The 288,358-nt window shown below is 34.5% G+C and overlaps 10 protein-coding genes and 1 long non-coding RNA gene across 12 annotated transcripts in view; 5 read left to right on the top strand and 6 right to left on the bottom strand.

Moving 5' to 3' along the window:
• The window catches only part of LOC102807700 (uncharacterized), a 39,841-nt gene extending 421 nt beyond the window's left edge, over window positions 1-39,420 (top strand). Inside the window, exons 1-15 of one of the 2 annotated variants that reach the window (XM_085501335.1) lie at window positions 3,037-3,749; window positions 7,655-7,735; window positions 10,138-10,249; window positions 11,038-11,137; window positions 12,931-13,071; window positions 15,078-15,194; window positions 17,278-17,438; window positions 19,544-19,793; window positions 28,635-28,760; window positions 29,468-29,659; window positions 29,961-30,214; window positions 31,554-33,031; window positions 35,186-35,282; window positions 36,162-36,285; window positions 36,491-39,420. In XM_085501335.1, coding sequence (XP_085357461.1) covers window positions 3,710-3,749; window positions 7,655-7,735; window positions 10,138-10,249; window positions 11,038-11,137; window positions 12,931-13,071; window positions 15,078-15,194; window positions 17,278-17,438; window positions 19,544-19,793; window positions 28,635-28,760; window positions 29,468-29,659; window positions 29,961-30,214; window positions 31,554-33,031; window positions 35,186-35,282; window positions 36,162-36,285; window positions 36,491-37,078 — 3,861 coding nt within the window. In that variant the 5' untranslated portion in view covers window positions 3,037-3,709 and the 3' untranslated portion in view covers window positions 37,079-39,420. Of the gene's footprint in view, window positions 1-3,036; window positions 3,750-7,654; window positions 7,736-10,137; window positions 10,250-11,037; window positions 11,138-12,930; window positions 13,072-15,077; window positions 15,195-17,277; window positions 17,439-19,543; window positions 19,794-28,634; window positions 28,761-29,467; window positions 29,660-29,960; window positions 30,215-31,553; window positions 33,032-35,185; window positions 35,283-36,161; window positions 36,286-36,490 lie in introns of those variants that run through there. The other variant, XM_085501336.1, reaches the window with a different exon arrangement.
• A 4,550-nt stretch (window positions 39,421-43,970) lies between these two features.
• On the bottom strand, window positions 43,971-58,306 carry LOC102807580 (uncharacterized). Its single transcript, XM_006821010.1, has 5 exons — window positions 58,046-58,306; window positions 56,694-56,977; window positions 55,822-55,990; window positions 54,562-54,730; window positions 43,971-44,074 (listed from the first exon to the last, which is right to left on the bottom strand). The coding sequence occupies exons 1-5, from the start codon at window positions 58,304-58,306 to the stop codon at window positions 43,971-43,973; spliced, it is 987 nt and encodes a 328-aa protein (XP_006821073.1).
• A 4,331-nt stretch (window positions 58,307-62,637) lies between these two features.
• LOC100371279 (transcriptional regulator protein Pur-beta-like) lies at window positions 62,638-92,605 on the top strand. Its single transcript, XM_085501334.1, has 7 exons — window positions 62,638-62,733; window positions 63,983-64,086; window positions 80,778-80,880; window positions 81,590-81,708; window positions 87,622-87,742; window positions 91,259-91,371; window positions 92,075-92,605. The coding sequence occupies exons 1-7, from the start codon at window positions 62,691-62,693 to the stop codon at window positions 92,246-92,248; spliced, it is 777 nt and encodes a 258-aa protein (XP_085357460.1). The 5' UTR covers window positions 62,638-62,690; the 3' UTR covers window positions 92,249-92,605.
• An 11,691-nt stretch (window positions 92,606-104,296) lies between these two features.
• LOC100371126 (tubulin monoglutamylase TTLL4-like) lies at window positions 104,297-131,357 on the bottom strand. Its single transcript, XM_085501868.1, has 17 exons — window positions 131,269-131,357; window positions 121,757-122,514; window positions 121,564-121,661; window positions 119,850-120,119; window positions 116,721-116,831; window positions 115,045-115,121; window positions 114,514-114,708; window positions 113,316-113,527; window positions 111,842-111,964; window positions 110,971-111,069; window positions 110,070-110,204; window positions 109,504-109,638; window positions 108,414-108,519; window positions 106,747-106,957; window positions 106,278-106,345; window positions 104,890-104,981; window positions 104,297-104,741 (listed from the first exon to the last, which is right to left on the bottom strand). Exons 2-17 carry the CDS (start codon window positions 122,443-122,445, stop codon window positions 104,510-104,512), a joined length of 2,853 nt encoding a protein of 950 aa, XP_085357994.1. The 5' UTR covers window positions 122,446-122,514; window positions 131,269-131,357; the 3' UTR covers window positions 104,297-104,509.
• Window positions 131,358-137,084: 5,727 nt separating this feature from the next.
• Window positions 137,085-147,930, bottom strand: LOC100370974 (synaptosomal-associated protein 47-like). Its single transcript, XM_002738398.4, has 3 exons — window positions 147,824-147,930; window positions 140,080-141,046; window positions 137,085-139,409 (listed from the first exon to the last, which is right to left on the bottom strand). Exons 2-3 carry the CDS (start codon window positions 141,032-141,034, stop codon window positions 139,156-139,158), a joined length of 1,209 nt encoding a protein of 402 aa, XP_002738444.1. The 5' UTR covers window positions 141,035-141,046; window positions 147,824-147,930; the 3' UTR covers window positions 137,085-139,155.
• A 3,226-nt stretch (window positions 147,931-151,156) lies between these two features.
• On the bottom strand, window positions 151,157-186,733 carry LOC102807197 (TBC1 domain family member 2B-like). The gene is made up of 31 exons (XM_085501332.1): window positions 186,623-186,733; window positions 184,027-184,163; window positions 183,227-183,309; window positions 182,814-182,882; window positions 180,323-180,397; window positions 180,144-180,216; window positions 179,825-179,893; window positions 177,780-177,837; window positions 172,708-172,843; window positions 171,817-171,936; window positions 171,416-171,448; window positions 170,322-170,367; window positions 169,108-169,229; window positions 168,576-168,710; window positions 168,265-168,364; window positions 167,937-168,059; window positions 166,283-166,389; window positions 165,646-165,731; window positions 164,524-164,620; window positions 162,571-162,682; window positions 162,099-162,185; window positions 161,463-161,527; window positions 161,252-161,327; window positions 160,277-160,372; window positions 158,458-158,523; window positions 158,041-158,099; window positions 156,939-157,082; window positions 156,359-156,425; window positions 155,468-155,647; window positions 154,986-155,063; window positions 151,157-154,295 (listed from the first exon to the last, which is right to left on the bottom strand). The coding sequence occupies exons 2-31, from the start codon at window positions 184,147-184,149 to the stop codon at window positions 154,203-154,205; spliced, it is 2,778 nt and encodes a 925-aa protein (XP_085357458.1). The 5' UTR covers window positions 184,150-184,163; window positions 186,623-186,733; the 3' UTR covers window positions 151,157-154,202.
• An 8,387-nt stretch (window positions 186,734-195,120) lies between these two features.
• LOC100376875 (tyrosinase-like) lies at window positions 195,121-201,304 on the bottom strand. Its single transcript, XM_006817032.3, has 8 exons — window positions 200,627-201,304; window positions 199,001-199,379; window positions 198,258-198,435; window positions 197,795-197,955; window positions 197,475-197,570; window positions 197,012-197,080; window positions 196,553-196,627; window positions 195,121-195,853 (listed from the first exon to the last, which is right to left on the bottom strand). The coding sequence occupies exons 1-8, from the start codon at window positions 201,302-201,304 to the stop codon at window positions 195,693-195,695; spliced, it is 1,797 nt and encodes a 598-aa protein (XP_006817095.1). The 3' UTR covers window positions 195,121-195,692.
• Window positions 201,305-204,150: 2,846 nt separating this feature from the next.
• Window positions 204,151-206,377, top strand: LOC100376724 (chelonianin-like). The gene is made up of 6 exons (XM_002735210.4): window positions 204,151-204,260; window positions 204,384-204,420; window positions 205,149-205,304; window positions 205,421-205,570; window positions 205,782-205,866; window positions 206,156-206,377. Exons 1-6 carry the CDS (start codon window positions 204,207-204,209, stop codon window positions 206,208-206,210), a joined length of 537 nt encoding a protein of 178 aa, XP_002735256.2. The 5' UTR covers window positions 204,151-204,206; the 3' UTR covers window positions 206,211-206,377.
• Window positions 206,378-208,845: 2,468 nt separating this feature from the next.
• On the bottom strand, window positions 208,846-236,204 carry LOC100376573 (tyrosinase-like). The gene is made up of 8 exons (XM_078009637.2): window positions 235,431-236,204; window positions 212,498-212,876; window positions 212,179-212,356; window positions 210,109-210,266; window positions 209,831-209,926; window positions 209,570-209,653; window positions 209,328-209,396; window positions 208,846-209,181 (listed from the first exon to the last, which is right to left on the bottom strand). Exons 1-8 carry the CDS (start codon window positions 236,124-236,126, stop codon window positions 209,036-209,038), a joined length of 1,806 nt encoding a protein of 601 aa, XP_077865763.2. The 5' UTR covers window positions 236,127-236,204; the 3' UTR covers window positions 208,846-209,035.
• LOC146740875 (uncharacterized) lies at window positions 216,713-230,207 on the top strand. Its single transcript, XM_085501574.1, has 7 exons — window positions 216,713-217,651; window positions 220,417-220,488; window positions 220,944-221,240; window positions 222,172-222,304; window positions 223,025-223,161; window positions 227,253-227,430; window positions 227,862-230,207. The coding sequence occupies exons 1-7, from the start codon at window positions 216,713-216,715 to the stop codon at window positions 227,954-227,956; spliced, it is 1,851 nt and encodes a 616-aa protein (XP_085357700.1). The 3' UTR covers window positions 227,957-230,207.
• Window positions 236,205-245,228: 9,024 nt separating the features above from the next.
• LOC100376421 (uncharacterized) lies at window positions 245,229-246,379 on the top strand. Its single transcript, XR_013420666.1, has 3 exons — window positions 245,229-245,293; window positions 245,571-245,614; window positions 246,316-246,379. It is a non-coding gene; the product is annotated as an uncharacterized LOC100376421 (long non-coding RNA).
• The last annotated feature ends 41,979 nt before the right edge of the window (window positions 246,380-288,358 follow it).

Here is a 288,358-nt window from a genome sequence, read left to right as displayed (position 1 = left end):
CCCGCATCCGGAATACGAGTACAACAACATCCTGTATTGTTTGTACTTTAAGAAGTCAATACCGGAATCTCATGTTCGGTTTGAAGTCTGAATTTACAACTAGTATTATTACTTGCAGCCCCATTCATTTAAATTCATTTAAATTCAATACAAACAATATACAATTTATATTACAATTATTCATTTCTTATTTCTTATTTTGAGATATGTATTTATTTCATTTATTTACAATATTATTTTTGTTTTTGTTACATGTATTTGACTTTATTGTATTTTATGTCAAGATCTCAAATTGGATACAATAGCAATAAAGATTACTTACAAATAAATATTTGTTTGTTTCTTCAGATATGAAATAGAGATGATTTCGTAGTTATGATTTATTACCCCCCCCCCCCCCATATTTAAAAAAAACAAAAATACTTAGATTAATACTACATCAATGTATTCATGGGTAACGGGCAAATCTTATAAACTAAACAACATCAAATTTATAGTTTATAAGTTGCTGCTAAATAAATAATGTTTTTCATAGTACTTTAGCTTACTGTTCTGTTTGATCTCCAAGTTTACTTTGGGAAAATAATTTATTGCTTTCTTACAAATACAATTTCTATTAGTTGCACATAATACAACATTCAATAAATAAAGTTAAAATGAAGAAAGTTTTTTTAATGTGTATGATCATTACTTATAAACGTAATTGTGCAGTTGTGTAATAAAGTTATTATTGTAACTTGGATAATTTGATATAAATTCAGAAAATAAAAAAAAAAACCTTAAAATTAGCCATGAACGTGAGTCGCTACCTTAAAATTCTAAAGAACGACACACAAATTATTTTCAAATATTCCAATAGCTGAGCTAAAAATTCTGTTCCATTTAAACCATGGCATCTCAGAGGTTGATAGTGTTTGTAATTTCTGTGCGAAAACTGTAGATGAATGAATTGCATCCCTCTTGATCGTAAAATCGTGCTGTATTCTTACTTGTCTTCTTCAAGTGTACCTATTTCTCAAGGAATGTAAGTCCTATCATAACAGAGAGAGATGAAAAAAAGTTGTTGTGTCTAGATTTAAAACAAATTCTCAAATATTAAGAATATATTATTGATCCCTAAGTGATTGAGGGAGTTGTTCTATTCGACTCTGAACGAACTGGGCCAAACACTCATTTCAGGGTTTTTGTGAATTGTAAGAAGGAGCACACCTTTGTTACATGTATTTGTTATAACTGGTCATAATCTACTGACGGTTCGAGGTTCGGTAAGAGGTCGCTGCACCCTTGTTACATGTATTTGTTATAACTGGTCATAATCTACTGACGGTTCGAGGTTCGGTAAGAGGTCGCTGCACCCTTGTTACATGTATTTGTTATAGCTGGTCATAATCTACTGACGGTTCGAGGTTCGATAAGAGGTCGCTGCACCCTTGTTACATGTATTTGTTATAGCTGGTCATAATCTACTGACGGTTTGAGGTTCGGTAAGAGGTCGCTGCACCCTTGTTACATGTATTTGTTATAACTGGTCATAATCTACTGACGGTTCGAGGTTCGGTAAGAGGTCGCTGCACCCTTCTTCTCCTGAACTCCTGCTTTTCTCCTATATATTTTCGAACAAAATGATTTAAAAATTCTCAAATAGAAGTGTTCTGCATTGCCTTTTTACGAACATTATTATTCAACAATAACATAACAATAGACCATTTTTCGTTCACTGCAATACCTTGCATTATGCATGAAATCAAACAATTGATGTGCTATACACATTTGATATGTGCAATTTTAATTTCACATTTGAAAGACTATCATTTCGACATTCAAAGTGAAATTGTTTATTTTTTTGCAGCAGACGATTGGGATGGACTTTCAACTCAAAACACAAGATCTTTCAGAGAACAAAAAAAAATCACCTGTTACAAAAGTTACGTAAAAAAACAAATAACTCTAGAATTTTGTGATGTTACGTATTGTCTTTTGCAAATTTTCGAAGGCTATTTGTAATAAAACTACTATCAAAACCTAAAAGATTTCAAATTTTTTTTTGTTATAAATATAAATAGAGCTGATGAGTTATTATTGGTTTTATGATACTTTTTATACTGTACATGTAATTAGGCATCATGTTTCATCAATTTTTTTTTTCAATTTTGTGTATCAAATTTGATAAAATTGCCTTAGATTATAGGAATAGTCTAAAGAATATCTGTAATTTTTGACTGGTGGCAAGGCAAACTTTCTGGGCATTTGATGGTGGGGTAGAGAAGGAAGAGGGTTTGTACTGTAGTCAACATAATATTGAGCTATTTACCGGAAAACAAAAATATCTTGGTCTAGAAACATTGTTATCCTATATAGTTGCATGGCATTTATATACATTTTGACCTTTGACCTCAAACCATATGGTAGAATTCAAAAACGCTCTGTATACAATACATATAAGTATTGGTCGATGCATTGTTCTTGTTGTAAACTGCGTTTTGTTATAAAACAAGCACATCGCGCACTGATTACACTGTATAACATTTACATCAATTTACATAACAGTAGATGTGTTCATGGTAGCCCTGAATTGCACTGGTAACAGCTGTGAATATACTGCAGACGTGGCAAACAACATTTATCAATATAATTTAAACCAAACACACCGTAGTCACAAATTTCATCATTTAATGGTTCAGTAAGATCATATGTAAAATGATATTAATTAATTATAACATTGAAAAGGTTTTAAATAAAAAAAAAATAAAGTATACCTACTGTTATCGCACACCGAGCGCAATGTGTATGCCAAGCGCGTGCAAAATATGCTCTTTAAACAAATGCTGGCCTTCACACCCAGACTTTTGTAGTGCTGGATTACATTATTCAGGTTACAGGGCCAGTAGTTTGCATATTTAGTAAATGCATGCTGTGTAATAGGCAAATTATTAAAATTGTTGGTGTCACATGACTCTGTATAAATTATAATTCATCTTTATACCAGTCAGTGAGAGAAATAGGGAGCATAACTCTACAGTGATGGTGTTGTGGATGGGAACTATCGCATATGATGAAGGAATAGTCTGTGGAATATAACCTGATATTATACAGAGGATATTATCATTGTTGTCATCAAGTTGAATGGAACTGAGATACCAGCGTAAAAAATATTGTGTGTGATTCTACTGTTCATTTCGCTGGCCTTGAGGTCATCTGTATTGTAACTGTGACAACTGCAATGCAGTTATATTGTGTCAGTCAGCGTGTGGTTTGTCGGTTGAACCTAACAAGCAGACGCTGTGCATCAATTGTAATGAATTTGTATCTGGATCTCTACTTGCGATTTCATCTACACCGAAATTAACGCCCGTGTTCAGCAAGTAATTAAAACTGTAAAACATAAAACAGGTCAGAAATATTGTGGGACATCAGCATTTGTTGCTATCTACTCATATGACCTCCCAAAAAACTGACAAATTTGTTAAATTAGACAATGAATACCAGCACATTTGATGTGTGTGTAAGGATATAGAAAAGAGAGTTGATGATAGTGGTGGTTTATGCCAAAAACAGTGACAACATCGAGTATCTGCATCTTTCACTCTATGTCAACATTGTTCTATACATGTACATGGTATTTAATAAGTGAAAACCAATAACTATACATCAATATCAGTTATACATCGGTATTTCATCAAAGTGAGATGAAATCTGTGAATGCAGAACAATGAAGAACAATATGCAACATAAAACAGTCAGATTCAAAGGTAACTGTTTTAATATCATCCTATTAAGTTTCAATAGTTGTAGCAGTATATGGAAATATTTATGATAGCGATTTACTACAAACTTTTAATCAAATGAATTTTTATTTAGAAATCAATATTTTTAATATCACGGTATTCAATTAAATGATCAGTTATAGAATTTGTTATGATAATAATGGTTTTCTCCATCAACCAGCTTTTGGGAATACAATTGAAAATAATAAACAAGGGACATTTTTTTTTATAAATTTAAATTATTAAAATTATAAAAAAAAAAACTATGAATTTAATAAAACAAATAATTAAAATTTGACCAACCAACTGTATGCAAATTATTTGATTTATTGGTACACTAGTGCCTAGTATACACTGAATATAACTGGTAGTTAATCAATCATTATTAGAATATACTGTCAACCAGGATACAGGTCAACATGATGTATTGTATGATATATAGTAGCAAACCTTAACACCAAATCTGGCATGCCAATCTATAGACTTTATTTACGAATAATTGCCGAGCTCTCGCCGAAAGAGATAGAGGGAGTCATGTGACTTGTTTTTGTCCCTCCAAATAGTACCGGTGTTTCATTTAACCGGGCATATACTGGTAATGTTATTACGTTCACTGTTCCTAATACCATAGCGAGGTCAGATGAACGTTGGACTCGTTGACAGTAGAGAATGGAATGGAGGTTAAAAACAAGTTGCATGGCGTCTCACTGTCAACAACATTTTTACAGCCATTTACGAATAAAGGTCTGTTGCACCAACTGTGCTTTAAACACTAAACATAAGTGCTTCATTTAATTGTATTGTCAGTAACATTTCATTCAAAGCTCTTTCAAATCTGGAGGTTAGAGTGTTTGTAAGCCATCCTGGTCCAACACTGAAATATTTTGTTGTTTATCGAATAATTAATTCTGTCATACATTGCTATCTTGAATTCAGATACATGCTAAACACATTGTCAAGAAAAAATTTGTGATGAGCTAAGATGCTGAAAAACAATTTTCGCCTACTGGTAAGAATCTCCTGTGCCAGATACTGATTGGGTTAAAACTGTAACTTTAACTGTGGAATACAAGTCTGTTCTTTCACCCTGATGTTTATTAAAACTTATTTTTCATTCATAAATTGAAACAATTATAATTTTTTCAAAACAAACATTTCCTTCTAAAAATTTGTATGAACAATATATGATAATACAGGAATATATATGTCAAATCTCTTGTTGACAGCAAAATTTAGGGAGAGTGCATAAAATACTTTCTCATAATTTGCCTTGTGTACTCATGCATTTTGTCCACGTCTGTCAAAAATAATAAAGAATAAAATGTTTAAAACTGTTTAAAATAAAACTGTTCTGTGGGGAATTTTGTAAAATGTTTACTTTTAGAACTGTTCTATGGGGAATTTTATCTAATTACATTATGAGAATAAAAGCATTTTAAAATTCAGTATAGTGACATTGAAAATAAATATTTTGACATGAGCCATATGTTACACCATTGTTCTCTTGTGTATTGTCACCGGTAAATTTAAGCTCCAAAATTGTGTAACATGTGTAATTAAACACGCCATATTGTCATTGTAAATTAAGTAACCTAACATATTCATACTTACTTCAAACACGCATGTACAAAATTATTTTGTTTGACTGAGACTTGACTGGCATTATTTGACGTTTGTGGTGGGCTGTTTTTATAACCATTAGCTTCATCAATTTACACATTTCTTGATATCATATGCAAAATATTGTTATTTTGAATAGTTTTGTGTGCCTCACTGTGAGACATGTTTGTGACCTCAAGAGGTACCCTGGGTAATGTCGATTTAGGGCTGAAATTGAAACCTGTTTTGTCATACCATATTTTCCCTATTAGTAGCATATATGTGTTTCTACTGGAAAAATTAGTCCTATTTAATGATTCAGTCAATAACAAATACAATCTTTGGTTTATATGCGCTTCTATTGGAGATGTGCTTCTATTAGAGTAAATAATATGCTTTATTAGCAGTGTTTGCATTTCCTTGGACAATAGAGATATGTCAATGGTCAAAAAAGGTTATCCACTAAACGCAATTTTTAGTTTATGTGCACTCAAATTAGATATGATACGCTTCTAATACTGTAAAATCATTTAATTCCACTTTTGATGTTTGAGCATATTCACTGTGTTTTAATTTCACGAATTTCTCAGGGAAATGTAGATTTAAATTTAGCGAATTTTTCTCATCAGCGAAAATAGTGAAATTAAAACCCAGTGAATAATTAATGCATTTACAGTAGTACAAATATAATATGCTGTTTTAGGTGTGCATGCACTTACATATTAAAGTCAAAATATCTCATACAATACTAAAATAAAATTTTTTGTTTATATGCATTTCTATTTGGCCAAGAAAAAACAAATTCTGTGGTTCATATAACCCGACTACCCTATTTTTTACTGCCCGACCCTAAACCTTTTTTGCTTATATTTGAGAAAATATCACAAAATTGTGGAAGCTTTAAATGTGATTTTATAGAAATACAAAACTGGGTAATCTAAACAACTTCAAACTTGACTAATGACACATGTATCTGTAAAAACATTTTTATAACAAAATAAAAATCATGTACCTACTTGATTTTTTAAAAGCATTTTATAGAAACAACACCATTTTTATTATTATTTGGCCTTTGATAAGGTAAATCTGTTTTACTGTATTACTATTTAAAGTGGATTTTAATTATAACTAAACATTCAGTTTGGAGTGCATTATGATTATAATGAATCATAAAAGATATTCTTATACATTATATACTTAATGTGTGCATAAATAAAAGCAATAGAAAACTAATATAAAAGCTCTAGTTTCCTAAGCTAAATTACATTTTCATTTATTAAATTAATTAGCGACCATAAATGGAATTTTGAAGCTCTAGAGAATCAAGTTCATTAACTGGGTCACAGAGTAAATTTTATGTGGCACTGTATATACTAGTAGTACTCGGTTTGTTGTTGTTGAAATAATGATTAGTTCTAAATTATTTGATTTCCTTTTTAAATATTGCTTCATAAAATTAACTTAATTAATATGCGGTAACCATGAAACTTGAAAACATTTCTTTTTAACCAATGTTATTAATCCCAATCTTATTGTCATTTTAACTTAAAAAATCTTTTTTTTAAATCATATTTTTATTGCCATTTCAACTTTGTAATTTGCTCTGAGACGCAGTGTAATGTGCTATATAAATAATAATAATAATAATAATAATAATAATACAAGCAACTGTTTGTTTAAATGTGATTCTATTGGAGATACACCTCTGATATAACAAATATGATATTTTTCGAATACAATATTGATAACAGGCCCTTTTATATTGACTATTAATCAAAAATAGTGTTTTACAATATTAATAACAATATGACCAGTAAGAATGCAGTATGTGTAGAGGTTACAATGTATGTATACGTTACATGTAAGCAGAGCTGGAACACGTTACTCAATATCAATTGTTTGAGGCTACCTTAATACAGTGTATGTATACAATTACCAGTGACTATATCTTTGTTTATAAGGATAATAATATTTGCTTATTTACATGCACTCATTATTTAATTAACTGTACTATAGCCCTAGTCACACAAACTACCATTATCTAGAGATTGTATACCAACTGGACTACTCAAAATAAAAAATAAAAATAAAAAATAGTTTGCTTTACAAAATCCAGACTTTAAAAGAATGCGACATTCATCTACTTGTATCCACAATTTGTGCATGGCTCTTCGTATCGATTACACTTATTAACTACCCAGTATGAAAACTGCAGTATGTAGTAAAAAAATTGAATAACCTTTTGATTGAATCAGAGTTTTATATCTTTGATTTGTGTTACCTATTTGCAGAGGAAGGTTCACCGGTATTGGGCAAGATACCTGTGATGCCGCCAGATGACTTGATGAAATCGCAAGTAGCATTACTGACAGGTGAGACAACACACATGGCATGAAATTCAAGCCACAAACACATTTGCTTTGGGTGGTGACCCACTTGATAGGGCCCAGAAAAAAATAATTTTTCAGTTCATGCGCATCAGTTAAAAAATATGTGTTATAGAAAAAAAAAGGAATGGAGAATTAAATTAAAAGTATCATTTGATGACAGTTTTGAAATTCGAAAACTTTATTTTTGGAAAAATTTTCATCTGTAACTTTTTTCTTTTTTTTCTGAGCCCTCTTTTTATGGCCTTCATTTCAGTAAATATTTCCTTCTCAATTTTAATGAAGTATTGAAAGAAATATAAATAATTGTTTTGTTTTTATCATGAACATATTATGTGATACACGGTATGAAAGGTTGAAAAGATTTATATTATGTTTTGATGATTTTATTATTTAGAGATGATCAGAAACATATGTTTTTGTTGCAGACCATAACCTTAATAAATTATATACCCTGGTATTTATTGATAAATGGGTGCAGACCTTGACCTTAATAAATTATACACCCTGGTATTTATTGACAAATGGTTGCAGACCATAACCTTAATAAATTACACACCTTGGTATTTATTGACAAATGGGTGCAGACCATAACCTTAATAAATTATACACCCTGGTATTTATTGACAAATGGGTGCAGACTATGACCTTAATAAATTATACACCCTGGTATTTATTGACAAATGGTTGCAGACCATGACCTTTAAATTTTACACACTGGTATTTATTGACAAATGGTTGCAGACCATGACCTTAATAAATTATACACCCTGGTATTTATTGACAAATGGTTGCAGACCATGACCTTAATAAATTATACACCTTAGTATTGATTGACAAATGGTTGCAGACCATAACCTTAATAAATTATACACCCTGGTATTTATTGACAAATGGGTGCAGACTATGACCTTAATAAATTATACACCCTGGTATTTATTGACAAATGGTTGCAGACCATGACCTTTAAATTTTACACACTGGTATTTATTGACAAATGGTTGCAGACCATGACCTTAATAAATTATACACCCTGGTATTTATTGACAAATGGTTGCAGACCATGACCTTAATAAATTATACACCTTAGTATTGATTGACAAATGGGTGCAGACCTTGACCTTAATAAATTAAACACCCTGGTATTTATTGACAAATGGTTGCAGACCATAACCTTAATAAATTATATACCCTGGTATTTATTGATAAATGGGTGCAGACCATGACCTTAATAAATTATACACCCTGGTATTTATTGACAAATGGTTGCAGACCATAACCTTAATAAATTAAACACCCTGGTATTTATTGACAAATGGTTGCAGACCATAACCTTAATAAATTATACACCTTGGTATTTATTGACAAATGGTTGCAGACCATGACCTTAAAAAATTATACACCCTGGTATTTATTGACAAATGGGTGCAGACCATGACCTTAATAAATTATACACCCCGGTATTTATTGACAAATGGGTGCAGACCTTGACCTTAATAAATTATACACCCTGGTATTTATTGACAAATGGTTGCAGACCATAACCTTAATAAATTACCCACCTTGGTATTTATTGACAAATGGGTGCAGACCATAACCTTAATAAATTATACACCCTGGTATTTATTGACAAATGGGTGCAGACTATGACCTTAATAAATTATACACCCTGGTATTTATTGACAAATGGTTGCAGACCATGACCTTAATAAATTTTACACCCTGGTATTTATTGACAAATGGTTGCAGACCATGACCTTATTAAATTATACACCCTGGTATTTATTGACAAATGGTTGCAGACCATGACCTTAATAAATTATACACCTTAGTATTGATTGACAAATGGTTGCAGACCATGACCTTAATAAATTATATACCTTAGTATTTATTGACAAATGGGTGCAGACCTTGACCTTAATAAATTAAACACCCTGGTATTTATTGACAAATGGTTGCAGACCATGACCTTAATAAATTATACACCTAAGTATTTATTGACAAATGGGTGCAGACCATTACCTTAATAAATTATACACCCTGGTATTTATTGACAAATGGGTGCAGACCTTGACCTTAATAAATTAAACACCCTGGTATTTATTGACAAATGGTTGCAGACCATGACCTTAATAAATGATACACCCTGGTATTTATTGACAAATGGGTGCAGACCATGACCTTAATAAATTACACACCTTGGTATTTATTGACAAATGGGTGCAGACCATGACCTTATTAAATTATACACCCTGGTATTTATTGACTAGTATTAAGTATATGACCTTAAAGGGCCATTCATGCATGTAGATGTACAAGTTTAATATTATGATATTAATGATTCAAATAATGTGTGGTAGCTGACAAAGATGTTTCATATATTTCAGGTGGCCGAGATCAAGAAGGTAGACCTATTATTACAATACCATCTAAACAGTTCAATGTTCTAAGAAGCACGACATTAGAAGATGTTATTAAGTATTATATTGGAATTACAAGGTAAATTTAATTGAGTTAAGATTTTACTGAGGTTGACCACCAAATAAGGAGGGAATAAGAAATCAAACAGATGGTGCACCACGGCTATCGCTGTGGTGGAGATTGGCGGTCGCAGGTCGATCGCTTTTTATGCATAGATTCCATGACACCAGCTGACCATGGTCGTGTATGGTAGGCTTGCACAGCCATTCACACTTATTGTAAAGCTCATAAATGAACACGAAAGACTGGAAAATTAAAAGGATAACATTGCCACAAAGTTCCAATGAAAAATTAAATAAATTTGGCCGAGCCAAAAACTTGGAAACTATGTAGTTATAATAATTGGCAGAAAAACTATTTTATTTGCCTTGGAATGAAATCACAAAGCAATCCAGATAACGTAGAGATCAACATAATGAAAAACATGATTGCATTATTTTGTGAAAATACATCATGCATGATCTCAGAAAATGTTTAGAAAGATTAATGTTTTCGCGTAGACCAAATATAATTGAAGTATAAATTCAAAGTATTTGAATACATTGGTGAGAGGTTGCATTTTACACAAACGAGAATATGCACCAAGAAGGAAAAGCAATTCAAAGTCGATACCAAGTAGACTTGGTATAACATACGCTGCGACAACTGAGTAATCAGCGGCATCATTTTGGGGCGCAATTGAATTTTGATTACTTGTTTGCGACAAGTATTTTAATGGATGATAAACTAACCTCACCACTTTATGCCTCTTTACCTGTTATTAGTGTTTTGTTAGAGTATTCATGTTTTTGTTTTTATTTTTTTAGACCACAGATAAAACATGTTGGTTTTGGTTTTGTTGTTGATCTGTGTAAAGCAAATGAGAGCATTATTGACATCATTATAACTACATTGAACAGTGTCCAGGTAAGACAAGATCATAACCATGAATCAAAAACGTGTCTTTCGTAAGATTTGAATTCGCATTAGATATTTATCTTAGCTACAATTACCGTTTTAATTAGAGAATCACTTAGGAGGATCTGACCCCCTGTCCTCCATTAAAAAAAATAATGATTTGTGAAGAATTGCTGTCATGGTAACATTTTGTTCACAATGCTATGTGTGTATCCATGGTAGCCACAACATGAGGAATATGAATTTGATAGCTTTTATGCAGATGTCGCCCTCTATAGTTCAACAATGTACAGGGTACTAGTCATGCTTATTATTTTAAAATTCTTTTTGTAATCTTTTTTTTCTCTCAGACATGTTAGCAAATATGTGTGGAATGGTCTATGCATGTTTCAATTTATATGATTTTAAGCACATTGCCACTACATTGCCAGGAGTGCCCTAACTTGTTGCCATGGAAACAATGTGATTTCCCCCATGGCCATTTTGAATTAAAAAATATTCAAAAATACAACTGAGGGTTCTATTTCAAAAACTAGTTCAGTTAACCCCTAGTTTTTTTTGTTTAGACATTCACACAGTTACGTGGAATAACTTGGCAGCATTTCAATGAATTCCTGCACCATAAGTGTGTTCGCCTTGTTCTTTCGTATGAAGGTTCGGGTTGATTTGAACATTATATGCCATGTTTTTATTATTATGGGTAAATGTTATTAGTAAAAAAAAATGCCGAAAAAATGGGAATCATCGAATAATCTTTCCAGTCTGAAGTATCTTAGAAAATGAACAAAATCTGCATTTTTTGCACTGGTTTCACCATATCTTGAAAATTTTGCTTTTTGACATGGAATGGAAAATTTATATATATTTGATATAAATTTGATTTTACTATATCATTTTAAAATTTGACATTTCATTTTGGTGAGTAGCCAGTTATATTGAAGCGACAATATATACTCAAAAGACTGAACGTTAAGAACCTACCAAATACAATTACCGTAAAATCTGTATTAGAAGCCGCATCCCTAATAGAAGTCGCACCCACTCTTTTTGAATAATTGAGAACCAAAAATTCATCATTTCTCATATGTGTAGATGCTCTAATAGAAGCCGCATCCCCTCTGTTGCATTGTACCATTTTAATAGAAGCCGCAGTTTCTAATACAGATTTTATAGTACCATATAGAGCTATACCAAATACCATTTCCATAGAATAGTTACTAACTGTTACTATACTACACTGCATTGAACTGTGATCTAAATAGATTTAGAATTTTTTTGTTTAAATATAACCACATAGAGATGAGCAAATGTCACCGAAATATTGTTTTAGACACAATTGCATGGGCTGATGTCACAAAAATTGTATTGAAATTTAAATGAATTGAAATGGTCTGGTGATAGAAACCATTGGAAATTATAACGCATGATAAACACTATTATGAGAAAGACATTCATAAAGAGGCTTTAAGCTTATAGCCTCTTAAGATAGCTACATATTTGACATTTTGCCGGGAGCCCGGTAAGTTGTCATGAGTTGTAATCTCTGACAAGACTGGCTTTCAGTAGATGGCGCCGTCTTTTACTTGCAACTGATTTAATGTACGTCAGGTTTTAGTGTATATTTCCATAAGTGTTCACATTTACATACATTTACAGTTCACATACAGTTATTGTTGCTTGTATGTATACATGTATGTACACTGACATGTTTAATAATATAAAAATTGAACTCAGCTTGAATTCCTTTCAGTACCAAGTGATGTGAATATACCATATTCATATTTGTAATGTTGTTTTTTCAGGCTCAGATGAAAGGTTCTGTTGCTATGCTATATGCTGTTTCCCCCATTATGAAAGATCTACGGAAACACATGCTGACAAGATTGGGACTAAGAAAAAGTAAAAAAGCAAAATATAAAGGAATTTCCATACCTTTATTTAAGGTAAGAGTGTCAAAGTTACCAAGGTCAACTAAGTGAAAGGTCACTGATTGTTGAGCTAAAAGCTGATGATAACGTTATTATTGAGTGCCATTATTTCAGTGCAACATTTTGAAATTGCCTTTGCATTTTTTTGTAGTTTTGTGTGTTACCCTGGTAATTATTCACATGATAATTACTGATCAATGTTTAAAATTACGTTGGTTTGTTTTGTGGAAGGTGACCGGCAAACTTGACATTGGTGTTAAAATGGTTAATGATTATATTATCTCTGGCATCATCAAATTATGTTGCATAGCAACGACAAAGGTGACCATATTGTTTCCTCTTTTGTCATCTTTTGCAAATCAAAGCTTTATAACTTTTTTCATTTTTCCTCCAAAAAAAAACCTGTAGCCAATGAGACATTATGGCTATTAGTTCCTAAATTATCGAAGGTATTCAAAAAAAATGTAAAAACATGCCACTAAGGGGTCAAAGGTTAAATAATCTGAAAATGTGACTTATTTTCTGTTGTACATAGTCGACATACTAATACTTGTGACATTTAGTGATATATACATGGCATGTCGTCGATGGACAAGACATGGACGTGTAATAATTCTAAATATTCATTATGTCATCAATGTCCACATAACACACATTGTGATGATCTTTTAATATAACCGCATATGGGGTACCATCCGTTGAATCATTTGATGGGATGAATTGTCTAGCGCAATTATTCAGGCATTTAGTTTTTATAATCCGGTCAAAAAGGGTTAATCTTATGAGATCATTAATGACTAAAAATTTGTATCCATCCAGCAATTCGCCACATCAATGGGAAAAGTATAAGGTCGGAGATGTGTTGGTTGGATGAGTAACTTTTCCATTGTTAAATTTTCAAAACTTGAATGTTAAAAGTATTTATTTTGTGCCTGTTAGTTGGTAGTTTTTAAATCAAAGATTTGATTAACCCCACTTCATTCCATCGTCTGTCCTTGAAATATTATCTTTTCAACTTATAAAAAGCTATAAATGTAAATCTGATTGCTGTAATATGTACAGTGGTTGGGAGATTCTCAAATTTATTTCTTGACAGCCACTGATTTTTAATCGTATTTTCGGTTGACGGAATTTATTCTGATTATAGTTGTTATCATCGTTTTTTTTAACCACTGGAAACCCAAAATATTTTAACGTTGAACTTACAATTCAACTTTGTCTGTGGACGTTCAGACTAAGTTGAGGATTATATGTGTTCCTCATGTTTTTATTATTTACGGGTTATATATGGTGAAATCATTTATCTCAAAATTTTGCTCAGTGACATAGAAGTTGTATATTATTATTATTGATATGATTCAATAATAATATATATAAAGATTATAATAGTGAGTTTTCATTGCAAAGTTTTCTCCCATAATGCATTGCAGATAAGTGAAGTAACATGCTCATTTCAGCTTCAACTCCTCAGTGTTTTCTACTCTTAGGGTGGGGGTGGCGGGCGAGAGATGATTCTTGAGTTTTTTTTGCAATCAATTTCCCCTGTTGTCATTGATACCAGCTCCAATGTCATTCAGACTTGAAGTATCCTCCTGACCAGACATATTAGGTTACAAATACACTTTAGTTCTTTCTATTTACAACCAGGGATTTCTTTTAACAAGGGAACAGGGGCGCAGCGCCCTCATGCCATGGCCATGCGCCCCCTTACCCTGGGGAGCAGATCCTCTGGCAACCATCAAATTCTGATTGACCATGGATCACATGTAGTCTTCAACTGTGACCTGTCTGATAGTAATTTTGGCCCCAAGAAATCCATAGAATGCTCCATTTTAACTTAGAACTATCAAAAACTCCACACCCTGGTAGGGAGAACCCTATTTCCCCAACTTGGTGGTGCCACTGAATTGCAGTGCTCCCTCTAGCATTTTTTTTCTAGAAAAACCCCCTGTACAATGATTAATTTCTTGCTTTAACATTTGAAATTATATTATTTTTTTGTTTGTTTCTCTTTATTAAAGAGTACAGCTCATTACAACCTGTGTGATCTATATAACTACGTTGATAAAAGCAATTTAACAGAGGATATGGGAGGATATTTAAACTATGATCATGTTTCATGGACAAAATTCAGAAAGGTGTGTATGTAATTTTCTTTCTTTTCAATCGTTGCATTAGCTTAGAGATTATATGGGATTATTGTGGCTGACAGGACTTTATTAAATCACTTTTATAATTTCAAAACACTTGAATATAATTTATAATTTAGGATTTATGTTTTTAAGTTGAGCACACTGATTGCAACGTTGTAGCTACCATATTTGTTCTTTTAGAAGTGTATATGCAACAGAAGTGCACATAAGCCAAAAATTACATGTATGCTGGATCATCCAAACTTTTTCTTAATTTAACAATATGTAGTTTCAAATCATTAGCTCCGCTGTCGACTTTGTCGAGCGGAGCTTATCATATGAGTGATTGTCTGTCTCCGTCGTCCGTGTCAATGTTTTACTTTTTCGACTTCTTCTTGAAAACTACAAGCCTGAATGCTTTGATACTTGGTGTATATGTACCTTGGGTAGACCTCTCTCAGATTTGTTCATTTCATGATGATATCTTCAATTCTCTAATTTTGGTGAATATTTTTGTCATTTTTGGTAAAAAGTGATATTTTTCGACTTCTTGTTAAAAACCGCAAGTCCAATTGCTTTGATATTACACATATAGGTACTACATGTGAATCTCTCTCAGATTTGTTCATTTTGTAATGATATCTTTAATTCTCTAATTTTGGTGAATATTTTTGTCATTTTTGGTAAAAAGTGATATTTTCGACTTTTTGTTAAAAACCGCAAGTCCAATTGCTTTGATACTACATATATAGGTACTACAAGTGGACCTGTCTCAGATTTGTTCATTTTGTAATGATATCCTTAATTCTCTAATTTTGGTGAATGTTTTTGTCATTTTTGGTAAAAAGTGATATTTTCAACTTCTTGTTAAAAACCGCAAGTCCAATTGCTTTGATATAACATATATAGGTACTACATGTGGACCTCTCTTAGATTTGTTCATTTTGTAATGATATCTTTAATTTACTAATTTTGGTAAATATTTTTGTCATTTTTGGTAAAAAGTGATATTTTCGACTTCTTGTTAAAAACGACAAGTCCAATTGCTTTGATATTACATATATAGATACTACATATGGACCACTCTCAAATTTGTTAATTTCATGATGATATCTTCAATTTTCTAATTTTGGTGAATATTTTTGTCATTTTTGGTAAAAAGTGATATTTTCAACTTCTTGTTAAAAACCGCAAGTCCAATTGCTTTGATATTACATATATAGGTACTACATGTGGACCTCTCTCAGATTTGTTCATTTTGTAATGATATCTTTAATTCTCTAATTTTGGTAAATATTTTTGTCATTTTTGGTAAAAAGTGATATTTTCGACTTCTTGTTAAAAACGACAAGTCCAATTGCTTTGATGTTACATATATAGATACTACATATGGACCACTCTCAAATTTGTTCATTTCATGATGATATCTTCAATTCTCTAATTTTGATGAATATTTTTGTCATTTTTGGTAAAAAGTGATATTTTCTTCTTGTTAAAAACCACAATCATTTATGGTTAAAAATTATATTTTTGAATTCTTGTTGAAAACAGCAAGTCTCATTGCATTGATACTATGCATATTGTTCATTTTCTAATGATATCTTCTGTTCTTTAATTGAAATGTGCATTGCTAACAGCGGAGCTATCTCAGCCGAGAGGCTGCTTGTTTGTTTACTTGAACATATGTGCTACTATTATAAAATATGGTGTATGAAAGACATTAAATGTGTATAAGCATGTCAAAAATGGTTTAAATACCAGTATGTAAATGTTTAGTTTACCCACAAGTCTGTCCTGGGGCAAGCAGCGCCCTCTAAAGGATTATGAGAGATATGCTTGACAAGGGTAAATTCAAGGTGACCCCAACTTTTGCATTACGGTACATTGAAAAAAAAATTGCTGTTCCATGTAGCATCGCTATTTATTCATAAAAATTATGTATTTTAAAACTTACATCAAAATCTCAAAACCATTCACTTTTGAAGAGTATTTCTGTTATTTCCTTGAAAATCTTTTTGTGGAATAGTTGTACTTTTTTTCACTAATGTTATTAGCATGTTCGCTGACATTTTCGATCATATCAATTCAGATATTTGAGCCTTTCTACCGAGAAGCTGAGGAACTAATCCAGAAGCTACCACCTGCCTTCCAGCAATTGATGTCACTTTCTGACTTGCCAAAAGGCAAAACAGTGGAAGAATTACGAACACAGAAAACACATATACTACAAGAATACCGTGAAGTGAAAGGGTAAAACTATATTCATTTATTATAAATATTTAAATTTAAACATGAAATTATAGGTTCATAGGCTGCATTTTGGGGGGATTTGATTCTGTATAACACTGAATACTGTGGTACCAAAGGAGAAAAATAGGGTGAAATATAATTATTCTAATACTGTAGAATGACTAATTTTCACTGGGTTTTAATTACGCTGATTTACCATTTCAGGCATATTCAGTGGGTTTTAAATTCACGGTTTTATTATCATTATGCTAAATTTTACATATTCACTGGGTTTTAATTTAGCACATTTTCTAGTCAGCGAAATAAGCAAAATTAAAACCCAGTGAATAATTAATCCTTCTACAGTAGCAAGCAAAAACAAAGTGTACACAATCACGCTAGTCACAATAAACATGGTACTCTTAAATAGAAGTCAGTGACTGTGAAAAACATAAATTTAGCTGCTAGAATATTTAAATGTTAAAGAATGACACCTAAATTAGAGTATTTACGGTAGTATGCAAATAGCTTGTTAATACCAAGGAATGAATTGGTCGAAAAAAATTAAACTTCTAGTGTTGTAGCTGCTTTTTACTTCAGTACAGTCTGTTATCCTAAAACGTTAACCCATTTATAAGCATTTGTAGCCATGATTATTATTTTGGCAAGTTTTAAATGGATTAAGGTAGAAGCATACTCATAAATTTAAAAACCCAGAATTTATTCATTTTGAAATAAATTGTACTCTAAGCCAATATAAGGATATTGACCTAAAAAAAGTTGGGGTCCCCAACCTTTTTTTCGAAAAATTGATGGTTGTATTTTAGTGGAAAGTTGCCATTTTGACACTATTATGCAATACCAATATCTCAAAATCTAGCCTGGTGACATGGGCTGAAAAAATCATATATTGTTAATGATGGAGTACTTTTTGTTGTTCTGAATTATTTAAAAAAATCTGGGTTTTAAAAAGTGTCAAAAAATGCAATTGTGTTCTATGGAATTGTTCTAAAAATAGCAATTTTCAAGAAATATTAGAACACATTTCTCAAAAAGCTTACCTGTAACATACAAATAATGCTATTTCATTGTACCATGATACATTAGCTTCATTATTGTACATAATAACCTAATGAACATTGTCACCTTAAAAACAATCCTAAAAAAATTAGCAAAAAAAAAATGCCACTCATTGATGTATGATAGCTTATCTCCATTGTGATGTCTACGGGATATTTAGTCTTATTTCTAAAGTGAAATCTGTACTATAAGTGCTTTAAAGTGAAATCTGTACTATAAGTGCTTTAAAGTGAAATCTGTACTATAAGTGCTTTAAAGTGAAATCTGTTCTATAAGTGCTTTAAAGTGAAATCTGTACTATAAGTGCTTTAAAGTGAAATCTGTACTATAAGTGCTTTAAAGTGAAATCTGTACTATAAGTGCTTTAAAGTGAAATCTGTACTATAAGTGCGTTAAAGTGAAATCTGTACTATAAGTGCTTTAAAGTGAAATCTGTACTATAAGTGCTTTAAAGTGAAATCTGTACTATAAGTGCACTATACTACTTTAATGTCCAAACCTGCTTACATTGAAAGATGTTAAGCATAATTTTACATTCTGAAATTAATTGAAATCCTGATGGTCTGTAATACATCCCGATTATAAAATTAGTGTGATAAAATCACATTTAGTAAACACCAACTTTTGGTTACTAGTATGATAATTTTGTTACATGTATGTATGCATATTTGCTTGACTAAAACAGAAATCAAACAATGCTATAGAATTACCCAGTGGGAACATGATATCACTGTAATTCACATATTTAGATCTGTAGTCATGTTCCTTACTAGGTGAACCGTTACTTGTAACATATCACCACGACACCGACACAAGGATAGTTCTACCAAGTCATGTGGCCAGCAGTATCTGACTTGATAAAGTACTTATTGATGGAGTTAGTAGGGGGAATCACTTGTCCAAAGTCACCTATGCAGCTTTCAAGAGAAAACAAATTGTAATTTGGGTTAAATATTTTGGCCAGACATGTTTGGGTACCCAACTTATACCCACAAGACCTTCTCAGAGGGATGGTTATGTGATTGTTTTGCTTTTTTTTTTTGCAGGCAATTGGAAATTGATCCACTGTTAAGCCAGTGTCGAGGATTACTCAACAAATTAAGGGTGCCTGATGACAATCCAATCTTTGTATCAATGGCTCAGACACCAATGTTCAAAGATACATTATTAGTTATGGAAAAATATTTTGAAAGACTATCAGGGGCTGATCAGAAATCTGATGTGCTGTACCAGAAAGCTGATCATAGAATTACTCAGTTATTGCAACATTTGTTGTTTGAAAGTAATCTCAACCAGGTGAGTGGTGCTAATATTAGAGAAGGTTAAAAGCACCTTTGAGCATTTGGTTTAGACTTCTCTAGCCAGTGCACAGAAGTTTGCGAATATGCAAGATAAAATGAACCAATGAGTAGTACACATTAAAATGAACCAGTGTGTAGTGCCAAATTAAAATGAACCAGTATGTAGTGCAAAGATAAAATGAATTCAGTATGTAGTGCAAAGATAAAATGAACCAGTGTGTAGTGCCAAGATAAAATGAACCAGTGTGTAGTGGCAAGATAAAATGAACCAGTGTGTAGTGCCAAGATAAAATGAACCAGTGTGTAGTGCCAAGATACAATGAACTAGTGTGTAGTGCCAAGATAAAATAAACCAGTGTGTAGTTCCAAGATAAATTGAACTAGTGTGTAGTGCCAAGATAAAATAAACCAGTGTGTAGTTCCAAGATAAATTGAACCAGTGTGTAGTGCCAAGATAAATTGAACCAGTGTGTAGTGCCAAGATAAAATGAACCAGTGTGTAGTGCCAAGATACAATGAACCAGTGTGTAGTGCTAAGATAAATTGAACCAGTGTGTAGTGCCAAGATAAAATGAACCAGTGTGTAGTGCCAAGAAAAAATGAACCAGTGTGTAGTGCCAAGATACAATGAACTAGTGTGTACTGCAAAGATAAAATGAACCAGTGTGTAGTGCCAAGATAAATTGAACCAGTGTGTAGTGCCAAGATAAAATGAACTAGTGTGTAGTGCCAAGATAAAATGAACCAGTGTGTAGTGCTAAGATAAAATGAACTAGTGTGTAGTGCCAAGATAAAATGAACCAGTGTGTAGTGCCAAGATAAAATGATCTTGGGTGTAGTGTCAAGATAAAATGAACCAGTGTGTAGTGTCAAGATAAAATGAACTAGGGTGTGGTGCCAAGATAAAATGAACCAGTGTGTTAGTGCCAAGATAAAATGAACCAGTGTGTAGTGTCAAGATAAAATGAACTAGGGTGTGGTGCCAAGATAAAATGAACCAGTGTGTAGTGCCAAGATAAAATGAACTAGTGTGTTAGTGCAAAGATAAAATGAACCAGTGTGTAGTGCAAAGATAAAATGAACTAGGGTGTAGTGCCAAGATAAAAAGAACCAGTGTGTTAGTGCCAAGATAAAATAAACCAGTGTGTAGTTCCAAGATAAATTGAACCAGTGTGTAGTGCCAAGATAAATTGAACCAGTGTGCAGTGCCAAGATAAAATGAACCAGTGTGTAGTGCCAAGATACAATGAACTAGTGTGTAGTGCTAAGATAAATTGAACCAGTGTGTAGTGCCAAGATAAAATAAACCAGTGTGTAGTTCCAAGATAAAATGAACCAGTGTGTAGTGCCAAGATAAAATAAACCAGTGTGTAGTTCCAAGATAAAATGAACCAGTGTGTAGTGCCAAGATAAAATAAACCAGTGTGTAGTACCAGGATAAAATGAACTAGTGTGTAGTTCCAAGATAAAATGAACTAGTGTGTAGTGCCAAGATAAAATGAACCAGTGTGTTAGTGCCAAGATAAAATGAACCAGTGTGTAGTGCCAAGATAAAATGAACCAGTGTGTAGTGGCAAGATAAAATGAACCAGTGTGTAGTGCAAAGATAAAATGAACTAGTGTGTTAGTGCTAAGATAAAATGAACCAGTGTGTAGTGCCAAGATAAAATGAACCAGTGTGTAGTGCCAAGATACAATGAACTAGTGTGTAGTGCCAAGATAAAATAAACCAGTGTGTAGTTCCAAGATAAATTGAACCAGTGTGTAGTGCCAAGATAAATTGAACCAGTGTGTAGTGCCAAGATAAAATGGACCAGTGTGTAGTGCCAAGATAAAATGAAACAGTGTGTAGTGCCAAGATAAAATGAACCAGTGTGTAGTGCCAAAATAAAATGAAGCAGTGTGTAGTGCCAAGATAAAATGAACCAGTGTGTAGTGCCAAGATACAATGAACTAGTGCGTACTGCAAAGATAAAATGAACCAGTGTGTAGTGCCAAAATAAAATGAACCAGTGTGTAGTGCCAAGATACAATGAACTAGTGTGTAGTGCCAAAATAAAATGAACTAGTGTGTTAGTGCTAAGATAAAATGAACCAGTGTGTAGTGCCAAGATAAAATGAACCAGTGTGTAGTGCCAAGATAAAATGAACCAGTGTGTAGTGCCAAGATAAAATGAACCAGTGTGTAGTGCAAAGATAAAATGAACTGGGGTGTAGTGCCAAGATAAAATGAACCAGTGTGTTAGTGCCAAGATAAAATGAACCAGGGTATAGTGCCAAGATAGAATGAACCAGTGTGTTAGTGGCAAGATAAAATGAAACAGTGTGTAGTGCCATGATACAATGAACTAGTGTGTAGTGCCAAGATAACATAAACCAGTGTGTAGTTCCAAGATAAATTGAACCAGTGTGTAGTGCCAAGATAAATTGAACCAGTGTGTAGTGCCAAGATAAAATGAACCAGTGTGTAGTGCCAAGATAAAATGAAACAGTGTGTAGTGCCAAGATAAAATGAACCAGTGTGTAGTGCCAAAATAAAATGAACCAGTGTGTAGTGCCAAGATAAAATGAACCAGTGTGTAGTGCCAAGATACAATGAACTAGTGCGTACTGCAAAGATAAAATGAACCAGTGTGTAGTGCCAAAATAAAATGAACCAGTGTGTAGTGCCAAAATAAAATGAACCAGTGTGTAGTGCCAAGATACAATGAACTAGTGTGTAGTGCCAAGATAAAATGAACTAGTGTGTTAGTGCTAAGATAAAATGAACCAGTGTATTGCCAAGATAAAATGAACCAGTGTGTAGTGCCAAGATACAATGAACTAGTGTGTAGTGCCAAGATAAAATAAACCAGTGTGTAGTTCCAAGATAAATTGAACCAGTGTGTAGTGCCAAGATAAATTGAACCAGTGTGTAGTGCCAAGATAAAATGAACCAGTGTGTAGTGCCAAGATAAAATGAAACAGTGTGTAGTGCCACGATAAAATGAACCAGTGTGTAGTGCCAAAATAAAATGTACCAGTGTGTAGTGCCAAGATAAAATGAACCAGTATGTAGTGCCAAGATACAATGAACTAGTGCGTACTGCAAAGATAAAATGAACCAGTGTGTAGTGCCAAAATAAAATGAACCAGTGTGTAGTGCCAAAATAAAATGAACCAGTGTGTAGTGCCAAGATACAATGAACTAGTGTGTAGTGCCAAGATAAAATGAACTAGTGTGTAGTTCCAAGATAAAATGAACCAATGTGTAGTGCCAAGATAAATTGAACCAGTGTGTAGTTCCAAGATAAAATGAACCAGTGTGTAGTGCCAAGATAAAATGAACCAGTGTGTAGTGCCAAGATAAAATGAACCAGTGTGTAGTGCAAAGATAAAATGAACTGGGGTGTAGTGCCAAGATAAAATGAACCAGTGTGTTAGTGCCAAGATAAAATGAACCAGGGTATAGTGCCAAGATAGAATGAACCAGTGTGTTAGTGGCAAGATAAAATGAAACAGTGTGTAGTGCCATGATACAATGAACTAGTGTGTAGTGCCAAGATAACATAAACCAGTGTGTAGTGACAAAATAAAATGAACCAGTGTGTCGTGCCAAGATACAATGAACTAGTGTGTAGTGCCAAGATAAAATGAACCAGTGTGTAGTGCCAAGATAAAATGAACCAGTGTGTAGTGCCAAGATAAAATGAACCAGTTTGTAGTGCCAAGATGAAATGAACTAGGGTGTAGTGCCAAGATAAAATGAACAAGTGTGTAGTGCCAAGATACAATGAACCAGTGTAGTGCCAAGATAAAATGAACTAGTGTGTAGTGCCAAGATAAAATGAACCAGTGTGTAGTGCCAAGATAAAATGAAACAGTGTGTAGTGCCAAGATAAAATGAACCAGTGTGTAGTGCCAAGATAAAATGAACCAGTGTGTAGTGCTAAGATAAAATGAACTAGTGTGTAGTGCCAAGTTAAATTGAACCAGTGTGTAGTGCCAAGATAAAATGAACTAGTGTGTAGTGCCAAGATAAAATGAACCAGTGTGTAGTGCCAAGATAAAATGAACTAGTGTGTAGTGCCAAGATAAAATGAACCAGTGTGTAGTGCCAAGATAAAATGAACTAGTGTGTAGTGCCAAGATAAAATGAACCAGTGTGTAGTGCCAAGATAAAATGAACCAGTGTGTAGTGCCAAGATAAAATGAACCAGTTTGTAGTGCCAAGATGAAATGAACTAGGGTGTAGTGCCAAGATAAAATGAACAAGTGTGTAGTGCCAAGATACAATGAACCAGTGTAGTGCCAAGATAAAATGAACTAGTGTGTAGTGCCAAGATAAAATGAACCAGTGTGTAGTGCCAAGATAAAATGAAACAGTGTGTAGTGCCAAGATAAAATGAACCAGTGTGTAGTGCCAAGATAAAATGAACCAGTGTGTAGTGCCAAGATAAATTGAACCAGTGTGTAGTGCCAAGATAAAATGAACTAGTGTGTAGTGCCAAGTTAAATTGAACCAGTGTGTAGTGCCAAGATAAAATGAACTAGTGTGTAGTGCCAAGATAAAATGAACCAGTGTGTAGTGCCAAGATAAAATGAACTAGTGTGTAGTGCCAAGATAAAATGAACCAGTGTGTAGTGCCAAGATAAAATGAACTAGTGCGTAGTGCAAAGATAAAATGAACCAGTGTGTAGTGCCAAAATAAAATGAACCAGTGTGTAGTGCCAAAATAAAATGAACCAGTGTGTAGTGCCAAGATACAATGAACTAGTGTGTAGTGCCAAGATAAAATGAACTAGTGTGTAGTTCCAAGATAAAATGAACCAATGTGTAGTGCCAAGATAAATTGAACCAGTGTGTAGTTCCAAGATAAAATGAACCAGTGTGTAGTGCCAAGATAAAATGAACCAGTGTGTAGTGCCAAGATAAAATGAACCAGTGTGTAGTGCAAAGATAAAATGAACTGGGGTGTAGTGCCAAGATAAAATGAACCAGTGTGTTAGTGCCAAGATAAAATGAACCAGGGTATAGTGCCAAGATAGAATGAACCAGTGTGTTAGTGGCAAGATAAAATGAAACAGTGTGTAGTGCCATGATACAATGAACTAGTGTGTAGTGCCAAGATAACATAAACCAGTGTGTAGTGACAAAATAAAATGAACCAGTGTGTCGTGCCAAGATACAATGAACTAGTGTGTAGTGCCAAGATAAAATGAACCAGTGTGTAGTGCCAAGATAAAATGAACCAGTGTGTAGTGCCAAGATAAAATGAACCAGTTTGTAGTGCCAAGATGAAATGAACTAGGGTGTAGTGCCAAGATAAAATGAACAAGTGTGTAGTGCCAAGATACAATGAACCAGTGTAGTGCCAAGATAAAATGAACTAGTGTGTAGTGCCAAGATAAAATGAACCAGTGTGTAGTGCCAAGATAAAATGAAACAGTGTGTAGTGCCAAGATAAAATGAACCAGTGTGTAGTGCCAAGATAAAATGAACCAGTGTGTAGTGCTAAGATAAAATGAACTAGTGTGTAGTGCCAAGTTAAATTGAACCAGTGTGTAGTGCCAAGATAAAATGAACTAGTGTGTAGTGCCAAGATAAAATGAACCAGTGTGTAGTTCCAAGATAAAATGAACTAGTGTGTAGTGCCAAGATAAAATGAACCAGTGTGTAGTGCCAAGATAAAATGAACTAGTGTGTAGTGCCAAGATAAAATGAACTAGTGTGTAGTGCCAAGATAAAATGAACCAGTGTGTAGTGCCAAGATAAAATGAACCAGTGTGTAGTGCCAAGATAAAATGAACTAGTTTGTAGTGCCAAGATAAAATGAACCAGTGTGTAGTGCCAAGATAAAATGAACTAGTGTGTAGTTCCAAGATAAAATGAACTAGTGTGTAGTGCCAAGATAAAATGAACCAGTGTGTAGTGCCAAGATAAAATGAACCAGTGTGTAGTGCCAAGATAAAATGAACTAGTATGTAGTGCCAAGATAAAATGAACCAGTGTGTAGTGCCAAGATAAAATGAGCTAGTGTGTAGTGCCAAGATAAAATGAACTAGTGTGTAGTGCCAAGATAAAATGAACTAGTGTGTAGTTCCAAGATAAAATGAACTAGTGTGTAGTGCCAAGATAAAATGAACCAGTGTGTAGTGCCAAGATAAAATGAACCAGTGTGTAGTGCCAAGATAAAATGAACCAGTGTGTAGTGCCAAGATAAAATGAACTAGTGTGTAGTGCCAAGATAAAATGAACTAGTGTGTAGTGCCAAGATAAAATAAACCAGTGTGTAGTGCCAAGATAAAATGAACCAGTGTGTAGTGCCAAGATAAAATGAACTAGTTTGTAGTGCCAAGATAAAATGAAGCAGTGTGTAGTGCCAAGATAAAATGAACTAGTGTGTAGTTCCAAGATAAAATGAACTAGTGTGTAGTGCCAAGATAAAATGAACCAGTGTGTAGTGCCAAGATAAAATGAACCAGTGTGTAGTGCCAAGATAAAATGAACTAGTGTGTAGTGCCAAGATAAAATGAACCAGTGTGTAGTGCCAAGATAAAATGAACTAGTTTGTAGTGCCAAGATAAAATGAACCAGTGTGTAGTGCCAAGATAAAATGAACTAGTGTGTAGTTCCAAGATAAAATGAACTAGTGTGTAGTGCCAAGATAAAATGAACCAGTGTGTAGTGCCAAGATAAAATGAACCAGTGTGTAGTGCCAAGATAAAATGAACTAGTGTGTAGTGCCAAGATAAAATGAACCAGTGTGTTAGTGCCAAGATAAAATGAACCAGTGTGTAGTGTCAAGATAAAATGAACTAGGGTGTGGTGCCAAGATAAAAAGAACCAGTGTGTTAGTGCCAAGATAACATTTTATCTAGTGTGTTAGTGCCAAGATAAAATGAATCCAGTATGTGGTACCAAGATAAAATGAACTAGTGTTAGTGTGTTAGTGGCAAGATAAAAGGGACCAGGGTGTAGATATAATATAGAAGATCAAATAACTAAAATATAACTGTTGAATTCAGCTTTCTAAAAAGCATACAAACTTAAACTAGCTGTCAGGTGTTATATATGTAGACTGTTTGTAACATGGCTTCTATACTTGCACTACAGAAAAGAAACATGCCAATCCATGCATGCTATATAATGTGTCTGTTTGTTTCATACTAAGTGGCTATACGATATATTGAAATCTTATATGCTAAAATTGGAGAAAAAATTACAATGTTTCCTGTGTGCAGAAGTCATAGGGATGATTATATTACTGATACCTAGTGTTATTATATCTATTACATTGAAATATAATGCTGAATTTCTGTTAGATTTTCACCTTTTGGGTAATATGTGCAAATACAAATAAGGTGTCAAGGTAGTACCGATTTTTCCATGTGTTGGTGGATGTGTGTCAAATCTTGTTCCACCAGTAACTCAACCACTGGGTGGATTGGGATTCAATTTAAGTCACAGACGATAAGTTTTGGTACAAATCTATACATATTAGATAATTTCCATAAAAATTAATGTTTTGTTGATATTCTAATAACAGTTTTGCTCGAATGGGTTTAAATCTTGGTACATGCATACTGTTTGTGCAGTTGAATGTCTAACACTACTTTGGAATTAATCTACATATGTTAATTACCTAATTTGCATATTAACGTCTTCCAGTATTTCACACCTTGCCATAACCAGATTATTATGGAGTGCTGTGTACCTGTATTATTACTGAAAATGTCAATGACGTAATGATTTTAATTTATGTATTATTCAATATAATTGAAAGAATTTACATTAAATTATATTGATATTTTCTTTAAATTATAAACCTCACTGTCTCACTGCAAATTTCTGTTCTTCAAATGTACAGTCCTTTGACCAACATAAACACTCAAATGTTGAGATTGTGGATAGATAATGAGAAATTAACTGTAGAATACAAATGAAAAAAGGCTGGGTCCTACTAAAATAAACTAGGGTTGTAAAAATGAGACCCTCCACTACTCACAAAATGAAATATGCGGGAAAAATAAGAGCAGGATATCTTCTTTTAGTCTCTCATATTTTTTTTTATGGCTATTAAACAGCATTATTTTAACTCATTTTTGTTTTCAGCTTGTTCCAGCAGTGAAGTTTTACATATTTTCTAGTGGGAATTCAAGTTTAATAAATGACAACTGAACCCTGGGAGTACCATAGACTTTTTCACCACCAGACTTTCTCGCCAACATTTTGTCTGCACTTCTAATATTCTTAAATATTTCTGGACAGACAGAAATTAGAGTTAATTTTAAGTTTTTACTAAAAAAAAAAAAAAAAATTGGCTATTTTTGTTCCAATCTACTGAAAAAAAGTGCAGACTATAAACAGGACTACTTTGTGAATTTTTGATGAAAAGTGCAGACTATAAACAGGACTACTTTGTGAATTTATGATGAAAAGTGCAGACTATAAACAGGACTACTTTGTGAATTTTTGATGAAAAGAGGTGCATTTGAAGAACAGAAATTTGCAGTGAGACAGTGAGGTTCATAATTAAAAGTAAATATCAATATAATTTAATGTAAATTCTTTCAATTATATTGAATAATACTTAAAATAAAATCATTACGTCATTGACATTTTCAGTAATAATACAGGTACACAGCACTCCATAATAATCTGGTAATGAAAGGGTTAAATTTATACGTGAGATAAATCTGAATATATTTAAAACAAATGTCAGAATTGACCGCCACTTTTAACAAGGTATCTTTGGTTGTTGCTTTCTTCAAGGCTAGTCGTCATGGGGACCATACAGTTGGCATTGTTATTAAGAGACCAAAATCAGTAGTGAATGTTTGTTCTTATTTTCAGCTAATTGATTGGATCAATAATAAAGGAATGGTTTATTTAAGGCATAATACTGAAATCCCAGACTGTTTAAGCAGAGCTGAAATTATAAAAAATCATTTTGAAACAGGGTTTTTAACCACATCCAAGGTAAGGCACTGTCAGTGACAGTAAACTTGTATTGTTGGTAAATTTTGTTTGAAGCAATTGGTATAGGTAAATAATATGTATACCGGTATTACTGTAAATGCATTAATTATTCATCATTTTTAATTTAGCTATTTTTGTTGATAAGTGAAATTTGCAAATTTAAATCTAATTTAAATTAACAATAGAATCGTTTGTTTCTCTGCCAAGTTTGTGAACTTAAATCCCAGTGAATTTGCTTAAAACAACCAAATAGCGAAATAAATGGTTTTACAGTATAATAAATTTGCATAATATTTGAAATATATCAGAAGTTTTTTGTCAGTAGTTCAATATTACGATTATTTCCATTGATTCAATTCTAATTGTGTTATTATCATCAAGTCACCAAATTACATGAGTTGTTTTCTGTATCAGCCTTCAGGTCTTTTCTTTTTGAATTTATAAGACAACTATTTTTAATACTTATGATACCACTGTAACTGTGTGTACTTCATACGTGTAGATTAGTTAGTTGTGTTGTAGGCACATAACTAAATAATTTTGTTTTGCTTCACTACAAGAAGTTATCCAACATTCTGAGTGCCTATGTGCTCACACAACTAAATAGTTACGTTTTGTTTTGCTTCACCACAGGAAGTTATCCAACATTCTGAGTGCCTATGTGCTCGCACAACTAAATAGTTACGTTTTGTTTTGCTTCACCACAGGAAGTTATCCAACATTCTGAGTGCTTACTGCAGCAAGCTGATGACATGGTTATTAAAGATCACTATAACATTCCAGTCATTCTGTCCTCGTCTAAAAACTTCACAAATTTACTACAACAGTTCAAAGAGGCCATCCATAGAAGACATAAAGTCTTACACCATATCTTTATCTTCTACCTCATTTTACAGAAGGTAAGTTACTGATTCTTGTAATTTACCTTAGATGCTAATAATTAACGTGATGTGATGACTATTGGATTGGCAAAAATAAGTCATGTGACTCTCTCGACAAGATCTTTGTAGCTATTTCTGCCTTATATCTATTGATGGGGAGTATATACTAAATATGAATTTCAGTATCCCTTGGTTACTGTGGTTGTCATAGCAATGATTTTTGGGATGGAGCATGAACATTCTATAGTATCATCAGTTCTCTATTCAGTAAGATCTTGTAACCATGACAAATTCTATGTTCTCACTTTATTTCCTCCAGTGTCTGCAATGGTACAGAAAAACATTGACGTTTTTACCGTCCCAGTTACTAGAACATAAGGATTTTTTTGTTTCATCTTCACGCAAACATAGTAAACATCCTTACTTATTAACAATGGAATGGAGAAAAGAAAGTAGCAAGTTTTTATCTCATCATCCACCACCGAGTATTGATGACCTGCGTCGTTTGAAGGAATCCATTTTGTTGATTTCCGATATGAAAGTTCGAACACAGGCTAGACTGTTGATACATAGGTAAGTCACCTGCAGCTTTTGCGATCACTCTTCTCCAGAAAGCCACGGTGATGACTGCGGTAAACCACCTGTTTGATTTCTTACTCTCCCCTAAGCTTGTTTATGTTCAGCCACAAGTTAAATCATCAAACTATTGGAATACACCAGTAGTTACTCAACATGTACGTGAATGACAACACATGTAATACAATCATGGGACTTTTCATTATTGTAGACCTTGTGGGACTTGTTTCAGTTTTTTATTCAGGAAAAGGCATAACAGGATATTATACTCAAATACCAATATATTATACATAAAGACATTCGATAAAAAGCCAATACTCGAAAAAACTATTTTGACTTATTAAAGACAAATCATTGTCTACTATTCTTGGGGGGACGGAGCTACATCACAGAACGTTCTACGCTCCTAAGACGCACACCACTGTACTATTATTTCTATGGGCTCTCTGTGAGTTGTGAACGCCGGTTGAAGAGGCGGTGATAACAGCTATAGTTGAGTTATCAGCACAAACTCAACTTTGAAGTAATTGTGAGCGGTGAAAATGTACCCCCCCCCCAAATATATAGTATTGTGGGTAAGGTTTTATGCTAAGTATAAATAAAAAAATTTGCCATAGACCAGATATTCTCATAACTATCTCTTATTTGCAATTTGTCATATAGGCATTCTATCATCTTTACAATCCCGAGAGAGAATATGTTCCACATAACTATGAACTATGTAGTGCTGATAAGTCATATATGATATCTGCATCTAACAATGTCATCAGGAAGTCATCAGAGCATTATTTTAGACAAATTCATGAGTATGAAAGATTTCTGAATGTTTACTAGGTTTTTTTCTTTCTGAAAACATTGATCATAAATTAAGAAAGAAATTGAAATACAAAATATTACACCAATACCTTGACGGCCTCAATGCTCAGAAACTAAGAACGAGCTCTTCTGCGTTAAAACTATTTTATTTTCGGTACTTTCAGTTATTACGATTCGGTAATTTGGCAGCAATTGTGAAATTGAAAAGTCACTGTGACATTCTAGGACGTCAGTGAAAATCAGTGTAACTCCTTAGGACTTCAGTAAAAATCATTGTGACTCCCCAGAACCCAAGTGAAAGTCACTATGACTCCCTAGGATTCTACTAAAATTCATTGTAACTTCCTAGGACTTCAGTGAAAGTCATTATGACTCCCTAGGGCCCCAGTGAAAGTCACTGTGACTGTCTTTAAGATCCTGATGAAATGTTCAAAGCTACAAAACTTTGCTATTTTTCTGATACACTATGAAAGGAATATGTTTAATAATATCAATAAATTATGTCTTGTTTACTGACTAGGTGTTTGCTTCTGAAGCATTTATTCAATTTCAATGATACTATGAGTCCCAAGGAGTTATTAAAGATCTTTCAGTGGCAGACTAATTATCTAGAAGGATTTGATGACATTGAACTTGGAGACGATAGTGATACAGATCAAGACAAAACTGGCAACAATAATCGTAGGAAGAGTGAAGATGATGACAATGCTGGACAGGGAACGGGCAATAAGGAAACTGATAGAACTCATGATAATCATGATTTTAACGATGAGAAATATGATGATGAGGGTGATCAATTTGACAATACTTCAAGGACGTACAGTGAGCAGCATTATAGTCCGAGGAATAACTCATATCAACGAAAATCTACATTAAAAAAAAGAATTAAAGAAAAAAAGGAGAAGATGAAAAATCGTCGCTATAGTGATTTTGGTCCTCGTCATGTGAGTATCAATGAAGGAAGGAGACACAGTGATGGGTGGATACACAGTAACAATTCATATAGGACTGCAGCAGATGATAGTGGTGATAAAAAATTATACCGAGAACATGAAAACAAATTGCTACCATATCAACAAGATAAATTAGGTGAAATGGACACCACTAAGGAAACGTTTGGTATCTATGGCAATAGTGATGATGTGGAGGGCATGTTGAATGGTCCAAAACCAGCTACAATAAACAGTTCATTATTATCGCAGCAACAAGCTCCTATCATGCAACCAATATATTTAAAACTACCCGAATCAGACCAGTTATTGACTTGCAGTGTTGGCGTTGATGGTGTGTATCGCGCACAGCCAGTACACGTCAACAGTATAACGCCAGAACACATGGCAAAGTATGGAATGTACAGTCCAGTTCAGTCGGTTCATGCATCGCCTTCTCACATCATAAACCCAGGGTATGTGTACCCAACAGTAAATAGTAATAATTTACATAATACCTCGCCACTTGTTCCACAAAGCCATGTGAATCATATGCATCCTAGGACGTTGATACCGTTATCAAATAGTATGGGAATGATGTCTAATCAATATAGGCCACACACATCATCTGTTTCAACAAATCCGCAGTATCCATCACCCATCAATCATCTTCCAACCACACCTGTGCCAGTGAATTCCACCAATCAGCTAACCAGACTGCCTTACAGTAACATTTCTAATACACCAATGAGTGCAAAGCCAATCAGTGATTGGTCAGCACCAAGTCCAATGACGGAGCTAGAACAACTTGAAATGGAAGTGAATGCAGAGAAGAGACAAATAGAAGATGAAATTGAACTTGAGAGAAGCCTAAGTAGACCATCCATTGATAGGAGTCTCAGCCAAGGGGACTTATATAATCCAGACAATATGGATGGGTTGTTAAGAATTAGTCAATCACAGGAAAATGTCAGTGGAGATTTAGAAGCAGTACTTTTACAACAGTTGAAAATACTGATGAATTCTGAAGAAAGAGAGAAAGCCCCAAAACCGTATAAGCGTTATGCAAGTAAGTACTGGTTAGGTAATATTAATATCATTGTAGTGGTGCTTTATTTTATAGTGTGTTTTAAGAATTTGGATTCAAATTTTAGGTGGTGCAGTTAAACCTGTTTACAGCGACCACCAAAAATAAAATTATTCACCCTAATTATTTTCATATAATTGTTTTAAATCACCTCAAAATACATATTTCGTGAAAGCTCATTATTCACAGTTATTCAAAATTGATGTTATGTTAGATACAACCTTCATGCCATGTGAAGTGAAGTGACTGCTAAAAAAATAATAAATCCTTTGTGATTCATATGAGTACTGTGAAAAGGGATATCACTATTTTTTTTTTATTGAAAAATATAGAATGAAACATAAAAGTCTCAAGGATTTTGGATAACTTTTTTTTTTCTTTTAAATTTATAATTTTGCATTTTCACCAGAAAATTTATAGATAGAGAATTCTTCAAAACGTGTGAATTTAACAAAAATGACTGTTTGTCAAAATTAAAACAAAAATACACACTAACTTGCATATCAATAGTTGAATAGTGGAGTTGCTGTGTTAATATTTTTTTAAAATGGTCAAAAAATGTCATGGAATCATTTCTGACTAATGTGTTGACACCCAGTAAATTGTAGATGATATGTAAGCATTTAAAGATGTTCTAAAACTATGCATACTGGACTGTATGATTTATTAATTATTTAATATACATGGGAATGTGCAAAATTCAGTCATCACAACAATGCAGGTTGTTAAGTTTGACCATTTTAAGTATTTATAATTTATAATAAAACTCTGAAATATTAGTAATAAGATGTACCTGTGGATTCTATGAAATATAAAAAGTTCATTTTGATTAACATGTGCCAAAAAAACTTGTAATCACTACATCCTTAAAATATTTTTCATAGATAGGTGGTCTTTATATGGATGTTGGAATATTTGTTTATGTGAAATAATGAGACAGTACTATTGCAACAAAACCACAATTATTTGAGTTTTGAAACTCAAATTATGCTAAGTTTGTATATATGGTCACTAACTCTGGTTTGAATGTACACATTTTAATATATTCATGCCAGTAATGCAAAAACAGTGACAAAACCTTAGCCTTTTTCTCGTCTTCTATTTTTGGTGAATTCTTGGGTTTTAAATTAAAATAGCCGATAGACGCTTTGACCATTTGTCTTGAAATTTTCACATATTATTGACAAGGTGCTCCCTCATCAAAATGCGTCCGGACAGTTTATTATGGCGAGTGGAACAAAAATAACAAGTCCGCAATTAATATAGATATATAAATTATGCAAAAATAGAAAGCAGTGAACTTTGAGGTCATGCTGTGCGACTTTGAAAGTCGTTAGAGAGATGAGTGGACGCATTTGAATTAGTAGTATATCAAGGTATCCAGTGATGTAATTTTAACTACAAACGGGCTTGAAGTTTTTAAGCTAATTTTTTTAAACCACTTTTGCCCAATCAAAAACGCATTCTGGATATTTAAAACAAAGACAAGTTTTGCAAAGTTTGTATAATAACTTTTCAGAAAATATATAACATGTTGGATATATAATACCATCTTCATTGTCTAATAACTCAATTAAAAAGCAAGCCAAATAAACTGCATCTCCACCTTAAGTGTCAGGCTTGGTTATAGTGCCAAGCTTTTTGTAATTACGAATTATGACTGAGGTTCTTTTATTTTTACAGCCATATTGCATTTTAATGAACTGCGTAGTTATACACCATGACCAACCTGAAGACAGAATAAAATAGAATATGCACATACACAGTTCAGATGACAACTTTAATTTCAGTTCAATTCGTATACTCACAACTAAAATATACAAATATTACATACAAAACTGATTAAAACTATTACAATTATAATACTATTTTTTACTAGATTATATTTGTGTATATTATTCAGGAAATTCATTTTTCATATTTTTATGCAATTAATCTTATTAATTTCAGGAAAGATCAGGTTTCAAAAAAATGTATCGTGACAATAATATTGTTTTCTAATCTACAACTTTCTTTAGGATCAAAAACACCTCTCTCAAGTCAGTGTCTTCTATTTGCGCGTGTTTGGTAGATAGATGCGATATTGATACATTTAAATGATATAAAATACTGATATAAGAGTTTCACATATTACAGGGGGACATATAAGTAGTGATGGCATGACATCCGGCAATGAAAGTGATCCAGCACTAGAAGAGTATAGGAAAATGCTACAAGATGCAAAACAGCTAAGGTTTGTTGATTTGATGTTCTTGTATCAAAAACTTTGATACAGCTGAACAGAACGCATGGTAAAATTTATGATTACATCATTGTAAAGTATAAAATGCAACACCTGATTGGTGGGTGTTAGGATTCGCTATGACATATCGTTTCCTCCTCACAACATTGCACCTGATAAGTTGATGTTAGGGTTTGGTAGCCAATTAGGGACACTCTTCTAAGTCACTTTTAACTCACTCAATAAACAGGCAAGGTTTTCTCTGATTGGTAGGTGTTGGGGTTGAATAGCCAATTAGGGACACTCTTCTAAGTCACTTTTAACTCACTCAATAAACAGGCAAGGTTTTCTCTGATTGGTAGGTGTTGGGGTTGAATAGCCAATTAGGGACACTCTTCTAAGTCACTTCTAACTTACACAGTAAACAGGCAAGGTTTTCTCTGATTGGTAGGTGTTGGGGTTGAATAGCCAATTAGGGACACTCTTCAAAGTCACTTTTAACTTACACAGTAAACAGGCAAGGTTTTCTCTGATTAGTAGGTGTTGAGGGTTGAATAGCCAATTAGGGACACTCTTCTAAGTCACTTCTAACTCACTCAGTAAACAGGCAAGATTTTCTCTGACTGGTAGGTGTTGAGGGTTTTGGTAGCCAATTAGGGACAGCCTTGATAGCTCTTTCTCAGTTGATTGGTATTAAGATTGAGTAGCTAATTAGAGACATTCATGTCACTTTAGCTAATTCAGTAAACAGACATGGTCTTCCCTGATTGGCTGGGGCTGTGTAACCAATAAGGGACAACGTTTATGTCATTTGAACATAATGTGATGAATAATGCTGTTTCAAAAAATTGTAAAAAGTTATTTTTCATTTCTTGTTTGATAACTTTGCAGATTGGCATCAGAAGAATCATTACTTGAAGAAAAACTTCGGTATGAATCATTACGCCTGCAACAAGAAGAAATAATACAAACAGCCGTTGAGCAAAGTCTGAAAAGATCTGAGAAAATGCTACAGGTGAGAGAAACTTATTTTGTACACATTCTGCAAATATGATGATGATATGAAATCATTTTAGAAAGCTTAGGCAGTTTTATGATCTCAACATGTACATTGTCACATACTGTCAACAAGTCCATGAAGGTTGTACAGATTAAGTTTTGTTTTGCGTAAATAATTTGATCCTAGATCAGTTAAGATTATATAGGTTGATATTTCACAGGAAGAAGAGGAGGTGATACACCAAGAAGAGGAACTAGATAAACTTGTCAAAATGAATGAGGAGGAGGAGAAGTCACGTAAATCACCATGGCAACCATCGTCAGTGTTATCTGCATCTGCTGGCCCTGACACCTCATCTCTAGATGATGAATTGCAGCTTCTTGAACTGCCAGATAAACAAAATCACAGAAGATTAGCAAGAGGCTCAAGTTTGCAGCTTTCTGATGAAGGCATAGTGTTAGACAATAGCACATCACCAGATGGAAGTTTGAGTCAAATCCAGGACATGGATGCGGACCAACTTGTCGCTTTTATTGAAAAAGAGAGAAGTGAAAGGCCTAGGAAGAAATTGATGGTCGGTCAGATCATGGCAACTGCCAAAGATGTGCCAGAAAAGCAAGAGAAGACAATTGCACAAAAGCTACTGTATGATAAATTACAAGAAAATAGAAAGGTTTTTGAAAATGGTGGCAAAGAAGATTCACTGAGTGAAATAGATAAACAACTAAATGAAAAAATTATCATTGCCGCCAGATTGAACTCTGCAATCGATGCTCAGGACAATGAGCAACCTGGAATATGGACCTGAATATCATTTTTCATATTTTTTTTAATGTAGTAATTCATTTTAATATAGATTAAGCTGTAGAAGTGGACTTAATCATGCAGTGGTTAATTTCATGGAACAGTAATTTTGTACAATGTGGGACGTTCATCAACAGATGGTAGACTTTCTAATGTACACATACATTGCTTGTAATACATGTAAATGGAGGAAGTCAACTGGATACAACAAATTATATACTGACCGCACTCTACATTGTTAGTTTTAGAAAATACATATTCGTTTAACGAAGTGAACTTAGAATGTATACGTTAATAGCAGTTATATGTAATAATACGAATGCGATTGTATCCTAATTAGGATTTTATTTATATTTTATGTGTAAGGAAGCAAAAAGTCAATTATTTTATCTCATAGGTAGGCAACGTATGTTTGCTGAAAATTGTCATCCATTTCAAAATAATTTTGCATACATACCGGTAATGTTTGTAGAATAATTAGAACTGCTTCTTTGTGTTATTATGTAGATTTTGCAGTTGTGGGCCAGTGGGTGATGTTTCACATATTTTTGTAATGAAACGCACTACCAATTCGGGGAAAGAAATCAGTTCAAAAAATGTCTTCCAGTATTGGTGCAAGCATAAATTTTATATCGTATTTGTAGTGAATGTGCTTTTGTTTTACAGGTGTATTAAAGTTAATCAACTCATATTTTTATGATCCAGCATATAATAAATGCAATTTCTATTAACCTTTTCACCACCAATTCCCTCTTTTCATCACAAACTCAAAAAATAGTCCCGTTTCCTTCCGAGGAATGGAACAAAAATAGCCAAATTTTTTGATTGAAAACTGACTTAAATTTTGTCCGTTGGCTCCAAAATTAGGGTACATTTTCAGAAATATTAAAGAATATGAGAAAAAAGTGCAAAAAAATTTGAGCAACTAAGTCTGATGGTAAAAAGGCTAAAGCTGTACTCTATTGGAGCAAATATGGTACATGTTTTGGAGTTTTCATTCCATTACTGTTGTATACTTGTACATAGTATTGCAGCATATTACTTACACGTTTAAACTGTACAATTTAATGAGCGAAAAAACAACTTTTTAACCCATTTAATTCTATTTTTCAAATTATTCTTTGGAGAACAATGAATAGAAACTAAAATTGTAGTATTCTCTCAATTTTCAATTTTTTTTTTTTTTTTTGGTTTTTAATTGAGTAATCATATGCTGTTGTGATAACCTATTGTAAATATCCTTTAATTGTTTGTATTTTTCACAAAATTTACTTTTGAGGAAAGTAAGTGTAATCAAGTATTGCACTTATTAAAGTGAAACATTTTTACTTTTTTCAGATAACATTATTCAAACACACAAAGAAAAAAAGGGATTTACTTTACACCTACCGGTAGTATAAAATACACTACAGGAATATCTTTACTTTCTGTCTATCTATACTTTGATTCTTTGCGACTGTATTAAAAAGCATACAATGTAAATAGAGGCAAACAAATCCACATTGTTAGAAGCCGTACCCAGAATTGGGAGAATGTGATGTGTGTTATAGAAATTACTGAAGTAATATGACGAGCATAGTATACAGTGACTAAGTGTTGCATTTGTTTGAAAAATGCTCTGGAAACATGTTTTCCAGATGTCTCAGAAGTGGACAGCGCATAGTGTCTAAAATTATTCCAGCTTTTACCATTGGACTTGAACTGGTCAATTGGCATTAAAGAATGTTGTACCATTGACAGCTCTGAATATAGTCAAATTGACAAATTGAGCATTTTACTAACAAAAAGTCTGCAATTTGTGACAGCCGTACATTCAAGTCATGATCACAGTGGTTATGGCACATAAAACCACATGCACATTTCGCTCATGCTGGACATACTGCAATAATCATGTGACCTCGATTTTAATATATCAACACAAAACATAAAATTTAATTCTGCAGCTGAATTACAGTACTTCATTATCATATTCCCTACTGATTCCATTACAATGACATGCAATGTATTTAATGTTCTGGGTACCAATACATTAGTAATTACACATTCATGGAAGTGCGTGCTCCTGTGCGTCAGTATTTGAGGGGTCTTGTTATACCTGCTTAATGCTATTGTGTTTGTGACAAGTTTTGTCGTATTGCCAAGGCAAGTTATTTATTTCAACTAAGAAAGTGCTTGGTTCAACACATATCTGTCTTATATAGCTTTAATAAATTTAAATTTAATTTTGAATTCTTATCATTTATGGCAATGGGTAAATGGCAATAGTTATATATCAGATCTTGTATATTTTTTTTTATACGACATAATGCTGTGATTGTTGGGCTAAATATATCAATATTTCTTGCACACTTTAGCTTGTTTGTGTTTTTGCATTCCAAATATAGAATATAGAAAATGAGGTTATTACTTGAACAGCCGCAAGTTTGCATGAAAGCAGTGTGGTGTTAGTAACAGCTGATGTACAGCATTGGTCGATATGATTCTGTACTGCCTGAGTGTAACTTTATCATTTTGCATCTTTTTCCTGCTTGAAGGTAGTATGGTGTTAACGATAACGACTGATGTGCAGCATTGTTCGGTGCCATCCTGTACTGCCTGGGTGTATACTTTGCGGTATTCTCGCGATAACCTTATTATTATGCATTATTTTCCTGCTTGTGGTAATGTTTTAATGAGAAAATACGAACCAGAAATGGAAGCGGAAAATGGAAAGTAAACAATAGAAAGTGTTTGAGTGTGAAGTCAATAATCTTGAATGCGTCATTGTTGGGGATGTAAGTTCCAAATAAAGGAAAATTCAAACAATACGATTTGGAATGAATGCAGACTAAAAAAATAAATGTCCAACTTTTTTTACAGTGACAAAAAGTATTATTGTACTTCTTCTAGTATCAACAATAATAGAATTTATCAATCCATAAAAAGATCTAGACTTCTTGTTAAAAACCGCAAGTCCAATTGCTTTGATATTACATATCTAGGTATTACAGGTAGACCTCTCAGATTTGTTCATTTCATGATATCTTCAATTCTTTAATTTTAATTTTAATGAATATTTTTGTCTTTTTTGGGTAAAAAGTGATATTTTAGACTTCTTGTTAAAAACCGCAAGTCTGAATGCTTTGATACTATACATATAGCTACCTCAGGTAGACCTTACTCAGATTTGTTTATTTCGTGATGATATTTTCAATTCTCTAATTTTAATATTTAAAATTTGTTGTCATTTTTCGTAAAAAGTGACATTTTCAAATTTTTGTTGAAAACAGCAAGTCTGACTGTTTTGATAGTATGCATATTGTTCATTTTCTAATGATATCTTCAGTTCTTAATTGAAGTGTGCATTGCTAACAGTGGAGCTATCTCAGCCGATACATTTTGACATATATCTTAAATTCACACAGTCTGATTGTGTTTGAACTCAATTTAAGCTGGTACCCATTTTGTTTGACCAAAATTGTCAACTTTTGACTTTTTTGCACAAGTTGCTTATATCTAAATTCTTGCTGCCTGGTCAGGTTCAAACTTTAGTATACAGACAATTGTATTCTAGAACATCAATAATAGTTAATATGTGTCACGACCTTGTCTAAAATGGTGACTGGCAGCTATTTTGTTTTTGCTTTTAGGCTGATTTGTTTTAACTTTATATTATGGTTTTATATGTTGGGTTGCTGATGTATGTCATGTTGTTGTTTTTTGCATTTTTTGACTCAAAATGGCTGACTGGCAGCAACTTTGTTTGATAGTTTTGCATATCTGAAGGCATTTCTTAAACATGATTTGACCAAAAAGGAGCATATAAATGCTGACATTTCATTTGTCATATATTTAAGTACAAGAACAGAAGGGCCTGTGATAATCTCAATGGCTTGTTCTTGTTTTTTTTTAATTTGCAGATAATTAGAACAGTTTATTTCTCCAAGTTCAAAATAAAAATCATTTAACTTTTTGCGGCACTGTTCTTGTATAACGCAGAATCTTGTAAAAGTACTGAAAATCATCTACTGTAGAATACTTTATTTTCGCTTGGAATTTATTTTCGCTGAAGAGATGATTCCGTGAAAATAAAATCTAGCAAATATACTTGTTTCCTATATTTCACATTAAACTCAACAAAATTCAGTGAAAATAAATTCCATGCAAAAAGCCTTTTCAGCGAAAATTAATTCCAGCGAAAATAAAGTATTCCACAGTATCTAATGGATCAAGCTTTTGAGAGGTTTCAATGGATATATAACTCATACTTGTTCCTGTTTGCTCTCGTGTTACAGAACAAAACCCCACACATCTTTGTTTTTCCCAGTATACAAATAACCAAAGGAGTACCTTACACTGCAGATCAGTATATTGTTACACACTTGTCTTGTATATTACCATTTTAAGACAACAGAAGATTTCTAGTTCGGAAGGTACATAATGGGTCAGGTATAATATCCTAAATTTGAAACGCTTCACGCGAAAAGATACAGCAATACCATCGCTGTTGTGTCAATCAGGACGAAGACTGAATAATTTATTCCTATAATTTAATTTTTATAAGTATGATTTCCATCTTTGCATCCTTTTAACTGATAAAACATCGGGGGTCGTTTCAGCACTTAGAGAATGAAACTCATTGTTTATTGGACTACACTGATCAAAGGCTGGCATGAGAAGTTTGCTTGGTACATCAACGTGTTCTTTCCTCAATAGATATATGCTTTCGCTGCATCACATGATTCTGTATTACTCGAGGTAAGTGTGTGGACATCTCATTAAACTAAGGTGTGTAGAACTTTATTTTAGTTCTTTTACTCAGAACATTGTGATACCATACTTGCATATATTCTTGAGGAATTTTTTTCTGTTTTTAGTATTTTTGGTAAAAAAAATTTTTCTTACAATACTGAAAGGCAGCCCCTTAAGCTTCACCATACAGGCAACTGTGAGGTTATTCATATTCAAATTTTCATCAGAATATTTACATGAACCTAAATCCAGAAAGTAAAAATTTACACTTTTGAATAAGTTGCATATAAAATGTAAATCGCACAATTGAAACATCTGTGAATATAACTAGAGGTGTGTTATGTGCATTATAAGTGAAAAAATATGAATGACATCTGCTATTTTTGCATGTATTTCCTTCATTAACACGTTTAGTTCAGATCAGTAAATATGGAATGAAAAGGCAATGCCCCGCATATTAAGGTAACAATGATGTGTTTATTCCCTCCAAATGTGCAAAACATGAAGATGTGTTCTGGTTCTTTGGCATCTCCCCCAAATTCTGTAAGTACGGAACTGAGTGTCATTTACCTATTATCAATACTTTCTATAAGATTATTCTACTGGTATATGTCACTGCGAGTTTATCACTCCAGAGGTCAGAACTCTTATCAGACTACCTGGCATAATATAATGTGAACATTCTTGTGTGTTTTTTTTTAGGTAAAGGGCAAGGTAACTTTGTCCTATGACTATGAAAATTTCTACTTTTTGGTGTAATTTTAAAAATTTAGCTGAAAATTACGTACGGGCTATTTAAAATTAGCCAGTTCTAAATCACATTTTCTCAAGTCATTGGTTTTTCTCTTGATAATTGATTCAGATAAAAAGTGGACTAACTAGAGTAATTTCCATGGAAACGTGAAGTTTCATTATAAAGTGAAGTGGTGAGCATTTTTTTTTTATGAAACTGGATCAAATTTTGTACTACATCGATTGAAATCATGAACACTGATTTTTTGTCAGATAATGAAAAGGGCAGATTTAGATAACCTCTAGGTGTATCTTATTTTCAATACTAACACTCCACAACCTTTTATGTTCATAAGTTTTGAAATCAACACGGAAATTATACCGTAATAGTAAAATGCATAAAAATGATGTGCCAATTGCTGGTACTGCTCTGTCAAAACAGTGTTTATAAATTTTTAGCCTGCTGTCGACAAAGTCGTTACAGCGGAGCTGTTCATATTACTGATTGTCCGTCGTCGTTGTCGCCGTCCATCGTCGTCAACTTTACAATTTCAACTTCTTCTTCAAAACCGCAAGTCTGAATGTTTTCTAATTTGATATGCAAGTACTTTGGATGATTCTTTCTCAGATTTGTTCATTTCATGTAAAAATCTCAAATTCTCTATTTTTGATGTATATTTTTGTCATTTTTGGTAAAAAGTGATATTTTTGATTTCTCGTTAAAAACCACAAGTTCGATTGCTTTGATATTACATATATAGATACTACATGTAGAACTCTCTCAGATTTGTTCATCCTGATCTTTGATTCAAGGGTTGGTTGAATAATAGGTACTGGGCGACATATGTGCGATATAGGACCATGCAATGTAAAAAAAAACATTTTGCATAAACGTAAATTTTGTAAACGTGAATACCACTGTAGCACGTTAGGTCCAAGGTTTTGCTCATTCTCTTAAGGACTCGATGACAAAGTTTTTTCATTTTTTTCCCCCGTATTATACAATACCACAACAACAAGATTTATACATTCGTAAATATTGCTTTCAAAAGCATGCATTAAAAGATGAACTTTGATCCAGAAACAGAAATGGAAAACAAGCATTTCCTCATTGTAATGTATGTGGCTGACGTATCGCTTTACCTTGATCACTTTTTGAGAGGCCCCGAAACATGATTTTTTTCATATCTGGTAATCATCTTGGGGGAAATTTTGATAAAAAACATTTCACAACTCAAATTCAGAAAAAATAGATCCCCTGCTTTATTCTTGTACAAATAGACTATTCTGAAAATACATGTGCTTCATTATTCAGTTCCTTGTCTTCAAAACTGATACATAAGTACTAATTAGAGTGATTACCCTCTGCGTAATGACCATTCCTCTTGTCGCTAATTGGACATTGTACATGGTCTACTTTTATACAGATGAATTTAATGACCTAGTAGCGTTATTGTTCTAGTTTTACCAGCAACAGGGCTTACCACAGTGTTTGTAGCTGTGGAGATATCCAATGTACAAGCTATACTGTCGTTATCTAAAAAAAATAAAGCATATTATAATAATTATAATTATATGTATGATAAAAACAGAGCTTGAACTAATGGAAGCATCAAAGGCAGTAACAAAAAATATTACTTTGTTACCCAATGAGTTTGCCTTGGGACCCTTTGATATTCATCGTTATTACTATGTGCTACAAAGCAATTATAAATTTGGGGTTGAAAATGGGTGACCACTCAACTCTGAAGTCTAATCCCTTAATAAAGACTCGCTGTAATGCATAATTTGAAGTATGGAGTTTGTTAGTGTAAAATAATTAATTTTCACTGAAGGAATGATTTCAGTGAAAATAAAATTCAGCAAATATATCTTTTTTCCTGTGTTTTACATTCAACTCCAAGCAAAACACTCAAAATATCTATTCAATGAAAATTAATCCCAGCTAAAATAAAGCATTTCACAGTACTGTAGGTAATCAGATGATTATATTTGTTATCACTGTGCAAAAAAAAATGATATGTTTCAATTTCAGAATGCAGAATATTTTAAAGCATGGCAATTCTATAAATTTCTATGAATGAAATGTTCCATCAAATAATCGACAGAGTTTTTTTTTTTTAACAACGATTCATACACAGAACAGATCTATAGGTTTTCGCAGTATAAAAGACACTTCTTTTCAACATTGAGAGTCATCTTTTTCACAATTAGTTATAAGATTTATAAGCTTCCTTGTCAGGGTCATGCAGAACTTATTTTTTTTTATGTTGAGTTTTGACATGAGACTTTAATCAAAATGTAGAGCATGACACTCAATTCAAACCAAAATGTAGATTTAAGACTTGCCATTTTATATGAAATGTATTTTTAAACTCATAGTTGCTGTCGACATAGGAAGTAAAGTAAGCAAATAACACCGAATAAACGGCAAGGTAAAGACTATGTCTAATTATAGTAAATACGTACTGCGTGCGTGACTCGAACCGGCGCTCGCGTACGGCACCTAATCGCCTAGCTTCACGCCACTACACGTCTTCCCCTCGGCCACCGGGCATCCCCAAAAAAGGATGCTTAATAACCGAGCTTATTACGTGCAGAGAACGTGAAACCCGTCCACGCGATACGCGCCACACAGCATGGCCAGAATGCGGCAAAGGCCTTCAGATCTGGCTGTAGTAGGATGGTGAAAGTAACGGTACAGCATTTTAACAGTGAATAAGTACTGAGAAATAATTTTTAAACTCATAGTTGCTGTCGACATAGGAAGTAAAGTAAGCAAATAACACCGAATAAACGGCAAGGTAAAGACTATGTCTAATTATAGTAAATACGTACTGCGTGCGTGACTCGAACCGGCGCTCGCGTACGGCACCTAATCGCCTAGCTTCACGCCACTACACGTCTTCCCCTCGGCCACCGGGCATCCCCAAAAAAGGATGCTTAATAACCGAGCTTATTACGTGCAGAGAACGTGAAACCCGTCCACGCGATACGCGCCACACAGCATGGCCAGAATGCGGCAAAGGCCTTCAGATCTGGCTGTAGTAGGATGGTGAAAGTAACGGTACAGCATTTTAACAGTGAATAAGTACTGAGAAATAATTTTTAAACTCATAGTTGCTGTCGACATAGGAAGTAAAGTAAGCAAATAACACCGAATAAACGGCAAGGTAAAGACTATGTCTAATTATAGTAAATACGTACTGCGTGCGTGACTCGAACCGGCGCTCGCGTACGGCACCTAATCGCCTAGCTTCACGCCACTACACGTCTTCCCCTCGGCCACCGGGCATCCCCAAAAAAGGATGCTTAATAACCGAGCTTATTACGTGCAGAGAACGTGAAACCCGTCCACGCGATACGCGCCACACAGCATGGCCAGAATGCGGCAAAGGCCTTCAGATCTGGCTGTAGTAGGATGGTGAAAGTAACGGTACAGCATTTTAACAGTGAATAAGTACTGAGAAATAATTTTTAAACTCATAGTTGCTGTCGACATAGGAAGTAAAGTAAGCAAATAACACCGAATAAACGGCAAGGTAAAGACTATGTCTAATTATAGTAAATACGTACTGCGTGCGTGACTCGAACCGGCGCTCGCGTACGGCACCTAATCGCCTAGCTTCACGCCACTACACGTCTTCCCCTCGGCCACCGGGCATCCCCAAAAAAGGATGCTTAATAACCGAGCTTATTACGTGCAGAGAACGTGAAACCCGTCCACGCGATACGCGCCACACAGCATGGCCAGAATGCGGCAAAGGCCTTCAGATCTGGCTGTAGTAGGATGGTGAAAGTAACGGTACAGCATTTTAACAGTGAATAAGTACTGAGAAATAATTTTTAAACTCATAGTTGCTGTCGACATAGGAAGTAAAGTAAGCAAATAACACCGAATAAACGGCAAGGTAAAGACTATGTCTAATTATAGTAAATACGTACTGCGTGCGTGACTCGAACCGGCGCTCGCGTACGGCACCTAATCGCCTAGCTTCACGCCACTACACGTCTTCCCCTCGGCCACCGGGCATCCCCAAAAAAGGATGCTTAATAACCGAGCTTATTACGTGCAGAGAACGTGAAACCCGTCCACGCGATACGCGCCACACAGCATGGCCAGAATGCGGCAAAGGCCTTCAGATCTGGCTGTAGTAGGATGGTGAAAGTAACGGTACAGCATTTTAACAGTGAATAAGTACTGAGAAATAATTTTTAAACTCATAGTTGCTGTCGACATAGGAAGTAAAGTAAGCAAATAACACCGAATAAACGGCAAGGTAAAGACTATGTCTAATTATAGTAAATACGTACTGCGTGCGTGACTCGAACCGGCGCTCGCGTACGGCACCTAATCGCCTAGCTTCACGCCACTACACGTCTTCCCCTCGGCCACCGGGCATCCCCAAAAAAGGATGCTTAATAACCGAGCTTATTACGTGCAGAGAACGTGAAACCCGTCCACGCGATACGCGCCACACAGCATGGCCAGAATGCGGCAAAGGCCTTCAGATCTGGCTGTAGTAGGATGGTGAAAGTAACGGTACAGCATTTTAACAGTGAATAAGTACTGAGAAATAATTTTTAAACTCATAGTTGCTGTCGACATAGGAAGTAAAGTAAGCAAATAACACCGAATAAACGGCAAGGTAAAGACTATGTCTAATTATAGTAAATACGTACTGCGTGCGTGACTCGAACCGGCGCTCGCGTACGGCACCTAATCGCCTAGCTTCACGCCACTACACGTCTTCCCCTCGGCCACCGGGCATCCCCAAAAAAGGATGCTTAATAACCGAGCTTATTACGTGCAGAGAACGTGAAACCCGTCCACGCGATACGCGCCACACAGCATGGCCAGAATGCGGCAAAGGCCTTCAGATCTGGCTGTAGTAGGATGGTGAAAGTAACGGTACAGCATTTTAACAGTGAATAAGTACTGAGAAATAATTTTTAAACTCATAGTTGCTGTCGACATAGGAAGTAAAGTAAGCAAATAACACCGAATAAACGGCAAGGTAAAGACTATGTCTAATTATAGTAAATACGTACTGCGTGCGTGACTCGAACCGGCGCTCGCGTACGGCACCTAATCGCCTAGCTTCACGCCACTACACGTCTTCCCCTCGGCCACCGGGCATCCCCAAAAAAAGGATGCTTAATAACCGAGCTTATTACGTGCAGAGAACGTGAAACCCGTCCACGCGATACGCGCCACACAGCATGGCCAGAATGCGGCAAAGGCCTTCAGATCTGGCTGTAGTAGGATGGTGAAAGTAACGGTACAGCATTTTAACAGTGAATAAGTACTGAGAAATAATTTTTAAACTCATAGTTGCTGTCGACATAGGAAGTAAAGTAAGCAAATAACACCGAATAAACGGCAAGGTAAAGACTATGTCTAATTATAGTAAATACGTACTGCGTGCGTGACTCGAACCGGCGCTCGCGTACGGCACCTAATCGCCTAGCTTCACGCCACTACACGTCTTCCCCTCGGCCACCGGGCATCCCCAAAAAAGGATGCTTAATAACCGAGCTTATTACGTGCAGAGAACGTGAAACCCGTCCACGCGATACGCGCCACACAGCATGGCCAGAATGCGGCAAAGGCCTTCAGATCTGGCTGTAGTAGGATGGTGAAAGTAACGGTACAGCATTTTAACAGTGAATAAGTACTGAGAAATAATTTTTAAACTCATAGTTGCTGTCGACATAGGAAGTAAAGTAAGCAAATAACACCGAATAAACGGCAAGGTAAAGACTATGTCTAATTATAGTAAATACGTACTGCGTGCGTGACTCGAACCGGCGCTCGCGTACGGCACCTAATCGCCTAGCTTCACGCCACTACACGTCTTCCCCTCGGCCACCGGGCATCCCCAAAAAAGGATGCTTAATAACCGAGCTTATTACGTGCAGAGAACGTGAAACCCGTCCACGCGATACGCGCCACACAGCATGGCCAGAATGCGGCAAAGGCCTTCAGATCTGGCTGTAGTAGGATGGTGAAAGTAACGGTACAGCATTTTAACAGTGAATAAGTACTGAGAAATAATTTTTAAACTCATAGTTGCTGTCGACATAGGAAGTAAAGTAAGCAAATAACACCGAATAAACGGCAAGGTAAAGACTATGTCTAATTATAGTAAATACGTACTGCGTGCGTGACTCGCAGTACGTATTCTGGCCATGCTGTGTGGCGCGTATCGCGTGGACGGGTTTCACGTTCTCTGCACGTAATAAGCTCGGTTATTAAGCATCCTTTTTTGGGGATGCCCGGTGGCCGAGGGGAAGACGTGTAGTGGCGTGAAGCTAGGCGATTAGGTGCCGTACGCGAGCGCCGGTTCGAGTCACGCACGCAGTACGTATTTACTATAATTAGACATAGTCTTTACCTTGCCGTTTATTCGGTGTTATTTGCTTACTTTACTTCCTATGTCGACAGCAACTATGAGTTTAAAAATTATTTCTCAGTACTTATTCACTGTTAAAATGCTGTACCGTTACTTTCACCATCCTACTACAGCCAGATCTGAAGGCCTTTGCCGCATTCTGGCCATGCTGTGTGGCGCGTATCGCGTGGACGGGTTTCACGTTCTCTGCACGTAATAAGCTCGGTTATTAAGCATCCTTTTTTGGGGATGCCCGGTGGCCGAGGGGAAGACGTGTAGTGGCGTGAAGCTAGGCGATTAGGTGCCGTACGCGAGCGCCGGTTCGAGTCACGCACGCAGTACGTATTTACTATAATTAGACATAGTCTTTACCTTGCCGTTTATTCGGTGTTATTTGCTTACTTTACTTCCTATGTCGACAGCAACTATGAGTTTAAAAATTATTTCTCAGTACTTATTCACTGTTAAAATGCTGTACCGTTACTTTCACCATCCTACTACAGCCAGATCTGAAGGCCTTTGCCGCATTCTGGCCATGCTGTGTGGCGCGTATCGCGTGGACGGGTTTCACGTTCTCTGCACGTAATAAGCTCGGTTATTAAGCATCCTTTTTTGGGGATGCCCGGTGGCCGAGGGGAAGACGTGTAGTGGCGTGAAGCTAGGCGATTAGGTGCCGTACGCGAGCGCCGGTTCGAGTCACGCACGCAGTACGTATTTACTATAATTAGACATAGTCTTTACCTTGCCGTTTATTCGGTGTTATTTGCTTACTTTACTTCCTATGTCGACAGCAACTATGAGTTTAAAAATTATTTCTCAGTACTTATTCACTGTTAAAATGCTGTACCGTTACTTTCACCATCCTACTACAGCCAGATCTGAAGGCCTTTGCCGCATTCTGGCCATGCTGTGTGGCGCGTATCGCGTGGACGGGTTTCACGTTCTCTGCACGTAATAAGCTCGGTTATTAAGCATCCTTTTTTGGGGATGCCCGGTGGCCGAGGGGAAGACGTGTAGTGGCGTGAAGCTAGGCGATTAGGTGCCGTACGCGAGCGCCGGTTCGAGTCACGCACGCAGTACGTATTTACTATAATTAGACATAGTCTTTACCTTGCCGTTTATTCGGTGTTATTTGCTTACTTTACTTCCTATGTCGACAGCAACTATGAGTTTAAAAATTATTTCTCAGTACTTATTCACTGTTAAAATGCTGTACCGTTACTTTCACCATCCTACTACAGCCAGATCTGAAGGCCTTTGCCGCATTCTGGCCATGCTGTGTGGCGCGTATCGCGTGGACGGGTTTCACGTTCTCTGCACGTAATAAGCTCGGTTATTAAGCATCCTTTTTTGGGGATGCCCGGTGGCCGAGGGGAAGACGTGTAGTGGCGTGAAGCTAGGCGATTAGGTGCCGTACGCGAGCGCCGGTTCGAGTCACGCACGCAGTACGTATTTACTATAATTAGACATAGTCTTTACCTTGCCGTTTATTCGGTGTTATTTGCTTACTTTACTTCCTATGTCGACAGCAACTATGAGTTTAAAAATTATTTCTCAGTACTTATTCACTGTTAAAATGCTGTACCGTTACTTTCACCATCCTACTACAGCCAGATCTGAAGGCCTTTGCCGCATTCTGGCCATGCTGTGTGGCGCGTATCGCGTGGACGGGTTTCACGTTCTCTGCACGTAATAAGCTCGGTTATTAAGCATCCTTTTTTGGGGATGCCCGGTGGCCGAGGGGAAGACGTGTAGTGGCGTGAAGCTAGGCGATTAGGTGCCGTACGCGAGCGCCGGTTCGAGTCACGCACGCAGTACGTATTTACTATAATTAGACATAGTCTTTACCTTGCCGTTTATTCGGTGTTATTTGCTTACTTTACTTCCTATGTCGACAGCAACTATGAGTTTAAAAATTATTTCTCAGTACTTATTCACTGTTAAAATGCTGTACCGTTACTTTCACCATCCTACTACAGCCAGATCTGAAGGCCTTTGCCGCATTCTGGCCATGCTGTGTGGCGCGTATCGCGTGGACGGGTTTCACGTTCTCTGCACGTAATAAGCTCGGTTATTAAGCATCCTTTTTTGGGGATGCCCGGTGGCCGAGGGGAAGACGTGTAGTGGCGTGAAGCTAGGCGATTAGGTGCCGTACGCGAGCGCCGGTTCGAGTCACGCACGCAGTACGTATTTACTATAATTAGACATAGTCTTTACCTTGCCGTTTATTCGGTGTTATTTGCTTACTTTACTTCCTATGTCGACAGCAACTATGAGTTTAAAAATTATTTCTCAGTACTTATTCACTGTTAAAATGCTGTACCGTTACTTTCACCATCCTACTACAGCCAGATCTGAAGGCCTTTGCCGCATTCTGGCCATGCTGTGTGGCGCGTATCGCGTGGACGGGTTTCACGTTCTCTGCACGTAATAAGCTCGGTTATTAAGCATCCTTTTTTGGGGATGCCCGGTGGCCGAGGGGAAGACGTGTAGTGGCGTGAAGCTAGGCGATTAGGTGCCGTACGCGAGCGCCGGTTCGAGTCACGCACGCAGTACGTATTTACTATAATTAGACATAGTCTTTACCTTGCCGTTTATTCGGTGTTATTTGCTTACTTTACTTCCTATGTCGACAGCAACTATGAGTTTAAAAATTATTTCTCAGTACTTATTCACTGTTAAAATGCTGTACCGTTACTTTCACCATCCTACTACAGCCAGATCTGAAGGCCTTTGCCGCATTCTGGCCATGCTGTGTGGCGCGTATCGCGTGGACGGGTTTCACGTTCTCTGCACGTAATAAGCTCGGTTATTAAGCATCCTTTTTTGGGGATGCCCGGTGGCCGAGGGGAAGACGTGTAGTGGCGTGAAGCTAGGCGATTAGGTGCCGTACGCGAGCGCCGGTTCGAGTCACGCACGCAGTACGTATTTACTATAATTAGACATAGTCTTTACCTTGCCGTTTATTCGGTGTTATTTGCTTACTTTACTTCCTATGTCGACAGCAACTATGAGTTTAAAAATTATTTCTCAGTACTTATTCACTGTTAAAATGCTGTACCGTTACTTTCACCATCCTACTACAGCCAGATCTGAAGGCCTTTGCCGCATTCTGGCCATGCTGTGTGGCGCGTATCGCGTGGACGGGTTTCACGTTCTCTGCACGTAATAAGCTCGGTTATTAAGCATCCTTTTTTGGGGATGCCCGGTGGCCGAGGGGAAGACGTGTAGTGGCGTGAAGCTAGGCGATTAGGTGCCGTACGCGAGCGCCGGTTCGAGTCACGCACGCAGTACGTATTTACTATAATTAGACATAGTCTTTACCTTGCCGTTTATTCGGTGTTATTTGCTTACTTTACTTCCTATGTCGACAGCAACTATGAGTTTAAAAATTATTTCTCAGTACTTATTCACTGTTAAAATGCTGTACCGTTACTTTCACCATCCTACTACAGCCAGATCTGAAGGCCTTTGCCGCATTCTGGCCATGCTGTGTGGCGCGTATCGCGTGGACGGGTTTCACGTTCTCTGCACGTAATAAGCTCGGTTATTAAGCATCCTTTTTTGGGGATGCCCGGTGGCCGAGGGGAAGACGTGTAGTGGCGTGAAGCTAGGCGATTAGGTGCCGTACGCGAGCGCCGGTTCGAGTCACGCACGCAGTACGTATTTACTATAATTAGACATAGTCTTTACCTTGCCGTTTATTCGGTGTTATTTGCTTACTTTACTTCCTATGTCGACAGCAACTATGAGTTTAAAAATTATTTCTCAGTACTTATTCACTGTTAAAATGCTGTACCGTTACTTTCACCATCCTACTACAGCCAGATCTGAAGGCCTTTGCCGCATTCTGGCCATGCTGTGTGGCGCGTATCGCGTGGACGGGTTTCACGTTCTCTGCACGTAATAAGCTCGGTTATTAAGCATCCTTTTTTGGGGATGCCCGGTGGCCGAGGGGAAGACGTGTAGTGGCGTGAAGCTAGGCGATTAGGTGCCGTACGCGAGCGCCGGTTCGAGTCACGCACGCAGTACGTATTTACTATAATTAGACATAGTCTTTACCTTGCCGTTTATTCGGTGTTATTTGCTTACTTTACTTCCTATGTCGACAGCAACTATGAGTTTAAAAATTATTTCTCAGTACTTATTCACTGTTAAAATGCTGTACCGTTACTTTCACCATCCTACTACAGCCAGATCTGAAGGCCTTTGCCGCATTCTGGCCATGCTGTGTGGCGCGTATCGCGTGGACGGGTTTCACGTTCTCTGCACGTAATAAGCTCGGTTATTAAGCATCCTTTTTTGGGGATGCCCGGTGGCCGAGGGGAAGACGTGTAGTGGCGTGAAGCTAGGCGATTAGGTGCCGTACGCGAGCGCCGGTTCGAGTCACGCACGCAGTACGTATTTACTATAATTAGACATAGTCTTTACCTTGCCGTTTATTCGGTGTTATTTGCTTACTTTACTTCCTATGTCGACAGCAACTATGAGTTTAAAAATTATTTCTCAGTACTTATTCACTGTTAAAATGCTGTACCGTTACTTTCACCATCCTACTACAGCCAGATCTGAAGGCCTTTGCCGCATTCTGGCCATGCTGTGTGGCGCGTATCGCGTGGACGGGTTTCACGTTCTCTGCACGTAATAAGCTCGGTTATTAAGCATCCTTTTTTGGGGATGCCCGGTGGCCGAGGGGAAGACGTGTAGTGGCGTGAAGCTAGGCGATTAGGTGCCGTACGCGAGCGCCGGTTCGAGTCACGCACGCAGTACGTATTTACTATAATTAGACATAGTCTTTACCTTGCCGTTTATTCGGTGTTATTTGCTTACTTTACTTCCTATGTCGACAGCAACTATGAGTTTAAAAATTATTTCTCAGTACTTATTCACTGTTAAAATGCTGTACCGTTACTTTCACCATCCTACTACAGCCAGATCTGAAGGCCTTTGCCGCATTCTGGCCATGCTGTGTGGCGCGTATCGCGTGGACGGGTTTCACGTTCTCTGCACGTAATAAGCTCGGTTATTAAGCATCCTTTTTTGGGGATGCCCGGTGGCCGAGGGGAAGACGTGTAGTGGCGTGAAGCTAGGCGATTAGGTGCCGTACGCGAGCGCCGGTTCGAGTCACGCACGCAGTACGTATTTACTATAATTAGACATAGTCTTTACCTTGCCGTTTATTCGGTGTTATATGAAATGTAGCAGTTTACTTTAGACAAAATATAGAATTCATTCATTTTACTCATTTTTACTCATTTTAAAAACTATCTGGGAGCCCACTCCCATCTGCATCTGAGTAAATATTGATATTATATAATTAGAAGTACTTGGTAACTATGCTGCTTATTTTTAAAGTTTCACAACACAAATAAAATCAACTACTAAATGATTATAGTAGTTTCAAACTACAAATAATTTACCATTAACTGTGTATTCTTGAGAATTTGGTTTGGTATTGTGTTTTGATAGAAACAATATAATATTGAATGTATAATGATAAAATTGATTAAAATAATTTGACATTTTATCGCGTTTTCATTATTTTATTATATTTTTTTTATATTGTTTTTTTTTCATCTGTCATGTACTGTTGATAAGTACGATAGATAAATAATGGAATAAAAAATACCTTTTGCTATCATTCTGTAAGTGAATCTCCCATTTGTGTGACTTGGTGTTGAAGGCATTGATCTTTTTAATAATGGTATTTTAATAAATCTTATTTCTGGTACTGAGCAAGATTCAACTGTTTCTTTGTATCTCCTCCATCTGCTCTCGTAATCAATCTTCATACTATTCTGAGATATTAAAAAAAATGCAAAACAAAAAATGTCATTTGAGTTGAGTTTATACCATAATTAGCTCTTAGAAGCTCATATACAATAACAAATTACATTTGTTTATATGAAATATTTATAAATGATTAAAAATTTCAAATGGTGATTGAAAACAACCAATCGCAAGTCTTAGCGAATGAATACCAATCGTTTCAAACTCCTAGGCGGTTGGTTAACCATTACACCCCCCACCCCCTCCCCGTTGACACTGGCTCGCTTTCACAATTTAAAAGTTCTGTGCCAAACGAAAATGGTAGTACTTGTAATTGCATTCTTTTAGCAAATTTTCAATGAACGAATTATTGTCATTTCAAGATTGTCAAACAAATTTGATGAGATCTATTTTTTGCGTTCATGGCAGTAAACCGACCAATAATTGAAGGGATCTCACAAAGTGTCGTGTGTGGTGGATGTTACTAAGTGGTTTCTTCAGCCAATCAAAGCATCTTCTTTGAATTTAGATGAAGCACGAGAATTTCAAGGTAAATGTTTTATAAATATTTCTAAATCATAAACAAATCATACCTTCTTGAAACCTGGTGTATACTTAATCATTAAAGTGATGGAGTCGTTTTCTGTGTATGTGGAAAACGGCCATAGCATGTTGTTGTTTACAAACAAACATCTAGCACGTTGTTATCGCCACTTAAGACTTAAGATTCAATTTTCACATGTTCGCAGGTGACATCCCTCCGCCTTAAATTATTACTTATTTTGACCGTATACCACTTTTGTAATTTATGTGAGTACATGGTCATGCACCTCTAATAAAACAAATATGGTATACAATACAAATCATTCTTTTTCCTTCCTTTCAAAGATTTTTGTATATCAATTAAAGTTGTAAGATAGGTTTTGAAAGCATGGTCACATTGAAACCAAACCAAATTCACGTTATTATTAAATTTTGAAATTAATTAAATTTTTCAAGTCTCAAATTTTGGAATAAGATTGCAGTGAAAACCAACTTGTTTTGAAAAGACTGACTGTGATAGATAACCCTATAGCTGTTTGTTATAAAACACTAAATGTAACAATTTTAGGTTGCTTACCTCATGTGAGTGTTTCCTATGTAATGCTGGTTTGCCAGTCAATGTTATCGATCTAACTCCCTGAAAAGTATCTAAACAAAATATTTGAGCTTTGGGCAGATTAGCACCAGCAGAAGAGCAGCCATGTCTACTTTTTCTCTCTCTAAACCTAGCATAGGTGTATAATTCCCTGAAAAAACATTACAAGAGTATAGTAAATTTATAAGTAGTTTCCCCTGACTTTACAACTAACTTACTAGTATTTGTCTAAAAACTAACATACTGAAAATCAAGGGAATAAACATAATCTTTTGATTGGTCACCTAAATGCTTGATCTAAAAAGCATCATCATATTTGTAAGCATTATTATATATTCACGTACTTTCAGAATCTGAACCAAGTTCAGAATCTCAGCACATACATTAGCAATTGAGTTCTTGAAATGCTAGGGTGTACCTCCAGAGCTAGGAAAGGGTATGAAATCTATGTTCTAACCAATGAATTCCCTCGCGCTATTTAATTGTGGAAACAATACAATAAAAAATATGTATTCGCAATTCCTAAAAATGATTTCCATATATACACAGGTAATGATACATTTTGTCCTTATCAAAACAAAAAATGTTTCTCCATCTTGAAGTACAAAGGCTTTATTGTCATATATCTGGGCAAGTTTGTGAATGATATTTTAAATGATAACAAACTATCAATTTATTAATAATATTATTTATTCAATATATTTTAATTTATGTATTTATTTACTGCATGATTTTTGTGTCAAATAAAATATACTACACTATACATTGTTCTTGCACCTCCATACAAACTTGTCTTCATTTATTTAACTATCTAACACACACCTTATCTTCAGGATCATAAAACTAATTCTTACCTATACTGGTCTGCATACTGAGTAGCATGCCTGAAATGTTTAAACTGATATGATATTGGTACAGCAGGTAGTGGCTCCTGCCATTCAGTTTTGCTGCTACCCAGTCGTCTACTATCTTGACTGCTAGAACTACGTTGTTTGATTGTGACCATGTGGTTATCGTCAACGTACGGACTAGATGGTGGAGCGCTGGCATTACGTTTATAAGGCGTTGATTGGTAAGTGCTACAGTAATACTGGTAGATGTGGTGGTTATTTTTACACACCTCCCATAATGGAAAATTCTATTAAAAAATATACAGTATTAAAAAACAAAAATTAATAATGAAATTTGTTTTTTCTACTTTTTTGATATACATGTTATGAGGTTATCATGAGATAATATGAGGCTATTACTAAGTTATTACGCAGCTGAGGTCGATGCTACAGCGTACTGTCTGAGTGCATACTTGAGGTATCCTCGTAATAACCTCATTATTATACATCTTTTCCTTCCAATGATACATCAGGGAATGTCAAAATCCAAAAAGTTTAGAATAGAATCAGTGAACTTCTTTGTTTGCAATCCAGTCAAACCCTGGTGGCAGCCATGTTTGTTTTTATTATAATAGGACACTTACGTGCATAATCATTCCATATTTGGAATTTGAATTTCCTAATAATATGATAGGATGAAAATACCCTGTAAAATACGACAAAATTACGGCACGCTGTAACTTATGGCATTACGGTGACAGATGTATAATAATACATTATACACTCAGCTAATATTCTGTAATCCCAAACTGCCTGAGTGCATACTTTGCTGTATTCTTGTGATAACCTTAAAGAAATGGTAACTAAAAAACTTTTGCATTCATGCAGTGATTGGATTTCATTTCCAGCTTCTGCTTCCAATGAGAACAAAGGTATAAGTGTTATAATGTGATATCTGAATAACCTGGTACATTTTTAAAGTTTGAGACAGACTTTATAAATTGAAAATTGCAACAATACGTTTTGCAATGAACGCAGATGCATTTATTTATCTCTTAGTCCGGTCACTAATCATATGTGTCATATACTAGACTGCATAATAGCAATACACAGAATGCAACCAACTATAATAACACTGGAATGAAGTCAGCGCTCCAGTCATGCTTCCATTATACCCTAAGGAATGCCCTCAGGCACTCATATTTTAATAACTCGCTAAGGCCCAGAAAAAAAATCATGTTTATGGTTATATGTCACAGATTGTTTTTTTCTAAGAAAGTCATAATTTTAAAATAAGCTAAACTTTTATTTTAAAATCCAGATAAAAATCAGTGTTTTCTGTTGTTATACGCTCTGTATGTATATATATCTTTTACCTCCAAGTTTCTCTGCAATTGTAAATTTGTTAAAAATATCTTCTGAAATATGTCTGCCATTGTCAAATGTTGCTTGAAAGACTTGTTAGGGGGCTCCATGGTCCATGAACTCCTTTGTCTGGTTGTCCATTCCAGCTGTTGCCATGGTGACTGTTCCACATTTTCATCTGTGCATCTAAGAAGTCCTTCCTTTGATGAGGATTCAAAATTTCTTTTATATGCACAGGGAAGATCAGGTGCACTGAAGTTTACATGTATCATTTTTTCAAATTAACTGAAAATTAATAAACAAAATTGGAAAAATATATTGTTCATTCATACATCATTAATAGAAATCTCTTGAGTGCCTCTACAATATCAGATTTATTAAACAAGTGTAGTAATTTTTATTTATTCTGAGACTACAATAAATTTTATACTGGTGTGTGCGTGTGTGTGTGTGTGTGTGTGTGTGTGTGCGTGTGTGTGTGTGTGTGTGTGGGGGGGGTAATGAATTTGATACGTATTTGATATCCATTTCTTAGCTTTTAAAATGCAAACAAAGCAGTCTAGGAATAGTGATGGGGCAAACCTGCTCACTAATTCGCCAAATACTTTGGTTTTGACTAAAGAAGATGATCTTTAATTTGAATATTACACTTTATTGGGTTGCCATCAAATGCTAGTGATCTCTAATTAAAAATATTTTTAATAAATTTATGAGTTTTTTCACGGCTGAAGATTATGCAAAATTTGTTGTCATTGTCAAATCTGCAACCAACGTTGTCAGCAAATTGGTGAGCAATTTTGCTTAGTTGTCGCCATAATACTTCAGATATTTGCTGTCAAAACATGTTTATTTTTTGGAGCTGTATATGTTTACTGTGAGTTTCTGTGATGTATAGGTAATATTCTATAATTCTGGTGTCAAGTCACTTTGTGAGAAATGATTACTGGGCATAGGGGAAACATTAGTGTGGTCGTTTACAATCTCCATATGAGTACAAGTATGAATAGGTGTGGTCATCTACAGTTTTCACATTGATAGATGCATTAGTGCGGCCGTTTACAATCTCCATATGAGTACAAGTATGAATAGGTGTGGTCATCTACCGTTTCCACATTGATGGATGCATTAGTATGGCCGTTTACAATCTCCATATGAGTACAAGTATAAATAGGTGTGGTCATGTCTAGTTTCCACATTGATAGATGCATTAGTGTGGCCGTTTACAATCTCCATAGTACAAGTATGGATAGGTGTGGTCATGTATAGTTACCACCTAGATGGATGCATTAGTGTGGCCGTTTACAATCTCCATATGAGTACAAGTATAAATAGGTGTGGTCATGTCTAGTTTCCACATTGATAGATGCATTAGTGTGGCCGTTTACAATCTCCATAGTACAAGTATGGATAGGTGTGGTCATGTATAGTTTCCACATTGATGGATGCATTAGTGTGGCCGTTTACAATCTCCACATGAGTACAAGTATAAATAGGTGTGGTCATGTCTAGTTTCCACATTGATAGATGCATTAGTGTGGCCGTTTACAATCTCCATATGAATTAAAGTATAGAGCGATACATTGGTGTGTCTGTTTCCAAAATTTCAATTTATAAAATTGAACAGTATATATATATATATATATGGACAGTATATTTAATTATATTGTTCAAAAATGAGTGAACAGGACTAAGTGAGTCGTTCTTTATCTTCATCCCATCGAGCATACACATAGTTTTTACAATAATATAATTAGTATGTATTTTGACATTTCTGCATTATGGTTTCTCGGAATCCAATCTAAAATAAAAGGTCATATAGTGATGTCTTGTTTATCAAAATAGCATTCATATAATTTTCAGTAACTTGATATATTGAGTGACTTTTTTAGCTCCGCTGTCGACTTTGTCGAGCGGAGCTTATCATATGAGTGATTGTCCGGCGTCCGGCATCGTCCGGCGTCCGTGTCAATGTTTTACTTTTTCGACTTCTTCTTGAAAACTACAAGCCTGAATGCTTTGATACTTGGTGTATATGTACCTTGGGTGGACCTCTCTCAGATTTGTTCATTTCATGATCATATCTTCAATTCTCTAATTTTGGTGAATATTTTTGTCATTTTTGGTAAAAAGTGATATTTTCGACTTCTCGTTAAAAACGGCAAGTCCAATTACTTTGATATTACATATATAGGTACTACATGTGGATCTCTCTCAGATTTGTTCATTTTGTAATGATATCTTTAGTTCTCTAATTTTGGTTAATATTTTTGTCATTTTTAGTAAAAAGTGATATTTTCGACTTCTTGTTAAAAACCGCAAGTCCAATTGCTTTGATATTACATATATAGGTACTACATGTGGACCACTCTCAAATTTGTTCATTTTGTAATGATATCGTCAATTCTCTAATTTTGGTGAACTTTTTTGTCATTTTTGGTAAAAAGTGATATTTTCGACTTCTTGTTAAAAACCGCAAGTCCAATTGCTTTGATATTACATATATAGGTACTACATGTGGACCTCTTTCAGATTTGTTCATTTTGTGATGATTTCTCTAATTTTGGTGAATATTTTTGTCATTTTTGGTAAAAAGTGATATTTTCGACTTCTTGTTAAAAACCACAAGTCCAATTGCTTTGATATTATTACATATATAGGTACTACATGTGGACCTCTCTCAGATTTGTTCATTTTGTAATGATATCTTTAATTATCTAATTTTGGTGAATATTTTTGTCATTTTTGGTAAAAAGTGATATTTTCTTCTTGTTAAAAACCACAATCATTCATGGTGAAAAATGATATTTTTGAATTCTTGTTGAAAACAGCAAGTCCCATTGCATTGATACTATACGTATTGTTCATTTTCTAATGATATCTTCTGTTCTTTAATTGAAATGGGCATTGCTAACAGCGGAGCTATCTCAGCCGAGAGGCTGCTTGTTTACTTTTCTTAGAACATCATGAATAAAGTTGAGAGCAGGAACTTGAATAATAATATGCCTTCTGTATAAGTCTAGAAAACTAGACTAGAATTGTTAGTGGATGCTTAGAATTTAGTGTGGTGTTACTTTTGTGTGAATTCCAAAATAAAACAAAAACAGACTTCCATGTTAAAGGGCGGTGGTCGTCGCGACGCGTCCTGTTCGATATGGGACTCATAGCGACATAAACAATGCGTGTAAAATACATTGTTTATTTACATTCAACTCGAACACGCGCTGCGCAACAACCACCGCCCTTTAAATTTGAAAGCATTTGTTAATCCAAGCCTGTCTTGGATACCTACTTCATGAGTATTTTTTTATTTATTTTTTTTTTTTGAAAAAATCTGGAAAAATTAATCATAAACACTATAGTGCTGTTGGAGTTTCAGCCCTCAAGTGACTGTGCATCCAACCTATGAAAATGACAAATATTTTATCGTAAAATCTGTAAACAATAAATTGTTCAAGTATTAGTTAACAGTATGTGAAATTGTTTGGTTCACTGTCAATCTGCCTTTTGAGAAAACTGTAAAGTAATATGCATAAATAAATTATTGAAAACCCAATAAAAATATTGTCTATTTCTTCAATACATCTAGACATCAATAGGTTCCTTGTATAACACTATATATCTTTTTCTCAATCTTTGACACCAACATAGGAAACACTAGGACAAATGCCATTAAACAGACAAAACAAATATCTTTCTCAAATATGCAAAAAATAAAGAAAATGAAAATATTTTACTTTTGTGTAACTTCTATCTAAAGGGTAGCATACATTTGATAATATCCATAAAAAAGTGTTAGTCTAATGCATTGTTTATTTATATAAATTTTTGGCCATATAAAAATACATGTAGGCTAAAACAATCGTCATTTTTTGTTTCAATATACAGATTGTTGCATATTAAATTACTCGTATTAATGAACTTTTTTTTGACACCCAGTAAAATGAACAATTTTGGAACAACAAATGAAAAAAAGGAGAATTTGTGAAAGAGGTGTCCATTTTCGCATGTGGGCATGTTTCGGAATGGGTGGGCGTCTGGATCTCCTAGCCGCACACCCTGCCGAGCGTGTATCGTAAGTATGTTTGAGCGCAGTACCACGGACGCCCCGCCCCCTAACGACAACTTCACGGCAATATTGTAATATTACTTGATTTTGATCTCATGTTTTCGTTGGCGAACTTCACAGGTGTGACTTGATTGACGTTTCAAACGTAGAAATAATTACAACAATAAAGCTTGGAATAAAATTAAAAATTGCCTTACGGGTGTTCGAAGTACTGGTAAAAATACGCGAGTTTCCGACCGCAAATAACAGGACCGTAATGTTCACATTCTTCGAACTTGGCGACAACTGTATATAAAAGTCGTTTGTTTGCTTGTGATATGCACCCGGAACAGTTATCCTAGTAACTTTGAATAAGTTTCAACCATTCATGCAAATAAACGCAGCCAAAAACTTTTCTTTGCGTATTTTCGAACAAACGCCAAACTGTAAGCCAATCAGGGCGACGGTTCTGTTGACGTCAGCGTTATTATGTTAATGAGCAATATATGTAAATGAGACTGATTTTCATGCAGGAATTTATGAATATTAATCAGTTGACGAGATCGAGGCCGGTGAAGGTGGAGATTGTCTGCAACCAGGAAAGGCTCAATATGTCGGATAGGGAGAGTGGTGATGAACAGCCCCAGGCGCAAGGTATTACACGAAATTATCTAAATATTTGTATTGCATTTTATTCTGAAATATTTTATTTTTCTTCCCGCGAAATTTTTAAGAAAATCATTGAAATGCGATGGTGCTATGACATGATATGTGTTGCCGGGTTTAACTAGTTATACTCGACAGTACAGGTCAAGATGGCTGCATGCAATATTACAGTACCTTCCGAAAAATCGACGTAAAATAACGTTTCGCGCTAGTGTCAGTTCACGACTCTGTTTTAGGCACCTAAGTTAATTACATATATATCGCATATGACCATTGTTGCATCATTATTCTGGTGAATATACAAGTTTTGAGGAACGAATGCAATTGTAGCCGCTGAAATGACTAAATGTATTGATTTGTGGAAAATGGGGAGGGACCATTTAAACCGAGCTGAACCGGCATATAAAAAAAAAAAAACACGGTGAACTGTGCTATTGTCCGTGCACTGTGAAATGTAAGCATGTAATTTTGAATAAATATATCTATTATTAGAATAATATTACGTAGCAAACTGGACTTAAACTGCTTGTATGACCACGATTAAATGCGTGTTTAAGATTCATTCATCTTTGGTGTGGTGGTGTGCACTAGAGGTGAACAGCAATCAAAATATCATGCATGTGGCAAAGCATGCTATCGTATAAAATAATACTTATGAAGTCAAAATGCAATGAATTTCCAAATTGCTCACTATTCGACTGTCTGTTTTTATTTAGTCCATTGTATCTAGTACTGTTTAACTGTTCATTCGTGTATAGCTTTAGTATTATACAAATGTTGTAGCTCAATTAATTCATATGCAAACCAAATATCACACAATTGCATGATGTAATTATAATGTAATGCAAAATTAATCTTTTTGTTTTGCTAAGAAATAAAGCACACAGTGAAAATAGTAGGCATATCATTTTCACTGAAATAGCAACGAAATGTATTGCTGGGAAAAAAAAACAAGGCTATGCAATGATGTCGGAAAGCGAGTAACAGTCAGCCATTTTTTCTGCATGATTCTGACTTCCCTGCTATTTTGCATTTCATTCGCTGAATTGCTAGCTAAACCTTTATAGAACACAATAATTTTTAAAGACTGAAGATCTGATGAATAATTTATTTGGTGTTAGACTAAAATAAGAGTTGAGTGGGGGAGGGGTGGTATTTATTGCTATTTGGTATTTTGTTTATTGACAAGACAAGCTGTTGACTCTTGACTAATATACAACTTGTTTCATTTTGATAGCAGGCGTTCAGGAATTGGCTACAAAAACCCTCCATATTCAATCCAAGAGGTTTTATCTTGATGTCAAACAGAATTGGAGGGGAAGGTTCTTGAAAATCGCTGAGGTGAGTTTCCACATTGATTTCCTTTGTAAAATCACGTCTCTTTGGCATGATTTTGTGTGCTTTGAGTAACAAGACTCAAATTGTACGTTTGTATTGTTGTATCAATTTCAGCATAACTGATTTCTTTTCCTGTCCATTTGTGAGCTTTTCACTGACCCTATATTGATAAATATTAAATCAGGTACATTAGTTCCGACATCAGACTGTGTACAGATGTTTTCAACAGTACTGAGAACAAAAAAATAAAAATCTTTAAATGAATTAAATAGAAATATAATTTTACTGATAAATACTGGGGAGATTGAACAACAATTCTAAAATGAGATTTATACACCAGGTGACATTGATATTTCAATTGATCCCATGCTTATAACTGTGCCGTCAGCACATGCACGTGAAATCTGAGCGTAAAAGTCGGGAGACAATGGCGACACTCAATGTCTGGAACTGTCACCTGGCACAGGAATATAGTTAACAAAATACATAATGCTGCAAGTAAAAAAATAAAAACAATCTGGTTACTTCAAACCTTTCTCGGTATCCTTCAAATTTATAATTTCTTTTTCTTAGAAAACCTAGTCTTGTGGAATAAAACACAATTGTATTATTCTCGTTATGGTTATATAACATCCCCTGTTCATCAAAGATTTTAACAAATTAGAATTTGTAATCCTTTGGGAGGAAGGAAAATAATCCGAAAGGAGACTTGTTTTATGTCTGAATTATACCTTTGTCACTGATTCAGTGAAACTATGGGTGGTAGTAATGAATGATAGATAATGATTGTACTATTGGTTCGTGTGGCACTTTACGTTTTACTTTTATATAGATAACAAAATAAAATTGATATAATATGGAAAATCACAAATGCACATAGCATATTAGCATGTGTATGCTCATTAAATGGTGTCTGCAATTAAGATAACGAGTTTGATTGAGTACTGAAAAGTCAAATTAATGTTAATTTCGGAAATGTAATGAAAATGAACTTGGTGATACTGTTGTAACTATATAATTCTCACAATACGGTTATTAAAAAGACTTGGGATGTATTACTTCAGTTAAAAATACATTTATCATGTATATAAGTGTCAAAAAGATTTCTTTGATGAAATGTTTGCTTTTTGTCATAGTGACTGTTGGTGCTGACTGTTGTCTTCTATCCCAGTCATTAATTATGTAACAGTTTAATATTGAATATTGTGGTTCAAATTTCATCCGTCACATGACTATTAACATGACAATTGGAATGCATGATGCAAGATTTGAAATATTATACAATGGGTGGGGGTTTAATATTGTGGTCGCTGTGTTAAAACTCTATGACTCCACTAACGTATGGGTGAACAATAGGTGAGCTTTGTGTTAACATAGTGACTTGCACAAGAAGATGTAATTACTCACATGAGACCACAGGACAATGATAACATATGGAATGACAATTTTGTGAACTTTCTTAAACCATTGCAATACCATGCAGAACGTTGATAATGCACATGGAATACCAATTTTGTGGACACAGTGACTGTTATAACGGCAGAATGTCAATAACATGATAGAGCAATTATGTAGAGGCCTTGTAAAACAGTGATGCGTTCAAGACCACAGAACACTGTTTATGCAAGATCTAGAGCTATTGGGTAAATATATACACTTTATAACTGATGTCTAGGCACAAAATAACTGCATGCCACATTATCATGAACAGTTTAATAAATTTAAATCTGAGGAGAATACACTACTGCAGTCATGAATTATGGTTGATGACTCATCAGACGCTTGTCCTGATCTTGACAAGAGGGATTCCCTTGCTTATGAATGAATTCTGCAGTTCTAATAATATGAGTGAATTATAATCATCCCTATATTTTACATTGTACATGCTATCATGTATAAATTTGTATTTTTTTAATGTTTTTGTATCGATCTGTGTCTCTTTTTCCTTTTAAAAATACAAGCATATATTCATTGAAATTACGTGGCTGCATTATGCTATGTTGAGCTGTGTGTAGTACATGCTATATAAGTTTGGTTTTTGATACTGGTTCATTATCTTGTTGTACGAGAAAGGAACCATACATGTAATTAGCCTCAATTTTCTAAAGCTGCAGTTAATGCACAAGTTATTAGTGAGCCATGGTATAATTAGATGGTTTTGTATTAGCGTCATGTCATTTGTAATGCAAATCACATCTTTATTGTGAATTTAGAATGTGCTACTGGCTAACATGTGCATTGAGCCTAGTGTTCTATACAAATGTGTAATAAAGTAGGTGGACTCTTGTCGCTTGACCATAGAACAAAATCACCTAATGGGTATGAAGCTGTGCTAAAAGGTAAAATATCTAATCTTTGGAAATGTTAATTTTGTAAGAAATCAAAATCTAGAATTTTTCATGATACAAGCTTTTATATACTGTATATAATACCAGTTATGGGATCATACTGTCTATGTCAACTATTATATCATACTGTCTGTGTCAGCTATTATATGATACTGTCTATGTCAACTATTATATCATACTGTCTATGTCAACTATTATATCATACTGTCTATGTCAACTATTATATCATACTGTCTATGTCAACTATTATATCATACTGTCTATGTCAACTATTATATCATACTGTCTATGTCAACTATTATATCATACTGTCTATGTCAACTATTATATCATACTGTCTATGTCAACTATTATATCATACTGTCTATGTCAACTATTATATCATACTGTCTATGTCAACTATTATATCATACTGTCTATGTCAACTATTATATCATACTGTCTGTGTCAACTATTATATCATACTGTCTATGTCAACTATTATATCATACTGTCTATGTCAACTATTATATCATACTGTCCATGTCAACTATTATATCATACTGTCCATGTCAACTATTATATCATACTGTCCATGTCAGCTATTATATCATACTGTCCATGTCAGCTATTATATCATACTGTCTATGTCAGCTATTATATCATACTGCCTATGTCAACTATTATATCATACTGCCTATGTCAGCTATTATATCATACTGCCTATGTCAACTATTATATCATACTGCCTATGTCAACTATTATATCATACTGCCTATGTCAACTATTATATCATACTGTCTATGTCAACTATTATATCATACTGTCTATGTCAACTATTATATCATACTGTCTATGTCAGCTATTATATCATACTGTCTATGTCAGCTATTATATCATACTGTCTATGTCAACTATTATATCATACTGTCTATGTCAGCTATTATATCATACTGTCTATGTCAACTATTATATCATACTGTCTATGTCAACTATTACATCATACTGTCTATGTCAGCTATTATATCATACTGTCTATGTCAGCTATTATATCATACTGTCTATGTCAACTATTATATCATACTGTCTATGTCAGCTATTATATCATACTGTCTATGTCAACTATTATATCATACTGTCTGTCAGTTATTATATCATACTGTCTATGTCAACTATTACAAAATACGGTCTCAACTATTATATCATACTGTCTTTGTCAGCTATTATATCATACTGTCTATGTCAACTATTATATCATACTGTCTATGTCAACTATTATATCATACTGTCTATGTCAACTATTATATTATACTGTCTATGTCAACTATTATTTCATACTGTCTATGTCAACTATTATATCATACTGTCTATGTAAACTATTATGATCATACTGTCTATGTAAACTATTATATCATACTGTCTATGTCAACTATTATATTATACTGTCTATGTCAACTATTATATCATACTGTCTATGTCAACTATTATATCATACTGTCTATGTCAACTATTATATCATACTTTCTATGTCAGCTATTATATCATACTCTCTGTCAGCTATTATATCATACTCTCTATGTCAACTATTATATCATACTCTCTATGTCAACTATTATATCATACTCTCTATGTCAACTATTATATCATACTCTGTCAACTATTATATCATTCTATGTCAACTATTATATCATTCTATGTCAACTATTATATCATACTCTGTCAACTATTATATCATACTCTCTATGTCAACTATTTAGTCATACCATCTCTGTCAACTATTAGATCATACTGTCTGTCAACTATTAGATCATACTGTCTCTGTCAACTGTTAGATCATACTGTCTCTAATGTCAGCTGTTAGATCATACTGTCTATAAAGCCAGCTGTTAGTTAGATCATACTGTCTATAATATCAGCTGTTAGATCATACTGTCTATAATATCAACTATTAGATCATACTGTCTATAATGTCAACTATTAGATCATACTGTCTATAATGTCAACTATTAGATCATACTGTCTATAATATCAGCTGTTAGATCATACTGTTTGTAATGCCAGCTGTTTGTTAGATCATACTGTCTATAATATCAGCTGTTAGTTAGATCATACTGTCTATAATATCAGCTGTTAGTTAGACCATACTGTCTATAATATCAGCTGTTAGTTAGATCACACTATCTATAATATCTGCTGTTAGATCATACTGTCTATAAAGCCAGCTGTTAGTTAGATCATACTGTCTATAATATCAGCTGTTAGATCATACTGTCTGTAATATCAACTATTAGATCATACTGTCTATAATGTCAGCTAATTGGATCATACTGTCTATGTCAGGTATTAGATCATACTGTCTATGATATCAGCTGTTAGATCATACTGTCTATAATGCCAGCTGTTAGTTAGATCATACTGTCTATAATGTCAGCTGTTAGATTATACTGTCTATAATGTCAGCTGTTAGATTATACTGTCTATAATGTCAGCTGTTAGATCATACTGTCTATAATGTCAGCTGTTAGATCATACTGTCTATAATGCCAGCTGTTAGTTAGATCATACTGTCTATAATATCAGCTGTTAGATCATACTGTCTGTAATGCCAGCTGTTTGTTAGATCATACTGTCTGTAATGCCAGCTGTTTGTTAGATCATACTGTCTGTAATGCCAGCTGTTTGTTAGATCATACTGTCTATAATATCAGCTGTTAGTTAGATCATACTGTCTATAATATCAGCTGTTAGTTAGACCATACTGTGTATAATATCAGCTGTTAGATTATACTGTCTATAATATCAGCTGTTAGATTATACTGTCTATAATATCAGCTGTTAGATCATACTGTCTATAATGTCAGCTAATTGGATCATACTGTCTATATCAACTATTAGATCATACTGTCTATAATATAATGTCAACTATTAGATCATACTGTCTATGTCAGGTATTAGATCATACTGTCTACGATATCAGCTGCTAGATCATACTGTCTATAATATCAGCTGTTAGATCATACTGTCTGTAATATCAGCTGTTAGATCATACTGTCTGTAATGCCAGCTGTTTGTTAGATCATACTGTCTATAATGTCAGCTGCTAGATTATACTGTCTATAATGTCAGCTGTTAGATCATACTGTCTATAATGTCAGCTGTTAGTTAGATCATACTGTCTATAATATCAGCTGTTAGATCATACTGTCTGTAATGCCAGCTGTTTGTTAGATCATACTGTCTATAATATCAGCTGTTTGTTAGATCATACTGTCTATAATATCAGCTGTTAGTTAGATCATACTGTCTATAATATCAGCTGTTAGTTAGACCATACTGTGTATAATATCAGCTGTTAGATTATACTGTCTATAATATCAGCTGTTAGATCATACTGTCTATAAAGCCAGCTGTTAGATCATACTGTCTATAATATCAGCTGTTAGATCATACTGTCTGTAATGCCAGCTGTTAGATCATACTGTCTATAATGCCAGCTGTTAGTTAGATCATACTGTCTATAATGTCAACTATTAGATCATACTGTCTATAATGTCAGCTAATTGGATCATACTGTCTATATCAACTATTAGATCATACTGTCTATAATGTCAACTATTAGATCATACTGTCTATGTCAGGTATTAGATCATACTGTCTACGATATCAGCTGCTAGATCATACTGTCTATAATATCAGCTGTTAGATCATACTGTCTGTAATATCAGCTGCTAGATCATACTGTCTATAATGTCAACTATTAGATCATACTGTCTATAATGTCAGCTAATTGGATCATACTGTCTATGTCAGGTATTGGATCATACTGTCTACGATATCAGCTGTTAGATCATACTGTCTATAATGCCAGCTGTTAGTTAGATCATACTGTCTATAATGTCAGCTGTTAGATCATACTGTCTATAATGTCAGCTGTTAGATCATACTGTCTATAATGTCAGCTGTTAGATCATACTGTCTATAGTATCAGCTGTTAGATGATACTGCTGTAATGCCAGCTGTTTGTTAGATCATACTGTCTATAATATCAGCTGTTAGTTAGATCATACTGTCTATAATATCAGCTGTTAGTTAGACCATACTGTGTATAATATCAGCTGTTAGTTAGATTATACTGTCTATAATATCAGCTGTTAGATCATACTGTCTATAAAGCCAGCTGTTAGTTAGATCATACTGTCTATAATATCAGCTGTTAGATCATACTGTCTGTAATGCCAGCTGTTTGTTAGATCATACTGTCTATAATATCAGCTGTTTGTTGGATCATACTGTCTATAATGCCAGCTGTTAGTTAGATCATACTGTCTATAATATCAGCTGTTAGATCATACTGTCTATAATGTCAACTATTAGATCATACTGTCTATAATGTCAGCTAATTGGATCATACTGTCTATGTCAGGTATTAGATCATACTGTCTATGTCAGGTATTAGATCATACTGTCTACGATATCAGCTGCTAGATCATACTGTCTATAATATCAGCTGTTAGATCATACTGTCTGTAATATCAACTATTAGATCATACTGTCTATAATGTCAACTATTAGATCATACTGTCTATAATGTCAGCTAATTGGATCATACTGTCTATGTCAGGTATTGGATCATACTGTCTACGATATCAGCTGTTAGATCATACTGTCTATAATGCCAGCTGTTAGTTAGATCATACTGTCTATAATGTCAGCTGTTAGATCATACTGTCTATAATGTCAGCTGTTAGATCATACTGTCTATAGTATCAGCTGTTAGATCATACTGCTGTAATGCCAGCTGTTTGTTAGATCATACTGTCTATAATATCAGCTGTTAGTTAGATCATACTGTCTATAATATCAGCTGTTAGTTAGACCATACTGTGTATAATATCAGCTGTTAGTTAGATTATACTGTCTATAATATCAGCTGTTAGATCATACTGTCTATAAAGCCAGCTGTTAGTTAGATCATACTGTCTATAATATCAGCTGTTAGATCATACTGTCTGTAATGCCAGCTGTTTGTTAGATCATACTGTCTATAATATCAGCTGTTTGTTGGATCATACTGTCTATAATGCCAGCTGTTAGTTAGATCATACTGTCTATAATATCAGCTGTTAGATCATACTGTCTATAATGTCAACTATTAGATCATACTGTCTATAATGTCAGCTAATTGGATCATACTGTCTATGTCAGGTATTAGATCATACTGTCTATGATATCAGCTGTTAGATCATACTGTCTATAAAGCCAGCTGTTAGTTAGATCATACTGTCTATAATATCAGCTGTTAGATCATACTGTCTATTAGATCATACTGTCTATAATATCAGCTGTTAGTTAGATCATACTGTCTATAATATCAGCTGTTAGTTAGATCATACTGTCTATAAAGCCAGCTGTTAGTTAGATCATACTGTCTATAATATCAGCTGTTAGATCATACTGTCTGTAATGCCAGCTGTTTGTTGGATCATACTGTCTATAATATCAGCTGTTTGTTAGATCATACTGTCTATAATGCCAGCTGTTAGTTAGATCATACTGTCTATAATATCAGCTGTTAGTTAGATCATACTGTCTGTAATGCCAGCTGTTAGTTAGATCATACTGTCTATAATATCAGCTGTTAGTTGGATCATACTGTCTTGCAATACATTTTTTCCTGGTTTAATACTAGATGGCCAACTAGATTTTGATTGTGCTGGGATGAATATATTCAAAGTTAGTACATTATGGGACCTCAATGTATACCATGTTTTACAAATTGGATTCAAAATTTTAATTGAATTGAAAAACGAGTACTTATGGATTATGCTCAGTTTATCCATCTGTCTGTCGACACCTGTATGGACCAATTGTGTTTAAACTTTATACACATGTTGTGCATCTTGGAATACATGTGCATGGGGATTTTTTACACAAATTAATTCAAGATGGCCGAATGGCATCCATTTTAGTGCTAGACGAGTATTAATTTGGGGTAAAAAATGTATCCGTATTAATTAATTTGCATTACATCTCAAGTACTAAGAATTGCATTGAAACGTTGTACATGGACACTCTAAGACAATGCACATGTGTTTGTAATCATTATTTGCACATGAAACAAGGCTTTGTATCAGGGTCATACATACTAGATTACAGGTGCACTTTAATTTTAACAATGGTTTCTCTGAGATGGCATGCATGATTGTGTTCAAACTTAGTACAATGATACTACATACTTGATTTTAGTTTCACTTTGTTATTTAGTGATTCAACCTACAGTACATTGCCAAGAATGACTGATCACATCACATCACGACACTATAAAGCCAACAGTACAGCCACACTCCTAGATCTACAACCACAAGATTGCTTGTATTTATATTTATTTTAAGTAAGACCATGGTTATTGGCAGTTAGGCATTTTGATCATATTTAAAACTGAATTATTAATATTTACAATTACTTATCTGAATTTTTTAGAGATATAGTGAAAAAGAGTATCTGTATCCACACATTTTCTGTCAGGTGCATATATGGAATCTGATACATTTCAGCCAATAAGCAGACTGTATAAGTTTGCACTTGAGCAGATATTTTAACCATCCAATTTGAGGCACATGCTCTGCTTATATTAAATATGTATAGCTATATTCCGGTCTGTATGACAGTTAAATGTGTATTCAATTAAGAACTTCCTTTAGATCATTTTAAACTTTTAATCCATGGTTCTTGAGTCAATTTTGCATTTGCAGAGCTGAAACGAGTTTTATTGGTGGGATAATGATTATTTTTTTGCCATGTCCAGGCTGATCAGTATGCTTTTATTAGCTATTTGTTATAAAACGTGCCATTTCATTTTGTTATTTGTTAGTGAAACACAAGTAGCTGTAGTTTAATTTGCTGTTAAAAATAGCATGCGTACTAAAGGGATATTTCATAGTGTAAAATTGTCTGATTCCAATAATCTGATTATCTTTATCTTGTGTGCACTTTTGTAGAAATCTGAATCCTGAAATGTTACTTTAGTTATAATTGTACTACCAATCTTGACATCTTTGCTAGCCAAGGTCTAGGTTTATTCGGCCAAGCCTCTAAACAGACCTTGGCAGAACGACCATCAAATATGCATATTCTAACAGCGACCCAGTTCTTAGTAGTCAGTTTGTCCAATTAGTTTGCGTGTTACAAATTCCTCTTTGGCTTTTCATTTTAAACAAAATGGCGGTGCCCATGAATCGTGATATTTGTGATGATAAAATTGCAAAGGTTTTCGGTGTTGGTGCCCTCAAGCCTCATCAGGTACAGGCAATCGTCGCAGTTTTGTGTGGGAAGGATGTCTTCATAGCGACAAAAACAGGAAGTGGAATTTAGTACGTCCAAGTTGATTGGGCGCCTTGTTTTGAGGCGCGCCCAATCACATCTCACTGCTTAAGATACGTTTCTACACATTTGTATGGATGGCTCAAACAACATACCAACCGTGATTCATTCATAAAATTTGGGTATTTTCATCTATAAAATTACCTCTTCACATGGTTATAGACATATCTACATTTAAACAAAATACTAGCACCTATGGCATACTTACTACATTGTCGATTTCATCCTGCTTGAAGGAAATGGAATGACATTTTGTTTTGCGTCTTTTGGTGCATAATGTTTCATCACACTTCTCTCAGTAGTTTATGTGACCCACTTTTAATGTATAGTTTATGAACGAAGTCCGAAAACAGGGACTTGTAATTCGAACTCTGTTTGTTCGCATGTATGAGACAGTTTGGTTGCAGTTGTGTAGTCTGAGATTTTGGACCTGGGTCAATGAAAGTTTTCAGTTATCAGATTAAGGGAAATCACTTTATGATGAGTTGTACCCACATAGAGTACATATTAATTCAATTGTTTGCAGATGTTCCATGTATTATTTTAACACAAGTATTTTATAATTAAATAACGGGGGACTGTGACATTCATGTCTCGTGTTTTTAGCTCCGCTGTCGACTTTGTCGAGCGGAGCTTATCATATGAGTGATTGTCCGTCGTCGTCGTCCGTGTCAATGTTTTACTTTTTCGACTTCTTCTTGAAAACTACAAGCCTGAATGCTTTGATACTTGGTGTATATGTACCTTGGGTAGACCTCTCTTAGGTTTGTTCATTTCATGTTGATATCTTCAATTCTCTAATTTTGGTGAATATTTTTGTCATTTTTGGTAAAAAGTGATATTTTCGACTTGTTAAAAACCGCAAGTGCAATTGCTTTGATACTACACATATAGGTACTACATGTGGACCTCTCTCAGATTTGTTCATTTTGTAATGATATCTTTAATTCTCTAATTTTGGTGAATATTTTTATCATTTTTGGTAAAAAGTTATATTTTCGACTTCTTGTTAAAAACCGCAAGTCCAATTGCTTTGATACTACACATATAGGTACTACATGTAGACCTTTCTCAGATTTGTTCATTTCGTGATGATATCTTCAATTCTCTAATTTTGGTGAATATTTTGGTCATTTTTGGTAGAAAGTGATATTTTCGACTTCTTGTTAAAAACTGTAAGTCCGATTGCTTTGATACTATACATATTGTTCATTTTCTGATGATGTCTTCAGTTCTTTAATTGAAATGTGCATTTCTAACAGCGGAGCTATCTCAGCCGATAGGCTGCTTGTTTGAAAATGTGGTATCTTGGACATGCCTTTTCAGATTTCATTCATTTATACATGTTAATGTCAATTTGTTTTACAAATGATCCAAGATGGCCGACTGGTGGCCATCTTGCTTTATTGCCATAATATTTCCAAGACTTATTGACCAATTTCATTCATATTCAGCAAATACATCATACATGTTGGAATACATGTTCATGTCTGTTTGTTTCATAATCAGATCAAAGTGGCCTACTGGCAGCCATCTTGTTGTTTTTGTCGAGCGGAGCTTATCATATGAGTGATTGTCCGTCGGCGTCCGTGTCAGTGTTTTACTTTTTCGACTTCTTAAAAACTACAAGCCTGAATGCTTTGATACTTGGTGTATATGTACCTTGGGTAGACCTCTCTCAGATTTGTTCATTTCATGATGATATCTTCAATTCTCTAGTTTTGGTGAATATTTTTGTCATTTTTGGTAAAAAGTGATATTTTCAACTTCTTGTTAAAAACCACAAGTCCAATTGCTTTGATATTACATATATAGGTACTACATGTGGACCACTCTCAAATTTGTTCATTTCATGATGATATCTTAAATTCTCTAATTTTGATGAATATTTTTGTCATTTTTCATAAAAAGTGATATTTTCTTGTTAAAAACCACAATCATTTATGGTGAAAAATTATATTTTTGAATTCTTGTTGAAAACGGCAAGTTCCATTGCATTGATACTATGCATATTGTTCATTTTCTAATGATATCTTCTGTTTTTTAATTGAAATGTGCATTGCTAACAGCGGAGCTATCTCAGCCAAGATGCTGCTTGTTTTGAAAATGTGTTCAAATTTGGTACATGAATTATTTGATTATGATTTTTTTCATGATTGGATCAAGAATGCCTGACTGGTAGACATATTGAAAACGTATTGTTGCTTGCTTTTTAAAATTTTTGTCATTTATAAAATAGGATACATGTCCATGAAAATTGTTTCACAATGGGATTAAAGATGGTTGACTGACAGCCATTTATTTTTTCGTACATACTAAATCTCTTTCATCTACATGTACTGTTTTGTACTGGCATAGCAAATAAGCATGCTTACTTACCACTGGCGACATTGACTTTACTTGAGTTTAGATACAAAAATTGCATAAATATAAGAAATAGAAAATTGAAATATAGTTTGTGACCATATATTAGGTTGCAAATTTAAAAGTCATTTAATAAATCAGATTTTCAATTACTGGCCACTACAAATTCATTCAGAAACAATTTACCTGGTTACATTCCCAATGATTTACATACTAGTATTCAGTGTGATTACGTGTAGCAATACATGTCCATAACAATTCAATTTGTGATCAGATAAAAGACAATAGACTTGCAGCAATCACGTTGTGTGACAGTTATTTCAACTTTGATTAGTTATGTTGTGTTTTTGTTTTCATTAGTCTTATAAATTCTTGGAGTTCTAATTTCTTGTACATGTATGTTACGTGCGAGTCAGTTTAAAAGATGTCTATAGTGCATTCCTGAGCATACATGACCTTTAACCTATAGTGATAATAGTGAACATGTGACAATCCGACAGGTGTCAAAAGAATGTTAGCATTCAGCAGTCTTTCGTCATGTTTATAAATACAGTTAGAGATATATTTAGATTTTGGTACACTTCATGCATTTGCGGACTGCTTACCTTAGTTTTAGCTCAATGCAAACATGCAATCAGTAGCTAGTGATGTAGAATTTGACCAAAAAAAAAAATTCTGTAGTTCCTATAATGTGCACTTAAAAAATAGGTATGGTTGATCAAAATTTATATTTAAAATATTTGTATCGTCTACATTGCACAGCTAGCTGATAACTTATCAACACCCATGGTTAATGGTGTTCACATTAGCATCTTCCGAATTGGGTCAGAATTCTGGATAATAAATTAATTTCAATCAAGTCGATTTTGCACAATTTTTTTTATGTTTGGCCTAAAAAAGTTCAGGGTGGACAATACATATTCAGTACATGTAGGTTTATTGGAACCACACACATTTTTTTTTTATTCTACCTGAATTGCTGATTGTAGGTTTGTGAATTGTATTGTGTAGCTGCTCAGTGAGTGTACAGTTTATAGGATTGGAAAGAGCAGTTCCCTGTAACTATTTTGATATGTAACGATTTCACTGTTCTGCCTTCAGATGCAACTTGGAAAAGTAATTTCTTGCATGCCATACCAAAACACAATATTTATACCCAAGTGTAGTTGTTCTGGATAAAAAAAAAATTACAATCTGTACAATTACAATCTGTAACTGCCCAAACAGAATTGTTCTACTCCCATACTAAGATGCAAATACAGCAGTGTATGAAAAAATGTTGTGCTACCCTGTGTGACCACAAATTTGTACTGTCAAGGGTTAGTAGGCACAAGATTGATAATATAATTCTCATAGACGGTTTTTAAGTCATAATTAATTCAAATTCAAAGGATTATTTGCCTGCAGTCCAGTTAAATGTTAGGTTTTTGCCCATGTTTGTTTGAGAGTGGATGAATTCTTGCCCTGTGGCAGATTGCCCTGTGGTAGAGACTATGTCATCTCATTTAGCAGATAGGTTCTCATGGAAACCTCAATTTCAGGCATGATTTTTCATTTATAACTAGATTTTATGGATGGATACTCGTATTATTTTTTAGTAGTGGTTGCCCTTAACACAGACCTATCGATTTTATTTTGGTGAAAGTGTGAATCTGGTTGGTAGTCAGACATAATAGTCGCCGCCAAATTGCTGATGCAGATTACATATAGGTTTATTAGACCCTATTTGAATTAAATAAGTCTGAAAACTGGGACTAATTTCACCTCTATGCCTCAGATCATGTGTGTCATGCTAAAACATTAAATGTGTGTCATACATGTATATCTTGGGATTCATATGCTCATGCAAGTATTTTGTGATTTGATTCAAGATGGACTAATTGCTAGCATTTTAATGCTAATATTTTTTCAAAACATTGTCATTCCAAAACCAACTCTTGGTCAGGTATTGACAAATTTAGTTCAGATTTGCTATGTACATTGAACAACATTGTATCTTGTTGTGTGCCATTTTGTTTTGCTGATCAAATTCAAAATGGCTAATTGGTGGCTATGTTTTTAAAATCTTTCATTCTGTTAAAAAAGTGTAAACAATCATTGTTGACAAATGTAATTGATCTGAAATAAATTAAAGTCAATTCTATAATCTGGAATTCTACATGTTATAATTCTTGATATTCTGTTTTTAATATAATGGTACATTGATAAAAAACAAATGGTCAAACCGATGTTATAATAATTTACCCAAGAGACATTATTGAGTTGGTATTTTTTTCATTGATCACCAACTTGTACATTTGACAAAATATTTGTCTAGATGAGATGATAAAGAAATGGTAATGCTTATGCAATATTTGAGTTTATCAAAATCAACTCAGTGCGACTTGAAGAAATTAAAAATTGTTCCATAAACAGAACGCAAATTGTTTTATTGATCTCTAAACAAAGGTGAATCTGCAAAAATATGGCTGAAAATAGTGGTCGCATAAGACAGAGGGGTCCTTATTCACACAGGTTACATGTATATTGTGTTTTGGGACTGCCTAAAAGTAGGCACTATAGGCAGGTGGTTCTTATAGTCCCTGTAATACTTTGTGGTTTTGTAGGCACTGGTCCATCCATCTGTCTGTGCATCTCTCAGTTTGTGAACACATTTCAGCAATCTGTACCTCCTGATATTTAGATGTTAAGTGCAAAATTTTGTTTTTGTACAATGACACATATTATCTAATTTGCATGATAATTAATACTTTTCATCTGTACATACATGTATGATTCAAATTTAAAACTACAGATAACTCATGAGACCTACATCAAGTCGCTTTCAGATAGAAACAACTTACTTTATTTAGTTAATCTTTTAATTTTAAATCTTAAAGCGTGAGGGTCCATCACCTGCGCATGCGTGTGAATTGATTCCCGCAAAAAAACACAACAATGACACGCGCAGGGGGCGACTCCCCCGCTTTAAATCTTTTCATGCTGATATTGTTTGAACCAGTCTTTAATGTATACGATCTGACCACTGTTGTTCAATTTAATATGACTTGATATTTGTTGAATCTCCACTAAAAGTAAAAATTATTTTTACAAATTTGTTTAATTCTTTCTGTTCTTTCACTGTTTAGAGGTGGTCACTAAATAGCATTTTGGTGTATTGACTCTGTTCATAAGAACCTTTAATATAAATTTATATCTACCGTAAAATCATCTCTAAATTCTATTTAATTTCTCATATATACTTGACTGTCGTAACCTGAAATTCACTAAGATTAGAAAGTTGTGAAATAGTGTAACAAAAATGATGTTGAACTTTTTTTTTATGCATTGCTAACTAGGATTCAAGGTCAAGGCTTGAACTGCGAAGGCATTGATGATAGTTGCCTGGATTCCCAACCAGATTACCGTGGTGTCCTTCAAAAATCATACATTTCCCCAATATTATTTCTATACTCTATTCTTTCTGTGGCATTTTGTCAGATTTGGCCTTAGATTAGGATGCTTCTAGATCATGAAGTTCAAGCCCTGGAAGATGGAGAGGAATATTGAAAAGTTATGTTTTTGTTATTGATTTTTATGATACATGTTGTATGATGATTCAAGAGTATTTTGCAAATGTCACCATGACTTTGTCTTTATGTCCCTTGTGAAATCTTTCACTAATTAATGCAAAGTTTCACAATTTTTTCACGACTGGTGAAATGTGTTGGGTGGTGGTAATTTATTTTTTTAAGTTAATTAGAATAAACCGATATGAATCAAATTTTTGTATCACCTTTTGTGGAAGCTTTGAGGCACTTATGTATAAACAGATGCATGTAGTTTAGTTGCTCTGATGCAAATGTAATTTTGTCCATTAAAATGATCAGATTTGTTACAAATTTCAAACAAACTTTGATTCATAAAATGCCTTAAATGATTCCATTCAAAACATGTATTCATCATGGGACAGATGCACACGTATCTGTTTCACAATCTGAGTCGTGTCGTACTCTTGAGGGCGCTCTAATAATTGAACAGTCATTTGGTTCAAATATTGAATATAACTTATAATATTTTATTACTCGTGGTAACATGAAACAAATCATGAAGGAGGTAATCTTTCAGTATTACTTTCCTGTCAATGTCTTTAATGTAAATAGCTACCGATCTTGTTGAGTCTGAGAGCTTCAAGACTTGTTTTTACCCCTCAAATAATGTTCTATTCTTTTGTGTCATCACATCCACTGTTTCCCTGATCTATTTAACGTGGTATTTATTGTAATGGACACGTTAATGAAAGAAATTATGGAATTATTGGTCCAAACACGGACCTAAGTTGTTTGTAGGTCCATGCTCCAAACAAGATCTCAAGGTCATTTGCATCTAGGGCCTATTATGGTCCTTTTTCCGGAGGTCTGTGATGAGTTTGCAGTTAGTGCAATTCCTATTCCATGTACGCAATAACATGCAACTTTTAGTACACAGCTGGAATAAGTTTTGAATGGAGCCCTCTTTAAGTGTTTTAACAAATTGTCATTTGCCAGGACCATTTTCTAGCTGCCTCATCAGATGAAATAATTTTACGAAGTGAAATAATCTGCATATTTGATGGAATGATGTTTTGTCTCTTCTGACTTTTAGGTTGGAGCTGGTGGGAATAAGAGCCGATTGACACTGGCAATGTCTACAGCAGCAGAATTTCGTGATCATATGACAGAATTCATTGAGCATTATGCACAGTTGGGTAAGTCAGAGTTTATATAAAATTGTTAGCTGGCCTATAACATATCACTTGTTTAGACTTCAATGCTGATGAGGTCTGTGTTCCCTTAAAGTGCTGAGAAATGTGATTCCATCTGAAAAAACTCAAGCGTGTTTAAATACTAAATTCATAAAATTAAAGAAATGTTTTTCAAATTGCCACATTTTACCAGTACATTTTAATACTGAGAAAATTTCATGAATTTCTTTGGGTTGGTGGTACTGGTCTAAAATTTCTTTAAAAAATTGTTCAGTGTAATGTACAGCAGCTCAGTTATTATTCAAGCATAATTAAGGGTATAAAAATAATTTTTGGTCAAAAAATAGGGTGAAAATGATGTTTTTGCCAGTTTTCGGCAATGCATTGCTCATTGTTATTCAAACTTCAACAATTGGTGTGATGTACATTACATATATTGATAGACACAATTTCACAAGCAATTATCCTTATTAGGGAATGCATATCTAAATATGAAAGAATAATGCATTATTTGCAATATGGTGGATTTGTTACTTCAAAAGAGCTTTATTTCGAGAGAGTTCCATAATTTTTACCACCTTCCTCCATTTTGGGACACCAGAGAGACGTTGTATATCTCTCCCATCAACCCAGTTTCCAGATCTATAGTTTTCCCCATTGATTTGTGGCAACTCTTACTACCAGTAACATGTTTGTTTGTGTTTAATCTTAGGTCCACCAAACCCTGACAACCCACCAGAAGATGGACGTTTGAAGAGTGAAATGATTACAAAAGACAATAGACGGTATTACATGGACCTCAAAGAAAACAACAGAGGACGCTTTCTAAGGGTAATCTGATTTAATTTATATTAGCTGCTTTGCATTATTCTTACATTTCACTAAAGGGAGAGTAGAAAATCAAACTGGCGGTTCACCGCGGAAACCACCGCGGCTCTCCCCGGACTGCTTATAATTAGGGGTCTCTACCGCGATGGCCACCGGTACCGGTTGCAACCGCGGTCATAGGAAAGGTATGAAATACGTACTTAACAGTTTCCTTTGTGATTCCATGAGTCTGTTTCAAATAGCTGTTTTTAAATCGAGCAGGTTACGAGCATCGCTGGCATGGAAATACTAAGCATATGGTAATATTATCGGCCCACGTATTTTATTAATATAAAAATCCATAAGTCCAATGCTGTATACGAATTGTTGTTGCGTGAAACAATGTTGTATTTTATGCATGTATTTATCACCAATTCCAAGAGTAAAAGTCGTAATTTTCGAAGGTACGAATGTTATTTACGAAGTTTTAAATAGCCGAGCCTTTCTGATTCGAGCCTCTTGTTGATTTGACAACGGTGGGTTTCATACAGTACAGTTCTCGCGGAAGCTTTGGCTTCACTTCAGCTTCACCTTCGCTTCAGCATCGCATCATTATGGCATTGTTATGGCTTCAGCATCGCTTCAATTTCGCGACATTAAAATAGTTAGGCGATTATCGCTTCGCTTCATTGTGGCCTCATTATGGCGACAATGTGGCATCAGCATCGCTTCATTCAAACAAAGAAGTTTAGTAACCGTGTATAGATGTTGAACAACCGTCAAAAGTTCAAATACTTTTTGTTTTAACTATCTATAATTATATGCACGCAATCTGACCCTTTGACCTAGATTTGGCTGGGATTGAATATTTTATTTTAGACAATATTCCGACGTGACGCACTGCTACAAAATGTATTCAACTGAAGTACAACATGGTTGTCTGGGTTTCTTTTCCTGATTGTGTTGAGTTTACGATTTGTATACTTATTGTTGTTTCCCCCAAGCAGAAGACAAGCCGAAGGACCATGAAAAAACTAAATAGAATTCCCACGCATGGACGTGGACTGAGTGAAAGAAAATATTTCTAAGTCTAAAATAAAAATTACCTACTATTACACCTCTTTGTGTATTTGTCAATTTTGTATATATTTGGTATGACCGTATGATCGTAAATACCTAGAAAAATCTCGTCTTTCGTTAATAATTTCATTTGTTTGAAATGTCTACCTACCGACCGTAATTTGTTTCTCCAAACGGTCCCGACGTCCGTCATTCAACACAATCAGCATTTATTTATCGCAATTCATGGGGATCATGTCCCGTAATTTGCGGGCTGTACAACCAAATAATTAAACAAGTACTATTTATTGTATTTTTGTTTTACCTCGCGAAACTACAACAGAGCGTAGAGTTGTCGCGGTTAAATAGTCGCCTTGAAATCGATGGAACTTCAACTACAAGTATCCATTTCTCAACTTGAAATAAAAAAATCGAAGAGCATCGGGGGATATATTATTAACCAGTCTTACGAATCGCTAGCTTTATTTTATTCGAATTTATAAAATTCACGAGTTTTCGACATTTGTTGGCAACTTCCGCGCTAAAATGGTTGAAAATGTGGGTGTGGTTTTCTCGCAAAGTCCTGTTGATAATACGGACTTGTATGGTTCTTTGACCCAGGTCGTGCTCCGATCAGGTGACTCTCAGCCAATCAATGATGTTGTAACAAAACATATTTAACGCAAATTGAAGGGTCGTCGTACCATCCAATCTCCATCGTCGATTCACAAAGTTTTTTTTGTGCTGTGACAAGTTTCGCAATTATTCACTGAAAAACATCGGTATATTTTGACAAACGGATGGGATTTTACCTCAGTTCAAAAAAAAGAAAAAAAAAAAAAAAAACAGGGCTGAGATACAAATCAGTTTTGCAAGTTGGGAAATAAGGTAAACCAGACTGGGGTCGATGATTTTCAGTATCGAAGGATTTCCGTGTGAATCATGATTTTCAAATTGTTCATCGGCTGGTGACCAAATATTTACGGCCACACTAAATGGACACGTTTTTTTTTTCTGAAGCCCAAAAAATTATTTCTGCATGTCAAGTGCTATTCGATTTTTTACAGAGCATGTGGCTCGTTTTCATTCGAAAATATGTTTGTGAGAATACTTTTAAAGTACGTATAGATCAAGCTCAGATCACTGATCGTGACTTAATTTTGAGAATTGGTTGTCAAATTTTACCAGACCGACGCCACCACAACCATCCAATCGTATGTTGGAAATGTACGCACTTGTTTTGGAACTTTGTATCAAGATGACTGGCGACGACGCCGACGCACCAGGCGGCGTACGTGTGTGTTGCATGTTTTAGTAGTCCGGGCATGGGGTCGGACTCGGCTAAAACTAAACGAAACACAGAAAAATACCACCGAAATGAGGAATCTGAATCTGCTCTTCTAGCAGCAAATAAAATGAGCGAAAAAAGGTAAATTTTATAACAAGAACAGTTTCACTTCGTATACAGCAAATTGCATCGTGTGATTTGAATTTATCACGATTTTCCTTCCAGTCAATATGAAACTCGTCACCTTGCCGATTGTAATGTACTTCGCATTGTTTTTGGTGCCCAATACTCGCAACACTAAAATAATTAAACAAGATATCTTTTTAAAATGTCATTTTACTTTTGATCATATTATTTTATTCGCCTTGAATTTCAAATCGAATACATATCGAACTTCTGTACATGTTTTTGTCTACTGCCCTTCTGCGTGCAAATAATGAGGTCATACTCATGTCACAATGCTTTGAAGCTGATGCCATGTTGATGCCATGAGACTGCGAAGCTGAGGCCACGATGATGCCACAAAATAGCGAGGCGAACACAGCTTCAATTTTCAATGACGCGAAGCTGATGCCACAATGATGCGATGCTGAGGCGACAATGAAGCCATGCTTAGGCGACAATGATGCCACAAAAGCCAAAGCTTCCGCGAGAACTGTACTGTAAATGTTTCTTTGCCTGTATCGCATTCCAGACAAAAAGTTCAAGATCGGTAAACAAGAAATGAACGAACTGAAATGTCTCCTGTGTTTCACGTACGACATGATTATTAAAAAAAAACAGAGTTAAGCGGTCATGTACGTTCTATAAATCTAACCTTGCACACATTATCTTGTATTGACGCGTTTTTTTTTGGTCAAAAACGACGTTGCCTCTCAGTTAACTCTTCGCGTTCATAGTATTTGTGAGAGTTTACCGATTTTTTTGAACAAATGTTTAGTAACTATATTGTTTTGCGTCAAACTGGGTGGTCGAATTTAAATGTCAGTGCGTGAACTCATTGAGGTCATTGCCCAATTGCCGCAGGTAATTCAAACACGTGGTTATTAGAGTTCAGTCGAATTGTACGCGAATAATGCGATTGTAGTGCGCTGCGAGTTTATTATAGAAAAATTTAACATTACGCATAATAGTGTATGTTATTGTATGGTTAATATTACATATTCACTTTATTAGCTCCGCTGTCGACTTTGTCGAGCGGAGCTTATCATATGAGTGATTGTCCGTCGTCGTCCGTGTCAATGTTTTACTTTTTCGACTTCTTCTTGAAAACTACAAGCCTGAATGCTTTGATACTTGGTGTATATGTACCTTGGGTAGACCTCTCTTAGGTTTGTTCATTTCATGTTGATATCTTCAATTCTCTAATTTTGGTGAATATTTTTGTCATTTTTGGTAAAAAGTGATATTTTCGACTTCTTGTTAAAAACCGCAAGTGCAATTACTTTGATATTACATATATAGGTACTACATGTGGACCTCTCTCAGATTTGTTCATTTTGTAATGATATCTTTAATTCTCTAATTTTGGTGAATATTTTTGTCATTTTTGGTAAAAAGTGATATTTTCGACTTCTTGTTAAAAACCGCAAGTCCAATTGCTTTGATACTACATATATAGGTACTACATGTGGACCTCTCTCAGATTTGTTCATTTTGTGATGATATCTTCAATTCTCTAATTTTGGTGAATATTTTTGTCATTTTTGGTAAAAAGTGATATTTTCGACTTCTTGTTAAAAACTGTAAGTCCGATTGCTTTGATACTATTCATATTGTTCATTTTCTAATGATGTCTTCAGTTCTTTAATTGAAATGTGCATTGCTAACAGCGGAGCTATCTCAGCCGATAGGCTGCTTGTTTCGAATAAAATAATTCACTGATGAGTCACAAGTATTTAAAATATTTTCTTGACTTTCGTTAGACACCTGACTCCGGGACCTGATTATTATTTTCAATGATTTAAATGCGCCCATGTTTATATTTGCATTTTATAACGCATTATCAAGTCAGTAATATTGAAATATTCACAGACCCAATAGCCCGGGTTAGTGTCCCAACAATAATAAAAATAACTTAGTTTGCGTAATTATAATAAAAGCAATACATTGTAAAGTTTAAATATTTAGAGCCCGTGCAATACTGTAAACATATTTGCGTTATTAGAAAAGCAGCACACTAAGTAAATGATGTTGAAATATTCAAAGCTAATACAGAGTTGGATACAAGTTGTGTTATTACAGTACTGCCGGATATAATAACAATTTTACGAGATCGGTGCGCGGACCAAGAAAGAAAAGGGTTGCTAAGGTAACGCGCCAGTTCAGTACGTGGCTTGGGGTCAGACTTCGGTCAACACACACTTGATGTCAGCATCGCCGCGTAGCAAGTTTCGCAACGTACTTGAAGTTCAATTATGCCCCAAAATGATGTCGGCGATCACTCAATTGTCGCAGCGCATGTTGTACCAAGTCCATGATACACCCCGTTTCGACTTTGGCTTGCTTTTCCTTCTTAGTGCATGTTCTTGTTCACGTAATTGCGACCTCTCACCAATGTATTAAAACACTTTGATTTTATACTTATGCGTGATTATATTTGGTCTACGCGAAACATTAATCTTTCTAAACATATTCACAAAATAATGCAGTCATATTTTTTATTATGTTGATCTCGACATACTGTAAAAGGGATTAATTATTCACTGGGTTTTAATTTTGCTTATTTCGCTGACTGGAAAAAGTGCTAAATTAAAACCCAGCAAATATGTAAAATTTAGCATAGAACACATTATCTAAATGATAAAACCGTGAATTTAAAACCCACCGAATATGCCTGAAATGGTAAATCAGCGAAATTTAAACCCAGTGAAAATTAGTCATTTTACAGTATTTCTGGATCGTTTTGTGATTTTATTCCAAGGCTCAGGCAAATAAAATAATGTCAACTATTATAGACTTGTATCCTAGCTTTTGGCTCAGCCAAATTGGTTTAACTTTTCATTAGAACTTTGTGATCCTTTTAATTTCCCAGTTCTTTGTGTTCATTAATGGTCTTGACAATGAGTGTGAATTGCTGTGCGAGCCCACCGCGGACGACCGCGGTCAGCCGGCGTCATGGAATCTATGCATAAATTTGCATAAAATGCAGTCGACCGGCGAGCACCCACCACCACCACCGCGGTGCACCGTCTGTTTGATTTCCTACTCTCCCCTAAATGCATGTATTATGTTGGCATTACACATATTTGATTTGGATTTAAAGAGTTTGAGTCGAATTGAAGATTATGTCATGTTCGCCATACTTTCATTAATATTCATACCTTCAGAAAATGATAAAAAAAATCAACTTTGAGATACAAACTATCACTGGAAAATTGTCAAAATTTGTCATTTTTACACTGGTTTTTATGGTGAGAATATATTTTTATATCTCAAAATTTTGCTCGGGTGGGGGGGGGCACTGAATCGCTCATGGGCACAAGTCTGAGTTTGGTATTTGTGCAGTAATATGCTCAGTAGTGAATTTTGGTTAAACTGAAAACAGTTGTAAAGAAAAGTTTTATAGAATAGTTCTTGTATTTTATCAGGTATCTCAGACAATCAACAGAGGTCCACGTACCCACATTGCCCTGCCAGCGCAGGGTTTAGTAGAATTCCGAGATGCCCTTACTGAACTTTTAGATGAATTTGGAACCGATGATGGTGCAGGTATGTGTTTCCATTATGCTTTGACTTGATGCTTTGTATTTTTTGACTCCCGTGTGCGAAGCACAAAAAAGGGAGTCTTTGCAGTTAGTGTGTCTGTCTGTGTGTGTGTCTGTTCCACTGCTATCTCAAGAACCGTACATCGTTTTTTGATGAAACTTGGTGCATAGATGCTCTGGGCCAATGCACAGATTTGATTAGGTTTTGGTAAAAATCCATGCATATTAATTACCTAATTTGCATAATAATTAGCTGATTTTTAGCTGTTCCATGACTGTTCCACTGATATCTAAAGAACCACTCATTGGGTTTTGATGAAACTTGACACATAGATGCTCTGAACTAATGCACAGATTTTATTAGCTTTGGGTAAAAATATTAATTACCTAATTTGCATAATGATTAATCAATTTTTGGCTTTTCCACTGATATCTCAAGTACTAATCATCACATTTCAATAAATTTGGTACATTGATATCATAGAACACTGCACAGACCTGATAGTTTTTAGGGTAATATCAATACATATTAATTACCTAATTTGCATAATTAATTAATTTTCAGCTTTTGATATTTCAAGTAGTGATCGTCACATTTCAATGAAACGTGGTACATAAATGTCATAGGACACTGCACAGACCTGATAGTTTTTAGGGTAATATCAGTACATATTAATTACCTAATTTGCATAATTAATTTTAGCTTTTGATATTTCAAGTAGTAATCATCACATTTTAATGAAACTTGGTACATAGTTACTTAAGGACTGTGCAGAGACCTGATTAGTTTTGGGGTAAATATTTGTGCATATTAATTACCTAATTTGCGTAATTAGTTTTTTTCTCCCTATGAATGTTCCACTGATAAATAAAGAACCACTAATTGGATTTTAATGAAACTTTTAAAGAGTATTCATCATCACATTTCAATGAACCTAGGACTAAGCAGAGACCCAATTAGTTTTTGGTAAATATTTATGCTTATTAATCACCTAATTAAAATAATTAACACTGATATCTCAATTACTGATCATCACATTTGAATAAAATTTGGTACATAAATGCTTTTAATAGGAAAATAGACAGACCCGATTATTTTTGGGTTGAAATGTGTTCATATTAATTCTCTGATAGTAATAATAATTCATAGTTTTTTTGTTCTAATCACATTTCAATGAAACTTGGTACATGGATATTACATTACGCAGGCCTTATTAGTTTTACACTCAAATCTGTTCATATCAGTTACCTGATTTACATAATTAGTTTTCAGCTATTCCATCAATATCTCAAGTACAAGTAATTTTGAATTAATTTTCATTTGTCTTAGACTTCAATACAGCACACAGGAGTTCTTTCTATTAAGCTTCCTTTGATTTTTTTTTTGCAAGCATTTACACATACATTTGTAAATACACTTGTAATAAAAAAAAAAAAAATCTATTTTTTGTTTGTTGTATTAACAGTTTACTTTCTTGCAATCTGTTGTGATTCGAATAAAAATAAATGTCAATTGCATAAAATGAGGGGTGAATGAAAGTCGCAAGAGCAAAATAGGTAATCTCTGACATACCCTGAATGTTCAAATTTAATATATTTCTTAAACCTGATAATTCACAGGAACTATATAATACTACCACAAGTTGTGACATCATTAAAAATAATATATAAGCAATGAATCCCAATCACCCTAAAACCTGGTACTAGGGGAGAAACGTGTGTTCCATTAAGCTCATCTCCTAATCTTGCCACTAGGGGGCGTTTGGGTTAATATTGCATTGTATCCTCAGTTTAAGAAGAGATTGCCTTCTGCCATGTCAAACACCTGAGAATGTCACAACATAGAAATTAGTGACTTGTTACTTGCACAGAATTACCCAGGGAGTAATGACGTGCTTTAGTAAAGGAATTCATTGGATGGTTGATCAATGTTTATAAACACTGGACCTGTTTACTGATTCAATATGCATGTAAATACACAGTAGCAGAGTTTCTGCTTTATGTAGCTCATATTTTAAATCCTGTTTTTAGCTCCGCTGTCGACTTTGTCGAGCGGAGCTTATCATACGAGTGATTGTCCGTCGGCGTCTCCCGGCGTCCGTCGTCCGTGTCAATGCTATATATTTTTGACTTCTTCTTGAAAACTACAAGCCTGAATGCTTTGATACTTGGTGTATATGTGCCTTGGGTAGACCTCTCTCAGATTTGTTCATTTCATGCTGATATCTTCAATTCTTTAATTTTGGTGAATATTTTTGTCATTTTTGGTAAAAAGTGATATTTTCGACTTCTTGTTAAAAACCACAAGTCCAATTGCTTTGATATTAGATATATAGGTACTACATGTGGACCTCTCTCAGATTTGTTCATTTCATGATATCATCTTCAATTCTCTAATTTTGGTGAATATTTTTGTCATTTTTGGTAAAAAGTGATATTTTCGACTTCTTATTGAAAACCGCAATTCCGATTGTTTTTATATTACATATATAGGTACTACATGTGGACCTCTTTCAGATTTGTTAATTCTGTGGTGATATCTTCAATTATCTATTTTTGATGATTATTTTTGTCATTTTTGGTGAAAAGTGATATTTTTGAATTCTTGTTAAAAATAACAAGTCTCATTGCTTTGATACTACATATTGTTCATTTTCTAATGATATCTTCTGTTCTTTAATTGAAATGTGCATTGCTAACAGCGGAGCTATCTCAGCCGACTGGCTGCTTGTTGAATTATCTTTTCATATTTTGTATTTCTAACATGGCTGGGCCTTTTTCCACAATCAGGTCACAATATGCCCCTGTTATAATCAACATATAGATTTGAATGAAAAAGTCGTCATTTGGAGCAGATGTTGCTACACATTGAACTGCCTGGAACTTCATTCTGTTGTTAGATTACAAGCGAAAGTTGCGATGAATATGTCAATTTTGCTAGTGGAAACAACACTGATAGTAAAAATAACAATATCAGTATAACTTATCAGTATAACTGACCGACTGAGTGACAAAAATCACTGGGGATGCACTTAATTTTGATTGCATTCGTGTTGCATATTGGTTATTGAATGAGTTCTCCACATTATACTAGGTTTTGATCGCTTTTCATTCTATAATCCTAAACTCTGGGATCTTGAGGGGGGATTCACGGCCAAAAAAACATATCCACCTGATCCAAACATGTATCCAAAATGTTCAACTCTGATAGATTGTATTTATTGTATACCAAATCATTAAATTAAAACTTATTTTGGCCATTGTCAAACCTCTGTCCGATCACCTAAGTATATGCGCTGCTGAGAAATTAATAAAAATTAATATGGTACATTTATTATTGTTGTATTACCTTTGATGTTGGCAAACTTGAGAATTACTGCCAGAGTTTTCTGTTAATCTGATCTATAGACTACTTTGACAGTAATCACATACGACTTCAGACTAAAGGAAAATAGTAGTATATACTTACCATCAAATGAGACATTCACTGATACACACACACTATGATCCCTTTCTACAGAGGCACAACCCGAACTACCAGAAGGTCGTCATATAAGAGTTGAAAACAAGAATTTTTACTTTGACATTGGCAGTAACCATAGAGGGATATATATGCGCATCTCTGAGGTGCAGGTAAGTAGTTTTCTGCTATTTGATTTGCAACAAATTTCATTTATTATGAGCACCTATTAAAAGTTTTTGTAAAGATAATAAAGTTAACTATTTCACCACTAGGTCCCTCTTTTCATCACAAATTCACAAAATAGTTCTGTTTATAGTTTGCACTTTTATTCAAAAGATTGGGACGAACATTTTTTTGTGTAAAAACTTTTGACTCAAATTTTGTCTGCTGGTGGTAGAAAGTTTAACCATGGCACTGCCAGTTTAGGACATCACTACACATACTGGTACATTGTACAACATTCAATGGTATTTGTGCACTGATTGACGATGATCAAGTGGGACGCTGGTACTGAAAGCTCTCCTTTTACATATTGGAACCTTTACACATAATTAACAAACAGAATATAATAATCTTTATTACATCGTAATGAAAAAGAATGTTAACTTCATCTTAGGCACAAAAGTAATGGAGTTAAACAAAAATAAGAGCAAAACTAAAAAAAAACTAAATAAAATAAAAGTTAAAAATAAATAAGCTACTGCATTTGGCATACATAATGACTGATCATAGTCTTATTGATGATGTACTGTACTTGCATAGTTTTGTAATTAACTCTTGCATTATTTTTTATACTTTCAAATTTTAATTATTAATAATTGTAAACAATACATCTTTTAGTTACACTTTAAATATTTGATTCTTTTATTGCAGCCAAGAAGCCAATACCGGACATCCATCACAATTCCAGAAAAATCATGGTCCCGTTTTAGAGATATATTTTCAGATTACTGCGACAAGATGAAAGAAACAAGTAATCGTGATGGAGAGGCAGAACCTGAAGCGGAAGTGGAAGGAGAAGGAAGTAGTACTCAATCTAAGGACTAAAACATTGTCAAAAACAAACTGGTTCCACACATTCTGGGAGTTTCAAGAAAACATTTTTTTGGTATCGACCATCATTTTTTAATGGTAAAAAAAAATCCCCACTAAAAACCACAAAACCAAATAATGTAAATACCAGTTTGGTGAAAAGATTTACCTTTAATTTGCTGTTTTTTTTCTTATCTTCTTCCTCTTGCCTATTCTAACCTTGATATAAGAATACACTGATTGTGTGTAGTAGTATGCCTCTTCATTGATAATACAAAGTTGGTATTGGGTCTGTATTGTTATCATGATTGGTAGTTTTAATCCACTTTTTCCGATTCTAAGTCTGTCCTCATTAAAGTGTTTTATTATGAAGTATTGGCCTCTTTCCCCATCTTACTAACATTGCATATCTAGACACCGACAGACAGACCGACCAACTGACCGACATGGTAATGCTGAGCTTGTAATATATCTGTATCGGCTCCTTACCTTACCTTACACTGATACGCCATATCTTCTTTTTAGATGGTTGCTTTTAGTTGATCAACTTAGAAAGGCTCTGATTGGTGGTTAGTCTCTTCTGTCTTTTCTAGTGTTCACTTTTAGATTTGTTTTCATCATGCACAGTTGGCTGCATACTTGATTCCCTATTCTAAAAATTACTTAGAAATAGTGGACAAATCGTAAAAGTGCAGAACTAAGTCTAAATGTGAACACTTATTTTAGTAGTTTTTGTAACACTACTGATGTGAGGATTGAAAGCCCTCACAGTGTGGAGCTTTTACTTGTTGCCATCTGATTGGGTGGACTTGTGTAATAAACTAGGGTGGATAGATACAAATTTTTAAATCTATTCATTTTGTGATTTTATATATTATAAACAAAAAAATCTAATAGATTGCAAGGATGAAAGTTGCTTTTCTTTTTTCTCTCTTAAGGTAGTCTTTTTTTTTTTTTTTTAAATCAAAAAAGGATGCAATTTAGTGCACATAGTTGTGAAAACTTTTAAAATTATGTTGTAGTGTTTTTAGTGGAATATCCACTCTAATGTTTTAGAGCATGTCTACATTGTTTTTTTGAACTGGTGGAAATTAGTTAAGAGGATTAAGTGTTGATTTTTAAGAAGAAAAAAAAAAGAGCGCCACTTCTTCTGCATATTGGAAATGGTTTTAACACTAAGCATGGAGCTCCCTCTGCCAATATTTTTGAAAACCTTCCTTCCATGCAGCCAAAATGATGTTTTTGTTTAGTTTTTTTTTCATCCTGTCTGAAATATGAGTAATATTTGTAAGTTATATCAGCATCTCTATCAAATCCTAATCATTTTACTGTTAGTAGTAGCTAAATGCTAGAGTTGCTGGTGTGTATTCTATAACACCGCCATTGCTAGCATTAGGGATCTATTTCTTTGACTCATTTAACTAATGGTGCTGCCATAAATATTGGTTTGGCACAGAACGCTGTAAATCATTATTTAGACTTATAAGCCAACATAAACTGAACTAGCTGACTGATTTTCATGATTTGGTAGTTATTATGCTTATTGGAAAGTTTTTTTTTAAGTTGTTGGTATTTTAAACTTGGTTTGCAAGCTGTAAATTCTTGCATATTTCTTGCCATGTACTTCCTGGTTCTGTTATCAACAATTTCAGATACCATGGATTAACATTCTAAAAACAAAAGAATTTCTACTCTGAATTATAATTGTTTCAAAGATAAGGTAAATTGTAAAAGTTAAAACTGGGTCCCCAACACATTGCTGTTTAAGTGTGTGTGTACGCGTGTGAATTTAATTAGATGATACCTCATTCTATGGCAAAAAACACTAGTAATACGACAACTTTGATTCATGGCGTGTATACAGCTGTATTTACAATACAAATGTAAAAGTTTGTCATTGCATCGTTTAATTTTTTCGATGTATACAAGATAAACCAATTCATCTTGCCAGTCTGCTTTGTATTTGTAATCTACAACATCTCAAAACTCGTGCTATATTTCCTGCTGAATTCTCTTGTTGAATGCAAGCTACTATGACTTTGAAACATCAATGCATTGCATCATGGGAGCTTGATCATCACAAATGACTTGTACTACTGGTATTAAGACGCAATTATAGTAGTGCATATTTTAATTAATGATTTTCCCACTTAACAGGCACTTTTGTTTAATTATCTCTCCCCGCATTTTTTAAGCCCTCCTAGCAAAATAGGGTACATTTTTAATATCGTTGAACAAAAAAATGTGTGGGGGTGGGGTGAGGGGTGATTTTCCCATTACTGACACTGACTATAAGTGATGAATTTGTTGAGCAAATTATATTTTAGGCCTGTCCTTGATGCTTATTGCTTACAATTATCTAAGCTACCATTATTTTGTTGAGATGCTATTCTTAATTCACTTATGACAATGTATTAAGAAGGTTCAGGCCGAATCGATGATTACAAGTCATTTTCTTCATGCTTTCATTTCATTAGGATACGAAAATTGGATATAACATGATTGGGTCTCCGGACAATTATTCGAGAAACAAAGAGTCCGGATTGTCGTAAAAATAATTTGTGTTTTTAAACTTGTTTCTATAGCAAAATTCTGCTTCGTGACATGGGATGAACAAGTCTTTGATAGAAATCCTAATATTGTTAAAATATTTCAAAAAATTTATCATTTGATTTAGTGCATTTTCATTGTGACAAGTTTTCCATTACATAGAATGAAATTCTCTCCCATAATGCATTTCATCTATGCTCAGTAGTGCAAAATTAGAATTTGGTGCCAACTGCCTTAAATATTGCATGTATACACATTATATTTAGGTTTTACTATCCACCACCACAAATAGTTACAATCGGCAACATAGCCAGCTGAGTTGCTGACTGTATACTGACAGTACGGTACATACATTTTGTTTGAATAACTTATCATGTAGCAATTTATACGATTGGATGAAATGGATTAAAAGGTAACTGCATCATGACCTTCTATTGTAAGACTCCCTTACCATTACTGTAAAATCTGTATTGAAAGCCGCAGCTTTGCAACGGGGGGATGCAGCTTCTAATAGTGCATCTACATCTAAATTTTTGGTTCTCAATTGTTCAAAAAGAATTGGTGCGACTTCTATTAGAAATGTGACTTCCAATACAGATTTTACAGTAGTTTGGAGTCTCCTGTTCAGGTTGGCTTGACCAAACTTGTTCCTATTGCGCAACAATCTCCAGACACGCTTACTAAATCAGTTGGCAACTTAGCTGGCAGTGTTGCTATTTTGGTGTTTGGACCAACGTGGCGATGACATTAACACATTGCATGTCATAGAACCAAAAGGTGCATGTAGCATATGGAGTTACATTTTTTGGCACCCAATGCGTTAAAGTTTGGTGGCCCGTTCTTATTTTGCTGAATTAAACATTTACTTGATTCAAAGAAAACGTGACAAAATTAAGAAAAGTTTCATTGTTGAGAAATTTTCTCATGAATTCTGTTTTTATGGAATTTCTATGGAGTTTGCTTTAGTTTTCTCTGCAAGGACAAATGTGTACACATTCTAAAATGAGGTGTCATTACATAAACAACCAACCACAATGAACAAGCTCCTTCCTGTATATGCAGTTTTTCTTGGTTCTAAATTGCACACATTATACCAGTTTACCAATTCCAAGTATTCCACAAATTGTACATAATGTTATAAGAAATGTAATAAATTTTATTTATAGAACGTTAGTAAACCCAAATAAAATATAAACCCTTCGGTGACTGTATCCAATATTAACTGCCATCTTGTTAAACCATTATACACAATATTGGAAATCCATATTTGATTTCATAAAAATCAGTATGTTCAGAATATACATTTTGTATTTTTGCTAGACCAGAACAAACTGGGTCATTTAAATAAAATACTGAAATATTCCTTTGGACACGAAGCTCGTAGGTAGGATGAAGCTTTGTTTGTGCCCGTGTTCAACACTGGGATCGTAACAATACTAGCATCAGTATAATCTGCAGCCATTGTGTTCCATGTGTGGTAGATCAGTTCAACTTTACAAATTTGAGCGTAAATACTATTTGCCTGTAATATTGTCAAGAAATTAAGGTAAAATTACACGATTTTATGCATTTGATTATGAACATGATTGAAAATAATGCCACCATTTGCTAGTTTGGTTAATTACAAATTCAGTCATTCCATTCTTGATGGTACTTTAAAAAAAAAATCTATTTGATCTTTGTATTTTGCATCAATACTACACAACTCTGTTCAACCATATTAACACAATATGGTTATTGCTTTCTAGTTCATGGGTTGTACTGGACACATTTAAACACACCTGTAACTATCAATAACATAATTTGTTTTTCTCCCCTCAGTAAAAGTAAATCAAATGAATCATGGCCCTGGTATTGTGGCACAAATTTGAAACCATGTGATTTAAAGCTTTTAAACGAGTTTTTAAGGTGGCTTAGCGTAGGTTATTATGGATATAAGCCCTTGATGTTTGTTTAGATTTTAGCCCCTTCTCCCTGAAAATATTTTAAAGGTTCTAGTTGATGTGAAATCTGTGTTTTTTTTGTAACAGTGGAATAATGGAGCTTTCATTACACCAATAAATGTATTTTTGTAGGTTTCTTTTTATCCAATCAGAGCCCTTGTTCTGAGTTTAGTTTGTCTGTGCTTTCATTTGGTGGTCAATTTGCATATATAGGATATGCATATCCTTTCTTCCATATATGGTGAAACTTGTTGCCATACAAAGATCTGTGGAAGTGGCCCCCGAAGCTGTATTTTTGTATTTTTTGTCACCCTTCAATGGATGTTTTGAGTAAAAAAATGGCCCAATGTTGAATTTACATCCAACGTATTCAAAAAACACTGTTCCAAATTTTGTTGTGCAAATCATTATTAAATATTATTACAGATCCTATTGTAAAATATGTCTCGCGTTTTCATTTCAAGTATGTGTATTTGTGGTAAATTAGTTTTATCAGATCCTTGAATAAGCAGATAATGTGTGGGTCAGTCCCCCAGACGTGGTGGTAAAATTGTCTTCGGTATAGTTACTTCCTGTGCCTCGCGCATCTACATTGCAAATGAATACATGCATCTCTCTGACCATAAATACAAGACTGGTGTTTTAGAGCTCCTTGCAACACCCATTGTACACAGAGGTAATCACAGAAGCTAGTCCAGTAATTGTAAATTCCACACTTTGGTCAACATCTAACAAATGCACGAGGCTGAAAGCAACTGCAAGAGTTGTGAATACAGTATTGTACCACAACGAGAAATATAAAATGGAAAAAATACTTTCATAAATATAACCGTGTAACAAGTACAACTCTCTTATTGAGAATCTACATAGTAAGTAAGATTTGGGAGGAGTACAAACTAGTTTATAACACTAGCGATTATCTGAGCTCGTCCACCGAACTTTGAGTTACAACTGCGCAACTTTTGGTGGTGTATCATTGGTATGCACGCACTATCCAGCTCATATAATGTGTTTTGGGGGGTTCCTGAGCAAATCCATTATATGTTCTATGTTTCACAGAATGAGTATCTGTGATTTCAGAGTGTGAGGGGTGAAAAAATAGTTCTCGCAAATTAATGTCTGTTCAATTGGTAGTGCAATCATCCTATGACCCAAGTTCCCATGACTACCTTTTGTGTTCTGATATGTTCATCAGCCACTTGTTCATTAATGATTCATTTCCTAGTACATAATAAAGCGTTATTCAGTTATGTGCATTTCCAGCAAACCATATGAAGCCACAATAGGTTTGGTAGAGGTGGTTTGCTTCGCCCTTAGTCACAGAGCTGATTCATTCCAAAACACTGATTTGAGAATGTTTAAATTGATGATTTTTTTTTAGATATCGCCTCATTGTGACATAAAAAAAATCATGAAGGAGGCATAAATCTGTTCAGTTCCTACAACTGATAGTATTGTAGCTTGTATTTTATAAGACTATTAAAAGCAACAACAGACCATTTTCCTGGTCGTCAAAGATAGTGTTTCACATGCACGCATACTGTTTTGGGGTTAACTTGCACACATGCTGCTGTGCTCACTCAATGTCAAAAAATAAAATTCCCTTCTATTGAATATCAGCAAAATGACATGTTTGTACATGTATTTTCTGCCATGACAAAGCAGGTGCATTTCTGAACCCCAGTCTCGCTACTTCCAGTAAAGTAGTTTATACACCACTCCTTTACCAGTAAATCTTGCCTTTCAGTGACAGAGCGTTTCAAGGATGTCATAATTACGTATATAGGTAAATATCAACAAGGACGACGACAGAACAAAACAATCACTCCACCACAAGAGGGCGCAATTTATAGGAATGGTGTATTTTGGGTATTCACAATACGAGTATATCAGTCAGAAGCTTATCAACAGCTAAAAATTACCAAGCATTTATGTTGTAGTATCCAGCATCTGGGAACTTGGAATCACATGCAGAGTTTTGCTGACTGACAACTTGAAAATCAAACTTCCATGTGATTTGCAACACCCATTGTACACAGAGGTAATCACAGAAGCTAGTCCAATAATTGTAAATTCCACACTTTGGTCAACATCTAACAAATGCACGAGGCTGAAAGCAACTGCAAGAGTTGTGAATACAGTATTGTACCACAACGAGAAATATAAAATGGAATTATGGTAGAAGCCTACTCATAATTTTTGAGAAAGTTGGTCATAAATCACATGACAATGTTAATTGGATTATTGTATAAAATCTTAGAGCTATAATCTTTTAACACCATGATAGCATTCTTTTGTGTGTTACAGATGAGTTTTGAGAAATTTGTCCTAATATTTTCCTTTAGAACAAAAAAATAAATGAAAAATTTCTTTTTAATAATTCTGGACAAAAAGTACCCCATCATTAACAATATTTGTTGTTTGTAACCAGCCTACAATTTCAGATATGACAAGCATTATATTGACACAATGGCCACTATCCGCTAAAATACAACCATAATTTTCCCAAAAATTAAGCTGGTGAACCCCCAACTGTTTTTAAGACAATATCCTTATATTCCCTAGGAGTACAATTTGTTGCAAAATAAATCAATTCTGGATATTAGCACTCATGAGTAGGCTTATACATTAAGATCAGCAGTCATAACTTTCAGGTGTATTTTTTTCAGAGAAATTACTCAAAATGTAGTCAACAATACAATTTCAACAGAGACTTTGACTGTGAACGAAAAAGCAACCCAACCCTCAGTATTTGCAATATACCTCAGTGTTTTGCTAACAAAATAGCCATATTTATATCAGCTTACAAACTGTTACATTATTTTGTTGGCAAAACAAGTAACAATATTGCAATACTGCTGGTTTGGTTGCTTTTAATTCACGGTAATAATGCATTTACTCTATTAGAAGCACATGAAAATCAACACATACTTGATCATTTAACATACTGTAGAATACTTTATTTCCACTTGGAATTTATTTTCGCTATTTTCGCTGAAGGGATGATTCAGTGAAAATAAAATCCAGCGAATATACTTTTTTTTTCCTATGTCTCACATTCAACTCATCAAAAATCAGTGAAAATAAATTCCATACAAAACACCCAAAAAGCTTTTTCAGCGAGAATTAATTCCAGTACAACTTATTTTGACCCTAGACATAATCTGTCATTTACGTAGGTGTATGTGCTACTACCGTAAAATCTGTATTAGAAGCCGCATCCATTCTTTTTGAACAATTGAGAACCAAAAATCCACCATTTCTCTGTGTAGATGCTTTAATAGAATTCACATCCCGTGTTGTATTGTACCATTTTAATAGAAGCCGCAGCTTCTAAGAGAGATTTTACAGTAATAGCCTAAGAGCAAATACAATGTGTTGACAGATTGCCCACTGACGCAGAAGTAACATCAATATGAATATATCATTGCTGATTCTGTTGATGTGATGGTGTACTATCTATCTCATACCAATGCTTTGCGTACACTGTGTGGGACTTTTGCTGGTTTGCAATATTTTCTACAATTTACTAGGAGCTTGTCACAATCTGTAGTTTTGTAGTAAACCCGGAAGCTCCAGATAACATTTTGGTAGCGTGTACAATGAAAAGTTGGCAGTATGTGACGTCAAACTTTATGATATACATTTTTGATCTGTCCTGTATTGCATCACACTGCGGAAATATGGCTGTGATAAATAAATTTATCTGATAATGTTTTTCTAAACTGCAATTTCCAGACATCTCCAGCCTAGATGATATCCCTGTCCACTCACAAAGTCAAATAAATGGCGAGGCAGTGTTCAGTGATACTACTAAGATTTTGATACACCACAAAGTAAATTTATTATTACAAATCTTGGTTCTTGCAATGCTCATATAACTGAAATCTTAAAGCTGTCTTTAAATGATATTTCAATTAAGTTTAATATATCCATAGTCTCAAAAGTCTGAAAAGTATCTTTAACGATACATTGTACTCGTAATCAAGACATTGCCAGATTGCTAAGCTCATACAACTTACGATTCAAGTATCCTGAATAAAGCTCATTACAATTCTAAACCAGTAATTACATGCTAGTTAAATCATAGTCATATGATACAGTGGTTTACATAGCCACCAAATGAACATGATTTAAAAGCGATGGAGTCGTCACCTGCGCATGCAACAGATGTCCATAGCGCCTCATTATTTACAAACAAGCGTTTAACCATGACCCATTTTTAGCATGTGTTATCGTCGATTAGGACTCAATTCCCACACGTACGCAGATGACAACTCTACCGCTTTATTTATTAGTACCACAGCTGTCACAAATTGAAAAATTTCGACTAATCCAATATTTTGTGAATTTGTTGCACTATTCTGAGATGTCAATATTTTGATCTCGTACTATGTATTTAGGCCATATAACCACAGAAATTCTAAAATGCTCATAAGCCAATTAAGGACAGCTGTGGTACAAATGATAATATAGTTTGTTCTCTTGTACACCAAACCTTAACTTGAAGAAATGTTTGACTGGCAGAGATTAAAGGGAACAATATTTTGCTCCATTAATATTTTGAGATATTCACATCAGTATCATCGAGGAACAAAAAGAGCTGTTTTTATAAATACAACCAAAGAACTTCTGAATAGATTCACCATAATAGACCCAGGTGAGTTGTCAAGACTGGACTTAAATAAATTGCTGCCAATTCCAATGTACGGCGAAAACAATCAATTGTTTTACTGATTGTCATGTAAATGTACATATCAACCCAGTCACAAACAAAATAATGTGAAAGACCACCACTCAAATAAGAACAATTTTCGGCCATGAGAATGAACAGAAAATAACATGACCATCATTTATATATGTATGTATGTACATATAACCAAAAACAATCAAATAAACTTTGATCTGCAGAGCAGCATGTAACCCTGCATCAACAAGAATGATTGCATTTTAGTTGGTTCCCTGCACCGCTGAGATGAAAGACATAAAGAACAATACAAATTTGACAAAACGCACTTAAAATATGATTATTTAACATTAAGTATGTACATATCTTTATACATTTCTTGGCTTGGTCATTTTACAAGATTTTATCAGCAGTGATTCAAAAGTGTTTTCAGTACGCAGTTGACATATATACATGTAAATACAACTGCAATTTAATACCATCACTGACTTACAGGTGTTAGAAACACTGATATCGATATCATGCACGATTAAAAATAAAAAAAAAAATATATAATAAAAAGTACAAATTTTACTTTTACTAAATATTAATAGTCACAGTGTCAATAACTTGCCAAAAACACATCTGTCTAAAGGCCCATGTCATTGAAGATTGAATATTGACCAAAAAGATCCACAGAGTATGTACAAAAAACAGACAATATGATCATCTACTGATAGTAACCGGGTGACAATACATGGGCCTTTAACACAATGAGATGGTATGGTACTAATACTGGCATACCATCCACAACATAATTCAAATATAAATCTGTAAAATAAACTCCACTTTTGGGCCTGCACCCCACTGTAAGTAAGTCTTACTGATGCCCCTCCCATTACAACTAAAACAAGAATTGTAAGTACTTCAGAATACACTTCTGGAAATACAGCATTTACCACTAGTGCTGTTTAAGTTTCAATTTTGGCATCTTTGTTTGAAATGTGTTATCAGTATAAACAGATTAAGCAAAAAATTCTGTATTATTGTAAATAATACCGATGTGGCGTTATTGCCTACCGTCTGAAACATACTAAAGCTCTAGTAAGCAACTCATTTACTAATAAAAGCTACTAGCGCTAACATAGTTATAGGATATTATAGGATAGACAGTACACATCAAGTTGTAAAGTTTCAAAACCCCTTCCCTCATACTTGTAGATTAATAGTTCATATTTAGACTTGCTTGCAGTCTGTTGCGATTCAGATGAAAAATTCTTGAAAAATAAATATAAATTGCGTAAACAAGGGGTGAACGCGGAAGTCATGTGGCCGCGAAACGCGAAATCCCAACAGACTTGCCATCAGTGTAAGCGCCCTCACATTACCGCCCAGATTCAGGCTTGTAATGATTACCATGTCTAATATGTTTCAACCAATCAGAAGACAGGCTAATTAACATATCAACTGAGACCCGGGAAACCACATACACTCAGTGGCTCGGCTGCTCCAACCACTGTATGACGTATATGCAAATTTATGCAAATCTGGCCGGTAAGGACGCACACACTGATGGCAAGTCTGTTGGGATTTTGCGGTCACATGACTTACGCGTTCACCTCTCGTTTTTCAGCGGAATCGCAACAGAATGCAAGCAAGTCTAGTTCATAATGTAATGATGGCTCCTCAAATTGTCCTTGGTAACAGAGTGAAACATGCACACATTGTGATGGGCAAGGCACATTCTGTTGTCTTGAGTAACTTTCAAAAACTGTGTTCTCTGTAAACTGTATTCCTTGTAGCAATTTCATAATGTAAATTGGACCAATTAGACATTAATTTCAACATTTTGAATATTGCCAAGTAAATTATTTTTACATACCCTCTACAATCCAGAGAAACAAGAGGGGTACAAATATTTTAATAGGATTGTTGGCAACTATTTGTCAACAATCCTGATGACGAGAAAAAAATTTACTGCTACCGACACATGACTAAAAACAGGCCACAGAGAATTCAAAAGATTAGCTAAGACAGTGAAATTACAGTATTATAATCAAAACTGTATTAAATATTCCATGAGATATGTTATTTGCTTGCAAGTATATTTTCAATTCTGTTTTCATTCATATGAAAGACAGAGACAGGAAAGATTTTAAAAAGCTTAATATCATATGTATTATATATAAATTTATATCCTGTATGACACAAAAATCTTTTTACTATAATAAGTATTGGAAGACATTGTTGATAAATAGCACCATTTCAGAATGTCATGACCTTTGCTCATTAGTAAACAAGTGTAAATTACTGTGTACTCTATTTAACATGTCTGCTGCGTTTTTCACTATTTTTTCTTCATTGTTTTGAATCATGCAATTCTGAGCCAAACTGACCTTTGCGATACCAAATAGGTAACCATACTATATGTCATGTAATATGGGATACTTTTATGATAATAGCATGCAAATGTTTTCGTCAACCAAGAATTAATTTTTCAGTTGCCTAGGTGCTGTTTGCACGTCCACAGAAGCTGTCTAGGCACTCTTTATGCATAGTAGCAGTCTAGGTGCTACTTACATATGCATAGTAGCTGTCTAGGTGCTGTTTACATATGTATAGAAGAGATCTAGGTGCTGTTAGCATGTGCTTAGCATGACTGTCATAACATTTCACCCCATGTTTATATTTGATATCACAAAGGTCATTTGGGTAAGTATTAAAAAGATTAATGAATATGAACAAATAAAAAAAAATACTGTAACAGCTTGTGCACTTTCAAAAAAAAAAAAAATCTTATTTCATTGATCTGTAGAAGCGATCCATCACCAGCATATATAACATCTGTGGTTTCAGTTAAGAATAATATAACATAAGAGGTTGTCAACAGATTATGTATGAAAGTAAAGATGAAAAAAATTTATTTAGAAAACTAATAGATGCAGAGTGAATATATTGTTCTCAGTATAACTAGAATAATGCAAAGCCATGAGTTCACAGAAACTTCTTCTTCTTGACTTTATTTTCATCTTGCATTAGCACATATCTGTAAGATTTGCGGAATACTGGGGAAGGCATCATAAAGACATCACTGAGTGGAGGCAGGCGTACCCCGAGTCAACTTGTGGAGGTTTCCTCTTGACGTACTACCCTGGGTTTGGTAGTAACTGGATAAGGTGGTGGTCTACTCGTCAGAGAAATCACACTAGGAGTACTGATTGTTCTACCGGAGGATGACTGTGCTGAATGGCCGTTTGACACAGAGGTGTGTCCTGGCCCATGATACTGTTGTACTGATCGTGACTTTGCAACTCGTCTACGTAGCCGTGGTAGCGAGGATGTAGATGAACTGTAATAAAACAGTAATAAAATTGAAGTCTCATTGCTTTTGTGTAGGTACACGCAGAATTATCATCTCTTAATACAGTGATAGACACAATAGTACAATGCCTGAGGTATCAATATTTATTTTGTCTGGGTTGGCTCTCAATAATTACCTGGTTTTAAGTTCAGGAGGTGCATCTTTTCTATGGGTGGCACTCGTAGACCTGGTATCTCTAACAATCAGATAGCTGGAGATTGGCATCCACTGTGAAAACACAAATATTTATAATTGTATTACAAGAACAAACTGTAATTTATATGGTAAATTGTTCTTGAGGTGTTGGCTCAATTTTAAAAACAAAACTCTACATATAGTCAGAACATTAAATATCCTCCAACAATTAGTTAATGAAATTAATTAATTAACAAATTATTCACTGCTAAATGTCGATTGCAGTAATATATTAAAATCTATTTAGCAATTTTTTATTTATATTGCTAATTTAAAGTGATGATAATCCTACCTTATCTAATAGTCAACCACTATTCTATGACCGGTTCTAACCTCTGTGTCATCAGCTGCTTGTTTGATCCCTAACTACATGTACCTAGCTGAAATATACTGGTAATGATTTTGACCGATATCCGCAAGTTTGCTGTCTCTCTGACCGCTACGCATAAGCTTGCTGTCCTGTGCTGTGCCTCTGACCACTGCCTATAAGCCTGCTATATGTATCTCACCGACCGCTGCATATCATTAGCCTGTAACCGCTACAAATATTAACCTAAAAACCTGTTCAAACTGATCATCAATGTGTGGGCAAAATGTTGTTTCTATTGCCAGCCACTATCCATTTCTCGCCTTCCTATGTCTTCTTGCTACTCTCCTTTAGGTGGTGGTTTTGTATTACAATATCTCGAATACAAACCAATATTTGTGGCTAGCAACGGTACGGGAGAATAGAATTTTCGACTCGGTGATGAACTTCTAAACGATATTCTATCAATAAGAATGTCAGTTTTATCTTTATAGGCGTCTATATTTCTCTCCGATGTAGCTTTCTTGTCTTTGTTACAACTAAAAATAACATACCTAATCTTATCTGCATCATATTTAGGTGTGTTTTTGCCATGGGATGATCTTTTAGATAAACCAGCCGGTTTGGAAAGCAAACTAACTACCTGTGGGGAAGAGTTTTTTCTTTGACTTCAAGCTACTTGTCTGCTGACAAATAAACTACTGCGGATTAATTTATCTAAATTAGTCATTCGGCCATTCTGAACTCTTGACAGCTTTACTTTCTTTATGTCTCGTTTCAACGTAGGCTCCAAAATAAATTGGCATATTCTTTGCTACATATTGCTAATGTTGTTGTGATTATTGGTTCTTTACTCTTGACGAACCCTTCCTTGGAATGATTTTAGTACTTTCGATTAATGGTAAGGTTTCCTCTTTTAGTCTAGCATCTACAGGGCTGTTACTAAGAGAGGAATGACGACTTCTACGAGTGCATATATTACATCGTATATTGGTGCTATATTGATTGGGAGTAGTACATACCACGTGGCTTGAATCACTACTACCGACATGTACACCTTCCCTACAGTACTCCTCCAATAAACCGATGCCTGTAAATATAAATATAAATTAAAATCTAGATAAGCAATGATCCATTGTACGCTGAAACCACAAACAGGTTTCTTTATCATCCCTCATGACAAATATTGGCAAAAGCTGTATTTATTACTATTTTAATGATTCTAGATCATTGTGAATCAAGTGTCGCTGATTTATGTCTCATCAGTCATTCATAAATTTTGAATTACGACTCGCATGCAAATTGCGCGACTCCCTTAAGTGTGACAATGGCAAAGGGTTAGTGTTAACCCAGGCTGTAATCTGCTTCTCATAAATGAATGATGTTCTATCTGGCAATATCAACCCATGACTGTACTTTCAGCTTCATCTATGAATTGCGACGAAAACATGCAAGTTTGCAAGCCTTGATACACAATTTAATAACTCTTACCTCGAGCTGGTTGCTTGTGATATTTTCGAACCCATTCATCCATCAAAATATTATAATATCTCGGCTGCTCAAAATATCGTAAATAATTATGAGAGGTGGGTGATGGGAATACACGTTGAAAGTAACCACGGCGACTGTATTCATCTTCAGTTTCACTCAGTATACGAATATCATCGGGAGTTAGAGTGTCTAGTATAGTCATACGACATTGCTACAAACAAATAAATGCATACGGTGAGGACACCAAGAATAGAATTCAGCTCACAATGCAAAATCATATCTCACTCCACAAATAATAAATGCATACGGTGAGGGCACCAAGAATAGAATTCAGGTCACAATGCAAAATCATATCTCACTCCACAAATAATAAATGCATACGGTGAGGGCACCAAGAATAGAATTCAGCTCACAATGCAAAATCATATCTCACTCCACAAATAATAAATGCATACGGTGAGGGCACCAGGAATAGAATTCAGGTCACAATGCAAAATCATATCTCACTCCACAAATAATAAATGCATACGGTGAGGGCACCAAGAATAGAATTCAGCTCACAATGCAAAATCATATCTCACTCCACAAATAATACATGCATACGGTGAGGGCACCAAGAATAGAATTCAGCTCACAATGCAAAATCATATCTCACTCCACAAATAATAAATGCATACAGTGAGGGCACCAAGAATAGAATTCAGCTCACAATGCAAAATCATATCTCACTCCACAAATAATACATGCATACGGTGAGGGCACCAAGAATAGAATTCAGCTCACAATGCAAAATCATATCTCACTCCACAAATAATAAATGCATACAGTGAGGGCACCAAGAATAGAATTCAGCTCACAATGCAAAATCATATCTCACTCCACAAATAATAAATGCATACGGTGAGGGCACCAAGAATAGAATTCAGCTCACAATGCAAAATCATATCTCACTCCACAAATAATACATGCATACGGTGAGGGCACCAAGAATAGAATTCAGGTCACAATGGAAAATCATATCTCACTCCACAAATAATACATGCATACGGTGAGGGCACCAAGAATAGAATTCAGCTCACAATGCAAAATCATATCTCACTCCACAAATAATACATGCATACGGTGAGGGCACCAAGAATAGAATTCAGGTCACAATGGAAAATCATATCTCACTCCACAAATAATACATGCATACGGTGAGGGCACCAAGAATAGAATTCAGCTCACAATGCAAAATCATATCTCACTCCACAAATAATACATGCATACGGTGAGGGCAACAAGAATAGAATTCAGCTCACAATGGAAAATCATATCTCACTCCACAAATAATAAATGCATAAAGAAATGCATGTTTGGAGGCATTTTCTACAATCAAATTGAAAACACATCCATTCATGTTGTTGAATTCACAACTTTTCTCTGCAGCCTCTAACACTGTCTGGGCTTCCATCAGAAAATGTAAAATAGTTTACATGTAAGTGTGACCTGTTTTTTACAGAATAATTTGATAATAATTCGTCATTGGTGACGAAGATCATCCTGTGAACTACTGCTCATAATGAATGATATTCTTGCTGGAAATATCAATCAATGTCGCTATGTTTCTAGTAGACAGTAATCAACTGGATCACAAGATGCAGATAGAATAGAAATAAATTACTTACATCATCAAGGTGTTTCTGAATATAGAAAGCATGTTTGGCACGCTCATCTTTACTGACTGGAACATTCCACAGTTTCTTGTCTGTAAATACACACCTATATTCCGTGCTGTTATGGAAGAAAGTAGAATATTTACAAACTTATAACGGGTGATATGATTCATGTTTAAATACATATATATTGTATAGAAAGTAAAAAAGAAAACACAATAGTACAATATTTTGTAATGATTTGATATTGATGATGCTGGTTTTATTATTACCGGTAGGTTTAAAAACTATTCAATTTATTTTCACTCATACATTCAAGTTAAATGCTGCTGTATTATCAAGGCACATGTGTTTAAATGGTTACATTGAAAGATTCTTATCATCCAAACTGTCGAGTGGGGGAAAGTGAAAAAAACATCAAGGTCTTGTATTTCAAAAAAAAAGTTGGAAATAACAAAATAAAGGCTGACAAAAAAGAATCTAAATAAAAGGCGTACTATTCCCCCAAATCTACCACAAGGTGAATGTAAATTGTCTTTTGGCCATTTTTTTGAGTGGGTGCTCGGCTAAGCGCCCACCCTACTAGAAACATAATTGTGAACCGAGTAGCCTGGACACTAAATCAGAAGAGTAGGATACTGATTTTAAGAAGAAGGTTTTGTAAGCTGACCTAAATGCATACTTTGTTTGATCTTGATTGATTGATTGATTGATTCACTGAGTACATTCCATAGTTCTGGGCCAAAAATAGTAAAAATATGCTTTTTTTAGGATATAGATTGGTTTAAATTATTTTTATTCCTAGTATTGTATGTATGATGCTGAAAAGAATTGTTAAATATACCATTGAATATCAGGGAATTATTTACATGACTGGTGAAGATTTCTTAAAATTTGTGTTCAAGTTACACCATGTACTGTAGTGTATATACTAGACATGAACCAACAACACTGAACAAGATTCTGGGACCTTTTTCAGAAACAAAGTAATAGGACAGGAACTAAAGAAGAGGTTTAGTTTAACACACCAGCTGACGTCGTTCATATTGAAGATTTCCTGAAGATTTCAAGTGGCAATATTTAAGTAGGTTTGGATGTGTACCTTATCGCAGAACTTGTAGGTGGCACATGTGGATAGATGTCTCTCTTATCAGGCAGTTGGAAACCAGCTAAGTTGAGTAAATCTTTGATCATTTGACCTTTGATATTAACATCTAATGAAGAATTGGAGTGTAAGCTGTTGGAACAATAATGTGAGAGAAAAAAAAAACGGAATGAGCAAAATACAAACTCAAGCAGATTATTTCTGAATCAGTAAATAGATATTATGTGCATTTCGTGTGAAAATGTTATCAAAATGTCCATGTTTGAATTAAATTTGCAGATAATGACATTTTGAGGTATATTGTGGTTTGTTGAAAGAAAAATTAATGCCAGTCAGTCCAGTCACATTGAATCAAAAACAAACTCATATGCCTAAGTATACCATTATTTCATGTTTTGACTTTGTGTTAATTTTGACCAAAGCATGTCAAAGAAATACATTCATTGGAAGCACATGGAGAACCAATATTATAAGCATCATGGCCACTTTCTGGTCTAGCACATGCCACATCGGGTTGCTAAAACAAAATGACATGTGAACACGTCATTTCAAACACGTCTTACCTAGGAGAGATATTGACTTCAATAATCCATGGTTTTAGGTTGTCGTCTAACATGACATCAAAGCCGAATAATTCATGACAACAGTAACGCCTTCGAACATTAGATTTCACCAAGCTGTTAACTGCTGCCTCAGAACTGATATAAAACAATAAGTTGATTTCAACAAATTGGGCGAATTTATAACTACTGTAAAATACTTTATTTTTTGCTTGGAATGAATTTTCACTAAAGGAATGATTCATTGAAAATAAAATTTCACAAATATACCTTTTTTCCTATATTTTTTATTCAACTTGTCAAAAATCAGTGAAAATAAATTCCATACAAAACACCCCAAAAGTCTTTTCAGTGAAAATAAAGTATTTTACAGTAACTGTAAGATAAGGAGATCGCATGTGATCATACCATGGCAACCAAGACTACTTGTAAACCCAAATTCAAACGATAAATGGAAAAAAAAAAAGTGAAGTGCAATCACAATTCTTTTTGAGCTAAAATACAATAACACATGTCTACCTACATAGTTAGTAATAAGTTGTCATGGTTGAAGTTACTGAAAAGGATCTACAGCATGGGTTTGAGCCGGGTATCAACTGAACAAATCTAAACTTAGCAAAATCAGTAAATAATGACAAAAACATTGAGTGGAGCCAAGATAGAGATAGAAATGAGTACTATTTTAAACACAACAGAAATAAAAGCTCCTTATAAAAAGACAAATCACTGCCTTCAGCTAAAATTGACTGACAGGAATTCAACAGAACACAATAGGAATATTAATTCCTTATACAATACTAAATCTCATCACACTCATAAAAAAAAGCAATCTATTTTAAGGTCTTTTTTACAGTGTAATCTAGTAGTATACACTTTTTTCACAGCAATAAACTTTTAGTGTTACCTTATGATAGTTTTGATGACAATATCTTTAATGCTATCCCATACTTTATTCGAATCAATATCATTCTTGCGCATATATCCCCATAAAGCTTTCAATGACCTGGTAAGAAAATTAAGAATAGTAATATCAACTGATAATTACATCTACTGATAGTAACATGTACACATGTAGGATATCTACTCAAATGTAGAGATGTGTCAATAATCATGGAATGTCGTTTAAGTCCAAACAAATGTAGTATAATACATGTACATGCAACATATACAGTAATTTGACTTACAGACTTATTCACTCGCAAACATACTTACATACTTATCTACTTACATACATACTTACATTCACTCGCATACATATTTACATACTTATTCATTCACATACATACTTATTTACTCACATACATACTTACATTCACTCACATACATATTTACATACTTATTCACTCACATACATATTTACTCACATACATACTTACATTCACTCACATACATATTTACATACTTATTCACTCAAATACATACTTACATTCACTCGCATACATATTTACATACTTATTCACTCACATACATACCGGTACTTACATTCAGTCACATACATATTTACATACATGTACCTATTCACTTGCGTACATATTTACATGCTTATTCACATAATACATACTTACACTCACTCTCATACATATGTACATACTTATTCACTCACATACATACTTACATTCACTCGCATACATATTTACATACATGTACCTATTCACTCACGTACATATTTACATACTTATTCACTCACATACATACTTACATACATATTCACTCACATATGTACTTATTAACTTGCATACATACTTACATACTCAATCCATTCCATTATTACATACCATTTATGTCCTTGACAAACAGTTTCATCATCGTTTGGAGTAAATTCTGAGTTCTTCTTATTTATACTATAATTGGTGAGATGCATGAATTTATTACTTAAGCTTTTCATAGAAGAGGAGTACCTAGAGAAAAACAAAAAGATATTATTATTATTCATTAATTCAGAGACAATGTTTATTAATTCAATTAGTTTGGAGGCCTTCAAGATACACAGATACACATAAATGTCCAGTTCCTGTGTACTTTCATAAGAACTCCTTACACAGGAATGCTAGCACAGGATTTGGTCTATCAGGAAACCACCAGGAATGCACCTCTATACATATCATGATACTATTGAAGTTGTATTGTCAGCATTTAATAATATGAGGTTATTACAAGGATACCTCAAAGTAACAAAATCAGCAAACTTCTTTGTACGGAGTCCGGCCAAACCCAGGTGGCAGCCATGTTTGTTTTTATTATTAGAGGACGCTTATGTGTGTAATCAATTCATGTTCGGAATTCGCATTTCCCTATATGGTAGGATTAAAATACCCCGTAAAATACGGCAAAATTACAGCACGCTGTAACTTATGGTGTTGCGGTCACAGATATATAATAATAAGTAATATGCATATTATCCCGGTAATATATACCGGTACAACAGTTACGGGATTCACAAGATTGATTTTTTACAGTCTTAGTTTATCCACTCACTGAATCACATAGAGGATTCATTGTTAGAAGACAGACTAATCACTATATTACAATATAATTATTTGATGGGAAGCATTTTTCATTGAGATTAGTACGAGATGTACATACTAGGTGCTTGAGTAGTTTCCTGTATAGCCTTAAGGCCTCTCTATTTTCATTTATAGAACAACTATTTTATTTTAATACTCATGTCACCAATGTGTCTGTGCAAACACTAAAACATCACATGCTTCCTGAGTAAGTTATATTTAGTGGGCACCTGAAGCAAAATTCAAAACAGTGTGCATGACAGGATTTATTGTTGAGAAGACAACTTCGCCGATAAACGGTGCAATGTTTCGATCAGTACAACTTGTGTACACCATAACTTTTAGATTTGATTTAATAATTAAAATTGAAAGGGCATTCCACTAAGTTTTACTGACAATACAACTTTAACTTACAATAATTTTTTCAGAGGACGAGAACAAAATAACTTTGATTTTAATTATTATGGTTAATACAAAAATAAAACATAAAGTAATTTAAAAGTACTTCATGACAAGATATTATGAGGGAATTGTTTAGATATTAATTTTGTCTTTGTGTTTAATATATATTATTTTTTAATTCAGGAGATAGTATTTTTTTAGACATTCTGTGGATTTGTGTGTCATCACTGGAGGAGAAAGAAACCCAGTTTTTATGGGTTTCTTTTGACTTACAATAACAGAGTCTAATATTAAACATAAAACTTTAAGGGTGCAATGATCAACATAAAACAATCCAACTTACTTCATTGTTGCAAATCTCACCAAACCATCTTCAAAGACATAGACACGTAGGGGATCATAGTTGGTTACGTATACATAGATACGTAAATCAAACTTACTACCATTAATAAGAAATGGTTTTGAGAGGTATCTCTGCACTAACACTGGTCTACGTCTTGGTATTTGACTCCATTTATGTATGACTTTAATACCAATACCACGTGCTGATGCTGGCTGTACAAATAAACATACACGATACGAACATTAAGTATGAGTTGAACAGCAAACAGGGTGTATACTATGAACTGCATATTTTTTGTGGTTAGAATTTGGCATTAATTGATAATTTTATGGTATTCACGAAAACAAAACTTCAGTCATGAGTCAACAAAAATATTTTCACTGACACAAAATTGTAGACTGACGAGAATTTTTCACTCGCAAAAAATTAATCATTTTTACAGTACCTCACACTTTCAACCCAATAAATAAAAAAAACTGGGAATGCAGTGCTGGCTAATTGTGTGTATTCAGTTATAGCATAAATATGAATATTTTGGTTTACCATCAATTAAAAGTGTTATGTTGGCAGTAGAGCAATATTGGTTTGGTGATATTTTGAAATGTGATGCTCGTGCATTTCAAACTATCTGTAGCCATTGGTTGCTTGGCAGGTTTGTATTGAGATGGGACTTACAGATGCTAACAGTTGCATGAATTGTATTATAGATCATTAAAAATATGACCTACTGTAAATGCATTAATTATTCATTTTAATTTCCTATTTACACTGATACTGTAGAATACTTTATTTTAGCTGGAATAAAATTTGCTGAAAGGACTTTTTGGGTGTTTTGTATGGAATTTATTTTCACTGATTTTTAACAAGTTGAATGTAAAATATAGGAAAAAAGGCATATTCGCTGGATTTTATTTTCACTGAAATATTCCTTCAACAAAAATAGCGAAAATTAATTCCAAGCGAAAATAAAGTATTTTATAGTAAGTAAAATCTGCTGAATTGAATCCACAAGAACATGTGATAGAACTCAGTGGAGTGAAAATAAACGCCAGTAAAAAATAAATGATGTTACGATTTTGATAAATGATTTTCACCACAGACACATGTCATGTACATACAACTACTAAATAGTGCAAATACAGTTCTGGTTATTCTATCTCATATACATAGACGGGTAGAAAAAAAATCAATGTCTTACCGGTTTTAGAATCCACTTCTGCTTCGTACCACCATCTTCCCAGGCCCTTTTCAACAATTTTATATCATACGGCAGCACAAACGTTTGTGGAAAGAAACCAAATTCCTTCTTACCAAAATGAACCTGCATTCTGGACAAGTTTCGCCACAGACGATCTTTCCTGCCTATTTGAAAGGAACCTGGAAAATGGTTGACCTAGGAAAAGATAGATTAAGACAAATGGCAAAGTTAAGAAAACTAGAAACGACTGTCTGAAGATCACACAGTACTACGTAGGTATAAACAAAGTCTAGTACCAAATTTTGCTCCATTATGTTTATGCTCGCTGCAGTATGTGTTAACAACAGTATCCCTTCAGCACATAATATGAGTTGTTAGATTCTAGCATGCAAGTTTAATTTTCATAAAAACATTGAGGCCAATTTTAAACAGGAGAACGCCAACATTGCACACATTTAGAACTGCATACAGTATTACTTGCAAGATCCAAGAAGCCAGCTTGATAGGCAGCGCCCTCTATGTCAATCTCACCTTTTGATACTCCCGTACTGCTTTGAACCCGATGGCTTTCATGTGTTTGCCCCAGTACCCCAACCAGTCATGTGACTCTGTAAATAAAAGAAAAGATCAAAATAACAGCACATTCGTCTCTAATCGATAAAATGACACTCTGGTTAAACCACAAAATGGGAAACAAATTTTTGTGACAGGTGAAATTGGGATACGTGTTCATGTGACATTGATCGGGAAAAAGTGTAGGAGGTGTGGTATCAAAATTTGCAGGATGTGCCCTGAGAGGGGAGCTGTGATGATTGGGTTACAAATAAGAACAAAGTGAAACCCATGCAAACCATAAAACATTAAGTTACCCTCATCATAATAGGGGTTACAGTTCTCAATATCATCCAATGCTGCTGTCAGAAGGGAAAAATGAGAATAATATTTCTGAATAGTACAACAGCAATAAAAAAAAAAAAAATTCCATATTTGAAGTGCTCCACAAGTATTAATATGATTACATAGGAAATAAACAACAATAGTTATTAACTCCCTTGTTACGGAATCCTTAATTCCACAGGACTCTGTAAACTGCTAACAATTCTCAATTTGATCATTTTATTGCATTTGTGAAAAAAAAATTTAAAAAAACAAGCAGCCTCTCGGCTGAGATAGCTCCGCTGTTAGTAATGCACATTTCAAATAAAGAACAGAAGATATCATTAGAAAATGAACAATATGCACAGTATCAATGCAATGGGAAAAAATGACAAAAATATTCACCAAAATTAGAAAATTAAAGATATCGTCATGAAATGAACAAATTAGAGAATGGTACACATGTAGTGCCTATATATGTAATATCAAAGCAATTGGACTTGCGGTTTTTAACAAGAAGTTGAAAATAACACTTTTTACCAAAAATGACAAAAATATTCACCAAAATTGGGAAATTAAAGATATCATCATGAAATGAACAAATCTGAGAGAGGTCCACATGTAGTACCTATATATGTAATATCAAAGCAATTGGACTTGCGGTTTTTAACGAGAAGTCGAAAATATCACTTTTTACCAAAAATTACAAAAATATTCATCAAAATTAGAGAATTAAAGATATCATTGCAAAATGAACAAATTTGAGAGAGGTCCACATGTAGTACCTATATATGTAATATCAAAGTAATTGGCCTCACGTTTTTTAACAAGAAGTCGAAAATATCACTTTTTTCCAAAAATGACAAAAATATTCACCAAAATTAGAGAATTGAAGATATCATCATGTAATGAACAAATCTAGGAGAGGTACATATACACCAAGTATCAAAGCATTCAGGCTTGTAGTTTTCAAGAAGAAGTTGAAAACGTAAAACATTGACACGGACGATGACGGACACTGAAGACAGACAATCACTCATATGATAAGCTCCGCTCGACAAAGTCAACAGCGGAGCTAAAAATGTAGTTCCATAAAATCATGATTTATTTGTTGTTTAGACACTCTGAGTTGGTCATGTGATAAACAAGTTATCACCTGTTTATAAAGCTGGTTGATATACTTTGTAAATAATACTAGTCCATGACATCACTTGTATCAGCTAGTTATACACACAAGTTATATTTGGTGATAACCTTATTAATATTATCTCACACTGTCGCTGTAAAGAATTCTACAGAATAATAGGTAACTACCGGTACTTCAAACTTACTTTTTGTTGCTCTGAATCCTGACCTTGCAATGCAGTTCTTCACAACATGCGGCGTTATTGGACTCATTCGCCATTTCAATAATTTACGTAGCTCCCATGGTAACTGCGCAACTGAAATAATAACAATTAGAATCATATTTACCCAGCAAACATACACGTAGGTGAACCATATAAAATATGGATAATTTGATTTGAATGGTTACTATTATATTAAAAAGTTTAACTGGTTTGTACAAATAGAAAATACATGTGGAAGTGTTCTTATTTGTAAATGTTAAATATTTATTGGAATTTGTTTGCTGTTCGAGGAATAAATAAGCAATCTATGAAAATTGTTCCTTAAGCCTTGAACAGAAGAAATTCTGAATAATTTATGCACTGAATTTCTGTTTATAGTAAAATTTCAATTCTAGCAATAATAAACAAGTCCCACGTAATTGTTGTTTCTTTTCAATTCTATTAATATCACTATGTAACACACAGGCGGATGGTCTTTAAATCCCTGAGACAAATCCTAGCATCAAAGTCCTGGTGATACAAAATAGTAATGTTTATGCTGGATGAGGGTACCACTATAAATTCATTATCTAATAGTGTGCTGCACATATATTACTGCTTCAGATACAACAGAATTTGTCCTACTCAAACAAATCGTACATACTAAAATGTTACTGTCGACAATAAAGTCCTTTAAATTTTGGAGAATCATTATATTGATCGAAATTTGGCATATTGAGAAATTTAGGTAATTTATTGTCTTCACTACAATAAATCCCATCATGCATTGCAGTTTGAATTCTGATTTTGGGCGAGTGCCAAACACAACTAACCTATGAAGCATTAATGTACGATATCCAGACGCAGGAATAACATGAGTAAAATAGTTGTGCTATAAAATTGAAAGGGGGATCTCTAATAGAAAGAAAGAATTCAAGTGTCCAATCTACATCTCAAACTAATCTTATTCTTTTCACTACCAGTTCCCTCTTTTCATAACAAAATCATAGAATAGTCCAGTATACAGTCTGCAATTTCTTTCAAAAGATTGGAACAAAAATAGCCAAATTTTTTGAGTAAAAACTGAACATTGACCCATTTCCAGAAATATTGAAGAACATAAGAAACAAGCAGCCTATCGGCTGAGATAGCTCTGCTGTTAGCAATGCACATTTCAATTAAAGAACTGAAGACATCATTAGAAAATGAACAATATGAATAGTATCAAAGCAATCGGACTTACAGTTTTTAACAAGAAGTCGAAAATATCACTTTTTACCAAAAATTACAAAAATATTCACCAAAATAAATTAATTAGAGAATTGAAGATATCATCACAAAACGAACAAATCTGAGAGAGGTCCACATGTAGTACCTATATATGTAATATCAAAGCAATCGGATTTACAGTTTTCAACAAGAAGTCGAAAATATCACTTTTTACCAAAAATGACAAAAATATTCACCAAAATTAGAGAACTGAAGATATCATCACAAAATGAACAAATCTGAGAAAGGTCTACATGTAGTATCTATATATGTAATATCAAAGCAATTGAACTATTGGTTTTTAACAAGAAGTCGAAAATATCACTTTTTACCAAAAATTACAAAAATATTCACCAAAATTAGAGAATTGAAGATATCATCACAAAATGAACAAATCTGAGAGAGGTCCACATGTAGTACCTATATATGTAATATCAAAGCAATCGGACTTGCGGTTTTTAACAAGAAGTCGAAAATATCACTTTTTACCAAAAATGACAAAAATATTCACCAAAAATAGAGAATTGAAGATATCATCACGAAATGAACAAATCTGAGAGAGGTCCACATGTAGTACCTATATATGTAGTATCAAAGCAATTGGACTTGCGGTTTTTAACAAGAAGTCGAAAATATCAGTTTTTACCAAAAATGACAAAAATATTCACCAAAATTAGAGAATTAAAGATATCATTACAAAATGAACAAATCTGAGAGAGGTCCACATGTAGTACCTATATATGTAATATCAAAGCATTTGCACTTGCGGTTTTTAACAAGAAGTCGAAAATATAACTTTTTACCAAAAATGACAAAAATATTCACCAAAATTAGAGAATTGAAGATATCAACATGAAATGAACAAACCTAAGAGAGGTCTACCCAAGGTACATATACACCAAGTATCAAAGCATTCAGGCTTGTAGTTTTCAAGAAGAAGTCGAAAAAGTAAAACATTGACACGGACGACGACGACGACGGACAATCACTCATATGATAAGCTCCGCTCGACAAAGTCGACAGCGGAGCTAAAAAGTGGAGTCAAATTTGAAGTCGAAAATATCACTTTTTACCAAAAATGACAAAAATATTCACCAAAATTAGAGAATTGAAGATATCAACATGAAATGAACAAACCTAAGAGAGGTCTACCCAAGGTACATATACACCAAGTATCAAAGCATTCAGGCTTGTAGTTTTCAAGAAGAAGTCGAAAAAGTAAAACATTGACACGGACGACGACGGACAATCACTCATATGATAAGCTCCGCTCGACAAAGTCGACAGCGGAGCTAAAAAGTGGAGGCAAATTTGGCCAAGGAAGTCTAGTGGTGAAAAGGTTAAAGAAAAATATTTCAAATATTGGTTTTATAATATAGTGCATCCTTGACCGTTGAACAGAGAATCCCACATACCATTCAATGACTCCCTAAATGCTGATCACAATCAAATCCTAGGAGGAACTGTTCAGAGATGTTCAACTATGAACTGTTGATGTCAGGCTATCCATGATGTGGATATATAGCAAATACCGTATGCGTATTAACATGTCAAAGGTTTCAAACCAAATGTTGCTGACAATACAGCCTTAAATTGTGAATTTTTGATTCAGTAGCTGATATAGTATTTCAGGTGCATCACTATTACCGGTAGATGTGTACATAAACCAAAAAAGTCATTCGATATATGCCTTATTATTGAAGTATGACTTATTTTAAACATAGACACACCATAATACTTTAATATTGCGACATATGAGCATAACACCACAATATTATGAACCGCAATGCCATAATCCCAAATGTAATTTCTCTTTTTTGCCACAAGAGGGTGCTAGATATAAATAATGACTACCATACTTACCCTTTTCATATTGAGTTATAAAATTAATAGTTGGAGGTGTATTACTAAAAAGACTTGGTGTGAGAGCTGGTTGTATCTCATCTCCATCTACAACAACTGGTTGATATAATCTCATTGACGCTCGCGATCCAATAGATGTTCTGTCAATTTCGTTGGCTATAGAGTCTAGTTTTTCGGCTGTAAATTTTTTTGCTGAATGACGACCGGAATAGAGCAGGGCCGAGGAATTCCGTGACAAGGTGCTCGCTGTAGAGTACCCATCAGAATCGTCTGAAAGAAGAATGGGAAAGCAGATGAAGAAACTTCATTTTAAGTGTCATGGAAAATTAATTTGCAAGGATTTCCAGGCAAAAAACAGTTATTATAACTGCTGAATATACATATTGTAATGAAATTATGATGAACATATATCTATGCGAGTTGTGTCAACATTTATGGCCAAATTAGTCAAGAGGATTTGAAGTTGGCATCAAATGGGGAGTGATTGAGCAGTAGTCAAAGAGCATGGTGTCCATTTCAAAGCGAATTGAAGCGACCATTTTCTTCATTTTTACGTATCAGATATTTAATGTCATGAGGATAAAGAAAATGTAATAAAAATATGTGTCACTGTACTCAGAGAGGAAATTGATGTGCAAAATCGATTAAAAATAGCATGTTTTGTCTATTTAAGAATGTTTACCAATGTTCCCTATGAATCGGATTTATCTCAAAATTTTGCCCAGTGAGCGACATATGGTGGAAAAAAAGATATACCGGATATACAAGGTACTTTATGATGTCTAGAAGTATTAAAAAATTGACAATATTTTTAGTAAGTTTTTATCAAGGAAATGTGTTTCCATTGCGGTCTATGGAAACAGCTGAAAAAAGGGCATTTTATGCATATTATTGTTTCTCAAAAAACAGATTGACAGTGAACCAAACAAGTTCAGACACTGTTGACTCATACTAAAACGAATAATTGTAGACAGAATTTGATACAAAATATTGCTACTGTCATGTGTGTTAAAAACTCGAGAGCACTATTTAACATCAGAAGTGGATAGAAAGTGGTAAAGAAGTATATTACATTCACTTGTATTCAAATTCTATGCATATTCTTTATGATTTGAAATATTTGTTTCACTATGCATAACCACGTCATTTCATTTTCACTCTAGATATAGTTTTCATATAAAGTGTCAGAAAATTCACAACGTTGAAAAATCCTGTGAATCAACTTAATCTGTGGTATTCACATAAATCAGGTAGGCACAGCATTGCATTGCTTCTATGCTACTATGGATTATAAACACATTTGTGACTAAAAATAATAATGAGACAGAGACGGAGGTGATCACTACTCCACAAACACTTCAGTTGAGTAGGAACAACTATAGGCATTGTATAATGCAACATATATCACAATCTGTGGTCTAGACATGTGGTAGGAGTAATGAAACCTCTAGGTTGAATAAACTTCAAGCCAAACTGCTCATGGAGCAACTATTTTGTAACTACCATATATGAGTAAAGCATTTTTTATTGTTTAGCCACTTATTAATAATGCCATGCTTCTGCAACTAAGCACCCAGGGCACTCAGCTCCAGGGATAATTTTTTTAGGGAGTAGGCAAATTATGCAAATGACAACTATAGTTCACCATGTGCTATCTTAAGGGGAAATAAAATAAATAAGATTAAGAGACATGATTACTAATTAGATAACTCACCCCCATCTGGTAAATCATCATCTAATCCATCTATCCCATCGTCTTCATCACCATCATCTTCATAGATAAACGATGAGCCATCACCGGGAGAACGCTCACTGGAACAAACATGTATAAATTAATAACGAATGCTGTGTCAATCACACATAGATTCAACACGTGTACACCACCAACGAAGTGCACCTTATCTTACCTGGTTAAGTCTTCATCAAACTCTTCATGTTCGTCTACGTCACTCCATTCTTCATTGTCATAAGACTTGTCTCTAACTCGTCCTTTCTTACATGCGCCATCAGCATTCTGTCTAACACCGTTCTCATGGCCTTTATAGGTGGGTTTAGAATTCTTCAAGTTTGGGGTCTTATTTGGCAATTGCATGGTGACCTGTTTACTTGTTTTCTTGGCACTTAGAGGTTTATTATTTGTTGTGTATCTAGTCCTTTCTCTGTCAGCACTGGTTCTTGAAAGAACATGCGCTGGGGTCTTTGGCTTCATAAAAGATTTACTATGTACAGGATTACTGCTATTTATATTACTGATATTGCCAGTTGAGTTGGAAGATCGTATAATTAGAGGAGGCTTGGGACTTCTAATATCTTTAGCACTCGCCGGTCTTGAGTGCACACGTGTGGCTTTAGGAGAGATATCGGTACTGACATCATCGTTACCGTTCACCATCAATGGTTGAGGACTACTACTGGAAACACTTGTATTGTACTTCAACATAGGTCTGTGTGTTTGTTTCCTTAGTGGTAACTGTTTGTGGTTGTTGGACAATACCAAATTGTCTAAGCCCCTTTGTAAGGTGGCCCTTAGCTGTTCATAGTCACTTGCAGACGCCATGGCAGATTTTGTAGTTACTCCATTGGCGGAAAATGACATATACCGTAGCTCATTGTCAATTTGGCCACTTGCACTGCAAACTTCATCCAGTATCCATGATTACATGGCCTGCAAAGAATCGACAAAATAAATATGAAACTGCAGTCCCACTGCATATAATGGTACACTTCCTCCTTTATGCAAGATGCACAGTCTATCTAAGGCACACTGACATTTTCCAAAGATTACACCTGTAAGTCACTAGTGTCAATTAATGTCAACGGAATCAGAACCCCATATATTTAAAAATCCACAAAAACAATAACAACCAAGACAACGATCGTTGTTATGCACGGTCATTAAACTTTTTATTTGAAATGTAGAAAAGTTTTTTCATCTGTATGCTAATTAACCCTACATACTACACCATGGAACTACATTTGTAAACTAGGTTAGGCTGCTCTTTGGCCCAGTATTTGTGGCTGTAAGTAGGAGTTTTACGTGTTCATAAGAACGTTGTATACCACCTCCTTGATGTTTTAAAGTTGGACACATTAGCTGCAATGTACGTGCATGATGTTTTCTATGATCAATCATGGATGTTCTTAGTACATCCATGGATCAATGAATGACGAACATTTACCTAAGCGCAAATATTTGATTTTGTTACCTTCTTTTTAAGCCAACAAGTGATAAATCCAGCATATATACATATATCTCTTTTTGAGCATGGAATATTTAAACAAAATCATAAATATATATGTTGTATTATTAGCAGAGTGAAACTTTAAAAACTAGCCACACAGGACAGGTCATCAGGTAATTTGTTTAGACAAAGTGGAAAAACAGCCATTTTAACTGTGGTACGAGGGTGTGACCACCAATCCATGTCAGCACTCATTTCTACAATAGAATGATCTAGTATATATAGCAATGGGTCCTGATTTCAATTATTATAGAGGTCATGCTATTTAGTTCTATTTAATTCACAGCATCAGAAGCTTAAATAACAATAGTGTACACAATAAAAAGCGTACAAAGCTGTGGTTTTATCTAGTATGAGTAGCCAGCATAAAAGCACACTATCAAAAGACAACACAAAAATACAAGCTTTTCATTGAAATTTTATTAAAGAAATATTATTTATTAAAAATTATTTTTGATATAGATACTGTTTGTTGCTTGGTATTTATATTTAGTCAACTATGGGACAACATCTACCCACATATATCTCAATTAAAATAATAAAGTAAATATTGTCAACGAAACATATCTATAAAAGAACATAGTTTTTTGTTTAAATCTGGACCTTCCCACTTCCCTAAACAAAACGTTAATAGTGCAAAAACTTTTGCTACATTGTAGACATTGATTGATTTATATTGCAGTAAAATGTTTGTGCAGTGTGTTTTCTGTGATGTTTTGGTGTTATGCTGTGCCTTCTATTTTGTACATTTTTATGATATTCACTGACTAGTGAATACACTGAATTGAAGTTCAACAAATAAAATCAGCTGCCCCACCCCCCCAAATTAAATTTCCTGAGGTTCTGTGACAATGCAAGACTGTCCCTAAACCATACACCTTTTCCATGGTTCTGTGACAATTCAAGACTGTCCCTAAACCATACACCTTTTCCATGGTTCTGTGACAATGCAAGACTGTCCCTAAACCATACACCTTTTCCATGGTTCTGTGACAATGCAAGACTGTCCCTAAACCATACACCTTTTCCATGGTTCTGTGACAATGCAAGACTGTCCCTAAACCATACACCTTTTCCATGATGCTCTTGCTTAAGAACATTCTTTACATGAAATGAACACATAAGCTTATAACAAATTTCATATAAATCAAAAAACCTATTTTTTTTGTAAAATTCTTTATATACAAATGTAAATCAAACATCTAAGCTTAAAAGTATTTTATAATAATCCAAACAACTTTGTAAACCAATAATTTCGTCATGACATCCCTACAGTGTTTCGTTCCAAGTATTACCGGGGTAGCAGATACTGGGTGTCCTGAGCTACTGTTGAATTTTTTCAGATGTATTTGAATAAATCTGTATGAGTAATGCAGGAGAGGTTCTTTGTTAAGAAATGTGCATAGATACATAGGTATGTAGGCAGGTACATGTCCTAAGAAAACAACAGAATTCCCTCATAACGCGGTTGCTACTAGCACAGCATACAAAGGATCAAGGTACACACCTGTACTTGTACACAATGTGACAGTGGCAGGTCACATAACAATACAAATACATTAAATTATACCCATTTAAATTATATTATATTTCATGAATATTTTGCGCTAAATAATTATATAGAATTTAATGACAAGGCATCATTATTAATAAATTTTTGTGAACCACTTTTTACTACTATTTTATGCAATTCGTTTATTATTTAGCATCGGTGACGATAACTCAGTTCTAAAAAAAATGGTACAATAGAATTACATGAATCATTTTTATTAGACTGCTTATATTGGTGTAAATTACCCTGTCATACATTACTGGGGGTATGTGTTAGTGGATTATGCATTGTACCTACCAGGTATAAGGGGATTTAAAAAATAAAGAGTTTGAAAATTAAACAGGAGTATCAAAACTGCCATAATTGTTCAGTAATAAATGGCAACATGAAAACAGACATGAATACCGAAACAAGCCAGATCATTATTTATTATCAAAACCATTCAGAACTGGTATTTGTTTGTGCACTGGGCCCTACGCGCACTGTATTTGTAGCAATAATAGTCCGTCTGCATTGAGCTCCTGTATTCCCTTTATTTTAATTTTATAATACATGTAGGTACCTCCAATACATGTATTTTAAGAAAGGAAATAAATACATTTACCGGTATACAAGTTTTTTAAACAACCACTCTATTTTTTCCCCTACCACCTTCATTCTCACGCCCAGATGCCTTACTGATATCAATGTACAGTAGTACTCTGATTCAAGGTCCTTAGATACAACACTACTATTTCCATTCTAACTAAAGAATCTGTATGTTGAAGTCATTATTAATTAGGTATTGGTAAAACGTCTTTTATTTTGCCTTGTTAAAGATGTCAATAAAAAGGACACAAATGACAGAAATACCGGTATATTGTCAACCCAAATTTTTGCCATCTGTTAGGCTTATTTATTAACAGTCAGTGTGCATCATCTGGCAGCAATATATTTAAGTTTTATTGTTGGCAAAAAATTCAATCTGAAAAATAAGGCACTTGCAAATTACACTGATCAAATGTAAATTGTCTTTGTTATAAATCCCAACATGCATTGCTGTCAGCTGGACGCTAAACACAAATAATCTAGAAAGTGTGTAATATTTGAGTCCTTTAAATTCAAATAGCTACTCTGGAAACAACTCAAGAGATAGGTATCTTAGACTAATCTTAGAGGTTATTGCTTTGAATATGGGATTTATTTTAGCTGGAATTTATTTTTGCTGAAAAGACATTTTCACTGATTTTTGGTGAGATGAATGTAAAATATAAGACAAAGAAACAGTATGAATGGATTTTATTTTCACTGAATCTTCTCTTCAGCGAAAATAGAGAAAATGAATTCCAAATGAAAATAAAGTATTTTACAGTAGTCAATTTTGATTATCTAACAGCGTATCCATGTGCGACTCAGTGACTTGATGACACCCTAAAATGCTGAAAACTCATTCACAACTGAATCCACTGCTCAGTGATGTTAAGATTATGTTAATTGATTATCTTGTGAATACCACAGATGTCAATACACATGTATTACCGGTACTCAACTTTTTAAAACGTTTCAAACAAAAATTTACCAACAATACAAAAGAGTTTGTAAGGTAGGCTTACCTGAGGCACAGTTCACATGCCAAGACTACCGCCAAAGTTTACATTGAATTTAACACCATTATTGATATTGTGATCATACTAAGATCGGACGACTATCTCTACATGATTGTGAAGATTGCTATGAAGAGAAGCATGTTCATTATCAACAATTATTGACTGAATAAAAAGTTCACACTGCAGTGGTATGTTTAAGCAAATTCATCATAAACTTTTGATTGTAGTGTTTATGCTATTTAGATTTCATAAATCTTTGTGTAGGGTGATTGTAGATTGTAGGGTCCATGGGTTTACCAATGTATTAAAGATATTAATAGTTAAATTTATAGCCATAACATTCTCAAATACATTCCAGCCAGTTATGATTTCAGTAGACATAGTATCCTACGATTTACTTCTATATTAGCAATTCAACAACAACAAAGTGTTGTAATAATCAAACAACCATAGATTTTAAAAATATTTTTATGGTAAGGTATGTGGACAAACGTACATTATATTCTATATATATAATATCAAATATATATAGATATATACGGTATTGTTCTCTGCTGTTCAATGATCATATATTGGTAACTAGGGAATAACGATAAAACCTCAATGATATAAGGATAGTTTACATAGTGACATAGCAACCAATTCATGGCAATATATGTTCTGTAACTCAGCTGACTATTACCTGGTACCAGACTAGTCATTGTAACGATACTAGATGATTTATCTACCCCCGGTATATCTATTCATAGTGGTGAGTCAATTCAAGAATTTTGTGAGATATACTAACTTGCACAATATAATTGTTACATCATGCGTATACAGTGTTTGTGGTGCCTGAAAATTACAAGGGCCATCAAGGCAATTGCTTTGCGGTCTTTTTTGAATGCCTTGATGCAAAATAATGAAAAACTTACATCATAAGAAAATTTGTAAATTTTGATCTTGAAATTGGCTGTCCCAAGAATACTAAAGTTCAAGCCCTTGTGTTCTCCTTATTAAATTAGTGTTGTCGAAAAGCTATGAAGTTCTTAGGCTTTTCAAGTCTAAACCTTAAATATTTTGTCATTTATCAATAATATACCGGTAATTATTTATATATTTTTCATCTTCACTACAATAAAATCTGTCATGCAGTTTTATGTTGTTTTGAATTTGGGTGCATACTAAACACAACAAACAAGGAAGTGAATGTTTATTACCAAATAGATGTGACAATACAGCTTTAAACCAAATGCATAGGCAATACATGTGGTTGTTCATGCACTTTGGTTGAATGATGGGTACTGTAAAATCATTTATTTTCACCAACATTTAATTTCACTATTTTAATGCCATGAGCATATTCACTGTGTTTTAATTTCACAAATTTGTCAAAGAAACAATGAGTTTTATTGTTATTTTACATGTGAATTTAATTTAGCGAATTTTACTTATCAGTGAAAATAGTGAAATTAAAACCCAGTGAATAATCACTACAATTACAGTAAGTAGAATGTATAATTTAGTTGTGTGCAGGGAAGCCATGTAACTTCAATGAGTTGAGTATTATGTACTAATGTTTATAAGAATTGATAACATGTCATTACTGACATTGTACTAAAAGAAGACTACAGCGAATGAAATTATTGAATGATTGACAACACATCATATAGTGCACATACTCGTACAATACAGCTTAATAAAATATATTTACGAGAATGTTTAAACTTGCACTCTAAGATCATTAGCTTTATTTATAAGGGGGCTTCAGGCTGTTAAAAGAAACCATTGTTGATCTGAATTTGTGCAAACTGAAAGGAAATATGTACTAAATGTCATATTTTCAATGATTTTCAGTATGTCCAAATATTGGCGATCATTTCAGCTTCCCATTTACTTGTATGAATTTCATTCGCTAATGCTTTTGTTTTTTGCACAAATTAATAATTCATCTAGAATGTATATTCTAAATTATAGCGACAGGCTGCATTTAGAAACAATACACAAATATATCCTACAATTTGTGCGTATTAAAGCCATTAAATTTGTTTTTATTTGTAATAACAATTTTCTTTCGGAAATAATGATAGCAAGAAAAGTGCTTGCTATTTAGTTATTTTTCTTCTTCTTGGTGTTATCAATATTTATCAAAAATCATGATATCACCTTACAGTGTGTATTTAAGATGATAAATAAGGATACAACATTTTTTTAGGTGTACAAAAGTTTGTTGCATGGGATATCTTTATTTATTCCATGATACCTTCTAATATATTTGTTAGTATCACAATTCCAATTATGTGAAATAAATCTCAATAAATATATGGACTGCTCTTTTGACTTTCAGGTTAAGCAAATCGACATCGTGATAAAACATCGTGATTCAATAAATTGCATTCGATATTTATAGAATCACTCATGAGAAGATTCTCAATGTGTGTAATAAATTATATTATTTCCTGACAAGTATTTGTTCACTTCGCAAAACAAAAATGACATTTTTGGCCTTGTAAACTATTATTCAAATTAGTTCACACTGAAAAAATAAAATAATAGTGAAACAGCAGATGTTACTCAACCTTGTAGACTAAACTGTAATCAACCAAGATGTGCTACACAATTATTATTATAATAATAACCCAAACATACAAGTCTGACAAAGTCATACACTGTTAACGCTATGTATATTTTTCATTGTTGCTATAGCAACATACCATCTCCATAATAATTTCACCACGTTATTGTCCTCAACACAAGGAAACACTGCCATATAATATAAATTCAGTTGACTAGCTTCTAATTTGTTACAGTCGGTTTCACATTTTGGAATTTGCAAAATTAATGGTTAGCATTTGTACAATGCTACCCTTTTTAGCAAGGGTCAAAAAGAAAAAAAGAGACTGCTGCAAAACTGAAAGCTAGAGTACAATAATGTTTTGATATCTGCTAGATGTGAACTACCGGTTTACTCAGTCAATCAATCGAAACAATGGAAGCGAAAATACACTAAAACAAACTGTGTCTGAAAATAAAAGTAGGCAGTTGGTACCAATACTTAATAGTTGTGCTTTGATGCATTTCAAAAACAATTTGATAAAAAATAAAATTGAATAAAAAAAAATCTGTTGATGTACATAGGCATTCATACAAGATTTCTGAATTTCTTTGAGGACACACATTACACTGGGTCTCAACTGGGAATAAATTTGCCTAACTTTTTTATGCAACATGATTTTGAATTCTATCCTATTTCAAAATTTGATCAATTCAACTAACAAAATGTTCCATGTTCAAAGTTCTCTCAAACACAAGAGCAAAATACATGCATGTTATGTTAAGATATACTGTCATGTAAATTCAGGAGGAACAGCCAAATTGAACTAGTAAAGGAAAACATGAGAGACAGGTGTTCATCGCAAAACATCGCAAAATTAATATTAATTGAAAATGCTGTATGTGAATTATAGGTGGGAAAATCCTATGTACAAAACATTGATTCAAGCGACTAGATGGTGCACCAAAATGCTACAAAAGACAATCGGAACTACAATCTATGGTCATTTATGACTATTTGCAAAACACATTATTGTTGCATTTGGTCTATGTCATACTCGTTCATCAAAAGCAATCAACAACATAGATCAGGTAAAACAATTGAACTAGTAAAGGAAAACATGAGAGACAGGTGTTCATCGCAAAACATCGCAAAATTAATATTAATTGAAAATGCTGTATGTGAATTATAGGTGGGAAAATCCTATGTACAAAACATTGATTCAAGCGACTAGATGGTGCACCAAAATGCTACAAAAGACAATCGGAACTACAATCTATGGTCATTTATGACTATTTGCAAAACACATTATTGTTGCATTTGGTCTATGTCATACTCGTTCATCAAAAGCAATCAACAACATAGATCAGGTAAAACAATTTCAAGCAATATGATTTAACGAACAATGTTAAATTAATTAATTAATTTAACTCTCCATCGATGATGATGATAACACTGTCTTAATGGTTAGCCATAAAATAAAATAGAAAATTCATTGCAGCCAATGTAAAATGTAATGCACAATAGGTTCCTATTTAGGGTTATCAAAAGTGTGGTGTGAAATATTATTATTATAAAAATACAATCGAAATAGTCAACTTGGACCAACACCAAACTGCAAGTGAATTTCAATTACAGATTTAGATTGTAGCTGGTGAGTCCCAGTGGTTATGATAACAAGTTGACAATCTCTGAACCCCCTCCCCCAAATCAATTGTAGGACTGGTCATGGAGCTAAAAAAGATCTTTTTTTAGCTCCATGGACTGGTAAATATCCCAAAAAGTAATAAGAGCGACAAATTTACTGCATTTGGTCCAGTTCGTGCACACTAACAAACCATACCGAAACCTGATCACCGGACAATAACAAACGAACAAAACACTGCCAGGTGGGGGTTACACACATTATTATATCACAAGCCAGATTCCAATTACAGGTGAAGGATTGTGCGTGTTTTGACAATATGTTTCGCGACTTCTGCAACTACAGTACTAGCTAGGTGTCAATATGCGTAATACTTAGAAATTACTTTGGATAGTGATAATACCAAAACATGACATCAAATGTGAAATGATTTGTTTGTGAAATCCTGGAGTTGCAACCTGCAAACGACAACAAGAGTAGAATGAAACGGGGACTGAGACCGCTGTGCTGTGTTACCGAACTTTTTTTTTTTGAGTTTCAAAATTATTCAAGACGTCCAAAAATAAACATTCAATCACGTGGAAAGAGGAGGCTTGACAGCCGATTGACAAATCGTTCACAGCAAACACTAAAACACGCTTAGTATTTGACAACTAATAATTAACCACACCGTAATACAATACCCAGCCGGTACATGCACAGGGCTTATGTCGCTTTGCTGCAGGAACAGCTGATCGGTCCCGATCCCTTCCTTACAGTACTTTCCCGAATTCTGTGATTGTGTCGATATGACTCCGGTGAATAGATATTCAACAACATACATGACAGCATACTTTGATGACATGTGACTAGAATACTTACCAGGTACGGAACGACGGGTTAAAACGGCAACGATATGGAAACACTTGGACAGCTAGAGTTCGGGTTCACTTATCACAATGTATGTTAACCGCTGAATCGCTGGCACATAGCAACATATATCACGTGACGAAAAAAGAACCAATCAAATGCGCTGGCTCAAATACTCGATCGAATGAGATCGTGTGTTACTGAAATGTTTCCGCCATTTTGCTTGTTTATAGTTATTGACCACCAACGCACTCGCATATTTTAATTTTAGTTTAGCATTTTAGCATTAACATACCGGTAAACGAGATATGGTTGCCATGCAATGACATTTTCTGGAAGGGTCGCCGAAGCTATTACATTACCAAAAACGCGCTGAAAAATGTTATCCGACTTTTCAGACTTATGATGAATTTATGGAAAATTAAAACTATTTTATTTTTTTTATTTTGGTTAATTTTTATTTTGACTGAAATATTTTTTTTCATATAATCCTTAAAAGTCACATATCTGTATTTAGGTATTTATTTATTCATTTATTCATTCATTCATTCATTCGGATATTTAGAAGTTAGAAACTATATTTTAATAAAATTAGCCAAATTTCCCACAGAGAAAATGACATTTTATGTTAAATAGTATTTATCTTTGTCTACAAGGAATCTATGTATGGTGTTTCATCATTTTGCTTATATTTTCGTCTTCGGTTTAGGTGACCACGCATATGGCAACTTGAAGATATCTTCTTTTCGATATGAGCAAAGAGTAAATACGCCCATCAAGATAGTGTCTGTCGTTGATAATTTGACAATTATTTCTTATAAAAAGTGATTGCATTGTTTCAAGTTGTCTCAATATCTATGTAAAAATGAAATCATGGTCACATGATGGTTATGGCATGTAAATAACGAACGCGAATGGTCTGTGTGCCGTGACAATCACGTGACAATGTTTGATTCAACCACAGACTGCAGGGATTTAACGGAGGTTTCGGCCAATCAAATTGCCGTACAAATTTCACAAACCCATAGACAAAGTTTTTAAGCAAATAACCGTGGTACTGGTAGAGTTTCTCTACATATTGTTTCAATTATAATTTTTGTTTTAATTCTGTGTATTTTCGGTATTTTGATTGTTGAGCACGCACCAAAAGCGGATATTTTGTATTGGAAAAATTATCAATGGACTCCCTTTAATACCACATTTTCGAAATAGTGTTTGTTTTGTTGTGTGCGGGTGTCGCAATTGCAGAATTGCTACAATAACTAAAGTTAGAAGTTTGGAGATATATCAATACACCACGTGGTGTTAGATTATACAAATCCCGTTGTTTACCAAAAATATTAAAAATGAATCACTGTATTGCTTGTTTGAATTAAAAATCAGTATTCCAATTAAATATCTAGATATAACCGGCATATTTTTAATCTAATATCGTGCTCATACAAACCATTGTCATTGAATTTAGAAGTTTTCTTAATTCTAATCCATGAATTTTCAGAAAACACGGTGATCCCAATCATCGTAAATGAGACGAGTGTCATTACAAATGTGAGGGTTATTCAGAGTAACGCCGACAAATGTATACCTTTTGTATTTTGTTGAGAAAATGAACAACTGTATTTATTTATTATTTAGGCAAATTGCGTGGGAAACTGAAGCCATGGCACTAACAACAATCAAAACATTCAGTTTAGGCGCGTATATTTATATATTTAGCAATATACATCGCCGTTACTGTAGTAACATTGTGTACTTGTAAGAAGAAAAAGTGCCTCTTTGGTCTGTATAGAGCGCACCTCAACTCGCAAGGGCGCCACCTGTTGACAATTTCGCGAGTATTGGATCAAAGTTACAGTTATTATCTAACTTTTAGCAGGAGAATATTTATACATGATGGAGTCATAGTTATTAGAAAGTAATACACACATTTTTAGTCGCGCGTCACATTATGTACATACTTGTCTGAGTGCACGTTTGGCACTTTCGAAACCCGAATTTTAGTGTCAAAAACGTAAAATAAGTATTGAGCGTATGTGTCAAAAATAAAAACAACTCAAAAAAATAAAAAATAAATAAATATTGTCACCGGAACTGAGAAAACCACTCAGTGGAATGTTAATATCTTGATAGAAAAACATTGCACTGGTATACATAGCAACTCCAATGTCGTGAAACCTTGAACATGCATGATATAAACCATTAAATCTTCGATTAGTAATTAATAGTTTTAAATAAAAGAACGCAACAGTTATTTTGAAAGCGGCTTTAAAAGTTGTAATTTAATGTCACGTGGGTATATTCACTATAAACGTTATGTGAGATCCCAGCATGGAATGCTCGGAAAGATGATTTTTTTATCTAGAGTTTAGCTTGAACATTGGCTATGAATTGTCGAATCTAATACTATTGGGGTATAACGGATGTTAAAGTGTTACATTCGTCGTACCGCACCAGACTCGAGAAGTCGCGCAACAAAGCGATTATCGACCACAGCATTAAACAAATTATAAAATATTGTTATTATATTGATTTCCCATTTTTTTTCGATAACGAATTCTATTCGGACACATCCTTTAGTAATATAATGTCTGAACGTTCTCAAAATCGGGAACATTTATTGTTTATTTTTATGATTGTGTAAACGAACAATATATTCAGTGTACACGCGTTGTAATGTATGCTACGCGTAGGGTACTGTAAAATGACTAATTTTCACTGGGTTTAAATTTCGCTGATTTACCATTTCAGGCATATTCAGTAGGTTTTAAATTCACGGTTTTATCATTTAGATAATGTGTTCTATGCTAAATTTTTAATTTGTTCACTGGGTTTTAATTTAGCTCATTTTCCAGTCAGCGAAATAAGCAAAATTAAAAACCCAGTGAATAATTAACCCTTCTACGAATAGTATATAAATAAATGTTCATGTCTGTTGTCGCAACCTCACATCTTTGTTCTCACTTACGTTTATTAAACATTCAACAGGCACGCAGAAATGAAAAATAAATGATGTTGATTGTTACTATGGTAAGTGTTCGATCCATGTCACTGACCCGAGACTACTCTCTGGTGTAATAAAATTGTGTCGCTTTTCTATACACGTTTCGGCCAATTAAATTGTCAACGAAACTATAGACATTTTTGGTGGATTCTTAAAGGGCGGTAGTCGTCGTTCTGCGTCCTGTTTGATACGGGACTCATAGCGACGTATACAACGCGTGTAAAATACATTGTTTATTTACATGAAATTCGAACACTCGCTGCGCGACGACCACCGCGCTTTAACGATCCAATGACTGTATTGCTCAGGTGCTGAATACAAATTCTATCTCGGAGCGTTACAGTCGTCGCACTGCACGTTTCTTATTTTGCACAAACAAACAATGTACGGTATTTTACAATGTACTAGTATATATACGATGCTATGGGTCCCATATCTAACACGATTCGGTGTTCGACAAATTAGCAATAAATATCCAGGCGAGACAACTGTGACATTAAACGTCCCCGTGCTGTCGACCATTCTCGTCCGCTGCAGTATTTTAACAGCAGATAACCCCGTCAGTTGACACAATGAGCAAACTTACTTCACACACGTTGAAAATACTTGAAAAGTCAAGGTCAGGCTGCCAAAGACCTTTGTACAATTTTTAAATCATGATAAATCGTAATAAATCGACCCGTTTCTCTTGAATGCCAAAGTCAACCGTTATTACTTTTAAAGAATTAAAAAAAAAGCTATCATTATTTCTTTTCAATGGTGATATGACCTTTTGATCCAATTTTAATTAAGATATTATCACACCCGCCAAAAACACACACACATCATCATCATTAAACAATTATTCTTGTTTCAATGTAGCTGCATCCGACTGGTGAATACATCAGCTGACATAGACATTTAATAAAACAAAATAATGTGAACTAATGGTATACAATACGATTACAACAAACTGATATTTCAATTGTTATAACTTGGAAAAGCCCTGTTAGAGATACACATCTACAGCGCCCTCTACAGACAAACACCCAATTTCTCCCTCGTACCGACACTATAGTCCCTCAACATCGTGATCGTGATTTAGCCCACAAAACAAATTGGCTCTGTACATAAGTCAGCAGTCTTTTTCCACTAGTCTCCCATGCCATTTGCCATCACACATTGGTACAAACAGTAACCAGGACTACCAGGCCATTTGCCATCACACAATGATACCAACAGTATCTATGACTACCAGACCATTCTCCATCACACACTGGTACCAACAGCATCTAAGACTGCAGGGTCATTTTCAATCACACATTGGTACAAACAGTATTCAAAACTACCAGTCCATTTGCCACCGCACATTGGTACCAACAGTACCCAGGACTACCAGGCCATTTGCCATCACACAATGGTACCAACAGTATCTACGACTACCAGGCCATTCTCCATCACACACTGGTACCAACAGTATTCAAAACTACTAGTTCATTTGCCACCACACATTGGTACCAACAGTAACCAGGACTACCAGGCCATTTGCCATCACACAATGGTACCAACAGTATCTACGACTACCAGACCATTCTCCATCACACAATGGTACCAATAGCATCTAAGACTGCAGGGTCATTTTCCATCACACATTGGTACAAACAGTATTCAAAACTACCAGTCCATTTGCCATCACACAATGGTACCAACAGTATCTAAGACTACCTGGCCATTCTCCATCACACAATGGTACCAACAGTATCTACGACTACCAGACCATTCTCCATCACACAATGGTACCAATAGCATCTAAGACTGCAGGGTCATTTTCAATCACACATTGGTACAAACAGTATTCAAAACTACCAGTCCATTTGCCACCACACATTGGTACCAACAGTACCCAGGACTACCAGGCCATTTGCCATCACACAATGGTACCAACAGTACGACTACCAGGCCGTTCTCCATCACACATTGGTACCAACAGTACGACTTTCAGGCCATTCTCCATCACACTTTGGTACCAACAGCATCTAAGACTACCAGGCCATTCTCCGTCACACATTGGTACCAACAGCATCTAAGACTGCAGGGTCATTTTAAATTACACATTGGTACAAACAGTATTCAAAACTACCAGTCCATTTGCCACCACACATTGGTACCAACAGTATCCAGGACTACCAGGACATTTGCCATCACACAATGATACCAACAGTATCTACGACTACCAGGCCATTCTCCATCACACAATGGTACCAACAGTATCTACGACTACCAGATCATTCTCCATCACACAATGGTACCAACAGCATCTAAGACTGCAGGGTCATTTTTTATCACACATTGGTACAAACAGTATTCAAAACTACCAGTCCATTTGCCACTACACATTGGTACCAACAGTACCCAGGACTACCAGGCCATTTGCCACCACACATTGGTACCAACAGTACCCAGGACTACCAGGCCATTTGCCATCACACAATGGTACCAACAGTATCTATGACTACCAGGCCATTCTCCATCACACAATGGTACCAACAGTATCTAAGACTACCAGGCCAATGTGTGATGGAGAATGGCCTGGTAGTCGTAGATACTGTTGGTACCAATGCGTGATGGAGAATGGCCCGGTAGTCGTAGATACTGTTGGTACCAATGCGTGATGGAGAATGGTCTGGTAGTCATAGATACTATTGGTACAATGTGTGGTGGAGAATGGCTAATATAATAATGGAATGGACTAGCCAAGTGCAATATTTACTATACAAGCCACTATTCTTATGTTACAGATGTGACCAACAGTTCACTTTGATAACAAATTGTATAAAATAAAATATCATTTCACATAAGTGTACCTGTAGAATTTATTCAGTAATGCAAATTTACATAAATACATGGTAAATATTAATTTGACAGGCAGATGCATTTTTATTACTATTTTCAAATCGTAAAACAGCATAGATTTACTCGACAAAGTGCAATGTTGATGAAAGAATATTGGTGTCAGCTGAGTGAGGGTCAGAGGTCATCAAGGTTTAACACAAACGAACATGCAGCTCCTCAAAACATTTCAAACTGCATTTTTTTTTAATATAAGTGCTACTTGTATATCATAGAAATAAAATATCAATGGTTTAATTCTAGTTCATGGTTATTAAATATATATATAGTTTCCAAACAAAATGACAAACCCAGTGATTATAACAACTGAAAAGCTAAATAACCTAAAAATTACAAATTTCATACTTAATTCCTAAACATTTTGACTAGTTTGTAACCAAAAATTTCATTATATAAAAAATGCACAATTAAAAAAACACACATGAGAAATGAATTAATTTACATGACATTATTTGGTTTTAAAACCATATAGATTCTTGAAATCATTACATTTGGTCAATTTATCCAGGATAATACATCTGTTTATATTTAGAAGATTAATAATCATGAATAGCTTATTTGGTAATTCATTAATTTTGCATGACCTGACAAAACAAGCTGTTAAATTTATACCATATATGGAAGCAACTATGGCAGTGATAGACAGTTCATTCAATATGCGGTTAAAAATTATATTAAATAACAGATGCACATGTTACAATATTAGCTACATGTTGTTTACTTCTCCATACACCAAATTAACAGGTATCGGTAAATCCTCTACAGTCGTCATTTTGCATGCATGCAAAATTTTGCGTAAACAATGTATTTTACACCTATGCATGTTTGTTGCATTGGAACAAGATTTTTTTTTTACCAATTATTGCAAGTGTGAGACTTGCTGTTATAATGTTAGACAGAAACAATCACACATACACAAGAAAATACTGTAAAATTACTTTATTTTAGCTGGAATTAATTTTTGCTGAAAGGAGTTTTTGAGTGTTTTGTATGGGATTTATTTTAAGTGATCTTTGACGAGTTGAATGTAAAATATAGGAAAAAAGGTATATTCACTGGATTTTATTTTTACTTCAACGAAAATAGCAAAAATTAATTCTAAGCGAAAATAAAGTATTTTACAGTAAGTAAAATCTGCTGAATTGAATCCACAACTTCAGAATATGTGATAGAGCTCAGTAGATTGAAAATTAACGCGAGTAAAAAATAAATGATTTTACAGTATTTTCACCACAGAGACATGTCATGTACATACAACTACTAAATAGTGTATTTTACAGTACAGAAAAACATTAATTTTTTCGGCTACAATTTGTTTGCAATTTGATGATCATACAGCGATAATGAAGAAAAAAATTTCAAGAAAGTTGCTGATACTTTGTGTCATGGAACAATTTTTACTGTTACAAAATTTGCCTCCTACGAAATTAAAGGACTTATAGGATGGATATGCAAGAATACAAATACAAATAAAAGTTACTTAAATATTACACTTTCGCGAATAGCAAAAAAATTTCAAATTGAATTCTATACTGATATCAAATTAAATATCAGTTACTATTTCTTAAACATTATACAAGCACCATCTATAAAAAAATCCTATAAAAATTAGTAATGCATTGTAAATGTTTGTACTCCAAGCAGCAGGATGAACTGTTTTGATCATTTTCATTTGCTCAAGTGAGGATAGAAAATTTACTTTATCATGAATGTGTTTGAAAGAAATGAATGAAATTGTACATTAGGAACACACATTGATACTTCACTGCAATTACAGGCAAGCTAGTAAATACCCCAAAAAAGAATGAGAGCACCTAATAGAACAAATACAATACAGCTCTTAACCATTTTCCAATTACTCTTTTTTCCAGTTTAATTTTTCAGCTTCATTTTGTGTGTATTGCGTGAAAAACAAATTCATCAAACAAATTTGTGTGAAACATAGATGTGTGAAAATAATCACAATAACTTGGCAGGAAAGGTTCCAATGATAAAAGTAAAATATGTAATTACAGTAATCTTTTCATCTGTTTTGTATCACTTTTCACTCTCGCTGTGGTACCTTCTACCTTGTCACTGAGTCTATCTATGTTTTCCATCTGCAAGTCTTGTTCCTTCTGGATGTCTAAAGCCATGGATTTCAAGTTCCCCACAACTTGGTTTAATTCATCAGCTTCCATATCAGATACAATGGGTTTGTTGGATTTGTGAATGTGAAGTCTGGCCCGTGGACTGCTTTCATGCTCAGCACTAGAAATCACATCTAAAGAAAAACACAAGCCATTTTATTTTCTGTAGTAGTTTACTATAAACCCTATTTTCAGTAAGAGAAATAAGCAACATTTCATAGTTTGAGCTGCTTCATGTTTGAAGTTTTAGCTACGACTTGCTGATATCGACAAGTCTGTAAGATACAAGTCTTAATGAATGCCTGCTTTAACTACCATTCAAATTTATGGCCGGATTTTTTTTATCTTTTATTTTATAGCTTCATTTAATGCTACTGCTCAGAGAATCCAAATAAACTGCTTTTATCATAAAACAGCATTAAACACAATTTTACCATTGATTACCTCTACTATAAAAAATCATTTTACATATTTCAACTTTTTATTTGGTACTTACAGTGCAAAAATAATATGTAATTATAATATGAGATAACTCTTAAACATATAAAATGTCAGTTTATAGTTTTGGGACAAATATGGCTGCCAGCCAGCCATTTTAAAGCTGATCAAAAAAATTTCAAGTTTATTAATATGCATCATGTATGTAACAAAATTTGGAAAATGTGTCAATAGATTTCTGAGAAGATGCAAGGAACAAACTGGCAAAACCAAGTACATAAGCCAACACTGTTTTGAATCGGGAGCAATAACTGATCACCGGTATTTGCATTAATTTTGACTGATATCAAATAAATAGAATATTACCTTTGTAAGTGGCAGTGTGAGTCTCCATATTCACTGTGTTCTCTGGCAGATTAGCTTCCTCAAAATCAAACTTAGAAGCATACATTGGCTCCATCGCTTTCAAGATTTGTACCATTTTTGCTGATGTTAGATAAAAATTGATATCAGGTTTACCAATCATACGTTGAGTGACCTTGATATCCCATGGTGTATCCACCACCACTGACGACACATCATTCATCTCGTACACATGAAGTTTTTTCCCTTTAGCGTCCTTCAATTCCAGGTTATCATTGTTAATCTGTAATGTTCCAGTATTCAATGCATCATTGGGTTTTCTTGCATATAAAATATTATATGCAACAGTGTCATCAACGTCTTGCGGTGAGTCTGGTACTCTGGTAATGGCGCTCCACTTTCCCAGCCACGAATCAAGTCCATCCAAAAGATGCTCAGCCACTGTTAAATCATTATTGATGTCGTCAACAACTCGAGAAGCATAATCTAGCTTCTCACCTTGATAGGCCAATGATTCTCCAGCTTCTTGCAATGTTCTCTGGGAGTCGTATGCAACGTCTAGTAGCTTTTTACCAAGCTCAGTTTGTTCGCGATCTTCTCCATTACTTCTCATGATTAACGCAGGTTTCCCTACTAAACGCTCTTTCCAAAAGTGTTCAATGAAGTGAAAAGCTTCCTCCCTATTTGGTAGTGACCCAAACCAATGCTTGTCAGAATTGGTCGCCACGGTAACACATCTGAACATGTAACTACTGTTTTCTCTTTTAACACCGGTGAAGTTCGCAAAGTAAACTGTCACATCATTGATCGGTTCTTTCTTATCCTCGTCTTGGAAAAGTATAAAATTAGAAGCAACAAAGAGAGTACCATATACCCATCGTTTCTTGCCAGTCGTCACGTAGTACGATGCTTTCCATTCTTTAATTGTGTAGCTATTTGTACTGTCTGTAGCAATCATTCTGAAGTAGATCTGTAAAATAACATATTATAAATATACTTTACAGCAAAGAATGAAAGATTCTTGTCATTTCTTTAACAGTGAAACACTAAATGAATCACCAAATGGACTGCAAAAATTATACGCTTTACGAGGTACATGGTATGTAAGCAATTTCATGGAAGAGAGGGGAAAGAAAAATCATTCAGTTCAATCCTCTGATCGCCAAAGTCAACTTTTGTCACCAATTCCAAATTATAAACCCACACAATTTTTTCAAAATATTGATCAAGACATGTAGACAATAGAAAATGATGTCCATTTGGTACAAAAATATCAAAATAAAATAGAAAACCACATAAAAACAGGCAAAATGATGTAACAATATTTTGTCTCAAGATATTTCAATGTTCTAAGATTTAAAAACACTAGGAATATTTCGTTATAAATTTCACACTCATTTATGTGTTAATTTATTATAAAAATAATTCTGCAAAATGTAAAATATACAAATATTTTTAAAATGTCCATGTAAACCATCATCAGAAACCTATTGAATAAAACTTGGTAATGTTTTAGGCAGTTTCTATGGGAACCTGACTACAAAATTTTAAACAATTACTATCCTCTTTAACTCACAATTTTTTCGACACCAAAATGTGCACATTTTTTATGTGTTTTTCTATTTCATTGTTAATTTTGAACCAAACTGACATACATAATTTCTCATTGCTTACATGTTTTGATCAAAATTATTCGAAAATAAAATGAAACAATTATGCAGGTTTATTTTAAGAAAAGTTTCAAAAATATGATTTGCATTTGTTTGATTAACCCAACCCTCTTTAATTTTAGCAAATTTGATGCAATAATATCCACTAGTTTTTGAATTCATTGGCGTGAGAAGAGAACATACATTCTGTTTTAATATGCATATTCACTGTTTCAATTTATTGCATATAATTATCAGACAAATAACTGACAGATGGTCATCATAGTGAACTGATGACCTGTAATTAAAAAACGCCAAATTTTATTATTCTCCCACAAAATAAAGCTCAATTTTTTTCATATTATTTTGAATGTTTTTATCAAGACCTGGTCCAAAATTAACTGACAAATTAAAGGAAAATACATAAAAATGGTGAAATAAACACTTGGTTCAGACAAATTTCTAATTATGTTTCTTGTTTATAAAGCAACACACATATGTATTTTACATACATGTCGCATGGAACCCATGCTCAACGACTGTGGTGCTTAAACAAGAGATAATCAATTCCTAATGGAAGCATAATTATAATTCTAAAGCAGAGGGATTTGGAAGATTATGAACATTTATCTGGCTGATACATGTAGTATGGTAATTGAGATGCTGATCTGAAATGATACAATGGAAGTAATGGTTGGACCAGCTGTGCTGAGCCCCAGAAAATAATCTCTATGTAAACATGGAGAATTTGACTAATGTCTGAATAGATCTAGGTGCGAACAGACAGAATATTACAATATATAATGTTATTATATTACGTTATGTAATGAATGATATAAGACAGGTCAATGTAGTGACAATATATTCTAACCTATGTTAATGACTACCTTCAAATAAAGAGCACCTGTTCACAGTCACCACCACTGGGCAGTACTTTACATGTAAAGCGACATGAATACAAAGACAAGCTGTCTAATGTGACCTGTGATCAACCTTTTAGTACTGGTTTGCACAAGGGTCAAAATGATTAAAAATGATTGGATATTTGGAGTTTTTTTTTTTTTTTACATCTTCAAAAATTTGCTGATTATTTTTTTTATTAAAACAGAGAAATTATTGTCATATTTTCATTCATGAATTAATTTATCAACCTCAATATAACGACCACCTGTGTACTAGTATATGTATAAAAGACAATTTCTCTAAGTACCTTAGACGATAGTTTCATGCTTGTACATGATTTTATTTGTGTCACAACATTTATTGTTAAATCATTGCATCACATTACGTTATTTTTTTTTATCTGAGAATGAAATTCCAAATTGAAATTAAGCCACGTAATACAGTAAACTGTACAATCCCCAATTTTCAACACACTGTGAACATTTCACTGGGGTCAGCATTAGAACATGAAGTCTGAATGGCTTTCATGAAAATTTAAATCAGCAAACCGCAAAAATTTGCAGTATACTTTTTTTCAATGTATCATGAATCTTCTACAAGAAACAGTGATCTTATCCTCAACTAACAATTTGAACAGTCTTGTTATATTGCATGACCGAGGTAGGAAAATAAATTATTACACAAATTTGAATCTTCTTTTTTGGGTTGATCTTTTACGTATCCATGAAGACAACATGAAGACACTGTAAACTGATGTACTGGTAATTTCACTTTAAAGTGCCTGTGAAATGGCTGTTATTTCCACGCCTAAAATTATCCATTGATATATAAATATTATTAATTTTTATGTTTCTAAGCATGAATTATTTTTTTAAGTGAAAAAATGAGTTTCAAACTCAGTCTACGGCAACTTTATTTTTGTGTATTTTAAAACGAGGCTCCTCATTAGCTTCTCATTTGCATACAGAAATTCCCCTTGTGACGTCAGAAGGGGAAGTCGCATGGCAGCTTGCATTGCCGATACGTGTAAATAAGGCAAATTTCTTGTACAGTTTTCTCATCTTTGACTAAATTGTCACTTATGTACTTGTTCGTCGAGGAAGAATGGACCATAATGAACACATAGTATCAATTTTTGTTGCATGGGGTTGAGTTAGATGCGAAATATGTCCGTTCTGGTGTAGCTGTTCACCGTGATCGTCATCGACACCGGCGCACGTTTGTACACTGTCGCTGGACAAAATAGGATTTGACGTTGCAATTATCTCGTTATTTAGCAGGTTACTAGGCACATCACTACACTGTTTTATTTCATCGATTGTCTGAGTAAAACTTTCAAAATTAAAATAAAAGAGAACATATTTTGACATTCTAAACATTAGACTATAGTGATCATTATAAAATAATTAAACAAGCAGCCTATCGGCTGAGATAGCTCCGCTGTTAGCAATGCACATTTCAATTAAAGAACTGAAGACATGATTAGAAAATGAACAATATGAATAGTATCAAAGCAATCAGACTTACAGTTTTTAACAAGAAGTCGAAAATATCACTTTTTACCAAAAAATTACAAAAATATTCACCAAAATAAATTAATTAGAGAATTGAAGATATCATCACAAAACGAACAAATCTGAGAGAGGTCCACATGTAGTACCTATATATGTAATATCAAAGCAATCAGACTTACAGTTTTCAACAAGAAGTCGAAAATATCACTTTTTACCAAAAATGACAAAAATATTCACCAAAATTAGAGAACTGAAGATATCATCACAAAATGAACAAATCTGAGAAAGGTCTACATGTAGTATCTATATATGTAATATCAAAGCAATTGAACTATTGGTTTTTAACAAGAAGTCGAAAATATCACTTTTTACCAAAAATTACAAAAATATTCACCAAAATTAGAGAATTAAAGATATCATTACAAAATGAACAAATCTGAGAGAGGTCCACATGTAGTACCTATATATGTAGTATCAAAGCAATTGGACTTGCGGTTTTTAACAAGAAGTCGAAAATATCAGTTTTTACCAAAAATGACAAAAATAATCACCAAAATTAGAGAACTGAAGATATCATCACAAAATGAACAAATCTGAGAAAGGTCTACATGTAGTATCTATATATGTAATATCAAAGCAATTGAACTATTGGTTTTTAACAAGAAGTCGAAAATATCACTTTTTACCAAAAATTACAAAAATATTCACCAAAATTAGAGAATTGAAGATATCATCACGAAATGAACAAATCTGAGAGAGGTCCACATGTAGTACCTATATATGTAGTATCAAAGCAATTGGACTTGCGGTTTTTAACAAGAAGTCGAAAATATCAGTTTTTACCAAAAATGACAAAAATAATCACCAAAATTAAAGAATTAAAGATATCATTACAAAATTAACAAATCTGAGAGAGGTCCACATGTAGTACCTATAGATGTAATATCAAAGCAATTGCACTTGCGGTTTTTAACAAGAAGTCGAAAATATCAGTTTTTACCAAAAATGACAAAAATATTCACCAAAATTAGAGAATTAAAGATATCAACATGAAATGAACAAACCTAAGAGAGGTCTACCCAAGGTACATATACACCAAGTATCAAAGCATTTAGGCTTGTAGTTTTCAAGAAGAAGTCGAAAAAGTAAAACATTGACACGGACGACGACGGACAATCACTCATATGATAAGCTCCGCTCGACAAAGTCGACAGCGGAGCTAAAAAATAAAAATCGACGAACGACAAATCACAGTTACTAAATAAATGACAGCCGCGTGGAAATAAATTGACATTTTGTTGAAATAGGTGAACGCGTCGGGTCACGACAAGGGCAAGTGCGTTAAAAGCGGCGTTTAATTGGATAACAAAAATAATCGAGATCGACACACATACAGATAAATTCAGAGTGGATTCGAGTTAGCGTGATCCATGGCGTGATTGTCATAATTATATCATATTAAAACTTTATTTGGTGGAAACACATTGACCAAGCCCGGATTCTTATTTCATAAATTATTACGCAGATCAAGCTGCAAGCATGGAGGTAAAAAAAGAACAGAGGTGTGAATTCGACATTCAACACCAATCACCAAACAACTCAGAAACTTTTAGCCTTCGAAAATGAAAACAATTAGCAGTGTGTAAGGGCTGTGTAATTTCCTGTTCGTCCGTCGCTTCGTTTTCGTGTCACTGTCAAAATTATTGCTACCTTTTACTTAAAGGCCCAGATATACTATAAATACGGTCCTAAACAATAGAGGGATTATTTCCTTGCTTGTTACACTGTAGTAAACAGCTCCAGCCAAGCCCCGGTAATAGCGCGTTTTCTCGAACTTACAGGTCGATTATGTCATGCCAAAGTGGATGCATGCGACTATGAATATCACAGCAGTGACTGTGTGTAGTATTTATGACAATAAATAGTGTACGAGCTGAGATTTTGGCGGATAAAAGTCAAAAACTCGAACCGGGGAAAGGGACGCGCTACTAATCTTGAATAATTAACTACTGTCAATCAAAGTCACGTGATGTTGGACCGCTGAAACAGGATGCATCATAGGCTATGCAAGTGATTAACAACACTCATTAGCATAATCACACCTCCAATTCACACTTGCCCGGGGCAAGTGAATTGGGCCTTTAACGGGGACTAAATGGTTTCTATAAAACAATAATCAGGATCGCAAAAATGTCAACTCATTTGAAACACTTGCCGGATGTCTCTCTCTCTTCTTAAATCCGCCTCGGTGATCATGGGCTCGTCCGGAATCTATTTCTTTCAAAAGTGTTGCGCCAGGTTTACGTTGTCGGAGTTTCTCTTTAAATCTAGTTTTTGTTTTTTTCATGGACGAGGACAGTTTTTCCACAAAAAAAAAGAATCTGAGGTTAAGTGGCTTTCGTCCACTGATGTCGCACCTTTGGATCGATTAGAAACCTGTGAATACATACACTATGACTATACGTTTCACTGCAACTTTCCACAACACAACATCTAAAAACTCTCTCTCAAAAAAAATAAAATAGACCGAAAAATGTATATCGTTTAAAAGTATACTGAATGACCAGTGTTATTATGGCTCAGGGGTATGACTTCCTCTCACATTTTGTCATTTGGTGGCGCACTTTCGGCGAGTGTCGGAAATCCGGAAACAGTCGACCGTTTCAGGATAGGTGGGTGTGGCTTCAACACGAGAAATATCCCAAATTTACTTGGATACGAGTAATCATTTGCAGCAAAAAAATCAATAACTGCCCATTTCAGTGGGACACAGATCTAAAATGAGAAAACGTGAGGGTGGACATTGCACAGGCACTTTAAGGAGTGGATATTTCAATAGAGTTCTGAAAACAATAGCAACGTTCTCAAAATTCAAACCTCGCGGTTATCTATTAGGCATTAAAATGCAGACATATCTAGCAGCAATGATTTAAAAAGCCATGTCATTTTCCAGATTAAATATGAAACATAGACTCATTTGCATATAATATTGAATAGAAAACGAAAGATGAAAAAGGACATGCATCACAGACAGTTGTATTTTGCTCCAGGCTGCTAGACATGATCCTTTCAGTTTATGTACTATTTCAGAGCTGTGGACAAGACCTCAAATACAATATTAAGACTTTAACAAATACCTAATAGCTTTCTTTAAAAAAGTAAATTGTCACGGAATATATTATAATCCTTGGTTAAAATTATGACTGAAAATGAAAGGATTATTATTGTTTATTGCGCAATCTCACAACAACCCCTTCAAAAATTTAAAAACAACAACAGCTTATTATTCTATGCAACAGGCTTGCGAAGGTCATTAAAATATATCTAAAAATAGTCAAGGTCAGGGTTGAAATTGCTTCTGTTTTATCTTCGCAAGTATAGTTCACTTTCTTTAGACGTGTCGTTTTCAATTCGTGTGTGCACTTTGCACTACCAGTGGATTAAACAATAGATGTCCGTGTACTACATATGTGTCCCTGTCTATCATATATACATCAGACGGCCGGGTCAGACGGCGGTCAAATCATTGACCGATAAACAACGCTGAGCGCACAATCTAGTGTGTCTCGGTCGCTCAAGAAAAAAACAATGTGACCCTGGCGATACATAGCTCTTCCTCACGGAACAACTTTACAGAGTTCAACCTTGGTGCAAGATGCTTTCCATTGGTCATATACTTACGTCATTCGCCAACAAATGTCTGAAACTCCAATAACGTCACATACGCAGACAAAATTCAAAGTTTATCAAGCCTCATAACGTCATCCAGCCAAAGTGTACGGGCGCTGCTTTGAATTGTGGGTATTGGAGTAGCAGACTCCCTGAGTAGTTTTATAATTGTTCGGGGCCCTTTAGGCTGACCATGAACAGTCCTATAAGAATACCATTGTCGATTTCATAACGTGTACGTAGCAATACAAAAATCAAAGTAAAATTATTCAATATTTTCATTCGTCGAATAATGTATTTGTAACTTTACTACAAGAACAAACAATATTAAAACATGTAAATATGTTCCATGTATAATAAGTGATTTACATATCGCATTGTATAATAATATTCAAGTTACCAGTCGGACGAAAAGTAATTCATATTGTTTGCGGTGTGTACACTCATGCATTTTTATTTTATATTGAATTCTAAATCTCAAAAGTCAATTGTACAAATTTAATAATAAATAAGCAGACCCTCGTTCTGAATTAATAGACATAATTCCAGCTAACATTTTTAGTCACGGTTTATGGTAAATCATAGTCTGATTTGGTCTACAATATCGACCAATAATATCAAAGAATACGTGTATTCGTCCATACTGCATCTTGAGTGCGTTCATTTTATTTCGTTGACACATTAAATGGCGGCAGTCGTCGTGCCGCGTCCTGTTCGATATGAGACTCATAGCGACCGTTCAACGCGTATAAAATACATTGTTTATTTACATGTTTATTTATTTACACCGCGCTTTAAGGCCGAAGTCTGCTCATATTCTTTGAGAAAGTTCGTCAATAGTCGCATGACAATGGTCATTGGTTTATTGTGTACAACTTGAATCTCAGTTGGAATGACAGTTTTATGGTGACACGAAGCAGTGTTTCTCTGTGTGTTATGTTGTCGCATTTTAAAGAAAATGTTCAATTACTTGTTTATATATGTTTATATATTCCATAGAGCATAATGCGAAAGAAAAAAAATAGCATTTTTTCACTTAAAATTCAAATTCTTTTTAAAAGATCTATATAATAAAGAGTATTTCGTCAGTCATGATCTATTTTTTACTGTTTCATTCTATTTCACCAGCATTTGAGATTCCATCACCATAAAAACATCATTAATACTGACAAAATGGCCGTCGTTCACTATTAAAATACAACCATCATTTTCTCGAAAAATAGATCTGTGACCCTTACCCTTTTCATATCAATAAATTATTGATATGTTTATATTGATGTACAGTATATTGCACAATAAATAAATTCTTGGTAAAACCATTTTACGAATAAGTTTATATCATATCGATCATATCAGTGTCATGTCACGAGAGTGTTCAGCTGAGTATACAGGCCGGGTGTTAAGAACGTAATTTGGTATCCCACACGAAAACGTCCCGGGAAACACGCACATGTAGTGTCTCCTACGACAGCCCGGAGCAACATTCGTAATTACTAGTATATTTTCTCAATACTATATATTGACCTCATTGCTCGGGGGCAATTTGAAGTACCACTAGAGACAATTTTACTATATATAAATAATACCATAGAACTGAACTAAGTTCGCATAATATCCGTTGATTTGGATGGTATTGGGACTCAAATGTTATTCGAAATCAACGTACAATTAAATAGGATAATGGGGTTCGTAGATAATGTTGTTCCACATACTATTGAAACGTGTCTTCATGGATAACGGGTATTGTTGCCCGAAACGTCTGGTTATATTGAAAATTACTATGGACTATCCACTACAATTTTCCATATTTTATATTTATCGGTTCTAACCACTTTCTCGTATTTTCAACTACTAGTAGTATAAGGTGCGGGTTGAGTTAATTTGTCTCCATACGTAACTCGCTGACACGAGTATTCTGTGACAATACATTAGTAATATGTTGGTATGGTACGCCATGCTTGAACCTCAGAGTTGGGAAAACTTATATTTGTCGATCATTTATGTATTTATTTTGGCGCACCAAAGGCATTCCTTCATTTTTACTACTCATACATTTAATGGAAGTCGAATCAAACCAGTCAATAAAAGAGCACAAAGCGCAACAACGTCATTTATTTGAGGTAGTCGAGCATGTTAGATTTTGCTAAAGCATTCGATAGAGTTCCACATAGATTGTTACTTCATAAAATAAGCATGCACTGTCTTTGTGGACCGTTGTTTTGCTGATTTTCAACTCGAGTCCGCACAAATCGCAGTCTGAGAGTTTTAGTGGAAGATGCCTCATCAGATTGGGCTTCCGGTTAAACCCTGCGTTCAATTTTGGATCCTGTTCTTTTTTTACTGTACATAAATCTGTAATAATAATTTAAATAAATTTATAAATCCACAAGTACCTAGTCGGATTGCGCTACATGTATTTTACAAAGAATTTGGTTGCCACAATGGAGTGGTCTCGAGTAGTTTTTAGTAAAATGTCGGGAATGGAATTTAATTCAACGAATTGTAAAGTGTTGCCAATCAGTAAAACATTGTCACCTTTAAACGGAAATTACACTATGAATTATATGGAACTAGAAGAGGTAAAGTCTTTTAGTGATATGGGAAGCAGAATATCATGTATATGCTACTATCACGGTGTATTTTGTGTAATATTTTGTGTCAACTTGGTAAAGTATGAATAAATGAAACAAACTGAAAACGTGACAATGTTATTCAATCAGCCAATAGAAACCTCACGTTTACTTGAAAATTCTAAATATTTACAAAGATGAAAGGAACGCCTTTGTTGTGCCAAAAGTAAATATCAATTGATTAGTTCATTTATCTTTGCCATTCAGAACCAAATCTCACCACTAATCGCGTATGATACCTCTTCTCACCTAGAGGTCAATAGTGGCCATGGGTTGCGGGAAGAGCCCGAAAATGTAGCGACTAAATAAAAATGATTTCTTGAACGCGCAAGTGAATTTACATATATTTTTCAACTTGAAGCAAACATGGTTGACCTGTTGATCGTGAGACGTATCAAATAGTGACTCATTCAGTTTATTACTAAGTTATTTGTTTCTAGATTGAAATATCGTCTGTATTTGGATTTGCATGGTGATATTTTAACTATGGATGAACTAGAAACACAAACGATATTTATATAATATTGAAAATAATGTTATTGTTACATCTGTTGTAGTAACTATCTGCATTACTTTCAAGTCTGTTACATATGTATTTGAAACTTCATAAACCACTAATAATAATTTTAACCACGGGAATCGTAATGGGAGCACGATCGGAAACTACATACTTGTGGGGTCCGAAAGCAAACATTAATGGCCCACTAATAACACATTATATTTTGTCCATAAAACAGTGAATTTATTATCTTGTTTCAAACACAGACATATTTATAAGGGATTTCAGCATTGAGTTTCGAGACCCTTGCTACTGCCCGTGTAATTCTGTAGTATTAACGTTGGGGGCAGTATCACAAACAAGAACGTGTGACAACGTTTGGAAATCGAGCTTACAATGAAAGTATCATATTTAGTCAGAAATGCTTACTTAATAAAAGTATACAAAAGTGTATTTAATGCATACTAGTTCATTAAAATGTACCTTATTTTGGCCATAAACTCATCTCTGAAATTTACTCTTTTTTGTAATCCTTAGAGGTACTATTACGTTCCATGTGTTAACAGATGCACTACTAATAGACCAAATATGGTATAAATACGAGACGCAAAATGTCATCAGAAGACAGGAACTAAATTGTACAAGTTGTTAATAATCTTTATATCGTAATCATAATTGCAATCCGAATAAATTAATCACAATACAATTGGAAAGACGTGATTATTTTTGTTTAAAGCAGAAAAGAACCAGGTGGACAACAGACTTGGTATAACAATGCCTTGAATATTGTATATTATTATAGAATTTACCATTTGACCCCAAAATGAATCTGTACTTGCTCCAACTTTTCCACTATATGCAGGTTATTAACATCATAAAATAACCAAAAAGTATACACCCAGGCAGTACTGGATCACAGTACCAGAATAATGGAAGGACTAATAGTCACAAAGTAAATTACAATAAATAAAACTAAACATTATAAATGTAATGACTGAACAATAAAAAAAAAACATTAAAAACAACAAGAAGCCTTCAATTGTTTTTGTATGAAAATATAAAAAAACAAATTTATAAATCATAAAAATACATACATAAATACGGAGAGTAAATTATGGCTGATCAGACTTATAAAATCAGAGACCTTTAAAACAAGGTAATTACTTAAATCAGTACTGGTCTATGAAAGTTATATTGTGGTCTTTCTACTATAATTACTGACTATGGTTTATTTTGTTCTTGTTATCAACATTTTAAACTGTTTCTCAGTTTTAGTCATGATTTTAGTATATCTTGCAAAAACAGTTAAGATTATTATTATTTATAAATTCAGACACTTTATTGTTACCAATCAAAGCAGTGGTATTTACAAGTATTTTACAAGTAGCCCATCTGCTGAGTTAATCATTTCCTGCAATTTAACTGATCAATATAAGTATATACAACCATACTTGCACATCTCCACATAAACCACACATAATCTTTACTATATACTGTATTACCGGTAATAAAATATGACTTCTTATGACACACTTAGTAATAGAGCAGGAGAATATATAAAAACTTGTGATATTAAATACTTCCATTAGTGTCCATCATATGCGAAACACAGCAAGGTTGGCAACACAACAACAATTTGAAACTTCTTTTCAATTTCAGATACTGTAAAAGGATTAATTATTCAGTGGGTTTTAATTTTGCTTATTTCGCTGACTGGAAAATGCACTAAATTAAAACCCAGTGAATATGTAAAATAACACATTATCTAAATGATAAAAGCGTGAATTTAAAACCCACTGAATATGCCTGAAATGCTAAATCAGTGAAATTTAACCCAGTGAAAATTAGTAAAACTATCAAAATCTTGGCAGATCGACGATTAATTCAACACGCTGTCCATAAGTGTCAAGCTTCAGCTTTCACAGTGTTAAAAAAAACAGTATATTTTAAACAAGTATTATACATTGTGCTTTTTTTTTCTCTTCTCAGTAAAAGTTTCCAAATACATACAAAAAACATGAAAATAGTAATGCTGTACACAAATTTAAAGTGAGGGAGTTGTCACCTGTGCATGCGTCGGATGGCCTTAGCGTGTCATTGTTTACAAACAAGCTTCCACCCAGGAGTCTTCGCGTTTTTAGCGTGTGTTGTTATCGTCATTTGGGACCCAATTCACGCATGTTCGCAGGTGATGACCCTCTCGCTTTAAGAGTAACATTTGAGCATGAATATAAAATGAGCTTATTTGCATAGGGCTGATAAAATAACAATTTCTCTAAAAAATTGCTTGAGAATGACGCTTATAACCAAAGACAGCTATACCGGTCTCTATACACTCTATAGTACTGTAAATATATTAATTATTCGCTGGTTTTTAATTTTGCCAATAAGTATATACTGCTGAATTAAATGAACATGAACATGTAAAAGAACAATAGAATTCATTGTTTCTTTGCCAAGTTCATGAACTCAAAACCCAGTGAACAAGCCCAAAGCACCAAAATAGTGAACGTTAATGAAAATAAATGGTTTAACATTATTTAACTATGGTGGTTAAGGCATTTATTAATCGCTAAAATGTGATTTTGTATTCCCTTTGAATCGTGGAGTTGTTACTTGGTGGGGCTTATAACATTAAGTTCTAGAGTTTAAACTTGACCAGAAGATCAACACCGCTAATGACTAGCCATGTTTTACTTAAATGATTGGAAGCCTCAACCACAAGTATGTAATATGGTTTCTGGTGTGAAATGTGCAATAAAATATGGGTTACAATTGGAATTTCAAATATTACAATTAACAGGTAACAGTTATGATTTAATGTTTGAAGCCTATTTAATGCATGACACAAAAAATGAAGAGTGAAAATGAACAGCAACAGGAAGTGCCGAACTCTTGTGCGTGTGTTCCAAAATTAAAAATAACAAAAAATGTCACACAGAAAATGATATAAATACATTTTTTCCAAAAAAATACCAAAGTAGAATTAGCTATACTATTTATTGTTGTGTATAAAACCATTAACTTATTTTAACAACATATAATAAAAAGTGAATACATAAAAACATTTGCACTATAGGTCAGCCATCTTGAATTGGCCAACAAGTTTTCAAGAATACCCCGGTAGCTGTGGTTTTTTTTTTTTTGCTATAACCTGGTTACAGTTAGAAAATCTCAATTTATTATACTAGTATATTATATTTTATGTATAGGCAAATTACAACTGGTCCCACATGGTTTACCAAAGTCGTCACCATGGCAACTAGTTGTCTTCATCACTAAATACATCATCTTCTCTGTGTTGCCTGTGGCTGATGAAGTCTTCCCTGATGGCATCAATCTCCTCCAGCTGAGCCTGAAAAAAGATCAGTGAGGCGATGTAACAAATGAATGTTGTAAGAAAAGTAAAGATACCTCACTGTATTAAGATAAAACATGTGTTAGACAATAAATTCAAAACTGAAGAGATTATTTTTTCCTGAAATCCATTTGGAGGTTTTGGTTGAAACGTACGGTAATCTGGGAGGGAGATTAAAACTGAAGGTAATCTTGTTTTCTTTTGAACTTCAAATCTATAACTATTTAAAAACATAAAAATTGAGTTTAAGTGCCACTCAATTATTTATGCGACAATACCATAGACTGAATAAAACAGAACATGAGACTGGCTACACTAACTATGAGGTACCCATGGTGTACTAGTTTATAATCAATACCGGTACTACCAACGCAAGCCAGCTATTGACTTTCCTTCAGCAACTGACTTCTGCCATCTATTCAGTGGAAGTGACACCAGTGGTCAAATGCCATAGTCTCATAGAAGTGGTTCCTCTTATTGCAATGGTACCAATCCACATTGGTGTGTGGAGTAAAATTTAGGGCACTATTTTGATTCTCGCTCGATGAGTATCCAATTCGCTTTCCAAGTACAGAGGACAAATTCAAAGATACGCCGGATATAACTTGACAGGCACTTTAAGCGGTGTCCTTGGCGTAGTATAATAGAATAGACCATGAGAAGGACTACTCCAGGAAAAATACATACCTTAACTTGAGCAAGATGGAAAGCCCTTCTAGTTTTGATAATTTTCATTGGAAAAGGATTGATATCATGGAATGCAAACTGGAAAATAAATAACCATTAAGAGAGATCTAGCATTTAATAGTAAAATTTAGGTAAAATGGTACCTATGTTTTGAACATAAACATTTGGACCCAGTAAACCAAAACAAGACTTTCAAATTCTGATGAGCACATTACTTATGGTTAAATGCTAGATATGGTAATACTGTAAAATTCTTTATACAGATATTCACAAGTCAAGGAGAAAAGTAAAAACGACTTTTGAAAAATTTCGAACTTACACATTCTCAAATCATGATTATTAATAACGCCGAAAATAGAATGTTGTAACCGAAAAAGTTTCAAAGAAAATGAATAGTGTATAGCTGCAACACCAGAGGGCGCTGTCATGCGGAATAGGAATTCTGCTTGAGATCAAACATCAGGAACAATAATAAATCATACCTGTGTAATCTTTTGGACGTCTGTCATTTTCATTGACATGTGTCGTAAATGTTTGAATAGAGAGAGGTAATCTGTCAACTGCAGTATCTCTTCTTCACATTGTTTAAAGAAAGCCAATGCAAACCGAAATAGGACTTTATTTCCCTCGTACAAAAACGAGTCCCAAACTCTTAACATTGTCTGAAAGAATAAATAATAAGAGTGACCTTACGTCTGCGCAATACTCCAATTCAAAATTGTTAATATTCCATCTATTAGGAAAATTGAATTCAGGAGAAATGATGGAAACTTGCAGATATTCACAACAATATTTTGGTAAACAGATATATCAAAGAAATAACGGCAATATCAAATTTCAACATTTTAACCCATACATCTTTTTACCATTTTTTTGTAGACAAAATGAAATTATGTCAATCTGAACTAAAATTATAAATTATGAGGGCCCTCAGAGGGATTAAAAAGTTTCCACAAAAGTTTTTTTCATATTTTTCAATGTATGACAGACAGAGCAAAAGAAATTACCACTGTGTCATGTGGTGACATTGTATGTAGTTATGGTAACAACATGCAAATAGCTGGAGAATGAATATTTGTATGAATCATTTTGTTTTAGCTGTCCAGAGTTGCGGATGTAGATGAGACTCCTCAAACCATCATTGTTCACATGTATCCCATAATTCAATGCGATAATTGCATTATTGTAAAGAACCCCCCCCCCCCCTCTCCTAAACCTAACATCATGTACCAGCCATTGGTGTAGGTGTGGTTTAATTATGCATAGCATGAACAACCTAACATCCAATCCTGAGAACCAGAAGTGCAAGTCACACTACTTTAAGCATGTTTTTTTATCAAAAGCAGTAAATTCTGAAGAGAACAAATATTTACCTCAGTTGGTACACCATCACAAAATATGGTTAGAAACCAATTAAAAGTTATCAATGATAAATCAGCGCTAGTTAGAAAAAAAAAAGCGATTGTTATTCTTAGCACACTCAGTCATAGCCACATCAAAGCACTTTGACTTAAGCATCAACACACAAAAACATGACGTAATGATGATGTATTTTTTTTTAATTTGTCTCTGAGATAATATTTGTAGATTCATAAATAATAAAATCCTTAATTAAAACACCAAAATGTATCCTGCTAAAATTTTGGTGTAACTTTTTGCCACTTTTTATGTACTTTTCTCGCATTTTTGTTTGTTTTTGGGTCAAATGGACATAAATTTTCATTATATGACACATGTTGGCGTGTATAATGTGTATAATGTGAGACTATGTCGGAAATATTTAAGGAGATCTTATGAGCCGCAGAAATTCAGAAAAAGGGAATCAAGATACATCAGGGAATGATTAAAATCATATAAAAAAAATTACCAAAGTTGATTGGTACACTGATAATTATGAAAAAAATATTTAAAAAAAATACAGAAAATGACACAATTATAGTTTTTGTGACTTACTTATATTTGTCAAAATGAGCGCTTAATCTCGGCAGTTTATCTGATATGAGATCTTTACATACTCGTTGATCAGTCTGGGAACCAATGAGGGTTTTACTGTAGTAGTCACATGGTTGTAGGTATTCAACTATCGCTACTATACACCTGTCATAAAATAAAAAAAAAGATAAATAAAAATCACAAAACTCACATGACAAACAAAGGAAAAAAAACATATCAGACAGCGATAACTTCCATATTTGCTCTATTAAAATCACTCCTGGACCAATAGAATTGCATCAAAGCTTACAGTTACCTTTATTGTGTATTGGATTATTAGCATTACTCATTTTTCCCTTCGACAAGTAAGCGCATACACAATAGAGCAAATACGGTATAAGTCCTTATTTGGCTACTATTAAACTACATGATACTATTCACATCTTCCCATTACGAACGTTATCGTTAGTTTGAATATGAACACAAGACAATTTTTAAGTGAATATAACAGCAAGAAATTGTTTTTCCTGACACCGACAATAACCACCACGATATTGAAGACATATCTTTGCTTTCTATACCTATTAAGTAGTATAAATGTAGACAATTAAAGGCACTAACAAAAACTTGTTGTTTCACTGAGAGGTTCTATCAAATGAATGAAAACGAACAAATAGGTTTTTTCACGAAGCGGTTATGCTATGAATACCTTAGAAACGGTAATAGTGGCCATTTTGAAATAAAAATTGGTCAAAACACATGCAAATGAAGATCATATCGGTAATTCAAAAAACTTGTTACCAAAACTTTTTCATCTTCACATTTGAAAATAGTGACAAAAAGAATTTGGTGAAATAATAATTTCATAAAAATTCCTGAGATAGAAGTGTGTTTATTAGGCCAATGCACTTTTTGTGCACACGTGCACAGTGACTGGTTGGCAAAGACAGGGTTGTTCGCACCCAAAAATAGAATAATTTCATTCTCATTGTTGTTGTATATACTTGTATGTTCCTATTAATAAAAAAACTTGTGGCCAACATTATCACAACAGCTTTTTATCTAGTGCTGACCGCAAGCCACAATTATCAGACGTCACTATGTCCACGTCTAATGAGCTTACCAGAATGCATCTTCTTCGGACAGGAAGAGCAAAGCGATTGCAGCAATGCGATTCAAACCCTATAGGAACATGAACGAATATTTTAGTCAAAGTGATGTTTAGAAATGTTGGTAATCATGACAATGATACAGAATGATCTTCTATTTTGAAAATGATCAGGTTTTAGACAGTGGCGTCTCACAAAATTTGTAAACAAATATGGGTCACCAATTTTTGTTTTCAAGATGAAGAACCATAAAATGACCAAGATTTCACAAGTTGTATTCAAAATGGTAACCAATTTTTTAAATTAAAAATACAATGATGAGGAATTTCTTGTTTCAAATTTATACCTCACACAGAAAATACAAGAAAATTTCAGAAGTTTATACTTAATAATTACAATACCATTTACAAAATATATTTTATTCATCTCACCTGACAATACCCAATATCTGGATTATGACAACTGTAAGCCAATAATACCCTTCTCAATTTCGGAATCTAGTAAAATACAAAGTTGTGAATAATGGAAGGAAAACGTTTCGGGTTATCATGGGCAGAAGAAACTTGTTAACAACAATGGCAAAATGATACCAAATTTATGCCATGTTTTTAGTATTTTAATTTATTATTAAAACATAATTTAAATCAACGAAAGCCTAGAAAGAACTCCCGTGTGCTGAGAGTATTGGAGACACATTAAAAATTAATTCAAAATTACTTGAACTTGAGATATTGATGGAAATGCAAAAAACTAATTATGCAAATATGAACATATTTAAGTGTAAAACTAATAAGGTCTGCATAATATAATATCTATGTACCAAGTTTCATTGAAATGTGATTAGAACCAAAAAATTATTAACTATTGTGCTAATTAGAGAATTAATATGAACAGATTTTAACCCAAAATTAATCAGGCTGTCTATTGTCCTAGAGCATTTAATGTACCAAGTTTTACTCAAATGTGATGATCAATACTTGAGATATCAGTATTAATTAATTATGTTAATTAGGTGATTAAGAAGCATAAATATTTACCAAAACTAATATGGTGTATAGTCCTAGGTTTATTGAAATGTGATGAGTACTCTTTAAAAGTTTCATTAAAATCCAATGAGTGGTTCTTTAGACATCAGTGCAACAGCAACAATTAACTAATTATGCAAATTAAGTAGTTAATATGCACAATTATTTATCCCAAAATTAATCAGGTCTCTGCATAGTCCTAGAAGATCTATGTCGCAAGTCTCATTGAAATGTGATGATTAGTACTTGAGATATCAGGTGAGGGGCTGAAAATTAACTAATTATGCTAATAAGGTGATTAATATGCACAAATATTTATCCAAAAACTAAACTAATTAGGTCTCTGCACAGTCCTCAAGTAACTATGTACCATGTTTCATTGAAAAGTGATCATTACTACTTGAAATATCAAAAGCTGAAAATTAATTAATCATGTGAATTAGGTAATTAATATGTACTGATATTACCCTAAAAACTATCAAGTCTGTGCAGTGTCATATGACATCTATGTACCAAGTTTTATTGAAATGTTATGATTAGTACTTGAGATATCAGTGGAAAAGCCAAAAGTTGATTAATCATTATGCAAATTAGGTAATTAATATAAACAGATTTTTACCCAAAACTAATGAAATCTGCGCATTAGTTCAGAGCATTCATGTGCCAAGTTTCATCAAAATTCAATGAGTGGTTCTTCAAATATCAGTGGAACAGTCATGGAACAGCTTAAAATCAGTTAATTATCATGCAAATTAGGTATTTAATATTCATAGATTTTTACCAAAACCTAATCAACTCTGCGCATTATCCCAGAGCATCTATGTACCAAGTTTCATCAAAATTTAATAAGTGGTTCTTGAGATAACGGTGGAACAAAAAAAGTGACATACATACATACATACATACATACATACAGACAGGGTAACTGCAAAGACTCCCTTTTGTGCTTCGCACACGGGAGTCAAAAATACATTTACATTAATGAAAAATAATATGCAACAAGTAACTGTCATCAAGATAGTGCTCCTCTGGCAGTTTATTGACATTCATGCCATACACGTATAGGAACGTTTACTGAAAATAAAACTGATATAATCATAAACAGTTCATGTGCGAGTCAAGCATGATTCGAGATCCTACTGCGAGTGACACACTCGCTACAATCTCTCAGAATTGTACACAAACAGCAACGTACACCACTGAGAAAAAAAACAGGAATACTTACACCTTCAGAATCCATAGTTTCGTAATGTTTATTGTTTGGCAATGTTCTCAGTAAATCCAGTTCTATTTGTTTGGTTGATGGATTCAACTTGAATAGCTGGTGAATAATACAATAATCACATTGGTATTTCACACACATTAATAAAATTTACATAAAGTAAAAAAACAACAATGGTAAATTTTTATCAGTTAAAATCATATTTTTATTAGGTTGCCTAGTTTTATGTGTTACATTTAGATGAGAGTTTGTACATGTATTGCGTCTGTATGAAATCTGGTGGTAATAATACTGTATGTCTCAGATCACTACAAAGCACAGATACCAACAACTTGTTGACGTTGAATAGTTGCTAAACTATTAATGAGTGCGACGGTTAGATAATGTAACTGGTGTCATTTGACTTATTCTGAAATACGATTTTTCAATTTTACCTAATACTAATTAATTATTATAATAATATTGCAAGTTGATTTCGTTAACTCACTGTAAAATACTTTATTTAAGCTTTAATTAATTTTCGCTGAAAATACTTTTTCGATGTTTTGTATGGAGTTTATTTTCAGACTTTTGAGGAGTTGAATGTAAAATATTGCAAAAAAAAGTATATTCGCTGAATTTTATTTTCACTGAAACATCTATTCAGCGAAAATATTTTACAGTGGAATAACATTTTTTTAACTTTTTCCCTTCTATTCATAACTGTAGGAGTGAATAGGAACATCGTAAATATGGTATATCCTGTATATTTATGGATATAGTGAGCATTGGTCACATGGGATCTTTTGGCCAATTACAACAACTTTTCAAGATGTTGAAATATTGGTATGATATAATTGTGTAACATGATTTATTTGAGAATGACGTGAACTAATTCATTACAGTATAGAGCTTTTTGATACACATTAGTTTAAGCACAACTACATCGCTACTTTATAAGCACGATGGAAATTTTGTTGGTATATATTGTATATTTACCTTTGATTCAAGAAGCCCTCGATAATAGTCATCGCCATGGTTAGCTCTGTTTACTCCAACACGAAAATTAATACATCTATAAACAAACGATAAAAAGCATTTAAAAATCTTATGGCACAAAAGGTCAAAGTTGAACATCCATGTGCTAGTCTAGAGTATCTGAGGTCAAGGGTTAAACATTCACAATAACTGTAACCATGACAACACATACCCTTTCCAAATTTGCTCTCTATATTCATTGGGAATTCCTGCTCGTATCAGAGCCTTCAACTCTGGCTGCAATGAGTACACAAAATAAAAAAGATACATTATACTTTTTTTTTAAGTGACTGCAAAATATAATTCTGAACAATAATGATAATATATGCATCTGGGTCAAATGAAATCAATTTTGATTTTAAGTTTAATTTTGATCCAAATTAAAGTTTTGCACTACTGAGATTATGTGCAATGCATTATCATAGAAGATAACTTCTCATTTGAATTTAAATTACATAAATGTCAATTTTATGAAATGTTTTAATAATATTAAGATTCATTCCAATAATATTATGTCTAATTTTTATTCGATTTTAAATGTCACAAAGCAAAATTTTGAGACATAGAAAACGGAGTGACATTTTTCATGACTTTTCAAACTTTTGTATTTTGAAAAATTATCCGATCTAACATTGTTGTACCCTAGTTGAATTAACCCATAACAATTAAATTGTGAAAAAAATGAAATAAAATCTTCAATTCCATATTAGGTTATGAATAATAAAACTGTAGTCTCTAAAATCTAAATCTTAAATCCAATATAAAACCAGATTATCTCATATTAACAATACAGTAAAAGAACACTTACACTTCGACAAAATTGTCTATTTTGTTGATTCACAATATAGTTCTCCCATTTTATACCAACAGACATTTCTAAGTCGACCATCCGCATCTAAAAATCATCATATTTAATAGTGATTGATATTATTTTGTTAATAATTCAAGCTTTTATGAAGACAACTACTGATGTTTACATTGATATACTACATACACAAAAACACAAAATCAGTCCAGTTTCAAAGCTGTCAGCAATTAATTTTAATACACTAAAATGTTTCAGTTACTGTACGTTATTATTATGATACATAAATGCAGAATTACATTTATTAATTGTATATTGGATACCTCTGTCACTTAATCCTTTGAGTGATAGTCAATGTGACTCGTCATCTTACATGTAAAAATCCCAATTACTGTGACACACTGTCTTAAAGTTCTTACAGTGTCGCATGTATCTAAATCTTTTTCCCCAAATTAGTGAAAATTTGAAAACTTACAGTGAGTTCTTCTGATCTTCGCTGTAAATCTGTTGCCTTGGATATAAAGGAATCTTCATCGTCAGCTTGCAGCTTCATACAAAATCCATATCTATCATAGTCGTCATGACGACTAGTCAACAAATGAAAATTACAAACTTATCAATAAATTATTGTATGCAAATGTAGATAATTTCTGGATAATTTTTATTCCCGCCTTGTATGGTCTGTAGAAAACCTCTCACTGACCCCTGTAATGATTATAAGGTTTTTTTGAATAGATCATGAGAAATCTTGTCATGAGTGGATAACAAAAGTTATATTTGGTTTAGTGATTAGACACCAAGACCTTCAGTACAGGATAGCTTCAGTGCTGGAACGTATGTTCATTATATGAGATCTTGGCACATGCTGAATATTTTTAATCCTTCGTGTTTACAAAAAGCTTATAGCACTTGTGTTTATATTAATCAGAGCCACAATGAGACCCACTGGGCTTGTGCCAAAATTTTGTCCTAATTTGTTAACCTGTTAACGTAAACACGGCAAATGATATGCATGAATGATGCTATTATGGTATTTATTATTAATAATCATGATCGGAATGACAGAAGAATTAAAAAAAAAACTATTTTTTCATGTTTATGTAGAATTGCGAGATGAAAACTTTATTCGTTTGTTCGCATAGTGTGGAAACAAATTTGGAGTACTTATTAGTGGATACAGGAGTTTACCAATATACTGTAAAATACTTTATTTTAACTGGAATTAATTTTCGCTGAAAAGACTTTTGGGTGTTTTGTATGAAATTTATTTTCAATGATTTTTGACAAGTTGAATGTAAAATATAGAAAAAAAGGTATATTCGCTGGATTTATTTTCACTGAATCATTCTTCAGTGAAAATTAAATCAAATCGAAAATAAAGCATTTACAGTAGAACAACTTTACTGTCATAGAAATGAGAGTTTCAGAATCCAATGTATATTTTCTTAAGTTCATTGCCAAATGGTGTGATTTTGGCTCGTACTGAGCATTCAAATGGGCAGTTTTTATTCTGAAACTCTTTTGGCAAGTGCAGATTTGATCTTGGGATTTCACATTTTGGTATGTGCCAACCAAGTCCCAATGCTTGGTGCAGACCAAAGTGAAAGCCACTTGTTGCCAAAACAACTGGTTTTAAAATTATTCATAGTCATCACAAAAATGTGGGAGGTGTGGGAATACAACTTTAATAGTGAACATCAAACAAGATATGCATCAGTTTTTTTCGTTTAGCGAGAGAAACTAAAATTCTGTGAATCATCTTTAAGGTAGAGATGCAGGTTGGGAGACTATATTTCTAATTGGCTCTAATTACTGTAATTACATGAGTAAAATATACTATTTACCAATCAAGTTATATATCATTTGAAAGAGTTTTATTTAAACTTTTGAGTTTTATGGTTTACAATAATGTACAATGACACCATATTAAGTGGTGTTGATTTTGGGTTAAAATCATGCATTTTAGGTGAAAGTGCACTTAAAACTATTTAACTTTTGAATGCATACCCTGATTTTGATTTAAGAACACTTATTTAAAACTTCTGTTTACTAGGAACATAATGGCTTAGTTATTAGTGTTTCCATTGAAAAGTGTTCACACAGTGCTCTTTGAAACATTCACATTTTATAAATCGTTCACAATTAACAGAGCAGCTAATTGGCAGCTCTATTGTTTCTGTTCCAGTGAAGACAGTGAAACCATACAAAGCCATTTACTTAGGATAGACCTGAATAATCATCCCTGAAAATTTCATTGAAAACAAATAAATCGTCTAGAAGTTAAATAGTTTTAAAGTTGAAATTGTGTATGTATAATTTTTGTGCATATTTCATGCTATCAAATTCATCACATTATAGTCACAAAAATAACAATTAACCTAACAATCTAGAAAGATGAAACACAACTCATTGTAAGATATCAACTAACCTAAATCTACCAGGTGCTCTCTGAATTGTCTCTTCTGTACTCGTAGCTTCTTCCAATAAACGAATAACCATTTCATCTGTAGGTCCTGATGCCTCCTCTACATGTACAATAAACAATATATTGAAAATTGAAAAAAATTATTTACTTTTGGAACAAGACCCCTTATCAATCTATATTGAAATTTGCTTGATATGGGTACTATCAGTTGATATGGGTACTATCAGTTGATATGGGTATTATCAGTTGATATGAGTATTATCTGTTAATATGGACATTAACAGTTGATATGGGTATTATCAGTTGATATGGGTATTATCAGTTGATATGGGTATTATCAGTTTATATGGGTATTATCAGTTTATATGGGTATCATCTGTTAATATGGGTACTATTAGTTGATATGGGTATTATCAGTTGATGTGGGTACTATCAGTTGATGTGGGTACTATCAGTTGATATGGTACTATCAGTTGATATGGGTATTAACAGTTGATATGGGTATTATTAGTTGATATGGGTATTATTAGTTGATATGGGTATTATTATTTGATATGGGTATTATCAGTTGATATGGGTACTATCAGCTGATATGGGTATTATCAGTTGATATGGGTACTATCAGCTGATATGGGTACTCTCAGTTGATATGGGTACTATCAGCTGATATGGGTACTCTCAGTTGATATGGGTACTATCAGTTGATATGGGTACTATCAGTTGATATGGGTACTATCAGCTGATATGGGTACTATCAGCTGATATGGGTATTATCAGTTGATATGGGTATTATCAGTTGATATGGGTATTATCAGTTGATATGGGTATTATCAGTTGATATGGGTATTATCAGTTGATATGGGTATATGTTAATATGGGTACTATCAGTTGATATGGGTATTATCAGTTGATATGGGTATTATCAGTTGATATGGGTATCATCTGTTAATATGGGTACTATCCGTTGATATGGGTATTATCAGTTGATATGGGTATTATCAGTTGATATGGGCATCATCTGTTAATATGGACATTAACAGTTGATATGGGTATTATCAGTTGCTATGGACAGCGTCAGTTGCTATGGGCAGTAAATAGATATACATGTACATAGTGACTATTTACCTCGTTTTGCACTTTTTGATTCCTGCAATAACAGATAATATTTGCTTTGTATTCTGCATAATTCAGCTTCTATCGTGGAATATTTACTGAAATAAAATTAAAATAAAAGTCAATGATGCAACAATCAAGTTTGCATGTATAAATTTGTGGTTATATTAAAAAAAAATAATTTGAAGAATTACATTATAACCCCTTAGATATAAATGGACGTTGAAATCTCACGAAGAGTGATAAAACTATTTGAATCTCTCCTGTTACTCGCCACACTATTTGTTATAACCACAATATTTGAAATAGTGGGCATAATCAATGTGAGAAGATGGAAAAATATTTGAGAATCAAATTCAAATTCTCTCGCTCTTAAAAGGATCATGGAGGACTTTTACAACTACGGGCTATTAACACGACTTTGTTTATGAAACACAGGGTGTGCAATGCAATGGGAAATAATATTGATGACGTCAGAAAATTAAATTATAATGGACAGAAAAGTCAAATACACAGACAGCAATAATGTTACTCAGACTCATTTTACAAAAATCTTCAGTAACATGTTTAATCATATACTGTAGTACAGCACAATGAAATATGCTGAAACATCTCCTTTTACAAGAATTTGTATACATAATGTACTCACTCCATTTGAGTTCTTTCTCTCTTCCTATCATTATCTCTCAATAAATTTAATTCCAATATTTCTTTGTTCAGAAATTGGTTTTGTGTCCGAAATGCTTGACAAGCATCCTACAGAGAGGAAAAAGTATCTGACATTAATTATCCCCCCAAATGTGTAAAAATTGAATATATTCAGTATTTGTATTATATTGCTCCATGTGAGTACTAGAATGTATATGTATCTTGGGACAACCACAATACAACATAGGATAACCAGAATACAACATGGGACAACCACAATACATTATGGACTACCAGAATACAACATGAGACTACCACAATACACCATGAGACAACCACAATACACCATGGGACAACCACAATACACCATGGGACAACCACAACATACCATGGGACAACCACAATACACCATGGGACAATCACAATACACCATAAGATAACCACAACACACCATGGGACAACCACAATACAACATAGGACTACCACATTACATTATGGACAACCACAATACACCATGAGACTACCACAATACACCATGGGACAACCACAATACACCATGGGACAACCACAATACACCATGGGACAACCACAACATACCATGGGACAACCACAATACACCATGGGACAATCACAATACACCATAAGATAACCACAACACACCATAGGACAACCACAATACACCATGAGACAGCCACAATACACCATAGGACAACCACAATACACCATAGGACAACCACAATACACCATAGGATAACCACAATACACCATAGGATAACCACAATACACCATGGGACAACCACAACACACCATGGGACAACCACAATACACCATGGGACAACCACAATACACCATAAGATAACCACAAAACACCATGGGACTATCACAATACGCCATGGGACAACCACGATACACCATGGACTACCACAATACATTATGGACTACCACAATACACCATGAGACAACCACAATACACCATGGGACAACCACAATACACCATGAGACAACCACATTACACCATAGGATTACCACAATTCACCATGGGACAACCACAATACACCATGGGACTACCGAAATTCACAATTGGACTACCACAATACACCATGGAACTAACAGAATACACCATGAGACAACCATAATACAACATGGGACTACAAGAATACACCATGGGACAACCACAATACACCATGGGCCTACTCGAATACACCATGGCCTACCAGAATTCACCAAAAGACAAGCACAATACACCATGGGACAAACACAATACACCATGGGCCTATCATAATACACTATGGGACTACCACTATACACCATGGGACAACCACAATGCACCATGAGACAACCACAATACACCATGGGACAACCACAATACACTATGAGAATACCAGAATGCACTATGGGACAACCACACAAGGCTTCTTCCAATAAACAACTAACCATTTCTTTAAATACCGTAATTTGATTGTGGAGTAATTACTAAATTGCTAACACATCAGAGATTCAAGCCCAAATTACTCTTGCCTAAACTCAAACAATTTGCCGAGACTGCAACCATAACTGATCTAGTAGTGCGTCAACCAAGCGGGTGATCGAATTGATGTTCATATAAGCATTGTTTAGAAATAACTTTAATTTAATAATTTTAATTTATTTCTTACCTTCAATTTTTCAAGTTCTTGTGCATTTTCCACAGTTTTTACAACCGTGTTTGTACTGCTATTCATTGGTATGTGGCCACTAGATCTACCTTCTTCACCTGCATTTTTATCAAGGTCAAAAATCTACAGAAACAGCACAAGCAAGACAAGCATTTTTAGGGCACATTTATACTCATAACTGAGGTCCTAAGTTTAAAATTCAGATTGTAAGCAAGGCAGACTTATACCACAGAAATTAGGTCAGAATTCAATTAAGGATCAGAGATGAGAAAAGTAATAATGGATTCAGGGTTATGCTTGAAGAATTTTAATCATGTATTGAACTCACCTGATTGGTTAATGAGACAATTATTTCATCTTTTGCTTGCAGCATATCAGTATACATTGTACATTGCTCTTTCAATGATACAATTTCTGTTTTACAGTATCTAACATCAAAATAATTAGAAATTTAACATGAAAACAATTCAAATAGAAAAGTGATAAGGTAGATTTATTCAACATATGTTTTATAATTGTGCCAATTTTTTGACAATCAACTCCATCAACAACTGCTTTACACTAATAACATGCTGAGAGTATCTTAGCAACAAGAGAACTAGAAACTGTCTAATTAAACATGATTACTATGGTTACTACCTGATCTGTTCTTGTAAATTATCTCGTTCACTGCGGAATTCATCCAATATCTGCTGTAGTTGAATTAGCTGCTTGTCTTTCCTTTGTAGCAATGAAACTCTCTCTTTATCCGACTTGCACTTGAGATAATCATCACTGCATCACAAACAAACAAACAGATTCAGTTGAATTATTTCTCTACTGTATCTGTGGTTTACCTTATCTTAGAAGCAAACCTTCGACAGATCACAGTCAAAAGAAAATATAGTTTACATTAACTTAAATAGTTGTGCGCCTTTATTAATTACAATTTCATAATGAGTAGCAAATAACGAAAAAGTGGGATCGCTTTAACATCACATGTGGTGGCAGTAGACAAAACTCAGAAAGACATTATGAAGAGAAAATGTAGTTTAACACTGATAATTTTTATGAGTTTATCAATGATTATAATTATGTAATAAATTTTGCGCATTGAGGGTTATGATGATACAAATATTACTGCAATAAACACATGAGATATATATATTTATGAAATCCATATAGTTCCTACCATGATGCTTTTTCTAGCTGCGTTGCTGCTAACTGATTATGTAACAATGTAATCACTTCTTTACATGCTTTCATCTCAGTTTCAACATCATCTAATTCTTCTCTCAGTAAACTCAATTGAATCTGAGTGAAGACAAGGACAAGTTTATTTATTTTAGTTAGTTGAGTTGAGAAAAAATTCAATGTGTTTCAACACTAGAAATATAAACTCACATACTAATTTGACAGGTTGATTGGTTGCAAACTTCAAGCTACAAAAATACATGTAGTTCATTTCATTGCTATATTGTAAATTACTGTAAAACATTTCTTTTTTATTTTAGCAAGTTATTTTAGCTAATATGTAATTTCGCTAATTCAAGATGCAACTAATTTAACTGAAAGTATATTTTCACAATAAGATAACAGACACTAATTCATGCACAGAGTCAAATTGGCTAAAATTTCAACATTTTTACAGTGACAGCATTTTATTGGGACCTCCATTCTTTTTTATTCATCAGTGACCTCATTTTCTAATTAACAGAACAAGCCTTGGAAATTAATTTTTGAATATATATATATATTATTATTATTATTATACATCTGTCACCGTAACACCGTAAGTTACAGCGTGCCATAATTTTGCAGTATTTTACAGGGTATTTTCATCCTACCACATTAGAAAATGTGAATTTCAAATATGGAATAATTACGCACGTAAGCGTCCTCTAATAATAAAAACAAACATGGTTGCCACCAGAGTTTGACTGGACTCCACACAAAGAAGTTCGGTGATTCTGTTCTAAACGTTTTGAATTTTGGCATTACAAGGTGTATCCTTGGAAGGAAAAGATGTATGATAATAAGGTTATTACGAAGATACCTTAAAGTATGCACTCAGACAGTACGCCGTGCATCGACCTCAGCTCTGTTGGTCAATACCTCCCCTGTACTGTCTTCGTGCATACTTTGAGGTATTTTCGTAATATTATACCTCATATTATTCTGATATGTGACATTATTGTACAACTTTGAAAAGAACAGTCGTCACACTGCCTGGACCTAACATGGTATACCTTACAACACTCATGGATTAAATGCATTATTTATACAAAATTTTACATATTGCTGGCATGGCAACAAGAAAAAGGCATGAAAGGAATTGTTTGATGGTACCATGGTATCATTTGAATAAATGAATGTAAAATGAGACAAAACATAAATAAATTTTACCTGTGATGGTTCAGGGTCATTCAATGGTCTTGGCAAAGACAATTTTCTATAATGAATAACAAGATTATGTAACACTTTTAAGATGCACTATGGATGAAAAATAAATTTGTCAATATTGTTGTTCGATAGATCAAAGCAGACTATGAATGTTCCTGAACAGTATTTGCAGGACATATAGCAGCAGATAAATGAAAAAATCAAGACCACTAATACACATGTGATTGTATGAACCAAAACAACTCAAATGTTTATACTCAAATGTTTGCTACATGAACGGTGTTTTCAGTTTGTGATAAATCATAGTCCAATGCAGTTTTCAACATACAATATCAAACAATGATATTATAATATACATGTCCATTTCCGTATTGTATCTTTATATTAAAAGTTGCACTCTGAGAGCATTCATAGAGCTTTGTTGAGGTTTTGGGATTATGCAAATTGTGAATAATATAGAATAAACATTCAAATTTCAAGATTTTTCAATGAATCTGTTTTGACTTTTCATTTAATTGTTACAAAGCTTTTGAATAGAGTTCAAGTGCACATGGATTGTTTTGAATTACTGCCTGTTGCAATATTTTGAAATTCTGCAATTCATACTATTAAATTCAGACTATTAATTATGTCACAGAAACGTGCAATACTCCAAAATATATATATGGGTACTACTTAAAGCGATAAAGATCGATTCAATTTGGTTAACACGCAAAATTCAGAAAACAATCCTGAATATATATATTCATAATGAGCAAGGTGAAAACACTTTCTTGATTGGTTGAAAGTATTATGAACTTTGACTTTGAACTTTGGGTGTTCAAAAGGTTGAGTGATGGGTGTTAATATAATGTAGATTTAACAGAATTTTTCAAAGAAATGTATGTATCTCTCAACATTTTCAGTTGCCACCAGCCTAAATACAAATTTATTCAAATTATATCACTATAACGAAAAATCCAATTCTCATGAAAAGAAGACCAGCATTCACACATTTTTCCTGATCTGAAACCTAATTGGTGCAAACTGTCAAAATATTCAAAAGAATTTCCTAAAAATGTAGATTGTGAAATTGTACATTATACTGCTCCACCTACTTTTTTATAGTTGACGCAATTCCTTCCCTTTGTCTGAAAGAGAAAAAAGCAGAAATGATTTTTTGAATGTGAAAATCAAATTCATGTACAGTTTTCATCCCTTGTTTATATGCTCTTAGTTTCAATATTATTGCAGTCCATTTTACCATTAGTTGACTCAATTTCAATAAATTAAACCTTGCGAAATGATGTCAACTCATTGTTAGTTGCCATGGTTACATATTATTAACAATTATATATATATGTGCCACCATAGAATACCACAATTACATGTTGTCAACACTTACATGTCTCCATGGTTACAATATTACTATTAGCACATTGCCCACTGACGTCATTTTTTCCCATTCCTTTCAGCTATCCATGGAGGCTTGCAGCAGATTTATTGGGAAATTACTTACGTTTTAAGTTTATTCTTCTCTTCTTCCAAGACTACTAAATCTTCCAGTTCATCAATATCATAAAATTGACTTTGAGGTCTTGGTGGTGTTGCTGTATCTTGATGCCCAGAGACCTTAGATCTACCCAGAAAATTGATAAAAAAAAATTACAATTAATTGGTATAGTTGTGATTCATAACATAAACCAGAATTATTTATGATGATGTGCAAACACAGAACTAAATATAGAGCTCCATGATTGCTTGGGTCCCATGAACATTGAACAGCACGATTGCTTTCAAGTCCTTTCAAATCGGGTAATAGCGTAATGATAACAGCTGTGTACCAAGTAAACAACTGGGCGGACCATGCAAATTACATTTCCCATGACTCACTGGTGTGGAACCACGCTTTAAATACACAACTTGCTCTTTCGTAATACTTATCAGAGGAGAAATTATGAGAACAGTCTTGTTTGGTTCGATAAGTCCCTGATAACATATTGACTTGCCCGATCTGGACACATCATATTTCCCTCCGATACAACACTAAGCATTTTCTTTTGGTAGTGAGTAAGCTTGTTCACGAAAAAAAAAGCGAGCCACTCGCTTATTTCTGTATCCCGCCATTTTGTCATATCTATTGTGAGTTATGATTGGGTGCAAATGAGTCGAAATGAATCTTAAAATCGTTTGAGGGCATGCGACATACAGTAAATCGTGGCGAAATCTGCCAAGGGTTAATGTTGAGGCTTTGGCTGAATAAATGGTCCTTGGCTGGTGCAGATGCTAATAGACTAAATACAGTAAATGATACAGTTGGAAATGATTTATATTGGTTTACTGATTTTAATTACGGTATGTAACAAACATATGCTATTTTGTCCTCGTCATAAAATAATTCGTTCCACACCTGAACTGATTTCTGAGTTCTGTTTTCCAATTCGTCAGTGAGAAATTGAACACTGCTGAATGATGAGGTGAATTTGCCGATTTCTGACCAATGGTATCGTCTGGTATGTCCACTGGGGATAAGATTGGAGGAAGATCTGAAAGATATACAATCACATTATTGATTAACTACATGCCTATAATTCGGCATTCTTTGACATAACTCACTCTTTCAAATGACCAGTTGACAGAACGATGTTTTTCATTGATGTATTATAATAACACATGCATATTACCATATTTCCTCTATTAAAAATATATTATGACCGTAGGCATTACTAAGTATCTATCATTTAAGCCTGCATTTAAGTTTGCACCAGGGAATCATGGAATACGATTGTTCATTTTGCACTGTTAATCTATTTTTTCTATTGTATTTTAATCTAGTGAATAAATTTGCTGTGAGATTAGGATTAACTGGACAAACACTACTAATAGAGCGAATTAGTGTACTGTAAATTAACATAAATTATTCACTGTTTTTTCATTTTGCTATATTTGTTGAGAGATCAAATCGGCTAAATTAAATCTGTAAATATGGAAAATAACAATAGACTCATTGTTTCCTGCCATGTTCATGATTGTGAAACCTGGTAAAATTGCTTACAACATCAAAATAGTGAAATTAAATGTCAGTGAAAATAAATTGTATTACAGTATATTAGACTCCTTAGCAACAGTGGTTAAATGAACTAAAACCAGCAACACTTAATATTCTTTTCACTCTATATTTACTCAAAAATATACTCCAAATTTGTATTCAACCTTGTAAATCAAGCCATGTATGGCACAGTCCCCATTAGTTATCAAATTTAAGATATATAGTTTTGTTTATAGTAATATAGCTAGAATACAACCATGTCAGGAATACGATTTTTTAACATTAATTAAAAAAAAAATAAAAAAATGATTGACATTTGTATCTGATCGTCAAACAAGTACTTGTCCATATTGAGAGATATTGCTCTGGACACCGTCCCTTGAGGGACGGTGCTCTGGAACAGCATTCAAAATCAGCCATTTTGAATACATGTATATATATATATACATATTATATAAGGACATTTATATATATATATATATATATATAACATGATGTATAACGAATATATAAAATTTGAATATAATCAGTCAAAGCATTTAAGAAATATGGCTCTAGAAGCCAAATCATTAAAACAAAATGGCCACCAGTCAGCCATTTTGAATCCAATCTGAATCAAAGAAAGCTTAGAAAGAACTCCCATGTGCTGAGAGTATTGGAGACACATTAAATATAATTTGAAATTACTTAGCTGAAAACTAATTATGCAAATCAGAAAATTAACATGAACAGATTTGATTGTAAAACTAATGAGGTCTACGCAATGTAACAAAAACTCTATGTACCAAGTTTAATTGAAATGTGATTAGAACCAAAAATATTATGATTTATTATGCTAATTGGGGAAATAATATGAACAGAGTTTTACCCCAAACTAATTAGGTTTGTACATTGTCCTAGAGCATCTTTGTACTAAGTTTCATTAAAATGGAAATTAGTACTTTAGATATCAGTGTGAAAGCTTAAAATTGGTTAATTATGCAAATTGGGTAATTAATATGTACAGATTTTAACCCACAATTATCCAGGTCTGTCTATTGTCCTACAGCATCCATGTATAAACATTCATTGATATATGATGATTACTGTAAAAACCCGCAAATAAGCGCCACCCTCAATTAAGAGCCACTCAGTGAAAATTTGTTACATTTGACCCTCCATTAAGAGCCACCAAGAGTTGAGTGATTTTGTCAATAAGAACCCAGAAATAAGTGCCAGCCACCCGGTTGTTTACAATCAGGCAGACGCCGAGCTTATCGTGCCTCACTTCCACCTGCATTGTTTATTGCCCCACAGAAGGTGTGAGACAAATAAAGATTATCCCCATAACTTGCCTGATGTCCTGTGTAATTGAGAATGGAAGAATGATAGACGAAAGAAATGCACTGAGAGCGTGAATGTGACTGTCAACTTGTCCATTTTATATTTCTGACACACAATCGACCAATTCACAAACTATTCATAGTAACTACTAGTATGTTTTTTGCCGAAACACCGAAGGACACGTTGAGATATTCATTGTCAATGTTGTCAATGTTCAGGGAAGTAACAAAATAACTGGCATTAGTTTGGAGAGGACTCTCTTGCCGAAAATAATCAAAATTGAAGTCAAATGGATTAGTTCCACAAACTTGTGCGATCAACTTGTCTTACAGCAAAGTGAAGTCTACGTGACCCGCCTGACCCAAATATTTAAATTAGCTATTTGTGAGAATTGAAAATAATCTGAACTTGTACCAATCAGAAAATGCCTTGAAACAGGCCTGGGCTTTCGTGAATGATTTCATCTCTCCGATTGGTCACAGGAAATTATTTTTAATACATGTAATTGTTACTTTCTCGGTATCGTTTCGTATTTGGTTATATAGGGGTGGGGCTATAGTTTGACCCTGTTTGCGTGGACTGTGAAGTACGTGAATATCATTATAAGCTGGCTTGATTATGAAACAGGAAATATAAACCAAAGCTGTACTGTCAGACGTCTAGCGCAATTAAAACAATGCCCAAGTACCCAAGCTGTACAAATCTATAGAAAAACGTGTTTTTATTTATTGTTTTTGCCATAAATACAAGTGATTGGGCATCATTTTTATCATTCGTTCCATGCTTCCTTTGCAAGTATGTCCTCTCCTGTCGCTGCTGGTCAGATCAATTCTATCCAAAACTATTTTATATTGTCACAAAATCAACCACCACGCCAGCCACAGCCACGCAAGTTATTCCCAGTTTTCAAGAAAAAAGTTTGCCGTACCAAACTTGGTAAACAATTGTAAAAGTGATTCGAGTGTTGAGTCAGACACTGAGAGTGCTACCAAATTCGACTTCAGGCATCGCTACGCATTGTCAGTGAAACGTGACTTCAGGCATTGCTACATATTGTCGATGAAACGTCGAATCGTCGTATTTATTTGACATTTGTTATTCCCATAACAGTATTTTTACAGAATAAATTAACTGCAATGATACATCATTAATAATTACTTGTCTGTTTTGGTTGTGTGTGTGTTTGCCTATCCCCTTCCCTATTTCACAATGAAAAAGTTTGATGACCCTGGTTTAAGAGCCACTGGCTACAGGGTTGTCAACATGTTACCTCAAATAAGCACCACCCAGAAATGAAAGTGTTACAAAGTGGCTCTTATTTGAGGGTTTTTAAGGTAGTACCTGAGATATCAGTGTGAAAGTTGGAAATTGGTTAATTATGCAAATTAGGTGATTAATATGCACAAATATTTACCGAAAACTAATTGGGTCTCTGCATAATTTTAGATTCATTGAAATGTGATGATTAGTACTTTAGATATCAGTAGAAAAGCTGAAAATTAATTATGCAAATTAGGTAATTAATATGCACAATTATTTACCCTGAAACTAATCAGGTCTCTGCATAGTCCTAAAGGATCTATGTACCAAGTTTCATTGAAATGCGATGATTAGTACTTGAGATACCTGTGGAAAAGCTGAAAATTAACTAATTATGCAAATTAGGTAATTAATATGCACAAATATTTATCCGAAACAATCTCTGCATAGTCCTTGAGTATGTAAGTACCAAGTTTCATTGAAATGTAATGCTCACTACTTATATCAAAAGCTGAAAATTAATTAATTATGCAAATTAGGTAATTACATGTACTGATATTACCATAAAAACTATCAGGTCTGTGCAGTGTCATATGACATCTATGTACCAAGTTTCATTGAAATGTGATGATTAGTACTTGAGATATCAGTGGAAAAACCGAAAATTGACTAATCATTATGCAAATTAGGTAATTAGTATCCACGGATTATTACCAAAAACTAATCAAAACCTAGCATTAGTTCAGAAAATCTATGTACCAAGTTTCATTAAAATCCAATGAGTGGTTGTTTAGATATCAGTGGAACAGTCATGGAACCACTAAAAAATAGCTAATTATCATGCAAATTAGGTAATTAATATGCACGGATTTTTACCAAAAACTAATCAAATCTGTGCATATGTTCAGAGCATCTATGTACCAAGTTTCATCAAAATCCAATGTGTGGTTCTTTAGATATCAGTGGAACAGTCATAGAACAGCTAAAAATTAGCTAATTATCATGCAAATTAGGTAATTAACGAGCATGGATTTTTACCAAAACCTAATCAAATCTGCGCATTGGCCCAGAGCATCTATGCACCAAGTTTCATCAAAAACCGATGTATGGGTCTTGAGATAGCAGTGGAACAGTTGGACACACACACACACACACACACACACACACACACACACACACACACACACACACACACACACAGACACACTAACTGCAAAGACTCCCATTTTGTGCTTCGCACATGGGAGTCAAAAATAAAATGACGTGCATCTGAGGAACCTGTAAAACCCATCTGTAAACATTCGGGAAATGCTCGATTTTGATGATTTTTTAGCACAAAAATGGCCACCATTCGACCATTTATATTAGAATCGTCAAACCAATATATTCGTATATCTATGACATGATCTATAATGAATATTTAAAATTTGAACATAATCAGTCAAAGCAAGTCAGAGATATGCCATTAGAACCACATTCATTAAAACAAATTGGCCGCCAGTTGGCCATTTTGAATCTTAACTGAAAAACTATAATTCTATAATGTCTAACGTATATACCAATTTTGAACAAAATCAATCTGTAAACAGCGAAAAATGTTTGATTTTGATGATTTTTAGCACAAAAATGACCGCCATTCGGCCACCTTGAATAAGATCGTGAAACAAATTGACGTGCATATGTATAATATCATGCATGATGTATGTGTAAAGTTTGATTGTGATTGGTCCAGGCATTTCTAAGATACAGGTCTCACCGTCTGGACGCACGCATGCATGGACGCACAGAAACACGAACGCACGGAGGTCAAAACATAAGTCCCGGTTTTCGAACTCAGAAACAGTTCTTACCTGATAATGTTAACGTGTTTTCATTTTGGGAAGGTTTCATTAAGCCAGAAGTAGGTTTCTATGGAAACAAAAATTTGTGAGATCACTATAATATACCGGTAATTGATTATAAAATTAATGAACAACACATTACATTATATTGATGGAGAGTCAATTGTATACAAGATACTGTGTGGCATTATTCTTTACGGACTGGATACAGCATTTGCGGCCCAGGGTTGTGCGCCAGAAGCGTCCGAGCTTGCAAGGGCACATAATCCAGTCCATAAAGGTTTTATCATACTTCTTATAGGTGTAATTACAATTTTACCATGCTGGGACCTCAAAAACAAAACATAATTTAGAATGATGTGTTTTACTTTGATTGATGAAAGCTGGGTACGCTGGGCCAGGTGTGATATGAGAAATTATTGTCTAGATGTGAGGGCACACTTCGTATAGTGCTACGAGACTAGACAATACGAGGTATATGATAATGCTCAATTCAACCCACTTGGTTTGTTTTTATGTCCAAAACCACAGTACAAGGCATATAATGGTGTAGCCCCTTGGTGAACAAGCACATATCGATTTACAGATATCACACCCAGCTAGTCAGTCGTAAATCAATGTTTAATGTTGACGCATTCTTCATGTGAAGTGCTCGGTTTTGGTTTGTTTATAGCTTTATACTAGACTCGATGCAGTCTACTATAGTGAGTATTTGACAAATTTATGAATCGGTCTGGAGGGCTGTGGGCATGCATTACGTAAGGGTCAGTCTGCGCATGCAAGTTCCCATGGTGATCATTTACTGAAGTCATGGTAACAGCCAATCAATTAGAATCAAAGAAAGCTTAGAAAGAACTCCCATGTGCTGAGAGTATTGGAGACACATTAAAAATAATTCAAAATTACTTGTACTTGATTCAGATAGTGATGGAAAAGCTGAAAACTAATACAGTGTGTAATGCAAATCAAAAAAATTCACATGAACAGATTTGAGTGTAAAACTAATGAGGTCTGCGCAACGTAACAGATCATCTATGTGCCAAAACACAAAGTAAACGGCAAGGTAAATACTATGTCAAATTATAGTAAACACGTACTGCGTGCGTGACTCGAACCGGCGCTTGTGTACGGCACCTAATCGCCTAGCTTCACGCCACTACACGTCTTCCCCTCGGAACGGAGCGCGTGGGCGGGTTTCATGTTCTCTGCACGTAATAAGCTCGGTTATTAAGCATCCTTTATTGGGGATGCCCAGTGGCCGAGGGGAAGACGTGTAGTGGCTGTAAACATTGCAGTTTATTTTGTCTGTGTCCAATATTATAGGAATTGTTTGCTGTTGCTTGCGACTTCGACAGTAACAGCTTCCAAAATAAACCAGTTTCATCGCAATTATAAACTTGTTTGTCGGAATAACCACCTTTATAGATAATTTCTCTCAGTTTTTCGGAAAAAGTTCTGACAGCGTCCATGTTCGCAGATCGAGCTTCGCCTTGGATTGAGACTTCGTGTATAGCATGTCTTCTTCGCCTTCACAAGAACCACCCTGAACTGGCCCCAAATTCAAAATCGTCATATCTGAGTTGTGTGCTTTGCATTGGGTGATGGGACCAGAAGAGTGGAGTTCCGGCAGACTGTTCTTGAAGAAACGTAAACAGCTCACTCACTGCTCACCCACTGCTAGATCAGGTGCAACCCTTCAGTTTTATAGAGTTTTATAGAGGTATACCAAAATGGGACCAGCCGAGAAGCACGTACGGTCACTACTCGACACCCCTGTTGACACCTTGAGTAAGGCCGCCATCACCCATTGCATCTCAGCAATTGACGGACAGTGGGTGTTAAGTTGTCTCTTTAAAGGTTAGTTAAAAACACTATGCCACGAAACAATAGTCTTTGTACTTCAGAACTCCCGTCAAAACACAATAGAAATTTTGGGAGCCATCCAAGTACCCGCGACTTAGCCGAATCGCGACTTACCAAGCGCAACTTAGCAAGGGGTCACTGTATTATAAAACCCCCCCCCCCACTCAAATTACTCTCAATATATTACTCACAGAAACAGAAGCGACATTACTATCTCTGGACTGACATGTTCTTATTCGACTATAATCTCGACGCCTTTCCTGAGATAATAAATATAATAAAAAAATACATATTTGATTATGTCTTCCAGGAAAATAGTCTTCAAAAACATTCATTTCTAAAAAAAACTTATCTTAGTAAAGTAAAAGTAGATTATTAATTAAACTAACCAACACCTGTTTCATTTTTTATCAGTGGTTTATATATGAGCAAATAATTTGCATAATTTCCCATAATGCAATGCATTCTTAATGTCACATGATTGTATATGACCAATCATAACAGCCTTACTTGTAATTCTTGTAACCAGTACATCATGGTAGCATTGTCTTTAGCTTGTAGCTGATAAACACGATTTTTTGTTCTATAGAATAAAAACATCTACAAGTCAAAATACGGCTCATAATCCTCACAATTTCAAATACAAATGCACCCAATGTTAAAATTAAAAAATCTTGAAATAGACTTACACGATGTTAAACTGCCCCATTTTTTCTGTATTGTTGAGATCAAAGGTAAACGTAGCATTTGCGATGTCAATGGATCTAAAATAGACGGGAATACATTGGGTATTGTCAGTAAAAGTCATTGTGAAGCCCAGGTGAAGCCTTTGACATTTTAATATTATATTTGTACTGTAATTAATGCAACAGCCACGGTATTCCCAAGATATCAGCCTAGCCAATACCTGAACATCAGCAAGCAGCTTTGTAACCATGGTTTTCAGCATCTTAGAGTGTCATCAATTCACCAACTCGCACATGAGATTTTCTTTGAAATTAAAGGTTGCCTATGTTACACATTATTATAAATCTAGCATCCGAAACAATAGAAATTTGCTAGTCTGTAAAAAGCTGTGTTAGCACATGTTTACTGTACTGCAGGGTGTTCTTGTGATAACTTCATTATATTCGATACAGTTACCGGTAAGATTAATCTGAGATGCATAGTAATAAGTATAGACTCAAGAGTTGTTTTATATATAGTTATTAGGTCCCCTTTTGTATTTATACACAGTCCCTCTATCACCGGTCTGGAAACGTCTATTGTTTTACGTGTGAATTGGCGGGATTAGTGGGCTAACGCTTGTAACGGCTCTCCGCGAAGCGCGGTACTATACTGTTGATAGCTTCGAGATGCATCACGTTCAGTGCTGTGATCTATTTTTTAACGTTTCCAGAACATATTCGATACCGTATACAAATATTTTTTACCATAGTTGATTCGTAATGTCTTTGTTTTTAAGGAGAGTAAGTTTCGTAGTATACAATATGTTGATGCTCGACGTTTTCTTGTGTGAAATTATGTCTTTTTCACCTTTTGTAATAGAGGGACTGTGCCATGACTTGTAAACTGACTCGTTTTTTTCTGTTCCTCTCATTAACGGTACATTCTTGACAACATGACAACATTTGTGTTTTTGGTAGATTTGAAATACGTTTAGCACAATGGTCATGTTGAATATATGATTTTGATAATTGTTCGTTCAAAAAATTACACTTATTTTTAAGAAGTAAACGGCGTCGTTAAAAACAAAATGGCCAGTCCCAGTTATGTTGTTGTACACATTTTACTTCGGTAATTTTTTTTTCTGCTTATTTTGTTTTTCAGGCATATTAATTGCAACAACTATGTGTATCGGCAACACAATCAATTGAAATATTGTTTAATGTCACAAGATGTATGATTTTTGGGTCTTGGTTTTGCACGTCATTGTATTCACGACGGCGCCATTTTGGATCACATCATTCTCTCAGTCGTATAATTGTAATGCTAGTTTCTGTTCCGATTACAAGGGAATGGAGTGATTTCTCCAATTCCATTTTTATTTGGTGATTAAAGAAACTACTTCTGAAACTAATGGGGTGGTTTAATTCTGTTTGGGATGTAATAAAGAGTTTAATTTCATAGACAAATTTTGTTTACGTTCAGACAGCAGTTGTGGAGTTTTGACAGGCGTGTGGGCGTGGCAATCATGCCTCGTAAAAGGTTTCTCCAGTATGTTTTCGGCACTGGTTGAACTACATGGTTTATCTTTATGCACTTCATGGATTTCTTCCTCAATGACGTCTTTTAAAACAAAATCTCAATCAATGTTGTCATCGTCGAATTCGACAAAATCGCCGTAAGCCTTCCACATGGTAATGTTGTGAACCGTGTGCTGTTAATGACGTATGTGCAATGACCCACATCGCTAAGTATCATGGCAATTTCCAGTGGGTTAATGATATGCACGACTACATCATTGGGAGTTTATTTTCGGGATAACTTGGCGTAAGGTGTCAACGATTTATTTGCCCGTTAGTTAGTAAGTAAGTTAGTAATACTAAGCGTTTCCAGACCGATGATAGAGGGACTGTGATTTATAGGACAATTTTACAACTGCATTTGGGTGAACTTTGAACATCATACATTATTTTAACTTCTTAGGTTAATTGTGTTTAGCAAGCAATAATTCAGGAACTGTAAATCCACATGTGTTCGAAAAAAAAAATAAAAGCATTAACCCAAGAGAGACTGACGGGTATAATAATAAGAAAAGCAGAATGACAGACTGACAAACAAAGTAGAGTACAATGAATAGTATCTGAGGCAGTTACAGCACACTGTGTAGTGTTGGTTGATGAGGCTCTGCAACATTTGTATGTTAAGCACATACAGTACAGTGTGAGTGAAATTTAACATTTAGTGGATTTTCAGCTGACTTAAAACTAGCTTAGTTAACATTAAAAATCATCTGATATGTAATTTAGGTAATAACGCAATGTGCCAATTAGAATATATCATTATTCCCGGTATTATGTATTATATATGTATTACATAACAACCAAAAAAATAAGTTGATATTATTGATGACATGTTATTCACAGAAATTATCCGATTCTATGAAATGATAAAGCTATCTGAAAACCAGCTTGGAAGTTAAGTCATAGCAGACCCTCAATAAACAAATATTCTTACCCTAGAGGTGCAAGATCTTGCGGTGTTCTATAATAATACAGTTGACATCGCCTCGGCTCATAAATAAACCTAGGAGTACAATAATAAATCACTTCAGTAAATAATTGTCACATTGCGGGCAATTACAGTTGAAGCACAATAAACTAAGTGTTGTACATGTTGCATGGGACCCATATCGGACAAGACTCAACAACTGTCTTGCGCTGCTCTGAAATTTATTTTGTCAAATGCATCTCATCTCATATTTGAATTCTAATCAGCCTACCTCTCTGCAGAAAGCACTGCAATGTACAACAGGAAAAAAGACATTGCATTTTCGACATCTTTGTTGTCAAGTATATACTGGATGTTATAGTCATAAATTTTATTTATTTTAGTGACACAAAGTTTTCATTTAATATAACATTACTCACCATCTTGTTTTAAATGCACGTATTAATCCTTTGGCTCCAAGTTTATCAAGATAACCACAAAGCTTAGATTTTGAACTTTCTTTCTGTAGATTGAAATAATATGTGAATGTTGATGGAGATTACATAATCCGAGCGTAAAACAACAAACCATTATATGATTCTTCAATTAGAAAATATTACAACATAATGAAAATTCCTCCCAAAAAGTAAACAAGCAGCCTGTCGGCTGAGATAGCTCCGTTGTTAGCAATGCACATTTCAATTAAAGAACAGAAGATATCATTAGAAAATGAACAATATGTATAGTATCAAAGCAATTGGACTTGCGGTTTTTAACAAGAAGTCGAAAATATCACTTTTTACCAAAAATGACAAAAATATTCACCAAAATTAGAGAATTGAAGATATCATGAAATGAACAAATCTAAAAGAGACCTACCCAAGGTACATACACACCAAGTATCAATACATTCAGGCTTGTAGTTTTCAAGAAGAAGTCGAAAAAGTAAAACATTGACATGGACAACGATGGACGCTGACAGACAATCACTCATATGATAAGCTTCGCTCAACAAAGACGACAGCAGAGCTAAAAAACTTGGATTTTGGCAACAAGATTCAGAACTAGATGTCATGCATTTGGTGAATAAAAGTAAGAGAATATACAGAAGTGATACTTTCTAGAGGGAAGGAGCAGCAAGTTTTGGTCAACACCTGTTGGAGAAACAGTTGTGGATAGATTGATGGCTTAACAGGATTTTCTAAATGACATCAGAATGAAATTAATAATATCTATATACCGTTGATATGTCATCTTCTTTTGGTTTCTCTTTGACATCTTTTGGTTCGTTTATTGATGGTTTATTTAGACTATCATCATCATCAAAGGAAATCAAAGTACCAGTTGGTACATCTGACGCCATATTCTAACTTAATCCTGCGACAAAAAGAAAAATGCATAATTGCACTCAATTCATGTATTCAAACCACCGGTATCCATGATTTTTATGAACATGAGTTTTATATAATAATTTTGTATTGCTGAATGACTGGAGAAAGCATCTTTTTACAATTACTCCAAAAATGATGCCATGACATTACAGGCAAAATCTGTTTGCAAATATGTCAGAGGTCAGTAAATTTGTTCCATCTATTGAAAACATATATTTAATAATTAAATTATCCTTCTCTGAAATGGTTCATACTTGTAACTTGTGAAAAAAATTCTTTATGAGAATCTTTTAACCCATCAATGACAAAAACAAATTTGTCATATTTCACAAATCTATATTTATATAGATATAGCATTATTTCTGGCTCAAAGCAAAACACAGACCACAAGTCAGGTACTATTTATATAGATATAGCATTATTTCTAGCTCAAAGCAAAACACAGATCACAAGTCAGGTACTATTTATATAGATATAGCATTATTTCTAGCTCAAAGCAAAACACAGATTAAAGTCAGGTACTATTTATATAGATATAGCATTATTTCTAGCTCAAAGCAAAACACAGACCACAAGCTGGTACTATTTACATAGATATTATAGCATTATTTCTGGCTCAAAGCAAAACACAGATCACAAGTCTTATATTATTTAAAGATATATTTCATATTTCTCAAAGAACAAGCTTTTAGTAGGCCATTTTGGGGGCAGTGTATCATTTTCAATATTATATCCCAATTGTGTCCATGTTGAACTGTTTTCATTTTTTTTAAATATAATCATGAAACTCACATTTAGAGTGAACTCTGACCCCCAGAAAGACCCACTTGTCACTTGTTAGATGTGACAGGTGATTTTCTCAATGTGAACATTACAAGAGAAATGTTGATGTTAGGTATGGAATACATATTGTAGCAGTTAGTGATAGATACCATGACATCATTGGTGCATCTGCATGCAATACACTAGATTGTATTTTTCTTTCTGTTATTTTTTTGTCTTGTTATTTTCAAGTATCTTTTTCATCTCACTTTATTGTACTTGATGAAAATCCCAATAGGGATAACCTGTCAATAAGGTTATTATTATTATTTATTAAACCATTTATTTAATAAAATAAAATAGTATTTTGAGAATAAAACAATCTATCAGACTAAGTAACTCATACCGAAATTTGGTTTCTACGTTTGTAACAAATATTTGTTGAGTCCATACAGCTTTGAATGAGTAACAATAGATGTTGCTGGTAAATTAATCAAAGTATGGCTGAGGCCATATAGTGAGATAATGCCTCATGATGATGAACTGCTACCATTGATGTTTTTTCTGCAAATTATAACTTATTTTGCTGTCTTTTGGAGGCCATGCACCTTCAACATCCATCAACAACCAGAATTCTAATTTTTATTTGACTTAAAGTATTGAATTGCGTAAATTTCAAATCAAATACTAGTATCTTATCCTAGCCTTACACACAGTAGTGCTGTACATGGTCTTATTAAACATGGATTAGGTTTTAATGCTAAATTTAGTTTCACTTTACATGAATATTTATAAACTACATCAAGTTATTTTGCATGAGATTTCTAAATACGCTGCAACATGCTTTCAACTGTTGCATGACTTCAGTTGGTTTATTGTCATTGTTTAAAGCCAGTTTGCAATTACATCACAACCATGACACTGATATTCATCTGTTAATATTATTAGGTACCTTGTTTTAATTTTTTGGTGTTTACATTTCCTTGATTTCAAAGATGTGTTATTCACATGGTGATGACGCAGACTTAATGGTATCATGTGAAAATTCCTACCACCTTGTGCTATCTAAACAAAAAACATACAAGAGATGTACACGGAAACGATTACTGTAAAGGGGAAAATTATTCACTGGGTTTTAATTTAGCTTATTTCGCTGACTGGAAAAATGCGCTAAATTAAAACACAGTGAATATGTAATATTTAGCATAGAACACATTATCTAAATGACGAAACCGTGAATTTAAAACTCACTGAATATGCCTGAAATGGTAAATCAGTGAAATTTAAACCCAGTGAAAATTAGTCATTTTACAGTATTCCGTTCTTTAATGAGTGGACTTGCACATTTCCGGGAAGACTGACGACCTGACTGAGAGAGACAGACTGGAGAGAGAGAGAACACAAAGTATGCCTTGGTGCACAGTCACTCTACTAGTAAAGTGACTATGCCTGATGTGATACAACATGTAAAAAAATCAAATTGTCTATGGTGCCCAAAAGAAGATAAATTAGTAAAAAGCAGTAACAGTAACTTGTGATCAATCTACTTCCTGATAGCTGTGCAGTTCTCGCCACACCCCCTAGACATGGCAGTTATCTTCCTACCTTTGTTTTGGCTCCGTATAAATGTATAAACTAATTTGATGGAATCAAAAATGATGGAATACATAAGTCATTACTTACTAAGAGGCGTCCCAGAGATACATTGATTAGTACAGCATGCCACCTACAACATATGGGCACTAAGAAAACAACTGTTACAACCTGAAACTGTAAACGGAAAATACAACTTCTTCTTCCGATAAGGAAGGTCAAAGGTTAAATACGGTGTTGGTTTTGCGCCCTCTGGTGTCCCAATATTCAAATATGATGTACTATTAGGGTTGGACCATTTGATTTTTGAGGGGGGGGGGTCAACTCAGTGAAAGGCAATTTTTTTTTATTTTTTTTATGTGTTTGGAAATTTTTTTTTTATCAGTAGGTTTGCTTGCAATTTTTTTTTTTAGGAGTTCATCATATCCAACATTTTTTTTTCATTATCTTCAACGGTGGTAGAAAAGACTTGCTATTTTACTGCTATTTTACGTTTTTTTGACAAAGTGGCCTCAATTTCGACCAATTTGATCAAAGTTCAAGACAAAACAGTCGGCCATTTTGGTCCAAATTTTGAAAAAAAATATGACGTGCACGTGTAACCCAATATACATGATCATCATATAAAGTTTGATTGAAATCGCCCTATTCAGCTTCGGGAAACAGTTCCAGACACGTTACAGACTGTGAATTTAAGATATTAAACAAAATGGCCGCCATTTCGACAAATTTGATCAAATTTTAAAACAAAACATGGCGTTGTATTGTCTTGAAGTATAGTACCTATGTACAAACTTTCAAGTGAATCAGGCGATATCTTTCAGAGGAATCAGCACAAAAATAAAAAAAAAATGACATGGCTGTGAGTTGGCCATTTTGGACCGAATCTTGAAAAAAAAGTGACGTGCACCAAGAACCCAATATGCATGATCACCATACAAAGTTTGATTGAAATCGCCCTGTTCACGTTTAAATATCAGAATTTAGCAAATTTGATCAAATTTTAAAACAAAACATGGTGTTGTATTGTCTTGAAGTATAGTACCTGTGTACAAACTTTCAAGTGAATCAGGCGATATCTTTCAGAGGAATCAGCACAAAAATAAAAAAAAATTGACATGGCTGAGTCGGCCATTTTGGACCGAATCTTGAAAAAAAAGTGACGTGCACCAATAACCCAATATGCATGATCACCATACAAAGTTTGATTGAAATCGCTCTGTTCACGTTTAAATATCAGAATTTAGCAAATTTGATCAAATTTTAAAACAAAACATGGTGTTGTATTGTCTTGAAGTATAGTACCTATGTACAAACTTTCAAGTGAATCAGGCGATATCTTTCAGAGGAATCAGCACAAAAATAAAAAAAAATTGACATGGCTGTGAGTCGGCCATTTTGGACCGAATCTTGAAAAAAAAGTGACGTGCACCAATAACCCAATATGCATGATCACCATACAAAGTTTGATTGAAATCGCCCTGTTCACGTTTAAATATCAGAATTTAGCAAATTTGAGGGACAAAATGGCTGCCAGTTAGCCATATTTAATTGAATCGTAACGACAATTGGCATATGTAGGTCATTATAGATTGTCTGTATACCAAGTTTGAACGAGATCGGTCAAAGGCTGTCCGATAAATGGATCCAGAAGGACGGACAGAACCGTTTTCGGACTTCGTCCGAACTGGGACTAAAAAGGTTCGTCGGTAGTCCGAAAACAAAAAGAAAAATAAGAAGAGAAAGTGTGCTTCGTCCCCACATCCTGTTACAAAGCAACAAAAGATCACTGACATTGTAACAAAAAGGGCTAATATGCAGGTGACTGCTACATGTACTAAAGTGGCTTATGACAGTGGAATGGTTGGTGCAAGTGAGGTGGGTGGTGAGAGTAGAATGGTTGGTGAATGTGGGTTGGGTGGTGAGAATGAGATAGTAGGTGCGAGTGAGGTGAGTGGTGAAAGTGAGGTGGGTGGTGAGAATAAGGTGGGTGGTGAGAGTCGGATTGTAGGTCAGAACGAGATTGCTCTGTAAGAGTGTGATGTAAAACATTTGCTGACAAAAAATTTTCTCATTTATTTTAATATTTATTTTATTACATTTTATTTATTTTTGACTCCCGTGTGCGAAGCACACAATGGGAGTCTTTGCAGTTACCCTGTCTGTATGTGTGATCTGATATCTCAAGAACAGTATGTTGGTTTTTAATGAAACTTGGTGAATAGATGCTCTGGGCTAATACGCAGATTTGATTAGGTTTTCATAAGTCAATTTTCGCTTTTCCACTGATATCTCAGGTACTAATCATCACATTTCAATGAAACTTGCATAGATACATAGGACGATGCACAGACAAATATGAGATATACTAATTACCTAATTTGCGTAATTACTCAATTTTTAGCTTTTGATATTTCAAGTACTATGACTTCATTTCTTTTCAATGAATTTTGGTACATAGATGTTCTAGGACAATACACAGACCTGATTAGTTTTGGGTTAAGATCATATTAATTACTTAATTTGCATAATAAATCATAATTTTTGATTATAATCACATTTCAATGAAACTTCGTACATAGATGGTCTGTGACAGTACTTATCTTAATTTAATGAATCTTGGTACATATATACTCTAACACAATGTGATGATCAAGTTAGTTTTAGGTTTATATACATCTATAATAATTATATAATATCTATAGTAATATAAATCTATAATAATTTACTTTTCAGCTTTCAATTAATGTAGTTATGATTAAACATCACATTATAATGAAACTTTGTACATGTGCACCCTGGAACAATATACAGACCTAAAGTAAATCTATACATAATAATTTCTCAATTTGTATAATAATTCATTGAGGTAATCCACAGACATGATTAGTTTAATGCATATTGATTATCTATGATTAGCCCATTTCTGATATTAAACAAAAATCAGATTTAAATTGAATTCATCGCAGAGGTGCTCTGGAACTAATTAGAATAAAAACCATGGATAAAAAATCAAATGTATTTTCTGTATGTATTATAAATTGTGATAATGTGAATCACATTTTTTCATGTTATGCATCTCAAATAGCAGACAAAAATTAGTTGCCAAGCTTCTTGTTTGAAAAGCAAATCTTAAATTTTGAATTAATTTTAATGTGTCTCCAATACTCTCAGCACTCAAGAGTTTTTTCTAAGCTTCCTTTGATATTTATTTTATTTGTACTTGTTTAATACGACATGGTTCCATACAATCATGAATGTCTCTTGTCTATTATTGTGGTCACATAACATACTGTGGAATGCTTTATTTGCACTGGCATTTTATTTTCCCTGTTTTACCTGTAGTCAATTTCCTGCAAAATAAATTCCAGTGAAAATGCAGCTTTCTCTATACGTTGCATTGAGTCTTAAAACAACATAGTGAAAATTAGATCCACACAATGCCAGAAAGCTGTTTTCAGCGAAAATAAATTCCTGAGAAAATAAAGTACTTTACAGTAGTCAGCAATATTGCAAGCAACTTTTCTAACAATGTTTCTGTTTTAGTCTGTAAATGTATTTAAACTAAAACAGCTAAATTGTCAGAGATGTTGCATGCAATACCGCATTTGCTCTATTAGTAGCGCATGCTCTTGTGTAAATAACAGAGGTGTTTCTATGGTCAAAATACATCATATTTTAATTAATCAGTATACAATCAATGCAATTGTTGCCGTACATGTGCTTCTATTGGAGATGCTCTTCTAATAGAGCATGTATGGTATACAATCTAAATGCAACCAGAGTGAAATTGTTTTTGAAATTAATATTGAAATGCAGATATTAATTTTCCCTCTGCTATTAATTAATCCACAAACCAGAATTATTGACATCCATTTATATATGACCTAGTTTCTTCTTGTACTATGTGCCCCCTTATCTTGGCAGGAAGAATTGCCATATTTTTATGACGCAGTAATTCAAGTGAATCTACCGTGTTCAGAGATGACACAACAGCTGATGGAAACATTTTTTTCCCGAAGTCATATAGTGACAAATATTTTTTTTTTACACTGGTGAAGCAGCAACTTTTTTTTTGAAGAACCCTTCACTTTGCAATTTTTTTTTTCGTTTCTGACCTCCCCCCCAAAAAAATCAAATGGTCCAACCCTTAGTAGTGTGTATTTTGTGACTTCGTACACAGCAAAAGACTTCACATTCAAGTAGTGTACAAGTAAATAAACAAACAAGCGAACAAACAAACAAACAAACAAACAAACAAACAAAAATAAATAAATAAAAAGGAGTTTGAGAAATTGCACCAATGATGTAAATTTTCCTATTTACAATAATACAAAATATGTATCTATAAAAGTATTTGTAGAGTCCACAATGCCTAATGCCAATAACCGCAAATTACATATTAAACTGTTAGTTTTCTTTAGTCGGAACGCCGTTACTTATCTCACTTTGTGTACCATAGCTTCCGGTCCATGTGCAAATTTACAGTGATACTAGTAGAGTGACTGTGATTTCAGAAAGATCATACCCTATATATAAAATATGTTTTTTTGAAATGCAGTCCCTCACCCCCTTGGCCATTTTCGCCGATTTTTAGTCGCCGGAGTGATTCACATCCCAAATTTTGGTTCTCCGGGCGTCTCTAATAAATACCCTATCTAACCGCTGGACTGAATTAGCTAAATTATGAAAAATTCATAGAAGATTGGGCGAAAATCGGTCGTTTTTGGCCTCATCGTTTTTTTGCTCGGAAACGCAAGGGCGATAAGACTCGATTTTCAAGAACGCAAGTCGCTCGGATCGGACGGTTTCTATTGTTTCGAGTCTGTTGTGTGTCTAGAAACATAACAACTTTGTTTTTTGGTGAATATAGAACATGCTCTGTTCCAATAAAGAATTTCGATATGCAAATCGAACGATTTTAATAGTTCCTTATTGTAACGTCTCCCACATAAATATTCTTCTACTCCCCAGAATTTGACAATGGTACTAGCCCAGAATTGACTTTCTGTTCAGCGCGTCTTTGATCATTGTAGCAATGTTTACGCCACTGTGCGAAAATACGCACACTCGCGAATTTGGCAACATTCACTTGAGCGTTTTAGGGACGACGTCAAAAGATCGATGTCGGATAAAAAACTTATTTCCTTTAGTTTGGGGGTGGGGGGTTTTGACCTCAAAAAGTTTCCATCCTACAAAAACGATTTTATTTTTTAATGAAGTCAAAAAAATCTTGGAGTATTTGTAGTTCGTTTTTTTCTATCCAAACATGGACAGAAATAACCGAAAAGGAAAAAAACAACAACAGGAAAATGGTTTGGTTCGAGTGTAAATCTGTGCGTCAAATGAGGTGCATTTGTAAAATCTTGTTACACCCACCCGACAACCAACTGCTATGCAATACTACTGTCCAATTATCAATTTGCATTTAATGGTGAATGTAGTCTGACGCCATGATCAATATTTATCAATTAAGTTTCAGTGGGGGGTAGGGGGGTTTGGAAAAAAACTAAAGGAATTAAGTTTTTTATCCGACATCGATCTTTTGACGTCGTCCCTTAGGATAGTGGGAATAGAAGCAAATAGAAGGAAATGCCAGTTACATCACTCATGAAGATTAATGATTCGATTGCTGGCCGGGATAGATGTATTAAGTGTTCATTTCTATGCAATATGTCTACACATGCGATTCTTCTGCTGTGGACGGCGACGGCCGACAGATTGTTTTGGTTTTGCGGCTCTCTTGGCATGGGCAACTGATTTTTAGGTTTCTATTTTTTTTTAATATTCTGACGTTTACTTGGTCGTATTTTGTATATACCACTCAGACACTGACAACAAGTGAGTTACCTTACCCTGAGTAAAGGGACCGGGACATACTAGTAGTCAACATGGGACTCTGAAGGCCCCGGAGAAAGCGTCATCTTACAAAATTAATGAAAGAAATTTACAATCTCATTCTTCCGAACAATCTGATATTTATGATGCTGGATAACAAAGTATACAAGTACTTTCAAGTTACTGTTCACAGTCACAGTATTAAGAAAAAGATACTGTGGAAACTCATTACAAATGTAAATACAAAATAAATGTCAGTGAATACAATATTTATTAATTTACAGCCTCCATGGACAAGTTCACAGCCTCTAATATTGTAAAACCGTCAGTTGTGAACTGAACTTTAAATTTCATCAGGATATCCACATGAAGTTACACAGATATAAAAAAATGCAGTATTAAGACAAGGAAAAATAATGCCTTTTTATCAAGGCTATATCATATTTTCTCTTATTTTGGGGTATTTTTGTGAGTGTACATGTATGCATTAAAATTATCGTAACTTAAAATGTAATCATATAGTAGTACAAATGTAAAGTACACAAAATTATCGAGTGATTTTGGATTTGTTGGAAAAGTAGCCGAAATGCTGTGACATGGTCTAATTGGTGGTGGGAATTGCCAAGCCAGTTTATAAAACAAGCCGGTAGGCTGGTTGGCTATCTGCTTTGCTCAAAAACAAGCAACATCATGTTTTCGGCTGTTACCATGGTAGGACATGAACGTGAAGCTAACGTCGGTTTATAACTAAAACCGGGCCCCGTATACGAAGTTCGCAAAAAAACGTTCAGTCTTTATAAGTCACTTTATTGTATTGCTAGGACGTATTCTGCTGTTAAATTTATTATTTCCAACCGTTTTGCGATAGTATTTTCTAGATTGAAGGCAGCATTTAATACAGTTCATTCATAGTTCAAAGTTGCGTTGGGATTACGTTGATACAGTGTAACAATGTTGGGGCCGGTGATCTCTTACCAGTGTGCAACGTAGCCAAAATAAAAACAAACATGATCATATACACTGCTATTACAAGACTGCTAGTAGGTAATACATTTGGGGCGAAAGTATTCAAAAATCAGTTTCTGGCTGTTGCCATGGCATGGTTAAAAGCCGCTGGTGAAAAGTTACCCCAACTTTGAGGTCAAGTTTCTCGGTAATGAAAATAGACATAAAACAACCAGTAAATTTATGCACACTCAAGCTGAGTAGAATGAGCTACTTAATCCTAGAATTGTAGGGCGAGAAGGTATACAAAAAATATATTTTTTGGCTGTTGCCATGGAAACGGTGGGCCAGAATTTTTAGATTTTACAACCTAACTAGAGTGAAGGTGTGACTTGCCAAGTTTGAACCAAATCGGCCCAACCAAAAAATCACAGAAAAGTAAAATTTCTAAGCAATAAAAAAAGATATCAAAAATTCAACTTTGTGCCCACACTCAAGCCGAGAAGAATGAGCTATGTCTGAGGAGTTTTATCCTAAATTTGTAGGAGGAGATACATTTGACACTAAGTTATCCAAAAAAAAAACAACAGTTTTTGGCTATTACTATGGCAACGGTGGGCCAAGTTTTTTTCAGATTTTACCTAATAACTAGTGTGATGGTGTGACCTGCCTGCCAAGTTTGAGGGAAATAGGCCAAGCCAAAAAAATCACAGAATTAATACTTGAAAACACTGGAAATCACACATACAGACACACAAAATTGATTTTAAGGGCAATCCTAGCGGAGCGGATCGCCAATAATGTACAACAATTTTCGTAAATATTACTGACCGCAAAAGACGCTCATCGCGAAGTGACTTGTTTTGAATATAATATATATTTCCACGTACGATTTTATATTGGATTTCCAGCGTACACATTTCTAGTCGTCTAGATGGACGTGCACATTACGACAGACAGTAAATTGTGATTGGATCTTTCCTGGCACGACCATGCAATTGGTACCTCTCCAATATTATGTAGCTGTATTGATGGAATGTACACAACTTTGTTTCAAAACGTCACCTTGCCACTGTCATCTGCGTTGATCTATGTCATAGAAAAGCATCGCTAATACAGGTTATTGAAACTCAAAACTTATTGAAATTCCTCACATAGAATTGAATTTGTTAATTCATTAGGGAAACTAACCTAAATGAACTAGGTGGCTGAGGTACAAGCAATTATTTCACATGTGTCTGTGACATGGTCGGCATGAGGTATGCGCCCTCAACGACAGACTCAGTCATATGAACATAAACTACCGGTATTCATTTGCTGTTTAAAATTGTAACCAAGAATTAGAAATTTACACAATGGGCCGTCACGTTCTAATTTCGTGCACAACAATAATGTATTCTTGGGAGCGAACAACCAGGCATTTCCATGGCCTGGCAATCATTACCGATGATAAAAACGTGTGAAAACTCTCAGAAAACTGTATTTTGGGAAAGTTTTTGAGACTCTCCTGTACAGTGTAACAAGATTACACCTACAAGTGCAAAGTTGTGTTTGTGCTGCTTACGCCAGCTCCCCGGCTTTCTACAGCAACGGCGCATTGCAACGACTGTTGCATTTAAATTAATTATTAAATGACAGATAATTATTAAATCATTTTTGTAACGCGGTGCGACGACCGCTGCCCTTTAATGATTGTGGACCATACCTGATATATACAACACTTTTGTAATAGAAATCCGGCGTAAAGAATTCAAGCTATTGGAATGCATTCACCACTCAAAAAAATAATAAAAAGCTAAGAGAAGTATGTGAAAAATAGCATTTATTTCGAAAAATTCATAAAAAAAATATAAATTAATTTATTTGATCGAATACCAACGAGAGCAATTCACGTTTATTGGTTACTATTGTAAATTATGTGAACAACATATATGAAAGACATGAGGCTGTAAATAGTATATGGATAATAAGATGATTATCACTCAAATATGTAACAAATCGTAGCATGATTAGTTTATAAAAAAATATTATTAATGTACCGTCATTAATCAACTACTAAATGGTCTTTCCAAAGTATTAACTCGTTTGATAAATACCAACAAAAGTAAAACAAAAACAAGAAATTCTTATTTACAAATTTTCATATACTACCGAAAAAGCCCGAAACGTTTAGAAATTTTGAAGTTACATTAGACAACGATTTCCGATTATTGCCTACCATATATCACTTAAAAGATAGACAAATATTAGGACACAATGACACAATTACAGTGATTTATAACTATATTTCTGTGTTTGTAATAACATATTTGGACAGACAAAATATAAATGACAAATGTATGTATCCAGCCTGATGGTTAAATACAAAATGTAAATATTACAATTTCTTATCCGTGTCCATTTCTCTAATGGGTTGATAACCCCTATATCGATGATACACATTGCGACCCTTTATAGAGATGAACGCTGATGAAGCAATGAGTAGGACTATCACAACGACTGCGACAGATATGGTTCCTGTTGGCGGCTTTCTTGCACCTAAAAATAAATTAAATATAAGTAAAATAGCAAGTAGCAAATATTTGATTCTAAACTTTAGTTTGATAGGATGTTGCTGCTAGGCATGTTTTGGTATCAGTTTGTTAGCTTGGTCATGCACAATCAACACTGCGATAAAGATTTTCCATTTTTGACATTGTGAAATTCTTTCGTTTTTATGCAGGAAAATACAATATTTTTACCAAATAAAATCATATTTATTAAAGTTACTGTTCATACGTAAGTTGTTGAACACTACATAGTTTGTAATCTCATTTAAGCTTATTTCAGTCATAATTCAAGACAAATAACAAGCTTAAATACAATGTATATATCTTTTTTCTATAATATTCTTGTGTAAACTCTTCAAAGCGGAAATTGTCTTGTAATTTATATACGACAAACATACTCAGCCCTTTCAGAACACCTGACGAAATGGGCGGCGCATGTTTATCGACACTTTTGATAACTACATGTAGTGTGACATCGTACAGTTAGAGTAATCAACATCAACCATCTTTATAGTAATCATCAGCTAAATTGTCTCTGATTTTCACTTTCGGATCGACTCATTATTCTAATTTCAGGGACTACTAGTAATTCAATTTCACTAGAGTGTATCAGTATACACAAAAACGACGAATCGTCTGAATCACGCACATTGATATATGTAATTAATATACTGTATTCGATAATTACCGTCGCTGTGTTGCTGATCAGCTGATGGATGGTTGAACGTTTTAAACACATCGTTGCCATCATTTTTGTTCACATCTGAAACAATAAGTTCAGTTTTATCCCATCATGTATTGGTGAAGTACAACAACTATTGTAATGTTTTGTAAAAAGACGACAGATCAGTAGAATAAAAGTTCGTCTAAGACAATCGTTCCAGCTGGTTGTATGCATTTCAATAAATATTGTAATATGATTATCGGTATGCATGTCCGGTAATGAATAACTTGGGAATGGCTCGACAAATTGAAACAGAATCATTCGACCGAAATTAATAATTACTGGTATTTCAATACATTTGGTATATTGGGTAAGTGCACAGTTTCCATAGTGAAACAAACAAATAAATTGTGAAAATATTACGGTATATATGGATGTTTGAAATATGCACATTAACAACACATCACTTCAAGAGGTACTTACTTTTCATTTTCAACGCTTTCCAAGGTTTCAAATTCAATATTGCGGTTATCTCAGGAATGCCAAGGTCAACTTTATGTGAAGAAAATAATAATGAAAGTACACACATTTTGAGCACAGAAGTAGAAAACGTCGAATCAAACACTACGCACATTTGAAAATCATTGTACACATGTTTAAAAAAATAATGTTAACCACAGGTTAACGTATACTCGTAAACGTGTTGGTTATTCAATATATTCAATTAGAATGTACAATTATATTTAATTTAATAACGTTGAGAATGTCTATCTTCTTATTTATTTATGTACTGAATTATAATAAGAAAGTTAGTGATAATGTATGTAAGCCTATATAACAATTTTCCAAAAAATTTAACAAATGTGACATTTCATCAGCACCAATGTATTTATATGGATGTAAGCAAAAACACAGCTCGAAATCAGCAATGATGGCATTAACTTACGCTGTAGATCTGCATCCAAGGGAGAAAGAACGCATCCTTGCATTCTATCAATGGATTGATCTTCTCTTTCTTTTTCAAGCGCACTTATAGGTTTACCTGTTATCAATCAATACAACTACAGTGTGAGTGGTTATCATTTGACAAAGACATAGCAAATATGCCTACAAGCCATTGGCAAATGTAGTTGGTCAAGAATGGTAAATATATAATGTTAATTTACAAACCATTTTTGGTTGGGATCATGTTAAAAGAAATAAAAAAATATAACAACTAATAAGTCGATGTTGTCCCGATTGATAGGAGAATACGTATATTCGCACCTTCTGAATCCACATTGTCGTATGTATATCCGAATACTTGTGATTTCTGCAGGAATTCTCCATTTTTCATTACTGGAAAGAATGGTACCATATAGGAATCAGCTTCTTGTCCTACAGGTGTGCTGTCCTTTGGTGGATAGTGGTTTGTATTGACATTGTAACTACAGGGAACACACAAAATAGCTATAGTTAACGTCGTAATGTTGGGTTACAAGACAATTAGAAAAATGTTTTATTTACTCATCGTTTTGCTTTTCTGGATACCGGGGTAGATTATATTTCACTCTAACACATACGTTTAAAAGAACGTGCTTGGTCATGGTCTGAAACTGTCCACTGCCAATATGATTAAAATTATCAATCAGTGTCATTGCAGATTGTGTCAAATCAGTGTAAACACCAATACATACAATGAGTAAAATAAGCGAAGGAATCATATTTTAAACTCTTGGTATTTACAAACCGTCGTATCCATTTCTCCATAATTCTATCCACATTGGAGTGATGTAGCCAGAACATAGGGTCATTTGGAGACGATGCCACAATTCCCATTGTACCGTTCAGATAACTATGTACTCGATTCTGTGATTGTAAACCAAATGGTGCGAACAGACCAGTTTGTCTTTCCGAATCGGCAAATCCTGCAAACACATAGCGAAACTGAAATACACTCGCCATTGGACGTTGACAAGTTGAAACAAGCAAGCTTATTGCGTGGTCAAAAATGAAAGACGGTATGTGGATGTTTGAATAATAACAACAATCTATGTTGCCGTAACTCGTAGTTACGTTTACTGTTAATTAAAATGAATGCAGACATTAAACAACAACTCAAACTTTCGTTAACTGTTAATTAAATTTCGAGTTACTAACTCGAAATTTGAAAGTTAAACAAAACAAAAAATAAATGTTGCCCGTACCTCGAAATTTGATTAACTGTTATTTAATGTTCGAGTTACTGGATGTGAACGTTCAACAAACACCAAAATATATGTTGACCATAACTCTGTCAACTGTTAATTGAACATCGAGTTACAATTTGGGCGTGGTACCACAGAAGTGGGCGTGGTTTCAAATATATGGGTGTGGTCATTTCTGTAACTAGATGTTTTCGTAAGTCGATGTTCGTAACTCGAACATTTCAACATCTCGTATAAAGGACACATAAAATAAAGCGCTATATACATTGTTTAATATTTGTAATACCTTCTAGAATATTCCGAAAGCTACAATGAGAGGAAATCGACACATTCAATGTTGGTACCAACGGTCTTGTATCGTAATCAGTCATACTCAACGTATAGTAAAGTGCGTCTAGAGAAGGCAACTCGTCCAACACCTTGTTACTACCAGGATGTCTTGTAATACTCGGCAGATTCGAATTGTCGACATTACTACAAATCAAGCCAATGTCATGGAAACGTTGAAAATCAGAGCATAGATCCTTCCATCCAGAAAACTCGCCTAGGATGTTATGAGGCGGAGAAGGCGAATTTTCTCCCATATATTCTTCAGTACAAATCTCACAGTTGGGTGCACCACTCCAGTCCCAGTACGGTATAGCAAAGTCATCGTCATTGTTCACCTTTAGAGATAAATATTACATATATGATTAACATAATAATAAATATGTCACAGTAAAACACTAAATAATATGACACATACAGAAAATGTTATAATAATTCTGGAATTATAATATATATGTTGATATCTTATGTGTATATCGACATCACCTTATACCAAGTCTGGTACATTACCATATTTAATATCTATATTCATAAACATTTTCAAATTGTAATCTTATTATTTCCATATAATGCAGTTTTGCATTATAGTGCCTTTTTAAAAATTGTATCGATGGTTTGGTATCTTCCTATAGACCATTGTTAAAAAAAACTGTTATACACCAGAACATATTTTTTCATGATTTAGGAAAACTTTTACTAGCAAAGAAGTGTAATAGTGTACTTAGTATATTATTAGAAAAATTAGATTTTATGTGAGTTCATCAAATTAAAAGTCTGTTGTGTTACAAGATATTTACAAAGTGTTCATAATGCAATCACAAATCACAGACCCTATAATAATCAATAAGAACAGTTCTAGTGGTTCCCATTGGACCACCTGCTTATTTTCCCCATCCTGTAGGACTTACTTTCCATTGGATCCCGTCCAAAAGTAACTTGTTTTGAATAAATTCTAGGTATATTTGATTTCCCGATTCTATTAGACCTCAAAATACTTGTATCAGCAATACACAGCCAACATTTTTTTAATTGTTTTTAAATCGATAGAACACATCGGAAATGTACAAGATACATGAAAAAAAAGTTTGTCAAATAAATATATTTAAAAGATTAATTAAAAGGTGTTCAGTTATATCCTGTGTGTTTGATTATATTTGTAAAGTAGGTAGACAATATATCCTGGCTAATTTCTAATGTCCCATATATGGGACCGTGACAGGACCTGGGATCCAATAAACACAATATTATACTGTAATTCCATATCGTAATTATCCATGAGTTTGTTAGAATCAGGTATTAACAACAAGTATAAGAATAATACCGGGAATAATTTGACAGCTTAAAGCGAGAGGGTCATCAAGCAATGATAACAACACAAGCTAACAACGCTAAGGCTCATGGGTAGACGCTTGTTTGTAAACAATAACACGCTATGGCCACTGACGCATGCGCAGGCGGCGACACCCCCGCTTTAATTATAACAAAACGTATCAATTAATTGACTCCTAAATTATTCACGCGTACTAACTGAATATCATTCCCGGGTCATAAAACCAAAGAAGAGGTCAATGCCCTCTATACTTGCCTGTTGTATCATGCGTTCAAATAAGAGTAGATACGCCCGGTGCCAGGTTAAGAAGGCGGGTCCAGCGTGCGCAAAATCGATAATAGTGCTACCGTCATTCACACCGGCAGGTCGTCGAATATTTTCTCGCGCTGCATAATAGTGGTTCCACACAAAACGATCATACTCGTTTACATTATTAAAGAGTGGGTTATCACCATTTAACATATCGATATAAAGACTTGTCGCTATCTGATAGTCACTTATTTTGTCTTTAGCATTTAATAAGTACGATCGGAACTTCTTAACTTCAGACTGAGACATTGACAAGATATTTCGTCTGGTCACACGATTTTCTTTGTCGCATTCCGTTCCTTTATAACCAAACTTGCATTGACTACAGTCATAACCGTCAAAATTACCGTCACACTTACACGCACGTGTAAAGAATGTACTCGGCCACGCCAAACGGTCGAGATCACCACCGAATTGCGAAGAGTCGTCGGCTTTTGGTGGCGACAGATCGACACACGCCCCTCTACCAGGTCCTCCACATTTCGAGTCATAACCAACTGGTTGTGGACAGCATTCCTTACTTGACAGTGATTCTGGTGAAACACATACCTTCGGGAACTGGCCACTGCATTTGAAGAACAAGGTGCTTAATAGTACTGTACGAAGTTGAAAGTCGGCCGCCATTTTATTTATTTATTATATGCCCTTTTGTTTGGCATCAAAGTGCAAAGTTGAAAGGTGAGCGTAGCTCTCGGCTTGCGCTTACAAGGATAATGACTTAAACATATACCATTAAATACGTTCAGATTTTAATTTTAATATTATACTAAATTACAATACCAATACTGTAATGGCTGAAGGGGTTCCCGTGGCAATGAAATGCATCCTAAATTACTCTTTTTAATCTGACGTAAAAGTGAGATTAGACATTTGCTAACCCGGCAATCTTCAAGTTGAAATTTTATCATGTACAAAACAGTTTGTCATCCGGGCGTTGTGGCGTTTTTCAGTTATAGTAGCTTACATATCACTCAAAAGACCGTCACGGCAAAAGTAGACATATAGGAATAAATTAGTCTGAATACACTTATACATGTAATTAGCCAACTACATTACATTTAGTATCAAATAAACATTCATTTATTTTATTTACATTTTAATTACCGATTTTGAGGTATGGCATCACGCCATAATAAACAAGTATTTGTACGGGACGACATTTATGCATAATGATCTATTTGGGGATTTCTGCATTCATTTATTTTGTAGATGTCACTTAGTTTAAAAGGTTTTCAGTCCAATAAATACGACTAAAAACAAATTATTGATAAAAAGGTAGATTTAATAATTCTTTAATTTAACAATGCACTCAAATCTCCCCCCAAATGCAATTTGTAATTGTTCTTAAATTTCATTGAGTTATTTAATTTTACGTATATAATTTGGAAAGTACTTGAACTTTTCAACTTTTGAACCTCGAAGAATAACATTGGACGATAACATTTTTTAAATATTTGTTTGAGAAAACGTCGCCATGAATATACTGAAACTTATCAGTCTTGGTTTAATTTTGGCTTATTTAGGTCGTTTTTGACTAGTTTTAATATTTAATCTTTCGTTTCCGTTTTCACAATGTGCCATCGCCCCATACCCCGGATGAGAGGCCAACGCTATCAATTCACTAACGAGTGTGACTTTGTTGAAAGTGGTGCTTGAAAGCGCCCTCTGGTGACGAAGACCTTTTTGATGAAATGAAGGCCGTTTTAAATGATGAACGAATACACAGTTGTAACTTTAAAATACATTGCTTATACCTAACCCAATCATCATGGTATCCAATCTTATCATTCCACAACATAAAGCACACTACCACACTTTTTTCAGGCACAATTAATTCAAACTTAATTACTCAAGTGTATCAACTTTTACATAAATAAACAATATTGTTCGAAGAATTGATTGTTGTCACCACAACACTAATAAATATGGAACTAGTCGCACAATGACACTACTGAAAAATATTAAATTATTATCAAAAGTACACCCGTTGTCCCATCTAATCAACAGTACCTTCGTGTTTTATTTTTATGGGATGTAATATTTTCGAAACTACAATGTCGTGAACGACGTACAGGTGACACGGTGGCGACATTTCGGAGCACACTTCCAGCGATTCTCATATAAATTAGTTTGAGAACAGGTACAAATATAAACGTGACACAAAGACTGCAACAAATCCGATAATAATACGTTATTTTTGAATCGTTACACTTGATTCGCTCGAACTGATGACTTCATGTGAATTGTCAAGGAACTTCTCAGTGTTACCGATATTGATACTCAACATGTTGATTGAACGTATTCTGACACACATGAGAAGAAAACCGTGGAACACTCACCAGGAGTCTAGACATATTATCCAACATTGGTACAGTGGCGGCAAGTAATTTCGTTTTTTTTAAAATTGATTATTGGTACATTTTAACAATCGCAGGTGTATATTCATACGAACTAACATCATTTTAAGTGAAAGGCTATGAAAGAGAGGTTCAGCCCTTCATAGTTTTCCCTCTGGAGACCATGGTGCACTTTAAATGGCAGTTGAATCAAACCAATCGACCAATCAGCGAACAAGGGCGCAACGACGTCATTTGGAAACGTTCCAATCTAACTCAATAGAAACCTCTCGCTTCGGTTTGAATAATGAAATTATTTTTAAGTATTTATAAAGATGAATTGAATACTTTTGTTGCACCGAGATTATATACCATATGGGATTTACTGCCATTACCATATAAACAATAATATCATCCCATCGAATAACGTGTAATTAGGTAAATTTACATTTACGAAAATGCCATATGCCTAATTGTATCCAGGGATAATGGCACTGATGAAATGTTTGCCATCAAAGACAGTGTTGACAGATTTGTATATGTGTAGGCGTAGAACATTCGGTTACTAACACTATTACATAAGTACGAGTGTATGAGTAGGTGAGGGAGTTTAGTCAGCGAGTATTTAAACATACACCTACCAACGAAAGCGTTAGGTATGGTCGATATTATTTTAACAAACATTTACATAATTTTAGTTAAAAAACTAATACTCAAATAGTAATGTATTTATCTACACTAAAATACACGTGTTGAGCTTTTGAAAAGGAGAAACAGAGAATATTTTAAAGAGGAAATTCTTTTTTTTATATTTAATAGTGTTTTATTGGTAATTTTAATGACAAAATTTACATTTCTATGTTGAATATATCTACTCACTGATAAATTCAAATTTATTTCTGATATTGTTTCTCAAGTTTGTTTCTTTCTGTGGCAATTTCGTTCTCCGAATGATAATTGGATTTTTCTAATAGTTTGAATAAAGTGAAGTAAGGCTGTTTTTTAATCATTGCTGAGTAAACATATCTATTATTCATGTATTTTCAGGTCCAGTGAAACATACCATTAATATTAATATTAATATTATTATTCACAGATTATTTGAACTTTAACCTGCCACGTCACACTTGTATCGATACAACATATATAAGTAGAATTTGTTTGGTGAGCCATCAGTGTTACCACTTATCATGTTTCGAATACTTTCCGTTCTCGTCGTCGTTGTCTTTGTCGCCGCCGCAACAGTAAGTACATCTATAGATATATAATATATATGTTATTTGAGAATTGAAAGATAAGAATGGTTTCATAATAAGAATACTTTTTAACATTATAATATTTTTATTTGTGTACTTATTTTGTTTTAGGCACCAGCTGTTGACATAGCGAAGAGACAGAATGCAGGTAGGTGACAATAGATGGGTATTCATGTGTATTCACTAGCGTTCTTACCTAGTACATGGAGGTAAAAAAAGAAGGAGCACTGACATACCTAGTATAACACCAATGATTTAAATTATATTGCCAAAACAAGATATGAAGATATGATATGATATGATTTAAATAAAAGTATGGTATTTTGCGTTCATTGACAATTGTCTTTTCCTGGTCATACTATTTTTTACCTTTTCTCTGATTCCCGCCAGATCACTGATTACCCACTGCGTCAGACACTAGATAGAAAGTCATTATGATAGATGAAATGCTGAATTCTGTATTGATAGACAGAGAAAGTCAACTGGAATACTAATATGTTGATTTGTATATCGGTTTATGTTAAAATGTTTTTTTTTTATTAGCTAATATAAATTGGATATGAATTTTGAACGTGATTAAAAATAGCGTTTATTGTCCCTCCCTCGATACTATAAAAAATTGTGGTGGTAATTGCCTAATTTAATAGAAATGCATTTAATTGTCACTGCACAATATAAAATGCCACAAAGTACTCATCTCAATAAGAGATTTGGAACTTGATGAAAGCATTGTAGTTTATATATCATTATTGTATTGAATGATTTCATGTTATTAAACAAATCAACCACGGAACTCAATATTCATCTTAAAACTTAGAACTAGATAAAACCATGGTATTATTTTTGTTGTTGCTGAATAATAGTTTTTGTACACAGGCAATCCTTGTCCCGGTGGTACAATTGTTAACTGCTTTGCTGATCCTTGTACAGTTGAAGAATGCCCGTTGTATCCCTACGCCGAATGTGTAGCAAATTACTGTGGCGGATGCAATGCTGAATTCTTTTACGATGGAGAGAAAGTCGACTGTAATGGTAAGCGTATTTTAATACCGATTACGAGACTGTATGATTGAATGTGAATCATCTGTTGTGCTGCAATGTTTATCAATGTTCAATGCGATTCTCTGACGTTATGTATAATTTAATAGAAAAACCAGGCAAGTGTCCAAATCTGAAACCACCCAGCGACTTGACCCGAGTTCTGTGTATCCATGAATGTGACAGTGACATTCAATGCGACAACGAACTGAAATGCTGCTCTAACGGATGTGCTTCAATGTGTTTACAACCTATTGGTGGTAAGTTTCATATCGAATATTGTCGATATATCATGTAATACCACGTGTATTTTATTCTGGTTATTAAAGCAAATTTAATTCTCAAAATTCATGTTTCAACATTTTGAACACTAGGGTGACTCCCTTTTTGGTTTCACTCATTTCAGTTGCGAGGCGCGTTACCGCAGTTAACTATGTCGATTATTATATCATTGTTTCTGTTTTCTGCTAGTGAAACCTCCCAAGGATTGCAATGGACCTGAAGGTCATCATGAACATGGTTCTTCTTTTCCGTCAGATGATGGATGTAACGTATGGTGAGTTAAGTATACAATTTTATATTAGAAAAAAAATGTGTGAATGTGTTGTGTATGATCTGGTTGTACGTCCATCAGTGATTTAATATTAAATCGGGAGGGTCGTCACCTGCGCACGCGAGGAAGTCCCTTGCGACGATAACAACACACGCTAAAAACGCATGGTAGACGCTTGTTTGAAAACAATGACACGCCATGGCCATCTGACGCATGCGCACGTGAAGACTCCTCCGCTTTAAAATCAACCGCAGCAAGATTAACTGCAATTTTTACGTTTTTCTTTTGTCAGTTTCTGCAATGATGGTAGGACTATGTGTACCAAAAGGGCTTGCACACTCATCTAAACCCACACACTAGTGTTGCGGCCTATCAAGATGTCAGTTATCAGATTCCCAAGTTTACGTCTAAATATATATATACATTGTAAGCAACTGGAATATAATATCTAGTAGTGTATATTATTCAATGAATGAAATACAAGAACAATAAAAAAATTGTTGTCATTATTGAATCAATCCTTTCTATATACTTAAGTTTGAAATTACTGCTGCATTATAAGTTGTGAAATACCACCGCGTTCGAAGCATGACGTCACATTTTAGCACATATACGGCTGACACACCTTGCTATATTACTATGACAACAATTCCAATTCCTCGCACTAACGGAAAGCTTATGTGTGATTGACGCTTGCTTGTTTTTAAAATATACCATTTATTCATTACGATTTTTATTTTCACTTATTGTGATTGGAAATCATATCTGCAATTTCTGTGAGAACGTATTGCCTAGAGTTATTTATGCACCGGCACAACTCACTGACAACCGCACATGTAAACTCATAATTACAGATAGAAATCATTATCACTAAAATCCAAGCTTTTGCGAACGCTTTCAATGTCCGTGGTGTGAATTATTAATGAGAATATGAAAACAATGAAACAGACGTTTGTATTATTGTAAATTAACCGTGATACGGCACTGTATGGCTGAATATATAACTATATCGTTTCCATCGGCTTCGTACATTTGCAATATGCAGACTACTATAACTGTGTTGCCCACAATCACAAACACGTTCTAATACGTGCGATTACATTTACCGGTATGCAAATAAATCATTAATCGGATCAAATTAATACTAAAATTAATAATACATCTTGCTTCCGACCGTGCAACAATGAATTGGTCGGATCTAATTAGAGAATGATACTATTTGTTGAGCCACATTTTAGAATCAGATTAAAGTCATATTGTATAGTCATTGGATCTTTCCAATAGACACAAGTAACAAATGCAAGTAAGTTATGCAATGTTTGAGTCAGTGTTTGTGATCCACAAAGCATAGATGCAGGTTCGTATGCAGTGTTTGAGTCAGTGTTTGGAATTCACAAAGCATAGATGCAGGTTCGTATGCAGTGTTTGAGTCAGTGTTTGTGATCCACAAAGCATAGATGCAGGTTCGTATGCAGTGTTTGAGACAGTGTTTGTGATCCACAAAGCATAGATGCAGGTTCGTATGCAGCGTTTGAGTCAGTGTTTGTGATTCACAAAGCATAGATGCAGGTTCGTATGCAGTGTTTGAGACAGTGTTTGTGATTCACAAAGCATAGATGCAGGTTCGTATGCAGCGTTTGAGTCAGTGTTTGTGATTCACAAAGCACAGATGCAGGTTCGTGGACACTCACATAAAACTGTTTTTCGACGCGCTTTATAAAACATATGGAATCGAGCAAAGTATAATCAAGCGTCCGGGTCGTACGAAACGCACTTGCGCGAATATGTTTTGCATTTATGAAAACAGACTGGAATACATATATTTATTGATAGTGTTGTCAGGAATGTGTATTTTCTGCAGTACGGAATCACATTGACTTCTATTACTCGGCAGTCACAATACCTTCGCACAGCTATATGATATGTCAAAAATTGTGCGATGCAATCCTTTAAATAACAATTTAACACCTAAACATCATAGAATTAGTTACTCAACTCATCTAGATTTGTATTTCGTATAGCACTATTTTATTTCGTAAACAATTTGAGTTTTTTGTTTGCTAGTGGACCCTTTTGGAATATGAAATCATCATGAACATATGGTTCTTCGTATCTGTCAGACGATAGACGTAACGTATGTTGGATTCAATATAAAACAAATTCCATTAATTGGAAATAAATATTGCGTGTGAATGTGCATATCATGGACGGTGACCTGCCTGTTATTGGCGGTCCTCTCTGCTAGGATTGTCCTTAAAATTAGTTGACGTGTGCGTGTCTGTGTGTGTGTGTGTGTGTGTGTGCCTGTGGTTCTTCGTATCTGTCAGATGACAGACGTAAGTTAAACGTATGGTGGATTCAATATAAAACAAATTCCATTTATGGGAAACAAATATTACGTGTGAATTAGTATAACCTGGACGTTGTCCCCTCCGCTAGGATTGACCTTAAAAAAACATACACATGTCGTACATCACAACTGTCCAGTATGTACATTGTATCTGACAAGTCTAACGGATCTACGAGTGTAAAATTCGCTAAATTGGGGAGAAGGGCTTGTATTGAATATCAGTTGACATTCATAGTATAAAGTTAACAATACATTGACACATTGCAGGGCTTATTTCCAACAGAATGAAAAATACATTGTGCACACAAAATTGTATTTCTAATTCACGACAACGGTGGCGTTAAACAACTTCTTGTAATCATTATTGTCCAATGGCGCCGGTGACTAGGTAACTTATTTTGAAATCATTATGGCTGAATGATATCACAAGTTGAAGTAAATTCAACCATACTACTCAAGAAAGGTTCTATTTGCGTTCAGCCTCCCCCCCGGGCATACAACAGTAGACTGACCAAGACCTTCTAGGTCAATACAATATACATCTTTGGCTCATTTAGGTCTGACAAATCATGTGATCGATAAAGCTTAGCACTCTCCAAACATTATAAAAATACATTTACAATAAATACAAATTATAAACATTATTTCACTTCTTTTATTTTATATATTTTGTATTTTAAAGCTCTATACACATTCAATTTATCTTTTTAAATACTGTCACACTGCATTCACATTATAGTCCATATATTAACACACTATTATATCATTGTTATCCGTATCTTCAGATGCATATTCGGAAACTTAATGTAAATGCTATTCTGTTTAATTTTCTGTTATACGTTGATAACCCTTATAACGGCGGTAAACAGTTCGTCCCTTTGTAGCGATAAACACGACAGAAACGGCAAGTAGACCAACTACGAGAACTTCACTGATCATCATTCCTGCTATTGGCGTTCTGTCTTTATCTGTAACAGTAAAACATAATCAATAATCTAAAGAATCAAACAAACAAACAAACAAACAAATATTAAATAACCGAACGACGAACGACCACGAACAAAACAATATGACTTATTTATTAGTGTATAAGCGTAACATGTTCGTTCATTACCATAATTGGGTCTTTGCCCGTCTGACTGCAACCGTTCATATTCGTAGTCACCAGTACTACCCACAAAAGCTGTAGTTAAATGTCTTGTTTCGTTATTTCCATAGATACACATCAATATGCTGTTATCACACTTATGAAATTAAACACATATATTTCGATAACAGTCATAATATAATATTGCGATAGATAGTCTAATTTGCATATTAGATATCAGAATTTTTCACACAAAAATTATTACTTACTTTGCATTGGAAAGGCCTTCCAAGGTGCCATACTCAAAATAGCGCTTACTTCCGCCTCCATCACCTTAGGGTCGCTACTAAAAACTATTCAATAGGAAATCCAAATTTAATAAACTACATAATAAAATACCTAATAAAATACGTAATACATAATAACATAAATAATAAAATACATAATACAAAATACATAATAAAATACAATTGGTACCATTAATATCACATAGATGAATACAAACAAATGACGCCATCAATAATACTTACAATATAGATCGTTATCAAGTATTGGCACTACACATTCTTGCATACCATTAATGGCACGCCCCTCTCTTATCCTCTCACGTCTATTAACCGGTTTGCCTGTGATTAAAATAGAAATAAATGCGACGTGAAATAATATCCTTTGTATAAAACAGAATTTATAATGTATATTCAGTAACAATGTCACATAACAATATTAAATCTATTGGACAACTAATTGTAGATTAAAATGCTATACAATCGATGCTGTCGCATAACTGAACAAAGTTTTATATTCACACCTTGTGAATCTATATTGTCGTATGTGTATCCGAATACTTGTGATTTCTGCAGGAATTCTCCATTTGTCATTACTGGGAAAAATGGTACCATATATGAATCCGCATCGTGTCCTACTGGTGTGCTGTCCTTCGGATAGTGGGTCGTGTTTGCGTTGTAACTACGGAAAACAATAGTTAGTACTATGTAAAATTAGATACCATTAAACTAGGTACTGGGTAAGTTGTATTAGTCTATTTGAATTCCATCATTGCGCTAATAAATCGTGAACATATTTACTGACATTTACTCTGCTTTCATGTTCAGTGTTCCCGTTTTTCATAACAATAGATTGACCATTTGAACAATATCTTATGTCTACAGACATTCAAATTCCTAAGTGACCTAACCACTGTTTGTATTGCAAACCTATAATGGAACACCTTCAAAGTTTCACACCATATGGAAACGGAAATGACACTGACATATGTAATATTACATATATATCCAAGTGCAAGAAGAAATCCAGCAAGTTTACCGGCACTTGACATATTTATAGAAAAAAGCGAAGTGCGTTATCCTGGATATGTCACAGCGCGCTCTCCATTGACCACGTATTGTTCAACCTAGGCAATTGTTTCATAACAAGTGAATATTTACAATCAGTTTTAAACCTTCACTTAATATTTCGATTGAAAATTGCCATTGAGTAGTTCAGTTAAAATCTCCTTTCATAATTCAAATAACTGATAAATTGTTAGTTAAGCTTAGTAACACATTTCATACGTTCAGCGCCGTTAACGGGTGCATACACATTCAAAGCACTTTTGAGGGTGCGGTGTGGTCACTAAACTTGAATACAGTTTTTATTTTTGAGTCTTATTTTTCAATGAATTTTTATATATGAGTGTAAATGGCGAAAGCCGGGTTATCGCGAAGTAAACAGTAACCCGACTTTCGCCATTTATACACTCTCATATTTTATTTTATTGAGAAAAATAAATAAAAGAGACTGTATGAAAGTCTACGCGGACACCGACATCTCTTTGATATTTCCATTTGATATGATTGTTTCATCACTGCTAGTATGCGTTGAAATATAGTAGACCGTAGACCCTTCATTATCGCTACATTCAGTGTGATCTGATGTGTAACAAAGGTCTTATGACTGATGCGTTTATCCTCTTAAATCAAGAGGGACTTCAGAAAGTAGCGAGTAGTGTGAAAGGGGCTTGGAGGGCGAAGGGGATTGAAAAGGCTATTTCGTTCATCAATTTCTATTTCATTTCCATCTTTGCGCTTTTTGAAAATTATTTCAGTCATATTTTCATCTTTTGTGTTGTCATCATTTTGTTTTTCTCTGTTAACTTGCGAATTCGAACGCACGCGTTTGTTAGCCGTATTCTTAGAAAGACTAGTAACCATATCTGTTTCAGTGTTATATGTTACAACATGGGTCTCATTATTTTGTATAACAATAACCGGTGACATTTTTATCTGTTATGTCATCGACTTCGTCAGTGTCATTCAAATTATCTTTCACCTGTTTCATATCTGTTGTAGATTAAACGCAAACAATGTGTATTTGAAAAGTGATAGGCAATAAGCCAGACATTTTCAGATTTTGTAAGTGAAAATAAATCAGGCAGTGAAACAGACTTTACATGTTTTAGTGCTGTTTTTACACCCACGTGGGATTGCTCCCACCGTGCTCATAACACGCCCGTGGTTAGCTAAGGCGTTGGTAATACAGTGGTCTGGTAACAAATGGAGTACAGTACATAAAACAATTTTCAGAGGTTCGACTTGCACGTGTAAATATCCTATGTCAATGCCAGCGCAGAGACCATATCAACCCATGAGACATGCCGCCACAGTATTACTGACGCCAAAACCTGGCAAAACGGACAGAGCGTTAAAAACGACGTCCTCACTCGACCAGTATTGTATTGTTTTGTTCACTATAGAGATAACGTACGTGATTTGTTTGTGCTATATTGATTACATATAGTCCTCAATCATACCACATGAATGCATACACATGTATGGCAAAGCATTATTAAGTATGTAGTGAAGACGAGAGAAACACTTACCGTCGTATCCATTTCTCCATAATTCTATCTACATTGGAGTGATGCAGCCAGAACATAGGGTCATTTGGAGACGTTTCCACGACACCCATTGTACCGTTCATGTAACTATGTACTTGGTTATGTGATTGTGATCCAAATGGTGTGAACAGACCACTCTGTCTTTCCGAATCAGCAAATCCTGGAAATACAATTATTAATGACAAATTGAATTATTACATTTAATTGTTTAAAGATACATATTTAAATAATGACAAGGTTTACATATCTACATCTTTTGACGAATATATTGTTAAATACGAGGAATAACATACATCTATACCTTCTAGAATATTCCGAAAACTACAAGGAGAGGTAATCGACACATTCAATGTTGGTACCAACGGTCTTGTATCATAATCAGTCATACTCAACGTATAATAAAGTGCTTCTAGAGAAGGCAACTCGTCTAAAAGACTGTCACCACCGGGATTTCGTGTAATACTCGGCAGATTCGAAACCTCGTTGTTACTACAAATCAAGCCAATATCATGGAAACGTTGAAAATCAGAGCATAGATCCTTCCATCCAGAAAACTCGCCTAGGATGTTATGAGGCGGAGAAGGCGAATTCTTCCCCATATATTCTTCAGTACAAATCTCACAGTTGGGTGCACCACTCCAGTCCCAGTACGGTATAGCAAAGTCATCGTCATTGTTCACCTAGAACGATAAACAAGCAATATTAATCATTATCGTTATGAAAAATGTTTTAACGTCAGTAATAATAATATCTACATAATACAAGTAACCTGTAGAATGCTGTGTGGGTAATATTTTTTATATTGATTTTTGTTGCATTTGCAGCAAATAGTTACCAAACAATGAGAAATCTATAGGATTGAATATACCCCACAGCTGGCTTCACATGCATAGTTCAAGCCTGCCTAACCAGGATTTAGTTACAGCACCTAGGCGGTATGTGGTTACAGCTTAATGTTCGAGTAATCGCAAGAAATTGACATGACAATAGAAATTCATTAAAGACTGGCACTCCCATGCAATTAACAGCGAGTGAAATTCCTGGGATTGAAATCACTGATGTAGGCAACGAATAACTGCAAGTTGACATAAAGACGAGGTAGTTTATTTAATCAGTGCTCAACTAGAGGCTGAAATTATAATTAATTTGTTTATTTCAATTTCTCCTGACGTCAAATAGAATACACTGGTGAAACACGGTAGTAACTGTGGGTGAAAGGATGTTTTGGGGTGTAGTTTACATTGTATATGGAGTGGTAGGGTCGGGTGTAGTTTGTTCATTTCCAACTATTATGAAGACGCGTATAATTTCACTTAATTTATTTTTGCTGACATGTTTTCAAGCATTACATGTGAATCCAATTTTCACTGCGCTGTGTCTCAATAGAGTATGAGGGGAAATGGCATTTTCACTGGAATTTATTTCAGGGGAAAATTGTTTTCAGTGATAATGAAGTATTATGACAGATACCCTCCCCGTGGCTTTCATTGCGTATGGAAGTTATTTTCACGAGTGATGTGGTGTATCCTGCTGCCGTACTTTCACGAGCGAAGCCACGGGGAGGGTTTGGGGTTCTGTTATTATACATAGGTCCCATATTTGATTATTTCATATTAAAAAAAGAACGTGCAACAAACCGGGATAGAAATTTAGGTCGGAGACCCCAATTGCCTATTAATATATGCTCCAAGACAGTGCTGCGACCTAGCAACGCTTGTCAGTGCAGAACGCGTGTCGCTGTACGTGTGAAAATAAAATAATCAGACGTCTAATTTGAGTCATTGTCCGAATAAATAACTCGTGGATGTTTAAGCGCGGTGGTCGTCGCGCAGCGCGTGTTCGAATTTCATGTAAATAAACAATGTATTTTACACGCGTTGTATACGTCGCTATGAGTCCCATATCGAACAGGACGCGACACGACGACTGTCGCCCATTAGTTGGGACCACGACAGAACCAGAACTGGGCGACTACGATACACGGTTTATGTTGAAGTTAAAAGTTCCTCCACAGATCTGTGCATTGGCAAACATGCCGTGCAACTGCGGTACTCCACTGACGGAATGACTTTCGTTGACATCGGTCGTCGCTGACTCGTGAGCTCCACACTACAACTTCGTTTGTGATGTTGCTTGCTGGTCGTGGATAGACTGAGTCTTGGTTACCGGTTAAATGTTGATGGTTGCGGCTGCATATTAATCGGACATTTTACTGCGGGTCCAGGCTGCGGGTGGATCTTCCGAGAGCCTTTCAAGATTTATAAAAACCAGTTTCCAGGTGGTCAACAAACATTAAGTTCTCCCAATCCTAGTATTCTATGTGATGTACATCTAACATGCCAAAAATGCTGGTGAACGATTTGAACCCGACAAAAATAGCAAACGGAAATGTGTTTACAAAATAAAAATAGTGATTCTTTGAAATAGATACCAGGAAGAGGAGGGGGTAAAAGAAAAGTTATATAACATTTTATTATTCAATAATTTATTAAAATACATAAGTTTGTCCAATTCCCTGTGATACAAAACCTCAGACATAGCTCATTGTACTCGGCTTGAGTGTGGGCAAAAAGTTACTATTTGAATTTTTGATATCTTTTTTCATCAATGAGGAAGTTGACCCCGAAGTTAGAGTAACTGTTCAGCAGGAATGGCTTTTTAACTCTTCTGTGGTTTTTTGGCTCGGCTGATTTTGTTCATACTTGACAGGCAGGTCGTACCATCACTAATTGAAAAAAACAATTCTGACCCACCGCTACCATGGCAACAGCCAAAATCTGTTTTTTGAATACTTTCGCCAAATTTATTGCCTCCTACCAGTCTTGTAATAGCAATGCCCAAATGATCATGCCTTTTATTTTGGCTACGTTGCGCACTGGTAAGAGATCACCGGCGCCGACATTGTTACCACTGTCAACGGAATCCCAACGCAGCTTTGAACTTTGAATAAAATGTAAATGCTGCCTCCAATCTAGAAAATACTATCGCAAAACGGTTGGAAATAATACATTTAACGGCTGAATACGTCCTAACAATAAAATAAAGTGACTTCTAATGACTGCCATGTTATTTTGCGAACCTCGTATAAGGTGCCCGGTTTTAGTTATAAACAGACGTTAGCTTCACGTTCATGTCCCTTCCATGATAACAGCCGAAAACATATTGCTTGTTTTTTACCGGTTTTCATTGGCAACCGAAGTATTTTTATTTTGTAAACAAATTTTCGTCTGCTATTTTTATTCAGTTCAAATCGTTCAGCAACATTTTTGGCATATTAGGTGTACATCACATGCAATACTACGATTGAGAGAACTTGATGTATGTTGACTGATTTTATCATAGTACGAAGTACCAGGAAGTTACTCAGTTCCAAATAAAGATTTCCAACGTCAAATGAGCAACACTATGGAACGCCGATGCTGCCTTATATGGCTGTCTAAATTTATATTATTAACACACCCCATTATATGGTTGTGTAACATCAATATATTATATGCAAACACCATTATATTATATGCAAACACCATTATATTATATACAAACACCATTATATTATATACAAACACCATTATATTATATGCAAACCCCATTATATTATATGCTGACACCATTATATTATATGCAAACACCATTATATTATATGCAAACACCATTGTATTACATGCAAACACCATTGTATTATATGCTAACACCGTTATATTATATGCAAACACCATTATATTATATGCAAACACCATTATATTATATACAAACACCATTATATTATATACAAACACCATTATATTATATGCAAACACCATTATATTATATGCAAACACCATTATATTATATGCTGACACCATTATATTATATGCAAACACCATTATATTATATGCAAACACCATTATATTATATGCAAACACCATTATATTATATGCTGACACCATTATATTATATGCAAACACCATTGTATTATATGCAAACACCATTGTATTATATGCCAACACCATTATATTATATGCTAACACCGTTATATTATATGCAAACACCATTATATTATATGCAAACACCATTATATTATATGCTGACACCATTATATTATATGCAAACACCATTATATTATACACAAATACCATTGTATTATATGCAAACACCATTGTATTATATGCCAACACCATTATATTATATGCTGACATCATTATATTATATGCAAACACCATTATATTATATGCAAATACCATTGTATTATATGCAAACACCATTATATTATATGCTGAAATCATTATATTATATAGTAACATCATTATATGGATGTGTAACACCATTATACTATATACACACACCATTATATAGTGATATAATTTTATTATTTTATATGCTAACATCATTATATAGATATGTAATGTCGTTATATTATATTCTAATGACAGTATATGGGGGCGGTGCACCTTTATTATTTTGTGCAAGTTCTTTATTATATGAGGTTGAGCGTGAAGCACTTGCGCATGCGCTCTAAATGAATTTTTGCCGCGCAGCAATGGAGGACGTATTACAACAGTTGGGCCTCGGTAATATATTGCAAAATTTTGTAGATGAGCGGATAGACCCCGTTGTTGTTGGATCACTGACAGATGGTCAGCTGAATCGCCTTGGAGTAAGTACTATTGGAGACCGTGCGCGATTGCGTGACAAATGTCAAAAACTGGCTGAAGTAGATGAGGTCCCGGACAGTGTTCCTGTTGATGGCGTTACTCGCGGCGTGGCAAGGCACGGCTCAAGTTTGAGAGAAGACATTTTACGTGAACGTACGACACTCTTTACTCCATCCCGATCGAATTCTGGGAGAGGAGTAAGGCGTAAGAGAAAAGGCGATAAACTTGGTACTACCAGGACATGGACTGTATCACTAGTTTGTTTGGCGGATAGACATTCCGAAAAGATACCTTCCTTGGCTGAAAAGCGTGTTCTAAACAATGCAGGTCTTGGTTTGAAAAGGATAAAATTCAATGTTGATGATGACGAGGAGGCGGTAATTGAAAAAATATCGTCTGAAGGCGAGGGATTTCCACAACTTTGTGACTGTGGGGGTTTTGAAGTTATGGGTGCTCAAGTTGGCAGTCGTCAACTTACTGCTGTCGACTGTTCATTGGCAGTAGCTGTACTGAAAAAAAACTTCAGCTCTCAGGGGAAAATATACATCCGTCCTATCCAGAAAAGTCTAAAAACAACGCCGACTGAAACGGCGTCTCTCACAACACGGATAATGGCAAAATGCAAAGGGTGTAAAAAAGAGATGAATGTTCGTGAACTGAGAAGTCATCTGTGGGAGTGTTTAGCGGTATTGGACGCCAGCAGTGACTCTGATGGCGAAGAATTGACCTCCTTGCCGGATGCCTTGTCACTTCCGGGCCCACCTCTAGCAACAAGTACACATAACAGTACTAACGCTACTGAAGATAACATTCGAGAGTCTCAGGTTAGTCCAGATGTGCATATTTAGTGCTCTGTAATACCTCACACAACCCATTAGTTGCCTGAAAACATATCAAATACTCTCAATAGATTTCTTGTATGTAGAAACTTTGGTTTTCGACGATTGTCAAATTGATTGAAATTGCATTCAGTGAGGTCGCCTAAGGCATGTGCATATAAATATTTAGGAACTGTTTTTATTTGGAATCAGTACTCTCAGCACAACAAATGCATTCCCTTCATCTTCATGAATTTGATTTGTATTGGCTGACTGAATAACATTGGAATGGAATGATTTCAAATGTTTTGATTGCCATTGAAATTTATAAATGTTTATAAAGATGAAGGAAATGCCTTTGTTGCACAAAGAGTATTATTCAAATTCAAACAGATGATACAATTGACATTTTAAATTCATCGATTTGTGATTCTCTACCTTGCCATAATTATATTATTCTGACAATTCTGTGATGTGTGAGCTCAAACGTTTTGCGCTGCGCCAATATTTGTGTTTAGTGATACAATTTTATTTCTATTGTGCACTATTGTGCTTCTGCATCCAATATAACCTTGAACATGATTTTGAAATTCTTTTGTAGAACAAATCTTACTGAAATATTGTTTTAGACACAATTGCATGGCCAAAGTTGACCCTACACAAGACTAATGTCATGTGAAATGTGATGTGAAAACTAAGGGTTTTGTAGTCACCATTTATTTGAAAATCAGTTATGAAACGGGAGCCGTAGAAAATTATGCTGAATAAATAACACATAAAATCATCAGTTGGAGGCTGTAAGTGAGTGACTTAGCCTCTCAAGATGGTAACGTATTTGACATTTTTTCCAGGGTCCTCAGTAAAATGTCATCCTCGTAGTTTGCTTGACAAAATGAAGCCCCCTGTGTCTCTGGTGCAACCCTGCGACAATCTTGTTCCATTTGCAAATGATTTAGTGTACAATGTTGATACATAGCGTATATGCTATGCATTCTGTGTCCACATTTCAACAATGGCTGTTTTCTGCTGACACTGATGACACAGGAAGTGTTTTGTTAAAAATAAAAATCAGAGCAGAATACGGTAAATCAGATTTCTTTGATTTCACATTATGCATCTCAAACAGCAGAGCTATGTGATCAGCAGCATGCCAACAAACCATGGTTTTTGATGTTTATAATTTTGTGACATACATTAGAACCTAAATACAGGTTTGGTTTCCCTAAATTCATTTTTTTCCATTCTTTCAGTATTATGTGTGGGTTGGGTTATACCATTGGCAGGGATTTTTTTAAACAAGGGAACAGGAGAGCAGCGCTCTCATGCCATGGCCATGCACCCCTTACCCTGGGGAGCAGATCCTCTGGTAACCATAAAATTCTGAATGACCAGGGATCACATGATGTGTCACCTGTCTGATAGTAATTTTGGCCCTAAGGAAGCCATAGAATGCTCCATTTTAACTTAGAATTATCAAAGGGAGAATCCTATCTCCCCCACTTGATTGCGCCGCTGAATTGCAGTACTTCCTCTTGCAGTTTTTTTCTAGAATAACCCCTGTGAGGAGAAAATATATGTGCTTGTTTTTTTGCATTGACCCTCTCGTAAAATATTTTCTTGTGCTTACAATAACTCGAACTGTTTTTAGCCAATTTATTTCAAATTTGGATATTATATTAGGAGTGGGAATCTTATTAATTACTATGATATATCAACCAAGTTAAATTTTGGTGTCACGAGCAAGTGCAATTTTCAAGATATTGGGTAAAATTTGGCTGAAATAAATAATTATGTGTTTTCATTGTGAGTATAAATAAAAAAGTGACACATGTAGTTTCCTGCTAATTTCAAATCTTGCTAGTATTTTATTTTTGCTTATATATATATATTACTGCACGATTATTTGGGAACTTTGATACAATTCATGTTATAAAACTCTATAAGGGACGTTGAGATTAATAGTACATGTGGGAACTGGCGAACACAATGGCTAAATTTGTCTTGCAAAATTTTGCTTAGATATGTTGCTATACCATTATTTTTTAGAAACTTTTATACAATTCATGTTTATTTTATAAGGGACATTGAAATTAATACAGTACATGTAATATTATTTGAGAAACATGAATAATATTTAATTTTTTATGTATTTATGATGAGTGGATTATTCTTGTTCATTTTTCAGAATTTTTCACACCTAAATTTCAGCCAGCATTTTTTGTGCAAGATGTTTTGATGTAATATTGCATTGTTTCAAGATTTTTATACTCAATTTTTCCATGCAAAGAAAAGATATTGCATCTTTAGTTTTTACTTGCATCCATTGTTATTTAATCTGTTCTTTAATCATTCTCAATGGACAAGGTTGTATTAGTTACACTATGTTTATATGATTCCTAAACTTTTTGCAAATTCGGTTTGATATTTTCCATTTTTTCAGTGGGAAATTCTCTGCCATATTGCACATATGCTGAATAGTACAACATGATTCTGCTCAAATACCCTTAGTTCACATCTTTGTAAATTATGGAGGTCACATATCAGTACACTAGTATGTGTAGTTTTTTAATGTTTGTTGGATTATCCATGGTGGAAGTTTAAATGCGTGTAAGTGAAGTAAGATTATAAGTATATGTTAGTCTCAATAACTAACTATGCTTTTGATTACTATTACTTTATTTTTGGCTTGAATAACATTTCCCATAATCCCAACAGGGACTATGTCATTAACAATGACTTGTTTTATTATTATTTTCTTCTTTTTATTTAAGAATATGATGCCACTTGACATTACTAACACACCACAGGAAGATATGCCAAATGAGGAGCCACCAGTTATCAATGTACGTTACAAATATGATTCTTACACATACACTGCATATTTGCTCCTACCATATTATTATTTATACAGTCCAATTATTGTTGTCAATTAATTGAAAGTCCTCCGTTACATATTTTGCCACTATTTTTGCACAAATATCGAATGAGTTTTCTTGTTTACTGATTTAAGACATGACTCATGTTTTCATTCTAAATTATAAAACTAAAAGTAATATAGTGTACAAATGTATATAAAGCAGTTTACGAAAAATTAAAATAATGTACAGACATCATGAATAAATTATGTAAATCATATGCTAATTATTATGCAAATTAGCTGTCATCCTTAACTTAACTGGGGAGAACACTGACTTCATGCCTTCCAATGCCTTCAACATGTGGAAGTTCTTTCTGACTTTTCTTTGATTTTTTTGTCTTATGACACTGTAATAATTTGTAATTTTGTTTCCATTTTCAGTCTTTTGTGCATACAGTTGAAGACGTCAAGTCTGTTGATGATATTGTTCAAGAAATTGTACAATACTGTGATATTAACAATGTTACAGATCCTGTGGATGTATTACGAATTTATCAGTCTAAAATTATAATGGGTAGATCATTAGAAATTCTTGATGAGTGTGACTGTGATGAGGGGCCAACAACCTATATAACTGTTGATAGGTATGATCTTTTGAAAACAGCATTTGAGGAAATTGGCGGACTGAAAAACATTAATGAACTACGAACTACACTTGAAGTACAGTTTTATGGTGAAGTAAGTATATATTTCATGTATGTATTTCACAGTTTTTGAACACAAATTGTATTTCTGGTGGCGTTACAGTTGGCTTGTTTTCAGTTTGCTCTTGAATTATTTAACAATTTTATAACTCTTTGATGCATGTTCTGAAATTTCATCTTTTTTAAAATTATTTTAAACTAAATCATTCCCACTAAAAATGCCGTAGCTAATGGAAACATGTAAAAATATAAATACAACCCTTGCTCTGTTAACTCCGCTGTTGACTTTGTCAAGCGGAGCTTATCATATGAGTGATTTCCATCGTCCGCGTCAACTTTTTATTTTTTCGACTTGAAAACTACAAGCCAAGCCTTAATGCTTTTATACTTGGTGTATATGTACCTTGGGTAGACCCCTCAGATTTGTTCATTTCATGATGAACTCTTCAATTATCTAATTTTGATGAATATTTTTGTAATTTTTGGTAAAAAGTGATATTTTCGAATTCTTGTTGAAAACAGCAAGTCCGATTGCTTTGATACTATACATATTGCTCATTTTCTAATGATATCTTCAGTTCTTTAATTGAAATGTGCATTGCTAACAGCAGAGCTATCTTAGCCGACAGGCTGCTTGTTTCAACTTCTTGTTGAAAACCGCAAGTCTGATTACTTTGATACTATACATATTGTTAATTTTCTAATGATATCTTCTGTTCTTTAATCCTTATCCTTAATCCTGCCAGCCCCATGTTCTTTTACATTGACTTGACCAGATAAGGGTTAATAATAATAATAATAATATTCATACCCATTAATAGCTCAACTAATGTTTGGATATATTTTGCACACACAACTAAGGTACACAAATTGCAATATAACCTATGTTTTGACATCTGTAATACTGCTTTAATTGATTACATATATTTTCAATAAATATGTGCATGCACCTTATTTTTTGGCAGATGGCAAAAGATTATGGTGGACCGAGAAAAGAGTTTTTTTCATGCATTCTAAGGGAAATTAAGGACAAATATTTTGAGCATGGATTACGGAGCTACCTAGCAAAGGATTATCTTACAGTTGGTGTCATTATGAGTAAGAAATTTTCTATTGTGTTATCGAGTAATGCTCATCATGCTGTACAAATTCACACAAAGGGCATGAAATGTTAATTCAGACCATAGATTTTTTGCACAGTTAATAATAACCTACTAACACAGGAATGCTATTTTGTTGAATTTCCCATCTAAACATTAACTGTATATATCCAATGAGTGCACCTCATTCTGACTCAATGGAGAGGTCTAAGCCACTGTATCCTGGGGGAGTGTACAGATTATTTTTAAGCAGTTTTCACAAACATAATTTGTCTAGTCATTAGACGAGCGAAGTTTTTACATTTTACGCGTGACTAGTTGGTGAAGACACAACTGAAATTGCACACAAGCGTCAATCAGATTTGCCGCTTCAGAGGGTGTAATATGCAAAATCTATGTCACTACTTCTAATCTATGATACTAAATTTTTATGCATACAAACATGGAGCTTGTGACATGATTATTCAAAAGTATTAAGATTACTGTATTCTGTTAAATGTATTATATTTCTTCGTATAATTTCAAAGCTAAGTATATGGCAAGCACACTAATAACAATAACCATGACACATGACCTTGTCAATGTCTACATTTGGTTAATCTCCCTTCATATGCGCAACATGATACACTTTGTTGATAGTATTTAATAAGACAACCAAGTCCTTTTGATCACATAGTCTTTTGCATCACATAACATAATATTGTGCTCCTGCAAACAGGTCTAAGTATACTACAGAATGGAAAACTTCCACAATTCATGGAAGAAGATGTTTTGGAAGAATTCATACATGGACAAAATCCTTCTCCTTGTATTTCTGAGCTGCGTGATGGTTTCAGGAAACTGGGGATATATCAGGTACAGTGTTATGTGAAACAGCTTTCATAAATAAACATACTTTAATAACAGTTTTTAGCAATATGCTACATTTGTAGATCCATGTATACATTAAAGCTGCAAGCAGCATTTGCGGGGTTCCAGCAAAAGTGTGTAATATGATGCAATTTTAATGGCAAGTCACATGACCAATCTAGTTGCCCTTCTCAGGTCTTATAGCACATGTCAGCTGAGAGCTACATGCCAAATTTCAGCTCAATTGGGTCATTAGTTCCCGAGATATAAGCTACTTACACTTTTGCATGAATTGAAGATGGCAGCCAAAGCACATGACCAAGCAAAATTGTGTTAAGAAAATTCATAGTACATGTCACCTAGATGCAACATACTAACATTCAGCTCAAGTGGTTGAGTATTTTTGGAGAAAAGATTTGTTAAATATTTACACAGTTTTTTCAGGAACCCTAACCCTAAAAGCAAACCATGTGACTAATATAATCAACTTGGATTTTACAAATTTGATAAAACATGTCAGCAGGAAGTTTCTACCAAATTTCAGCTTAATCCGATTATCAGTTTCCAAGAAATAAGATACCTTCACTTTGAATAAATTCAAAATGCAGACCAAATCATGTGACTAACTCAAACTTATGTGAAGTTATTTTATGGAACATAACAAGTTTAAGCTCAATAGGATGAGTACTTCTTGAGAAGACCATTTTTGACTCCCATGTGCGAAGCACAAAATGGGAGTCTTTGCAGTTAGTGTGTCTGTATGTGTGTGTGTGTGTGTGTGTGTGTGTGTGTGTGTGTGTGTGTGTGTGTGTGTGTGTGTATGTGTGTCCGACTGTTCCACTGCTATCTCAAGAACCATACATCGGTTTTTGATGAAACTTGGTGCATAGATGCTCTGGGCCAATGCGCAGATTTGATTAGGTTTTGGTAAAAATCCATGCTCGTTAATTACCTAATTTGCATGATAATTAGCTAATTTTTAGCTGTTCTATGACTGTTCCACTGATATCTAAAGAACCACTCATTGGATTTTGATGAAACTTGGTACATAGATGCTCTGCACTAATGCTAGGTTTTGATTAGTTTTTGGTAATAATCCATGGATACTAATTACCTAATTTGCATAATGATTAGTCAATTCTCGGTTTTTCCACTGATATCTCAAGTACTAATCATCACATTTCAATGAGACTTGGTACATAGATGTCATACGACACTGCACAGACCTGATAGTTTTTATGGTAATATCAGTACATATTAATTACCTAATTTGCATAATTAATTAATGTTCAGCATTTGATACAAGTAGTTAGCATTACATTTCAATGAAACTTGGTACTTACATACTCAAGGACTATGCAGAGATTGATTGTTTTCGATAAATATTTGTGCATATTAATCACCTAATTTGCACAATTAGTTAATTTTCAGCTTTTCCACGGGTATCTCAAGTACTAATCATCGCATTTCAATGAAACTTGGTACATAGATCCTTTAGGACTATGCAGAGACCTGATTAGTTTTAGGGTAAATAATTGTGCATATTAATTACCTAATTTGCATAATTAATTTTCAGCTTTTCTACTGATATCTAAAGTACTAATCATCACATTTCAATGAATCTAGAATTATGCAGACCCAATTAGTTTCCGGTAAATATTTGTGCATATTAATCACCTAATTTGCATAATTAACCAACTTTCACACTGATATCTCAGGTACTATACATCACATATCAATGAATGTACATGGATGCTGTAGGACAATAGACAGACCTGAATAATTGTGGGTTAAAATCTGTACATATTAATTACCTAATTTGCATAATTAACCAATTTTAAGCTTTCACACTGATATCTAAAGTACCGTAAAAACTCCAAAATTTCGACCGGTTTTGAATAATTGGTGTTAGAAATGTGACGTGTTTTTAGAGTCAAAATTAAGGTGCATTTTCGGACGGTCGAATTTTTCAGAATAGAAATCAGCAAATGAAAAAATGGGGATGATAGACAGTGTGCTTCATTAGTTTTTAAAAAATGCAATGTCCGTCAATTGACGTAAACTTCCTCATGTTTCACGGTAAAAGCAAAGGTCGTGGCCGAGTTGTAACTCAAAATCTAAACAAAGTCATCAATCAGTGAGTATTATGACAAGCAAAACAAAACATCAAGACGCGGAGAAGAGGTCAGCACAAAACTAATAGGTCAAAAGACAAAGCTGTCTCGCACTACCTAGGAAAACATGCGAATGTTCGAAGTACAGGTACCCATTGGACAAAAGATACATAGAAGTTTAGCAAACTATCTCCCCGACCCAGTGCAATGTATCCTGTTAGAATCAAAGCTCACGTGTCCCTTATTTGAGGGACCAAATTCTGCCGTAAATTCGCCCTTGGATTAAAAAATAAAATAGGATTTAAGAAAATAAAATGGGACTTTTAAGGTGTATTTTGGCGTCATTTTTCAGACATTTCAATCAATCCTGCCGGCTAAAATAGAGTCTAAGTTTTACCGTAGTCATTGACGTCTGTCTATTCAAGAGTACACGTGTATGATTTTTATCGTGACTAGCGTGAACGGGTAAGCTTCCTTTCGAGAATGAGCTGTTATCACTGTGAACAATGTTAAATTATTCTTCAGATGACCAGTTTATTTTTTAAAAACAACTAATTTTTTTATTTAAAAAAAATCATGCCGTTTTCGCATCAAAATCCAAGCCAAAATATCGTACTACAACATCAATCTCTTCCGCATTGCGTTCAATAACATTAACATATTTAAATAAGCTATGGTAATTTGAACACGTTGGCATCATCCAGCTTTTTGATTGGTTAATTAGCGTTTTGACCTATTTGACCTAAGAGAACATGGCGGATATCCTACAGCATCAAACGTTTATACGAGACCGGAATCATTCACTTACGATGAAACTAAGTTGACTTTTATTTGTATTTCATAACCATTCAACAAATTTATTTTGTGTACATTATTATAATCACTACTGAGTACAGTAATAATCAACAATTCAGAAACGCAGCATGCCGAGATTTTTGTGTTCGTTTTTATTTGAAACTTCGTTTATTTAGAATATATTTTCGTTACCAATAAAATAAAAATCTCTCAGTCAATCAGAAACCCGGATTCATGCCTTCGAGGAAGGTCTCGTTTGAACGCTCACATCGGTTTTTTATTCGTTTGGGGGAAAACTAAAACTGGTCGCAATTTTCGAATAAGAATGAGTCGGTAATTTTTAGTGGAGTCGAAAATTTGTAGGTAAATAAAACACCGAAACCCGGCAAATAAATAGGCGGCCGAATTTTCAGAGGGGTCGAAATTTTGGAGTTTTCACGGTACTAATTATTCCATTTCAATGAAACTTAGTACAAAGATGCTCTAGGACAATGTACAAACCTAATTAGTTTGGGGTAAAAATCTGTTAATATTAATTCCCTAATAAGCATAATAATTCATAATTTTTTGGTTCTAATCACATTTCAATTAAACTTGGAGACATAGATTTTCTGTTACATTGCGCAGACCTCATTAGTTTTACACTCAAATCTGGTCATATTAATTTCCTGATTTGCATAATTAGTTTTCAGCTAAGTAATTTCGAATTATATTTAATGTGTCTCCAATACTCTCAGCATATGGGAGTTCTTTCTAAGCTTTCTTTGATTGAAATGTTTATGTATTTTTTTGAAAACCCTAATCCTAACAACAGGTCATCAAGTTGCCCTTTAATATCATGTCAACAGAAAGCTACATGTGAAATTCCAACTCAATTGGATTTTTAGTTCCTGAGATTGAAGCTATTTTCACTTTTGCATAAATTAAAGATGGCAGCCAAAGCATGTGACTGGTCATGACACCGTGAGCAAATCAGCACTTCTAGAGGAGATGCTTGTTAAAGATGTTGCACATGTTCGAGTAATATGGTAGGAAAAGTCACATGACTGCTAAAGTTTTTACTGGTGATATCTAGCAGGGACATCCCAAGGATGCTACACACACAAAAAAGTTGTGCAGAACTATAAGATAAATCATGATCTATACAAGTGTACATTTTCTGACTGTATGTTTTGTTTGTTTTTACAGTTGTGTCAACATATCCCTGGATTTGTTTTTCTTCTACGACCAAACCCTGCAAGTGCCATTACACTAAAGAAGATTACACTTCTATTAAAACCTTTCTTTAGTCCAGAAGGATCTAACCGATTCATGCAAGAAAGATCAGTTTATTCCATGCTGCTTATGTACTTAAGAGAAGTTTCAAGTAAGTATATCATTTTCTCCATGTCTCTTAGATGAACAGTATGTACCGCATATTACTGGCCTAAACCTTGTTCATCATTGCTATTATCGTGTATACATCAATCTTTCTGTCTATATGCATGCATGCATGCATTCGCACCTGTACTTTGGTCATGCATGGATCATATCTACCTATTGTATTCACACATACATCATATGATAAACATACTCATAAACATGCTTTGTGATTTTATTGAATATGGCTGGCTCCTTATGATATTTAGGAACCTAACAATTCTATCCATGTTTGTTAATGTATTGGCAAGCACAATCTCAGTTATTTTGTGACAATTGTTCATACTTGGCAATTGTCAGTCGTCCATCAGCAACTGTGTTTTTTCTCTTGTTTTGAGATGTTCATTCTGTAATTCCATTGATGTTTATTTTTCTTAGGTGGAAGGAGACATGGTATTACCCTTTCTGATGTACTAAATTTTGTAACTTGTTCGCATGAAGAACCAATCTTGGGGTTTGCACATGAGCAATGATGGAGTTTATTGAAGTCAATGAAACATTTTTCCCGTTAGCCAACACCTGTACAAATAAAATGCTATTGCCAACCCCAACATGCGAGCACCCACTACCTCCAAAGGATACACTCTTTGAGCAATATGACATGGCATTTAGTGGCAATTTTTTTGGAGTGGTTTAGGATTATTAAAAAAAAATAATACCCTGAGGAGAAGAAGATGAGAGAGGATGAATGCTCATTTAACAACATTTCAAACCAACTTTTAGAGAGTGCTCAGGTATACTCTACATACCACATAATTTACTGCATACACCAATATGGGATGAAACTTGATTAGGAAGAGTAATTTTGTACATGTATTATACTAAGTTAGGAATATTCAATATTGTGTTGAAATATTGAGATAAGTATTGTATTTGTTGTTCAACTGCATTTATAAATGTAGTTTATTTGCATTTTTGCCACACTTATACTATTCTAACAAAAGATTAACATACTAGTAGTGTTTCAGTTTTTAAAGACATAATTGTAGAATTAATTGTAGGTAGATGTTCTAGTCAATTTTAATACACTGTTGCAGGTGCTTCTCAGTACATCTGACCAGCAACTTATGTCATACCTGTTCAAGCATCATGGGCTCAGCAATCAATCAAATCGTGTATAGCTGGCAGTTTTTAAAGCTACATGTATATAGCCTGTTACACTAAAATGCATTCAAGTAGGTTGATGAATGATTGACAAGATTAAATGGTTCTGATGTAACCACAGCACTTGTCACATACCAACATTTAAATAGTAAAACCAACTAGAGCCTTTTCCAACATCGGATTGTTTATTTATTTGTATCTAATTGACGATTTTAACGCCTGTTGTGATATCATATACTAGCAGTACAGCAGTTTGTTTACATACTCAAATCAGTTTATATAAACGAAGCAGCCGTTTTTTGAATTTGTGCTATACTGATAATGTGTTTTGATTGTAGCTAGTACTATAGAAGAGGTGCAGACAATCTGTGGCTGTTAAGTTATGTTAATAGATATCCTTAACCAGAATGCACCTTGAAAGAAAATGACTGACTCATAAATGTAAATTTAATTTGTCCTGAAGTGTTGGATTGTCTTGGTAACATACACTGTAAACAGCTTCTGACTTTATTGTTGATTAGATAAAATGTGACAATTACTACGTTCACGTTACGGGATCTCGGCACGTGTCGGAATTTTTAATTCTTTGTGTTTGCAGAGGGATTACAGCAGTTGCGTTCACATTATTCGGGACCCACTTACGACCGACTCAGCTTGTGCCAAAATTACGCCCTTATTCGTCGTTCTGTTATTTGGCCCAAACATGGAAAAGGATACCATACGATGATAATATTAATTGCTATATTGAAATTATATCCATTTGTTGGTATTTATTATCGTGCACATGGACGGCAATGAAGATTTGAAAAACAAGTATTTTTACGTCAATGTAGCATTGCAAGAAAATAGCGGTTGCAGCAGCACATAAATATGCTGACGACTGTTTGCATTCATTTCATTCATAACTACAGCATCCGACCATATACTAGTATATCTGCATTTCCTGTCATGAATTAGCATATGTTCTCTTAAATTTACCACCGAGGGCGTGATTTCGGCTCTTGCCAAGCGTTCAAGCAAATCTCAGCACGTGCCGAGTTTTGGTCTCAAGCATCTATCTGGACCAAAATCGAGTTTTTTTCGGCATGTGCCAACTCGGTCCTGACCATCCACACACAAGTTTCGGCATGTGCCGACTCGGTCTTGAGTATTGGCACGTGCCGAGATCTCTAGCGTGAACGCCACTATTATCTTTCAAGATGTCAAAAGACAGTTTAAGTTATCACATGATTTTTGAATGATGTTTAAACACCTATGATTAAACTAATTTTGTACATAACCCAGACTCTGTTTAGAGTATAGCATACAGAATGTAATTTGTGTCTATCTTTGCTCTGATTTGTGTCAGTTTTTGCTACTATGTAAACAATCGGTACCCATGGCATAATCAAAATCACCAAAATAGACATAATATGACAATAAGTGAACAGTCTGGTCAAAATTTATTAGTGAGAAAGAAGTGTATATACATACATTGAAGACAACTTCTGTTGAAACGATAGCAACATATGTTCTTAAAGTTTAGACTTAAGGGTAATTTGGTGATCAAAACTTTGTTATGTGCTGAGTCAAGATTCTACACAGGTTTTAATACCAAATAAATTCGTTTATGAAATATAATGTGTTTGTTTGTACTTGTACAGTCACCATGTGTGCTGGTAAAAACTGGCAAACTTAGTAACACTATGACAACTCTGAATGTGTACCAAACAAAACTGATTATATCACCTGGGCAATATTTACTATTCAAAAAGGGTGCACATAAACCAATATAAATTTGTAATAATACTAATTGTGCAAACACAGCAATGTTTGAAAGGCAAGGATTTCTAGTCATTGCATTCTGATGATATAATAAAAAAAACATGTATCCATGTATATATATATATAAACACTTCAAAACACTTAAGCTACATTATAGTGAGACATTATCTCCAATGCTTTTATGTATACATCAATCCCATAATTGTCAGAATGCCAATCATCTGGTATGCGTGCTGTCAGTTCATCTAAACATTGTTGTGGAAATTGATAAGTGATAGAATGAACAACAGGCCTGGTATTTTCCTCTAATTCATCTTGACCGACAATGCCAGAAATACCATAATGTAAGGCCTCATTTGGCTGTAACTCAATTCCAATGGGGTTTTGATATTGTCCAGCAACAAACAGGCGTATTGGTGATGATCGAGCAGTTCTTAGCCGATGATGTGACCAAGCATTTCTCCACAACTCCAATTTTGCATTTATTTTATGGAGAAATACATAATGAAGTGCAGCGAGATGGCGAACTTGTAGGGGATCCAGAATACTTTCATCTTCCATGAAGTAAAACAGCTGGTAGTATACACTTAGAACACCTTCAAAAACATCTCGCCATAGTCTCTCGATGCGTTGGTTGTGGACACTTTTTCCCACAATGATGCTTCCTCTGTCCCGCGCTTCATCAACATGTAATCAGCTATGGCAACATTCTCCATCCCCATGTCACTTCTGACACGACTTGGTAAACCATACGCCTCAACTGCATTTACAAAGTGATGTAGTAGTGTATCTGCCTTGTTATTATCTAAACAAGTTAATGCTACCGGTAGTCTGCTAAATCCATCAATTGCTCCAAATATTATTAGATTCCAGCGAATTAATTTATGGTTGGTATCAATGTGCCATAAATGGTTTGGCCCCTGCACATTGTAAACTCTCCTTTGCAATCTCCCCCTTTTTCTTTCTTGTATTCCCTGTTCATCAACTCTGTGCAAATTGTCTCTAAGTCTCATTCGCTGCACCTTTAATCCTCGCCCTCGCAGAATCTGTCTTAGCATCACCTCCCCACAGAAAGGAAAATCATCTGTAACTTCCTGTACATTAGCATCTAAGTTTTCGTCTGATATTTCAGCAAACACCATCTTACTTAAACCATACCTTGACATCCGGCGATAGACAGTTCTTTCTGATACTGCCAATATGCCTGAAATTTCTCTTATCGTGAATCCTTCTTCTAGGAAGTTTTCCAGTGTACTCTTTGGAATGAGAAATTCAGATACTTCATTTCGCACAGGAGCTTGACCTCCAAATGTGGTACACGCAGTTCTGAGTGCCATCATATCATTTCGACTATGTATACCTAAAGATTCCAGTTCACTGACTGAGAGCTTGCAAACTATGTCGGGTGATATTTTCTCTCTAAGAAACGCATTTTCTAAACGATCCAAATTCAGTGTCTTCAGAACTTGTGACATAGAAGAATGCTCCATACTTTGAGTAAAAATAGTTTATGGTCACAACTGTGGATGATATTCGATCAGGTTCAGATAATAAAGGCAGCGTAATGTACATCTAAACACAGTCCCTCCACTGTGATCTAAACAATACACTTTTTATTCGTCATTTTATAGGGTTGAGTAGGATTCACACCTCTAGATTAAAGATTGGAAGGAAACACAATGATTGGATAGTAATATTGATATATCAGCTTTAACTTGACCTTGAACTGATTTCTATTGCATTCGTGCTGATAGTAGTTATTACTAAATGGCTTATGTAACTCGAATCTGTGTTTCTTTACAATAGAGATACATGCATTATGGTATGATATCAGACATGTAACAACTTTTAATTGTTGTATCTCAGCTAATACAGCTTGGAATTATATAAAATAAAGACGAAAAGATACAGTAAAATATAGTCTAATAATATCGCTAAATTACGAACACGAGAGAATAAAACTGAATAAACAACAAGTAATATTAATGAATGAGGAAACACACATATGGATGAGCATCCACGATAGCAACTGAGCATGCTCACAATTGCCATTCAGGGGTCTTATTTTAAAATGTTATGGTACATCCTGGGGGTACATCACAGCATGTGGCATTAGTCACAGTCCCTCTATCCCCGCTTCGGGCATGTAAACAAAATTAGCACTATGAAATTTTGCGTTTTTTAACCCTGATACGCATTAAAACCAGCCTACCAACTAAACAAATTTGGTAAAATGGCGTCCTTCATGTTAACGTGATCGATCGAAAAACCTGTGATATTTCTGATTCTTGAGGATCATAACAGTTCAAGTCAACTATACAACAACTAATGACTTTATTCGATGCAAAAGTATAAAACAATGCTTCAATTTTTGTATATAAATGCTTTTTTTAGCACTGAATAGCGTACATTGTCATTTCAAAACGTCGCCATTTTCATTTACGATCGAAAAATCATCCATAAAAATCGCCCAATTTAACATTAATAAAATGCGGTGTGACACATCAGCCCACCAATTTTTAATATGTTTCGACCATAAAATGTCAAAATCGAAGACAAATATTTGTTTCGCGCCAAAAAGTAGGGTAAATAAAGTAGGGTTCATTTCAATCACCAAAAAATCAAACACGAACAATTTCTGGATAAAGGTATGAAAATTTGTTGCGAAAATGTGTCGCTGCTTGTAATATAGATGAATTAAAGAACAACTCGCTGGCTAAAATATGACCTTATACAGATATCCTGATTAAAAAAAAATGTGAAAAAGCTCGAATTCTGGAATAAACAACTAAGTTGTAAAAAAAAACACATAGCGCTGACGATGTCAAAAATAGTGACGGGCTGTGTACTGACAATGCTTTGCCCATACCTGCAACGCGCCTTTGCCAGGAAAGGCCAATTCACACCTAATACAATGACCGTTTCCCGACCGGGATAGAGAGACTATGCATTAGTGTTAGAATATGATGGTGTCTGTATATAATATAATGGTGTTCGCATATAATATAACCATGTTTGCATATACTATAATGGTGTATGTATATAATATAATGGTGTTTGCATATAATATAATGGTGTTTGCATATAATATAATGATGTCAGCATATAATATAATGGTGTTTGCATATAATATAATAGTGTTTGCATATAATATAATGGTGTTTGCATATAATATAATGACGTTACATCACTATATAATGGTGTTAGCATATAATATAACGGTGTTTGCATATAATATAATGGTGTTAGCATATAATATAATGGTGTTTATATATAATATAATGGTGTTTGTGTATAATATAATGGTGTTTGTGTATAATATAATGGTGTTTGCATATAATATAATGGTGTTTGCATATAATATAATGATGTCAGCATATAATATAATGGCGTTTGCATATAATATAATGGCGTTTGCATATAATATAATGGTGTTTGCATATAATATAATGGTGTTTGCATATAATATAATGACGTTACATCACTATATAATGGTGTTAGCATATAATATAACGGTGTTTGCATATAATATAATGGTGTTAGCATATAATATAATGGTGTTTATATATAATATAATGGTGTTTGCGTATAATATAATGGTGTTTGTATATAATATAATGGTGTTTGCATATAATATAATGGTGTTTGTGTATAATATAATGGTGTTTGTATATAATATAATGGTGTTTGCATATAATATAATGGTGTTAGCATATAATATAACGATGTTACACAACCATATAATGGGGTGTGTTAATAATATAAATTTAGATAGCCATATAAGGCAGCATTGGCGTTCCATACAACACATTTGACTGGTAATCAAGATTCATGTAATCCATGGCTAACAAGCAACATCACAAGCGAAGTTGTAGCATGCAGTACCAGTAAGTCATCCCGTCAGTGCAGTACTGCAGTAACACGGCATGTTTGCCATCAGCATTGTATTCAAACGAATCACGTGGTGTGCCGTTCTCGTTCAAACCCGGGATTCGATCAATAGGGGAGTCCCATTAAAAAAACACATTGCAAATCATGCAAGTTCAACATTTTCAAACCAATATACTAAAACAGAAATGCTCAGAGATGCAAATAAAGGATAGATATTACTTTTCACTATACACATCTCTGTTGATACTATCCCTCACATATTCTACTCCCAATTACTCCTGCGTAAAATGGACTAGCCTCTTCATGTTGACATTCAGACTAAAATCACGTGACAGGCTGTTAAAATTGGCTGTTGTATACTCTTTCGCCGGTCTGGAAAATATGTTTAATTAACTCACATTCAAGCAACAATGCAGATTTCCCAGTGGGAGTGAGACTATTCGACTATGTCACTAAAAAAATAGGGGTGTTTTCAGCAAAAAACGAATAACCCTGGAATACACACAATATACTGAATTTCGGAACAAATCGTGCATTACTTACAGCAGCAGAATACCACAGAAATATCAGACGAAACATGAAAACACTATATATTGTATTTCAGCTTGAACCCTCTATATTGCAATTCAAGGAATTAACCCCATATGTGCATCCATTTCCCACCTTGGTATCACCCACCCCTGAAAACAAACTCTTAATACCACGCTGAAGCGTTTGGTAATTATCATTGGGCAAAGACACCACATATTACTAAACTCAATTTCCAAGCTGATTCCATTAATAAGAATTCATAAAGTGAACTAAAGATACAATTTTAAAAGACGGGTTTAAGTTTTAGTCATTACTTATTTAAGGTTTGCGCGGTGAAAATAAATAATCACCAAAATCGTTCAGTTGTTAATGGTATGACAATGAGTAAGGTTATTTGTATTACCGTAAAAATAAATGTCAAATTCTCCAAACATTTTGAACTGTTTGTCTTTCGATATCGGCCAATGTTGACTAGTTGATGAAAGGTCACCAGTTAAAATGATATCACAAAGTTCAGGTTAATATTCATCATTCATTTTGTGTTTGAACGTGTCCGCACGCTCAGACTGATAAACGCGTCACTAAACCAATACGCAGCCTTCATAATTCAGCTTTTGCCCGGACATTTACCTCCATAAAGTGTGAGTTATTACTTGCCTGTTGTATCATGCGTTCAAATAAGAGTAGATACGCCCGGTGCCAGGTTAAGAAGGCGGGTCCAGCGTGCGCAAAATCGATAATAGTGCTACCGTCATTAACACTGGCAGGTCGTCGAATATTTTCTCGCGCTGCATAATAGTGGTTCCACACAAAAAGATCATACTCGTTTATATTATTAAAGAGTGGGTTATCACCATTTAACATATCGATATAAAGACTTGTCGCTATCTGATAGTCACTTAGTTTGTCTTTAGCATTTAATAAGTACGATCGAAACTTCTTAACTTCAGACTGAGGCATTGACAAGATATTTCGTCTGGTCACACGAATTTCTTGGTCGCATTCCGTTCCCTTATAACCAAACTTGCATTGACTACAGTCATAACCGTCAAAATTACCGTCACACTTACACGCACGTGTAAAGAATGTACTCGGCCACGCCAAACGGTCGAGATCACCACCGAATTGTGAAGAGTCGCCGGCTTTTGGTGGCATAAGATCAACACACGCCCCTCTACCAGGTCCTCCACATTTTGAGTCATAACCAAATGGTTGTGGGCAGCATTCCTTGCGCGACAAAGATTCTGGTGAAACACATACTTTCGGGAACTGGCCACTGCATTTGAAGAAAAGTACAGATGATAGTATGATGCCTACATGCAATAAGACAGTACACTGTTGAGATTGAACCATTCTGTGTGCCCCCAAAGCATTAAACTATATGAGGCGTTTGTTGACAACACGATTAGACTACACGTATTACATTGTTTTGTTGAACTTTGAACCCAGTGCAAAGGTGAGCTTGAGAATATTCAGATCCTACAAATCAAGGAAAAATAACAAACTTTCTTAGCCAGTCGATTCATTTGGGCAACATTAAGTCAAATTCGTCGTTTTTGTGTGGGAAAATTCCTTGCATACAAACTATACGTAGAACACTGTTTTTTTTAAACCAAAAATGTAACCCAACCCAGAAACCGATCAGAGATGTTATTGTTACGCCCTATAAGGAGAGATCATAGAATAACATAATACAAACTTTCTCATTGCCGTTATTATTCAAGACTCACTGGACGTCAACGTCCTCGCCACGAAGAATGACCGTCCACAAGTGGATCTAAATTGACCGAAAACTGTATAATATTTGTGAATGATTTTTTTCTAATGAATTCATCCTATGGACTATAAATTCGACAAAAGCATACAGTGTCCCCTTGGGCAATAATGAATAATGAAATAGACGCTCTTTTCTCGAATCACACAGTTGTTTATAACAATGCAAAAAAAATCGTGCTGATAAATTATTTAAATAGTAAAATATAAAATACGTGCTTCGGGGTTAGTCTTTTGTCAAAACCATATCGCAACTCATTTCAAATATGCCTTCCAGGTATGCCACGTTTACCACATCTTCCTATACTGGACTGTGAACACGACTGTGTTGCATTTGAGAATTGTAGCAGTACAACATACCATTTCTTACCTGGCATTAGTTGACACTAGTAAACTGCGAAACAAATTTAACAATTTTGTAAAATAAAAAGAACCAACAGGACAAATGATTGTATATCTACAAACACAACTAAACGAATTGAAAAAGGTTTTTACTATCTCCTCAAAAAGTATTACGTCACATTTAGACACGTGACCAACTGTTCAAGCGATAACTTTATTTTGGTTAATCCTTACAATGTCCAGAGTTTATGACGAGTACATGTTCTCATACACCCATTTTTTTTTTAGAGTTTATGAATTCCTCGTTGATTTCACCAGGACCAAGTATGAGTGATAATGATGATTGCAGCCGAGACGGCAGTCCGAGTCTTAGTAACTCATCGTCCAGTCTAGGCGGTAGGTATTCGTAATTGTGTTCTGCAGAAAGTGTAATACCAGACTAAAGTATTGGTTTTACAAATAGTATGTTCATATTTAGCCTTTCACCCACCACTAAATGAGTTATTCTGTTATTTTTTTAGGTTGCAATAATCAGAAGAAACTTCATAAAACCAGTCGGGCACGACGAACCACTTTCTATGCCTACCAAATCACTTGACTCACACAAGTATTCGAAAAAGAGCAGTATCCGGATTCGGCTCAGCGCCAACAAATAGCAGATGTACTGGAGTTGGAATTTGACACAATCACGGTATGTACATTACTAGTAGTATTATTGTAGTCAATTTAGTTAACATTTTATGTCGTGTGTGCCATCTGCGCTTTTAAAAATGTTTCAATACTGTCAACGTGACACGACCTCCAACACCTCCTTCGTAAATATGCCATTCATGATACATTTATTTACCTTTACAGAGATGATTTCAAAACCGACGAGCTAAGTTCCGACGTAATCCGGCTAAGTTCCGGTGTGATAACATAATGCCAGTCAAAGAGGAAGTCCAGGAACATGCTGTTTCAGTCACACAAGAAACAATTGTAACACCGCCGCCCACAACCCCCGTTCCCACATCGAGTCGCGTTAGCTTATTTGCCATGGATTCGATTCTACAGCCTTCGTCACCAAGACGACTTCCTTCCAGTATCAAATGTACACATGATTTCGACCCAAAAGATGCAGATCCACCAGCACCCGGTGTTAATAGATATTAGTATAACCCATATTATTACCCGCCATATATGCATCACTACTATCCCGTTGTTCCTGCGCACTCTAGAGCCAAGTATTCTCCAAAGACAAGAGGGCCAAATTCAGGACCCCCTGAGCAACCTCTAGATTTAAGCTGTGCTGACAAGAGGTGTTCATATGACGTCAAAGAAAACGAGGAACCGGCATCCAAGTTTGTGGTCGGAGCCCTCGTCGGCAGGTGCAGCTCCCTTCACTAGAAAATGCATGAGAATGCGTGGGTTGTAATGCAAATTCAACGTATTCAAATTGTACTGAATTGATAATGAGCAAATGACAACGCGTTCAATAATGGGTGTATCCAATATTACCTGCATGCGTTCACATCCAAAGATCAAGTAGTATCGTGGTGTAATATTTTATTGTACTTTGCATTGTATTTTATTATTTTTAGCAATATTACGATTTCCAAGTCTAAAATGTCTACCTGACGTCGAACTTGACAATACGTCACACGTCACATGACATATTAATGTACGTACTTGTATGTCATATGATTATAAAAAAAACATGTGTAGTAATTTCATTTGTTCAGATCTTCGGTAAATTATTACAATTGAAATAAATTGTTACTATGTTATAGTTGCATCCATCGTAACGATAGTAATGTATCATAGCAATGTAGTGTAGTACGGGGTCAGTTTGAGGTGAACGAAACCATTAGGAGTTTCATAGGCATAATCATTATTGAAAAAGAAAAACATAAATCCACTGAGTGTGGTCACGGTGAAGACAGGGGGCGATGCAGATAGTAATGCAAACATACCCAGATGTTGCACATCTGACATGACATTATATTAGCCATCCAATTATTCGTATACTTACTGATTGATGCGCGCCAGGATGTTATTAGATATAAATGCATGCTCAAATGACTGAATGAATACATTTTCGTGGATATTTCACCCTTGTCTTTTACGAAAAATAGTTCGATGATCACATATTTTTTTCTGGGTTAAGTAAACTGAAGCTTATTTATAAAAAAAACCACATATTTAAAAAAACACACAAGGAAATCATCTGGTTGATCATGCCACTTAATTTAACAAACGTTTCTCAATTGTATCTCAGTGTATCTGAGTACATGTCATACAATACTATGGTCTCAGTCGCCAATGTTCATGATTTTACTGAATATTCGGAAAATGAATTTACGAGTAATTAAAAACAAATTAATTTTATTGCACGAACATACTGTACAGCGTAAGTAATGAGTAGTGTGACAGTATTAATAAATACGCATGGATACCAATTAACTATTAACTTCCATATGCTGCTACCCATCATTAGCCGAGAGAATTCCTGAAATATATATATTAATACCACCATGGTAACACATTCTAGATTATTAGTTTCCAGAGTTCGTGAATTACTGTATAGGTCATTTTAAGACCATATTTGACCGCGATATGACATCCACACAAATAATGTAACGGAAAAGTTCTGATAATCGATGTTTTTTTTTATTTTACTAAATGCGATTGGCCGTTAGATAATAGAGACAATCTGACGAACTATGACCCGATGAGGAATCAAAATCTGAATGGATGCAAAATGTAACGAGCACTTATTGTCTCATACGACATATATAGCAAATCAAACTGAATGCGTACCATTCAGAATATCATGTTTTCATCTGACAAGCTACGAGTTGTGTATATATTGGTGGTCATTGTTACTATTGTAACGGTAAGTATTAACACAGTCTGATTCCGTAAACCATTTACACTTGAGAATCTATTCTGGGTTTTGTGCATTCATGTATTGTGTTGATTTCACCCAGTTTAAAAAGCTTTCCAGCCCAATAAATACGGCTGGAAAAACAATTATTAATGATTTAATCACTCTTTTCTATTATGTCACTATTTAACAATGCACAACACTCAAAGTATATGCAAAGGTGATTGTGTTCGAAATACTAGATGCATTGTATCGTTAGACTGATTAGACTATTTGAGAAAAGTATTTCCCCATCTTCATGTGATCAATGATATATTGCGAAACCTGAATCCGGTGTAATTTAAGAGAATAATTCTTATTTAAATTTTATAAATAATTGTAATAAATTACAATATATTTTAAGAGAAGCATTTTTTTTTCTTCTAAGTTCGCAATGTATTAAATGATAAATGTTTCGTAGTAACAACGTTAAAATGGAATTACATCTTATTGTTGTCCGTTTTAGGCCAAATACGTAGACACAAGGAAGGCAGGTATGTAGATCTTATAATAATAAGGCTTGGTTTATCTAAAATTTCTTTAATCTTGTTTCAAATAAGATGCTTATTTTCGATTTAGTGAACGTATATATACATGGATGAATTTTTTGACAGGTAAAAAATGTCCCCCTGGTGTTCCTGAGCTTCAGTGCTCGATTGATCCATGTGAAGTCGAAACTTGTCCACTTTTCCCACGAGCACGATGTGTGGCTAACTTTTGTGGTGGTTGTAATGCTGTATTCTATCACAAGGGAAAAGAAGTGGACTGTACAGGTATACCACATTTAATAATTTGAACTGTTCTAACGACGTTTGCTTATCAATTTATTTTCACTTTTATCCCAGACTGTAAAACCCGTGTCACATCATTGTATGGCACGGCTGGCCATTGTTCTAATTATGTTTTATTTCAACTCTTGACATTATTGCTGTAAGTTGGTCCTTACATAGTTTGACATGCATATATTATAATGCTATAAATTATAAAGAATATTTACATAACTAACATGCTAATTAAACAAACTGGATCATACAATAAACACTTTGTACTTGTAGACAGTGTGAAGGTATTATTCATTATACTCCATCAGACCTAAACATTAGGATGTTTCCCAGAATAACTCCTCTACTCATTTATTAATACATTTACTATACAGCGCCACATTTAAATCTTCTAACTGAATGTGAGTTTATGTGTGTATTATTTAATAGTTGACAAGCCTGGGGAATGTCCCATTCCACAAGGAGGTAGCATGTGTGTAGAACTCTGCGGTGACGATGAAGACTGTGATGGTACTATGAAGTGTTGCAGCACTGGATGCGGTCATGTGTGCATGGAACCTGACGGTATGCTGTTTATTCTGTCAATATTATGTCAATCGGCAAAGTTTGTTGTGTGACTAAACCCTTTTGGTGAGAGTTACATCATGAAGCATAAAACTATAGTCATAAACTAGTATTCCACTTAGATTACAGCCCTTTAATTTGTAGAGGTGTTATACTATTTATGATTCTGTGTCATTTCAAATGTTTTAATATGTTTAATATATTTATAACATGGCATAACGTTTCCCAACCATTTATTACTTTCATATGTGAAATGCAAATTCGATTATTTTAATAGCATATATTACTCAGGTTATTGGTCATTTTTTTGCTAGTATCAAAAATCACATGTTGAGAAACACAATAAAGGGGCTAGTATCAAGTGTGATACTCGGAATCTATCTATCAATGAATGATGGAGATTAATTGATGTATTATTCCACTCTGAACGGATGGAACATCGTTTCATCGGGTCTCTTACAATATGTGCATGCAATTAAGTCAACTGCATTTCTCTCAATTGTGAATCAATTGTAAGTATAAATAGTGAACACTAAATGATTTCCCTTTAGTGTCTTTGTGCATTGAGCGACTATAAGAAAATCATTGCTGATATAGGCGAGTTATAATAGTGTTATACAATACCCTAGTTTTCTATTTGACCCAAATGTTTTCCAATGATTTGCATCCCCATCAAATTTCTACGATCGTGAATTGTTGATTATCAGCATGGATGAGATAGTGCCTCGTCTTATTAGTTTTACATTTAACGGGGGAACAAGCTTATTTCATATTGAAGTGTAATAACATAATTACACAAGTGGCATTTATGTCATCAGATCATCGTCTGTGAAGTAGTGTCGTTCGCTACAAAACTATGGGTTTAACAGTTTGACGAGAGAAGACAATATGTCTTTAAAAAGTCCGCATATACCCAGAAACCCACATAGGACTGGACTGGAATATGTATACCGCATACGTGGGAGAGTATAGGACATTGCTATGAAGGTATAGAAAATTAAAATCCACTTAATAGCCGATGTTAAATTCAATGCACAAATCTGAATATGTATGAAGGAGAAGAAGTTGAATTCAGCAGGATATATCATTGAAATATAATCACTGAAATTAGGATTGTTAATGGAAATATGATGGATCAATAATATATCGGAATGTGACATTACAAGATTGTTTCTCTTTAAATTTTGTGTTTAACTATTCTATAGAAATTTAACCGCATATGTGTTATTGCCATTATGATGTCGATATCTAGTCAAAACGTATGCCTTCAAACTCGAGAAATGTGCTGCCAATGAGTAAAATGTAGCACACTGATATTTTCATCTTTCTTGTAGTGTAGTATTGCATCAGTTCTTACAACAATAGATAGAATCGTGACTACTATATATTTAACACAATTAGAATCATTGCTATTGAAAAATGCTTGACTTTCAGTGTTCTATATCTATATACAGGAGGGGAAAAGGTAAAAATGGTGATTGAAGTGTCACATGAAAATGATCTTGAATACAAGTTTCCCAAATCTGTTTTCCGAATTTGTATTCCCCACTTTTGTTTTATATTATTGACATTATCTTGGAAGCCCCGCTAGTAGACAAAATAAATGTTAATATTTTAGATAATATTTATTTAGATGTTTCAACAGTGCATTTAATTTTGTATGAGTTTCGATATGAAATATCAGCTGGTATTTCATCCATTTGTTCCTTGTTACAAATGTGTTAATATTGATTCTTTTCAGAGTTAAACACAGAAAATTTGAGCAATCATGACAAAAATCGTGAAAAAATTCTGTAAAAAACTCGAGACACGACAAGCTTGAGCTTTCAAAGTTGTCATTAATTATTCGGACAGTCATACTTACGACGATATAATAACGATGGCGCGCTGTGTGTAAAATATACCAGATAACACCGAGAAAAGAGGAGCGATCTAGACGTATCACAAAATTACAAGCAATCCACTGTTACCGTATTGCAACAATAGTTTCCAGAACAGATACTATATTTATAAAACGTTTTTGTAATTCGCTTTGATATCTCGTATGGAACACATGAACAAATTTCCAAATTACACGCTAATGAGAACATGTTATTGTTTTAACAAACAAATTTATTTATTTGCATACAATTTATATACTCAATGAGGTCATTCAACAAGCTCATACTTACCTTGAATATAAAGCATCACTTTGTACATTGATCAACTGATAAGTTATGAAAATTAGAATAGAAAATTGAAAACAATTTAAGTTAACACCATCTTAACCTATTTGTCTGAAATATTCACAAACGATTCTTGTACATATTAGCTAATATGAAGTGTCTTAAATTATAGGATATATAGTTTTTAAAATAAAAGGAATCGCGTTTTCACTGAAAACAATACGTAGTTTATTCAAACATTCTGAAATCGATACTCAATATACACAAGGCACGCTATTGTCCTAAATCTACCCAAGAGTTTATTGTGACCGAAAATATGTATTTTTCATTATAGTGAACTTATAGCTTTTTAGATGAAAAAATGCACATTTTTAAGGGGACAACAATCTGTATTTATAGCGCCGAAGAAAAACAAGTAGGCAGTAAAATGTATTCATCATTGGGTAAAATAAGTATAGGAAAGGTTTATATATCTACTAATGTTATGTGTTATTTACTCGGCCATTATTCGTAACGATTACAATTGGTTTGTTTTTAGTTAGAAAATGAAATATTAAAGATGGACAGGTTATCCGAAATTGTCATGCAATAATCAGTATAGATATGCTATTTGCTTATTATAACATCCGGGCAATGCCGTAACAACTATCAATTAAATTCACATTTTAAAGACAATAACCAATTAATTAATGGACTGAATTAAGTGTCGTTCTAACATCCACAAACAGATAATGGCTGTTGGCCTGGTGTCCCAATGGTTTACTGTTTTGCCGACCCCTGTCGAGTCACGGAATGCCCAGCGTATCCAGAGGCAAAGTGTGTAGCCAATTATTGTGGTGGGTGTAATGCTGATTTCTATGTTGACGGAGAACTAGTAGACTGTATTGGTAAGTTAATTAAATATCAATAACAATATTAGATATGGTGAACAAGGGTAGAGTCATTAGCCTCAACGTCAAAAAATATCATCAATTTCAGGCGAGGACTGTGATGGGCACGAGGATGGTACAACATACCCAGCAGATGATGGATGTAATACTTGGTACGTTCCCCTATGTTATACTTCTCTATGCTACGATATTCAAAATTAATCAGTGATATTGAATGTGAATGCGATTAATAATGTGTACTCGTTTTAGTATATTATGATGCCATGATCGGTTATGTATATTATTACTTCTGAAAAAAAAAACTAATTTGGTCTGTATGGGATTAAAATGTACTTTTGTTATATTTTACTAGTACTTGCAATAATGGGCGTGAAATGTGTACTTTGATGGTATGTGGTAAGTATACATCAACAACACTACAAACTAACACAATTTTATTTCGCTATAAAATATATAATTTATGTTCACACATTTAGAAACAGGTATACACATGTGATAAAGGGAGTACTAGAAAGTATTACTGGTTAAAAAACTGTAGCATCTCTGAAAATCTGATAACCAAGCATTCCATTCAAAAACAATAGAATACACACTTCAGGTTTACGGGATCTCTCAGGGGTGTTGATTTCACGCTGATACATGAACAATTTGTTCTTGGCACCTTTATATTGAAACGGAAACATTTTCATGAACGTCGTGACTCAAAAGCGTTGATCAAAATATCTGTCACTTTTGAACATTTAAGAAAGTGTGTAAATTGCTTCGTGTTTTTACATATTAGCTAGTTCAACCTATCTTACGTATTTCCATTCGTTCACCAAATCTAAATAGAAACGTGTTCTTGCAGGTAGCATGTTGCAGATGGGTGTAGGTGTAAATAATGTGTTTTAACAGAACAACTGAATATCTTGTATGTAGTATGTATGACGCATATTATGGCATAATCAGTTTTAATGTTTTTGTAAAGTAGTGTATATGCTATCTGGCTATACTTTAATGACATGTAGGTCCAGTCATATGTCTTTTTAATTTTAGGACCAGATTGTCATGGGCACGTAGATGGAACAACATATTCAGCAGGGGACGGGTGTAACACTTGGTAAGTGTAAGGAATTGGTGTAATGCTATTTTTAAAATTCGTCGTTTGTGGTTATGTCATATGTGCCGCATATGGAATGAATAAGGTGACCTGTGAGTATGGTGACGAAGACATTAACTTTTGAGAAGACGATTATCATAAATTTGACTTTAAATATATACGTTTGTTTATTCTCAAATGCATTAATGTGTATCGAACAATATGTCAATTCACCCCCGCCCCCATAAATTAAAGTAGCCAATATGTTTATTACCTTTTTAAAAATTGTCTCCATTAGCAACTGCGTGAATGGGCATGAGATATGCACAATGATGGCATGCGGTGAGTATATCGCTAAACTTCGTGTCTGTAGTATTGGTACATTACGTTATATAGTAAAAAACACACATCAAAGCTAGTTTTAAATTCAGGCGCCCGAAAATGAGCAATAGAATACATCGCTGCCTTTATGCACCACCTTGAACTTAGTGTCTGTCACTGTTTTTTTAGTCAGATCATGAATATTCATCGATCACAAGTTGATCTTATGTAAATTTCTAGTATAGTTTACACTTTGATTATGCAAATTATATGTAACAGTGACTACACATTCTGAAAGTTCGACGATCGGTCACACGTGTTCTGAATTCACGTATCGTCATAGGTGATTACATATTCTAGGACTTTTAAATGTATGATACGTCCGTCAAAATATATATTAAAAATATTTTGAGAGGTAAATTATTTGAAAAATAAAATGAAACTGGTACTCTTGGACATGGAGGCTTTCTAAAGATACAATATCTCTGTCTGTGGCCTAGATAGTCGGTTAGTATATCCAAGAAGAGTGCTCAGGTCTATCAATGCATAAACACGAGGTGTCTAGATGAAAACACTGACCCGATTTCAATTGTATTTTTTCCATGCATTGTGTCGTTACTAATGAACTCTGTTCTTTTATATGCTAGATAACAACGTACCATACATTATTTAAACAGTAATACCTCAACTAATTATTAATCTAAATTTTGTCGTTTTTACAGTGCTAATATGATGTCATCATCACAGGTACTCTACTAACTCTAAAACAAAAACCTACATTTACCATATACAGATTAACATCAATTTGCTCGCTCAATTTGTTCAATTTCAACGTTTGTCTTACAATCGATCTCGCTAATAAAAACTGTGCAGTAAATATGTATGAGTGATATCATTTCCACTTATGAGTACTACTCCGCCAGTCTGTATAAATATGTTAAATAGTATGTTCAGGGTGAGTCCATATAAGTAGCACAACTACTAGGTATAATGGGTTCTTCACAGTTATGTGTGAGGCTTGCTTAGACGGTTCTAGCCAGTAGTGTGACTTTTTATGTTAAAACCCACAAACGGGTTATTTAACCTAGTAAATATGGGATTCAACACTAATTTCATGTCTCAATCTTATCTAGAAACTGGCCTATAGAAACAGCCTATTCGAAATTCAAGATGGCCGACCATCCAAATATCATGTTGTGAACAACATTTACTATCTTCACAGATATATACGCATAATAAATCCTGAATATTTTGCATAATCGATCTTTTTCATTTCAGCACCTGACTGAAATGAAGTTTTATTGCACTCGTTTATATCTCCACAGTAGTTATTGCTAATTTGTGTAGATTCATATTCTTTCTATTGTTCACCCCAACACAAAATATTAAATTTATGAATTTCAAATATTCTTATAAACAAAAAATAAAAAGTTATATAAATCCACTATTTTGGGAGAAATTACTGACAGAAATGTTGCCGTTTCAGTTGCAAAATTGTAATGGTTGTTGCAGAAATTTAAATTGAAATGTGTTAAAAAAGGCGAAAATGTTTCATGCGTGATTAAAGTGAAGAATACATATATAATAGTTGTGGTCGATAACAACAACTATTTACAAAGCAACTCACGAACAATTAAATAATATACCCTACACCCTCGACGCCGAACTCAGACGTAACCCAATACGCAACACAATCTATATTATGATTGCCCTTGCAAATACTTATTTCAAAGCATGATGTATTACCAGAATTTATCCTTACTGAAACCCGAGGTTTTTTGGCTTTGGCGATTTAATAAGACATAGAAGTCGATGGTTTCAGTTGCTGTAACTGATCTTGAAGTAAATAAAGATTGGTCATCGTCACAAATGATTGTTCGAATGATGCAGTTTGTCAAAATGATATGCTTCAAAGATACAGGTCATGTAGTAGTTTTTCATTATATGCTGTTATCTTCGTGCTATTTAGGTAATACTTAGTGTTTCCAGAAAGTCGCGCAGTGAATATTTGCACCACAGACAAGTATGCTACACTCCATTATTCTACAGACAGAAACATAACTAACCTTATTCATTCTAAAATTACATCCAACTGCCGTTATTGAGGGATGGGATAAAATCGATTAATTAAATACGTTTAAAATCATAAGGAAAACAAGACTGGCATTTAAATAATCCAGCAGATAGCAGAATTGATCTTCAGTGTTAGTATTTAGTTTTACAACAGAATCAATTACATTGCCCATATGTTTATGAATACGATTATGTATAGTTCACCATGCTTTAGTGAACGTAAGTAACAAGAATTTGCTGTTTCGAATGCGAGACTGGAAGGTTCAACACCTTGATTCAGTTATTTTCGTAATTCCGAATCAGTTCTTTTCTTGTCATAGTGCAGAATCAATCGTGTTTATGTTCAGTGCAATTTTACATTGATTAAAGTCAGAGGTAAATGCACAAATATCACCCATAGTAACGTGCGTGTACATGAGTTTAGATATAACTACTATACTGACATCCTGGGTATGACGTTAAAACTGCATCCGGTTGAGGAGTTTTTGGACTTGGGAGAATGAGGTTACCCTTTTCCACAATTACCTCCAGGTCACCCTTGGGCAATGTGTGGTTCCTGTCAAATTATGTTTGCCTTATTATATTTTTTAGAGGAGTATTAATTCGATGTTTGTGGCGTTTAGCGAGTAACATACACTGACCAACAACACTTTCATGAACGCCATCATCACTACTGTCATGGAAAACACCAACATGGATCACATAATCAGCACTGTCATGACCGACAACACTGTCATGGATGACATCATCACCTTATACTAAAATATGTATATCCTGGGTATGACGTTAAAACTGTATCCGGTTGTGGAGTTTTTGGACTTGGGAGAATGAGGTTACCCTTTTCCACAATTACCTCCAGGTCACCCTTGGGCAATGTGTGGTTCCTGTCAAATTATGTTTGCCTTATTATATTTTTTTAGAGGAGTATTAATTCGATGTTTGTGATGTTTAGCGAGTAACGTACACTGACCAACAACACTTTCATGAACGCCTTCATCATTACTGTCATGGAAAACACCAACATGGATCACATAATCAGCACTGTCATGACCGACAACACTGTCATGGATGACATCATCACCTTATACTAAAATATGTTTGGGTATTTAGAGTAGTAATATATTTTTCACTTCCGGTCCAGTTATACTATATTACTTACTTTTGAGATATACTCCTTAGTATGTGTTTGTTCTTGGTATATTTCAGCTTCGTCGTCCTGTACTTCATTTAGTAATTCAGACTTCCAAGATTGCGTAAAAACGGGTAGTTCGTGATTTTGACACAGAAAATGTCTAGGCTAAATTATTTGATGAGGGATAGTCGCTTAGGTATGTGCACTCTAACGTGCAGCACATAGACCTGAACGGCCAAGCAATAAAATAATTACTTTGCAAAAAAGTATGTTTGATAAGATAAATACGGGTTTTACCATCGCTTACTATGGCACCCATCGAGTGATTCTAGTTTTCCTCAAGAGTACACAATGGTTAATTCGCGTTTTGTACTATGATTTAAAACAGTTTCGTGTGCTTCACGTGTTCATTTGCCTTAAATAGGGATTCATCATTGCCGTTCCTGCTGGAATCTTACCGATATCGATTTAGTCGCAATTTTCGTTGCCATCGCCATTAATTCACAAAAAAACCTCGTGGTGAAGTAGTTATTAGCATAAATATGTTTTGCACCTTTGTCGTCATTTTTAATTATCATTGCCATTTTCAACACAAGAGTGAATAAAACTGGAACACCAATACTTACAGTATGTCACTAAAGCAGTATAACAAGTATGCATGATGCAAAGCCCATTCTATAAATGTTTAAATATTTTTTGGTCAAAATAAGAGACTAGGTGATAATATCACAGCATGAATCTTGTTTAGGAATTCCTGCCAGAGCAGCTGCACAAATTAACAGCTCCTAAAGATGGTATTTCCAGATTAAAACCATTTGTCATTGACACATAAAACATTAATTCTCAACATTGATGAACGGACCAGTTACTGTGACAAAGTCCTACTCACTGCGAAATCTACTCGCTACGAAGCTACAAGTAGTAACATAAATCAAAAATTTCTTGGTGAGGGGTCGCTGTATTTTCAGATGATGTGAGGGGGTCAACTTGTTTTGTTTTTTGCTTGGACTGGAGTTATTTCCTACTTTTGCGAAATCAGATTTCCGGCACCCCCGGCCAAAGAAAATGACCAGTCCCTTAGCAACGCGATGCTTTACCGCACACAGCTCTACACCTCGCTTCATGGTAACTGATAACGGATCAACAATTCATTGCAGCAGCAAATGAACTAACTAAATTGATGTGCAATCAAACTGTTCAACAATACATGGCGGCTTAATCCGAAACGCATGCCTTGGGCAGGTGGACTGTTTGAAAGGCTGATATCGACAACAAAAAAGTGTATACGCAAGGTATTGGGGGAGGCTAACGTAATTGTATTATCAACTTTATTATCCGAAGTGGAATCTGCAGTAAATGACCCCTGACTCATCTGTCGCAAACTGCTGATGATTTATTACCCCTGAAGCCATCCCATCTCCTAAATGGTCGTCCACTAAGAAGTCTGCCTAAAATCAATGTCAGTGACATTAACCCTAATTTCAAACTGAATAACATTACTGCTAACAATCGAGTGCAGTATCTCTCTATAGAATGCAGAATGGTTTTCGCAAACGCCTGGCAAATGAATATCTGACTTCCCTTACTGAGCGACATTTGAACGAAATTAAGGGAACCACATCAAATCGTATTCGAGTTGCAGAAATTGTTCTGATCATGACATAAAGATGTTAGTAAACGTGTCAATTGGCAGCTAGCACGAGTTACCTGGAGCTTATACAGGCCGCTGAACGAATTCACATACTACAAGATCAGAATCATTGATGTGTATCTTGTATCTTGTTATATGTTGGTCTTGCCGCCTCTTTTTATAACCTTTGACCCCGTAACTAAGACTAGTTACTTATTGCTATGATAGTGGAATCTACCACTTTGAATTGGACCAATCATAGTTCTGTATTGTATTTTGACAACATTATGAAAATATTCCAGTTAACAAATTTTTGTAGGGAGTAGTTCTTGTTTTGGCTACTGTGACGTATTAATGAAGTGGACCTCACAAATTTTCATTTTGACTTTGTCTCATGTTCTACTATTCTGCACAATGCAACCCTATCTCACCCACCACAAAACTAGCTAAAACATGTTATACAGCACAGCGGAGAAAAACGTAATTATGAACGCTTGAAAACCCACTAATCTGTCAATATTAATTTACATGGCGTTCAGTGAGCTAGTATTTTCAGAAAAAAGATGAAATATGCGTATTCCCATCAATTCACACACTTCAATTGACACTTTTTTTGGCCACGAACCAATTGGATCTACAGCCAAACAAATATTTAGGGCCGTTTTAATTGGTACGGTTGGTGTTTTTTGTTTTTGTTTTTTTGACGTAAGTCAGATAAAATGTTTATTGCTATGTTCCGCGTATTGTTTTTAATATGTTCCTGTTAGATTCAACGTGTGATTTTATATTATATATTATAACTAATAGCATTACACAATCAAGTCTCATTTAACGCACATTCATGATACAGAGAAAATATTGTGCACGAGACTTAAACTTAACATCAAATCACTGTCAAAATTATAATCAATATATTAGAGAATTGTATGGTATTTGTGTTGGCAGATTCTTCCAAGTGGAATCCCGCTTCACTTTACAGTGAAAGCAACAAACTCGGCAAAATCAACGTCAATGGCAACATGCGTGTTACCAACGTATGACACAACTCTACCTAGTGGCAGGATATTGTCAACTTTCAAATCTACTAGTCGTCCTGATATATTGAAAGGGTCTGTGGTTATTACAGATGATAGTCCCATAAGTGTGCAAATGGTAAGTAGGAGATATCAGTTCGTCGCATACGTGTTAACATTGGTATAATGTTAAAACATCAATGTAAAGATTGTTTAGTTATGTCATGATGCAAATTTGTTGATTTCAAAGAAAAGAGGTTTTTGAAGATATTGAAAATGGTGTATATTGGTATAAATAATACGATATACCGATTTTCAGATTGTAAATTTTAGAACAATACCAACATTTACATGCATTATTTAGTTAATATATTATTTAATTTGTCGTGTGGTTATCACGTATTCACTATTACCTAATTTATCACCTGAAATCAATATATTATATCAAACAATACTTGCTAGTGTTTCTGTACATGTCTTGTCTCATTTCTTGTTGTCTTTCGCTTTAATACACATATTATTATCAATTACAGAAAAGTATGGGATTTGGATACGATCATTTTGCGGATCAGATTGTTCCTTGGAATGATTTCGGTTCAAGTAGCAATTCATTTTCTCGTCAACAACATCTTGACTCGAGCGAATGGTAAATTAAATGTCGACCCGTATCTAACAATATCATTCATCAATGAAAGTATCTGCGCTGAGCACTGTCACCAAGACAATGACATGTGTACAAGTTTCAATTACAAACATGAGAGTGGCACATGTGAACTATTGGCAGAAAGTAGCACACATGCTCCGGCGGTTCACCAGGGTATAGTACAATCGCGAACTTTTTATTAGCAATCTTTAAAATCATTCAATAATTCAAGATACATGAATCTTTCTCTTACTTATTTGGTTGTGTATTCTCTTTCTACAGATTGTGAGGTTCTAATTGACGTTCTTGGCATTAAAATTCCGTTAGTTTAATTTCAGTTCCAAACTAAATGAAATTTAAAATATACTTAGGTTTTTGTCATTAAGGAAACTTTCAGCTGTAGCTAAAACGACTGTGTTAAAAAGAATTTGGCATCATTCAAGTTAACACATTGAGCGTCAGTTCTATCAAATCCTCCTCACCATTTTACCAACATAATTAACATTATGTTATTTTTATTTTCATTTGGAACAACAAAACTGATACAATCAAAAATAGAACTCTAGTCATTGAGTACACATAAGGAGACTACAGTGCTCCACATTTTATTACCACATGAAACGCAATGAAGGTTGTGTAAAGCGGCTAATGTTTGATGATAATTGAAGTAAATCTGTATGTAATTCTAATATTAGTTAACATGGTATAATTTGATTTACTATGCAATTTCATAAAGATGACACATCAACTTCAATGAAACAATACTCATTTTATTACCATATGTTGTCAGCATGGCTTACACTTAATTATTGTAGAAAGCCCTTTTGTTATTCTGACTGTATTATTCGGTACAACTCGAACAAGCTGTCTTGTTTTTGTGTTGCGTATAATTCCTCGGTTTCTCGATATATGATCAATAATTATAGTGCCCGTTTTCTATATTGTATATGCTATTTTGCAGGCTAAACAGCTAAACTATTATGAGAGAAATGGTGTAAGCCGGTCAATGGAGTTTGAACATCGGAATTTAAATTTACGACACGGTGATGTGCATTACTTCAACATGTATTTACAAAATACACTGGGTAAGTTGATATGTGGTGTATCATCAACAAGCACATATAGCCTGCGAACTTCTTTTACTTGATTTAGATAACAACAAAATGTACTTTTCGTCATCACGCGCATTTAGAATTTTGTTCAATTTTTCATACCGGTAAAGTGGCACATATTTATGGAGTGGATAATTCGCGTGGCGGTGGCGCTCGAGCCCAGATGTGAGGACGCACTTCCCTTAGCGTTACGAGGCCGGGTAATACTAGGTATATGATAAACGTCGCTGTGATTTTAAATGGTCTGTACCAAAACACAAAAATAAAATAAAACCGCGTCACCGGTGAATTTTTAAATTTTCCCTAGGAAGAGAAACCTTTTTTGGTATTACCGTCAAATTCTAGCCAACTTTTTTACTTTGGTTGGTTCTTTGTGAATAATACCCGAGTTTCCCATGCTTAACGAAAAACAAAAATACGGATGACACAAATCATGTATTCAACATGTACTTTTTGTATTAATTTTATTTTAAAGGTTATGAAACCATCATTAATTCAGGTCCCATTGTTGCTGATTTCGAAACCCCTTCCACTGGTCCGATACAAAATACAGTGTCTGATATTAAATACAATGCGAGTTGTGAAAGTTTCGTTCCCAGCAAGTGGCATTACAAATGTATTGAAGCGAGAATGTTCGAAAATCATCGGTAAGCAAACATTAAACAGTTTTCTCAGAATAAAAAAGTACATACATATTTATTAGTTACTTGCCAACCAATACATTCAAACTCACATGGCATTGAAATCCGTTGAATCGGCTGACATGGTGTGAATATGTAACATGTAATTCATTCCAACGATGGTTTGCATTTCATAATAAAAACACAATATTAACAATAGACTGGGTCTTATATTCTTGTCATTTAAGAGAGCGACGAATTTGTGAGCATGTTACTAAGCATATGCAATGCATTTTTGGAGAAATTATTCACACTGGATACTTACTTAGAAAATTGTTCATGCAAACAATCAGACATATATTACGACATGAATCTCAGGATTAGACCTCACGATCATGGCAGTGGGAATGTTTTCAGAATTTTCATATAAAGCAGACCAAAATATGCAAATTTCGACCATTTCCGACTACCTCAATTTCTTTTCATTTCTAGTAACACAATAAAAGCACAAAAGATAATCGCATACAGAATGCGCAGCAATGGCGTGGGTTTTTTGTACTATTTTTTTATTTTCTCAAATTGAGAAGCAGCGTACTTATTGTTTTTGTAGATGTTGGCATCATGATATGTACGTGTAAAATATAAAATGGATCTGAATCATTTTAATGATTTACAGACATGTTGTTGATGGTCCAGGATCAGCTACTGTGTTCAACGGACAAGAACCGCTTGTTGATCTCCTGTACACTAGATCAAACAAGTTTGTTACAGGTATTTACATCTTCACGTATGCACAAACACCCAAAGACTATATATTTGTAACGAGTAAAAACACTGTTATCATAAAACATTCATATCACAGGATAAATACAATTTCTTATAGCAAATTGGGATGGATTCCACGATGATGAGACGGGTATATTGGGATATACTTGGGCTGTCGGGACCGATGTGTGTCAGGAAGACATTCATCCTCATACAGATCCACATGAATGGACTAATAAGGGTATTGCACATTCTCTGTCCTTGCCAGGTGAGAACATTTTAGTGACTGCGAGATGTATTGCATTTGGTAGTACGACTTTCATTAGCGGCAACGAGAATCATTTTTCTTATTGACCACCTCTTTCCTTATCTTATTGTAGATGGTTTTTACTATGTCACTGTCAGAGCGATAAACAATGTGGAGTTCGGTGGCCCGCTAGCGACGACAGTATGTCATTCAACGCCATTAGCAATAGATAACACGCCCCCATATGTGCATGATATTTTCAATATTGAATATGATGAAGACACCTGTATTATCTCTGAAGAATACAATTGTAGGTCAGTATATACATATCAGTACTTATGTAAAATAACGTTGTATATATATATAATACAAAATGATATATAATATATGACATTATTTTTGTTTCAAAGTGACGACTTATCAAATATCAGAGAGATAGATTTTGGTCTGGGAGAAACACCACACGATGTTTATATTATGGACTGGGAAAGGGAATACACGTTACACATATAGCCTTGGCATTTTGTTTAGCTGATGGTGTGTTAACATGGGTCAAAGTCCGGGCAATCAATAACGGTGAGACGTTTATATATTTATTTTGTTAAATGGCGTTTGCAGACTGGAAATATTTTATGTTGTTAATTCGATTATTTGAGTTTTCCAAAGATTAGTAAATTATATCTGTAGTAGATCGTAAATTGATGTATCATTCATTTGAGATCCGACTTTATAAAGCCTTGTCAAATTCCGTTTTTATTTATATTCAAATATGTTGATTGGTACTCGACTAATTACTATTTCAGTCGATTTACGAGCTGTTCGTTACGGACTAATGCCATTGATAGTTGACACCAGCCCGCCGACGACAGGGAACGTATTTGATGGTTTAGTACATGATCACGATATTAATTACCAATTCGTGAGCAATGAAATATGCGTAAGTTGGAGTGGATTTCAGGACCAAGAAAGTAGCATAGGTGAGCATGGGCGACCTCTCAACCTGTTTTTAACCAAATAAGTTAAATACCATGCATTGGTTGAAAACAACTCTTATTGTCAGTTCATCAAATAATAATTTTGTCAAATCATATCACAGAAAAATACATTTGGTTTGTTGGAACAACGCCAGGAGCCAATGACACAATCGAACCCATTGATCTATCGTATACTGAATACAGGACGTGTCAAGATAATCTCGTTCTAGAACACAACACTACATACTACAATACAATAGTAGCTGTTAACATGGGACATAAGAAACTGACAACCAAAGTTACCACTGATGGCTGTATGTATAATTTCTTTGTTAAATCACAAAATGTTTGAACTTTATTTTTATTTAATTGAACTTGAATTAAGGTAGCGAGACTATTATTTGTGTTGAAAATTACGATTTTCACATTTATTTATTAATTGATGAAATGCACCATAAACTTTCATATGATAAAGTCAATATAACATAGAATGTCATGTAAGTTGGTTAAAATGTAGATTTTCTGAAGGGAAGTAAGGCAGCCTCAGTAGTGTTTTCCAAAATCAACAACACAGGTTTAATCTGTGTGCCTATATGTTTCAAAGATAAACTCAAGACAAAGCAATGTTAGGATGTGTTATCAGTAGCTATCTGACACACAATGAGTGTTTCCAAACATTTGAGTGGTTTGTCTCCGCCCCTGTTTGTTTCACAGATCAGTCATTTGCATATGAATGTGTCAGACACAAGGTCACACAGCTACTGAAAAAATCATTGATTTTGGTGTTTTCATATGCCGATTTTATTCAATTATAGCTATCCCATTCCTTTATTTTTTTGGTTTCCAATAGCCTTACACATTTGGATGTCCCTACACATGGTAAAACAGACCTTGATGGGAAAACAAATTGATTGTGCCGATAAACAAGCTTGAAAATCTTTGCTGTTACTTCATGGACGTTTTCTAGGAGTTTATGTTTTTCAAAATACAAGGGCTTTAACAAAAAAATAACGTATACTTATTGTCGTCGGATTAACACCAAATTTTAACAGCTTTAAGGTGACAATGAGAGGAACTTGAATGTGTCCAGACAAACTATTTCATCGATTATTTACCAACGAGTTGTGGTTTGAGTTGGGGGCAATGCGACTAAAACAGTAATTGAAATTCAGGACACTATTTTTTAAAACGCGTTGCTTGAATAAAACTAACCAGACACATTCAATTTATCAGACTTTTGAACAACTAGGAAAAGTGAAAAAAATACTTCTTATCGCCAGCATAAATGCGTAATTTTTTTTTTACAGAAAAAGTAATTTTTCACCTTTGATTGAGTAACGCGTCATAGAATGCAGATATGGGCATGCAAAATAAACTTGTGAAAAGCTTGAAGTCTGGCGATTCTAAAAATATATACTTTCCCGGGTCTATTTGTAGTCATTTAGTCACAATTAGAAGATGAAAACAAGTATGCAAATAATAGTCCCGCTACCTTAAAACGCATTTCTATATTTAATTGCAATGTAATTTAGTTTAATTAAATTACAATTAAATCGCAACTCTTTAATATTGAGTCGAGTTTTAATCCACACATAACGCAACTATATTAAAAGTTAATCCAATGAATGTCGCCATAACTATGAACTGCATTATGACCTAATGGTACATTTAAACTACCTTAATGACAACCACGTTATTTATGAAATAGGTTGCAAAAGACTTAGGCCGCTCCGATGCCGCTTGTGAGTTTAATTTTAATCTTGTGTTAGTTTAATTCGGATTATTTTACATGGGGTTCCTCCTTTCCCACTAAACGTGTAGTTCTGTGTGACGAGACATCGCCGTTGGTAGGATGGATACATGATGGTTTAAATGCGGATGAAGACATTGAATTCACATCCGAGGCATCAACTGTATCTGCTAACTGGGGTGATTTTTACGATCCGGAGTCGAACATCGATAACTACTTTGTAAACGTATGGAGGAAGCATGCCGATGACGATGGTATGGTTCACATCAATAATTATTAATTTATATATGTTTTAACTTAATTTCTAATTGAATTTTGTAATATATGTGTTATGTTTTTATTTCAGGTATTACGGCATATCCTACAACCAACATACACGGTCCCGAGTCATTATCAGGCGCAACCTCCTTCATCAACTGGCATCATTTTCACCTTCACCATGGAGACTTTGTCTATATAGAATTAGAAGCTGTCAACGGGGCATTGAATTCAATTGTAGAGTCATCTGATGGTGTTTTTGTTGATCTCACTGAACCTTTATTTTATTATCTATATGACAGTGACGCGTCAGGAAATAGGTTACAACAATATACGGTAATCTTAATTGAAAAATGTATTACACATTCACATTTTTTATGAGAATATACGACGTTTTTTATGTTTCAATATTTCAAGTATCTCATATGATTTATCATATTTATTTTGTTCAAAGGTAGTTAAGGTAGAAAAAGTCCTCCTTCATTAACAATATATGATTGTCACCAGGCTAGATTTTGAGATATTGCATAATATCTCTGCCATAGGAACCTATGGTAAAAATGTCATAACATTGACAAAATGGCGAGTTTCCACTAAAATACAACCATCATTTTCTCGCAAAAAGAGCTGGTGACCCCAGACTTCTTTAGGTCAATATCCTTGTATTGTCTTGCAGTACAGTTTATTGCAAAATGAATAAATTCTGGGTATTTTAATTTAATTAGTGGGCTTCTACCTTATAAATACAACAATACAAAATATATGAACATGCCCATACAAGAAAAAGAATAAATCAATGTTGATTAAATAAAAAATATAAATTGTTAATAAAACTTACTGTAATCATATATACACAAAATTTCAACACGACATACATAGGCTTTACACACATTTGATCATGACACTTGGTATGCCTTGCTTTTTTTCGCAGTCTAGTGAAACACAACTCAGTGCGTCATGGGAATTTGGGGATCAAGATTCAGGTGTGGAGTCATATAGAATATCAATTTTTCAAACATATGGTGGATTACGATATCAAATATATCCAGCCGAACGGTAGGTAATCGCACATTCGCATGTGTGTAGATGGATGATAATCCGAGCCTATGTATAATAACATGTTTCTTTATCTTAACAACCAATAATCGTACAATATGGAAGTTCTGAACATTTTATAAAACTTTTATTTCTCGTTAAAAGTCAAATTCTAATACTATTTATAAGCATGGGTTTCTACTAAGTTGTGTTGACTTTCATGATCACGTGCATTCTCATTCAAGCTGGTACAATGTTTGGTTTCAGTGGAAGTCACGCAACTTTAGAGGGAGCCGCAACAAGCTGGACATCACAGGACAGTCTGGAATTAATTAATGGTGCACATTATAGTTTACGAATCATTGCTGTGAATGGTGCTGGACTCAGCAATGTTCAAGATACTGATGGCGTCATTGTGGATACATCACCTCCAAAGGTTAATTAAGGTTTTGATTGTTACATAAATAGTGTAAACCCCGGTCAAAGTCTATATACAGATTTATCGATCCCAAAAAACAATTGTTGTATCTAGTAGACAAATTATATATCAAGGCGACCATAGTTTATGTAATTGCGATATCATGATCACTGGTTTACAGTGCAATAACTGCTTTGTAATAGCATCAGATTAGCTAGTTATTCGGACACTCAAACATTCTCATTTACACCAAGAGAGAAGTGTTTGCTCAATGACATCAATAGAAAACTAAAAAATACTGTATTCAATTCAGTTTTTAAATGTGATTCAATTGTATTGCACTATTTTTTGTGCACATATACATACCTAATTTACATATACATAAATTATTCAGAGTTTCTATTAACAACCCAATTTTTGAATTAATTCACGATGTTTATTAAGAATTATTTGTTGCTTTGAGTGCTAATGTTTGTATATGTAAATTATATATTTGAATAATGCTCTCATTTTATTTTTTATAGATGAGACAGGTATCAATTGGAGTTCAAACAGCCAATTTTCCGGAAGAGGTAATTGATGGGAAAGTTCTCCAGTCGGACACTGAGGGCATTGTTGCTTACTGGATGGCTACTGATTTTGAGAGTGGAATAAGCGAATACTTGTTATGTCTTGGAACAACTGAAGGTAACAGCTCTCTGGCATTTATTTGTGAGCGCTTAAATATCATGTGACATTTGTAAGTTTACTGGTACTCGCTTACTGAATACATACCAAAATATATAAATACGCAATCTTACTAATTTGGGTGAAATTCGACCTTTTCTTACCTAGTAGACCTTCTGCAAGAATTTACTGTGCCACGTAGATTGTAGTTAGCGATATCAGTTCATTAAAAAAATGCTACGATGCAATATTGGAGTAGGATCCCAAAATACAATTAAATTACCATTATGTAACAGCAATATTCATATCAGGTTGGATTAGCTTATTGAACGATAATTACTAATTACTGCCTTTGCTTTTAGGTGGCAGTGACATTTTAGCTGATAAGAGCATGGGTTCTACGGAAGGCGGATATATTGGTGGAATAAATCTTGAGCTCGAATTAATTAACCATAAACTATATTATTTGTCGGTAAGAGCACGCAATGGTGCAGGTACGCTCTCTGATTACATGACATCTAGGTGAGTTAGTGGATATATAAAGAACGCACTTGATATATGACGGCTAACACGGAGCGAAAAGACCACTCAGCGTAGTCAATTGTGGTTACAATGAGAGTAAAATGATAATGTTATGACCATTGGTGGAGGAGATGTTTGAAATCAGACTGTATAAATGACGAAATTTATAAACTTAAACCATTTAAAAATGAAAATGCAAACACTGTTGCTTTATTATAAAGATATACCGTGCTTATTGGAGGAAACAATCATAATTTTATTACTTTACATTCATCATTGGTGTCTGCCCTTAAGCTTGGTAGTCTGTTCGCTCTGCTCAGGTGTTAATGGTAGTATAGTGTCATATCTAAAAACTACATAGCATCGATTTGATAACGTCATCACACAATATACAAGCTAATTAATATTTTTCAGTCTATTGATAATGATTTTGTCGTTGTTTCATTTACAGTCCAATAAAGGTTGTGGCGAAGGATAAAGTCGGATTTGTAAAAGATGGACCGAATGACCCAGATACAGATAACCCCGATGTTGATTATCAGAAAGAAACTGGTACGGTAACCGCCAGATTTACTGGGTTTGAAAGTGCACAGCATGGCATTGTTCACTATGAGTGGGCGGTAGGAACAGCGCCACGACTAGATGATATTCAACCATATGTTAGCTATGGAGTGTTCATTGAAGAAGGTGAAGTCCAATTTTTACTTAAACAAACAACCACTTTATTAGTCTATATATAATGAGCATTTTGTTACATTGGGCGCTGAAGCAACTTTTATAAACATATGAACGACTTGATTTGGTTGAAATTGTGACGCGAAGCACATTCTATATGTAGCACACGAGCAGAGCCATTGGAACACTTCCAGTAATGTTTGACTCAGCTTATTGAAATTTCAGAATTATTGTTTGTTTTGTGTTATTTTTTACTCCCGACTCTGTGTATGTTCCACTGATATCTCAAGAACCAATTTTAATGAAGCTGGGTACATAGATGTTCTTGATCAATGTCCAATCCTGAATAGTTTCGTATGAATTTCGTGAATATTAATTACCTATTTTACATATTAATCAAATTCCAGCGTTTTCACTTGTTTCTCATGTACTATTAAACATATTTCAATAAAACCTGACACATCGATTCTTTGGGATAATATACATACGCGTTTAGTTTTTGGTTTAAATCCATACAATTTGAAGCATTTTCACTTGTTTTTCAACATATTTCAATTATTTTGTTGTTGAAATTACCTAATTTGCATAATTTGCCATGGTTAAGCTTTTTTACTTTTTGTCAAAAACATTCAATAGATTTCAGTAAAACTCCGTTTAGATAAGCCATATACAAGTTCAGTTTAGCGTACAATTTTGTGTTTACTAATTACCTAATTTGCATATATAAACCCATTTATAGGTACTTCACAGATAACTTGAATACCATATAATGTTATATGACTATGACAACATGTTGTCATTTGAACACAATACTATGCAGAACTGTAATATGTTAAGTTCTGTTGCAAACAATGCTATAATTGTGTTGTTTGACAAGATATATAACCAAATCATCAGATATGGTTATTATTTCATTAAATATTTATGATTATAAATCATATCCATTTGATCATTCCTTACAATTATAGTGTTAGATGCTGTATTTGCTCTATTAGAAGCACATTTGCTTACTGCAAATATACATGACAAAAACAAGCCAATGGTCAAAGTAATACATATTTCAATGATTGTGCATACAATAAACGGAATTCTTGCTTTAACTGTATTGAAGATGTGCTTCTTAATTGCACTTCCTATCTCCAATACCTCCAGCACGGGAGTTCATTATAAGATTTATTTGATGTCACAGTTGGTTGTTTCATTTTTTTTTTTGATTTTAGATTCTACCCTAGTCACTGACGTGCCTTTAAGTTGTACGATCTTCTAAACATTTTAGGTATTTTAAACGCGATAAGTAATGAAATACTGTGATTACATATTTGTTTGATTAATTTACACACCAGATGTAAGTGGTTCTGTGGGACACAGTCAGTCGTTGCTGCCACTTAACTCAGGGTCAACTTATTACACAACGATAAGAGCAATTACTGGCGCTGGAAATGTATTAGATTCTACATCTGATGGATTTACCGTAGACACAACACCGCCAAGTATCACTATCACATCGGCTGGACGGTCTTCTGACAACGAGACAGCATACCTGTCGAACAACAACAATATCTATCAGGTCTGTTCATGATTAATTAACAAATTTGAATTCGTAGTATGAAATACATTGATTAATTTGTAAGCACGTTATTTTATATTCTTTTAGAGCCCATCTGACTCGTTCCTAGCAACATGGGATATTTTTGAAGAGGAAAGCGCAGTGAGCTACACGGAAGTATGCTATGGCAGTTATCCGGGTGGCAATGATATACACAGTTGTACAGATGCAACAGGACTCAACAACTTACTAAATGCAGGAGTGTGGCCAGAAACCACCGGGGTGGCTAATTTCATATCTATCACATCCAAAAACCGAGTGAGTACATAATGGTACCGATATTTCCTAACTGTAAATTATTCTCATTTGGCTGGCAAATTGCAGTAACTGTGTTGAACATACACATAATCTGTTTTAATTAAAGGTCGGTCTAAAATCAACTACTATATCCAACCCAATTATCACTGACACGACACCGCCTGTAGCGGGTACTGTGGAATGCCAAGAATACCTTACTTCATCGGAACCAATATCTTGCGCATGGGAAAACTTCGAAGACACGGAGAGTGGGATATCTCATTATATATTTGGCATTGGGATATCAGAAGGAGATGATTCGTTGTTTTCTTTCACAATAGTTCCTGCTAACACTGATAAAATATCAGTAGAAGGTACAACTATTGCACTGACATAGTATGAATGATGGGTATGATATATAATGCATTAATTCTTAAGGTGTGCACGACTCGCGATTAAACGTACATATGTGAAATTGTGTTCGCATTTGTTGAATGAAGTCACCACGTTTTTATTTTCTTTATAGTTCACTACACAATTGGTTTTGTACATGTTTGCAACGTAATTGTCTTTGTCATGGTTTCAGAATTGACCATTAAGCATCACAATACCTATTATGCAACCGTGTTCGCTGTGAATAATATTGGAAGTAAAACGGCTGGATATTCGAAACCGATTACATTCGACGATACTCCACCAATAGCCGGAACAGTAGTGGTGTTGAGCGGTATCGACACCGTCTATAACAGTACTGAAAACGTCACCCATCCTGTCGGCTGTGAATTCGGAGGTAACTTGCCCTCAAATTACAATAATAGCCGATATACTATCGAAAGATACATAATTTCTAAATCATAAAAACTTAAAGCAATAAGCCTGTAATAATTAATTTTGATTGTTCCAGCTTGTGTCAACCCAAAAGACGCGGTATGCCAAACATCGTTTGACCGAATATTTGTAACCTGGCAACAATTCGAAGATTTCGAAAGCCCTATAGTTAGGTACACATGTTTTCATGATTTACTCATATATGCCTTCAATATGTCAAACCTTTAACAGATATTTAGAAGTTTCATTTGTGTGATTTTTCAGTATTTTCATAAATTTTAGGTACCAAATAGCAGCTGGAACAAGTCCTGGCGGCACTCAGTTGAGGGATTTCTTCGACACTACAAGTTTAGAAAGACAGGCCATGATAACGGGACTCAGTCTGTACACGGTTAAACAAGCTTACGTCTCGGTCAGAGGTTTCAACGCAGTTGGGCAATATAACACAAGTATATCGAATGCGGTATACATCAGTCGAGTGAGTGCAAATCTTCCACCGATTGGAGAAAGTTATGTGTGGGATGGACGTCAAGATGGAGATTTGTGAGTATGGGTTTGCACTACTGTATAAACATTTGTTTATAACTATATTTCTTATATAATAACATATATGTTGCTAATCTGTGTTCTTTCAAACGTCTGTGTATATAACAGAGACTATCAAGGTGACGAAGACGAGCTATCAGGTCATTGGAACTTTAATGGTGATCCGTGTCCAATTGCAACATATGAGTGGTCGATTATGAGGTTTGATGGAACTGTAATCACGCCAATGATGTTGCTACCTGTTGGTAAAAAGATTCTAAATATTCTAACTTCGCTACAGACGTGAAAATATATCAATTTAATTATATATCTGATAGATTTTTACACACAATTCCAATGTAATACAATTTTTGCTTTGACTAGGCTCAACTTATGGCTTGTATGATGGTCTGAATATGAAGGATGGAGAGTCGTTCTATATCGTTGTTAGGGCGACAAATCTACTAGGATTCACATATTCTCTGCGATCTGATGGCATCACAATTCAAAAAGAATCACTACTACCAGGAAATGTCAGAGATGGTGATATTTGGGGTTATGACTTGAATTCCCAAGCGTCAGTAACATATCTAGCAGCAAACTGGGATGGTTTTGGAATAGATGGTAGTAAGTATTTATTTGTTCACACACACTATATACCAATACTGCACACCAGCAAGAATAATCAATTTAGTTACTTTTTAAAACACTGCGATAAAGCTTTACGTTTTCAACACTGTGAAATTCTATTTTTGAGGAAAATAATTTTAACAACTGATTGACAGTGATTTTCAGAGATATATTAGGAATATTTCATAACGAAATGTAACTCCTATGCATACAAATAATGATTACCGATTATACGCGAATATTCATGGCAAATATAGTTTGTTATATTCTCATAAATTCCATTTGTCTTGAATTATGACTGAAAGCTGCTGAATGAAATCACAAAATATGTAGCGTGTTTAACAACTTATATATGAACAACAACTTTTAGTAAAGATTGTATTTTTTCCCCATAAAACAGAAAGAATTTCACAATATCGAAAACGGAAAGTCTCAGTAATGTTATAGTTTGAGCTCATTACTCATACACCAAATGGATATCTTTAACTCTACATATGAATGCCACAAACCTGAGAACATATTGTATTTCTATACCAGCTGGTACCCAAGAAATTGAACATTATGAAATAGCAGCTGGGACAGACAGGAGATATCCAACGACTAGATACGACATTCAGCCCTTTACCAACGTGGCGCTGAACACGTCATATACGTTTCACGACCTACGCCTTGTGCCTCGTCGACTCACGTATTATATTACTGTAAGAGCATTCAGTGTATCAACCTCAATGGCAGAGGTAACATCCAATGGTATTAAAGTTGGATATGGCGGCCAAGCTATTTCTAAAGGGGAAATCCATATTTCCAGGTAACAATTTTCAATTAAAATATGTCATACAAATTTTATCCAATATGATCGTTTATTGGTATTCAAGTAAACGTTTTTCATTGTATATAGGTTTGTTGCATCAACAAATACTGTAAGTCTGTCGTGGAATGACTTTGAATTTGGTATGCCCGTAATGTTTTATCAGCTGGGGATAGGTCACAGCAATGAAGAATGGAATATGATTTCCTGTAAGGATTTGGTAAGACTTAACAATTAATTGTCATATATATGTCGAATGGTGGTTTTTTCATTCTTTAATTTATTTTGTGTTTCATATACAAATAAATGCATGCATGTGGACTTTCTTTAGCAAATATATAATGACGACGGCCATTTGGGACAGAATATGAAGTTTTCACATATGTTTGATCAATATCCATTGACGAATGTTGGAAAGGACACGACAATGCAAATAACAAACTTGCTACTTGAAAATAACGAAACTTACACTGTAGTAGTCATAGCAACTGACGAATCAGCTGAGTGTATGCTGTCTTCTGTGAATATAACAGTGGACTTGACGCCACCAAAAGAAGGCGTAGTACTAATAGGAGCTTTCCCCAATCTTGTAAGCATCAATTTATTAAGTATTCTATCATGTATCTAAGTATTCATAACGCAATTGAATTGAACATGCAATTAAATATATTACTGATTGCAATAATTAAATGTAGCATAATTTTAGTTAACAAATACATTACAGGCAAACGCTTACACCGACCGAAATGATAGACTTTCTGTTTCGTGGCATGATTATTATGACATGGAAAGCGGTATTGAAAGTTACGCCATGACACTGTATGATGGTGTATCGTGTGGTTATACTGGGAAATATATAGTGTTACAAAACGAGATCAAAGTTCCGTCAACAGATAGCTCTTACACCTTTATTGACGTGGACTTACAGGTATGAGTCTTATTTATATAATTATATATATGACGTATATTCAAAGTACTGTAGTTAAACAGGTATTTTTTTGTGAAATCAGGTTTTAAATAATCTAGCAAATATTCATGCAATGGCGCCGTGTTCAGTACTACCCAAGTAACATTTGCGTTCACTAAAATAATTTATATGTTTGAAGTGAAGTTTTTATTATTTTCCCGTTGGGAATTACTTTGATTTTGTGAGTGAATAGCGGCAAAATAGGTCGCACATGGTTATTTACGCTAACAAAGAATATAGCACAGACTTTGTACATTTTCTATGCTACCATCATGTTTCATATATATTGTTAACTCCGAGATGAATATATTGTATGGGTGTGCTTATATTGAATAAACAGAATACATTTACAACCCCTATTAAGTAAATATAGTAGATGAATTTGCATCTAAAAATGTTCTTTCAAAGAACTCTCGGATGGCTGAGCGGAACACAACACACATTTGTATAAGTTGCTACGTACGTTGGAGTAACTCCTCACCTTGTTTTTCCATTCATTTATATGTGAATATGCTTTAACTATTTACAGCCTGAAAGACCATACTATGTGCAATTAAGTGCAATCAACAATGCTGGTTTACATACCACCACAATTTCAAAACCCATTTTACTGGATCTGACAGATCCAATTCCTGGAATTGTGAAAGACGGTATATCTTTCAAAACGGATATTACATACCAGAGTGATACGAACAGAATAGAGGGTAAGTTAGACAATTACCATTCTATCATTGTAACGTGCCGGTAATGATCGTGTACAGGAACAAAGTAATACTCTATTTGATGTTTATTAGGTGCCTTCCTTCATCGCCCTACATCAGAGGGGGACGCATGCCCTAGCCTACAGTTTTCGATGGAAGATCAGATAGATGCCTATGGTTGGGCATCTGTTAATATGAAAGGTGTATGGGGAGTTGGTGAGATTCATGTAATGTTCAGGGAAAGTCAGGTAATGATACGATTGAATCATTGGGCATTTAAATATATCAACATGTAGTACTGCAAATATAATAACTACAGTATGGTACATTGTAATGTTGGCTGATAATTTGTAACTCTTTAAATCTTAATAAAGTTATCCTTTGGAGGGTCAGATGGCATGGCAATAACTCTTTCAAGGGATGTCAAAGATGAGCAAGTATATTCAGGGGCCTACACTTACAATAATCCTGGCATTGCCGAGGGAGGGAGATATAAGGTATGTTTTTCGGCATTATATATTTTGGTTTTGCTTAACACGAACAATACATAAAGCAAACGCATGTGTACTCTGTTTGTTGGAATATTGGCATATGAAATGTAATGCTTTTAACGTTTCGGCAGTTCGATATGATTGCTGCTAATGGTGATATCCCGGCTGTGACCAGCGTAATATTTTGGGATGGACCAGATGGAGTTGTTGGTGATTTCAATGCACCAATTGGTGAAAAGGATTGGGCTGACAATAACAGAGAGTATGACAATTGTGCGTTATGTTGTGTCTACAATGACACGGGCTTTGACAATGGTAAGATTATATTAGTGGGTGTATAAATAATCAGCACTGTTAGCGATGTTGCTAAATCTCACTGTTCCATTAATTTTACATGTCACCATTACTTTGTATGAGGTATATGCAAATATTACACTATCAAATTTTCGACGCTGCAAGCACGTTTTAAGAGAACAAAAACCATGATCCACGTATCTATTAAAACGTATCGACTGCAAGGTAAGATTTGTTTTATACAATAATAATGCACAACACCGACAATGTCATCAACTGTTTTTTCACAGATAACAGTGGCTGCGACTGTAACTGTACAGTGTATTTTCAGCGAACTACTATTCTGGCGACAACAACTACTGAAACTACAACCGCCACTATTGAACCACTTGCTACTACCAGTTTACCCTGGGCCATCGTCGAAGATGATAATCCTGACTATACATACACCGGTGAAAAATCTTTCAAACATATTACCCACCAATCAATGGGGATCCAGCTTCACCCAGGTAGATTTTATTTACAACTGCTATTTCAAAAATGCCCTTTTACTTGTATTGTTTAAACGACATTTAGTTCAATCCAATTACAACGTAACTTTCATATTTGTAGCTAGATTTGTAATTACCTTGAAACTGCTGCCGAATGTAAATAACTTTGACTGACAAATAATGTTATATAGTGGTTACATGTAAAAATGTTTATTCACAGATATCAAAATTGATGGTGACATCAAACACTACATTGTACTGTGGTTTAAATTCAAAAACGACACAGATGAAGTGCAATATGATATCACAGAGTTGGAATTTGACCCATCAGATTCGTGGCATTCGTACATCCTCGACGTAGTATCCAATATGGTAAGTTTTAATGTACTAACGATTACAGTTTAAAATTTATGATAAGTTCATAATTCAGAGTGTATCACATGAAAGTGACTCGAGGTTGTACTACGTACATCGAAGTACATTTTGGGTATTATGTTGTGCATTAACCTCTATATAACTTACTTGAACTGTGCTTGCTATTAGGAGGAAATGTCAATACAGCTTCTGGTCGATGATAATCCATGCTTATACCTGTCAGGGTTACCGTCTTTTAGTGAAACTGCCAAGTTTATTTTGACGTCATGGAATAGAGATGGAGTTGTACCTGATATAGACAGAATATTCACGCCTCCGAACTCTGTCGCACATTTTAGGAATATAAGGTCACTTTTCCTGTGTATAGTCATTATATGTTTGTTGGAATAATATTACCTGTAACCGTGTATTTTATGTATTTTAGGTTATATGTTTGTTGTGAACCAATTACGATTTATAATTCGGTACCTCTAAATGTATATATACAGTACTTTCACTTCACACCACTAGAATGACAGATTGTAAATGCGGCGTTTGTTTAGTTGTTCGGAGAAACTCATCTATGCTTGCAATAGCAATTATAGCGGTTTTGTAGAGGTGGCCGCAGATATCCCTCTGGTAATTCTAACGAGATTGGATGTTTCTTGTTTCAGATTTCCACCCGAGTCAAGTTCATTGTGTCGTTTTGGTGCCCCATTCCGGAATGGAGATAACAGTATTGTAGCATTTTATGCAGGCGTTGGATCTGCAAGGCTGCTGGATGACATCGTTCCATTTAGAGAGGCACGTTTACACTTTTAATCATTTAACTAGCTATTGTGTCATACAAAATGTAGTCCAGGACTGGAATCCCCCTTCTATCCATGTCAGGCACACTAGTCATTTATCACTGGGCTAATGATTATGTGTGGACAGAGCGTACATTTACACGTGTATTAGCAATTGTTATATTTATTTATGCTGTTCCGAGAACAAACTATAAAATCAGGAAATTCTTTGAAGTTGTACTTGTGACATTTTTCTGTAATCTACAAAAGTAGAGACATTCCTCATTATGATGAAGCCGCTTTAGCAAGCCCTGTTTATATTGCAAACTAAAATATATGCAACTATGCAATGAAGTCCAAAATATTAACAAGTAAAATGCCTAAAAAGAGCATCTCATTCTTCTATGTAAATCTCTGACTATTGCCTTACTGTTATATCTACTTGAACACATATTAGGTTGCTCGTCCCTGTCAACCGTGCGCCCTATCTTGCGGCGATATAAACTGCGACGGTAGTTGTTTAGAGGACATTACAACAGAGTTCAAAGTTGTTTTAGATGGTCTACAGTTGACTCCTACTTCTTCTTTGCAATATAATGAACCATATAATAATCTTCCATCGATTTACCATCTTTCAATTAAAGCTCTTACTGGTGAGTTTATTTTCTGTTACCATCAAAACAATGTTAACATGTATGACTGGAAAACGTTCAATTGTATACACTTTTCAACTTGAGAACCCTTTCAGAAATGTCAAATTGATGACCTTAAGTTAACTTGTTTTGTATTTTTGCTTTTGTTTGTGCAGCATATCTGATATCTTTATTGAAGAACCAATCTACTAAACAAGTTACCATTGTATAATTAATAGTACCAACCAATTTTAATGAAAATACTATTCTATTGGGTTTAGTTTATAATACATCATAGAGTGTTTACTAATGTGCAACATTTGTAATTGTTGTGCTTCTAGGCTCTGGTCGTTATGTGGTTGCGTCTTCTGATGGTGTATATATTGATGATTCCCCACCTGTTTTTAACTACCTTTATCACGTGGATATGTCAAGGTCTGAAGATGAAACAATTACATATCAAGGATCTAACTCAACAATTGCTGTAAAATGGAGTGCATATGACATTGGAAGTCAGGTTGGCGAATAACGTAATATTGAAGAAAGATAAGTTCATTGGATATTATTTGACTGTAATTATAGGATCACTAATTAATATCATGTTGTTAAACTTTTAGCTATATGAGTTTAGATGGGCTATTGGCAGTGAACCATACGGAACAGATATACAATCATTTCTCTCTGTTGGCGTAACTGACTTTGTAGAGAACAGTGGACTTTTTGGACTCATAGAAGACGGAAACACGTATTTTGTGACTGTGGAAGCAGTCAATAATGCTGGCATGACCACTGTGCAGGTGACCTCAGGTAAGAAGCTTTTGAGTTCAAGTTTAACTGTATACGTGCAACTATTTAATTATGACGTCTTATTTTTGGTGTAGATTAATATAGAGCAGCGTTCTCTGGTATGTGGCCTAGAGCCTCAGAATGGATGTTAAGTAAGCATTATGCCCAGAATTTATGCTTCTGTTGTGAATGGAGCAGTCCATGTAGTGTAAAGCGGCGTATGGTCTATTCTTTCATCTGCGAAAGAGTGTGCCTTAAAATCGCCATGCCCAAAGCGATGCATGGTCTGTTGTCATGGTCGATAGAATAACAGTAGAGTTCTGAATAATGATAATTTCCGCAATAGTAGATATGTGATTGACATTATGTGTGTGACTATCATATTTTAACAGGAGTAACATTGGTGCTAACATCACCAAATATAGATGCTACAAAGACTGTTTTGAGTTGTGATAACATGGATACCAGTGTGCCAGGCTTGGTTTTGTGTGGTGACCAGTCCAACATTGGCATGATGTGGGATCGGATAGACGATGATTCCATTAATGGTTATTGTATGTATATTACCAGTGTTTTATTATTTATTTATTATTATTATTATTATTATTATTATTATTATTATTATTATTATTATTATTATTATTATTTATGTTTTCGAGACTGAATTCACTATTTTGTCTGTATCATTTCATATTTAAGTGAAATAACAAATAACAAATATTGCCTTTATGTGTGTTTTCAAGTTTTTTCAATTGGAAGTGCAGAAGATTCTATGGACATTTTCCCGGAATTACAAGTAGGTTTGAATAACTCTGGAGAGATTCAGATAAGAGATGGTTATGTTTACATCGGAGATGAACCTCTCTATAATATGTCCAGTTTAAGGAGAACAAATGAAGGCATAGCAGGCAATAACGACGCACTTGATACTGAATTCGGCGACATATTTCACATGGAACCAGGACGGTTAGTGGCCTATGCATTAGCAGTAATGGAATGAGCACTTAACATCTGTGCATCCCTGCATTTGTCCATACATATATTTTGAAAAATGTCAGGTTCGATCACGTTACACATACATCATATATACCTATGGGTTACATATTGACATGTACTCCTTTTTGTGTTCTGATTTAAGATGACCGAATGGATGTCATTTTAGTTGGAGTTCATGAAAATCGATCATTTCTGCCCTTTCGGAAACATATATCTGTCTCGTTTCATCAGCTCAAACATAGATACATAAATGGGACATTGATGCACGCCACTTTGTATACCAAATTCAAAATCTAACTGAAATGTTATCAATGTAAATCTATTAAGATAACCAGCCTGTATGTGTATAAAATGCGTTAATGTTCTTCAAAAACCGTAATTCTATATACATATATATTATAGGATCCTATTCTTAAAGTTAACTGCTTGCAATAAAGTTCATAAATGTGGAGTCGTATCCTTGGTGAAGTCTACAATAATTCGTGAGTATATAGGCGATATATTTAGATATTGTCTTCTTCTTCCACTGGGATCTATAGAAAGTGGTTTACCTAATAAGTAATTTGATTGGTCGACTGGTTTGGCAACCATCTTGGATTGAAGTTGATTAGAAAGTGGCAATTTAGAATCCTTTCCGATGGTCTAGTCATTCTAAATTGTTTGTAGTAAAATTATTACGAACTATACGAATGAAAACATTAGTGGTCATGTAATTATAATAATGGCAAAAAACACTTATAAATCTACTTCCTAATCATTGATTGAGAATTGTTTTAACATCCATGTATGCTAATTGAAGTTTGTGGAGCTCTTTGTGATTGGACAAATGCTTTGACTGCCATGTTTGATTTCTTAAAACACAGATGCCATTTTTTTGAGATTTTTGAAATGTGCCTTGTTGCATTTTTATACCGAACTCCCTCGGCCAGCAAACAAATAATTTGGATAAGCTAGATTTCGGTCAAAATGCCAGAAATGATATTCTAAATACTGTTTTAATCAACTGGATATTTATCATGTAGCTAAATCTTATCATGGAACAACAAATGACCAGTCACATGGTTTGACAAAAATAGCCACATTTACATGTGTGTCTTATGAATGCTTTAACCAATCAACTTGCCATTTTGCATGTAGCATGTATGACCGATCCGTGGTAAATCATGGCCATTCCAGGATGTAAACTCGTTCTTACAAATAAATAAATACAACATTAGTATATTAGGCCCATTTTATATGATATTTCAATCGTGTGCATGCGACGCAAAACTTAATATATTGCCAAATATTTTGATTTTAATTATTTTCATGAGATAGCAAATTTAGTATTTTTTGGCAAATTTTTAATTCATTATCAGTATCAGTGTGTTTAAATTTCCGCGAATTAATATTATGGCATTTTACGTCTGTCAAATAATGGCCAAATAAATACGTGGAATCATTAATTACTAAGGACCTGGCGTAGAATTGGAAATTACTCCAAATAAACAAATGTCCAATTCGGGAACAGGATAATAGTATATTTGGTTATTGATGAAATAGTAGGGCGCCACCAGACGGACTGGCTTAGCAAGTGCGTCGTGTTTCGTACACAAAGGAAGCCGCTCATCCCGCCATTGGATGGCGGCAAATCGTGTATGTGGTGTTTACAAAGGACGTGCAGATGATCCGTGGTTCATCGTGACCAATAATAAAATGATTGGTTGTCCAACTGTGGGCGTGTCTTTTATTTCTGTGCTAAATGTGCAACACCAAAGTCCCGCCATTTATTTCTCATGGTTGTTCAACCATAGCCGTCTGCACTAGTATCGCGAGTTCTAAGTTTGGTTGACTCAGTGTTTACTATGTTGGTAAAACCGCGCAAATTCATTTAACCGCCACTTTACAGCGGTTTTCACACAGACATCAGTTAATTCCGTTACCCAATGGCTGAAGCAATTTCACATCGACCAGACACGCCCCAAAACAGATGACGAGATTTGACAGGATCGGCCAATGCGCATGTGTATAAAACAGCTGTTACTAATATCCTAATTTCCTAATAACTTATTTTGCACTCGTACAATGCAAAATACATATTTGATTAGGTTGGTTGGCCATCAAGTACCATCCTATGGCACCAAATTCATATATCATCAATACCATAGGACAGAGTTATGTTAACAACGAGTCACAAATATGACTAATACACTATTTTTTTATTTAATTAATTGTAAGGATGAGATTACATTGTGAAATGGCCATGATGTACCACGGATCATGACCAAAGCATCTTCTGAGAAAAATGAAATAAATATCAGTGGTTACATATTAAGGCATATTCAGCCTTCAAACTTGGACTCAACAAAGTTGTTCTGCTGTTTTAAGTGTAACTGCGATTGTATATATTTTGCAGGAGAAGATGACACAATGCGGAGAGCGAGTGACAACTCAACAGTTGTTATATCCTTACAAGAAAAAAATGGTATAATAAAGAATGACACTCGAAGAACTGTTTCAATTATTGGCCTGTTTCAGGACATAACACAATATGGTATGGCGAATAAACAAAATACGATCATACAGAGAAATAATTAATTCTGTTAATGTTCATGTGCTACTTTCAACTTAAGATATAGTATGCTTGGGTATTCACTTCAGGACTCACTGTTTGAACCATGTGGTTCTCATACATTATGACATTCAAATATTTTCTACATGTATATACCCATACATTGATTAGTACCCAATTGCTTGCATTTCAGACCCTCTCGATGATGGCAGGGTTTTGATTGCCGGTATGTTGTCACAGGAAGACTTAGTGGTTGAGTATGCATCTGATGCTTCGCCTGACTTCAACCCCTACATTGTCAACCCAGAAACAACCAAAGAAGAAAGTGACAGATTTCTAAAAGAAAGGTATATAGCGTGTAATCTTGATATGGCTGACACTTTCACCATGTGTTGTGCACAAACAAATGATTGTATTTATTTTCCAGGATCAAAGATATTGTAGGACCTTCATTCTTTGTAAGTTATCCCGGTGATCAATATATGGGTGGTCCATTGTATATCAGTGTGAGTGTGGATAAAGATGTCTTGAACGTTACTGATGATGTTCCTCGTCCACATATTATCTTTTGGCACACTGGTGAGTAAAGTGAGTGAGTGAGTGAGTGAGTGAGTGAGTGAGTGAGTGAGTAGTGTGTGTGAGTGAGTTAGTTCATTCGTGGTATATTATTGTTTTAGGTTTAATAGTTTGGACAAAAGCAAACAGTGTCTTTTTAAAATGTGTAGATAATTAATGATGCATATGGTTAAACTTATTCATCTTTCTTATTGCATAGTATGAAATCTGACACTATATTGTCAAAACATTGTATTGCACTGTCAAAAGAGCAAAACGTTGTAAATATATAATTACTAATCTTTCTTATCGCATAGTATGAAATCTGGCACTATATTGTCAAAACATTGTATTGCACTGTCAAAAGAGCAAAACGTGGTAAATATATAAATACTTGTTATATTTTTGTCCAGAATTGCAGCAATGGAAAGATGCTAGTCATACTTGTGAAGATAGCTTTGGTGACTACACAACTGATTTGGCGAACTCTTTACTAACTGTCAAGGTATAATTGACGTTATATCAGTTGATATTTTAATGGTTCAAATGAAGCTTTCTCTAAAACATAATACTCATGATTTATACCATATTAACTAGTTTTCATATTATATCATATTAACTAGGTATGTTCAACAAAAGTAACAGTCAACTCACCAATGAAGCGTAGATCGACTGGTAATGACATGTTCACAGGGTCATCAGAATTCACTGTTGCAACTATTGGGACATTTGTCAATTCCCCTCCTCGAGTTACGTCACAAACTAATATGTGGATGTCGGAAGATTCTGGAACATTATTTTTCTCTTTGAAGGCAGTTGACAGGGAGGGCGATATAATTATTTTCAAGTTAGATAGTTCGTTTCCTGAAACAGAACTTGGAACCCATAGATTGTCATCCGATGGTAATCTTTCATTTCGACCGTGCCTTGATTGTTTTGGTATAGCTCAAATCCATTTTCTTGCAGTGGAAGAAAGGTATGATGAATTTGAGGTTTTGTCGACACCATCAATACTGGTCATTGATATTCATGAAATCAATGACAACCCAGTTATATTTCTGACTGTCAACCATGTGACGGAAACACAAGGACCCAGACATAGTTACACTCTGGAACAGCATAAGACCACCGATCTTCTACAAAACCTGTTTGATGGCATTGTTGGGGCTTTTGACGTTGACAATTATGACTCAATAACATTTCTCTTTGATCACCCTAAACATGGACAACTCCTGGTGGGCAACCAAATTAATCAACCAACGTTTACTTACCAAGACTGCTCTCAACTCGTAAACATCACTAAGGACGTGTTAACGTATGAAAATAGTGACTGTAACTTAGTAATGTTTCCATGTGGATTACATATTCCACATGACGTTGACCAATTGGCGTGGGCGTTCCGTGCCTTTAGATATATCCCTGATGACAATTACTTCGGTAAAGATACATTTGAAATTGTCGCCATTGATACAAGAGGTACATATTCAGAGGTACTCATAGTCGATGTGTATATACTAAGTAATCCATGTATGAATGGTGCAGCATGCCAAGGTCCAGCCACTGATATTGACTGTACAGGAACTGATAGATCCAATGGTTTCAGTGGATATGAATGTGTATGTCTTCCTGGGTATACTGGAGAGTATTGTGAACAAGATGTCAATGAATGTGAACCAAACCCATGTGAATACAATTACACATGTACCGACCAGGTATGTATGTATATGTACACATTGTCATGTCAATTGAAGGTGCAACATAAGGTATATTGATAATAAACTAAAACAGGTAGTTATCTTGATGTTTCTTGACCGACATTGTGTATAGTTTTGGGTTTGCGCCTGACTACACTATTTTGCATGACATCGAACACCGCTTCGGCTTCACCGTCCCCTGTATCACTTGCAGTATGCTGTTTCAATCTTAGTCCGATTTTTACCAACAGTAACAACTTTGTTGTGCTGTTGTGGAACGATTGAAACAGTTCACTTTATATAAAAAGGAATCTCGGCACTGGATATCCATGAGTTCCGTCAAGGCGGTAGTATCATGGCCGCTAATCTTTAAAGTTGATCGCAACATAACTGGTCCTTACTACATACATCATTTCTGAAGATATTCGTAATGTGACGGCCCAAATACATTTGCTAGACAGTTAATAACAGTTAGTAACTAGACAGTTAATCACTAACTTTGTTGCAGGTAAACGGATTTATTTGTCACTGTGATAACTACGAATGGCCATGCGGAAAAGAGGAAACTTCACTTACAATGATCATTGTTGGTGTATGCGCTGGATTGATATTCTTCATTTTGGTCAGTTTGGTCTGGCGAAGAATGTACTTAAAGAAAAAAAAATGATGATTATTAGGTAATTATTTTAAAGCTAATGATATTTTGAGAATTATAAATGCACTGTAAATATCAAAAAATAGTCATATCAATTATATATTAGGATTTTATTTCATTATTGAGAAATACATATCCAATTTCAGCCCAGAAAGATGTGACACGCCTTTACACGAAATTGCATTGTTTGATATGCAAACTACTGATGTTCCTTGTTCTGCGATACATGTGGGGCAAACGGAAATGGAAGAGTTACCCCACTCCCATGAAGATTATTTAGATTCTAACAATCAAAATGAAACTGTTAATGTAAGTATTCTCCAATTTAATATTGTTGTATGTAAATGGAAATAGGTTTAATATAAAGTAGGTTCTTATGTTATTTCTGTTTTTAAAATAATTTAAAATATTTTAACTTGTTCTATAACAGAAAAACATGCCCCGTATCGTCTTGGGTGATGTTTGGTCATATTTTGGAAGAATGTAATCATTTTATCAGGGCGATATTGAGGCATATATTTCTTGTTTTGTACAATCAACTGATTCCGCGTCTGTGCCCAGCGTCAGCACAGATGGCGTGAAATTCTGAAGTATGCGTCACCTTACATCAGCGTTACATCTCCGGTAATCCTATAGTTCGAGTTTTTTTAATACAGTCAAAAGGAGAGAGTCATGTATTTTTGGTCAACCACCTGTTATTTTAAATGGAAAAAATATAATGGTTTACAAATATCAACAACCAAAACAGTCAAAGACTGTAGTTCACTATTGGTATCTATAGCATTATGGGTGAACCAACTTTGTTTAACTTTTTTTTTATTTTCCATTAGTGATTTTTGTTGAATGATCTATGGTTGTGTATGTTATTTTGAATATACCATTGTAAGTGTAATTATTAATCTAACTATATCAACTTCTTTGCATTGGTTTTGAAATTGCGCTCACGCGATTTTCTCCACCTGAAACATGTAGAGGGAATGTATCGTTGACACATTGCAGCTGTAAGGCCAACTGTGTCACATGATCTGTTTTCTTCACCGGAGTCAGGTTGAACGATATTAATTATTCAGTCTTGCATGTTCATGAACTGACAGGGAAGGTATAGTTTATGAAAAAAATCTGTATTCTTCATTAGTTTTATTTCCTTTATATACTGAAACATGGCTGGTAGATGGAAATCAGATTGAAAAATGAATTGTCTCCCCATGTGTGTCAAAATAATAGAAACCCATTTCATGCTAGTTAACGTCTGTACACTCTACAAAGCAACATCGGTCCGACATGGTCGTGCGTTGTGTACACAACATTCTCATTAAACCTGAAGATGCCGCATTGTATTTTATAAATTTGCGGTCATGAGAAAAACAAACAATGAAACAATATTTATTTGTTTTAGTGCCACCAAAAGATTGTCAAGGTAATATGTAAGCTGTGGGCATGCAACGTTGAATATTCGTTTATTAAGCGTATTTTTTCGTGTTTGTATTAAAAAAGAATGCTGAGGTGGATGATAAAGGAAACGAACAAGAAGAAGATGTAGAAGGTGGAGCTACAACAGTGGAAGAGAATGATGAAGGTGAAGCTGAGATTAAACTTGTCATGAGTGTTCCACAGCGATTTGGATTTGTGGAGAGACCGAATCTGGCTGTGAGTGGTTTACTCCTGTTATAATCATAACAATTATTTTGAATAACAAACAGTTATTTCAGTTATTAAAAGACAACCTAAAACAGTCAAAGAATGCATATTTTTTCTATAGTTCACTGTTGGTATCTTTGATGCGCCTTACTACAGAATAGTATGTAAATTCGTATTTCCTTTTGTGATTTGCGTTCAATGATCTATCGTTGTGTATGTTATTTTCAGTATACCATTGTAAGTGTAATTATTAATCTAATGTGCCAGGAAGTATATCAACTTCTTTCCCTTGATTTTGGCAATGCGTCCATTTTGAAAAGACATATTCTTGCTCTTTCCGGATGTTGCAGGACAACAGTTGCAGTTTCAATTGTTGTTGCCCAATCATTATCGCCATCTTTGTTTATATGAGACCCATATATCTCGCACATGCGCAGTGCGACGACTATCGCGCTTTAATGTTAGGGAGTATATATACATCTGGACGTTTAGAGTTAATGCATACAATGTAGTACTTATCATGTTGACTAGTAAGAAATGCATTCAGGTTTGAAAGACATTTTTAAGATGGTTATAGTTTCTGAAATATTTATATAAGTTTAACGTCTTCAGTATGAGTAGAAAATGTGTATGCGGCGTTGAATTAGGACGGATAAGTAGTCTAGACACCGACAACTAATTACCACAATGATATAATTATTTATGTTATTGATATTGCAGAGAAAGGCATGGGGGCGTGGAACAAAGAAGACTGACGACAGCAATGATGTCACACACGAGTCTGAGGCTTAAATAGAAGAATAGTGTGTGAAAGACATTATTTTATTATAATATTTGAATTGTAACTAGTATCGAACAGACATATTAACTAAGGCTGTTACACAGGTGATATTACAATACTATTTACTCAAGGTTAAAGTCAAATTAGTGATACAATTACTACCTAGACGCGCAAATATGTACACTTTGAAATATCGCTGTATTCTAATTATCTAAGTGAATAACTCACATCCTTTCCATTTTAGGAATTGAAGCAAGTCAAAATAGATTATACGATATTGTTTTATTCAAGAATACTAATAAAATTGTTTTCCATCTGCATGAATATGCCTAGTATTTTTGTGTTTTATTATCAATATTAGTGGAAGATTGAATCCTGAATATAGACACCAATAAAAGTATATCCTGAGCTGTTATACCCATCAACAATATAATACCATACACCATAGATGCATGGCATGTCACTGATAGGATACTTCATTAGATTGTTCCACTGATAATTCAATTCTTGAGCCGAGAAGAATTAATCATTCAATAGAAGAGAGCCACATTAACAAATCATCAATACAGAAAATGTTGAAGAATCCTACAACAGATAATGTAATGCCCAGCACCTGATAATTCCCACACATAGCTTGAAAGGTCGACTTTGAGAATGCCATGAAAACAAAATTAATCTACAGCAAGATAAAGCTGCACAATTTGTTTGTTCACAGGGCAATACACCTTGAGTGGTGTTCTCACTAGACGGAATAAGCCGCTGTCACAAAGCCTTTTATTTGAGAACGTCGATCGATCGTCATTGCCGCCTTCTCAAAAACACACGGAGAAACAGAAACAAAGCAAATGCATTTACCAGAGGGGACGCCATGTTGTCGATTGACCTTTCCATTTGTTCATTAACCTTTCCGTGACATGACTCGTTGAGGGCGCAAAACACCGATGAGAAAGCGAGCAGACAATTCAGCAGATTAGCTAATATTTGCACACACAAAAAAACAAACACTGTCAACACCGGCGTTTTTTAGACATGTGAGACTGTAGCTTCAAAGTGTAATCTGCTGCTGTTTTGTAACTAATTACTTGTGTACTTGTATATCTCTAGTACACCAATCACGAAACATTTACTGGGTCCGGCTAATTTATTGCATAAATTGGCAAACAAAAAAAATTATAAAAAAAGAATATCAGTATGGATAACATTGAATATCACAGTGGCGACGACACAGCGGTGGGGCGGTCGCCCTTCCAATCAAATCCAGGTGAAACCATTTGTTTCAGCAACATTAGCCCCTCAAACTGCAGGACATAGCGTTTCAGATGGTCTAGATTTCAACATTTCAAGGGGGCATGCCCGGATCCCCACGGCGCATGGGTTGGTGAGCAGATCTCGCCCCATGCAAAATTTTGTGTAGTGGATGTCGGCTAGTTCTGCTACTTCAAGGCAGTTAAGTTCATAACTACAGTCGTTGACCTCCGTCGTCTGACTTTTTGTCTAAATGTACGAACATTAGATCATTACATTTGATCAGAAAATGATTATCAAATATTTTTCATGACTAATGAAACTATGTCAAAAAACAGCAAGGTCAAAGGTGAGTACATTATGTCTTTCATTACAACATCATGGACGCAGTTTATCTGGATTCCGTAAATAAACTGAGAATACTCAGTTTCGGACATGCATGTAGTCAAATTAATAACCATGGAGATCAAAACACTGCAATAAATTAAAGAATTTACTGAATAGTTTGCAGCTTAAATATTCTATATAAACTACGATGATGCAACTTTGCCGTCAACGCAACAGGACGTCTGTTCCACGGGTGTCTGTGAACCATGGTCAGGCAGACATGTGGGGACCAGTGGCGGCGGCACCGAGGCGAAAAAAATGCGCGACCACTCGAGCCTTAGGCGCGAGGGCGGTGGGCAGATCCCCTCCCCCATGCACAATTTCGTGTCACCTCCCCTGAAAACATTCGGGAAATAGATCTCTTGATAATATCGTGCGTTTACGCCGTACTAACCAACTTGAAGTATCAATGTCTTAATCACTCTCTTCGTCGGTACAACAAGGGAATCAACTGAAAGTTTATCAACATTTGCCAATGTAAAGAAAAAGTACGATGAGCAAGATGTCTTCATATGGCGTACTATATTCCCAAGATTTGTGGGCATCCTGAATTATAAATTGTTGTACCAAAACATACTGCGCTGTACATACTATTCCAAAAAAATCCATGATTTCCATGAGGACAACATTGTGTGTTTATGTTTCCTTGACACCCCAGTGAAATTTCTACAAAATTTTCACTAACAAGCAATCAGCGCAGTTTTCAGTTTTATTTGACGAGAGAACATTTACCACTGCACATGGTGTTAAAAACAAATACATTTTGGAATTGTACAACAAAGGAACTTAGAAGATTGTCAAGATATTTGAAGATGGCGCTTTTCCTTTAACTAAGAGCAATGTACATGTTTTGTCATTCACAGTTAATAATTTACATAATTTAAAAATAAAATAAATAAAGTAGCATCCCATGCCTTTACATGTCAGTATGGTGATTTGTGATTTACGGATAAGTACAACAAAATTACATTAACGGATGTGACAGATAACTTTTACTATGAAACCCTTATCACCCCGTTGGCAGGCCAGTCACACTGGTTCTCACTACAAGTGATTATGATCCCCCTGCCAACTGCTAAGAACAGCTGAAACATGTACGAAGCCAGTGAATGTTATTCAAGCCAAAGAAACTGTATTTATTTATATAAATACACATGGACAGAGAATAGTTTCTTGGAGCACTAAATGTGACAATTGCCCTACTGTCTGTGATAAATATACCACACCAGCTACATAGCGCCCGACGTGGATCTGGGTAGGTCGGAAGAAAAGAATTGACTGAAGCCTTGCAAATGACTGAATTGTTGTCAATAGCAACAAACATACTGGGAAAGTCAAAGACAGTGAAACAACAAACAAAACAACACACAGGCATATAAATACTAACTTTCTAGGATCTTTATTGACTCCAAGTAAACCAGAGTAGAACGAGATGATCAAAGCTATAGTCCGCCATCTTTTTTCTAATATTAGATGCAACCATTATTTTATAGGGAACAACGGGTCATAACTTGACGGGACTTAACACCCATGATTTTTTAAAAATGCCTTGATCAATAAGAGTCTAAGTTACACGGAATATTATTTTGATTTTTCAGTTGACCAATAAATGCATTTGACAGGAAAATATATAAACTCTATCACAACAGCAATTAAAACAGCTTACTGCATTATAAGTATCACTTCCCTGTCAAATTAGTGGTTCATGCTTATTTGAATCTGAACATAACAGGCCAATTCTATCACACCTTGCTAGTCTTGAACTTCCATCCAATCAGAGCATTCCAAATAAACATGATGCCAATCAGAGCATTCCAAATAAACATGATGCCAAGCAAATACTAGAGGGCGCTCTGACCCAAAATTGCCAATATCTAATTAAAAAGAACTGATATATATATAGTATCCCCTATCTATGTTGGACATTGGTCTTTGTTCTACATTTATTGTAGTTCATCGTTCTAATGGAATAAAGTGATAGCATTTATGCAATATACTCATGGTGTCTGGGCAAGCAGTCGTGGGTGATTTTACGTTGTCAAGTGGAGTTTAATAATAAGGGCCATCTATTTAGCGAAGGTCATTTGGCGGCTTCTATATACATATTGGAGAATGTGTCTCTAAAAAACATGTTGGGTCATATTGCAGTTGATATTTGGTTACTCATCCATTGGAACTTAGTAACTGGATCTATCCATATATTCTCGCCAATACCTAAATGTGACTATTGATACCGCCACCATTGTTGAATAATGTGCGGAATAATCCGCAATCAGTATATAACCTGGGTGATAATTAAATTACTCACAATACGAATAGACAACATTACTTCATGTTATCTATTCACGGATATGATTAGCACTAACATTGTCAGACATTGTATTAATATGTTTTAATATCTTTTGAAATATAAATATGTGTCTTATTACCCAAGTTACAGTAAATATATGTAATTCAACTTGATATTTACATATACATTTTTTTTTATTTGACACACACTCTACATATCATACTAAAGTTACAAACAATAACAATAATAATAATAATAATAATAATAATAATAATAATAATAATAATAATAATAATAATAATAATAATAATAATAATAATAATAATACGAACACAAGTAAATATTGATTGACTGATTGATTGATACATTAACCCATCTTTACACATTGATTCGATCTCAAGAGCAACTTTTTCGGAGACTCAGTATTTAATTATTTGGTTATGAATATTGTACAATCCAGCCTCGCTAGCAGCTACGATTGTAGAAATGTACTCCATTCCCTTGTTTGCCCCCTACAATTGTACTCTATCACACGAGTGTCAAACCATTTGATGATGTCAATATCTCCCAGTAAGGAACTTATTGTTAATACATATATTATAGAAGAATTGCTTCAGAACACGTCACTCCAGTCAAGATGATAGTACCTGTTTTGTATAACAAAAGTATTTATCGGAAATCACTAACAACATCTACTTATTTTTGTCATTGACAGATGGCACGTAAGGCAGTTTGAATAATTTCACAAAAACACTTGTAGGTTGACATTTTGGAACTGAATTTGTTATTGTTTATAAGACAATAGATTCAAACCAGATATATTGTGACCGTTTCTAATTCGGAAAACGCCGGTCTTCACTGTTCTTCCCCGTTAGTCGTTCGTGGTAAGGAAAAAGGGTTGGGTTTGTTGGAACGTTTGGTATTGGGGAAGTAATATTGAGGAATTAAAACTCACGTTCAGCTTGAGACCGCATATGGGATTTTTGATACTGACTCACGTACACCATATAAAGGACACAGTATATTTTCGTTTTTGCGAATTTAGTGATTAATCAAATGCCTAATGGAACATTTCCTGTGTATATCAAATTAGAGTTGTGGGTCAGTCGGAAGACTCACGTGAGGGTGTTGTTCGTTCGGTGTTTCTTCTCTTCTTCCTCTCTATCCCGGATAGTACATACCCTTTTATTGTTCTTCACTGCTTTTTATTGTGCAACAAGCGTGACGATTGGTCAACATAATTGTGACGTATGCCAGTAGATGAATTCGGTTAACTTTTTGTTGTTTTGAGACCAATGACAATAGCACCATTCATCTTTTCCTTAGAACCAACCACCTTCCAGGATATTTTCATAATTTACTTGTATTTATATAATTTAGCTATTTATTTATTGATTTCCTTGTAATACAGTCTGCGACTGGTGTCTGTTTTTTGTCCCAAACTCGGGTGGTGACATAGTAATGACACTCAGCGTAGCTGCTTCTGTTGTAGGTGGTTCCGTTACTATTGTTATGCCGGGTAAGTTTATTGTTGATAATAAACCTACACTGTTCTTGCATATAATATGGCAACATATCGTCTGTCCATGAACCACTTAACGTAGCGGAAGCTGCACTTAAACATATGAACACGGTATACCGATGTTACTGATTATAAAATTATTATTGCAAATGAACTGAACCCGTGCAGGACTACATTGACAACTCTTGACAGTAATATTGTATTTCATCTGATATTACGCTGTGTGTAATATGTTGACTGAAAACTATAAGGATGCATTTACAATCTACAATGTTGTGGCATGCCACTGGTATATTTTAAATAACAGCTACTGTTACTATTTACATAATAAAAGGTTCTTGTCAGCTAAACATTAGTCAGTATTGGGCAATGGTGTTTGTGATTGGATATATTTAGATGAACAAGCAGTATGTTTGATTTGTGTTCAAATTTTGTTTTTACTCCCGGGGGAATTTATACGTTTTGATCATTTATTCTAGATACATTCATTGAGAAGGTATGTTATATGTAACCACTATTTAAGTTCTTTAAGCACCGCTGGGGGTACATTTAACACGAGAGGCAGGGTGCTTTGATTCAGTTCTGATTTTGCCCAGTTCTATTTAAGTTGAACAGTTTCATATCTTGACGACTGCAACATTTTAACGAACATTCATTTTAACAATAGCAAATGCATTAACTAAGTTCACCTATTGCCCATTTGCATGATTGGATATCATTATCAGGGTTACTGACATTCCAATAAAATGACAAAATTGACAATGTTTGATACAATGAACTATCGCCAGCGTTATCGGTCTAGAAAAAAAATATTCATCTCAGAAAATTTAAATATGAGATGAAATGGCGTTCTCCTCGAGTAGGTTTTTGTAGAAACAATGCAGACTGAAAAGCAAACAAACCAAAAAGAGTTAAAACTAACGAAGGACTATGCAACATTAAAACTCGACACAGAGAACATGCTAGAAAAATACGCAGAATGCAAAGCTGTCAAATATTCTTGCTTCATATAGTAGGACGCAGAATGCAAAGCATTCCAATGAGTTTGTTTCAAATAGCATGACGCAGAATGCAAAGCTATCAAATAACATTGCTTCACATTCCATGACGCAGAATGCAAATCTGTCAAATGAGCTTGGTTCAAATGGCATGACACAGAATGCAAAGCTGTCAAATGAGGCTGCATCAAATGGCAGAATGCAGAACGCAGCTTTCAAATGATATTGTTTCAAATGGCACGCCAGAATGCAAAGCTGTTGATAGATCTTGTTTCAAATGCCATGACGCAGAATGCAAAGATGTTAAATTACAGTGCTTCAAATGGTATGACACAGAATGCAAAGCTATCAAACGAAGTTGCTTCAAATGACATGACGCAGAATGCAAAGCTGTCAAATGAGCTTGTTTCAAATGGCATGACTAAGAATTCAAAACTGTCAAATGATCTTGGTTCAAATGGCAGAATACAGAATGCAAAGCTGTCAAACGAAGTTGCATCAAATGGCAGGATGCAGAATGAAAAACTGTTAAATGAGCTTGTTTCAAATAGCATGACGCAGAATGCAAAGCTGTCAAATGCCATTGCTTCAACTGCCATGGCACAGAATGCAACGCTGTCAAATGAGCTTGTTTCAAACGACATGACGCAAAATGAAAAGCTGTCCAACGAGCTTGTTCAAATGGCATGACGCAGAATGCAAAGCTGCCAAATGACATTGCTTCAACTGGCATGACACAGAATGCAACGCTGTCAAATGAGCTTGTTTCAAACGACATGACGCAAAATGAAAAGCTGTCTAATGAGCATGTTTCAAATGACATGACACAGAATGCAAAGCTGCCAAATGAGATTGGTTCAAATGACTTGACACGGAATGAAAAGCTGTCAAATGAGCTTGGTTTAAATGGCATGACACATGATGCAAAGCTGTCAAATGGTCTGGGTTCGAATGGCATTATGCAGAATGCAAAGCTGTCGTATGACATTGCTTAAAATTGCAGGACGCAGAATTCAATGCTGTCAAATGAGCTTCCTTAAAATGTAAGACATAAAATGCAAAACTGTCAAATGATCTTAGCTCAAATGGCATGATGCAGAATTCAAAACTGTCAAATGATCTTGGTTCAAATGACAGAATACAGAATGCAAAGCTGTCAAACGAAGTTGCATCAAATGGCAGGATGCAGAATGAAAAACTGTTAAATGAGCTTGTTTCAAATGGCATGACGCAGAATGCAAAGCTGTCAAATGCCATTGCTTCAACTGCCATGGCACAGAATGCAACGCTGTCAAATGAGCTTGTTTCAAACGACATGACGCAAAATGAAAAGCTGTCCAACGAGCTTGTTCAAATGGCATGACGCAGAATGCAAAGCTGCCAAATGACATTGCTTCAACTGGCATGACACAGAATGCAACACTGTCAAATGAGCTTGTTTCAAACGACATGACGCAAAATGAAAAGCTGTCTAATGAGCATGTTTCAAATGACATCACACAGAATGCAAAGCTGCCAAATGAGATTGGTTCAAATGACTTGACACGGAATGAAAAGCTGTCAAATGAGCTTGGTTTAAATGGCATGACACATGATGCAAAGCTGTCAAATGGTCTGGGTTCGAATGGCATTATGCAGAATGCAAAGCTGTCGTATGACATTGCTTAAAATTGCAGGACGCAGAATTCAATGCTGTTAAATGAGCTTCCTTAAAATGTAAGACATAAAATGCAAAACTGTCAAATGATCTTAGCTCAAATGGCATGATGCAGAATTCAAAAC

Source organism: Saccoglossus kowalevskii, chromosome 7 (assembly GCF_978046115.1).
Source record: "Saccoglossus kowalevskii chromosome 7, keSacKowa6.1, whole genome shotgun sequence".
Taxonomy (NCBI): Eukaryota; Metazoa; Hemichordata; class Enteropneusta; family Harrimaniidae; genus Saccoglossus; species Saccoglossus kowalevskii.
This window is presented reverse-complemented; position numbering and strand designations above follow the sequence as displayed.

What these genes read in the sequence shown, in the direction of transcription:
- LOC102807580 (XM_006821010.1), bottom strand. Translation starts at nt 58,306, where the DNA reads ATGATACATGTAAACTTCAGTGCACCTGATCTTCCCTGTGCATATAAA. An exon ending in ATAGGAAACACTCACATGAG is followed by an intron (nt 54,731 to 55,821) that starts GTAAGCAACCTA and finishes TTAATATCTCAG; the next exon opens with AATAGTATGAAGATTGATTA. An exon ending in TTACAGAATGATAGCAAAAG is followed by an intron (nt 44,075 to 54,561) that starts GTATTTTTTATT and finishes TATTTTTTTTAG; the next exon opens with ATAACGACAGTATAGCTTGT.
- LOC100371279 (XM_085501334.1), top strand. Translation starts at nt 62,691, where the DNA reads ATGTCGGATAGGGAGAGTGGTGATGAACAGCCCCAGGCGCAAG. An exon ending in TGAGCATTATGCACAGTTGG is followed by an intron (nt 80,881 to 81,589) that starts GTAAGTCAGAGT and finishes GTTTAATCTTAG; the next exon opens with GTCCACCAAACCCTGACAAC. An exon ending in TGCGCATCTCTGAGGTGCAG is followed by an intron (nt 91,372 to 92,074) that starts GTAAGTAGTTTT and finishes CTTTTATTGCAG; the next exon opens with CCAAGAAGCCAATACCGGAC.
- LOC100371126 (XM_085501868.1), bottom strand. Translation starts at nt 122,445, where the DNA reads ATGTCATTTTCCGCCAATGGAGTAACTACAAAATCTGCCATGGCGTCT. An exon ending in CAGTACGGGAGTATCAAAAG is followed by an intron (nt 114,709 to 115,044) that starts GTGAGATTGACA and finishes ATCTTTTCCTAG; the next exon opens with GTCAACCATTTTCCAGGTTC. An exon ending in GTGAGATTTGCAACAATGAA is followed by an intron (nt 111,965 to 113,315) that starts GTAAGTTGGATT and finishes GTTTTTCTCTAG; the next exon opens with GTACTCCTCTTCTATGAAAA.
- LOC100370974 (XM_002738398.4), bottom strand. Translation starts at nt 141,034, where the DNA reads ATGATTGCTACAGACAGTACAAATAGCTACACAATTAAAGAATGGAAA. An exon ending in TCACACTGCCACTTACAAAG is followed by an intron (nt 139,410 to 140,079) that starts GTAATATTCTAT and finishes GTTTTTCTTTAG; the next exon opens with ATGTGATTTCTAGTGCTGAG.
- LOC102807197 (XM_085501332.1), bottom strand. Translation starts at nt 184,149, where the DNA reads ATGGCGTCAGATGTACCAACTGGTACTTTGATTTCCTTTGATGATGAT. An exon ending in AGAGAAAGAACTCAAATGGA is followed by an intron (nt 165,732 to 166,282) that starts GTGAGTACATTA and finishes ATTTTATTTCAG; the next exon opens with TAAATATTCCACGATAGAAG. An exon ending in ATAGACAATTTTGTCGAAGT is followed by an intron (nt 161,528 to 162,098) that starts GTAAGTGTTCTT and finishes TACTCATTGCAG; the next exon opens with CCAGAGTTGAAGGCTCTGAT.
- LOC100376875 (XM_006817032.3), bottom strand. Translation starts at nt 201,304, where the DNA reads ATGGCGGCCGACTTTCAACTTCGTACAGTACTATTAAGCACCTTGTTC. An exon ending in TTGAACGCATGATACAACAG is followed by an intron (nt 199,380 to 200,626) that starts GCAAGTATAGAG and finishes TTATCTCTAAAG; the next exon opens with GTGAACAATGACGATGACTT. An exon ending in CTTGGATGCAGATCTACAGC is followed by an intron (nt 197,081 to 197,474) that starts GTAAGTTAATGC and finishes CTTCACATAAAG; the next exon opens with TTGACCTTGGCATTCCTGAG.
- LOC100376724 (XM_002735210.4), top strand. Translation starts at nt 204,207, where the DNA reads ATGTTTCGAATACTTTCCGTTCTCGTCGTCGTTGTCTTTGTCGCCGCC. An exon ending in TCTTTGTCGCCGCCGCAACA is followed by an intron (nt 204,261 to 204,383) that starts GTAAGTACATCT and finishes ATTTTGTTTTAG; the next exon opens with GCACCAGCTGTTGACATAGC. An exon ending in AGCGAAGAGACAGAATGCAG is followed by an intron (nt 204,421 to 205,148) that starts GTAGGTGACAAT and finishes TTTTGTACACAG; the next exon opens with GCAATCCTTGTCCCGGTGGT.
- LOC146740875 (XM_085501574.1), top strand. Translation starts at nt 216,713, where the DNA reads ATGGAGGACGTATTACAACAGTTGGGCCTCGGTAATATATTGCAAAAT. An exon ending in ATAACATTCGAGAGTCTCAG is followed by an intron (nt 217,652 to 220,416) that starts GTTAGTCCAGAT and finishes TTTTTATTTAAG; the next exon opens with AATATGATGCCACTTGACAT. An exon ending in GGAAACTGGGGATATATCAG is followed by an intron (nt 223,162 to 227,252) that starts GTACAGTGTTAT and finishes TTGTTTTTACAG; the next exon opens with TTGTGTCAACATATCCCTGG.
- LOC100376573 (XM_078009637.2), bottom strand. Translation starts at nt 236,126, where the DNA reads ATGGTTCAATCTCAACAGTGTACTGTCTTATTGCATGTAGGCATCATA. An exon ending in ATGGAGAAATGGATACGACG is followed by an intron (nt 210,267 to 212,178) that starts GTAAGTGTTTCT and finishes TGTTTTCCGTAG; the next exon opens with TTACAACGCAAACACGACCC. An exon ending in ACTTGATAACGATCTATATT is followed by an intron (nt 209,654 to 209,830) that starts GTAAGTATTATT and finishes CCTATTGAATAG; the next exon opens with TTTTTAGTAGCGACCCTAAG.